The sequence below is a fragment of the Triticum aestivum genome, chromosome 2A (genome assembly GCF_018294505.1).
Source record: "Triticum aestivum cultivar Chinese Spring chromosome 2A, IWGSC CS RefSeq v2.1, whole genome shotgun sequence".
Lineage (NCBI taxonomy): Eukaryota > Viridiplantae > Streptophyta > Magnoliopsida > Poales > Poaceae > Triticum > Triticum aestivum.
Window position 1 is genome coordinate 636834140 of NC_057797.1, and position 288358 is coordinate 637122497.

General features: G+C 44.0%; 2 protein-coding genes across 4 annotated transcripts; both read right to left on the minus strand.

The window, feature by feature from the left end:
- Nucleotides 1–106222: 106222 nt before the first annotated feature.
- On the minus strand, nucleotides 106223–112186 carry LOC123189928 (kinesin-like protein KIN-7F). Of its 3 annotated transcripts, none has more exons than XM_044602446.1 (14): nucleotides 111898–112186; nucleotides 111003–111278; nucleotides 110339–110428; nucleotides 110149–110249; nucleotides 109952–110065; nucleotides 109784–109865; nucleotides 109634–109701; nucleotides 109471–109536; nucleotides 109257–109381; nucleotides 108813–109140; nucleotides 108346–108453; nucleotides 107352–108188; nucleotides 106925–107241; nucleotides 106223–106851 (listed from the first exon to the last, which is right to left on the minus strand). In XM_044602446.1, exons 2-14 carry the CDS (start codon nucleotides 111238–111240, stop codon nucleotides 106527–106529), a joined length of 2799 nt encoding a protein of 932 aa, XP_044458381.1. In that variant the 5' UTR covers nucleotides 111241–111278; nucleotides 111898–112186; the 3' UTR covers nucleotides 106223–106526. The 3 variants fall into 3 exon arrangements, with proteins under 3 accessions (XP_044458381.1, XP_044458382.1, XP_044458380.1); XM_044602447.1 differs by lacking the exon at nucleotides 111898–112186 and adding an exon at nucleotides 111401–111742; XM_044602445.1 differs by lacking the exon at nucleotides 111898–112186 and having other exon boundaries at nucleotides 111003–111367.
- A 4958-nt stretch (nucleotides 112187–117144) lies between these two features.
- LOC123189929 (BRCT domain-containing protein At4g02110) lies at nucleotides 117145–122482 on the minus strand. Its single transcript, XM_044602449.1, has 10 exons — nucleotides 122323–122482; nucleotides 122126–122215; nucleotides 121936–122040; nucleotides 121713–121817; nucleotides 121124–121208; nucleotides 120580–120646; nucleotides 120446–120493; nucleotides 118177–120192; nucleotides 117824–118040; nucleotides 117145–117721 (listed from the first exon to the last, which is right to left on the minus strand). The coding sequence occupies exons 1-10, from the start codon at nucleotides 122383–122385 to the stop codon at nucleotides 117302–117304; spliced, it is 3216 nt and encodes a 1071-aa protein (XP_044458384.1). The 5' UTR covers nucleotides 122386–122482; the 3' UTR covers nucleotides 117145–117301.
- Nucleotides 122483–288358: the final 165876 nt, after the last annotated feature.

Sequence of the window (288358 nt, forward strand, 5' to 3'; positions counted from 1 at the left end):
GAGACAGACACAACACTAACACCAGCTCCAAGATCACATAAAGCAGTTTTAACATAGTTTCTTTTAATGGAGCATGGTATAGTTGGTACTCCTGGATCTCCAAGTTTCTTTGGTATTCCACCCTTAAAAGTATAATTAGCAAGCATGGTGGAAATTTCAGCTTCCGGTATCTTTCTTTTAATAGTAACAATATCCTTCATGTATTTAGCATAAGGGTTCATTTTAAGCATATCAGTCGAACGTATACGCAAAAAGACAGGTCTAATCATTTCAGCAAAGCGCTCAAAATCCTCATCATCCTTTTTCTTGGATGGTTTAGGAGGAAAAGCCATGGGTTTCTGAACCCATGGTTCTCTTTGTTTACCGTGTTTCCTAGCAACAAAGTCTCTCTTATCATAACATTGATTCTTTGATTGTGGGTTATTAAGATCAACAGCAGGTTCAATCTCTACATCATTGTTATTGCTAGGTTGAGCATCAACATGAACATCATCATTAACATTATCACTAGGTTCATGTTCATTACCAGATTGTGTTTTAGCATCAGAAATAGAAATATCATTGAGATTCTCAGGTGTGTCAACAACAGGTTCACTAGAAGCAAGCAAAGTCCTACCATTTTTCTTCTTCTTCTTAGAAGAACTAGGTGCATCAACGTTAGTTCTCTGAGAATCTTGCTCAATTCTCTTAGGATGGCCCTCAGGATACAAAGGTTCTTGAGTCATTTTACACCCTCTAGTCATAACTCTAACAACATTATCATTTTTCTTATTATTTAATTCATTGAGAAAATCATTCTGAGCCTTAAGTACTTGTTCTACTTGAGTAGTAACCATAGAAGCATGTTTACTAATAAGTTTAAGTTCACCTTTAACTCTAGACATATAATCACTCAAGTGTTCAAGCATATCAGCATTGCGTTTCAATTGTCTACCAACATAAGCATTGAAGTTTTCTTGTTTAACAATAAAATTATCAAACTCATCTAAGCATTGGCTAGCAGACTTATTACGAGGAATATCACCTTCATCAAACCTATAGAGGGAATTTACCTTCACTACCTGTGTCGGGTTATCAAGACCATGTATTTCTTCAATAGGTGGTAAATTCTTAACATCTTCATCTTTAATACCCTTTTCTTTCATAGATTTCTTTGCCTCTTGCATATCTTCAGGACTGAGAAATAGAATACCCCTTTTCTTCAGAGTTGGATTAGGAGTTGATTCAGGAAGTGTCCAATCATTTTCATTACTCAACATATTATCCAATAGCAATTCAGCTTGATCAACGGTTCTTTCCCTGAACACACAACTAGCACAACTATTCAGGTGGTCTCTGGAAGCATCGGTTAGTCCATTATAAATGATATCAAGTATTTCATTTTTCTTGAGAGGATGATTAGGCAAAGCATTAAGTAATCGGAGAAGCCTCCCCCAAGCTTGTGGGAGACTCTCTTCTTCAATTTGCACAAAATTATATATTTCCCTTAAAGCAGCTTGTTTCTTATGAGCGGGGACATATTTAGTAGAGAAGTAATAAATCATATCCTGGGGACTACGCACACAACCAGGATCAAGAGAATTAAACCATGTTTTAGCACCACCCTTTAACGAGAATGGAAATAACTTAAGGATAAATTAATAGCGAGTTTTATCATCATGAGTAAACAGGGTGGCTATATCATTTAATTTAGTAAGATGTGCCACAACAGTTTCAGATTCATAGCCATAGAAAGGATCAGATTCAACCAAAGTAATTAACTCAGGATCGACAGAGAAATCATAATCCTTATCGGAAATAAAGATAGGTGAAGTAGCAAAAGAGGGTCATGTTTCATTCTAGCATTCAAAGACTTTCCTTTAAGCTTAGCTAATAATTTCTTAAGATCAGATCTATCATTGCAAGCTAAGAAGTCTCTAGCAGTTTCTTCACCCATAACATAACCCTCTAGCACAACATGCAATTCATATCTAGGGGAAGAATCTTCATCATTACTTTCATCAATATTATGAGTTTCAATAATTTCATTCTCTCTAACCCTAGCAAGTTGTTCATCAAGAAATTCACCTAATGGCACAGTATTATCAAGCATAGAAGTAGTTTCATCATAAGTATCATGCAAAGCAGAAGTGTCATCATCAATAACATGCGACATATCAGAATGAATAGCAGGTGTAGGTGTCGCAAGTTTACTCAAAACGGAAGGTGAATCAAGTGCAGAGCTAGATGGCAGTTCCTTACGTCCCCTCGTAGTTGAGGGAAAAATCTTGGTTCTTTTATCTTTCAAGTTTTTCATAGTGATCAGCAGATATAAATCCCAAGCGACTCAAAGAATAGAGCTATGCTCCCCGGCAACGGCACCATAAAATAGTCTTGATAACCCACAAGTATAGGGGATCACAACAGTTTTCGAGGGTAGAGTATTCAACCCAAATTTATTGATTTGACACAAGGGGAGCCAAAGAATATTCTCAAGTATTAGCAGCTGAGTTGTCAATTCAACCACACCTGGAAACTTAATATCTGCAACAAAGTATTTAGTAGCAAAGTAATATGATAGTAGTGGTTACGGTATTAAAAGTAATAGTTTGGTTTTGTGGTAATTGTAACAGTAGCAACGGAAAAGTAAATAAGCGAAGAACAATATATGAAAAGCTCGTAGGCAATGGATCAGTGATGGATAATTATGTCAGATGCGATTCCTCATGCAATAGTTATAACATAGGGTGACACAGAACTAGCTCCAGTTCATTAATGTAATGTAGGCATGTATTTCGAATATATTCATACGTGCTTATGGAAAAGAACTTGCATGACATCTTTTGTCCTACCCTCCCGTGGCAGCGGGATCCTATTGGAAACTAAGGGATATTAAGGCCTCCTTTTAATAGAGTACCATACCAAAGCATTAACACTTTGTAAATACATGAACTCCTCAAACTACGGTCATCACCGGTAAGTATCCCGATTATTGTCACTTCGGGGTTAACGGATCATAACACATAATAGGTGACTATCGACTTGCAAGATAGGATCAAGAACTCATATATATTCATGAAAACATAATAGGTTCAGATCTGAAATCATGGCACTCGGGCCCTAGTGACAAGCATTAAGCATAGCAAAGTCATAGCAACATCAATCTCAGAACATAGTGGATACTAGGGATCAAACTCTAACAAAACTAACTCGATTACATGATAAATCTCATCCAACCCATCACCGTCCAGCTAGCCTACGATGGAATTACTCACGCACGGCGGTGATCATCATGAAATTGGTGATGGAGGAAGGTTGATGATGACGATGTCGACTGATTCCCCTCTCCGGATCCCCGAACGGACTCCAGATCAGCCCTCCCTAGAGAGATTAGGGCTTGGCAGTGGCTTCGTATGGTAAAACGCGATGAATCCTTCTCTCTGATTTTTCTCTCCGAACGTGAATATATGGAGTTGGAGTTGAGGTCGGTGGAGCACCAGGGGGCCCATGAGGCAGGGGGCGCGCCCAGGGGGCGTAGGCGCGCCCCCACCCTCGTGGACAGGGTGTGGCCCCCTGGCCTTGATTCTTTCTCCAGTATTTTTATATATTCCAAAAATATTCTCCGTTGATTTTCAGGTCATTCCAAGAACTTTTATTTCTGCACAAAACTAACACCATGGCAATTCTGCTGAAAACAGCGTTAGTCCAGGTTAGTTCCATTCAAATCATGCAAGTTAGAGTCCAAAACAAGGGCAAAAGTGTTTGGAAAAGTAGATACGATGGAGACTTATCATCCACTCTCCCGCAACCCGCTGTACCCTCTACTTGAACATGGTGCTTTATGCTTCATATTATTATTATTATCCAATGATGTGTTGCCATCCTATGATATCTGAGTAGATTTGTGTTGTCCTATCGGTAATTGGTGAATTTCTATGATTGGTTTAATTTGCTTGTGGTTATGTTGCTGTCCTTTGGTGCCCATCATATCAGCGCGCACGTGGATCACACCATAGGGTTAGTTGTATGTTGATAGGACTATGTATTGGAGGGTAAGAGTGACAGAAGCTTCAACCTAGCATACAAATTGATGCATACAGGATTGAAGGGGGACCAATATATCTTTAATGCTATGGTTGGGTTTTACCTTAATGAACGTTAGTAGTTGTGGATGCTTGCTAATAGTTCCAATCATAAGTGCATAGAATTCCAAGTCAGGGATAACATGCTAGCGGTGGCCTCTCCCACATAAAACTTGCTGTCGGTCTAGTAAAGTAGTCAATTGCTTAGGGACAATTTCGCAACTCATACCACCACTTTTCCACGCTCGCTATACTAACTTTATTGCTTCTTTACCTAAAACAGCCCCTAGTTTTTTTATGTGCTCTTTATATTCTTGCAAACCTATCCCGTTACACCTACAAAGTACTTCTAGTTTTATACTTGTTCTAGGTAAAGCGAACGTCAAGCGTGCATAGAGTTGTATCGATGGTCGATAAAACTTGAGGGAATATTTGTTCTACCTTTAACTCCTCATTGGGTTCGACAATCTTACTTATCGAAAGAGGCTATAATTGATCCCCTATACTTGTGGGTTATCAAGACCTTTTTCTGGTGTTGTTGCCGGGGAGTTATAGCGTGGGGTGAATATGTTGGGGAACGTAGTAATTTCAAAATTTTCCTACGCACACGCAAGATCATGGTGACGCATAGCAATGAGAGAGGAGAGTGTTGTCTACGTACCCTCGTAGACCGAAAGCGGAAGCGTTAGCACAACGCGGTTGATGTAGTCGTACGTCTTCACGATCCGACCGATCAAGTACCGAACGCACGACACCTCCGATTTCTGCACACGTTCAACTCGATGATGTCCCTCAAACTCCGATCCAGCCGAGTGTTGAGGGAGAGTTTCATCAGCACGACGGCGTGGTGACGATGATGATGTTCTACCGACGCAGGGCTTCGCCTAAGCACCGCTACGATATGATCGAGGTGGATTATGGTGGAGGGGGGCGCCGCACACGGCTAAGAGATCAAGAGATCAATTGTTGTGTCTTTGGGGTGCCCCCCTGCACCCGTATATAAAGGAGCAAGGGAAGAGGAGGCCGGCCCTAGGAGGGGGCGCGCCAAGTGTGGAGTCCTACTAGGACTCCCTAGTCCTAGTAGGATTCCACCTCCCATATGGAATAGGAAAAGAGGAAGGGAAAATGAGAAGGAAGGAAGGGGGTGCCCCCCTTCCCTAGTCCAATTCGGACCAGACCAAGGGGAGGGGTGCGGCCACCCTTGAGACCATTTTCCTTCTTTCCCGTATGGCCCAATAAGGCCCAATACGTATTCCTGTAACTCTCCGGTACTCCGAAAAATACCCGAATCACTCGGAACCTTTTCGATGTCCGAATATAGTCGTCCAATATATCGATCTTTACGTCTCGACCATTTCGAGACTCCTCGTCATGTCCCCGATCTCATCCGGGACTCCGAACTCCTTCGGTACATCAAAACTCATAAACTCATAATATAACTGTCATCGAAACCTTAAGCGTGCGGACCCTACGGGTTCGAGAACAATGTAGACATGACCGAGACACGTCTCCGGTCAATAACCAATAGCGGAACCTGGATGCTCATATTGGCTCCCACATATTCTACGAAGATCTTTATCGGTCAGACCGCATAACAACATACGTTGTTCCCTTTGTCATCGGTATGTTACTTGCCCGAGATTCGATCGTCGGTATCTCAATACCAAGTTCAATCTCATTACCGGCAAGTCTCTTTACTCGTTCCGTAATACATCATCTTGCAACTAACTCATTAGTTGCAATGCTTGCAAGGCTTAAGTGATGTGCATTACCGAGAGGGCCGAGAGATACCTCTCCGACAATTGGAGTGACAAATCCTAATCTCGAAATACACCAACCCAACAAGTACCTTCGAAGACACCTGTAGAGCACCTTTATAATCACCGAGTTACGTTGTGATGTTTGGTGGCACACAAAGTGTTCCTCGGGTAAACGGGAGTTGCATAATCTCATAGTCATAGGAACATGTATAAGTCATGAAGAAAGCAATAGCAACAAACTAAACGATCAAGTGCTATGCTAACGGAATGGGTCAAGTCAATCACATCATTCTCCTAATGTTGTGATCCCGTTAATCAAATGACAACTCATGTCTATGGTTAGGAAACATTACCATCTTTGATCAACGAGCTAGTCAAGTAGAGGCATACTAGTGACACTCTGTTTGTCTATGTATTCACACATGTATTATGTTTCCGGTTAATACAATCTAGCATGAATAATAAACATTTATCATGATATAAGGAAATAAATAATAACTTTATTATTGCCTCTAGGGCATATTTCCTTCAGTCTCCCACTTGCACTAGAGTCAATAATCTAGTTCACATCGCCATGTGATTTAACATCGATAGTTCACATCACCATGTGATTAACACCCATAGTTCACATCGACATGTGACCAACACCCAAAGGGTTTACTAGAGTTAATAATCTAGTTCACATCGCTATGTGATTAATACCCAAAGAATACTAAGGTGTGATCATGTTTTGCTTGTGAGGGAAGTTTAGTCAATGGATCTGCTACATTCAGATCCGTATGTATTTTGCAAATTTCTATGTCAACAATGCTCTGCACGGAGCTACTCTAGCTAATTGCTCCCACTTTCAATATGTATCCAGATTGAGACTTTGAGTCATCTGGATTAGTGTCAAAACTTGCATCGACGTAACCCTTTACGACGAACCTTTTGTCACCTCCATAATCGAGAAACATATCCTTATTCCACTAAGGATAATTTTGACCAATGTCCAGTGATCTACTCCTAGATCATTATTGTACTCCCTTGCCAAACTCAGGGTAGGGTATACAATAGGTCTGGTACACAGCATGGCATACTTTATAGAACCTATGGCTGAGGCATAGGGAATGACTTTCATTCTCTCTCTATCTTCTGCCGTGGTCGGGTTTTGAGTCTTACTCAACTTCACACCTTGTAACACAGGCAAGAACTCCTTCTTTGACTATTCCATTTTGAACTACTTCAAAATCTTGTCAAGGTATGTACTCATTGAAAAACTTATCAAGCGTCTTGATCTATCTCTATAGATCTTCATGCTCAATATGTAAGCAGCTTCACCGAGGTCTTTCTTTGAAAAACTCCTTTCAAACATTCCTTTATGCTTTGCAGAATAATTCTACATTATCTCCGATCAACAATATGTCATTCACATATACTTATCAGAAATGTTGTAGTGCTCCCACTCACTTTCTTGTAAATACAGGCTTCACCGCAAGTCTGTATAAAACTATATGCTTTGATCAACTTATCAAAGCGTATATTCCAACTCCGAGATGCTTGCACCAGTCCATAGATGGATCACTGGAGCTTGCATATTTTGGTAGTACCTTTAGGATTGACAAAACCTTCTGGTTGCATCATATACAACTCTTATTTAATAAATCCATTAAGGAATGCAGTTTTGTTTATCCATTTGCCAGATTTCATAAAATGCGGCAATTGCTAACATGATTCAGACAGACTTAAGCATAGATACGAGTGAGAAACTCTCATCGTAGTCAACACCTTGAACTTGTTGAAAACCTTTTTGCGACAATTCTAGCTTTGTAGATAGTAACACTACTACCAGCGTCCGTCTTCCTCTTGAAGATCCATTTAATCTCAATGGCTCGTCGATCAATGGGCAAGTCAATCAAAGTCCATACTTTGTTCTCATACATGGATCTCATCTCAGATTTCATGGCCTCAAGCCATTTCGCGGAATCTGGGCTCATCATCGCTTCCTCATAGTTCGTAGGCTCGTCAAGGTCAAGTAACATGACCTCCAGAACAGGATCACCGTACCACTCTAGTGCGGATCTCACTCTGGTTTACCTACGAGGTTCGGTAGTAACTTGATCTGAAGTTACATGATCATCATCATTAGCTTCCTCACTAATTGGTGTAGTAGTCACAGGAATAGATTTCTGTGATGAACTACTTTCCAATAAGGGAGCAGGTACAGTTACCTCATCAAGTTCTACTTTCCTCCCACTCACTTCTTTCGAGAGAAACTCCTTCTCTAGAAAGGATCCATTCTCAGCAACGAATATCTTGCCTTCGGTTCTGTGATAGAAGGTGTACCCAACATTTTCTTTTGGGTATCCTATGAAGACGCACTTCTCCGATTTGGGTTTGAGCTTATCAGGTTGAAACTTTTTCACATAAGCATTGCAACCTTAAACTTTAAGAAATGACAGCTTAGGTTTCTTGCCAAACCATAGTTCATACGGTGTCGTCTCAACGGATTTAGATGGTGCCCTATTTAACGTGAATGCAGGTGTCTCTAATGCATAACCCCAAAATGATTGTGGTAGATCGGTAAGAGACATCATAGATCGCACCATATCTAATAAAGTACGGTTATGACGTTCGGACACATCATTATGCTGTGGTGTTCCAGGTGGTGTGAGTAGTGAAACTATTTCACATTGTTTTTAACTGAAGGCCAAACTCATAACTAAAATATTTTACTTCTGCGATCATATCGTAGAAACTTTTATTTTTGTTACGATGATTCTCCACTTCACTCTGAAATTCTTTGAACTTTTCAAATGTTTCAGACTTGTGTTTCATCAAGTAGATCTACTCATATCTGCTCAAATCATCTGTGAAGATCAGAAAATTATGATACCTGCCACGAGCCTCAATATTCATCGGACCACATACATCAGTATGTACAATTTCCAACAAATCTGTTGCTCGCTCCATTGTTCCGAAGAACGGAGTCTTAGTCATCTTGCCCATGAGGCATGGTTCGCAAGCATCAACTGATTCATCATCAAGTGATTCCAAAAGCCCATCAGCATGGATTTTCTTCATGCGCTTTACACCAATATGACCTAAACGGCAGTGCCACAAATAAATTGCATCATCATTATTAACTTTGCATCTTTTGGTTTCAATATTATGAATATGTGTATCACTATGATCGAGATCCAACGAACCATTTTCATTGGGTGTGTAACCATATAAGGTTTTATTCATGTAAACAGAACAACAATTTATTCTCTTACTTAAATGAATAACCGTATTGCAATAAACATGATCAAATCATATTTATGCTCAACGCAAACACCAAATAACACTTATTTAGGTTCAACACTAATCTCAAAAGTATAGGGAGTGTGCGATGATGATCATATCAATCTTGGAACCACTTCCAACACACATCGTCACTTCACCCTTAACTAGTCTATGTTCATTCTGCAACTCCCGTTTTGAGTAACTACTCTTAGCAACTGAACCAGTATCAAATACTGAGGGGTTGCTACGAACACTAGTAAAATACACATCAATAATCTATATATCAAATATACCTTTGTTCACTTTGCCATCCTTCTTATCCACCAAATACTTGGGGCAGTTCCGCTTCCAGTGACCAGTCCCTTTGCAGTAGAAGCACTTAGTCTCAGGCTTAGGACCAGACTTGGGCTTCTTCACTTGAGCAGCAACTTGCTTGCCGTTCTTCTTGAAGTTCCCCTTCTTCCCTTTGCCCTTTTCTTGAAACTAGTGGTCTTTTCTACCATCAACACTTGATATTTTTCTTGATTTCTACCTTCGTCGATTTTAGCATTACGAAGAGCTTGGGAATCATTTCCGTTATCCCTTGCATATCATAGTTCATACTAGAGAATTTTGTCCATCACTATTTTATCTCGAATATTAACTCCCACTTGATTCAAGCGATTGTAGTAGCCAGACAATCTGAGCACATGCTCACTGCTTGAGCTATTCTCCTCCATCTTTTAGCTATAGAACTTGTTGGAGACTTCATATCTCTCAACTCGGGTATTTGCTTGAAATATTAACTTCAACTCCTGGAACATCTCATATGGTCCATGACATTCAAAACGTCTTTGAAGTCCCGATTCTAAGCCATTTAAGCATGGTGCACTAAACTATCAAGTAGTCATCATATTGAGCTAGCCAAATGTTCATAACATCTGCATCTGCTCCTGCAATAGGTTTGTCACCTAGCGGTGCATCAAAGACATAATTCTTCTGTGCAGCAATGAGGATAAACCTCAGATCACGGATCTAATCTGCATCATTGCTACTAACATCTTTCAACTTAGTTTTCTCTAGGAACATATATATAACATAGGGAAGCAACAACACGAGCTATTGATCTACACCATAGATATGCTAATACTACCAGGACTAAGTTCACGATAAATTAAAGTTCAATTAATCATATTACTTAAGAACTCCCACTTAGATAGACATCCCTCTAATCCTCTAAGTGATCACGTGATCCAAATCAACTAAACCATGTCCAATCATCACGTGAGATGGAGTAGTTTCAATGGTGAACATCACTATGTTGATCATATCTACTATATGATTCACGCTCGACCTTTCGGTCTCCGTGTTCCGAGGCCATATCTGTTATATGCTAGGCTCTTCATGTTTAACTTGAGTATTCCGCGTGTGCAACTGTTTTGCACCCGTTGTATCTGAATGTAGAGCCTATCACGCCCGATCATCACGTGGTGTCTCAGCATGAAGAACTTTCACAATGGTGCTTACTCAGGGAGAACACTTATACCTTGATAATTTAGTGAGAGATTATCTTATAAAGCTACCGCCGAACTAAGCAAAATAAGATGTATAAAAGATAAACATCACATGCAATCAAAATATTTGACATGATATGGCCATCATCATCTTGTGCCTTTGATCTCCATCTCCAAAGCATTGTCATGATCTCCATCGTCACCGGCATGACACCATGATCTCCATCATCTTGATCTATATCAATGTGTCATCACATGGTCGTCTCGCCAACTATTGCTCTTGCAACTATTGCTATCGCATAGCGATAAAGTAAAGCAATTATTTGGCGCTTGCATCTTATGCAATAGAGAGACAACCATAAGGCTTTTGCCAGTTGCCAATAACTTCAACAAAACATGATCATCTCATACAACAACTTATATCTCATCACGTCTTGACCATATCACATCACAACATGCCCTGCAAAAACAAGTTAGACATCCTCTACTTTGTTGTTGCAAGTTTTACGTGGCTGCTACGGGCTTAGCAAGAACCGTTCTTACCTACGCATCAAAACCACAACGATAGTTTGTCAAGTTGGTGTTGTTTTAACCTTCTCAAGGACCGGGCATAGCCATACTCGGTTCAACTAAAGTTGGTGAAACTGACACCCGCCAGCCACCTGTGTGCAAAGCACGTCGGTAGAACCAGTCTCGCGTAAGCGTACGTGTAATGTCGGTCCGGGCCGCTTCATCCAACAATACCGCCGAACCAAAGTATGACATGCTGGTAAGCAGTATGACTTATATCGCCCACAACTCACTTGTGTTCTACTCGTGCATAACATCAACGCATAAAACCTAGGCTCGGATGCCACTGTTGGCGAACGTAGTAATTTCAAAATTTTCCTACGCACACGCAAGATCATGGTGATGCATAGCAACGAGAGAGGAGAGTGCTGTCTATGTACCCTCGTAGACCGAAAGCGGAAGCGTTAACACAACGCGGTTAATGTAGTCGTACGTCTTCACGATCCGACCGATCAAGTACCGAACGCACGGAACCTCCGAGTTCTGCACACGTTCAACTCGATGACGTCCCTCGAACTCCGATCCAGCCGAGTGTTGAGGGAGAGTTTCGTCAGCACGACGGCGTGGTGATGATGATGATGTTCTACCGACGCAGGGCTTCGCCTAAGCACCGCTACGATATGATCGAGGTGGATTATGGTGGAGGGGGGCGCCGCACACGGCTAAGAGATCAAGAGATCAATTGTTGTGTCTTTGGGGTGCCCCCCTGCACCCGTATATAAAGGAGCAAGGGAGGAGGAGGCCGGCCCTAGGAGGGGGCGCGCCAAGTGTGGAGTCCTACTAGGACTCCCTAGTCCTAGTAGGATTCCACCTCCCATACGGAATAGGAAAAGATGAAGGGAAAAGGAGAAGGAAGGAAGGGGGTGCCCCCCTTCCCTAGTCCAATTCGGACCAGACCAAGGGGAGGGGTGCGGCCACCCTTGAGACCCTTTTCCTTCTTTCCCGTATGGCCCAATAAGGCCCAATACGTATTCCTGTAACTCTCCGGTACTCCGAAAAATACCCGAATCACTCGGAACCTTTCCGATGTCCGAATATAGTCGACCAATATATCGATCTTTACGTCTCAACCATTTCGAGACTCCTCGTCATGTCCCAGATCTCATCCGGGACTCCTTACTCCTTCGGTACATCAAAACTCATAAACTCATATTATAACTGTCATCGAAACCTTAAGCGTGCGGACCCTACGGGTTCGAGAACAATGTAGACATGACCGAGGCACGTCTCCGGTCAATAACCAATAGCGGAACCTAGATGCTCATATTGGGTCCCACATATTCTACGAAGATCTTTATCGGTCAGACGGCATAACAACATACGTTGTTCCCTTTGTCATTGGTATGTTACTTGCCCGAGATTCGATCGTCGGTATCTCAATACCAAGTACAATCTCATTACCGGCAAGTCTCTTTACTCATTTCGTAATACATCATCCTGCAACTAACTCATTAGTTGCAATGCTTGCAAGGCTTAAGTGATGTGCATTACCGAGAGGGCCCAGAGATACCTCTCCGACAATCGGAGTGACAAATCCTAATCTCGAAATACGCCAACCCAACAAGTACCTTCGGAGACACCTGTAGAGCACCTTTATAATCACTCAGTTACGTTGTGACGTTTGGTGGCACACAAAGTGTTCCTCCGGTAAACGGGAGTTGCATAATCTCATAGTCATAGGAACATGTATAAGTCATGAAGAAAGCAATAGCAACAAACTAAATGATCAAGTGCTATGCTAACAGAATGGGTCAAGTCAATCACATCATTCTCCTAATGATGTGATCCCGTTAATCAAATGACAACTCATGTCTATGGTTAGGAAACATTACCATCTTTGATCAATGAGCTAGTCAAGTAGAGGCATACTAGTGACACTCTGTTTGTCTATGTATTCACATATGTATTATGTTTCCGGTTAATACAATTCTAGCATGAATAATAAACATTTATCATGATATAAGGAAATAAATAATAACTTTATTATTGCCTCTAGGGCATATTTCCTTCAGAATATTCTCGTGTGTGCTTGTTTGCTTTATAAGTAAGTAATTTTTATTTGCTGTTCTAAGTTGTTCTCTATCTTTAGTTATGGATATGGAACACGAAATACCAAAAAAATTAGGTTTACTTGCTACTCATGGAGATGGGGAACCTCCTAAAACTCTCGATGCTCATTATGTGAAAGATATTATGCACTACTTTAATAATCCTAAGAAAACCCCATTCAATTATATAATGGGAGACACGTTGGATCAACGTGAATACTTTAGGGATTATCGCTTGACTCAAAAAGGGAAACTATTATGGGATCAAATTTATATGTTGCATTGGTATTGTCGGCAACTATGCCTGAGATATGATTATACCTGTTGCTCTAGGATGAAGGCTCCACACCTTCCCTTTTCATGCGAATTTAATGGTAATGATTACTATGATGTGGAACGAATAGAAGAATTTTTTGCTTTTAAGGGTGCTTGTGAAATTGAATCTTTGTTTAAAGAGTTTGAAGATTTTGATGATTCAGTTTATAGACCTAAAAATTTAGCTATCCGTAAATATTTCTATGAGAATTATAAACACAATTATGATATTGATGAATTTATTGAGAAAGTCTCCGCTGTTCGAGAAGAGACTAATATTTTGCAAGAGTCTATGGAAGAAGAAATTGATGAAACTTTGAGCTCATTGGATGAAAAAGATGATGAGGAGAGCGAAGAACAAAAGGAGGAAGAGCGGATTAGCTACCCGTGCCCACCTTCTAATGAGAGTAAATCTTCAACTCATACATTGTTTAATTTCCTTTCAAATTTACCGAAGGATGAATGCTATGATGATTGTTATGATCCCGTTGATTCTTTTGAAATATCCCTTTTTGATGATGCTTGCTATGCTTGTGGCGAAGATGCCAATATGAATTATGCTTATGGAGATGAACTTGCTATAGTTCCTTATGTTAAACATGAAATTGTTGCTATTGCACCCACACATGATAGTCCTATTATCTTTTTGAATCCTCCCAACTACACTATATCGGAGAAGTTTGCACTTATTAAGGATTATATTGATGGGTGGCCTTTTACCATTGCACATGATAATTTTGATGAATATAATATGCATGTGCTTGCTGATCCTACTTGCAATTATTATGAGAGAGGAACTACATCTCCGCCTCTCTATGTTTCCAACACGATAAAATTGCAAGAAACTTCTTATGCTATGCATTGGCCCTTACTTGATGTTCATGAATTGTTCTTGTATGACATGCCGATGCATAGGAAGAGACTTAGACTTCATCATTGCTTGACATATGTTGCTTTGTGCTCACTACTAAATTCTAAATCATTGTTGATTCAAATTGGCTTTGATATACATTGGGATCCGGGTGGATCTATTACTCGAGCACTATATGCCTAGCTTAATGGCTTTAAAGAAAGCGCTGCCAGGGAGACAACCCAGAAGTTTTAGAGAGTCATTTATTTCTGTTGTGTGCTTTTATAAAATTTTAAAACAAGAATAATGTGCCAAGAGTTGCCTTTAGGATGTTTACATTGCTTGTTGGTTTGTGCGGTGCAAGACAGAAACTTTGGCTGTAGTGCACGATTTTACATTTTTTACTAGAATGTCAAACGGTTCTCAAACTTTTTGCACTGTCTTTCTATACAATTTTTTCATTTTTACTAATTTTTTCAGAATTTTTGGAGTACCAGAAGTATGGTGAATGTTCAGATTACTAGAGACTGTCCTGTTTAAGACCGATTCTGTTTTTGATGCATAGTTTGCTTGTTTTGATGAAACTATCGATTTCTATCAGTGGATTAAGCCATGGACCGGTTTGCAACAGTACTTAGAGTAGTGATTTGCTTTATTATACTAACGGATCTTACCGAGCTTTCTGTTGAGTTTTGTGTGGATGAAGTGTTCGAAGATCGAGGATGTCTCGATGTGAGGAGAAGGAGGAGAGGCAAGAGCTCAAGCTTGGGGATTCCCAAGGCACCCAAGTAAATATTCAAGGAGACTCAAGCGTCTAAGCTTGGGGATGCCTCGGAAGGCATCCCATCTTTCTTCAACAAGTATCGGTATGTTTTCGGATTCGTTTCGTTCATGTGATATGTGCAAATCTTGGAGCGTCTTTTGCATTTAGTTTTCACTTTTCTTTGATGCACCATGCTGGTATGAGATAGTCCATGGTTGATCTATAGAATGCTCTTTGCACTTCACTTATATCTTTTGAGTATGGCTTTATAGAATGCTTCATGTGCTTCACTTATATCATTTGAAGTTTGGATTGCCTGTTTCTCTTCACATAGAAAACCTCCATTTGTAGAATGCTCTTTTGCTTCACTTATATTTGTTAGAGTGTGGGCATATCTTTTGTAGAAAGAATTAAACTCTCTTGCTTCACTTATATCTATTTAGAGAGATGACAGGAATTGGTCATTCACATGGTTAGTCATAAAATCCTACATAAAACTTGTAGACGCCGAATATGATATGTTTGATTCCTTGCAATAGTTATGCGATATAAAGGTGGTGATATTAGAGTCGTTCTGTGAAATTGAGAAATACTTGTGTTGAGGTTTGCAAGTCGCGTAGCATGCACATATGGCAACCGTTGTGTGACAAATTTGAAGCATGAGGTGTTTTTTTGATTGCCTTCCTTACGAGTGGCGGTCGGGGATGAGCGATGCTCTTTTCCTACCAATCTATCCCCCTAGGAGCATGCGCGTAGTGCTTGGTTTTGATGACTTGTAGATTTTTTCAATAAGTATGTGAGTTCTTTATGACTAATTTTGAGTCCATGGATTATACGCACTCTCACCCTTCCATCATTGCTAGCCTCTTCGGTACCTTGCATTGCCCTTTCTCACCTTGAGAGTTGGTGCAAACTTCACCGGTGCATCCAAACCCCGTGATATGATACGCTCTATCACACATAAGCCTCCTTATATCTTCCTCAAAACAGCCACCATACCTACCTATTATGGCATTTCCATAGCCATTCCGAGATATATTGCCATGCAACTTCCATCATCATATTATACATGACTTGAACATTCATTGTCATATTGCTTTGCATGATCGTAAGATAGCTAGCATGATGTTTTCATGGCTTGTCCTTTTTTGATGTCATTGTTACGCTAGATCATTGCACATCTCGGCACACCGTCGGAGGAATTCATATAGAGTCATACTTTGTTCTAGACATCGAGTTGTAAGTAAATAGAAGTGTGATGATCATCATTGTTAGAGCATTGCCCCAGTGAGGAAAGGATGATGGAGACTATGATTCCCTCACAAGTCGAGATGAGACTCCGGACTTAAAAAAAAAAGAGGCCAAAGAAGCCCAAATAAAAAAAGAGGCCAAAGGAGCCCACCAAAAACAAAAAAATTGAGAGAAAAAGAGAGAAGGGGCAATCCTACTATCCTTTTACCACACTTGTGCTTCAGAGTAGCACCATGTTCTTCATATAGAGAGTCTCTTGAGTTATCACTTTCATATACTAGTGGGAATTTTCATTATAGAACTTGGCTTGTATATTCCGATAATGGGCTTCCTCAAATGCCCGAGGTCTTTAAGAGCAAGCAAGTTGGATGCACACCCACTTAGTTTCCAGTTTGAGCTTTCATACCCTTATAGCTCTTAGTGCATCCGTTGCATGTTAATCCCTAATCCTCGCATTGACATCAATTGATGGGCATCTCCATAGCCCGTTGATTAGCCGCGTCGATGTGAGACTTTCTCCCTTTTTGTATTCTCCACACAACCTCCATCATCATATTCTATTCCACCCATAGTGCTATGTCCATGGCTCGCGCTCATGTATTGCGTGAAAGTTGAAAAAGTTTGAGAATACTAAAGCATGAAACAATTGCTTGGCTTGTCATCGGGGTTGTGCATGATGAGAGCATTTTGTGTGATGAAAGTGAAGCATAGACAAACTATATGATTTTGTAGGGATGAGCTTTCTTTGGCTATGTTATTTTGAGAAGACATAATTGCTTGGTTGGTATGCTTGAAGTATTATTGTCTTAATATCAAATGATAGACTATTGCTTTGAATCACTCGTGTCTTAATATTCATGCCATGATTAGATTACATGATCAAGATTATGCTAGGTAGTATTCCACATCAAAAATTATCTTTTTTATCATTTACCTACTCGAGGATGAGTAGGGATTAATCTTGGGGATGCTAATACGTCTCCGTCGTACCTATAATTTTTGATTGTTCCATGCCAATATTCTACAACTTTCATATACTTTTGGCAACTTTTTATACTATTTTTGGGACTAACACATTGATCCAGTGCCCAGTGCCAGTTCTTGTTTGTTGCATGTTTTTTGTTTCACGGAAAATCCATATCAAACAGAGTCCAAACGGGATAAAAACTGATGGAGATTTTTTTGAATATATGTGATTTTTGGGAAGAAGAATCAACGCGAGACGATGCCCGAGGGGGCCACGAGGTAGGGGGGCGCGCCCCTGACCCTCGTGGTCACCCCGTAAGGTGGTTGGTGCCCTTCTTTCGCCGCAAGAAAGCCAATATCCGAATAGAAATCGTGTTAAAACTTCAGCTAATCAGAGTTACAGATCTCCGGGAATATAAGAAACGGTGAAAGGCCAGAATCTGAAATGGAGAAACAGAGAGAGACAGATCCAATCTTGGAGGGGCTCTCGCCCCTCCGCCGCCATGGAGGCCATGGAACAGAGGGGAAACCCTTCTCCCATCTAGGGGGGAGGTCAAGGAAGAAGAATAAGAAGGGGGAACCTCTCCCCCTCTCTTCCGGTGGCGCCGGAATGCCGCCGGGGCCATCATCGTCACCGCAATCTACACCAACACCTCTGTCATCTTCACCAACATCTTCATCACCTTCCCCCATCTATCTACAGCGGTCCTCTCTCCCGTAACCCACTGTACCCTCTACTTGAACATGGTGTTTTATGCTTCATATTATTATTATCCAATCATGTGTTGTCATCCTATGATGTCTGAGTACATTTTCGTTGTCCTATCGGTAATTGGTGAATTGCTATGATTGGTTTAATTTTCTGGTGGTTATGTTGCTGTCCTTTGGTGCCCATCATATGAGCGCACGCGTGGATCAGACCATAGGGTTAGTTGTATGTTGATAGGACTATGTATTGGAGGGCAAGAGTGACAGAAGCTTCAACCTAGCATAGAAATTGATGCATACGGGATTGAAGGGGGACCAATATATCTTAATGCTATGGTTGGGTTTTACGTTAATGAACATTAGTAGTTGCGGATGCTTGCTAATAGTTCCAATCATAAGTGCATAGAATTCCAAGTCAGGGATGACATGCTAGCAGTGGCCTCTCCCACATAAAACTTGCTATCGGTCTAGTAAAGTAGTCAATTGCTTAGGGACAATTTCGCAACTCCTACCACCACTTTTCAACACTCGCTATACTAACTTTATTGCTTCTTTACCTAAACAGCCCCTAGTTTTTATTTACGTGCTCTTTATATTCTTGCAAACCTACCTCGTTACACCTAGAAAGTACTTCTAGTTTTATACTTGTTCTAGGTAAAGAGAACGTCAAGCGTGCATAGAGTTGTATCGGTGGTCGATAAAACTTGAGGGAATATTTGTTCTACCTTTAGCTCCTCGTTGGTTTCGACACTCTTACTTATCAAAAGAGGCTACAATTGATCCCCTATACTTGTGGGTCATCAGCCCTCCTCCCGCTGTAGGTCGCGCCCTCCTCCCGCAGAGCCTATTGGTTGGCGTACCATGACCCCTCCTAATATTTTTGGTATGAATTTGATGAATCTTATTGATGCTCCGTTCTTATTCATCTAGAGATTCCTCCTCATATTGATTGTTTGTATTGCTTGTACCAGTTTTGTTCTCATGTATGTATCAGTTTGATGTTTTGAGATAGCTCAGATTACTTCCAACTGTGAAGATTGACATGCATATTTGGGGGTGAGATTTTCACGTACTAGTTTGGCACTGCATCTAACCCGTACTAAAATATTTCAGTAGTTCAACAGGGCATGGGGTTCAGTTCGATGGTGACGAGCCAAGCAGCCGGCCTTCGCATAACAAACTGGTGTAGTTCTATCTTGTGAAAATTGGAAATCCCTTGATGCTGAGTGTGTTAGTACAACCCTACGCTACAAGGCACGCGTACATCCACTTCACATGTTAGTCAATAGTATTGTGCATTTTCTTGGTACCTTTGCTACTCTAGTTACATATCACTTGCGAACCAAACATATTTTGTTGTTCACTTTTCTGTGTTTTGTTGAATAATTCTCATGCTGTCTTTTCTGTGAGCTACAAAATCATAGTGCTTAAAATACCGATGTATGCGTCGTACTTGAATTAAAGAAGTTACATGAGAAAGTACCCCTATTCCATTACTTTGAGAAGTACAAGTATGTTGGGAAACGTTGCACGGGAAACAAAAAAATTCTACACACACACAAGATCTATCCATGGAGATGCATAGCAACGAAGGGGGAGAGTGTGTCTACGTATCCTCGTAGACCGTAAGCGGAAGCGTTTGACAACGCAGTTGACGTAGTCGAACTTCTTCACGTTCCAATCGATCAAGCACCAAACGTACGACACCTCCGCGTTCCGCACACATTCAGCTCGATGACGTCCTCCACCTTCTTGATCCAGCAAGACAGCGAGGTAGTGGATGAGTTCCGGTAGCACGATGACATGGTGACGGTGATGGTGAAGTGATCCTCCCAGGGCTTCGCCTAAGCACTATGAAAATATGGCCGGGGGTGTAAACGGTGGAGGGGGGCGCCGCACACGCTAAGACAATGTTCTGTTTTGCTAGGCACCCCCTCCCCCCCACACACAATATACATATATATATATATAGGTGGGATGGAGAGGGGAGAGGCCAAGGGGCATCCCCAAGTAGGCAGAATCCTACTCGGGGTCTTCCCCAAAGTTGCGCCCCCCTTTCCTTATTTGGAGTGCGGGGGGAAGGAAGGAGGAGGTGGCGCCCCCCCCCCCCTTTCCTTTCTCTCATGAGGAGGGAAAGGCAGGAGGGGCCACCCCTCCCTTTTCCTTCCCTAGGTCCAGCCAACCAAGGGAAGGGGCGCACCAGCCCCATTGTGGGCTGGTCTGTCCCCCCCTTTGGCCCATAAGGCCCATACACTTGCTGGGGGTGCCCGGAACCCCTTCCGGTGACCCGATGAGTACCCGGTGCACTCCGAAACTATTCCGGTGTCTAAATACCATCGTCCTATATATCAATATTTACCTCTCAACCATTTCGAGACTCCTCATCATGTCTGTGATCTCATACGGGACTCCAAACAACATTCAGTCACCAAATCATATAACACTATATCGTCAACAAACGTTAAGCGTGCGGACCCTACGGGTTTGAGAACTATGTAGACATGACCGAGACACCTCTCCGGTCAATAACCAATAGCAGAACCTGGATGCCCATATTGGCTCCTACATATTTGACGAAGATCTTTATCGGTCGAACCGTTATGACAACATACGTAATTCCCTTTGTCCATCAGTATGTTACTTGCCCGAGATTCGAACCGGCAAGTCTATTTACTCGTTCCATAATACATCCACTACTGCAGGATGCTGCTAACACGACACTACAATCAGAGACCCTTTGACGAAACTGTGTGCGATGCATTAATCGCAAACGGTGATGTAAAATTACCCTAAAAAGATGAAAAACATTTGCGATGAAGGATACATCAACCACAGTCCATATTTGCGATGAAGGATACCTTGTACTTCTCCTCGGCAAGCAACAACTCCATGACGTGGACGGAGTACTCCACCTAGACCGGGTCATTGGTGTACACCATCGAGAGGTCCGTGAACCTTCTGTTGGTGTCCACCACGACATGCATGGTGAACTGCTGCTCGTCATCAGCAGCCGCTCGGAGTGCCATTGGAACCGCGCGGGATACCCTCTAAGAATTTCTCGTGGTGGGTGTGCTTCTTGTAATGGTGGGTCGTGATCGAAAGGTTGAAGAGACACAAGGGTTAAATGGCCGCTGTAATAAATGGGGTCATAGCGGAGGATTCCAATGCACACTTGACAACACCGCACCGCACACATTTTGTTTGACCACGCGTGGGCTCTAAGAGGTGCCAAATGTATTGTCGGTGAGCCTGTTCCCGTGCTACTGTGCAGTTTACTGCATAGGCTTCCCGCCTGGCTAGTTTGGCCACACGTCGGCTAGAAGAGGGACAAATCGCGGGCGTTATTGGAAAAAAAGCTTTGTAAAAATGAAGTGTGTGGAATGGCTTCGGTCATAAGTTTACCCGTGGGTGATGAGGTCAAAGTTACATAGAAGGGTGATGATGGACACTCGAGTGTGATAATTAATTATGCGCTCTACAGGGCACACAGTTGAAGAAACCAATTGTGTGCAATAATGTCAAAGATCGCAGTCGAGTTAGCTATACAGATCATGTGCTGTGAGATGCTACTTCTTAAGCTTGCGTTGGTTTTTCCTTTGAAGAGGAAAGGGTGATGCAGCAAAGTAGAGATAAGTATTTCCCTCAGTTTGAGAACCAAGGTATCAATCCAGTAGGAGACACTACAAAAAAATTCACTCTCGTGATGATACGTGTTTGTCACAGTAGGTCACGTTTTCTGTCATGCATGTGCATCCATGACAAATTTATGACAGAATCAAGATAGTCATACCTGTGCTGTCGTAGAAGTGTTCCATGACATTACCAAAATTATCATCACGGAAGTGTCCACTTCCATGACGATAAATCACGCATCACAGAAGTGCTTTCGTCAAGGGTGACAGACACGTGGCATCCACCGTAACGGAACGCCGTTAAGCTATCGGGTCCGGTTTTGGATCCGATAACCCGTTAACAACCCCGACCAATGGGGATTTTCCACATGTAAAATCATCATTGGCTGGAGGAAACACGTGTCGGCTCACCGTTGGGACAGATGTCATCCACTCATTGGACCCAAAGCGCCTATGATATGCTGACACGTGGCACGGCCCAACAGAGGCCCATTCCTGTGAAAAGGCCGGCCCGTTTGACTTGGTCAAAAGGTGGCAGGCCGGCCCACGTCAAGCCCGTTAACGACTTGTTCGCATATAGCCAATTTGCAGCCCGCTATCCCAGGGCCCGTTTACGGCCTATCTGAATTAGGCCCAGTAGCGTCATCTGGGCCTTCCAGTATAATTCCAGCCCGTTTTAACTTCCAGCCCATGTATGGCCCATGACGTCTTTCGGCCCATATGAGGCCCTTAGTAACCCTCAGCCCCTTAACGACCCGTGGTAAAACTGGCCCATAATGAACAGTGTAGCTCTTTATACCCATTAACGGCCCATTATTCCGTTGGGTCGTTTCCAGCCCATGATATCTTTCGGCCTTCTTAGGGCCCATTTATTCTTGGGCTCATTTCCAGCATTCGGTTACTTACGGCCCGTTACTGTCATTTTCTACTTGTGGGCCAAATTCAGCTCGTGGTTACAGTCGGCCCGTTTGTGGCCCATTAATACGTTGGGCCGTTTTCATGTCGAAAAAAACCCGTTGGGCTGTTTTCATAGAGTTATCAAATACGGCCAATAAACGGCCCGTTATTGTCCATGAATAGTACGACCCATGATTGGCGAAATGACGATATGCCCCGTAGAAGGCCCATGGATCCTACGGCCCGTAAAAGGCCCATGGATCGTACGGCCCGTAGAAGGCCCATGGATCCTACGGCCCGTATAGAAGGCCAATGGATCCTACGGCCCGTAGAAGGCCCATGGATCATACGGCCCGCAGGAGGCCCATGGTTACAACAGTCCGTGTGTTGCCATGGTTATTTTGGCCTAGTTTCCAAAAATAGGTTATTGTGGCCACTAGAAAAACACAGAAAAAGAACTGCAGTGACTACAAGCAAACAACTAAACAAGACAATAAGGAAATAAATAAGCAAGCAATTAACGCTAGCCTATTACCGCTATTACACATATTACATCCACTGGGCATCAAAGTTCGCCACCAGTGCAAATATAGGGAACAAAGCAGCATATTACATACACTGGCCGTCAAAATTGGCCACCAGTGCAAATAAACGCGGCAGCAAAACAAGAGCATAACTGAAACAACTTCAGAAGAGCTCAAGAAACGTGGTATCCACCATGCTGGCAATAAGCTTAGCAAGCTTATTAGCTTTGTCCTGTTTGGCGCTAAAATCCTCCAACGCTTGCTGTTGCACCAGAAAGTATGCATCTGAATGCTCCAGGGACTTCCGCAGTCCTTCCGCTTCTTGTCGCAGCACAGCTGATCGATGTCTTTCAGCTTGTAGTTGAGACTCAAGAAACCGAACTGATTCAGACAGTGAGTTTGAATAGCTTGTGCAAGCGGTAGTGGCCAGTAACTCCAACACTAAACCAAGACAGGACTTTGGGGTTGTCTCACTGTCTTCGAGATAGTCTTCCTTAGCTGTTTTATCAGCTTTGTTGGAGACCAACAAGGATGTGTCACTATCCTGAACCTTATCTGCATTACTTCCTTTACCATTGCTTAATAAGGCACTCTTCCCCAATATTCTGTCAGCATTCTAAAAGAAGAAACAAGCAGACACATAACAGTTTAGCATGTACTAGTATATGAAACTCATTTCGGTGAACCAGTTCATTAGTAAGGTGGACAGGATTAAACTACCAAGTCTTCTATTGCCAAGTACTAGTACATAATAAAAGCATCAAACAAACATATATCTATGTCCTATGGTCACTGCATTGTCTTGCCAAATCAAAATAGAGACACGGTTCAAATCATATCAGTTCAAGACAAAGCAGCAGTGAAAGAATACAAAGCGTGGGAAACTACACGGCACAACAAGATTTCAGATGGGTACCACGGGTCTACATGTACAACAACACTATTGGCTCTGTTGTGATGCTAGTAATGTGCATGATATGAGAAGTCAACTGTATACACAATTGAAATTGAAATCAACAGAGCTATTGATAAGAGCAAGCCTGTTAAAGAAACATGCGTGAACATACCTGTTGTGCCATTGAAGTTTCGATTGGATCCTTCAATTTAAAAATAAGTTTGTATGAGTAAATACAGTGATACAAGAGCAAAGCAGTATGCACGATAGCAATCATAGTTAAAAAAGGCGCGCCTAAGCGAGCGCTTAAGCGCGCCTAGGCTCTAGGCGTTGGCGAAACGCATTGCGCATAACTACGCTTAATCTGTGCATAACTGCGCATAAGCATGCGCTTTGGTCAGTAAAGCGCAAGGCGGTGGCAAAACGCACAATTAACGCCTAGCGCTTTTTTGAACTATGATAGCAATGGAATCTTAAATTAGAACAGTTGTTCTTCAGGTTTAGGCACTTGTTCTACATGAACAGAGTACAGTAAGACGCAAGAATATAGTACTTAAAAATAGAAAATGAGCTCATAGACCTTACCACATTCTTGGTTCGGGACCAGTACAGAACAAGGCGTTCCCAGTCATCGTCCAGTAAATGTGTCTCAGGAGAACGTAAGGGAATTTGATGAGTTTCTTTGCCGGTGAAGTACGTTTTCTTCAGGTAATTCCGATACTGCCACCAAGCATTCTTGAAGATAGCAGAGGTATTAGCACAGGTTACCTCATCCTGAGTTTCCAAATCGGTCCTTCTCTATAGAGAAAAATGGGAAAATTTGCTGTATTATAACCATCATGGAGGTAGGATGTATGGGACAAAGCAAAGTAATTGCCATGAATAACATTACTTACACATAACTCCTGGACAAACACCTGCAACTGGCATTTTCCTTCATCTTCAGTATAATATTTCCAAGATGGGAAGATACGCACATACGATTTAACAACATCAAATGCGATAGATGCTAAACTACGACTAGCTGGTTGTGCTTCCTCCACAGGAATAGGCGTACTAACTGGTGGAGTTGGGGTTCGCCGTGGTAGTACTGGCCCTTTGGGCACTGGAGCTGCCTTACTAACTGCTCTTGTTTGGGAGCTCTGTGGTGGAGATGGTGCTGTGTCAACAGGAACTGGGTTACTATCTGCTGGGGTTGGGGTTAGATTGGGTGAAGCTGGTTCTCTGTCCATCGCAGTAGGGGTACAATCTGCGAGAGTTTGGGTTATGTGTGGTAGGGCTGGTTCTCGTGCATGTACAACCGGGGTGCTATCTCCACCAAGAGGTAGCACTGTTTTATTTGAAGACCGTGTTTTTAGTCCGCTAGATGCTGGCATCACCCGCTCCAATTCAAATGGCTGATAAACAGGAAACATAGTTGAATGTACAGACATTGTATGAGAGACAGATGCAATAGATAGTGTGGAAAAAAGAGGGCATGAAATAGTTGACATGTATATTGTTTAACTAAAACGGATAGCATGACATAATTTCACATATATGATGTCTATCTAAACTGGATAGCATAGCATAACATAATTCAAAGATATGATGAATAACTAAACAGGATCGCATGACATAATTCACCTACATGTTATCTAAGTAATCAGGATCGCATCATTTAATTCACATATGTGATTTATATGCTAAACAGAGGGCATTAGATATGATGTCTGAACTAAGAACATGGTGTTGAATATTGTGTATATGATGTCTAATCTATGCAATGCAAGACACCATATGCATGATATGAGCAGTATAACCGTGCCAAGTTAGAGCATACACCTCGGTGGGGGAATAGGACTGGTCATCTGTCTCTGAATCCATCTCTGAGGAGCTATCGGGACCCAACAAGAGATCTGCTTCGACAGGTAGCACTGTCTGCGCTGAAGGCCTTGTTTTCACTCCAGATTTTTCAATCTCCCACCCAAATGGCTGATTCACAGGAAGAGTAGTTTAATGTACAAACATTGTCGACAAATGGAAATGTAATGAAGAAAAGGATGGGCAAGATATCATTCAAATATATGATGCCTGGTTAAACAGGATGGCATTGCACATTTCACGTATATTATGGCTGGCTAAAAGACATGAGACTGCACAATTCCCATATATGATATAGAAACTAAACAGGTGGCATTACAGAACATGTCTAAACTAAGCAGATGACATATATGATGTCAAAAGTAGGCACTGCAAGGCAACATATGCATGATATGACTAACATCATCATGCCAAGGTAGAGCAAACACCTTGGGGGGTAAATAGGAGTGGTCAGCGGCGTCTGAATCCGCCTCAGAACAGATATCTTCCTCTGGATTACAATCTGGAGAGGGGTGGGGAGGGTTTGCCATTGAACCCACCATGGAGCGATGTCTGCATGACATTGTATTGCCGCGCAAAACTCTTCTCTTTTTCTCTACATGTTCAGCATGACTGTGTACAATATCTGACATGCATACGAAAAAATATGGTGAGATTATGTAAGGAGAGCATGCAGAAATTTAGAGTGATGGTAACAACCAGTGGATGGATCCAAAAATAATGATAGCAGGCTGATGATTGCTTTAATTTAATAAAAAGACAGATGATGATTGCTTTACTATTTGTTTCCCACCCAAGATGAACAACATAGGCATACCCTAGGTGAACCAGATATTAGACAGAGATACTATTCATTGCTTCCTCGATATGTGCCCCACAACTAATTTAGAACTCAAGTTTGAACATTAATTTGGACCTGACTTGGAGTCCAAGAGGTGAACAGGACGATAAAGTAGCAGGTAATTTTAAGCAATGCATAACATAAGCAGAAACAAAAGAGTGCGACCTCTCTTGTGGACCCGTGTACTCCTCAGGTTCATCTGCTGAGTCGATGATGGTGATGCCGTTGCGGTGGGTGCCGGCGGCAGGGAAGGAGATCTGAGGCGGCGAAAGACGGTCAGGAGTCGTGATGTCTGGTTTGGTGGATGTTTCTGTCGATGGAGCAGCTCAGTTGAGGTGGACGACGTCGCGGCAGGAGCAGGACAAACCACACAAAGTTCCCTTCGACACCTACCTGTAACTGAAGTAATTCTGTAAGGGCTCATTTGGCTTGCATGATTCTAAAAACGCAGGGATAGGAAAAACACCGGAATAGGATAGGAATGCACATGGTAAACAGAGCATTTGTAAACACAGGATTTCTGTCAACTTGAGTGTTTGGTTTACAGGAATTGGAAGAGCAGAGGAATGCAAAGAAACATGGCCAAAATAAAGTGAAACCATATGAAAGCGTGTACAGTTAGAATGTTATTCTGCCACTAATGCACTTGGTCTTGTTTTCATGCATAGGATTTTGAAAAGTAGGTCCAGGTGGATGTTTTGCTTCATTCCTTTCAACAAAATGCATGAATAATTGAATAGTAGAGTGCCATTGGAAAATTCCCTATTGCTATGTTTTTCCGTTGAACCAAAATAGCCCTAATGGATCGACATGAATGTATAGTAATAAGTGATGCAACAAGTGTACAACCTCTTTGCCGTAGCCGTGTCGACCTCAGCATCATTGGGTTGGTCGCTGAAGCAGTTGAGGCAGAGGTGGCTGTCGGAGGTGTGGAGGAAGATCTGAGGAATCTGTAGACGGCGTCCAGGGCACTGCTCTGTTGTGATGGATCGTTCTGTCGTTGGAGCAGCCCCGGTGAGCCGTAAGACGTCAAGGCTGAAGCAGCACAAGACAGACATCATCAATCTCAAGTGGGATTCTAATAGCATCTCCAATAGATGATGTAAAATAGATGTAAAATTTACATCACCAAAAACCACCTGACTACAACAGATGAGGTAAAAACTGTTGACTCTGAACTTAACTGTCGAAACTGAAATTTACTGTGGAATCTGAATGTTACTGTCGAAACTGAACGCAATGGTAGCAGAGAGGCACTTGACATGTAGTTTAGGGAGGGCCTGCAGTTCATCTTCAACCTGCACCCCCCTGAGCCGCCAGCCACCACCGGCCGAACCGCCGGCCCCAGCGCCGCCTCGCCGCCCCGAAACAACTCCCCACCGCCGGTCCGCCGCCGCCCCGGCCAGCCCTATAGGCCCCCGCCCCCACCCTAAACCCTAAGATAGATAGTGGGGTACCTCTCCGGCGATCCCCCATCCCCATTGCGGGTGGTTCTTCCTTAACTCCGGCAAGCCCCCCACCCCCTGAAAATCAACTGACCCAAAAGTCGATTTAATTGACTGAAGTGTAGCTAAATCAAAGCAGAGCAGCAGAATGAGTGAGGGGGAGAGAAGCAGCAGTAGCGCGAGCGAGCAAGCGAGCGAGAGCCAGAGCAGCAGCAGCTAGGAAAGCGAGCGATCAAGCGAGAGCCGGAGCCAGAGCAGCAGCGCGAGCGAGCGAGCGAGAGCCGGAGTAGCAGTAGCAGATCCGGATGGTATGGACGCCGCCGCCGAAGGGGCCTCGCACTAGGGGAGAGCAGCCGTGGAGATGTCGCCCACGATGCCGGCTTCAAGGTTGCCGCTCCATGGGGGTGCGGGATGGAGCACCATCGGCACCGGGAGGTCGAGCTAAGGAGAAGGTGCGATGCGATGAGTGTACAACCTCTTTGGTGGCGCCGAGTAGGCCTCGGCTTCATCCGAGGAGTCGGTGAGGATGCTGCGGTTCCGGTGGAGCAGGTTAAGGCGGCGCTGTGGGGGATGGAGCAGCCGCGATAGATGAGGCGATCATCGGAGCAGCTCCTTGGAGGTGGAGGATGGGGCGGCTGAACCGGTGGGACGATGAGATGGACGACGGGTCCTCATCCGGGGAGGTGGACGAGGGACGTCGAGCTATTGCGGTGGACGACGTCGTCGGGGAAGAGGCTCCGGCTAGGCAGCGGTGAGGTGGCGGACGGAGGAGGGTGGGGTTTCGCGGCTGGAGCGGAGAGGTTATGGCGGCCTGGGATTTCGAATGGCAAAAAGGAGGCGATGGGAGGGGGTGAACCATGACTTAGGGACGCGCTTGTCCAAAATGTAGGGTGTGTTACAAAAGTACCCCGCACCGATTTGAACTAGCGGCCCTTTCGGCTCAGGGTTAGAAGGGGGATTTCGCGTGTCGGGATTTGGCAGCTGGAGGGAGTTTTCGCGCGCGTTGTAATTTCGGGATAGCAAGGCGCGGGTTGTGAAGGCGCCAGTTTTGGGAGCACGATATCTGAATTTTCGGGATATAACAAGGCGCGGGTTGAATTTTAGGGACAAGCCTAACGTGTAATATTGTACTTGTACGTACCAAATCAATTCGCACTTCCCTCAACCAAAAAGAAAACGAAAAAAATAAAACTATTCACACCACACAAAGAGAGAGTCTTGCCCCGTTTTACTATAAAAATGCTATTTAAAGCTACTCATACCAACAATTTAGTGCAATTAAATGCTATTCGGTAGTATGAATCCATGTTATGTCCAATTAAATTTTTTCGCTTGCTGTATAATGCATGTAACCTACTCATACCAACATTTTAGTGCATTCCAAATGTCTATACTACCGCTGCAATTCGAACTGAATTTGAATTCGTTTCTCTATTTCAATAACAATCTACAATCATGATTGTTGCCAACTTCAACCATCATTCGTGTATTACCTTAATAACACACCACATGATTACTATAGAGATAGATATGAACTATGTGTACTACATGAACTCGAATTCTATTTTTTGAATACACTTGATGTTGATTCCAAATAATAGTACATTTGATGTACTAACTATATATTCATAATCTAAACCATGTTCCATACGTGTACACCGTGTTTATCACACATAGTATAGTGCCCCGCCCCCTACATTATGACAAGTATTTAGACCTGAGCTGCAAAAGCCACACATTAGCCCAAATTATGATCAATGTTCTATATGTTATACGTAGTACTAGCAAGATGCCCATGCGTTCCACAGAACATCAACATGATCAAGGGGAGGCCTAATTTGCAAATATGGAGAGGGGTGTGGGTATCTTTTTTCAAAATTGCCATAGTTTCCTTCCTATCCGTCAGATATAAATCGGACGGCCTATATTGCAGGATGGCACCATCATCAACAACTCCGTTTTTTATAAGAGTAGAGATAAAATATATTATATGTAGTATAACATGTTCATAACCACACCATGTGTATCACCGTTATATATATTCACACATGCATCAGTTTAAAACACTATGATAAATTCTTCAAATATCCGAATTCGCTTTTTATAATGAAGTATGATCCTCTATTCGTCTTTTACACCCACACAATCCTCTTATCTTTGTAGCTAGCTAGCGCTAACTTTCTCTCGTGCATGCAGACGCCCGCATCCCTCTAACCCTCTCTCAGCATTCTCTAGCTCCATCGCGCAAATTCGTCTTTTCACTTTAGGTCGTTCACCCACGGTGTGTGTAGGCCCCCCAGCTCCTTCTTTACGGCACACATCGATCGATATGCCTCTCTAGCCAGGTGTGCCTAGCACAAAACACAAGCTTCCCCTCTTCTCTTATCACCGTCCATGCCTCACTCCCACCACTCTTTTCATCGATCTCGTACTCGCACACTTCTCCCCCTCGATATAGTATGACTCTCGCACCACCTCCTAGATGCATCCCTCTCTCTCTATCCTTCTCCCCGTGCCTCATTTGCTTCTAACACACACATGCATGTATACCGATCGATCTCCCAACATATACCTAGGTCGACTTTAACTATTCCCCCCCATCGATCGACGTACCTCACAAGTTATGTCTCTCCTTTCTCTGACAAAGGACGATTGATCTTCCTATGTAGTTATGTCTGCTTACCACATCCATATCGCCCCCCTCATCATTCGTGCATGCCTCCTGAACCATCTCTCACACGCACGTGCACAGACAGGCAGCCATCCCCTCTCTTATTGATATTGCAGACGTGCCCTCCGGTTGTCTAGCAAGCCTATCCCACCATTTGTTAGAAGCAACTCCACTACCACCCCCTCCAACACTCTAGCTCTGTTTCTCTCCCAACCTTATTCCTCTCCTACACATATGCATGGATGCCGATCGATCTCCCTTAATACATGAGGTAGATGGATCTCCCTTAATACATGAGGTAGGCCTCTCTCCTCCTCCACACATATACCAGCCATTGTACCTCTATAGTTAATTAGGCCTCCCTCCCCCCTCCCTCACCACACACTGATAGTCGAGCTTTGTAGGTAGGTATCCATGCCATAGAGACAAACTGCGCATGTCCCCTCTCACGTTCCAGTAGGCCAGCCACTCTATATCTTCGACGTGGGCACACACAAATTCGATGGCACTCTTTATCGATCGCGCACGCACACACACACATCATCCCTCTCTTTGATTCTATGGACACCTCAAGCCGATGATACCTCCACTCTCTTCTCGTGGATCGCCCCCTCTATATATGATATATCCAGGACTCTGTTTCACACACATTGCATATGTTACATTTTTTGATTGACCCCCCCCCCCAATTCTCATGAACCCACACACTATATCTCTCTATGTTTGTATCTCTCTCACACAACCCCACGTAGGTGGTGTATGTATACAAGAAGAGAATAGGTGCACCGTGCACATACTCACGCTTCGTGCCCAGCCACACCCGCGCGGGTACACGGTGGAGCTCATTTCTGTACGAAATGGCAGCCCACGTGCTAATTTGAACATGTGTAGCGGTTGTTTACCTACGGAGGTCGTGTACCACGCGTGCACGAAACAAAGTTCGACTTGATGCATTGGCGCGTTATTTTTAAATAAAGTTATATCGCTCAATGGCACGTACACAGAATATAAAACAATTTTTATGGAGAAAAAGGTAGTCCGCTCCACTATATACAATGGAGCCTGCCTGCCTGGTTTGTCTCTCTTCAGAGTATCTCACACAAGGCTGCGGTGGCCTCTCTCTTTCTCTCACCGTTGGTCACTGATCCGGCCGCATCTCGTCTGCCGACGGAAAGGGAGGACGTGCATCGTTTCTCCATCCGATGGCGCAGAGGCAGCACGTCCCGATCTGCGGTACACGCCGTTCTCTCTGACCAAGCTCCGGTGTGGTAGGGCCTACGCCACCTGCTCGCTGCCGCAGTATGGGTAGATTCCGCCTGCCGCCGCTCACCTAATTACATCCCGACAACCTCCAGGTATCCCCTCCAGCCTTGCTCCACTGCCCGTCTTCCCACGTCGTTGCATGTGGATCTTCCATAGTTCTTTTCCCAAAACGTAGCTCGTCCGGCGTACTTTCCATATTGCAATATCGTCCTCACATCGTTTTAGACAAACACAACTATGTTGTTATCTTCCCTTAGGACAAGGAATATGCTTCTTTTTTGTCGTCGCATGTGTCATCAACTGTTATTGGCCAGTAATTGTTTCCTTTCTACCTCTTTTTTGCAAACAGGGCTATCCATTTCACCTCGTTGCTATTGTGACCTTTTGGTGAACTGCACAAATCACTTTTTTTTGCGACTGCACAAAGGGAGATTGGTTTTTCTCTATCCTCCTCATCCAACTCCGAGCCTAATCTTCTCCAACTAGTTAGTCTTAAGAGAGACTGCAAAGGTGACCGGCTTCTATTTGTGTGTTTATTGTTTCATCAGCAGTCCTCTATTATCGTAATCACACTTAATATCTTTGGAACAGGGACACTCAGCTCTATTTTTGTGGAACTACACAAAATGATCGGAATGCTGCATGCTCCAGACAGCTACTTTTTTCCCAACATGCCTTGTTGATTTAGAGAGAGCTGGAGGGACGTTGCTGCCAATGAAAGCATGGATCAATTTTAATTTAACACCTTCTCACAACTTTGTCTTCAGTTGTGATGTAAATATTAGCTTTGATTAGCAAGGAAGTTGGTTTTTATTGTTTCCGAAAGAGCATCGATGGCAAGACACACGAAACAAAAGCTGAAAGCTCACACCATTGTACAATTTCATGTCGCTAGAAAATTATTTGTATAGTACGTCAATTATGTAAACAAATGCTGGAAGCTTGATAGCATTGCCAGAAGGCTCTTCGGCATCCGGGTCCATGTGCCATGCACAAAATTATACTCCTTCGTTCCTAAATATTTGTCTTTTTACAAATTTTAAATGGGCATATTTTAGAGTGTAGATTCACTCATTTTGCTTCGTATGTGTACTCCCTCCGTTCCTAAATATTTGTCTTTCTAGAGATTTCAACAAGTGACTACATACGGAGCAAAATGAGTGAATCTACACTCTAAAATATGTCTATATACATCCGTATGTAGTAGTCCATTTGAATCTCTAAAAAGACAAATATTTGAGTAGTCACTCATTGAAATCTCTAGAAAGAAAAATACTCTAAAGTATATTTAAGAACCGAGGGGGTAGTGCACAGCCGCATGGGAGACTCAGACTGGTCGTTGCGCCGCATTAATAGTGAGTAATGAGCAGTCAAATCATAAGCCCCACCTTTTCCCACTGTAAGTTGCTCGGAAGAAGCAACCATCAATACGCTCTTCTTTGAATCCGCTCATACTACTCCATCTGTCACTGTTTATAGAGCGCGCTTCAGAAAAAGAGAAAATCTCTGGGACCAAGGCGACTAGCAATCGGCCTAAAAAATAGCATTGGTAGTAATAGCACGGCGTCTATTACTAGAGGAAATAATGCGTACATAGATGCATGCAGTGCTTCCACCCTGGGTAGACACATGCATGCACTTACTCCACTCCGTAGTACATCGAGAGAAAATTGCGGTTACCATGCCCTAATTAATTGAGCATTAAACCAAATGCGTCTAAAGTCTCTCTGGTGGTGGAAATGCATTGAGAGAAATGCATCATAATGAAGCGCGCCCTGTAAACTATGACGGAGGGAGGAGTAGTATGAAGGTGCAAAACCAAGTACGTGTATGGCCAGTCGGTCAACGCACCTCCTCTTGGCATATCACTGACATGTGGGACCGGAGTGTGAGCAAACCAATCTCAATTGACGGCAAAATGGCCAACCCGCCATTCCTTGAGAGAGACGAGGAGCGAGAATACACAGATGGGCTCGCACGGAGGCCAAGATATATTCGAGCATGGCTGATCGATATCATCATTACATGTTGGGCTGCCGTTTTCCGCCCTTCTCCAGAATAAATGTGTACTTTATCAAAGATTAAGAAAAATAAGAGTACAGAGGCTCCACCATGCGGTTCTAGTACTAGTACTACTCGTACTACTAAACCTTGTGCTTGGCTCTTCGCCTCTTCCTGAAGTCGAACAATGATGGTACTCTGCATGTTCGGTACTACAGTGTATGCCTCTGACAATCTGACACCAAATGAACTGATGCATGTCCACCGCCTGGGCGAGGGTACGTTGCATTAGTCAAAAGGTGTAAGCGAGCTTCACCTTGTCCTGCAGGCTTCTCCTCGTTCTGCGAGTTGACGGGACATACCAACAAGTAATGCTAGTCCATAGTCCCTCCTTTCCGGTTAATATGGCTTAATCGTTTTTGCGGGTAAATGAGAGAGCTTTATTCATATATAAGCATCCTTAGGACGATCAGCCAAGACACTGGTCACTAGGAAGTGAGGTACCCCGCAAAAAAAGAAGTAGGAAGCGAGGTGTTTCATCAAGCCAGCTCTCGGCCACATTCAAAGTGCAGCAAGCACGGTTCGCACAAAGATGCGCCGCAAGGTTTGCTGACCTGTTTACATGCTGAATAACAAAAAAGAGGAAATATTACCGAGCGCTCCTATTTGTAACAGCATATGAGCCAGAATTAAGCGAGAATTGTGGCGAGTGTTCCATGCAATCAACTTCCATTATCACATGCAAGAACCCTCGAAGAGAACCAAATGTGTTGAAGATTGCTTTATCACATTTTAAAAATATAATAAGAGTGCAGACGCTCCTCCATCCGGTTCCTAGTACTAGTATAGTACCTCTATAGACTATAGTAGTAGTACTAGTAAAATTTGCGCTTGGATGTTCGCCTCTTCGGGAAGTGCAACAATAATAGTACTAGTATAGTGTATGCTTTTGGCAATCTGACACCGAATTAACTGTTGCACGTCCACCGCCTGAGCGAAGGACAGCTTGCATTAGTCAAAAGTTTCTCCTTGTCCTGTGAGACACCGCGTGCAAGCTTCTCCCATCCTGCAAGCTTCTCCTTGTTTGGCAAGTTGACAGGACACAACAAAGTAATGCTAGTCCATACTGCCTCCTCTCTGGTTAATATGGCTTAATTTCAAATGGGATAAATACACTGTCTGTCACTGTGTATTTGTAAAAATACGGTCAGTGGACTTCATAATATGCTCATTGCGCTCAATATATACATTTTCCGGTGTTTATATGGTCACTAGCTCACCCTGGCTGAGTATGTGTGTGCATGCACGTGTAGGTTGAGCACTTGAGCATGACCGTGTGTGTTCCGTCGTGTGCTCGGACATGCATGCATTAGGGTGTCGCGTGCGTTTTTGCGTCCATGTGTACGTGTGACTATTGCATACACGTAGGGGGAGTACGTGTAGGGCCACTAAAGGAGCAGTCAAATCACACGGTAAGTCAGTCCGAAGAAGCAACCATCATTTCACTCTTCAATGACACGTACGCAATATAAAATGGTTGATATGGAGAGAAAAAGAAAGCCACTATATATACACTAGCAGGAGCCTAAGCTACAAGCCTGCTTTCTTGGGTTGCTCTCTTCACAAGCATAGAACGACGGTGGCCACACCACTGGTCACATATCCGGCCTGATCCCGCAGCTGGGGGAAGGGAACAATGTTCTGCGTAGACGCGGTCGACATCGGCGAGGGAGAAAATCCACAGTCGGGGCATCGCAATCGGGGGTCACCACTGTATGGGCCGATGTCGCGTCCCAACCGCCCTTCTCGCTACAGCCCGACGCCCCAGGTAGTCCATCTTCCTTTTGTAGCCGGCTTGCTCCACTGCCGCAGCTCCCCACGTAGCTCCATCTCCATGTTGATCTTTCTCTACTTCTACTGGCTTCTACTTGTGATGAGTTTATGTCTCATGAACTAGTGCCAGTACTATTATTCTAATCACACTTCCTCAATATCTTTGCCATCAGGGATGCTCAGCTCGATTTTAGTGGAACTGCACAAAAGCATCGTATGATCCGAGGGTGCCAGCCGTCTTTCCTTTGACAGGTTCTACCTGGCCAGGAAATTAAATCCTGTTTAGGGTTAGGGTTTAAGTCGTAGTGACCCCAGCAATAGTTTTTCTTTCATACACTCTCTCACAACTGTTGTCTTTAGTTGTGAAGTAAATATTGGCTATGATCTATGAATCATTAAGATGCATCAGCATGCGTGTTAGTTTTCCTTTGTATTTGATGGAATGTTGTAACAGGGCAACCTTGGAGTAGGAATGAAAATGGAGTGGAAAGTTTCCGTTTTTCCGGAGAAAAAATGGAAACGGAGAGAAACCAACATTTCGTTTCGTTGGATCGCGCCATTGAGCAAAACCAATGTTTAAATCATGTCTGTCACGTTCGTGTCTCACCCTCCTCCAGGGCTCGACCCCACACGGTCGCTCAGCATGCCACTCACCGCAAACCGAGTATACGATAACTTTCTCGCCTACTTGTCGATGGATCGCGCCATGGAGTACTAGTACTACTGGAAGAGATTGACGAGTTGGGGAGGACAGCTAGCTGTAGCACGGACTCCCAAGAACTTTTTACATGCATATTGTGGCTGGCTATTGCGACCTTTGAACGCGGAGCTGTCGCGTGCACCAGGAAGCGGCGCGGGCGACGCTCTCTCGGCCGGCGCGCCGGTTCAATGCCGGCGCCAGTGAGAGGTCGCGTCCTCTCTGGCCGGGCATGAATGCGGCACTGACCATTTCGGGCAGGAAGCACACGCGGGTGATGAAGAGGGTTCGGGTTGGTCAGGAGCGGCCGTGGCAGCGGTCCGGACGCCCGCAAACATGAGATGTTGTACGTTAATATTGCCATGTATATAATTAACAACGTAAATAATGTGTCAGTTGGACAAATATGATTGGAGATGGAAATGGAAATGGAATTTTACATAAACACGAATATGCATGTCTATGTCTATGTGTGTGTGCGCGACGACTCTCGCGACCTGGAAGCGGGGGCGTGTTTTTGACCGAGTTTTCTTTCTTGGTACGTTGGCATAAATCCTTGTTCATGGGAATATTGTGATATTTCTAAAACTACCCTTCACTTCCCCTGCACTTTTCCTTTTGTGTTTTTGTCTGAAGAAAAAGAAAAAAGAAAAGAGAGCAGCAGCAACAGCCTACCTGGGCCTCGGCCTCCAGGCCGGCCCAGCTAGCACCCTGCGCCATTAGGCCCGCGCCCCGCGGCCCAGCTCACCCACTTGCGCTCTCTCTCCTTGCCTTTTCTCACCCGCTCACCCGCACACCCCCGCTAGTCCCTCGCCACGTGGTTGCCTCGGCCCCACCTGTCAGCGCCTGGCCTGTAGACGCCACCCACCTTTTCGTCCTCCTCTTGTCATCGCCATGGGGACCACGTGGCCGAGAGTGCGTGAGCTCGCGCCGCTCACCCTAGCCCCTTTTAAGCCCTTCTCCTTTCCCTACCGTTCCACTAGGGTTCCCCCTCTCCCTCGCCGCCACCGCTAGGGCACCTTAACCCCTAGATCCGCCATCTCCGTCGCGCCCGAGCACATCCAGGAGCGCGTCATCGTCGCCGGCATGCTCCCCGTCGACCTCCGCCTTTCCTAGCATGTCCTTCTTCTTCCCCGTCGTCAACTACGTCCCCGTCGTCTACTACGGTAGCCGAAGCCCTCTGCAACTTTGACCTCTTCTTCTTCGACTTCGGCCGTCGCGGGTGTTCGATCGACATCACTGCTGCCCCGACCTCCTCTCGCCAAGCCGAGCGCGTCTTCGTGCTCGTGGTGAGCTTGCGCTTCACCCCGCCTCCTTATCCCTCTCTTTTGCATGCTCTACTCATGCTAGCCACGCATGCCCGAGCCCATCACTGTCGGACCTCGCCTCCGGCGAGTGCTCCGACCACCGTAGCGCTTCTGGGCGTGTCTGTCGTCTCTGTTGTGTCTAGTTGAATCGACCACGCATCTCCGCCGCTCCGTTATGGCCCGTAGTTGTCGTGCTTGAGCTCGTCGGCGCCGCCTCTATTCGTCGCCGCTGGCGCTGCCTTCGTCGTCGTTAGGTGCGTCGAGTGCCATGCGGGTGTGCGGTTTCTCCACGCGCATCCATTGCATTGCTCCGCCGCTCCGCTAGGCCACCGGAGCAACTCCGGCGAGCCTTCCGTCGCGTCTGCCCGTCGCTGGTGCCCTCCCCTGCTTCCTTTGCTCGAGCACCATGTGGGACCCCGCGGGCCCCACTGGTCAGCCTCACGCATCGCCAGGTCCACCTGTCAGCCTCACACCCGCACACACACCCTCTCACATGACACGTGGGACCCACGGGCCCACCTGCCATCTGCATGCTTTTGTCTCTAGCCAAATCGGGTACCTTGTCCATTTTGGGCCTTTCCAGTTCGGGCCCTTCCTTATCTGGCAAGTTCAGCTCGGGACATAGTCCATTTTAGGTTTTTCCATTTCTGTCTATTTCCCTTTTTGGCAGGTTTCAACTTATTGCACTTGTGAGCATTTTTCTGCAGCAACCCCCACATATTATATGTGTTTTGGGGGTAGAAAAATTCCACCAATCCAGTGATGGCATTACTTTTGCATTTGAGCAAGTTCATGAACATGTCATTTTACATCATGATGTTGTTTTGTCTTTTTGTGTGACTTATTTCAATCATGCTATGAGGTGATTTTGCACATGGATAGCTTCATTTTCAAGCCTACTTCATGCTAGATTTTCTTCCATGTCATTTGGTGCACTATGATGAGTGCCACAAGCTTGCAAAGTTGCCATCATGAATCTGCATATTGCCATGACATGAATTATTCTAAGTCTGTTAACAGCCATATCATTTGCCATGTTTGCCTTGATGCTACCAACCTTTCTGTGGGTTTTTGGACCAAGCTCAGTAAGGGAGATTTATTAAGTGCATTTAGTACTATCATGCCATGAACTTGTGTAATGTAATATGTCCCTGTGGCATATGGTTTGCTATGCTTAAACTTTGCTACATGATGTTGTTCCTGTCTTGATGCATGAATTTCTGTTCAGTCTGATAAGCTATTCATTTTTGCATTTTTGCCTTTCTATTCTAGGCTTGTTCTAGTGAGTTCCAGCAGGAGCTCAGTGTTCATGATTTGTAGAGCTTCATGTGTACTTTAATGCCATATGTTTTGTTGCTATGTTGGAGTGTTGTAGCATAGGTTATTGTTGCATTCTAAGTGCTATGATGTTGTTAAGTGCAGATTTGCATCATTCTTGTACTGCTTGTCTTTTTCAAACCGTGCATCCGTTTTCGGTGATCCTTATATCGATTTTGACCGAAATCACCTCATCTTTCCAGCGGCATGATTGGTTTGCCAAGTTGATGCCTTGATCATCCTTTCCCCTCCGGTGTAACCATATGCATTGCACATCATACCTTGCATTCCATGTCATGTCTTGCATCATGTTGCTTGTGCATTGCACCGTGATTGATTATTGTTCCGTTGCTTGTGTTCTTCCTTTGGGTAGAGCCGGGAGGTGAGTTCGTGAACGAGGAACCTGTTGAGTACGCTAACGAGGAGCAAGCTTTCGACAACTTGAGAACTTTGCAGGCAAGATGATCATTACCCTTGATATCACTTCTATCTTTGCTTGCTAGTTGTTCGCTCTATTGCTATGTCGCACTACCTACCACTTGTTTATCATGCCTCCCATATTGCCATGTCAAGCCTCTAACCCACCTTCCTAGCAAACCGTTGTTTGGCTAAGTTACCGCTTTTGCTCAGCCCCTCTTATAGCGTTGCTAGTTGCAGGTGCCTTGCAGGTTGTTCCATGTTCAAACATGGATATGTTGGGATATCACAATATCTCTTATTTAATTAATGCATCTATATACTTGGTAAAGGGTGGAAGGCTTAGCCTTTTGCTTGGTGTTTTGTTCCACTCTTGCCGCCTTAGTTTCCGTCATACAGGTGTTATGTTCCTTGATTTTGCATTCCTTACACGGTTGGGGTTATGGGACCCACTTGACAGTTCGCTTTGAATAAAACTCCTCCAGCAAGGCTCAACCTTGGTTTTACCATTTGCCTAATAACAACTAAAAACTTGCATAGGGACTTGCCGGCACCCGTGGACTTAATCAACAAACCGGGCCAGTGCTCCTCATGAGTGTTGGTCCAAACCGGGCAGACTGCGGGGCCGCCTCAGGGAAACTCGAGGTATTTGGTATATACATGTAGGCTAACCCATCCAGTGTACCCTGAGAACGAGACCGCGCACCTCCTATCAGGCTAGGTCGGTGCATCGGGAGGTCTTGCCGGACTTGTTTTACCATTGTCGAAATGTCTTGTAACCAGGATTCTGAGACTGATCGGGTCTTTTCGAGAGAAGGAATATCCTTCATTGATCGTGAGAGCTTGTAATGGGCTAAGTTGGGACACCCCTGCAGGGTATCAACTTTCGAGAGTCGTGCCCGCGGTTATGTGGCATATGGGAATTTGTTAATATCCGGTTGTAGAGAAGTTGACACTTGACTTAATTAAAATGCATCAACCGTGTGTGTAGCCGTGATGGTCTCTTTTCGGCGGAGTCCGGGAAGTGAACACGGTTTGGGTTATGAATGATCGTAAGTAGTTCAGGATCACTTCTTGATTGCTTCTAGTTTCATGACTGTTGCGTAGTTTCTCACCTTACTCTTGTACTCGTATGTTAGCCACCATTTTTGCTTAGCACTTGCTGCAACTCCACCTCATAAACACCTCCTACACATAAGCTTAAATAGTCTTGATCTCGCGGGTTTTGAGATTGCTGAGTCCTCATGACTCACTGATACTTCCAAAAAAGTTGTAGGTGTCGATGATACTAGTGCAGGTGATGCTACTGAACTCAAGTGGGAGTTCGACGAAGACCTGGGCCGTTGCTACGTGTCTTTTCCTAGCGATCAGTAGTGGTGCCCTGTTGGGACGATCAGGGATCTAGCATGTGGGGTTATCTTCTTTTCTTTTGGATTGTCCGTAGTCAGACTATGAGTGTACTCCGATGATGTATGAATTACTGTGTTATTGTGTGATGTGGTGATTGTAAGCCAACTCTATTTATCCCTTTCTTGTTCATTACATGGGATTGTGTGAAGATGACCCTTCGTGCGACAAAACCATAATGCGGTTATGCCTCTAAGTCATGCCTTGACACGTGGGGATATAGCCGCATCACGGGCGTTACAAGTAGGTAATCAGAGCCATCCCCGACTTAGGAGCCCCCTGCTTGATCGAATCGCTGATGTTGTTGAGTCTAGAACAAAAATGATTTGAGTCTTAGGATTATATATATCAAAGAGTAGGATTATTTTTTACTCCTCTTCCCCTTCGTTGCTCTGGTGAGGCCTCCTGACATAGATGTTTTGACTTTCCTCTCCTCAAATTTCACAAAAAAAATTAGGATCACGCGGGTATCTTGGATTCGTTCTGATATTCTTGTGACGAGAACATTGTTCTTGGTGCCTCCTGACATTTAGGGCTTGTGGCAGTGTCCTGGGGAGTTGAGCTCCGAGGTGTTGTTGTCACAATTTTATCATTGTAGTTCTGGAATACCTGAGTTCGCCGACATCGAAAATCTCTTTTATGTAGCTAGTGGTGAGATAACCTCGACGCCACCCAGTACTGGGGGGAGTTCAGGAGTATTGCCATATCTCGTATAACAGATGCTTTTCGAAGGTTGAGGTACAAGATTTCTGGAGTTTTCTTGGTTATGTGTTGACGGATGGATACAGCTAGAGCATAGGGCTTGTTAGTTGTGTGATATATATTGTGCCTCCCTGTATCCCCAACACCAGCTTCCATAACCAGAAATTTTTGGGTGTTTATAGGTGGGAATTCAAGTAGCTCTTAGTTTATTCTTCCGGCAGATATTTGGTTTGTGATTGGGTAATCCTTACCACTTATTTGTTCCCATCGTACCTTGTTGTTTAATTCTTCAACCTTTATCTAAGTGGCTTCTCACCTTAATGGTCGTGTAATGTTAACTTGGAATTCATTCGTTCAATCTATGTTTGAATGTTTACTGTGAAGATGAAGGAAATATTCCCTAGAGGCAATAATAAAGTTGTTATTTATATTTCCTTATGTCATGATAAATGTTTATTATTCATGTTAGAATTGTATTAACCAGAAACTTAGTACTTGTGTGAATACATAGACAAACAGAGTGTCACTAGTATGCCTCTACTTGACTAGCTTGTTGAATCAATGATGGTTATGTTTCCTAACCATAGACATGAGTTGTCATTTGATTAATGGGATCACATCATTAGAGAATGATGTGATTGACTTGACCCATCCGTTAGCTTAGCATGATGATCGTTTAGTTTCTTGCTATTGCTTTCTCCATAACTTATACATGTTCCTATGACTATGAGATCATGCAACTCCCGAATACCGGAGGAACACTTAGTGTGCTATCAAACGTCACAACGTAACTGGGTGACTATAAAGATGCTCTACAGGTGTCTCCGATGGTTTTTGTTGAGTTGGCATAGATCGAGATTAGGATTTGTCACTCCGAGTATCGAAGAGGTATCTCTGGGTCCTCTCGGTAATGCACATCACTATAAGCCTTGCAAGCAATGTGACTAATGATTTAGTTACAGTATGATGCATTACGGAACGAGTAAAGAGACTTGCCGGTAAAGAGATTGAACTAGGTATTGAGATACCGACGATCGAATCTCGGGCATGTAACATACCGATGACAAAGGGAACAACGTATGTCGTTATGCGGTTTGACTGATAAAGATCTTCGTAGAATATGTAGGAACCAGTATGAGCATCCAGGTTCCGCTATTGGTTATTGACTGGAGATGAGTCTCGGTCATGTCTACATAGTTCTCGAACCCGTAGGGTCCGCACGCTTAACATTCGGTGACAATCGATATTATGAGTTTATGTGTTCTGATGGACCAAAGGTAGTTCGGAGTCCCAGATATGATCACGAACATGACGAGGAGTCTCGAAATGGTCGAGACATAAAGGTTGATATATTTTACGGCTATATTCAGACACCGGAAGTGTTCCGGATGATTTCGGAGAAAACCGGAGTGCTGGAGGGTTACCGGAACCCCCCGGGGAACTAATGGGCCACATGGGCCTTAGTGGAGAGAGAGAGGGCCAGCCAGGGCAGGCCGCGCGCCCCCTCCCCCTCTAGTCCGAATTGGACTAGGGAAGGCGGGGCCTTTCCTTCTCCCTTCTCCTCCTTCCTTTCCCCCTCCTAGTAGCACTAGGAAAGGGGAGTCCTACTCCTACTAGGAGGAGGACTCCTCTCCAGGCGCGCCACAAGGGTCGGCCGGCCTCCCCCCTTGCTCCTTTATATACGGGGGCAGGGGGCACCCTAGGACACACAAGTTGATCATTGATCCCTTAGCCGTGTGCGATGCCCCCTCGACCATAATCCACCTCGGTCATATCGTCGTAGTGCTTAGGTGAAGCCCTGCACCGGTAGCTTCATCATCACCATCATCACACCGTCGTGCTGACGAAGCTCTCCCTCGACACTCAGCTGGATTGAGAGTTCGTGGGACGTCACCGAGCCGAACGTGTGCAGATCGTGGAGGTGTCGTACTTTCAGTACTAGGATCGGTCGGATCGTGAAGACGTACGACTACATCAACCGCGTTATCATAACGCTTCCACTTACGATCTACGAGGGTACGTGAACAACACTCTTCCCCTCTCGTTGCTATGCATCACCATGATAGATCTTGCATGTGCGTAGGAATTTTTTTGAAATTACCGCATTCCCCAACAGTGGTATCAGAGCCAGGTCTATGCGTAGATGTTATATGCACGAGTAGAACACAAAGGAGTTGTGGGCATGGGTATATACATATTGCTTGTCGTCACTGGTTGATTCTTGATTCAGCAGTATTGTTAGATGAAGCAGCTCAGATCGACATTACGCGTACGCCTATGCGAGACTGGTTCTACCGACGTGCTTCGCACACAAGTGGCTGGAGGGTGTCAGTTTCTCCAACTTTAGTTGAATCGGATTCAAAGAACAAGGTTCTTTCTGAAGATCGGAATGCAATCACTATACCGCGTTGTGGTTTTTGATGCGTAGGTAAGAACGGTTCTTGCTCAGCCTATAGGATCTCGGGTTCCGGCAAAACCCTTAAGGTTAGAACACTAGGGTGCGCGCGAAGATCTCCCCCTACCGATCCACGTCCTAGCTTCGCTAAGATCTCAAGGACTAGCTCGACGAACTCGCAACACAAAGGACACAAGATTTATACTGGTTCGGGCCACCATTGTGGTGTAATACCCTACTCTAGTGTGGTGGTGGTGGATTGCCTCTTGGGCTAAGATGAACAGTACAAGGGGAAGAACAACCTCCTGAGGAGAGGTGTTCTTGTGCTTGGTGAACTTGTGGTTGTTCGGATCTCTCCTCTCCGATTAGTTGCCCCTCCTACTATGGAGGCTAGTCCTATTTATAGAGGCCCTGGCCCTCTCCCCAAATATTGAGCGGGAAGGGAGCCAACAACGGCCAATTCGAAAGGGGACAACTAGTACAGCTTATCCTGACAAAAGTAGTCTTCGCCTGCCAAAGGCTCTGGTGGTGACGCCGTCTTGGGCTCCACGGTGACCTCTGCCTTGTCATCCTGCTGGTCTTGGTCTCGTTGCACCGATATGGAAACCTTTGCTTGACGCCTTGGTACTCCACGCCTGCGCTTGCTTCCTTAGCACCAAAGAGGAAATAAGGACACTGTGCGCACTGGCGCCCGCCTGGCGCCTGCCTGATCTTGATCGTCATGGCTCACGTCATTGAAACCTTGTGAGGTTTTACTTGCCTTGAACTCTCCGCCCCTTGCAAGCCAGCCTGGTGAGGGCATTCCCGAGGAGGTCTTGTGTCGTCCGCCTCGCGAGAGTCTTTAGTGCTTGTTAGTGAAGAAGGGCCGTATGGGCCCGCTCGCAGAGTCACGTCATTGGTCGCAGGCAGGCAAGTCTAGGGACCCTTGTTCCCAGAACGCCGACAGTAGCCCCCGGGCCCAAGGCGCGCTCGGGCTTGGCTTCGAGGCGAAGCCAAGGGGCAAGTGCGGAGCGCTGCGGTCCCCAATAGACTGCGGCCCTGGTCGTCGCGTGGCAGTTGATTGGACGTGGGCGTCTCCGCTTCCCCATGCTGCCTTGATACCCACCTGGCTAGGCGGCCACCACGGTCTACACGGTTTCCCTCTCGTTGTTGCCACGCACTCTCCAATTCTTCCGCTTCCTTGTAGCTCAGCCTCTCCCCCCCCCCCGATCCGATCTAAGCTCAATCCTCCCATCGCCATGGCCCCGGACCAGTCGGAGAAAGGGAAGAGTCCCCTGTCCTCCGCCGAGCTACGCCCGGTTGCTGAGCCTACCATTGGCAGGTCGCTGGTGCTCAACCAGGAAGCCATGGACAAGGTGCATCCCATGCTCGCCTCAAGCTTCAATGAGTGGGGAAGGACGGGGGCCTGGCCTGCATCTCATGCTCGCGTCGACCAGACAGCCATCGAGATCCCATTCTTCATTGATGCCCTTTGGGCTGGCTTGGTTCCTCCTTTCTCCGCCTTCTTCGACGTTGTGCTTGCTCATTATCAGATCCACATGCTGCACCTTGATCCCCAATCCATGACCCTTCTTGCTGTCTTCGCCTTTGTTTGCGAGGCCATGGTAGGCATTGCCCCTTCAGTGGCCCTTCTCCGCCACTTCTTCTCGCTGCACCTGATGGATCCCCGATAGAGCTTAGGATGCCTAAGCTTTCAGGCCGTGGCGGCGACGGCCGGCGCGGGGATTGACTTCGAGCTCCCACCATCCATGAGCGGGTTTCAGGCACGATGGGTATTTGTTGATGTCGGAGTGCTCAGCCCCCTGCTCTCTTCTCCGTCAGCGCCCGCTATTCCCAACTCCGGTTGGTGCCACCAAAGGCTCGCTGATTCGCGCCTTGCCCCTGTCTGGCTCAGGCTGAAGTGGCTCAAGGACCTTGATGTGACTGTGCCTATGGTGGTGAAGGAGTTCGTCCGGCGCTGAATCGCTCCGCTTCAGCGCCACTCTCGACCGATGTGGGCCTTGCTTAACAGCAAGGACCACATCAGACTTCAGGAGTCCGGGCTCAACCTTGAGGCGCGGAGAACGGTGCTCGAGGTCCTGACGGGTGTCCCGTTGCCATATGACATGCCAAGGAAGAGTTGCCTTCTGTACCGCTGCTTGAACAAGGCGACATTCGCTGAGCATATGCCTTCCTTCGATGAGTGGGGGCTGTGTCCAGTCGGCCTCGTGGGGCCCCATGAGAACCCCATCGTCGTGGTTCCTCTCCCAGCCGCTGGCGTCGAGATCGCCCCAAGTGTGGATGTAGGGGGCAAGCACCGCTGGGGGCTGATGGTGAAGGCGCCGAGATGCTGATGCCGCCCAGGGCTCCCGAGGCGTCGTCCTCGGGGACCCGCGACTCTTGCCCTAGGGTGGTGGTTGAGGGGGCGACGCAACCCGCGTCTCCCGAGGTCGGGGCTCCTGAGGCCTTGGCAGGTCGCCGCGAGATAGGGCCTCATAGCTCCCCTCAACTTGGCACTCTTGGGGCTGCCCCTTCGAGCACTTCTCCAGCTGGGCCTCATGTCGGTCGCCATGTCCAACGCTTCGACTGGCTTTGTGTGGACTTCGAAGAGCTCCGAAAGAGGAGGGGGTCCCCAAACAGCAGCACCTTCAGGCCGTTAAAACGGAGAAAGTACATCGCCGTTGACGAGTAAGTACTTTATCTTGGTGATTCTCCGCGTGCTGCTTCCCTTCCTGACGATGTCTCTTCAGGATCCCTTCCGCCAAGGCCACGAAATCTCCTGAGAAGCAACCTCCTCTCACCTCGTTTCTCCTGCTGGACTCGAGCTCCGCAAGCCCGCGCGCTGCTCACGGCATGGAGTCGACTGGGGAAGCCAACCCATCGACAAGGGTTCCTCCCCTGGTCATGGACGGCAGCTGGATGGCTTCGGTCTTGGGTTCCTCTTCAAGCAGCGGGCCTCCACTCGTTCGGGCTCCTCATGAGGCCTGGCCCGCAACTGGGCGGGCGCCAGCCCCCAGTCCCCACGTTGAAAGGAGGCGAGCCGCTTCGGGCCCCATCCGCGGTCCCCGCGGTGGAGGACGGAGTCAGCAGCATGCTCGAGTCGGCGCAAGAAAGGAGCATTGTCCGCCACGAGCTCTTTCAGGAGGTGAAGAGCTCGTGGATGTGGACGCGCACCTTGTGGCCGAGGGTCTTCGGCTGGTGGAGGAGCGGCGTAAGCTGAAGGTGGCTATCAACCTCGAGCGCCTCCAACGCGAGCTCGATAATGCGAAGGCCGAGGCTTCCCTCGCAGCCTCCTGTGAGGCTTGCTCCCGAGCTCTAGAAGAGGCTCGAGAAGCTGACCACCGTCGCAAGGTCGCGGAGAAGCGCGCGTGGGAGCTCCAAGCCTGTAGCGCCATCTTGGATCAGCAAGTGGAGGCGCGCAGATCCGCCCTAGCGTCATTTAGGGGGACGCCCGCCAAAGAGGAAGAGATCTGGAAGCGCGAGGTGGCGCTGGCGCTGGAAGCCATGGAGCGTAGCCTTGAGCTCGAATGACTGGAGACGAGGGTGAAGGAAATATGCCCTAGAGGCAATAATAAAGTTATTATTTATTTCCTTATTTCATGATAAATGTTTATTATTCATACTAGAATTGTATTAACTGGAAACATAATACATGTGTGAATACATAGACAAACAGAGTGTCACTAGTATGCCTCTACTTGACTGGCTCGTTAATCAAAGATAGTTATGTTTCCTAACCATAGACAAAGAGTTGTTATTTGATTAACGGGATCACATCATTAGGAGAATGATGTGATTGACTTGACCCATTCCGTTAGCTTAGCACTCGATTGTTTAGTATGTTGCTATTGCTTTCTTCATGACTTATACATGTTCCTATGACTATGAGATTATGCAACTCTCGTTTACCGGAGGAACACTTTGTGTGCTACCAAACATCACAACGTAACTGGGTGATTATAAAGGAGCTCTACAGGTGTCTCCAAAGGTACATGTTGGGTTGGCGTATTTCGAGATTAGGATTTGTCACTCCGATTGTCGGAGAGGTATCTCTGGGCCCTCTCGGTAATTCACATCACATAAGCCTTGCAAGCATTGCAACTAATGAGTTAGTTGTGAGATTATGTATTACGAAACGATTAAAGAGACTTGCCGGTAACGAGATTGAACTAGGTATTGAGATACCGACGATCGAATCTCGGGCAAGTAACATACCGATGACAAAGGGAATAACGTATGTTGTTATGTGGTCTGACCGATAAAGATCTTCGTAGAATATGTAGGAGCCAATATGAGCATCCAGGTTCCGCTATTGGTTATTGACCGGAGACATGTCTCGGTCATGTCTACATTGTTCTCGAACCCGTAGGGTCCGCACGCTTAAGGTTTCGATGACAGTTATATTATGAGTTTATGAGTTTTGATGTACCGAAGTTAGTTCGGAGTCCCGGATGTGATCACGGACATAACGAGGAGTCTCGAAATGGTCGAGACATAAATATTGATATATTGGACGGCTATATTCGGACACCGGAAGTGTTCCGGGTGATTTCGGAGAAAACCGGAGTACCGGAGGGTTACTGGAACCCCCCCGGGAGAAGTAATGGGCCATATGGGCCTTAGTGGAGAGAGAGAAGGGCAGCCAGGGTGGGTCGCGCGCCTCCTCCCCCCTGGTCCGAATTCGACTAGGAGAGGGGGGGCGGCGCCCCCCTTTCCTTCTCCCTCCCCACTTCCTTCCCCCTCCTAGTAGGAGTCCTACTCCTACTAGGAGGAGGACTCCTCCTTGGCGCGCCTATAGGTCCGGCCGGCCTCCTCCCCTTGCTCCTCTATATACGGGGGCAGGGGGCACCCCTAGACACCCAAGTTGATCCACGTGATCGTTTTCTTAGCCGTGCACGGTGCCCCGTTCCACCATAATCCTCGATAATATTGTAGTGGTGCTTAGGCGAAGCCCTGCGACGGTAGAACATCAAGATCGTCACCACACCGTCGTGCTGACGGAACTCTTCCCCGACACTTTGCTGGATCGGAGTCCGGGGATCGTCATCGAGCTGAACGTGTGCTAAAACTCAGAGGTGTCGTAGTTTCGGTGCTTGATCGGTCGGGCCGTGAAGACGTACGACTACATCAATCGTGTTGTGCTAACGCTTCCGCTGTCGGTCTACAAGGGTACGTATATCACACTCTCCCCTCTCGTTGCTATGCATCACCATGATCTTGCGTGTGCATAGGAATTTTTTTGAAATTACTACGTTCCCCAACAGTGGCTTCCGAGCCTAGGTTTTATGTGTTGATGTTATATGCACGAGTAGAACACAAGTGAGTTGTGGGCGATATAAGTCATACTGCTTACCAGCGTGTCATACATTGGTTCAGCGGTATTGTTGGATGAAGCGGCCCGGATCGACATTACGCGTACGCTTACGCGAGACTGGTTCTACCGACGTGCTTTGCACATAGGTGGCTGGCGGGTGTCAGTTTCTCCAACTTTAGTTGAACCGATTGTGGCTACGCCCGGTCCTTGCGAAGGTTAAACAGCACCAACTTGACAAACTATCATTGTGGTTTTTGATGCGTAGGTAAGAACGGTTCTTGCTAAGCCTGTAGCAGACACGTAAAACTTGCAACAACAAAGTAGAGGACGTCTAACTTGTTTTTACAGGGCATGTTGTGATGTGATATGGTCAAGACGTGATGAGATATAAGTTGTTGTATGAGATGATCATGTTTTGTTGAAGTTATCGGCAACTGGCAAAATCCTTATGGTTGTCTCTCTATTGCATAAGATGCAAGCGTCCAATAATTGCTTTACTTTATCGCTATGCGATAGCAATAGTTGCAAGAGCAATTGTTGGCGAGACGACCACGTGACGACACATTGATATAGATCAAGATGATGGAGATCATGGTGTCATGCCGGTGACGATAGAGATCATGACAGTACTTTGGAGATGGAAATCAAAGGTGCAAGATGATGATGGCCATATCATGTCACATATTTTGATTGCATATGATGTTTATCTTTTATACATCTTATTTTGCTTAGTTTGACGGTAGCATTTTAAGATGATCTCTCACTAATTATCAAGAAGTGTTCTCCCTGAGTATGCACCGTTGCGAAAGTTCTTCGTGCTGAGACACCACGTGATGATCGGGTGTGATAGGCTCTACGTTCAAATACAACGGGTGCAAAACAGTTGCACACGCGGAATACTCAGGTTATACTTGACGAGCCAAGCATATACAGATATGGCCTCGGAACACGGAGACCGAAAGGTCGAGCGTGAATCATATAGTAGATATGATCAACATAGTGATGTTCACCAATGAAACTGCTCCATCTCACGTGATGATCGGACATGGTTTAGTTGATTTGGATCACGTGATCACTTAGAGGATTAGAGGGATGTCTATCTAAGTGGGAGTTCTTAAGTAATATGATTAATTGAACTTAAATTTATCATGAACTTAGTCCTGGTAGTATTTTGCAAATTATGTTGTAGATCAATAGCTCGCGTTGTTGCTTCCCTGTGTTTATTTTGATATGTTCCTAGAGAAAATTGTGTTGAAAGATGTTAGTAGCAATGATGCGGATTGGATCCGTGATCTGAGGTTTATCCTCATTGCTGCACAGAAGAATTATGTCCTTGATGCACCGCTAGGTGACAGACCTATTGCAGGAGCAGATGCAGACGTTATGAACGTTTGGCTAGCTCAATATGATGACTACTTGATAGTTTAGTGCACCATGCTTAATGGCTTAGAATCGGGACTTCAAAGACGTTTTGAACGTCATGGACCATATGAGATGTTCCAGGAGTTGAAGTTAATATTTCAAGCAAATACCCGAGTTGAGAGATATGAAGTCTCCAACAAGTTCTATAGCTAAAAGATGGAGGAGAATCGCTCAACTAGTGAGCATGTGCTCAGATTGTCTGGGTACTACAATCGCTTGAATCAAGTGGGAGTTAATCTTCCAGATAAGATAGTGATTGACAGAATTCTCTAGTCACCATCACCAAGTTAGTAGAACTTCGTGATGAACTATAATATGCAAGGGATAACGGAAACAACTCCCAAGCTCTTCGTGATGCTGAAATCAACGAAGGTAGAAATCAAGAAAAACATCAAGTGTTGATGGTTGACAAGACCACTAGTTTCAAGAAAAGGGCAAAGGGAAGAAGGGGAACTTCAAGAAGAACGGCAAGCAAGTTGCTGCTCAAGTGAAGAAGCCCAAGTCTGATCCTAAGCCTGAGACTAAGTGCTTCTACTGCAAAGGGACTGGTCACTGGAAGTGGAACTGCCCCAAGTATTTGGCGGATAAGAAGGATGGCAAGGTAAACAAAGGTATATTGGATATACGTGTTATTGATGTGTACTTTACTAGTGTTTATAGCAACCCCTCGGCATTTGATACTGGTTCAGTTGCTAAGAGTAGTAACTCAAAACGGGAGTTGCAGAATAAACAGAAACTAGTAAAGGGTGAGGTGACGATGTGTGTTGGAAGTAGTTCCAAGATTGATATGATCATCATCGCACACTCCCTATACTTTCGGGATTAGTGTTGAAACTAAATAAGTGTTATTTGGTGTTTGCGTTGAGCATGAATATGATTTGATCATGTTTATTGCAATACGGTTATTCATTAAAGTCAGAGAATAATTGTTGTTCTGTTTACATGAATAAAACCTTCGATGGTCATACACCCAATGAAAATAGTTCGTTGGATCTCGATCGTAGTGTTACACATATTCATAATATTGAAGCCAAAAGATGCAAAGTTAATAATGATAGTGCAACTTATTTGTGGCACTGCCGTTTAGGTCATATCGGTGTAAAGCGCATGAAGAAACTCCATACTGATGGACTTTTGGAACCACTTGATTATGAATCACTTGGTACTTGCGAACCATGCCTCATGGGCAAGATGACTAAGACTCCGTTCTCCGGAACAATGGAGCGAGCAACAAACTTGATTGGAAATAATACATACTGATGTATGCAGTCCAATGAGTGTTGAGGCTCGCGGCGGGTATCGTTATTTTCTGACCTTCACAGATGATTTGAGCAGATATGAGTATATCTACTTGATGAAACATAAGTCTGAAACATTTGAAAAGTTCAAATAATTTCAGGGTGAAGTGGAAAATCATCGTGACAAGAAAATAAGGTTTCTACGATCTGATCGCGGAGACAAATATTTGAGTTACGAGTTTGGTCTTCAATTAAAACATTGTGGAATAGTTTCACAAACTCATGCCACCTGGAACACCACAGCATAATGGTGTGTCCGATCGTCATAACCGTACTTTATTGGATATAGTGCAATCTATGATGTCTCTTACCGATCTACCACTATCGTTTTGGGGTTATGCATTAGAGACAGCTGCATTCACGTTAAAAAGGGCACCATCTAAATCCGTTGAGACGACACAATCTGAATTATGGTTTGGCAAGAAACCAAAGTTGTCGTTTCTTAAAGTTTTGGGTTGTGATGCTTATGTGAAAAAGTTTCATCCTGATAAGCTCAAACCCAAATCGGAGAAATATGTCTTCATAGGATACCCAAAGGAGACTGTTGGGTACACCTTCTATCACAGATCCGAAGGCAAGACATTCGTTGCTAAGAATGGATCCTTTCTAGAGAAGGAGTTTCTCTCGAAAGAAGTGAGTGGGAGGAAAGTAGAAAACTTGATAAGGTAATTGTACCTTCTCCCTTATTGGAAAGTAGTTCATCACAGAAATCTGTTCTTGTGACTACTACACCAATTAGTGAGGAAGCTAATGATGATGATCATGTAACTTCAGATCAAGTTACTACCGAATCTCGTAGGTAAACCAGAGTGAGATCCGCACCAGAGTGGTACGGTAATCCTGTTCTGGAAGTCATGTTACTAGACCATGACGAACTTGCGAACTATGAGGAAGCGATGATGAGCCCAGATTCCGCGAAATGGTTTGAGGCCATGAAATCTGAGATATGATCCATGTATGAGAACAAAGTATGGACTTTGATGGATTTGCCCGATGATCGGCAAGCCATAGAAAATAAATGGATCTTCAAGAGGAAGACGGACGCTGATAGTAGTGTTACTATCTACAAAGCTAGACTTGTCGAAAAAGGTTTTTGACAAAGTTCAAGGTGTTGACTACGATGAAATTTTCTCACTCGTAGCGATGCTTAAGTCTGTCCAAATCATGTTAGCAATTGCCGCATTTTTATGAAATCTGGCAAATGGATAAACAAAACTACATTCCTTAATGGATTTAAAGAAGAGTTGTATATGATGCAACCAGAAGGTTTTGTCAATCCTAAAGGTGCTAACAAAATATGCAAGCTCCAGCGATCCATCTATGGACTGGTGCAAGCATCTCGGAGTTGGAATATACGCTTTGATAAGTTGATCAAAGCATATAGTTTTATACAGACTTGCGGTGAAGCCTGTATTTACAAGAAAGTGAGTGGGAGCACTACAGCATTTCTGATAAGTATATGTGTATGACATATTGTTGATCGGAAATAATGTAGAATTATTCTGCAAAGCATAAAGGAGTGTTTGAAAGGATTTTTTCAAAGAAAACCTCGGTGAAGCTGCTTACATATTGAGCATCAAGATCTATAGAGATAGATCAAGACGCTTGATAAGTTTTTTTCAATGAGTACATACCTTGACAAGATTTTGAAGTAGTTCAAAATGGAACAGTCAAAGAAAGAATTCTTGCCTGTGTTACAAGGTGTGAAATTGAGTAAGACTCAAAGCCCGACCACGGCAGAAAATAGAATGAGAATGAAAGTCATTCCCTATGCCTTGGCCATAGGTTCTATAAAGTATGCCATGCTGTGTACCAGACCTATTGTATACCCTACACTAATTTTGGCAAGGGAGTACAATAGTGATCTAGGAGTAGATCACTGGACAGCGGTCAAAATTATCCTTAGTGGAATAAGGATATGTTTCTCGATTATGGAGGTGACAAAAGGTTCGTCGTAAAAGGGTTACGTCGATACAAGTTTTGGCACTGATCCGGATGACTCTTAGTCTTCATCTGGATACATATTGAAAGTGGGAGCAATTAGCTAAAGTAGCTCCGTGCAGAGCATTGTAGACATAGAAAATTGCAAAATACTTACGGATCTGAATATGGCAGACCCGTTGACTAAACTTCTCTCACAGGCAAAACATGATCACACCTTAGTACTCTTTGGGTGTTAATCACATAGCAATGTGAACTAGATTACTGACTCTAGTAAACCCTTTGGGTGTTGGTCACATATCGATGTGAACTATGGGTGTTAACCACATAAAGATGTGAACTATTGATGTTAGATCACATGGCGATGTGAACTAGATTATTGACTCTAGTGCAAGTGGGAGACTGAAGGAAATATGCCCTAGAGGCAATAATAAAGTTATTATTTATTTCCTTATTTCATGATAAATGTTTATTATTCATGCTAGAATTGTATTAACCGGAAACATAATACATGTGTGAATACATAGACAAACAGAGTGTCACTAGTATGCCTCTACTTGACTAGCTCGTTAATCAAAGATGGTTATGTTTCCTAACCATAGACAAAGAGTTGTTATTTGATTAACGGGATCACATCATTAGGAGAATGATGTGATTGACTTGACCCATTCCGTTAGCTTAGCACTCGATCGTTTAGTATGTTGCTATTGCTTTCTTCATGACTTATACATGTTCCTATGACTATGAGATTATGCAACTCCCGTTTACCGGAGGAACACTTTGTGTGCTACCAAACGTCACAACGTAACTGGGTGATTATAAAGGAGCTCTACAGGTGTCTCCAAAGGTACATGTTGGGTTGGCGTATTTCGAGATTAGGATTTGTCACTCCGATTGTCGGAGAGGTATCTCTGGGCCCTCTCGGTAATGCACATCACATAAGCCTTGCAAGCATTGCAACTAATGAGTTAGTTGCGAGATGATGTATTACGAAACGAGTAAAGAGACTTGCCGGTAACGAGATTGAACTAGGTATTGAGATACCGACGATCGAATCTCGGGCAAGTAACATACCGATGACAAAGGGAACAACGTATGTTGTTATGCGGTCTGACCGATAAAGATCTTCGTAGAATATGTAGGAGCCAATATGAGCATCCAGGTTCCGCTATTGGTTATTGACCGGAGACATGTCTCGGTCATGTCTACATTGTTCTCAAACCCGTAGGGTCCGCACGCTTAAGGTTTCGATGACAGTTATATTATGAGTTTATGAGTTTTGATGTACCGAAGTTAGTTCGGAGTCCCGGATGTGATCACGGACATAACGAGGAGTCTCGAAATGGTCGAGACATAAAGATTGATATATTGGATGGCTATATTCGGACACCGAAAGTGTTCCGGGTGATTTCGTAGAAAACCGGAGTACCGGAGGGTTACCGGACCCCCCCCCCCCCCGGAGAAGTAATGGGCCATATGGGCCTTAGTGGAGAGAGAGAAGGGCAGCCAGGGTGGGCCGCGCGCCTCCTCCCCCCTGGTCCGAATTGGACTAGGAGAGGGGGGCGGCGCCCCCCTTTCCTTCTCCCTCCCCACTTCCTTCCCCCTCCTAGTAGGAGTCCTACTCCTACTGGGAGGAGGACTCCTCCTTGGCGCGCCTATAGGGCCGGCCGGCCTCCTCCCCTTGCTCCTTTATATACGGGGGCAGGGGCACCCCTAGACACACAAGTTGATCCATGTGATAATTTTCTTAGCCGTGTGCGGTGCCCCCTTCCACCATAATCCTCGATAATATTGTAGCGGTGCTTAGGCGAAGCCCTGCGACGATAGAACATCAAGATCGTCACCACGCCGTCGTGCTGACGGAACTCTTCCCCGACACTTTGCTGGATCGGAGTCCGGGGATCGTCATCGAGCTGAACGTGTGCTAAAACTCGGAGGTGCCGTAGTTTCGGTGCTTGATCGGTCGGGCCGTGAAGACATACGACTACATCAATCGCGTTGTGCTAACGCTTCCGCTGTCGGTCTACAAGGGTACGTAGATCACACTCTCCCCTCTCGTTGCTATGCATCACCATGATCTTGCGTGTGCGTAGGAATTTTTTTGAAATTACTACGTTCCCCAACAGAGGGAGCGTCAAGTTGCCCAGGCGGAGGATGCTTTCGGCGCACGCGAGGCCAGAGCCTAGGAGGAGGTCGATCACCGGGTGGCCAAGGCTCGCGCGGATCTTGAGGGTAGGCTTGACCTGAAGTTGAAGCTCGTGGAAGCTAAGGCCACTGGTAGGACTGCTTCCCTCAAGTCCAGGTTGACCGAGGTGGAGCGACGCGAGGAGGCCACCGCAGCCGCTCGCGCCGAGCTGCTCCCTCTTCAGCAACGAGTCCCTGATGCCAAGTTCGTCGTGCGGCAGAACAGGGAGGAAGTGCTTCAGCGATGAACACTGGAGCGTGTGCACGCCCACATGCTCCAGGACCTCAGGAACAGGGCCAACATCGCCCTAGGCCACATCTATGATGAGAATGCTCCTCATCCCCACGCGAATGACTACGCCAGCGACCTCCACTTCTTCACCGACGTGGTGACGTGCCTGGAGAACCGTTCCGAGAGGGCTCGCCAACTTGTTGAAGAGAGGAGCTGCGGCCTGCTCGGGCGTGTGTTCTCCCGCGTCTTCAGCCATCTCCAGAACGCCGACCGCAACTTCAATTTTGACGCCGCCATCGCTCTTGTACCTGAGGCCATCCGGGGCGACCTGTCGCGATAGGTGGAAGACAATGTGGACGCGCTAGTGAGGGCCTTCACTTCCGATGACGATGGGGTGGTGGTCGCGGCGGATGCGGGCGACGTGGTCGACGATGGTGATGGCGGTGCTGGTGAAGGTGATGGTGATGCTAGCGATGGTGGCAGTGATGTCAGCAACGCATCTGAGGGCGAACCGGGGGACGCGGCGAGTGACATGTCTGACTAATCCCGTGTTTCCCAGTTGTTTGTCCTGCACACAGAAGCTCGGGTGCAGCCCTTGAGGTTGTAAGAGCATTTTTGGAGGGGAAGTCCCTCATGTAAATATACTACTGCTTCTATCTTTTTAGGTCGAGTTGGATATGCGTCTTCGTGAACTCACGTATCCTGGGGCAAGGTTGCTATTGCGGTTTACCTTAGCCTGGACGAGCCCAAAACCGGCTCATGAGATTGCGAGTTTCTGGGAAGCTCCTGAGTAACTCGTCGACACACCCGAGGGGGCGGCGTGATAAGCAAGCGCTAGCCGTGGCGCGTGTGCGCCATGCCCAGCCCCACTCGCGAGGGGCCCGCGAGGGGGAAGCAACAGGCGCAAACTCTGAAATAAGGCAAGAACCAGATAGCAAGAAATCTCTTCGAACGATAAGAGGCACCCCCACGCACATCAGTGAAAATTCAACTTCAACTTAAATCCAAATCCAGAAGGCAGGGTTACAAAAAAGAGACCCAAAGCAAATGGCCGCGTCCGGCGCCTAGTCTAGTCTTCATGTCTTCTCACTAGTGCGGAGCTAAGTGCTGCCACTAGGATGTGGGAGGGAGCCCCTGAGGCCCGAGGGCGGCACTCTTGAGACTCCGGGACATGTACAGCCCCACTCGTTATTACGTGAGAGTGTCATGGGAGGATATCTTCACAGACATGAGCCATACTTCATATCACCAGACGAGGGCCCCACCTTGCACCACCCCCTACCACCGTTGGGACGACCGGAGACCAGGACGGCACCAACAAGGGAAGAGGGGACGCCAGTGGCGCCCTTGGCGACCACGGGTCCTCTGCTGGGGGTAGGCTCTGGAGCACCTCCCCGGCAGAGGGCCTACCTTCGGGGGACGCCTTGTTCCGCATAGCGCTAGGGAGGGCCTTTGTCCCGGCTTCCTTCCTGCAGCCCCCAGCATGCCGCCTGGCGGGAGGGAGGCCGGCGAGCTGGGACCGCCATCTGCTGCTGTGGCCTGATCCCCCTGCGCACCATGGTTAGCGTAAGCCTACTCCTGAGGAATTAGTGGTACCCTATACCTGTTGTCGCTTGCGTGGTTGGTGAGGCTTCTGGAGGGGTCGTGAAAGGCGCCGGCTTCTAGCGCCTCCTCCTCCAAGCCCGGCTTGAGGAACGAGCCAGGGTTGTCTTCCAGCATGTACTCCTAGTCCACCATGCAGGGCACGTAGGCCGCCGAGGGCGCCGCCTCAAAGACCTTGCCATAGTGCCCCACACTCCATGTCACCCGACCTAGCGTGCCGCCTCGAGGATGGTAGGGTTGCATCCCACCCGGACCGTACGTGGCAGCGCTCGTGCCCGCGCCCAGCAGAGGTGGTGCAGGCGTGAGCAGGCGTGCAGCTCCGTTGGTTGCACCGGTGTCGATGAAGCCTGGTGGTGCGCCTGTAGGCACGCGGGCGCGGTGTGGTCCGCCATGCGACCCGGCTGCAGCTTGTGGCATGAGAAGAGAACAGAAGGGTGGCGCTCCTGAAGCCGCGGCGTCCAAGAGCTCGACGACGCACTCTAGCAAAGCATCCCGACCGCTCTCCATCAACCGGCATCGCAGTAGCTCCCGAGCCACCTTGAGCGCAGCCCTCATGTTTGCCTGCTCCCGCCGGGAGTGCGGCGGCGTGGCGGCGGCGTGGCTTGTGGCCCTTGCAGCAGCTTGCGTCTGTCATGGGGTGAGGGTGGATGGCACCTGGCCGCGCCGCCCGCGCCTCGTAACGTCAAGTGGTGCTTGTGCCGCTTGGAGTGCGGGGTTGAGGTCTTCCTGGGCAGGCGGCGCCGCACGGGCTGGCCAGGCTACCCAGCGGTCAGCGTTGGTCCTTGAGTCGCCTGACATCGGAGCCACAAAGCGCCGAAGGATCAACGAGTGTATCGGCTGGTAGAAGGAGAGCTCCGGTGCACCCCTACCTCGCGCACCAAATGTCGGATCTCGGGTTCCGGTAAAACCCTTAAGGTTCGAAACTGGGGTGCGCACGAAGATCTCCCCCTACCGATCCATGTCCTAGCTTCGCTAAGATCTCAAGGGCTAGCTCGACGAACTCGCAACACAAAGGACACAAGATATATACTGGTTTGGGCCACCGCTATGGTGTAATACCCTACTCCAGTGTGGTGGTGGTGGATTGCCTCTTGGGCTAAGGATGAACAGTACAAGGGGAAGAACAGCCTCCTGAGGAGAGGTGTTCTTGTGCTTGGTGAACTTGTGGTTGTTCGGATCTCTCCTCTCTGATTAGTTGCCCCTCCTACTATGGTGGCTAATCCTATTTATAGAGGCCCTGGTCATCTCCCCAAATATTGAGCGGGAAGGGAGCCAACAACGGCCAATTCGAAAGGGGACAGCTAGTACATCTTATCCTGACAAAAGTAGTCTTCGCCTGCCAAAGGCTCTGGTGGTGACGCCGTCTTGGGATCCACGGTGACCTCCGCCTTTCCGTCCTATTGGTCTTGGTCTCGTTGCACCGATATGGAAACCTTTGCTTGGCGCCTCGGTACTCCATGCCTGCGCTTGCTTCCTTAGCACCAAAGACGAAACAAGGACACTGTGCGTGCTGGCGCCCGCCTGGCGCCTGCCTGATCTTGATCGTCATGGCTCATGTCATTGAAACCTCGCGAGGTTTTCCTTGCCTTGAACTCTCTTCCCCTCGTGAGCCAGCCTGGTGATGGCGTTCCCGAGGAGGTCTTGTGTCGTCCGCCTCCCGAGGCTTGGCCCCTCGCGAGGGTCTTGAGTGCTTCTTGGTGAAGAGGGGCCGTATGGGCCCGCTCGCAGAGCCACGCCATGGGCCGCAGGCAGGCAAGTCTAGGGACCCTCGTTCCCAGAACACCAACACAGCCTGTAGCAGCCACGTAAAACATGCAACAACAAAGTAGAGGACGTCTAACTTGTTTTTTGCAGGGCATGTTGTGATATGATATGGTCAAGACATGATGCTAAATTTTATTGTATGAGATGATCATGTTTTGTAACACAGTTATCGGCAATTGGCAGGAGCCACATGGTTGTCACTTTATTGTATGAAATGCAATCGCCATGTAATTGTTTTACTTTATCACTAAGCGGTAGCGATAGTCATAGAAGTAATAGTTGGCGAGACGACAATGATGCTTCGATGGAGATCAAGGTGTCAAGCCGGTGACGATGGTGATCATGACGGTGCTTTGGGGATGGAGATCAAAGGCACAAGATGATGATGGACATATCATATCACTTATATTGATTGCATGTGATGTTTATCCTTTATGCATCTCATTTTGCTTAGTTCGGCGGTAGCATTATAAGATGATCTCTCACTAAATTTCAAGGTATAAGTGTTCTCCCTGAGTATGCACCGTTGCTACAGTTCGTCGTGCTGAGACACCACGTGATGATTGGGCGTGATAAGCTCTATGTTCACATACAGTGGGTGCAAGCCAGTTTTGCACATGCAGAATACTCGGGTTAAACTTGACGAGCCTAGCATATGCAGATATGGCCTCGGAACACTGAGACCGAAAGGTCGAGTGTGAATCATATAGTAGATATGATCAACATAGTGATGTTCACCATTGAAAACTACTCCATCTCACGTGATGATCGGACATGGTTTAGTTGATATGGATCGCGCGATCACTTAGATGATTAGAGAGATGTCTATCTAAGTGGGAGTTCTTAAGTAATTTGATTAATTGAACTTTAATTTATCATGAACTTAGTACCTGATAGTATTTTGCATGTCTATGTTGTTGTAGATAGATGGCCCATGTTGTTGTTCCGTTGAATTTTAATGCATTCCTAGAGAAAGCTAAGTTGAAAGATGATGGTAGCAACTACATGGACTGGGTCCATAAATTGAGGATTATCCTCATTGCTGCACAAAAGAATTATGTCCTGGAAGCACCGCTAGGTGACAAACCCGCTGCAGGAGCAACGCCAGATGTTATGAACACCTGGCAGAGCAAAGCTGATGACTACTCGATAGTTGAGTGTGCCATGCTTTGCGACTTAGAACCGGGACTTCAACGACATTTTGAACGTCATGGAGCATATGAGATGTTCCAGGAGTTGAAGTTGATATTTCAAGCGAATGCCCGGATTGAGAGATATGAAGTCTCCAATAAGTTTTACAGCTGCAAAATGGAGGAGAATAGTTCTGTCAGTGAACGTATACTCAGAAAGTCTGGGTACCACAACCACTTGACTCAGCTGGGAGTTAATCTTCCTGATGATAGTGTCATTGATAGAGTTATTCAATCACTGCCACCAAGCTACAAGAGCTTCGTGATGAATTATAATATGCAAGGGATGGATAAGACTATTCCCGAGCTCTTCGCAATGCTAAAGGCTGCGGAGGTAGAAATCAAGAAGGAGCATCAAGTGTTGATGGTCAATAACACCACTAGTTTCAAGAAAAAGGGTAAAGGGAAGAAGGGGAACTTCAAGAAGAACGGCAAGCCAGTTGCTGCTCAAGTGAAGAAACCCAAGTCTAGACCTAAGCCTGAAATTGAGTGCTTCTACTGCAAAGGGACTGGTCACTGGAAGCGGAACTGTCCCAAGTATTTGGCGGAAAAGAAGGATGGCAAAGTGAAAGGTATATTTGATATACATGTTATTGATGTGTACCTTACTAATGCTTGCAGTAGCGCCTGGGTATTTGATACTGGTTCTGTTGCTAATATTTGCAACTCGAAACAGGGCCTACAGATTAAGCGAAGATTGGCTAAGGACGAGGTGACGATGCGCGTGGGAAATGGTTCCAAAGTCGATGTGATCGTCATCGGCACGCTACCTCTACATCTACCTTCGGGATTAGTTTTAGACCTAAATAATTGTTATTTTGTGCCAGCGTTGAGCATGAACATTATATCTAGATCTTGTTTGATGCGAGACGCTTATTCATTTAAATCAGAGAATAATGGTTGTTCTATTTATATGAGTAATATCTTTTATGGTCATGCACCTTGATGAGTGGTCTATTTTTACTAAATCTTGATAGTAGTGATACACATGTTCATAGTGTTGAAGCCAAAAGATGCAGAATTGATAATGATAGTGCAACTTATTTGTGGCACTGTCATTTGGGTCATATTGGTGTAAAGCGCATGAAGAAACTCCATTCTGATGGACTTCTGGAATCACTTGATTATGAATCACTTGGTACTTGCGAACCATGCCTCATGGGAAAGATGACTAAAACTCCATTCTTCGGAACAATGGAGCAAGCAACAGAGTTGTTAGAAATCATACATACTGATGTATGTGGTCCAATGAACATTGAGGCTCACGGAGAATATCGTTATTTTCTCACCTTCACGGATGATTTGAGCAGATATGGGTATATCTACTTAATGAAACATAAGTCTGAAACATTTGAAAAGTTCAAAGAATTTCAGAGTGAAGTGGAAAATCATCATAACAAGAAAATAAAGTTTCTACGATCTGATCGTGGGGGAGAATATTTGAGTTATGAGTTTGGTCTTCATTTGAAACAATGCGGAATAGTTTCGCAACTCACGCCACCCAGAACACCACAGCATAATGGTGTGTCCGAACGTCGTACTCGTACTTTACTAGATATGGTGCGATCTATGATGTCTCTTATTGATTTACCACTATCGTTTTGGGATTATGCTTTAGAGATGGTTGCATTCACGTTAAATAGGGCACCATCTAAATCCGTTGAGACGACACCTTACGAACTGTGGTTTGGCAAGGAACCCAAGTTGTCGTTTGTAAAGTTTGGGGCTGCGATGCTTATGTGAAAAAGCTTCAACCTAATAAGCTCGAACCCAAATTGGAGAAATGTGTCTTCATAGGATACCCAAAGGACACTGTTGGGTACACCTTCTATCACAGATCTGAAGGCAAGGTATTTGTTGCTAAGAATGGATCCTTTCTAGAGAAGGAGTTTCTCTCGAAAGAAGTGAGTGGGAGGAAAGTAGAACTTGATGAGGTAATTGTACCTACTCCCTTATTGGAAAGTAGTTCATCACTGAAATCAGTTCTAGTGATTCCTACACCAGTAAGTGAGGAAGCTAATGATGATGATCATGAAACTTCTGATCAAGTTACTACTGAACCTCGTAGGTCAACCATAGTAAGATCCTCACCAGAGTGGTGCGGTAATCCTATTCTGGAGGTCATGTTACTTGACCATGACGAACCTACGAACTATGACAAAGCAATGATGAGCCCAGATTCCGCAAAATGGCTTGAGGCCATTAAATCTGAGATGGGATCCATGTATGGGAACAAAGTGTGGACTTTGGTTGACTTGCCCGATGATCGGCAGACTATAGAAAATAAATGGATCTTCAAGAAGAAGACTGACGCTGACGGTAATGTCACCGTCTACAAAGCTGGACTTGTTGCAAAAGGTTTTCGACAAGTTCAAGGAGTTGACTACGATGAGACCTTCTCACCCGTAGCGATGCTTAAGTCTGTCCGTATCATGTTAGCAATTGCCGCATTTTATGATTATCAAATTTGGCAAATGGATGTCAAAACTGCATTCCTTAATGGATATCTTAAAGAAGAGTTGTATATGATGCAACTAGAAGGTTTTGTCGATCAAAAAGGTGGTAACAAAGTGTGCAAGCTCCAGTGATCCATTTATGGACTCGTGCAAGCCTCTCGAAGTTGGAATATATGCGTTGATAGTGTGATCAAAGCATATGGTTTTATACAGACTTTTGGAGAAGCATGTATTTACAAGAAAGTGAGTGGGAGCTCTGTAGCATTTCTGATATTATATGTAGATGACATATTGTTGATCAGAAATAATACTGAATTTCTGAATAGCATAAAAGAATACTTGAATAAGAATTTTTCAATGAAAGACCTCGGTGAAGTTGCCTATATATTGGGCATCAAGATCTATAGAGATAGATCAAGACACCTAATTGTACTTTCACAAAGCACATACCTTGATAAAGTTTTGAAGAAGTTCAAAATGGATCTGGCAAAGAAAGGGTTCTTGCCTGTGTTACAAGGTGTGAAGTTGAGTCAGACTCTACTAGTAGAAAACGGAGCTTTAAAACCGGTTCGTAAGGGCCTTTAGTGTCGGTTCCATAACCGGCACAATTGGTGGGCACTAAAGGCCCCCCCCCTTTAGTACCGGTTCGGCACGAACCAGCGCTAAAGTGCCACCACGTGGCGTGAGCTCGCGCCCTGGTATGGGGGACCTTTAGTACCGGTTGGTGTTACCAACCGGTACTAAAGGGTTTTTTTTTGAATTCTTTTTTGAAAATTTTGGAAATTTTTGTTGATTTTTTTTGTTGATTTTTTTTTCTGAATTATTTGGTGATTTAGTCTCTAATCACCTCTCTTAACTGCTCAAGTGTGGATCACTCATTCCAAATCATCTAACTTCCCGACCGGTCACCCATCCCTCTCACTACTTCAGCCTGAGCACGCTTAACTTTCGGGTTCTATTCTCCTTCGTTTCCAAGTCTGCACTTGTTGTTTTCCTGACAATAGTAAGATGCCAATCCTATTAACCCTGAGGAGTTTAGCTTGAGCATGAAGTCACACATTTCACTGTTTGAGTTTGAAACTATTATTCTAAAAAACAGTAATTATTTAGTAACACTAATATTTCTTGAATAAGTTTGACCATAGTTTGACCACAGTTTGACCATAGTTTGACCACAGTTTGACCATAGTTTGACTAGATTTGACCAAAATTCAAAAAATTTAAATAATTATTTAGTAACACTAATATTCTTGAATAATTATGTAGTAACATTAATACTTCTTGAATAAGTAGTTTGACCAGATTTAACAAAAAAAATTAAAAAAAACTTAAATTTGACCATATCTTTTTTTCCTTTTGGAATTTGAGGATTCTAAAAAATTGCAAACAGGCCGTAGGCGGTCTCCATCGGATGCGGATTTTTGTGCTGAATTTTTTGATATATTATACATTTTTTCCGACATCGTATGCAAAAGTTATAGCCGTTTTACATTTTCCCTACATTTTTTGCAAAACATGTCCAAATTTAAGTTTTCAAATTTTCCTAACTAGTAGATGCAGTAATATAACTACCTCTCGAAGGATTTTATTTTTTGAAGTTTTTATCATTTTCTTTTGATTTTTTCAGAACTGAAATGGCGACACACGGGGGGGATAGAGTTTGAAAATTGCCCTATAGTGCCGGTTTGTGTCACAAACCGGTACTATAGGTCAGACCCCTTTAGTACCGGTTCGTGGCACAAACCGGTACTAAAGGTTAGCCCTTTAGTACCGGTTTGTGACACGAACCGGTACTAAAGGTGATCGTGGGGCCCCGGCCTAACGCCAGCCTGCCATCACCCCTTTAGTACCAGTAACCTTTAGTACCGGTTTGTGACACGAACCGGTACTAAAGGTGATCGTGGGGCCCCGGCCTAACGCCAGCCTGCCATCACCCCTTTAGTACCGGTTCGTGGCACGAACCGGTACTAAAGGTTCAACACGAACCGGCATTAATGCATAGCCGTTCAAGAGACGCTTCAATTCCATCCGCGATCAAGTCAAGGAGGGAGACATAGAGATTTGCAAGATACATACGGATCTGAATGTTGTAGACCCGTTAACTAAGCCTCTCTCACGAGCAAAACATGATCAACACCAAGACTCCATGGGTGTTAGAATCATTACAATGTAATCAAGATCATTGACTCTAGTGCAAGTGGGAGACTGAAGGAAATATGCCCTAGAGGCAATAATAAAGTTGTTATTTATATTTCCTTGAGTCATGTGATACGCCTCCGTTGTATCTATAATTTTTGATTGTTCCATGCCAATATTCTACAACTTTCATATACTTTTGGCAACTTTTTATACTATTTTTGGGACTAACATATTGATCCAGTGCCCAGTGCCAGTTCCTGTTTGTTGCATGTTTTCTGTTTCGCAGTAAATCCATATCAAACGGAGTCCAAACGGGATAAAAACTGACAGAGATTTTTTTGGAATATATGTGATTTTTGGGAAGAAAAATCAACGCGAGACCATGCCCGAGGGGTCCACGAGGCAGGGGGCACGCCCCAGGGGGTCAGGCGCGCCCTGGGCCCTCGTGTCCACCTCGTAAGGTGGTTGATGCCCTTCTTTCACCGCAAGAAAGCTAATATCCGGATAGAGATCGTGTCCAAAATTCAGCCCAACCGGAGTTACGGATCTCCGAGAATTTAAGAAACAGTGAAAGGGCAGAATGTGAGAACGCAGAAACAGAGAGAGACAGAGAGATATATCCAATCTCGGAGGGGCTCTCGCCCCTCCCATGCCATGGAGGCCAAGGACCATAGGGGAAACCCTTCTCCCACCTAGGGAGAAGGTCAAGGAATAACAAGAAGAAGGGGGCTCTCTCCCCCTCGCTTCCGGTGGCGCCGGAACGCTGCCGGGGGCCATCATCATCACCGCAATCTACACCAACACCTCCGCCATCTTCACCAACATCTCCATCACCTTCCCCCCTCTATCTACAGCGGTCCACTCTCCCGGAACCCGTTGTACCCTCTACTTGAACATGGTGCTTTTATGCTTCATATTATTATCCAATGATGTGTTGCCATCCTATGATGTCTCAGTAGATTTTTGTTGTCCTATCGGTGATTAGTGAATTGCTATGATTGGTTTAATTTGCGTGTGGTTATGTTGCTGTCCTTTGGTGCCCATCATATGAGCGCGCGCATGGATCACACCATAGGGTTAGTTGTATGTTGATAGGACTATGTATTGCAGGGCAAGAGTGACAGAAGCTTCAACCTAGTATAGAAATTGATGCATACGGGATTGAAGGGGGACCAATATATCTTAATGCTATGGTTGGGTTTTACCTTAATGAAGGCTAGTAGTTTAGGATGCTTTCTAATAGTTCCAATCATAAGTGCATAGAATTCCAAGTCAGGGATGACATGCTAGCAGTGGCCTCTCCCACATAAAACTTGCTATCGGTCTAGTAAAGTAGTCAATTGCTTAGGGACAATTTCGCAACTCCTACCACCACTTTTCCACACTCGCTATACTAACTTTATTGCTTCTTTACCTAAACAGCCCCTACTTTTTATTTACGTGCACTTTATATTCTAGCAAACCTATCCAAAAACACCTACAAAGTACTTCTAGTTTCATACTTGTTCTAGGTAAAGCAAACGTTAAGCGTGCGTAGAGTTGTATCGATGGTCGATAGAACTTGAGGGAATATTTGTTCTACCTTTAGCTCCTCATTGGGTTCGACACTCTTACTTATCGAAAGAGGCTACAATTGATCCCCTATACTTGTGGGTTATCAAGACCTTTTTCTGGCGCCGTTGCCGGGGAGTCATAGCGTGGGGCGAATATTCTCGTGTGTGATTGTTTGCTTTATCACCAAGTAATTTTTATTTGCTGTTATAAGTTGTTTTCTATCTTTAGTTATGGGTAGGAAACGCAAAATACCAAAAAAATAGTTGTACCTGCTACACTAATGGTTGAAGAACCACTCAAAATCTATCACACTCCTGAAGCTTTTTACCTGGATCATCTTCGATCCCTATGTGCTCGTGCTGAAACCCCAACTAGCTTAGTTGAGGGAAAATCTTTAGATGAGCATGCTTGTTATGTGCAACACCGCTTATCTCAAAAAGGGAACTTTTATTGGATCAAATTCATCGTTTGCAATGCTATGCTTGGAATTTATGTGAAATTTATGATTTTACTTGTTGTTTTGAAGACCCTGAGAAACACCTTCCCTACCAATGTGAGTTTAGTGATAATGGAATGTATCTTCGTATGCTAAGAGTGTTTATAATTACTATGATGTTCAACAAATTGAAGAATTTGTTGCTTTTAAGGGTGCTTATGAAATTGCTTCTTTGATTGGAAAGTATGATGCTACTCTTTACAAATCTAAATTTTTTGCCATACTTAAATATTGTTATGATAATTATGCTTCTAATGACTATGTTAAACCATATATTGAGGACTCCTCCGCTATCCAAGAAGGGACTAATATTTTGCAGGAGTCTATGGAAGAAGAAATTGATGAAACTATGAGCTCATTGGATGAAAAAGATGAGGAGGAGAGCGAAGAACAAAAGGAGGAAGAGCGGATTGATCACCCATGCCCGCCTTCTAATGAGAGTAACTCTTTATCCCATACAATGTTTAATTTCCCTTCATGCTTAACGAAGGATGAATGCTATGATAATTGTTATGATCCCTTTAATTCGTTTGAAATATCCCTTTTTGATGAACTTGATGCTTGCTATGTTTGTGGCCAAGATGCTAATATGAATTATGCTTATGGAGATGAACTTGCTATAGTTCCTTATGTTAAACATGAAATTGTTACTATTGCACCCACGCATGATAGTCCTATTACCTTTTTGAATTCTCCCGACTACACTATATCGGAGAAGTTTGCCCTTATTAAGGATTATATTGATGGGTTGCGTTTTACTACTACACATGATGATTTTGATATATATAATATGCATGTGCTTGTTGCTCCTACTTGCAATTATTATGAGAGAGGAATTATATCTCCACCTCTCTATGTTTCCCACATGATAGAATTGCAAGAAACTGCTTATGCTATGTATTGGCCTTTACTTGATGTGCATGAATTATTCTTGTATGACATGCCGATGCATAGGAAGAGAGTTAGACTTCGTCATTTCTTGATATATGTTACTTTGTGCTCACTACTAAATTACAAATCATTGTTGATTCAAATTGGCTTTGATATACCTTGGGATCCGGGTGGATTCATTACTTTAGCACTTTATGCCTAGCTTAATGGCTTTAAAGAAAGAGCTGCCAGGGAGACGACCCGGAAGTTTTAGAGAGTCATTTATTTCTGTTGAGTGCTTTTATAAAGTTTAAAAACAAAAAAATAAAGAGGGGAACCCTAACCTTTTCAAAAAGGAAAGTGAAAGTGAGAAAGACAAGCATTGTTGAAGTGGGGGAGCTCCTTGAACTTTGTTCATGCTCATGGAAACTTTGTGAATTTTGATTACATAAACCTTTCAACAAAAATAATTATCCCCTTGAACAATTCCATTGTATTATAAAAATAATGTGCCAAGGTTTGCCTTTAGGGTGTTTTAGATTACTTGTTGGTTTGTGCGGTGCAGGACAGAAACTTTGGCTGTAGTGCACGATTTTACATTTTTTTACTAGAACGTCAAACGGTTCTGAAACTTTTTTAACTGTCTTTCTATACAAATTGTTTATTTTTTAATAATTTTGGTAGAATTTTTAGAGTACAGAAGTATGGTGAATGTTCATATTACTACAGACTGTCCTGTTTAAGACAGATTCTGTTTTTGATGCATAGTTTGCTTGTAACTATCGATTCCTATCAGTGGATTAAGCCATGGAAAAGTTATATTACAGTAGCTATAATGAAAAAACAAAATATGAATTGGTTTGCAATAGTACTTAGAGTAGTGATTTGCTTTATTATACTAACGGATCTTACTGAGCTTTGTGTTGAGTTTTGTGTGGATGAAGTGTTCGAAGATCGAGGATGTCTCGATGTGAGGAGAAGAAGGAGAGGCAAGAGTTCAAGATTGGGGATGCCCAAGGCACCCCAAGTAAATATTCAAGGAGACGCAAGCATCTAAGCTTGGGGATGCCCCGGAAGGCATCCCATATTTCTTCAACAAATATCGGTATGTTTTCGGATTCGTTTCGTTCATGTGATATGTGCAAATCTTGGAGCGTCTTTTGCATTTAGTTTTCACTTGTCTTTGATGCACCATGCTGGTATGAGATAGTCCATGGTTGATTTATAGAATGCTCATTGCACTTCACTTATACCTTTTGAGTATGGCTTTATAGAATGCTTCATGTGCTTCGCTTATATCATTTGAAGTTCGGATTGCCCATTTCTCTTCACATAGAAAACCGCCATTTGTAGAATGCTCTTTTGCTTCACTTATATTTGTTAGAGCATGGGCATATATTTTGTAGAAATAATTAAACTCTCTTGCTTCACTTATATCTATTTAGAGAGTTGACAGGAATTGGTCATTCACATGGTTAGTCATAAAATCCTACATAAAACTTGTAGATCATTGAATATGATATGTTTGATTCCTTGCAATAGTTTTGCGATATAAAGGTGGTGATATTAGAGTCGTGCTAGTTGAGTAATTGTGAAATTGAGAAATACTTGTGTTGAGGTTTGCAAGTCCCATAGCATGCATGTATGGTGAACCGTTATGTAATGAAGTTGGAGCATGAGGTATTTATTGATTGTCTTCCTTATGAGTGGCGGTCGGGGACGAGCGATGGTCTTTTCCTACCAATCTATCCCCCTAGGGGCATGCGTAGTAGTACTTTGCTTCAAGAGCTAATAAACTTTTACAATAAGTATATGAGTTCTTTATGACTAATGTGAGTCCATGGATTATACGCACTCTCACCCTTCCATCATTGCTAGCCTCTTCGGTACCGTGCATTGCCCTTTCTCACCTCGAGAGTTGGTGCAAACTTCACCAGTGCATCCAAACCCCGTGATACGATACGCTCTATCACACATAAACCTTCTTATATCTTCCTTAAAACAGCCACCACACCTACCTATCATGGCATTTCCATAGCCATTCCGAGATATATTGCCATGCAACTTCCATCATCATCATATACATGACTTGAGCATTTATTGTCATATTGCTTTGCATGATCGTAAGATAGCTAGCATGATGTTTTCATGGCTTGTCCGTTTTTTGATGTCATTGCTATGCTAGATCATTGCACATCCCAGTACACCACCAGAGGCATTCATATAGAGTCATATCTTTGTTCTAGTATTGAGTTGTAATATTGAGTTGTCAGTAAATAAAAGTGTGATGATCATCATTATTAGAGCGTTGCCCTAGTGAGGAAAGGATGATGGAGACTATGATTCCCCCACAAGTTAGGATGAGACTCCGGTCTTTAATAAAAGAGGCCAAAGAAGCCCTCCAAAAAAGAGGCCAAACAAGCCCACCAAAAAACAAAAAAATGAGAGAACAAGAGAGAACGTGCAATGTTACGATCCTTTTACCACACTTGTGCTTCAGAGTAGCACCATGTTCTTCATATGGAGAGTCTCTTGAGTTATCACTTTCATATACTAGTGGGAATTTTCATTATATAACTTGGCTTGTATATTCCAATGATGGGCTTCCTCAAATGCCCAAGGTCTTCATGAGCAAGCAAGTTGGATGCACACCCACTTAGTTTCCAGTTTGAGCTTTCATAAACTTATAGCTCTGAGTGCATCCTTTGCATGGCAATCCCTACTCCTCACATTGACATCAATTGATGGGCATCTCCATAGCCCGTTGATTAGCCGTGTCGATGTGAGACTTTCTCCTTTTTTGTCTTCTCACACAAACCTCCATCATCATATTCTATTCCACCCATAGTGCTATGTCCATGGCTTGTGCTCATGTATTGCGTGAGGGTTGAAAAGGCTGAAGTGCGTTAAAAAGTATGAACCAATTGCTCGGCTTGTCATCGGGGTTGTGCATGATTTGAATGCTTTGTGTGGTGAAGATGGAGCATAGCCAAACTATATAATTTTGTAGGGATGAGCTTTCTTTGTCTATGTTATTTTGATAAGACATAATTGCTTGGTTAGTATGCTTGAAGTATTATTGTCTTAATGTCAAATGATAGACTATTGCTTTGAATCACTCGTGCCTTAATATTCATGCCATGATTAGATATGTGATCAAGATTATGCTAGGTAGCATTCCACATCAAAAATTATTTTTTCATCATTTACCTACTCGAGGACGAGAAGAATTAAGCTTGGGGATGCTGATACGTCTCCATCGTATCTATAATTTTTGATTGTTCCATGCCAATATTCTACAACTTTCATATACTTTTGGCAACTTTTTATACTATTTTTGGGACTAACATATTGATCCAGTGCCCAGTGCTAGTTCCTGTTTGTTGCATGTTTTTTGTTTCGCAGTAAATCCATATCAAACGGAGTCCAAACGAGATAAAAACTGATGGAGATCTTTTTGGAATATATGTGTTTTTTGGGAATAAAAATCAATGCGAGACGATGCCCGAGGGGGCCACGAGGCAGGGGGCGCGTCCCAGGGGGTTAGGCGCGCCCTGGGACCTCGTGGCCACCCTGTAAGGCGGTTGATGCCCTTCTTTCGCCGCAAGAAAGCTAATAAATGGATAGAGATCGTGTCCAAAATTCAGCCCAATCGGAGTTACGGATCTCCAGGAATTTAAGAAACGGTGAAAGGGCAGAATCTGAGAACGCAGAAACAGGGAGAGACAGAGAGACAGATCCAATCTCGGACGGGCTCCCGCCCCTCCCATGCCATGGAGGCCTAGGACCATAGAGGAAAGCCTTCTCCCACCTAGGGAGAAGGTCAAGGAAGAAGAAGAAGAAGGGGGGCTCTCTCCCCCTCGCTTCCACTGGCGCCGGAACGCCGCCGGGGGCCATCATCATCACCGCAATCTACACCAACACCTCCGCCATCTTCACCAACATCTCCATCACCTTCCCCCCTCTATCTATAGCGGTCCACTCTCCCGCAACCCGCTGTACCCTCTACTTGAACATGGTGCTTTATGCTTCATATTATTATTATCCAATCATGTGTTGCCATCCTATGATGTCTGAGTAGATTTTCGTTGTCCTATCGGTGATTAGTGAATTGCTGTGATTGGTTTAATTTTCTTGTGGTTATGTTGCTATCCTTTGGTGCCCATCATATGAGCGTGCGCGTGGATCACATCATAGGGTTAGTTGTATGTTGATAGGACAATGTATTGGAGGGCAAGAGTGACAAAAGCTTCAACCTAGCATAGAAATTGATGCATACAGGATTGAAGGGGGACCAATATATCTTAATGCTATGGTTGGGTTTTACCTTAATGAATGTTAGTAGTTGCGGATGCTTGCTAATAGTTCCAATCATATGTGCATAGAATTCCAAGTCAGGGATGATATGCTAGCAGTGCCCTCTCCCACATAAAACTTGCTATCGGTCTAGTAAAGTAGTCAATTGCTTAGGGACAATTTCGCAACTCCTACCACCACTTTTACACACTCGCTATACTAACTTTATTGCTTCTTTACCTAAACAGCCCCAACTTTTTATTTACGTGCACTTTATATTCTTGCAAACCTATCCAAAAACACCTACAAAGTACTTCTAGTTTCATACTTGTTCTAGGTAAAGCAAACATTAAGCGTGCGTAGAGTTGTATCGGTGGTCGATAGAACTTGAGGGAATATTTGTTCTACCTTTAGCTCCTCGTTGGGTTCGACACTCTTACTTATCGAAAGAGGCTACAATTTATCCCCTATACTTGTGGGTTATCATCATGATAAATGTTTATTATTCATGCTAGAATTGTATTAACCAGAAACTTAGTACATGTGTGAATACATAGACAAACAGAGTGTCACTAGTATGCCTCTACTTGACTAGCTCGTTGAATCAATGATGGTTATGTTTCCTAACCATAGACATGAGTTGTCATTTGATTACCGGGATCACATCATTAGAGAATGATGTGATTGACTTGACCCATCCGTTAGCTTAGCACGATGATCATTTAGTTTGTTGCTATTGCTTTCTCCATAACTTATAAATGTTCCTATGACTATGAGATCATGCAACTCCCGAGTACCGGAGGAACACTTAGTGTGCTATCAAACGTCACAACGTAACTGGGTGACTATAAAGATGCTCTACAGGTGTCTCCGATGGTGTTTGTTGAGCTGGCATAGATCGAGATTAGGATTTGTCACTCTGAGTATCGGAGATGTATCTTTGGGCCCTCTCGATAATGCACATCACTATAAGCCTTGCAAACAATGTGACTAATGATTTAGTTTTGGGATGATGCATTACGGAACGAGTAAAGAGACTTGCCGGTAACGAGATTGAACTAGGTAATGATATACCGACGATCGAATCTCGGGCAAGTAACATACCGATGACAAAGGGAACAACGTATATCGTTATGCGTTTTGACTGATAAAGATCTTCGTAGGATATGTAGGAACCAATATGAGCATCCAGGTTCCGCTATTGGTTATTGACCGGAGATGATTCTCGGTCATGTCTACATAGTTCTCGAACCCGTAGGGTCCACACGCTTAACGTTCGGTGACGATCGATATTATGAGTTTATGTGTTCTGATGTACCGAAGGTAGTTCGGAGTCCCGGATATGATCACGGAAATGACGAGGAGTCTTGAAATGGTCAAGACATAAAGATTGATATATTGGATGGCTATATTCGGACATCGGAAGTGTTCCGTATGATTTCGGAGAAAACTGGAGTGCCGGAGGGTTACCTGAACCCCCCCCAAGGGAACTAATGGGCCACATGGGCCTTACTGGAGAGAGAGAGGGCCGGCCAGGGCAGGCCGCGCACCCCCTCCCCCTCTAGTCCGAATTGGACTAGGGAAGGGGGGCGGCGCCCCCCTTTCCTTCTCCCTTCTCCTCCTTCCTTTCCCCCTCCTAGTAGGACTAGGAAGGGGAGTCTTGCTCCTACTAGGAGGAGGAGGACTCCTCTCCAGGCGCTCCACAAGGGCCGACCGGCCTCCCCCTTGCTCCTTTATATACGGGGGCAGGGGCACACCCTATGACACACAAGTTTATCATTGATCCCTAAGCCGTGTGCGGTGCCCCCTACACAATAATCCACCTTGGTCATATCGCCGTAGTGCTTAGGCGAAGCCCTGCGCCAGTGGCTTCATCATCATTGTCATCACGCCATCGTGCTGACGATGCTCTCCCTCGACACTCAGCTGGATCGAGAGTTCGTGGGACATCACCGAGCCGAACATGTGCAGATCGCGGAGGTGCCGTATTGTCGGTACTAGGATCGGTCGGATTGTGAAGGCGTACGACTACATCAACCGCGTTGTCATAACACTTCCGCTTACGGTCTACGAGGTTACATGGACAACACTATTCCCCTCTCGTTGCTATGCATCACCATGATAGATCTTGCGTGCGCGTAGGAATTTTTTTGAAATTACTGCGTTCCCCAACAGAAGACTATATGTTGCAATTCCTATCCATTGATTCAGCTTGCCTATCTGTCTATCAAGATTCCAACGGATGTCACCCTCTTTAGGATGGCTCCTCCAACGTGTATGAATCCGGACCGCAACGATGGGGAACAGGCGAACCATCCACCTCCGCCACCTCCTCCGGAGGCATAGCAAGCTGTCATGGCAGCCACCAATGCCAACACCCAGATGCTTTTGCAACTCTTGCAAGAGCACAACCAAGGTCAAGGCAACCAAGGAAATCAAGGTCAAGGGAAATTCAACAATCAGCCTCAGTTTTCTACCCTCAACCAGTTGCTTGCAAATCAGCCAAAGTCTTTCAGCTACTGTGCCGAGGCCACGGACGCTGATGATTGGCTCGTGGACATCAAGAAGCACTTTGAATGTAGCAATGTTAGGCCTGAGGACTACGCCAAGTTCGCTTCTTTTCATCTCAAGGACCAAGCAGCTGATTGGTATCAGCAATACAAAGATTCCAGAGGAGGTCGAGTGATTACCTGGGATGACTTCTGCCGGGATTTCAAAGCTCATCACATTCCAACAAGTGTTGTTGAGAGCAAGCGTGAGGAATTCCGCAATCTCAAGCAAGGAAGCATGCATATGTATAATACGACATCCAGTTTCAGAAACTTGCTCGCTTCGCAAGGCAGGACGTTCCTGATGAAAAGAGCATGATCTATCACTTCAAGGGTGGCCTTAGAGAAGATCTGCAGTTAGCTCTTGTTCTTCTTGAGCCTACTAAGTTCGATCAATTCTATGTCTCCTATCTCTCTCCACTATGGCCCAATAAGGCCCATACATTTACCGGGGGGTTCCGGTAACCTCCTGGTACTCCGGTAAAATCCCGATTTCACCCGAAACTATTCCGATGTCCAAATATAGGCTTCCAATATATCGATCTTTATGTCTCGACCATTTCGAGACTCCTCGTCATGTCTATCATCATATCCGGGACTTCAAACTACCTTCGGTACATCAAAACACATAAACTCATATTATCGATCATCATCGAACTTTAAGCGTGTGGACCCTACGGGTTCGAGAACTATGTAGACATGACCGAGACTCATCTCCGGTCAATAACCAATAGCGGAACCTGGATGGTCATATTGGTTCCTACATATTCTACGAAGATCTTTATCAGTCAAACCGCATAACAACATACATTGTTCCCTTTGTCATCGGTATGTTACTTGCCCGAGATTCGATCGTCGGTATCCTTATACCTAGTTCAATCTCGTTACCGGCAAGTCTCTTTACTCGTTCCGTAATGCATCATCCTGCAACTAACTCATTAGTCACAATGCTTGCAAGGCTTATAGTGATGTGCATTACCGAGAGGGCCCAGAGATACCTCTCCGATAATCGGAGTGACAAATCCTAATCTCGATCTATGCCAACTCAACAAGTACCATCGGAGACACCTATAGAGCACCTTTATAATCACCCAGTTACGTTGTGACGTTTGGTAGCACACAAAGTGTTCCTCCGGTACTCGGGAGTTGCATAATCTCATAGTCATAGGAACATGTATAAGTTATGAAGAAAGCAATAGGAACAAACTAAATGATCATCATGCTAAGATAACAGAGGGGTCAATTCAATCACATCATTCTCTAATGATGTGATCCCAGTAATCAAATGACAACTCATGTCTATGGTTAGGAAACATAATCATCATTGATTCAACGAGCTAGTCAAGTAGAGGCAAACTAGTGACACTCTGTTTGTCTATGTATTCACACATGTACTAAGTTTCCGGTTAATACAATTCTAGCATGAATAATAAACTTTTATCATGATATAAGGAAATATAAATAACTACTTTATTATTGCCTCTAGGGCATATTTCCTTCAGGTGGCAGCGACTTCCATAGACAAAGATTGTACTGGCCCCAAAACCAATCCAAAATTGGGGGCTCCGGTGCAACCTCGTTAAGCAGCGCGTAGGGGTCCTTGTCGCTGCTATTTGAGTGAGCGTCCTCAGGGGGCGATGACTCCTCATCGGCGCGTGGGCAGACTGGCGGCGCCATGGAAGAGATTTGTGTGTGAGAGAGAGAGGGCGAGCGAGGGGAGGATGTAGATGAGAATGTAGGCGGGACGACGTGAGCAAGGGAGTATTTATTGGCGGTCGAAATCTAGATCGACGGGGACAGTACACACGCTGGTCGCCGGAATTTACGAGTACTGTAGTTTGAATTACACACGATTCCCGCAGCAAAATCCATGTGTGAACATAATAGCTGACGGTTTCCAATACAGAACCGTGTCTGTTTAACGATCCCCGCCACTCACCTACCAAACCTCGAGCCACGAGATAGAGTGCCAATCGTGTGGGGGGCGGTTGTCTTGCCAGATCTTTACATTTTCTTTTTTGAACACTAGATATTTACATCGTTTGATGATTTTTTAACTCACACACAAGTACACAAAAATATGATTTTTCAAACCGTTATCGTTAGGCGTTGCATGTAGGTGTAGTTCAAATTTGAATTACGGTCATTAAATGGTTAGGAAATCACTTAAATGTCTTTAAAAGGTCAAATGACCCCTAAAATTTTCCAAATTTTCACATGATAGTTGTATTAGTGCATGTTAAACGTAGAAAAAAAATTGAAGGCCGTAAGAGGAAGCGATCTCCCATTCATCATCAAACATGCATTGTTCCCTCTCGGAACCACGAACCTTCTAGTGAGTTGCTCCGGCTTGTGAGGGGTGTGTGTCCAAACTTTCGTCAAACAGGCCAATTTTTTTACCACATCATCTTGGTGGCATGACATTAAATCAAGCGAGGTTTCATGTTTTACTGATCTTTTTTGGGGGGAATTAAAATGCCATGGCACTCTATGCACGTGCCCATGCCTTGAGACCAATATGTTTGAAAATTCCTTCTAATTTACTGCACATGGAATTAACTCGCACACAAGTATACAAAAATATGATTTTTCAAACTGTTATGGTTAGGCGCTGCATGTAGATGTAGTTCAAATTTGAATTATGGTCATTAAATTATTAGAAAATCACTTAAATGTCTTTAAAATGTCAAATGACCCCTGAAATTTTCCAAATTTTCACATGATAGTTGTATTAGTGCAAGTTAAACATAGAAAAAAATTTGAAGGCTGTAAGAGGAAGCTATCTCCCATTCATCATCAAACATGCATTGTTCCCTCTCGGAACCACAAACCTTCTAGTGATTTGCTCTGGTTTGTGAGGGGTGTGTGTCCAAACTTTCGTCAAACATGCCAATTTCTTTACCACATCATCTTGGTGGCATGACATTACATCAACCAAGATTTTATGTTTTTTTGATCATTTTTTAATTTTTTGGAATTAAAATGACATGGCACTCCATGCATACGTATGCATGTGCCCATGCCTTGAGACCAATATGTTTGAAAATTCCTTCTAATTTACTGGACATGGAATTAACTCGCACACAAGTACACAGATATGATTTTCAAACCGTTTTGGTTAGGCGTTGCATGTAGATGTAGTTCAAATTTGAATTACGGTCATTAAATGGTTAGAAAATCACTTAATGTCTTTAAAAGGTCAAATGACCCCTAGAATTTTCCAAAATTTCACAATACAGTGGTAGTAGTGCACGTTAGACATAGAAAAAATTAAAGGCCGTAAGAGGAAGTTATCTCCCGTTCGTCATCAAACATGCATTGTTCCCTCTCGGAACCACGAGCCTTCTAGTGAGTTGCTCCAGTTTGTGAGGGGTGTGTGTCCAAACATTCATCAAACATGCCAATTTCTTTAGCACATCATCTTGGTGGCATGACATTACATCAACCAAGGTTTCATGTGTTTCTGATTTTTTTATGTTTTGGAATTAAAATGTCATGTCACTCCATGCATACGTAGGCATGTGTCCATGTCGTGAGACAAATATGTTTTAAAATTCCTTCTAATTTACTGCACAAGGAATTAACTCGCACACAAGTACACAAATATGATTTTTCAAACCGTTTTGGTTATGCGTTGCATGTAGATGTAGTTCAAATTTGAATTACGGTCATTAAATGGCTAGAAGATTACTTAAATGTCTTTAAAAGGTCAAATGACACATAGAATTTTCCAAAATTTCACATTACAGTTGTAGTAGTGCATGTTAGACGTAAAAAAAATTGAAAGCCGTAAGAGGAAGTTATCTCCCGTTCGTCATCAAACATACATTGTTCCCTCTCGGAACCACAAGCCTTCTAGTGAGTTGCTCCGGTTTATGAGGGGTGTGTGTCCAAATTTTTGTCAAACATGCCAATTTCTTTACCACATCATCTTGGTGGCATGACATTACATCAACCAAGGTTTCATGTGTTTCTGATTTTTTTTATGTTTTGGAATTAAAATGCCATGACACTCCATGCATACATATGCATGTGTCCATGTCGTGAGACAAATATGTTTGAAAATTCCTTATAATTTACTGCACATGGAATTAACTCACACACAAGTACACAAATATGATTTTTCAAACCGTTTTGGTTAGGCGTTGCATGCAGATGTAGTTCAAATTTGAATTACGGTCATTAAATGGCTAAAAAATCACTTAAATGTCTTTAAAATGTCAAATGACCCCTAGAATTTTTCAAAATTTCACATTATAGTCGTAGTAGTGCATGTTAGACATAGAAAAAAATTGAAGGCCGTAAGAGGAAGCTATCTCCCATTCGTTATCAAACATGCATTGTTCCCTCTCGAAACCACGAGCCTTCTAGTGAGTTGCTCGGTTTGTGAGGGGTGTGTGTCTAAAATTTCCTCAAACATGCCAATTTCTTTACCACATCATCTTGGTGGCATGACATTACATCAACCAAGGTTTAATGTGTTTCTGATTTTTTTTTATTTTTTGGAATTAAAATGCCATGTCACTCCATGCATACGTATGCATGTGTCCATGTTGTGAGACAAATATGTTTGAAAATTCCTTCTAATTTACTGCACATTCAATTAACTCGCACAAAAGTACACAAATATGTTTTTTCAACCGTTTTGGTTAGGCGTTGCATGTAGATGTAGTTCAAATTTTAATTACGATCATTAAATGGCTAGAAAATTGCTTAAATGTCTTTAAAAGGTTAAATGACCCCTAGAATTTTCCCAAATTTCACATTACAGTTGTAGTAGTGCACGTTAGACGTAGAAAAAAATTGAAGGCCGTTAGAGGAAGCTATTTCCCGTTCGTCATCAAACATGCATTGTTCCCTCTTGGAACCACGAGCCTTCTAGTGAGTTGCTTCGGTTTGTGAGGGGTGTGTGTCCAAACTTTTTTTAAACATGCTATTTTTTACCACATCATCTTGGTGGCATGACATTAAATCAACCAAGGTTTCATGTGTTTCTGATTTTTTTTATTTTTGGAATTAAAATGCCATGTCACTCCATGCTTAATTGTGTCATAGCTGTTAGACCAATATGTTTGAAAATTCCTTCCAATTTACTGCATGTGGAATTAAATCACACACAAGTACACAAAATATGAGTTTTCAAACCGTTATAGTTAGTTGTTGCATGTACATGTAGTTCATATTTCAATTACGGTCTTAAATGGCTAGAAAATCACTTAAATGTCTTAAAAGGTCAAATGACCCCTGAAATTTTCCAAAATTTGACATAACAGTTGTATTAGTACTACAAAATTTCTCGTTCATTTAAAACACCATCCGTTGCCACTTTACTCCAAATTCGTCTTTCACGGCTAATAAAAAATATCTACAACATCACACATAGTTGTTTTCTAGGAACCGTTTGCAATGAAAATATCTTGGTCTATTTAAGTCTCCCTCCTTAAGCTTCGCCGGCTCGTCGGCTCTAGTGCCGGCAACCCCCGAATCCATGAATCTCGATCCCCATTCCCACACCCCCTTCTAGCAAGGATGATGCCGTGGAAACGCTTCGTGAAGGCCCGTACGATGGTCGCGTCCCCCCGAGCGTCGCCGCCTGCGCCGAGAGCACGGCCGCCTACACCGAGAGTGTCGCCGCATCCGCATTGAGTGCAGCCGCTTCCACCAAGAGGTCAGCTACAGCAGCCGAGACGGCTGCAGCTGCTGCTGCGACGGCGGCTGCAAACGCCAAGGGCGCTCGAGCTGCCGTCCGTGCCGCTGATGTCGTCCTGGACCGGGTCGAGGCCATCCACGCCAAGATCAAGGATGCACATGCCAAGATATTCCAGGCCACCTCGGGCTCCAGCATGCAACCCATGTCTGAAAAGGCAGCGATGGCCATGGAGCACCTGCTTCCTCATGAGGTTGCTGAGTGGGAGCTGGAGATGCAGGAGGCGGTGGAGATCGAGGAGCGCCGGGAGGAGGAGTTGCGCGTGGCCGAGGTCGAGGTAGAGGAGAGTCTGTCCGTCGAGGAATTGACGGTGGAGTACCAAAACGAGCTCTGGCGCAGCCACTACTACAAGTACTACAACCTTGAGGGCGGCGCCGAGGACGAGGACGAGGACGAGGACGCGGTCGACTTCAGCAGGGGGGACGCGGAGTCCACCAACGGCGGCATGTCGCCAGGACAAGTCATCGACGTCTCATCTCACACCGGTGATGCATAGGCCGGCGCGGCGGCGGATTTGTTAAAATTATGCGTACTTAGGCTTTGTTTTTAATGCTGGTCTTTTGTTAGAGCAATGTTTAGGTCAACTAGCTCTGTTTAATTACTAAAATTGCTCGATTCAGTAAGTGTGGTTTGTCTGTTGTACGCTCTTTTGTGTGCCCAAATTAGCAAGCGATGTTAAATTATGCAATGATGTACCCGGGGGAATTTCCACCAAAATTTGAATTATCAAACTCATCCAATGCGCGTAAAGCAGAAGAATCGTTTGCGATGCACACAATCGTTCAAAGTGAATGGTCCAGCGGCACCGCGCATAAAGTTTCCCTCCATATTTCCAAAATTTTGGCCTACCGCCAAAATATCTACCCCCGCCCCCCTTCCCCACCCCCTTTTCTCCCTGACCACAAGTCACATTTTCCATGTTTCCTCCTTCCTTCCTTCCTTCCTCCTAAGCTATAGCCGCTTCCTCGCTCTCGCCATCTCGCATCCTACCGCCGGAGTCGCCATTGTCTTCTTCAAAGACCTCTCCAGCGGTTCCTCCTCCGGCGACGACTCCTTCACCACCCGGGTATGCCTCTCTTCTCTCTCTCGGACGATGACTTGGAATGAAGGATTTTTACCCCCCGGTGAAAGTGCAACTATCCCTGGGTGGTTTTGGTAATTCCTAATAACATATAGCTCATTGAGCTAATGCTACTTGAAGATAAATATTTCAGGAAAAGCTCAATGATTGGCATGGCATGGATTAGAAAAGTGGACCCCTCAAAATGCTAAGGACAAAAGATTGGATCAAGCTCAAAGCACAAGACTCTACATTTTACTTTTAGTGATCCAAGATCACATTGAGTCCATAGGAAAAGCCAATACTATTAAAAGGGGGTTGATACGTCTCCAACGTATCTACTTTTCCAAACACTTTTGCCCTTGTTTTGGACTCTAACTTACATGATTTGAATGGAACTAACCCGGACTGATGCTGTTTTCAGCAGAATTACCATGGTGTTATTTATGTGCAGGAGCAAACGTTCTCGGAATGACCTGAAACTTCATGGAGCAACTTTTCAGAAAATATGAAAAATACCTGCAAAAGATGAAGGTCAGGGGCCCACCACCTACCCACGAGGGTGGGGGGCGCACCCCCCTACCTCGTGGGCCCCCTGTTGCCTCTCCGACTCCAACTCCAACTCCATATATTGAGTTTCGGGGAGAAAAAACCAGAGAGAAGAAATCATCGTGTTTTACGATACGAAGCCGCTGCCAAGCCCTAAACCCTCTCGGAAGGGCTGATCTAGAGTCCGTTCGGGGCTCCGGAGAGGGGAATCCGTCGCCATCATCATCATCAACCATCCTCCATCACCAATTTCATGATGCTCACCGCCGTGCATGAGTAATTCCATCGTAGGCTTGCTGGACGGTGATGGATTGGATGGGATCTATCATGTAATTGAGTTAGTTTTGTTAGGGTTTGGTCCCTAGTGTCCACTATGTTATGAGATTGATGTTGCTATGACTTTGCTATGCTTAATGCTTGTCACTAGGGCCCGAGTGCCATGATTTCAGATCTGAACCTATTATGTTTTCATCAATATATGAGTGTTCTTGATCCTATCTTGCAATTCTATAGTCACCTATTATGTGTTATGATCCGTTAACCCCGAAGTGACAATAATCGGGATACTTACCGGTGATGACCGTAGTTTCAGGAGTTCATGTATTCACTATGTGTTAATGCTTTGTTCCGGTTCTCTATTAAAAGGAGGCCTTAATATCCCTTAGTTTCCATAAGGACCCCGCTGCCACGGGAGGGTAGGACAAAAGATGTCATGCAAGTTCTTTTCCATAAGCACGTATGACTATATTCGGAATGCATGCCTACATTATATTGACGAACTGGAGCTAGTTCTGTGTCACCCTAGGTATGACTGTTACATGATGAACTGCATCCGGCATAATTCTCCATCACCGATCCATTGCCTACGAGCTTTCCACATATTGTTCTTCACTTATTTACTTTCCCGTTGCTATTGCTATCATCACTACAAAATACCAAAAACATTGCTTTTACTACCGTTACCTTTTGTTACCGTTATCACTACTATCATATTACTTTGCTACTAAATACTTTGCTACAGATATTAAGTTTCCAGGTGTGGTTGAATTGACAACTCGGCTGCTAATACTTGAGAGTATTCTTTGGCTCCCCTTGTGTCGAATCAATAAATTTGGGTTGAATACTTTACCCTCGAAAACTGTTGTGATCCCCTATACTTGTGGGTTATTAAGACTATTTTCTGGCGCCGTTGCCAGGGAGCATAGCTCTATTCTTTGAGTCACTTGGGATATATATCTACTTATCATTATGAAGAACTTGAGAGATCCAAAAACCAAGATCTATCCCTCAACTACAAGGGGAGGTAAGGAACTGCCATCTAGCTCTGCACTTGATTCACCTTCTGTTTTGAGTAAGCTTGCGACACCTACACCTGCTTCTGCTATTTGTTCTGATATGTCACATGTTATTGATGATGCCACTTCTGCTATGCATGATACTTATGATGAAACTACCTCTATGCCTGATACTACTATGCCACTTAGTGATTTTCTTGATGAACAACTTGCTAGGGCTAGAGAAATTGAAAATATTGAATCTGATGATACTGGTGAAAGTGATGATGAAGAATCACTTGTTATTCCTAAGTTTTATGTTTTTGATCAAGAAGCTTCTTTAGCTATTTTAGCTTGCAAAAATAGAAATGAACTCAAAAGGTTATTAGCTAAATGGAGTAAGCAATCTCTAAATGCTAGAATGAAACCTGACCCTGCTTTCGCTACTTCACCTATCTTTGTTACTGATAAGGATTATGAATTCTCTGTTGAAGCTGATATAATTACTTTGGTTGAATCAGATCCTTTTCATGGTTATGAATCTGAAACTGTTGTGGCACATCTTACTAAATTGAATGATATAGCCACCCTGTTCACTAAAGATGAGAGAACTCGTTACTTTTACATCCTTAAAATATTTCCGTTCTCATTAAAGGGTGATGCTAAGATATGGTTTAATTCTCTTGATCCTGGTTGTGTGCGTAGTCCCCAGGATATGATTTATTACTTCTCTGCTAAATATTTCTCTGCTCATAAGAAACAAGCTACTTTAAGTGATATATATAATTTTGTGCAAATTGAAAAGGAGAGTCTCCCACAAGCTTGGGGGAGGCTTCTCCAATTACTTAATGCTTTGCCTGATCATCCTCTTAAGAAAAATGAAATACTTGATATCTTTTATAATGGACTAACCGATGCCTCTAGAGATTACCTGGATAGTTGTGCTGGTTCTGTTTTCAGGGAAAGAACACCGGATGAAGCTGAAATCCTATTGAATAATATGTTGACAAATGAAAATAATTGGACACCTCCGGAGCCTATTCCTAAACCAACTCCGAAGAAGAGGGGTATATGCAAGAGGCAAAGAAATCTATGAAAGAAAAAGGTATTAGAGCTGAAGATGTTAAGAATTTACCTCCTATTGAAGAAATACATGGTCTTAATTTACCGCCTATTGAAGAAACTCATGGTCTTGATAACCCGACACAGGTAGTAAAGGTAAATTCTCTCTACAAACATGATAAAGCTAAAATCCCATTTACTAAATTTACTAGCCCATGCTTAGATGAGTTTGATAAATTTATGGCTAAGCAAGAAGACTTTAGTGCTTATTTTGGTAGACAATTGAAATACAATTCAAATATGCTTGAACACTTGGGTGATTATATGGATAATGTTAAAGGTGAACTTAAACTTATTAGTAAACATGCTTCTATGGTTACCACTCAAGTAGAACAAGTACTTAAAGCTCAAAATGATTTGCTCAATGAATTGAATAGTAAAGATAATGATAATGATGTCAGGGTTATGACTAGAGGTTGTAAGATGACTCAGGAACCTTTGTTTCCTGAAGGCCACCCTAAGAGAATTGAGCAAGATTCTCAGAGAAATAATATAAATGTACCTAGTTCTTCTAAAAAGAAGAAAAAGAAAAATGATAGGACTTTGCATGCTTCTAGTGAACCTATTACTGAAACACCTGAGAATCCAAATGATATTTCTATTTCTGATGCTGAAACTCAATCTGGTAATGAACCTAAAACTAGTGGTAATGTTAATAATGATGTTCATGATGATGCTCAACCTAGTAATGATAATGATATAGAAATTGAACCTGCTGTTGATCTTGAAAGCCCACAATCAAAGAATCAATGTTATGATAAGAAAGATTTTGTTGCTAGGAAACATGGTAAAGAAAGAGAGCCACGGGTTCAGAAACCCATGCCCTTTCCTCCCAAACCATCCAAGAAAAAGGATTATGAGGATTTTGAGCGCTTTGCTGAAATGATTAGACCTATCTTTTTGCGTATGCGATTAACTGATATACTCAAAACCAATCCTTAGGCTAAGTACATGAAAGATATTATTACAAATAAAAGAAAGATACCGGAAGCTAAAATTTCCATCATGCTTGCTAATTATACTTTTAAGGGTGGAATACCAAAGAAACTTGGAGATCCAGGAGTACCCACTATACCATGCTCTACTAAAAGAAACTATGTTAAAACTGCTTTATGTGATCTTGGAGCCGGTGTTAGTGTTATGCCTCTGTCTTTATATCGTAGACTTGATTTGAATAAGTTGACACCTACTGAAATATCTTTGCAAATGGCTGATAAATCAACTGTTATACCTGTCGGTATTTGTGAGGATGTGCCTGTTGTAGTTGCAAATGTTACTATTTTAACGGACTTTGTTATTCTTGATATTCCTGAGGAAGATAGTATGTCTATTATTCTTGGGAGACCCTTTTTTAATACTGCAGGGGCTGTTATTGATTGCACTAAAGGAAATGTCACTTTTCATGTTAATGGTAATGAGCATACGGTACACTTTCCGAGGAAACAACCTCAAGTTCACAGTATCAATTCTATTGGAAAAATTCCATCGATTATATTTGGAGGTTTTGAATTTCCTCTTCCTACTTTCAAGAAGAAATATGATATTCTTATTATTGGGGATGTGCATATCCCCGTTGAGGTAACATAGTGTTATTCGAAATTTCTCCGGTTCCATGTTATTCGGAATGAGTTCGTTAACAAGACTTGATCAACCTTGTTAGTGGATTCCTTTTGATGATCATGAGATGGATGAAACTAGAAGGCACAACCTGCTATACCCTCCTCTTACTTTCTGTTATTTATATTAAATAAAATAAAAATAGTATTTTTCTGTCTATTATCTGAATTATCCGTGCAATATAAAAATACCCCGAGAATAAAAGTTCTCTAAATGCCCTGAAATTGAAATATGATTTTTTCTAGAATATTTGAGAATATTTGGCACTGAGAACACAGCAGGAGGAGATGGCGCCTGGCCATGAGGGTCAGGGCGCGCCCCCTGCCTCATGGGCCCACGGTGGCCCTCGTCCACTTATTCCTTGCACCCACACACTTCTTCTTCCTCCCACAAACACGAATAACCAGCTCAAACCTGAGTCCAAGCTCATTTTGCTGCCATTTTCGATCTCCTTGCTCAAAGCACCTCTCAAAAAACTGCTTGGGGAGATTGTTCCTTGGTATGTGACTCCTCCATTAGTCCAATTAGTTTTTGTTCTAGTGCTTTATTCATTGCAAATTTTTGCTGCTTAGGTGACCCTGTTCTTGAGCTTGCATGTCAAATTTATATGGTCAAAAGTAGTTTTGATGCATGATATAGGCCCTAGGCACTTGTAGGAGTAGTTGTTATCAATATTATTGAGTTTGGTTTACTTTTATTTTGAAGTTACTAAAATTTTCAGAATTTTTTAAAAAATGATGAGGAGACTTTTGAGGGGCTCATCGAGCCAAAGCTCGAAGGAAAAGGCACCAAAGCCTAAGTATAATCTGCCTCGCACCACGGAGATTCGGGCATGTGAATGGCCTTCCGATGATTTCTTGAGAGCAGCCGGGATTTATGAAGATTTTCATGAATTGGCTAAAAATGCAGGCCTCACCGCTTTCCTCCACGACCAATGCGATCAGTATCTCTTACTCACAAATACCTTTGTGCGAAACTTTCATTTTCATTCTAGGAGCTCACCACCTACAGTGGAGTTTCATTTATATGATGAGCATAAGGAGATGTCACTTTATGATTTTTGTCGGGTTTGTTTAGTCCCTTTTGAGGGCAAGATAGAAGAACCGCATCGCGATGATGTGGAGGGGTTTATTGATACTATCACTGTAGGGGAAACAAGGAAGGTTTCCGATGCACGAATCACTAGCATACATTTTCCTGTTTTACGTTATTTTACATTATTTGCTAGTCGTTGCTTAATTGGTCGCAGAAACTGTGGAAACCTTAGTATTCCTGATATTATTATTTTGCTCCACGGTTTATATGGTGATAACTCTGTTAGTATGGGCGGCATTATTGCTAAACGGTTAAGTCTGAACCATACAAAGGGCCCCATCTTTGGAGGCATCTATGCTTCACGCCTAGCTGCACATTTTAACATACCTATTAGGCATTATGAGAAGGAAGAAAAAGTGCTACCTCGTGTTTATCTAGATTATAAAATATGGTGGCACATGATTTTATTGTTAAGAATAGGGAAGGAGAGCTTAAATATCAATTGTTCTTTAATAAACATCATCCTGAGACTATTACCCTGCCTGCTCCTTCTTTGTTTGATTTATCTGTAGGCACATACCTTGTTCCGTTGAAGGCTATCCACGCCTACCGGAACCCTGCACCAGCCGTGGAGCCAGAGCCGGAACCACAAGTTGATCCTTCACGACAGTCTAATTACCAGTGGGATCCGGAAATGATTGTCAGCCAGTGGCAAGCGGAGTCTTCCTCTTCTTCTTCTCAGTATGACCCCAACTATTATTATGGATATCCGCCAGGCCAGCCGTGGCCATAGACCAACTTAGGCCAAAAGCCTAAGCTTGGGGGAGTACGTATTTCCCACCGACATTACATTTATGTTCACACACTTATTGCTAGATGTCGGTGCTCATACTTTTTCATTGTATCATCCATGCTAGTTTATTTCCCCTTTTATGCTTTCTTCTTGTGTGTTTGATAAACCTTAAGAAAAAACAAAAAAATAGTTGTAGCTTTTAGTTAGTTTAATTTCCATGCTTGTAGTAGTAATTAAAAAGAAGAAAACACAAAAAGATTTCCTGTTCTTCTTTTGCTTGCTGGGAGCTTTCCCGTGTAAATAGTTTTATTTCTTTTCTTTTCTTTGGGGGTCGATAGGAGAAGACCATAATTAAATTGTTGAAGTGGCTCTTATATGCATTATTGTTTATCTGACAAAAGATCCCATATTGCCTTGTCTTCTCCTGTCCAATGCAGATTCCACCTTAGTCCAATGCACGTGCACTATTATTATTATTCACATCGTTCAGTCATGCAAGTGAAAGGCAATTATGATGATATATGATGGACTGGTGAGATGAGAAAAGCTGGTATGAACTTGACCTCTTTTGTTTTTGTAAATATGATTAGTTCATCGTTCCTGATTCAGCCTATTATGAATAAACATGTTTGCAATGACAATTAGAGATCATAGTTTCTTGTGCCATGCTTGATTAGCTATGAGTTATAATGGTTTACCTTGCATGCCAACATGCTATTAAAATGGTTATGATGTGGTATGATAGGGTGGTATCCTCCTCTGAATGATTTAAGTGACTTGACTTGGTGCATGTTCACGCATGTAGTTGAAACAAAATCAACATAGCCTTCATGATATTTATGTTCATGGTGGAATATATCCTAATCATGCTTGCATTCGGTGTTGATTAATTTTAATGCATGTTCATGACTGTTGTCGCTCTCTAGCTGGTCGCTTCCCAGTCTTTTGCTAGCCTTCACCTGTACTAAGCGGGAATACTGCTTGTGCATCCAATCCCTTAAACCCCAAAGTTATTCCACATGAGTCCACTATACCTACCTATATACGGTATCTACCTGCCGTTCCAAGTAAATTTGTATGTGCCAAACTCTAAACCTTCAAATAAATATCCTATTTTGTATGCTCGAATAGCTCATGTATCAACTAGGGCTATCCGTATCTTCCATGTTAGGCGGGTTATTCTCAAGAGGAGTGGACTCCGCTCCTCACTCACGAGATAAATGGCTGGTCACCGGGATGCCCAGTCCCATGCTTTATGCAAACTAAATCAAAATAATTGCAAACAAAACTCCCCCTGGGACTCTTGTTAGTTGGAGGCACTCGTTGTTTCGATCAAGCCATGGATTGATGCTTGTTGGTGGAAGGGGGAGTATAAACTTTACCATTCTGTTTGGGAACTGCCTATAATGTGTGTAGCATGGAAGATATCGCCATCTCTTGCTTGTTATGTTGACAATGAAAGTATACCGCTCAAAATATTATCCACCTCTCTTTCAAAACCGAGCTCCGGCGCCTCTACAAATCCCTGCTTCTCTCTGCAAAGGGCCTATCTATTTACTTTTATGCTGAGTCATCATCCTCTTATTAAAAAGCACCAGTTGGAGAGCACCGCTGTCATTTGCATTCATTATTGTCAGTTTACATTGAGTATGACTTGATTGGATCTCTTTTACCATGAATTACAATGTCTAGTCAGTCCTTGGTCTTTAAAGGTGCTTTGCATTTATGTTTTGCGGTCTCAGAAAGGGCTAGCGAGATACCACCTTGTTATATCATATTATGATTGTTTTGAGAAAGTGTTATCATCCGAGATTTATTATTATGGCTCGCTAGTTGATTATGCTATTGATATGAGTAAACTTGAGATTTATGCGTTATTGTGAATGTGGTTAGTTATAATCTTTGCTGAAAACTTGAATGTTGGCTTTACATTTTTACAACAACAAGAGCAAACAGAGTTTGTAAAAGTTTTTCTTTATCTCTTTCAGTTTGTCAACTGAATTGCCTGAGGACAAGCAAAGGTTTAAGCTTGGGGGAGTTGATACGTCTCCAACGTATCTACTTTTCCAAACACTTTTGCCCTTGTTTTGGACTCTAACTTGCATGATTTGAATGGAACTAACCCGGACTGGCGCTGTTTTCAGCAGAATTACCATGGTGTTATTTATGTGCAGGAGCAAACATTCTCGGAATGACCTGAAACTTCACGGAGCAACTTTTCAGAAAATATGAAAAAATACCTGCAAAAGATGAAGGCCAAGGGGCCCACCACCTGCCCACAAGGGTGGGGGCGCGCCCCCCTACCTTGTGGGCCCCCTGTTGCCTCTCTAACTCCAACTCCAACTCCATATATTGAGTTTCGGGGAGAAAAAAACCAGAGAGAAGAAATCATCGCGTTTTACGATACGAAGCCGCTGCCAAGCCCTAAACCCTCTCGGAAGGGCTGATCTGGAGTCCGTTCGGGGCTCCGGAGAGGGGAATCCGTCGCCATCATCATCATCAACCATCCTCCATCACCAATTTCATGATGCTCACCGCCGTGCATGAGTAATTCCATCTTAGGCTTGCTGGACGGTGATGGATTGGATGGGATCTATCATGTAATCGAGTTAGTTTTGTTAGGGTTTGGTCCCTAGTGTCCACTATGTTATGAGATTGATGTTGCTATGACTTTTCTATGCTTAATGCTTGTCACTAGGGCCCGAGTGCCATGATTTCAGATCTGAACCTATTATGTTTTCATCAATATATGAGTGTTCTTGATCCTATCTTGCAAGTCTATAGTCACCTATTATGTGTTATGATCCGTTAACCCCGAAGTGACAATAATCGGGATACTTACCGGTGATTACCGTAGTTTGAGGAGTTCATGTATTCACTATGTGTTAATGCTTTCTTCCAGTTCTGTATTAAAAGGAGGCCTTAATATCCCTTAGTTTCCGTAAGGACCCCGCTGCCATGGGAGGGTAGGACAAAAGATGTCATGCAAGTTCTTTTCCATAAGCATGTATGACTATATTCGGAATACATGCCTACATTATATTGACGAACTGGAGCTAGTTCTGTGTCACCCTAGGTTATGACTATTACATGATGAACCGCATCCGGCATAATTCTCCATCACCGATCCATTGCCTACAAGCTTTCCACATATTGTTCTTCGCTTATTTACTTTCCCGTTGCTATTGCTATCATCACTACAAAATACCAAAAACATTGCTTTTACTACCGTTACCTTTTGTTACCGTTATCACTACTATCATATTACTTTGCTACTAAATACTTTGCTGCAGATATTAAGTTTCCAGGTGTGGTTGAATTGACAACTCGGCTGCTAATACTTGAGAGTATTCTTTGGCTCCCCTTGTGTCGAATCAATAAATTTGGGTTGAATACTTTACCCTCGAAAACTGTTGCGATCCCCTATACTTGTGGGTTATCAGGGATGAGGTGTTGCTTAATGAGTTGCTTGCTCAAAGTCCTTAGTGATATGCTCCAAAAACCCTCAACTACTTTCTCATATCCACATATGTCCCAAATCAAAAGTCAAACTCGGCCCCACCAAAATCTTCTATCCGGCGCCACCGAGTTCACTTGACATAGCTACTGCCAGAAACCCTAGTCACTTCGGTCTCACCGATAGGGATCTCAGTCTCACCAAGATGGGATTGCAAACTCTCTGTTTCCCCTTCGTAAAGTTTTGGTCTAACCGAGATGAGCGATCGGTCCCACCGAGATTGCAATGCAAACTCTCTGTTTCCCCTTCGTAACGTTTCGGTCTAACCGAGATGAGCGAATCGGTCCCACCGAGTTTGCCTGACCAACTCTCTGTTTGCCTATTACCAAAATTGGTCCCATCGAGTTTGTGTAATCGGTCTCACCGAGATTACGCTATGCCCTAACCCTAATGGAATCGGTCCCACCGAGTTAACATATCGGTCCCACCGAAAATCCTAACGTTCACATTTTGAACTAAATCGGTCTGGCCGAGTTATATGATTCGGTCCCACCGAGTTTGGGATTTGTGTGTAACGGTTAGATTTTGTGTGGACGCTATATATACCCCTCCACCCACTCTTCATTCGGAGAGAGAGCCATCAGAATATGCCTACACTTCCAACATACATTTTTTGAGAGAGAACCACCTATACTTGTGTTGAGGTCAAGATATTCTATTCCAACCACATAAATCTTGATCTCTAGCCTTCCTCAAGTTGCTTTCCACTCAAATCATCTTTCTACCAAATCCAATCCTATGAGAGAGAGTTGAGTGTTGAGGAGACTATCACTTGAAGCGCAAGAGCAAGGAGTTCATCATCAACACACCATCTATTACCTTTTGGAAAGTGGTGTCTCCTAGATTGGTTAGGTGTCACTTGGGAGCCTCCGTCAAGATTGTGGAGTTGAACCAAGAAGTTTGTACGGGCAAGGCGATCGCCTACTTCGTGAAGATCTACCCTAGTGAGGCAAGTCCTTCGTGGGCGATGGCCATGGTGGAATAGACAAGGTTGCTTCTTCGTGGACCCTTCATGGGTGGAGCCCTCCGTGGACTCGCGCAACCATTACCCTTCGTGGGTTGAAGTCCCCATCAACATGGATGTACGATAGCACCACCTATCGGAACCATGCCAAAAATCTCCGTGTCTACATTGCGTTTGCTCCCTCCAAACTCCTTCATTTACCTTCATATGAAATTGTTTTACAATCCGCTGCTATACTCTTAGAATTGCATGTGTAGGTTGATTACTTGTTTGTGCTAAGTTTCTAAAATCTGTCAAGACTTAAAATTGGGAAAAGGCTAGATTTTTATTTGGTCAAGTAGTCTAATCACCCCCCCCCCCTCTAGACATACTTTCAATCCTACAGGTGGTCGATTTGAGTCATTTCTTCCTCTTGTAGCTCCCTAGGACCATCAGTGGAAATGAATGGAGCGGGGTGGCTGAAGATCTATGTGCTCGTTGTCACCATCAATCTCCATGCGTGAAGCTAGTTGTGTTTGAATCTGTGGACAATGGGAGGAAGTTTCTGGCATGTGCAGAGAAGGTTAGACTCTCTTTCGTTGTTACAAATCATTTGTTAGATGTGATTCAGACATTGTCACGGTCCCAACCCATTCATATCACACCTTCAACCAAACGCATCCTAAGATAGTGTCACAGTTTGTACCTAGTATCTTAAATTGTTGCCATCTCATCAACGGTGCCATCAGAAAATTATTTGGCACCGCTTCAGCAGTTTGTGCAGCCAACTTTGGTCCACACATCCGAGCAGCCAAGCAGTAAAATACTAAATCTTTATGGCACGAAGGAACTGGGCATCGAAGCAACTACGTGCTCCGGAGTCAGTGTCCCTAATTTTTTTACCGCTGCATCGGCTCGCCAGTGCAGGGCACCGGTGCGAGATGTAGCAACAATTTTCTTTACCCTAATTTTGACATACATAGTGGATGGCCTTAGTGCTATTAGTTCTATGTTACTAAATTTGTGCATGTACACACATGTTAGTATCAATTTGATGTCATCCAAACACTGTTGCTATGCTGTTGCAGTTATATTTACCTTCCTCATAAAATGTTCAATTTGTTATTTATTGTACATGAGTAAGAACTTGTAGCATCGTTGTAGTTAATTATAGCTTCTGATGTTCCAGAATTTGGTTGTTGTCTCAGTGGCAATTAATTCATTTGCACATTGATCTTTTTGAGAAGATATGTCATAATTAACATGTTTCTTCAGTTTTTCAAAATAAGCATTGGTGATTTTCTATATTGCTATAAACCCATTTCCCCTACAATTGTTATTGATCTAGTTTTAAATATTATAGGATGAACAGAACTATTCTTACTTGGAGTGGGTTGATCAAGAGTGGCCACAGTCTTTGAAGATGTGCCTAGCGAAGCTCTGGAGCATGTATGAGGAAGAGAATAGACGTAGGCTTAGAGAAACTATTGTCAACGCAGAAAAATATTTGAGATGCGGGATAAAAGGTTGAAGCTGGAGAATGAGCTCAGATTTTTTTAATCAGACTTTGCTAAGATGGTGTCGGCGAAGGAGTAGGCACTTTCCCAGTTGGCCCATGCAAAACAGGTTCTTACTGAACTGAAAGCAGAGGTGGATAAGATGAGCCTGGATGATCTCAATTAGGGAAATGAATATATTGTTCTTATCAAGTTGAACTAGTTATATGTTGTACTGTGCTATTTTCATGTAGCTACCGTACTATGATGTTATAATATATTTATGTGCATGATATGAAATTGGCAAACAACTGTTCGATATGAAATGTGAATTTGCGTAATACTGGAATTATTAATTGTAAACTAATAAACCTGCTAAATGTGTCATGGATCTTTGCAAACGGTTCTAGCAGTAAAAGCGTTTGCGATGGATAACCCAATGCCACACAGTTTTCTTCATCAAATTGTGTGTGATATAGTTGATAAAAGCAAACAGTTAACCAAGGAAAACCGTGTGTGACAGTTATACCTTTCACACACGAGCCTACACATAAAACTGTGTGGGATGTACGTAAGAACGGAAACGTTTTCCCTGGATTGACTGTGTGAGATGTACATAAGAACGGAAATGTATTCCTTGGATTGACCGTGTGGGATGTACATACCTACAAAAATAATTTTCTGGGATTCACCGTGTGGGATGTACATACCTACGGAAATGTTTTTTCTCGGATTACCGTGGGATGTACATACCTACGGAAATGATTGGGTTTCGATGCCTCGCCCGATCTCACACGGCCCGAGCCTGTGTCCCAGGAGGGCCTATCCCCGATGATTTTTGGGTCGTGTGGGAAGGACCCCCTATGGCCCACACTCACTTGGCGACGGTTCCAAATGCCGTCGCGGAAAGAGGTTAAAAACCGTTTGTATAGCATTGACGCACACCAGTGGATGCTCATATTGGTTCCTACATATTCTTTGAAGATCTTTATCGGTCAAACCGCATAACAACATATGTTATTCTCTTTGTCATCGGTATGTTACTTGCCCGAGATTCGATTGTGGTATCAACATACCTAATTCAATCTCGTTACCGACAAGTATCTTTACTCATTCTGTAATACATCATCCCGCAACTAACTTATTAGTCACATTGCTTGCAACGCTTATAGTGATGTGCATTACCGAGAGGGCCCATAGATACCTCTCCGATACTCGGAGTGACAAATCCTAATCTTGATCTATGCCAACCCAACAAACACCTTCGGAGACACATGTAGAGAATCTTTATAATCACCCAGTTACGTTGTGAAGTTTGATAGCACACAAGGTGTTTCTCCGGTATTCAGGAGTTGCATAATCTCATAGTCAAAGGAATATGTATAAGTCATGAAGAAAGCAATAGCAATAAAACTAAACGATCATAATGCTAAGGTAACGGATGGGTCTTGTCCATCACATCATTATCTAATGATGTAATCCCATTCATCAAATGACAACACATGTCTGTGGTCAGGAAACTTAACCATCTTTGATTAACGAGCTAGTCAAGTAGAGGCATACTAGGGACACTCTATTTTGTCTATGTATTCACACATGTACTAAGTTTCCGGTTAATACAATTCTAGCATGAATAATAAATATTTATCATGATATAAGGAAATATAAATAATAACTTTATTATTGCCTCTAGGGCATATTTCCTTTAGTCACCCTTAACGAAACCACTTCCATGATGCATCATTTACCATCATTGAAGTGCACACTTCCATGATGAATACATGATTATTCTCATGGAACACATACCTGACAATGCATGTATGACTATATTAATTTTTTCATAAAACCATCATGGATGTATATGTGTGACAGAAAATATGACCTACTGTGGCAAATGCTTAACACCATAGATGTATCTTTTTCTTTTGTAGTGTGGTTTTGTGCAGCCTTGCATGAGTGATCTAGAGGCACATGTGAGCTATTTTTCCACTACCTAATGATGATCAACTAGTGGAAAGGAACGACTCTTGAACATCTTGCAGGAGTGTTTAAAGACCACTAAAGGCATGATAATTATGCTCATTTGGCACATTTGGCGACTGCACAACGATTGATCCATGGTAAGGATATCCCTACTATGGAGGCTATGGTGGAATTTTTAGATAGTTATTACAAATATATTGGTGAGGCTCTGAAGCATAGTGTAGTGGAGATGTTTGAATGCAAGATACCTGCTCATGAAGTCTGGAGAACTCCGCCATTGAAACTTCTATACCGGCTGCATGGTGCCCTGCACTGCTAGTGGACCATATGGCCTTGTCAGTTGACGTCTCGTTCTCGAACGATGAGCTGCGGCGGGTATGATCTTGAGGAAGCACAATGGAACCATGGTATTTGCGGCATATAGGTATGTTTTAATCGTAATGATTCTTTGGAAGTTGAGCTGCATGTAATCATGCAAGGGATGTCATTGGCAATCCAACATATAAACTTTATGTTGTGGTATCATCTAATGGTCTCTCTCGCTCAGCGTACACAAACCTTGTAGTGGAGATCATGGCCCTGATGAGCGATAGAGAGTTTATTCCTCAGAAGCTACGTTGTGAAGGGAATGGTGTGGCAGATCGTCTGGCGGAATATAGTCGAGTGGAGTGTATCGCGGTTGTGTCGTTACACCAAGGACCCCTCGTATTGAGGATCTCTTGCCTCTCGATTGTAACATCATAATTTTGGAATAAAGCTCCTTTTCACCATGAAAAAAATCCTTGCAGCAGCTGCTAGGGTTCATTTGGGGTTTGGGCACCTGCTGATTAGTTGCTATCAGGAAACATCAAAATCACTAATTAAGGGGTAACCTTTGCAAAGGTCACTCCTCGTTTTCTCTCGTGATGACAAGTGGCCCACTACATGCATGCCACTTCTCGTGACACGTGGCATAAGAGTTTTTTTCCGTAGATTTGCTTTTTCAAAACATTTGATCTCTTAAACATGCGTATAAATCATGAACCATCTTCATTGTTAGATTTCTCGCATTGAGATCTTCAAAACTATGTCGCATGTTAATATGTTTCGACAAAAAAATAATCAAAACCAAGGAAAACCGGGAATAAATAAAAAAGAAAACTAGAAATAAAAAACAAAACCCGAAAAAAACTGGAAGCAAGGTTGTGTTTTTCTTCATTTTTTAAAAGCACAATTATGCTTTTCCTTCTTCGGGAAGCACAGTTGTGATTCCACAGAAGCACATATAGCATTCTTTTTGGGCAGCAGAATTGTGCTTTTGCCTTTCCGAGTAAGCACAACTTCTCATGGATGCACGTGTTATGCTTTTCTTTTTTTCGGAGAAGTATAGTTGTGTTTTTCATTTTTCGGGGAGCACGTTGTCCTTCTCATGGAAGCACATGTTGTGCTTCTTGCGAAAAAGCATGTCTTCCAAAAAAATGTCAAAACCTAGGAAACGAAGAAAAAACAAAAAGTAAACAAAATCTAAAACTTGGAAGCACTTGAAGAAAAACAAAAACCTGAGGGTGCACCCAACACACGACACCTGGTGGCGGCTGGGCACACCACGCGGTGCGCTCCAGCGCACCTGCAAGCGCCCGGTGGAAAGGCTCCCGAAGGTGTAACTTGGGAACTCCTACTTAGTGCTTTAAACATCGTGGAGCGAACCGGCGCTCACACGCTCACTGGTGTGGACCAACCCATCTACGCTGGCATGCAGAGATCGCTCGGTTGTTGCTCCCGCCTGCTCCCCTTCGCTTAGTCAATGGTTGGTCGGTCAGCCGTTAACTAGTTGACTTTCAGAAGAAGAAAAAACTCAGATTTTGAACAAAATTCATGAAATTGAAAAAAAAAAGTTCATGGATTTGAAAAAATGTTATGAATTGTAGAAAAGTTCATGGATTTGAAAATTTTCTCAAATTTTAAAAATTTCACGCATTTGAGAAAAGTTCACGTATTTTAAAAAGGATCACGAATTTGAAAAAAAGTTCATAATTTTGAAACAAAAATCATGGATTTGAAAAATAGTTCACTAAAAAGTAAAAAAGTTCAAAAATTTGGAAAATTCTCAAATTTGAGAAAAGTTCACACATTTAGAAAAATGTTCATGAAATTCAAAAAAGTTCAAAAAATTTGAGAAAAAATTCACAAATATAAAATAAGTTCCACGCATTTGAATAAATTTCACAAATTTAGAAATAAAGTTTATGAAATTGGGAAAAAGTTCACAGAATTTTAAAAAGCAAAGAGTTCATGAAAATCATTTCTTTCACTGTTTTCACTGGATTTCTTTCTTTCTTTCTTTTTGTTTTTCTTAGTGCCTTTCTTGGTCTTTACTATTTTTTTTTCCTTTTCTTCATTATTCTTGGTTTCTTTCTTGGTTCTCTTCATTTTCCTTTTTTTTCTCGGCTATCTATGTTTCCAATATTTTGCATTGATTTTCTTCGGTTTTCTATTTTCCATTTTTTTTGGTTTTCTTTGTTTTTCTATATGGTTTTATTGGGCTTCTTCGTTTTCTTCGTTTCTTTGTTGTTTTTTACCTGTTTCTTTTTTGTCCAACACATGTCAACTTTTCTCAGTACATATTCAACATTTTTCATATGCATTAGAAATATATTTTACATACATGTTTATCATGTTTTAAATACAAGATTAACATTTTTAAAAACTTATATTTTTGGTATATGTCTTTCAAATACAATTTTTACTACATGTTTAACCTTTTTCAATAAAATATGAATATTTTTTATGTGCATGGTCAACATTTTTCAGTACATCGTGAATATTTTTTTAATGGCAACAACATTTCTTGACACACGATGTACATTTTTGTGTAGGTAAAAAAACTTTTTATATACATGCTTAACATTTGTTAAATATAAAACATAAATATATGTTTTTGATCTCTACATTTATTTAATGTACGTTTTACATTTTTTGTACACATTTATTTATACACATTTAGCCCTTTTAAATACTTGATGAACATTTATTTATACACATTTAGCCTTTTTAAATACTTGATGAACATTTTTCATACAGATTGTATTTGTTTTGTGTATATTTTCGTATATATGACAAACCTTTATGTACACATTTAACAATTTTCAAATGATTTTGACATTTTTCAAATACTTGATTAACAGTTATTTAAAATGATGGATTAACATTTTTTAAATACATGATCAACTTTTTCATACACATTGTATACATTGTTTTCATATACATGAGAAACATTTTTAAATTCTAGATTGACGTTTTTCAAATGTTTTACGTGGAGTGTTTTTTAATTAATATATTTATATATAATATTTGGAATTATAAAGAAAAATAAAAAAGCAATGAAGGAAAACAAAGAAGGTAAAAATAAACAGAAAACACGAGGCTATGGCTCCCCGTGAGATAGGTCGGCGCAGTCTCGTGCTCCTCAGGCGAGGATGCGCTACCTCTTGCTTCAAGCGAGACATAGGCTGTCTCAAAAAAAAAAAAGCGAGACATAGGCGCGCTCCTCGTAAGGCGCCGCAATCACTAGTTTTAATCGTATTCAGAGTTTCAGACTCTCGTCGACCACTCCGAATCCCGCCAAGAACCGAAATCGTGCCGAGGACGTTCCATCATATATACAGCACCGATCGCGTCACCGCAAGCCCACAATCACTTTGCGAGATTTTCTGATTCTAGACCTAGCTATATCCGTTTCGCCGGAGCCCGCACGCAACCGCCGGGCGTTGCCGATCGGCGTTCCCTTGGTGCGTGCGCGCGCCCGCCCGCGGCCGATCGACGCCATGGGGTTCTTCGACGGCAAGACGAAGCAGAAGCCGGAGCGGCGCGTGAAGGTGCGGGTGGAGCCGCCCGGGTACAGCCACCACGAGTTCGAGGTGCCGGCGTCACACCTACGCAGCAAGCACTTCGCGTCGCTGATGGACAAGGCCAAGAAGGAGGACGGCGTCGAGGGGAAGGTGGTCTCCATCACGTGCGGGCTCGAAGACTTCCTCGTCGCCATGGTGAAGACGGCGACCCGAGCGCCGCTTGATTCCTCGCCGAGATGCCCTATCCTCGGCTGGTTCTCAGCTCGGTCACACTGACGTCACCTCCAATCTAGGCAGTAGCCCTCGTTATCTTGTCGAGGTCTGTGGTTGATGGACTCGATGCATTGCTCAGAGAAAAGTGTAGAGATGTATTGCCTTGCCTGACACCTTGTCGAGGGCTGTAATTGATGGACTCTGCAGATTTATTTCTCAGAGAAAAGTGTGAATATGTATGTATTTTGTCAGTGCTAGAAATTGTACTTCTTGCTGAGGGCTGTAACGAAGTGTAGAGATTGATCGCAAATCCATATTGAATGTTCTTCCATAAATTGCACATATCTCTTTGGAAACAGACGAACACACCATGTATTATCAACTTGCATATTTGACCCCAGTTCAGTAGACAGAGCTTCCCAATCGAACCTCATGTTGTAAGACTGAGTAGGGTCGATACATTTTACAATATCATACAGAAAACACATTGAAGGGCCTATATAAGCTACAACCGCCAGTGCTCCTATATAATTCTATATATCCAACAAGGGAACAACGAAAACCTCCTGTGTTCATTTGCATGTCGTACTCAGTCCAGAGAAGAACGGCCATATCTCCAGCTATTGTGGGATCCTCGACTGAACTGCTACGGTGCGAAGCTTAGCCCAAACATCTCCCTCGGCGCCTTTCCTGGCTCCAGGAGGCCGATCAATCGGGCGACAAGGGAAGCGCTCTCCCTGACATGCTCGAAGTTTTTGGTTTCGGTCCAAAGGCGACGTGCCACCTGAAGCCTTCTCCTCTTGGAGGACAGCGGAACTCCCCACTTGGTGTACATGCTCTCTCTTTCTTCAATTGAGAGTCGCTTCTGCATTTGCCTGCAGAGCATCTCCCTCTCACGTTGCAACTTCCTGGCACTACATGTCAGAGTAGTTTCCGTCAGGAGGAATTCGGGTGCCGTAATGCAGAGAAGTGAGAAATGTAATGATCATTGACTTACCTCGAAACCAGAGAAGTGTTCAGGCTACCAGCTACGACCTTGCTTTCCATACCACCATTGGCATAGGTATCTTTAAGGAAAGATAGCCTCCTTATCTCCACTTCCATGTACATGAAGTCGGCTGGATCTCCTCCAAATAACAAGAAAAGGTAGGTTATGTGAACTAGTGAACTTTTTAAAAATTAAAAACACTTCGAATTCCTGAACTTTTCCAATTTCGCAATTTTCGTTTTCAAATTTTTTATGGATGTTTTGTTCGAATTTTATGAAGTTTTTCAATTATTACGATGTTTTTTCAAATTCATGATTTTTTCATAATTTTGGTGAACTTTTAAAAAATTCTCGAACTTTTTTCAAATTACGAACTGTTTTGAAATATGATAACTTTAAAAAGCACTTCTTTCTGAGTTGTTAATTTTCCCCAAATATTGAATTGTTTCTAAAATTTAGGATTTTTTTTATTTTCGATGGTGAATGGTCACCCGGTTATCCAAAAAATATATTGAATGGTTTTTAGAATCCGTAGATTTAAAAAAAATTAATTGCACAAATGATTTTAATCTATATAAAAACCAATGGCCAAGTCAGTACAATAAGAAATTACGAACCAAAAAAACCCGAGGAACCTGGCGAGCGAGCGAGAGGGCGGAGAGGAATTTGGCCACATCCCACGAACGAGCCTAGCGAGCGCCCATGACCTTTTGGGCGCCTGAAGAGCCGAGGGCTCGTAAGGCGCGAGGCCTATATCTCGTTTCATGCGAGATGAAACGAGCTCTCGCATGAAGGATTCTCCTTCACACTATAGTACCAGGCAAGCCATATTGTTCGCTCGCTCGCGGTCGTTTCTCTACTCCCACCTCTTCTTGAGAAGTTTGGCAGGGGGGCCCTATCTCCCCTTATTTGTTTCTACTGGCGGTAGAGGGACTTTCTTGTATGCTCAAGGCTCAGGGAATGGGTGTGCTCAAGGCTTATTATTTTTTGAAGCCAACAGTATGAGTGCAATTCAAGTTCGGGATATCTTGAAAAAATATTGGGATGCTTCAGGTCAGCATATAAACACAGATAAGTCCTCAATTTACTTCAGCAAAGGGGTCCCAGAGGCCCTAAGGAATGAAGTCAAGGATGTGCTTGGTGTACATAATGAATCTTTGTCAGAGAAATACCCAGGCTTACCCATAGATGTTGGGAAGTCAAAAGAAGGGTGCTTCAGATATTTGAAGGATAGAATCTGGAAGCATGTTCAAGGATGGATGGAGAAGTGTATTTCTGCAGGTGGGAAAGAGCAGTTGATTAAGTCAGTTGCACAATCTATACGGACATATTCCATGGCATGTTTCAAATTACCAAGGGGTCTGTGTGAGCACATTAATGGTCTCTTGCAAAAAATTTGGTGGGGTAAGGTGAACGGAAGACGGCATGGGTCTTGTGGAAGACTATGTGCAAGCCCAAGTTTAGGGGGGAGGGGGTGGGCTTCCGGGACATTGAACTTTTTAATCTTGCTCTGTTGGCTCGACAAGCTTGGAGGCTATTATAGACTCGGAATCTCTAGGCGCTCGCATTCTGAAGAAAAGATATTATCCACAATGTGATATTCTTGGTGCAACGTTGTTTTTGAACTATCATTACACTTAATGATATCCTAAAATCAGGATAACGTGATCACCAACAACACTTGAGCTAGTCCCAAAAGCAAGACTAGGAACCTTTTATTTAACCGTTTATCTTTCCACACGTGCATATGAGTTTTTTACTGAATCACATATTCCAGGATCATAGCAGTTATAGCATATAATATAAACTCTATAATTGTAAATAAGAAAATATAATAATACAAATATTGTTGTCTCTAAGGCATATTTCCAACAATTTTGTCACTAGATATCTACAAGACTTGGAGATTGCTAGTGAGAAGAAGAATAGTGATGCCTAGCTGAGTACTGTTGCATGGCCAAGAATACAGACTTGGATTGGCCCGGATGGCAATAAAGTAAAAAATTAATGTTGACAGTGGTATATCTCGTGAGAGTAATGTGGGTGCAGCAGCAGCCCTTTGCAAGGATAAGGATGGTCATTATTTGGGGGCCTCAGCTCTTGTCCATGATGGTCTTGTTGATATTGCGAGTTTAGAAGTTCAAGCATGCAATGAAGCTCTGGCACTAGCAAAAGACCTAAGTCTCTCACGTATGATAATTGCAACGGACTGCATGGAAGTTGTTTGCAATATAGACAAGGGTGCGTCGACGCACTACGCTCTGGTGTTGCATGAAATCGCTGAGAGAAGGAAGGAGTTTGATGATGTTTCCTTCCGTTTCGAGCATCAGGGGGCTAACTTTGAAGCCCATGCGCTGGCTAAGGTGACTAGGGGATCTTCCTGATATTATTTGTATTCCTCTTGCTTTGAACTTTGAATAAATCCCTAGTCACCTGTCAAAAAAACTACTTCTTTAGGGCATGGCTGACTTGCTTATCACAAGTCGTCTCCCGGAAAGGAAAAAATTGAAACTGAGATGCTGCTTGGCTCGCTCGCTCACTCGCGACCGATTAGCTCATTCCCTTCGGTTTTCTTTTGTTTTTTCCTTTCTTGGTTCTTTTTTTTCTTTAGGTTTTCTTTGTTTCGTCATGGGTTTTTTAATTTTTTTCTTTATTCTTCATATATTTCGATTTTTCTTTCTTTCTCGGGTTTTCTCGTTTTCTCTTTTGTTTCCTATTCTTTTTTGAATGGTTTTTTCTATGTTTTTTCCTTGTTTTCATATTTTGGTTTTTTCTTGTTTCCTTTCTTTGTTTTTTGTTTTTTTTCTTTGGTTAACACCGGTTTTCTTCATTTCTTTCACTATTTTCAATGGTTTTCTTTCTTTCTGTTTTTCTTTTTGTTTTGCTTAAGGCCTTTCTTGGTCCTTACTGTTTTTTTTCCTTTTCTTCATTTTCCTTTGTTTCTTTCTTGGTTATCTATGTTCCCATTATTTTGCATTGATTTTATTCTCTTTTCCATTTTTCATTTTTTTTCGTTTTCTTTGTTTTTTTCTATATGGTTTTTATTCGGCTTCTTCGTTTTTATTTATTTCTCTGTTGTTTTCACCTGTTTCTTTTTTGTCCAACACATGTCAACTTTTTTAGTACATGTCCAACATTTTTTTATACATTATAAATATATTTTATATACACTTTTACATGTTTCAAATACGTGATTAACATTTTTTAAAACTTATATTGGTATATATCTTTCAAATACATTTTTACTACATGTTTAACATTTTTCAGTTAAAATATTAATATTTTTATAATACATGGTCAACATTTTTAAATACACTGTGAATATTTTTTTAATGGTAACAAACATATCTTGACACACGATGTACATTTTTCATGTACGTAAAAAAAATTTATGTACATGTTTAACATTTCTTAAATAAAAAATAAAATATATGTTTTTCGATCTCTACATTTATTTAATGTATTTTTTACATTTTTTGTATACACCAGGAATATGTTTTATACATGTTTAGGCTTTCTTAAATACTTTGTGAACATTTTTCATACATATTGAATTTGTTTTGTGTATATTTTTGTATATATGACAAACCTTTCTATGTACATATTTAACAGTTTTCAAATGCTTTATTAACATTTTTCAAATACTTGATTAACAGTTTGTTCAAATGATTGATTAACATTTTTTGAATACATGATCAACTTTTTTCATATACATTGTATGCATTCTTTCGTACACATGGAAAGCATTTTTCTATACACATTAAACATTTTTTAAATGCTAGATTAACATTTTTCAAATGTTTGATGTAGAGTGTTTTTGTAATTACCACTGGTAGTAGGAAACATATATAATATTTGAAAGTTCAAAGAAAAGTAAAAAATCAAAAAAACGTAAAAGCAAAAACAGAAAAGGACGAGGCTATGGCTCCCCGCAAGATGGGCCGGGCCAGTCTCGTGCTGCTAAGGCGAGGCTGCCCTACCACTCGCCCCTCGTAAGCCGCCGCAATCACTAGTTTTAATCGTATTCAGAGTTTCAGACTCTCGTTGACCGCTCGGAATCCCGCCAAACCGATACCGTGCCGAGGTTCCCATAATATACAGCACCGATCGCATCACCGCAAGTCCACAACCACTTTGCTAGATTTTCTGATTGGAGACCTAGATCCGTCTCGCCGGAGCCCGCACGCCGCCGCCGAGCGACGCCATGGGGCTCTTCAACGGCAAGACGACGCAGAAGCCGGAGCGGCACGTGAAGGTGCGGGTGGAGCCGCCGGGGTACAGCCACCACGAGTTCGAGCTGCCGGCATCGCACCTACGCAGCAAGCACTTCGCGTCGCTGATGGCCAAGGCCAAGAAGGAGGACGGCGTCGAGGGGAAGGTGGTCGCCATCCCGTGCGGGCTCGAGGACTTCCTCGTCGCCATGGTGAAGACGGTGACCCGAGCGCCGTTTGATTCCTCGCCGAGATGTCCCATCCTCGGCTGGTTCTCAGCTCGGTCACGCTGATGTCACCTCCAATCTAGGCAGTAGCCCTCGTTATCGTTGGCTCGGCATCTTGTTGAGGGCTGTATGTAATTGATGGACTCTAGAGATGTATTGCTCAGACAAAAGTGTAAAGATTGTACTTCTTGCCGAGAGCTGTAACAAAGTGTAAAGATTGAAAGCTATCCAGTTGAATGTTTCTTCCACAAGTTGCACATACATAACCTTGGATCTCTTTGGAAACAGACGAACACAGCTTACAGAAGTGTTGCATATTTGACCCCAGTTCAGTAGACAGAGCTTCCCAATCGAACTTGATGGTGTAAGATTGAGTAGGGTCGATGCATTTTACAATATCATACAGAAAACACACTGAAGGGCCTATATAAGCTACAACCGCCAATGCTATGCTCCTATATAATTCTATATATCCAACAAGGGAACAATGAAAACCTCGTGTTCATTCGCATGTCGCAATCAGTCCAGAGAAGAACGGCCATATCTCCAGCTATTGTGGGATCGTCGGCTGAACTGCTGTGGCGCAAAGCTTAGCCCAAACATCTCCCTCAGTGCCTTTCCTGGCTCTAGGAGGCCGATCAATCGGGCGACAAGGGAAGCGCTCTCCCTGACATGCTCGAGGTTTTTGGTTTCGGTCCAAAGGCGACGTGCCACCTGAAGCCTTCTCCTCTTGGAGGACAGCGAAACTCCCCATTTGGTGTACATGCTCTCTCTTTCCTCAATCGAGAGCCGCTTCTGCATTTGCCTGCAGAGCATCTCCCTCTCACGTTGCAACTTCCTGGCACTACATATCGGAGTAGTTTCCGTCAGGAGGAATTCAAGTGTTGTAATGCAGACAAGTGAGAAATGTGACTTACCTTGAAACCAGAGAAGTGTTCAGGCTACCAGCCACGACTTTGCTTTCCATACCACCATTGGCATAGGTATCTTTAAGGAAAGATAGCCTCCTTATCTCCACTTCCATGTAAATGGAGTCGGCTGGATCTCCTTTAAACAACAAGAAAAAGTAGGTTCTGTGAACCAATGAAGCATAGCATGCATGCCAAAGGTCAATGATCTCTTGCTGTTTTCTCTCAAATTCCAGTGGCCATCGCGAAGGTGATTGCAAGGCATCCATGATTGGATCTAATCCAACGCTCCTGACGGTTCCTTCTGCTATTTCTCCGTTAACATACTGAAAAACATTAAAAAAATGGTATTCAAAATTTGCACAATATATTACCCCAATGTGCTGTACTGATAGAATAATAATAACATTGCAAAGACAAGTAAATAGTTCCACACCTGACCACCGAGTTGCTTCTGATACTGAGCCATTTCTTTCAGTTCAGCAACAAATTCACCTATGCCGGTAAATTCTGTGTCACCTGCCACAGAACCATTTGCCTTGGGTCCACCCCTCGTAGTAGTAATTTCAGAAAGCATTGACCCTGCCCGTGACAAAGTTTCACTCTCTGCATCAAAGTTCAGCGCAGAACCCCTTCTTTGACCCCCTTCAGGTCTCCCGGGGAAGTCCATGAATCTTCTGCTCGGTGGTGTGCAGTCATCCTTCTCCAGGTCTTCAAACAGAGTAGAGCCCATCAGAGACCTACAGCTCCTGCTTCTCACAATTCCTCTAGAGCTAGATGGGTTTCGTGTTGAAGACCCTAGATCTTCGACAAGATTGGCAAAAGGTTTTCTGACAGTCTCTAGATGTTGCTCCAGGGTAACAGTAGATACATCATCGTTTCCATGTGTACTAGCACCCACATTCGAATCTTGCAAGATATTGCTCCCGATAGCTGACGAGTCCAGACCATTTTTTCCTTCTGTTTCATTGGTCTCTATGCACCGTACTTCTTTGCAAACATCATCTGAATCCTCATTTGATATCTGAGAAACGTCATCTCTGCTAGTGGTTGGGGGCATCCCACTGAATGGAGGACTGCTGACTGAATAACTCAATGGGGTAGCAAACTGCACATTATTTTCAGACTGTTGAGACCCAACTTCCCTCTGTGCTGCATGGCGTCCTTGGAACCTGAAATTTTGGACATTGTCAACTACTTCTGATGATTCGGTTGTTGATATCTGATCTTCACATGGCTGGGGCACATCGAAGGTAAAGTTCCTTCCAGAAGCCTACATGTACATAAGAGAGAAAGCAAACACTTTAATCGTTTTGACACAACCAGAAAGACTAGTTAACTACTAGTACTACCTCTGTTCGAACTGCCAAAACGTCTTACATTTAGCAACAGAGAATGTAGCACAGTAGGAAGTAAGAAAGTGCATGTACCAGGGGGTGCTTTGAAACATGGTTATCTCCAACAACCTGGAGCAGATCCTGCAGCCTAGATTGAGCCAGATCACGCTGTGCCTTCAATTCCTTAATTTCTTTCTCCATCTGCAAGGAAGGGTCTATTAAACTTCTACACCATCACAAGAAGGAAGGTGTATTTGGGCATTTTAAGGTAATTGGCATGGCAAAAAATGCATGCAACATACATAAAACAGTGGTTTACTATAGGATCTCTAATTCAAGGTTTTGCACCCGGGAGCACATGTTCCCAAGTGAGAAAAAAAATTGTCAAAATATTTTGAAAAAGTTTACACATGTACATGTTCGTCTTTTCTGTGTGTTATAATTTTCATGGAAAAACAGTAAGCTCTGCGACTTGTGTTTAAAACTGGCAAAAGGTAAGATCTGTTTCCTATAATGTACAAAAAGAAGAAACCAACACAAATGTCAGAAGTAACATTTACCTTCCGGATGTGGTTATCTTTTTCCCTCACCAATGATTCTAGACTGGAATAGGTAGCTGGACATCGCAGTTCACTCTCCAACCTAGCAAGTTCCCTTTGTAAATGCTTAACTAGGGCTTTATCAGACATGACTACATTAACCTGTGCATTTGTAACTACTTCCTTTGCACAACTTGCAAATAGCAGGGTATTTCTTGATTGCTCCATGTAGCTTCGGGCTGGGCTCATTGTGCAAATGATTGCAGTCCTTGCATTACCTCCAAGAGAAGGTTGTAATATGCGTGTGAGCTTTGAATCCCGATATGGTATGTGTCCATTTCTTACCTTGCTGCATAGGTGAAACCAAGTAAATAATATAAATGGAAGCTAGAACAGGATTTTTTTAACCAAGAGAAACTTTCCATTGAAACTCAACACTGCAGAATATTGAATTAGGGATGTAACCTTAGTTTACGAATGACAGTTCCCAGGGTAAGTAAACTTCTATTAATATGACAACCTTCCTTCAGCCTAGCACCAGCTGACAGTGCCTGAGATGCACGTTCACTTCCTGCCAAATCAACAAAGTTCTGCACATGACAACAAAAGATGCTGTCACTTCTTCGTATGTAAAAAAATAAATATTACCAAAAAGTAAATCTTTGTGCTTAGTTCTTACCACACTAGCCGCAAGTGTCGTTGACTTGTCCTTACCCAAGAATTCACGAGCAGAACTTTCGATAGTCTGAAACAATAGATAAACAAATCAGGAATGGTGACCTTCTGTAACACAAAATATACTGAATCCTTCCTTTTTACATGCAACAAAGTAGTAGACAAACCAATTTAAGGATTTGATGCGATCTGGAGCTGTTTTCGTTTAAGTATGTCTCTCCGGTTCTCCTTTGAGCTGGTACAAGCACACATTGCACAAATGAGATGAGAGTAATCACCACTTATAAATTGGTAAGCTAATACAAACAACATCCCACCTTCACACACAGAAATAAGTTCCTTGAGATGGTTCCAGTCCCTCAATATCACCTCTTTAAGGTTCTCTACATAAGTCCCCTTCTGTAGAATATACAGTATCAAGCCATTAGTAATGCAGGGGAACAACAGGATTTATAGAGAACAAAAACGAGTAGGAGTGTCCTGACCTCTGCGTCATCCCAAAGTCTAAGAGAAGTGTTTTCTGAACTAAGAAGATCCCTTACAACTTCGTTATATATTTCGATCGCTGAGAATTTCAACACGAATGCTCTCTCCTCGTGCTGCAAAAGATGTTGAGCATATTTCAGACCAATGGTTACAGATTCGGACCAAAACTGTGACCATATGAAAGGTGTTTAATTACCCGGCCAATGTAATCATAAATATCTGATACTGTACATTCCGTTATTCCGGTCATGGTGTATGTCTTCCCACTACTTGTTTGACCATATGCAAAGATACTAGCTGTTGCAGACAAAAGCAAATTATTCAGTGAGACCGTCGCTTTGATTAAAGCAGATAGGAGAAAAATAGCCAGAATGTCTGCACTTAACAGTTGATGCCACTAACTACAGAGAGGGCAACCTCCTTGGCCCCTTGCTCGTACACTTCTTTGGTATCGCAGTCAGAACGGAATACCCTGTCTGTAATTGGATAGAGTTTTGGTTAAAGTCTCAAAGGAGATACACATAATATCACATCTGAAAGTGAGTAAAGTTTGTGCAGAGCCCTATTGTGGAAGAAACGAGCTAAAGTCCCGGTGATTATATGATGAAACTCATCACAAACTAAAATTAATAGGTTTGATTTGTACAGAATCTGAACATTTCAGTTCCAGGTGAGTTTTTTTAATGATAAGTAGCTCCCATTAACCTAAAGAATCATTCTCCAAGTTGCTCCTGTCAGAACATGAGCAGTAATGAGGTTAATCGAGGAGTTTCGGTTGCCAGTAACAAAAATATATCCATACTATACAGTAAAAATTTACCTATCATCTGTAATTGGTACTCCAGAGTCCAGACATGTATTCGACATTCTAATCAGTTTAAACCAATATACAAATGTACAGCTTCTAAAACGCTAGTGAGATACAGTATAATAATAATTATGGGGCCTATGATAACAGAAACAGCAGAAGTAATGAACTAAAGACAAAGAAAAACATGCACAGCACAGCTTTGATGTGAGCGAAAAGATCAGGGGGGACGATGCACCAACCAAAGGAGTAGGCAGTCGGAGCCGTTGGCCGGTCGGGGAAGGCGCTCCGGGCGATGACGGTGGTGTCGCTGATGCACTCCCACTCGGACGGATCCCCGCGCGCAACCTCCTTGTCGCTGAGCGGCCTGAGCCTCACCGAAACCAGTATCTTCTCCAGCTTCCCGGCGGCGCCATTGGCCACCTCGCCTCCGTCCGCATTATCCCACTGCGCCATCTCGTCGCCCCCAATCGCCCCCATCTCACTACTCACTCTCTGTCTCCCCTTCCCTACACCATCTGCAACCATAAGTCCATAACACCATTAATTATCTATCACGCTAGGCAAGAGAAAACAAATGGGGCGGAGCACATGAATGCGGAATAATTGGAAGCAGCAGAGGGGGAACCCATCAAGGAACCTGTCCTGCTCCTGCGAGTTGTGGCGGGGGGCAGCCGGGCAGGAGCGTTGAGTAGTTGGCCCAGTAGGTGGAGGAGAGCGCAAGCATTCCTAATCCCCCGGCCGCGGGTGATTCGGACGGGCGGTGGTGGTTAGGGCGTCGCCTGGCACAGTGAAACCGCACTAATGATCGGGCCAAATCTAGCACCGACTGGCAGCAGCAGCAGCTACTCGCGCCGATGTTGACCGCCCTGCCCTGCTGCCTGCTTCCCTAGGACGCTCCTGCAGACATATTCTATCGCCCCACCGACGGAGATACCCACGCCGCGCCCGGATCACATGGCGATTTGGCTCAACTACCCGGGGAGAGGCCTCGTTAAGCGAGAATGCGAGATCGCGCCGCTGACGGGAGGAAATTAACTAGCGGCGACCTGCCGGCCTGTACTGCGTCTGTACGTAAATATGTAATGCTCAGGCGACAGGGACATGGAAGGGGGTAAATAATGGCGGGGGATTTACCGGGCCTACAGGCAGACGCTCGCCGCCGAAGGGGCCAGGTGGCCCGCGGCGCCCGCCGGCACGGAGCAGGGTCTGGCCTCGGCGGCCGCCATGGCTGCGCTGGGGAGTTCGCCTGTGTTGCGAGGCAGAATCAGAGGCCACGAGAGGAGCAAGGTGGTTTCGCGGCTCGCGAGAGCAGCGGCAGTGAACTGGACTGGCGGCCACCGCGGGACGGAACGGAACGGAACGGCAGCACGGCACCACCTCCACTCCACCTCTCCCTTCACCACGATCTGGACTGGCTGGCCGTTTCGGGGGGTTATCGTAGAGGACGGTTGCTTTCCTTTTTGCCCCCTCCCTCCCGCTAGTACTAGTTTTTTTTCTTTCTTTTTCACACACGGGAATCGACCCGGCCCGCCAGAGGGGGAGGAGGCCGCCGATTGCTTCCTTTGTCCCCACCCCCTTTTGGCTGCCTTTTTCTTTTTTATTTAATTTTACTTTACTTTTTTACTTTCTCTGTGCCTCCATTTTTGCGCGAAGGCCCTCCCCATCTTTGGCTCTTTTTTTTTTGAGAACCCGTCTTTGGCTCTTTGCGCAGCCTTACAGCCTTGAAAAGCACTGCTACTGGATTAGATTAGGTAATTTAACCTTTTTTATAATGGCATAGGATGCATGACTGTTACGAGACTCTGCAGAAAAGGGTGAAGATTCATCTCGATGCGACAGGGCAGGGAGCTACTCCAATGCCTTGGTGCCAAAGCAAGCAAACGCCGGTCTTGTTGATTGTCGGGGCTTTTCCCAAAGCTTACTTAGCTTCTACTCGATCGATCGGTAGGGGAGTGAGTGAGTGTCACTCGTTTAGCCATGCAATGCAACCACTTGTGTCTGCCTCACTCATTCAGATGGCCTCTTGTCTTGCCGACCTAGCTGCTATGTCTGTTACACTGCTCACGGTATCAAATCCACGAGCTGCTGTGAATCATTTTGCCCCTGGTTGTTTTCAGAGAATAGTGTGCGTGCGGTGTCTGTTCCCTTCTGGTAGCAAAATGAGTGATACGTTGAGTGGTCGCGTCCACCTTCTGGCGTGTCAGTCACTGCGCCGTGTAAAGTTGCACTCACCGCTGGCCAAATGCCTTTTCCAATGAGGAGGAGGATGGTCCTGTCCCGATAGGCCGAGACCCGGTCGTAGTAGTACCGCTAGGTAACAGTTGGCACCACTTGACAACTTAACTTTAGAAGAAAAATGATAGTACTGTCATTCTCTAACTAGTACTCCATCCATCGGGAAATACTTGCCCTACAAATGAATATATGTAGACTTATTTTAATTATAAATACAAGAGAGAAATGCATATTACACCCCTTAATTCTAGCCCTAGTCTAATATACACCCCCCAACTTCAATACCGTCTAGTTTACACCCCCCCCCCCAACTCTCAAAACCAGCTGGAATTCAACCCTCCCCTCCCTGTTGACCGTTTTTGACCCAGTTGATTAGGTGAACAGTAAATTCAAAAGGAATAATTTTTTAAAAAAAATCATTCTTTTAACCGGGTGAACAGTAAATTCAGAAAAGTTTTAAATAAAAATAAACTCAAGTGTCCAAACAAGTTGAAAATTGGCGCGGACATCACGCACTGAAAATCGTCCATGCAAAAATAATTCAGATTTTTTTCAAAAATTTAGTATTTTCTTGAATTTACTAATCACCCGTTAAAAAATCGCAACTGTTTGTTGACTTTTATTTCCAACTTTTTTTCAATTTACTGTTCACCATTGAAAAAACAAAAAAAATCTGAATTTTTTTAGTTACTGTTCAGCAAGTCAATAGGTAAAAAATCAACTGGGTCAAAACCGGTCAACAGGGAGGCGAGGGTTGAGTTCTGGCCGGTTTTGAGAGTTGGGGGTTGTAAAGTAGATGGTATTGAAGTTGGGGGATGTATATTAAACTAGGGCTAGAGTTGAGGGGTGTAATATGCACTTCTCTCTAAATACAACCATTTTATTCATTTTCAGGATAAATATTTTTGGACGGAGGGAGTACGCATCTGCTTTGCGTACAGAAAACTGCTTCCTTAAGCTTAGGCGGCCAGTATGACAGTGCGACCACTGAGTAGCAATGATGTGTGACATTAAATATAAGGGTTTGTTTAGGTCTCAGTCGACCGAGACTTCGCGAAGTCTCAGTCCACTGACGTCACCTTTTTTTTTCTGCTTTATTGTCCAGCCCATACCATGTCACCTCTGGTTGCTTTTTGGGCTGCCCTGTTTGTCTTTGCTTTGTGTGTTTTTGAGCTGAGTTGGGCCAGAGATTGGGCTGTATTTTTGTTCCGTGCTGCTGCTCCATTACTACGTGTGGTGCACCGGCCGGATGTATTAGCTTGTTGTTCGTGCAAAAAAAATTGACATGCAGTTACTATCAATTTTGTCCAGTTTTACTTTTCATTTTTCTCCTTTCATTCTTATTTATACTATTTTTGCTTCTAGAAAATGTAAGCATTAGTCATGATATTGTTTTAAGAAATATGTTCATGCATTTTCACAAATATTAGTCATGTATTTTAAAAAAATTAGAGTGCCATTAGAAAATGTACAATATTGTTTAAAAATATTCATCATGAAATTAGAAAAATGTTTAGCATTATTTAATGATGGTTTTACCTTGCATTTTTTCTTAGATTGGGTCTCATCTATTTGTAATTTTGCTATCATCAACAAATTGACAATGGTACTACTAACAAAATAAGAGAGCCAATCATATTCAGTTACACATGCGATGCAGAGGTGCAACTGGATTGGTGTATCACGTTTAAAAAAAATCAAAACACCTCTTTTTAGAGAAACAGAAAAATAAAAATAAAAATATATTAAATAAGAAAAACAAAGTAGATAATGGGGTGTGGATACGGTCCAGTCGGTTGAGATTTAAATAAGTCTTAATCAGCAGGCATCAGGGCAACATGCAGGTGTAGTCCGAGATGACATTTGCAATTTTAGGCCTAGGTGTGACACTTGCAGTTGTATTTCTAGTGTCGGACATGCAACTAGCCCACTCCCTCTCCCGCCGCCCCCTCCAACAAAACAAAGGTCTAGTTACAACCATGTTGGGGGACATGCAGTTACGGTCTGGTGCGGCGCTTGCAGTTGCGGGGCTGTTGTCGAGCTTGCAACTGACATGCCCCCTCTCATGGCATCCCCTCTGACAGCACAAAAAAGTCCAGTTGCAGTCGGGTTAAAAGACATGTAGTTGCGGTCGAATGCGGCACTTACAGTTCCGAGGCTGTTGTCGGGCTTGCAACTGGCCCACCCCCTCTCCCGGCACCCCCTCCGACAAAACAAAAGTCGAGTTGCAACCATGTTGGGGAACATGCAGTTGCGGTCGGGTGCAGCACTTGCAGTTGCGGGGGTGTTGTCGGGCTTGCAAGTGGCCGGCTCCTCCCCCGACGCCCCCTCCGACAAAACAAAAATCGAGTTGCAACCATGTTGGGGGACATGCAGTTACGGGATTGTTGTCGAGCTTGCAACTGGTCCGCCCCCTCTCCCGGCGACCCCTCTGACAAAACAAAAGTAGATTTGCAACCATGTTGGGGACACGTAGTTGCGGTCGGGGTGTGGCACTTGCAGTTGCGGTGCTGTTGTCGGGCTTACAACTGGCCCGTCCCCTCCGACAAAACAAAAGTCGAGTTGCAACCATGTTGGGGGAACATGCAGTTGCGGGGCTGTTGTCGGGATTGCAACTGGCTCGCCCCCTCTCCCGGCGTCCCCTCTAACAAAACAAAAGTCGAGTTGCAACCATGTCGAGGACATGCAGTTGCGGGGCTGTTGTCGGGCTTGCAACTTGTCCGCCCCTCTCCGGGCGCCCCCTTTGACATAACAAAAAAGTCTAGTTGCGGTCGGGTTAGAAGACATGCACTTGCGGCTGGGTGCAAGAAAAAAATATATGCTAATATTCTTTTACGCATAAACAAGAAAAAAAATGAAAATGTCGGTTCTATACAAAACAAAAGTCATGGTTTAAAAACCCGCTAACAACCAACATACCCACTAACATTTATGTCTACATGGTTCGAAAATCCCTAGTCATCGAAGAAAAAGCATTTCCTACCTTATGCAAGCATAAAAAATCAAAATGCATACATAAATAAATCCACAAATAGAGATCTGGCATAAAAGAGGGGAAAACAGAAGAAAAAAAATGCAACTGAAGAACCCCGAGGGATGAAGACCCCCTCCCCTGAGACAAGTACTCCGCGGTAGATATGGTGTGTACATGGCAATTGAAAAGTCCAACAAAAACAATGAAAACGCCTCTCACAACCAGCACATCGCGCATCAATACTGAACACGAGAAAAGTAAAGAAAGAAGAAGCGGACACTAAACAAGTCAGGGTAACACTAGACAAGCAGAGTTGCATGAATCTTACGAAAACAGTGATCTAACGGCCATATATGTGTACCGGGACTTCGGTTAAACTCAATCGACTAAATTTTAGCAATCCAGGTAATAAAATTGAAACTATCGCAACCAACATTTACTTACAAAGCATCTGATGGATGTGCAACTGAAAATGATTAATAAAAAATTGGTAGGAAATTTCGTTGCTAAAATAGGGCTGCTAGAAATTTGGAAAATATGCTAAAATCAAATAGAATAAAACACAACATTAATAAGCAAGGACAAAAGGAAAAATTAAATTAAATAAACAAAACAAAAAAATGAAACGGGATAAGCAAATAATAAGTAAAAATAAATTAAAAAAGTTAAAGACTTATAAAAAGTAAACGAAAAGTAAAACAATAAAAAGAAGAAAAAGGTAAAGAACAAAAGAAAAATGAAAATGAAAATTTCTTTTGGGAAAAAGAGAAGCCACCGTGACTTCCTCTCCTACAGGCAAAACTCACTTGTGTAGGGCGAGAAAAAGAAACAAGACAAAGTACTTTTCTTGTAGGCTGACAAAAATAACTAAAAAAACACACTCGGGGAAGTTGGGCTGCACAGCAAAGGGAACAAGGCCCAGAAGAAAAATAAAAGAAAGGCTCTCTCATCTCCACCGGCCCATGCAGCGACAAAGAAAAGAGCTGATTCGAGCCAACTTACACGTCCACACGGATTGTCATCGACCGAGACTTCGCCAAATATCAGTCGACTGATATTGTCATCGACCGAGACTTCGCCAAATATCAGTCGACTGATATTTAGCGTAGCCGTAAATATAAATTCCAAAACATTCCTAACACGAAACGGTCAAATAGCTCTCAGAAAACCTCCTCGCCATTCGGCTTCACTCTGACAGTACCCAAGGTGTCTACCATTTGACGCTACATCAGTCGCATAATTTGTTTATTTTTGCGGATTATCAGTCGCATAATTATCCCGTTAAAACAAACAGTCGCATAATTATGCACCCCCAAGTACCGTGACCAGTCAGGAGGCTGAGGCCATCTCCGCCGCGTCTCCGGCGGCCACGTACGAGATCGGGCCTTCTGACTCGTGCACCACCACCATCGCGCCGGAGCCGCAGCTCTGCTCAGCGTCGCCTCCCTCCTGCTCCTGGGCCGACGACAGCAGCTTCCGCAGGGACTCGTCGGCCAGGTCCTCCATGCCGAAGAGGACGTGCTTGTGCTGCTCCAGGTGGCCCGGCTTGCACACGTAGTCCACCAGATAGCTCGGGCTCACGCACGGGATGCCGTGGCTCTTGAACTCCTGCACCCACGCGTTGCTGCTCGGCGTGCCCGCGGCCACCACCGCGAAGCTGATCGCGCCCAGCTTCAGGAACCGCGTGTACGGCGGGGCGGTGGCCAGGACCGTGCCGTCGCCGGCTCGCACCGCGCGCCTCAGGGTGTCCTGCATGTTTGTTAAGACAGGGGGAGCACGCCGGCTTACAGATCAACAGTGGTTACAAAAACACGCGGAGAAATGGTAGTATCAAATGTTCTCATTACATACCCGTGATGGGGAAATGCACTCTCCATATATGATGATCCGCATCCCGTGGAAGGCGCCATGGCCGGTGCGCTGCTTCAGGTGCCGCCATTTCCTCGGAGCGTTCAGGCTTATCGTCTGGTTGTCGTTAAGGCCATCACCGTGCCACTCAAATGATTCTGCGTCCACTAGCTTGCCAGCCTCATCGCAAGCAAACAGGTACTCAGGCTTCAGTATCCACCTGTTTTTTATTTTCCGAAAACCAACAAACATTCATTCAGTTCTGTTCCATGTGTATGTGGAAACAACAATGCTAAATAATTCTGGATGGTAAATATTACTACTAGTCTACTACTGGAGTGAACGAAGGATTTTACCTCCCCGCTGCAGCAGCTGCAAAGAATTTTTCAGTTCTGCGGAGCTCAGGGGTGATAAAATGTGTCGCTTGGAAAAACCAATGGTGTGAATGACTGCAAACTCTCCCCTTCAGGCGCAGAAGTATCGACCTGCACTGCTTCCTCAATAGGCGATGCCCACTTAAAATAAACCATGTAGGTTCTGGTTCCCACACGGCCGAGGATCCATCATCATTCCCCCCTGTCATACTGCGGTCATCAATCACAGATTCGTTGTTCTCTACTGCTATTTTGACACATTCAGAACTCACACGCTTTTTCCCACGTTTTGATTTAGGAGCAAGACGAGTATTGGCTGGTATGTTTTCCTTGTTATGGTCAGTTTTCTGTCTCTTCCTGCTTCTAGGTTTAGAGCTTTGCAAATCTTCTTGCCTATCTTCCCAGGCTTCATCAGCATTATCGAGACCCTTGTACACTGTCACCATGCCAGCATTTGTGGAACTCTCTGCAGGCAACTTTGATGCTTCAGATGAGATACTAACTGTTCTGCAAGCCTCACTGCCAGATCTCCCTTTCTGGAAAGAAGATGCTCCCCTCCTCTTGGCAACTACCTTGCGCCGGGGCTTCAGGACACTAAGAGGAATAGGGCTACATGTTTCAGGGTTGTCTGCACTTGCACTGCTTGAAACCTTTGAAGTGGAACTTTCTGTGTTCACCGCCTCACGAAAACTCAAATCGAAAGATACTCTTTTGGTTTTACCAGCAGTTGGGCATGCGCCAGTTGTAGGGTTTTCCTCCATATTCATATTAGCAGGCTTCGTCTTGCAAACTACTATCGCATCATTCATCTCACTGTTGTAACTGAGTGGGCTCTTAGCAACTGCGTTCCTTGCTCTGCTCAAGATTTCTTCAGGCACGAATGTTGTGCTTTCAGCAGCACTCAGGCTACAGGTCTTTTCAAGATCTGCTTCGACACTGCCATTGGAAAGAACTTTACCATGCTTGGACTTGGAAGCAGCAAAGTCACAGCTACTATGTACAGATACAACAGCCGTTTCATCCTCAGGACTCCGTGACCTCTTGGCAGCAGGATTTCTCACACTAGAAGTTGATACTTTCTGGGGAAATACTCCATATTCACCAGGGACTGCAGTAATTGGGATCTCCTTAGGGCCTGCTTGGAAGGTTGCACGAGAAACCAACTTGTCATGTTCTGAGTCTGCAGCTACAACTTCAACTCTATCAGCTTGTGATGCATGTGCATGGGCATCAGGATCAGCAGAAATTGTCACAACATTTGTGTTTGGAGTACTTAGTCTGTCAGCTCTGTCATCAAGTGGCCTTTTACTTACATCTTCAACTTCCCTAATCTGCTGTGAAGTCTCCAAGCATCGTCCTGCAGGAGCCACTGCATCTGCATTGCCAGTGAAGACAGTAGGACTGTGGATGGGTGCATGGGCATCAGGATCAGCAGAAATTGTCACAGAATTTGTGTTAGGAGTGCTCAGTATGTCAGCCATGACGTCAAGTGACCTTTCACTTGCATCTTCCACTTCCTTAATCTGTTGCGAAGTTGATACTTTCTGAGAAAATACTCCATATTCACCAGGGACTGCAGTAATTGGGATCTCCTCAGGGCCTGCTTCAAAGGTTTTATGAGAAACCAACTTGTCATGTTCTGAGTCTGCAGCTACAACTTCAACTCTATCAGCTTGTGATGCATGTGCATGGGCATCAGGATCAGCAGAAATTGTCACAACATTTGTGTTTGGGGTGCTCAGTGTGTCAGCCATGACATCAACTGACCATTCACTTGCATCTTTCACTTCCCTGATCTGTTGCGAAGCACCCACGTGTGTTCCTGCAGGAACCTCTGCATTGCCAGAGAAGACAGAAGGACCATGAATGGGCGTTGCAATCTCTGTAGCAAGGATGCTTCTGGCAATGCCTCTGCTATCTGACGAGCCTCTATCAGCACTTTGTGATTCATCTTCAGAATCTTTAGCTTCTGCCTCCATTATCTCCAATTCCCAACCACTGAATATATGAATACACAAAATGAGATTTGATGCATTACATATTACATATTTACATAAACTGTAATGAGCAATCAACCAACCAGATTATTATGTATTTACATAAACTGTAATGAACAAACAATCAACCAGGCATCGTGAACATGATACTGGGGTTGACTCGCTCAAGAAAAGGGTAGTGAGGTTGACCGATTAGAATTATACACCCAAAAGCTAAAAGGTAATATCAAATGCAAGGTGATAGATAATTGTACCTTCTGGCAGTATAATTATCAACAGGAAGAATGTCCCATGCCTTTAAGCTGTAGCAAAAACATATACAGCATTTCAGCAAATACAATAATGAGAAGATGCAATAGCCTTTTAGGTACAATGATTAAATACATACCAATCTTCCAACCACTGGTGATTAATAATATTAATCTTCACCATTTTAGCAAGCTCGTACTTCTCACCTGGCACAGTTTGGAAAAAGTAGCGAATGACATTGAAGGTATGAAAGGGTAGTGGAACAAACTGAATGCACGAGCAGAAAAAAAAGGATCCTAATTTTCAAGAGACTGGTCAGAGGCATGATATGATATGATATGCATTATTGAACTCATATCTGAGACAGGCACAAGACTAACCCAAACTAAAGATAAGGGGAAATCAAAATCCTGAACTGTGTCCATTTAACTATCAATATCTCAGAAAAATCACTACGTTGACCCCTATATACAGAAATGGAGATAGCTGCTAATATTCCAACTTATACAGCAATTCAAAATTCTGTAACAGAAACAACAAGATCAAATAAAAAAGTTATCAAAATGGAATGCATGCTAATGCAACGTTAACAAAAAGATGAATACTAATGATACCACAAGTTCAGTCAGTGCAATGTAAACTATTAAGTACTTGTATGCAACACTATTAAGGAAAGAACATGCCTTCAAATTGGTAGCAGATGAGATGGGTGACCCTTTTTGCTGTCAAAGGCTTGGAGAACCGCGCTCCCATCATATTAACCATTTTCTACATTTGACAGTGAATGAGTAGTGAAGAGATTTGTGATGAGAAATCGAGGACAAAATAAAATGAAGTCTTCAGATTGATTGCGAGGTAAAGATGAACTATCTTTGTACATCAAAGGATTCAAAATGTATTACACAACTGCTGCATGTGGATCAACTTGCATATCTTACTGACTGAGTCTATGCCACTAGCAGAAACATTAACTTGGAACATGCTTTGTGTTGGTATGATTTAGCAGTTCAACTAATCACACAGCGAAAGAACTGGATAAGTGGTGAAATCATAGCCACAAGCTCTCCAAGCAAGGGGGAAAAACTTCAGCACACCTAAAAGTAATACCAGTCCTGTCAACCAAAAGCAGTCACAGCAAATGACCCAATCAGAACAAGCCTTGTTCATATTCACTGTGTAGTGCATCGTATGGCTGCATCTAGCAACAGTCAGTCTTGGACCTCTACACTAGGAAGCCTGATAAGTGATAACTGAACTGATAGTGAGCATTACCACTATGGCTTCACGCCCGTTCTGTCTTTGGTAGCCCGTCAAGCAAATGCAGAACGATTCAGCACCCGGTATGCCTTCCAAATCTCTCACTGGCCTGTACAGTACCTGTGAGATCGAAAAACTCGCCAAGCTAATCAGCAGAGGAGTCCTTGTACAGAGTGGGAAAAGCACGACTCGCTAAGGTTGCTGAAAATAAGACAGAAACTGGAAAACGAGAACCGACATGATCGGCGTCAGCCATGGCTCCGAGATCAAAGCAGTCGTCCACCCACAGCCCAGTCACGACCTTCGTCCCGTGCTCCCGCGCCGCCACACACACCGGGTCATCCTGCATTTCGAATCGGGCTTGGTTTAAACACGAAGCAGTGAAGCACGGAGGAAGGGATTCGAATTCCATGTCCAGCACAACTCACGTAGACGAGTCCGCTGACGACTAGGTGGGTGCATCCCTCCTGCGCGCCCCCCGCGTCGGCGCCGCCGTGCCGTACCATCTCCGACCGGTACTGCGGAGCCAGCATCCAAGCGCGCGTGACGAGAAGGAGACGGGGCCAAGCCAAATCGATCGAACCGAGACGGAATCGAAACGAATCGGTGAGGGAGGTGGCGGAACCTGCGCGTCGGAGACGGGATCGAAGCCGAGGAGGGCGAAGCGGACGCCGGCGAAGAGGCGCATGGCGGCGAGGGGTTTGGTCGGACCGGAGGGAGGGGCTTCGGGGAGCGGTGATTGGGTTTTGGGGTAGGGGAGGACCGGAGGAGGAATGGGGAGTGGGAATGTGATTCGAGTCCACCGCACTTGGCCCTTTGCACTTGTGAAGTGCCCCACCTGGCCTACCGAACGACATTTGAAATTTGAAATTTAAAAACGTACGGTGCCCTCGAGAATCGAGATCACAGGCCCTAGGCAATTTTATCTTATTTAAAAAAAGGAAAATGTTGTTTTTGCCACTCTAAATTTTGCTAGTTTTTCTTATGCCACTCTAGAGTTTGACACTTCTCACTCTTAGTTTTTTACAATTATCACAATTGTCATGCCGTGGCAAAAATTTTTTTTATCACTCTTAGCATTTGACAATGTATCACAATTGCCACTCTGAAATTTTTGCTTTTGTCACGGAATGGCAATTGTGATAACTGTCAAAAGCTAATAGCGACAAAAGTGAAATGTCAAAATCTAAAGTGGCATAAGAAAAATTGGCAAAAGCTACAGTGGCAAATAAAATTTTCCTATATTTTTTGGAGGGTGAAAGTGTAGCGTCTTTTCTTTTTCTAAACCTACTTCCATTACTATTTTTGAACACGTTTTCTTATAAAGAGAACCCCTCTCTGATTTCTACTAACAGAAACCACATTGTCTTTTACAGCTATTAGTTAGAACAAACAATAAAAGGCAAAAGGACGACAATGCATGACCTAAAGGAGCAAAATGGGCTACACCCGCCAACCCCAATAGACCACAAGGGGCCATATCAGATATAGCTACCGATAATGAGTGGGGACGTCTTGAACCCATGGGCATATGAACCCGCTTTTCAAAAATGTATTTTAAACGTGTTTTAAAATGTAAAAAAATTGAAACTAAATTTCACGCATGCATCTTCTCAACATGTGTGTGCAACTTAAAGTTTTGTGAAAAAAAATCTCTTTTTATTTTGCCTCCGTGAAAAAAGATAAATTTCAGTGCTTCTAAATAGCGTTCCACAATATATTTTTTGTCTTTTTTGCACAGGTCAAAAAAAGTTGTTTTTTGGCGAAACATTTTGCACGCACATATAATTTGAAGATGTATACATGAAACTTTTTTCACAATTTTTTGGCACTTAGAAATGACCTTTCTGAAAGTGGGTTCATATGCCCATAGATCCATCCATGTATTTTCCTACCGACAACCCACAAAATCTAATAGACTCCAACTCCAGCATCCTAGAAATCTACACACCAGATCTCCAGGAGATGGTTAAGAAAGTACAAGGTTCTAACATAGCACTATTACATCATTGTTTAGAGCAAGATAACATATGAAAATCTTCATAAGAAACCAGGACAGGAAGGGAAAATGAACATCTTCATGTGCAGCATAACCCCGTTGATCCCTAGCCTCCAACCATGTCTCACCTTGAAGACTTCATTTTGCAATCAGCTCAACCATCCTTAGGTCCCACTTCATCTTTCTTTGTCTTTTCTCGGATTTTTTGCAAAAAGTTCTAATCATGAGGCCATTTAATAATTATATTTCCCTCAATATCCTAACCTCTACACCAATAGTAATATGCTCCATGGCCACTCAATGGATAATATTGCATGAGCGCTCCTCACAAAATTCATGATGGCTATTAACTTGAACATAAACAAAAGATATTTGATCTCTTATAGGAATTCAGTCCTATTCATAATAGAGTTCATCAAAATCCCCAAAGAACTAATACAACTACTCAAACATCTATACTACTATTAAACAAGCAAACATTATCTTTCTTAAGTGCACTCCGATTAACGTACACGCAACTAACCAGAACAATTAAAGCCTCACGATCGCCTCATTCATTTGGATCTAACCGTTAATCTATACTACTATTAAACAAGTAAACATTATCTTTCCTAAGTGTACCCCGGTTAACGTACACGCAACTAACCAAAACAATTAGAGCCTCACGATCGCCTCATTCATTTGGATCTAACCGTTAAAATAACAACCAAATCTCAGCAAAAGTATGTTTGACAATTTTGAGGAGCGGACGAAAACTCTGCCTGTCATCCAAGTCTATACTTCTATATCTATACTACTATTAAACAAGTAAACATTATTTTTCCTAAGTGCACTCCGGTTAACGTACATGCAACTAACCAGAACAATTAGAGCCTCACGATCGCCTCATTCATTTGGATCTAACCGTTAAAACAACCAAATCTCAGCAAAAGTACGTTTGGCAACTTTGAGGAGCGGACGAAAACTCTGCCTGCCATCCAAGGGACGAAAGATTCATTTGGCAACCACGTGATTCTATCCCAATTAGCGCTAACCTCTCACCTAATCTCATCATAAAATTAGCGCTAACCAAAATTTAACCACGCGTCCCAGTTCTCGCCTTCCCTGTCTGCTGCTGCATGCCGATCTGCTTCGCCCTGATGCGACCCACGCGCCCGGCCGCCGCCGGTGCCCCGTCGCCCCCGTTCCTCCGCCACTGTCGGCCGCCGGCTCGGCTCCTCCGCTAACGGCCGGTATCCTCATGGATCCCTGCATTGCCGCCACCCACGCTGGCACGCAAGCAATGGTCCGAGCGCCGCTGCGCCAACCGGGGCCTCGCCTGCCCGCTCCCCGCTGCGCCACGGGCACGCGTGCCTGTCCGAGCGCCGCTGCACTACACGGATGCAGACCTCCCGCTCCACCTCGTCTTCGGTTGATTCTTGGGGTCAATCACGACGGACAACTGATATGCCTGTTGCTGAATTTATTGCGTGTTGCTGTGTTGAGAACTCTGCAGGATGGCATCACCTGCGGGGTCACTTGCATCCACTTCTTGCCGATCACCGTCCCGAGGATGTGAGAGTGACTGGCAAAGCCACTCGCCGTTCCCTAAATCTGGACACGTGATGCTTCCCGTGATTGTTCTACTTGGCTCAAGGTATGTATGTATGTAATTAACTTATTGTTTCTGTTGAGGTGGAAGCTGTAAATGATTGTCACAACTCAGTCCTGAATTATTCATCGCTCGAGCAGTTGCACGACCATCTTCCTCCGTGGGACTTCAATGCTTCCTTGCGTTCATCTCTATGAACACGTGCAACTTGTCCAATAAATTGCCCCAACTGGTTGTATTTAAAACTCCAGCACACTGTTGTAAATTAGACATTACCATTTCTTTGAAAGAGATTTTTGTAAATTCTTATATAGGACTATGCTCATTGATTCAGAGATATATATTTCCAAGAGTTTCTTTTGCAGAGATGGAAATAAGTATTTGTGATATTGTTAGGTTCCATTTTTGGGAATCCTTAACACACATGTGGATTTTTTACAATTAGAAACATTGTACACTGTATTTTTTTTTAAAGACCCGACATATTGCCGGCTTCATTGATTTAGTAGAAAGCAGTGGAAACATAAGATCAAGCGATCAGGTGAATGAAAAATAGAAAAATACAGTTGCCCTCCCCTCTCTTGAGTCTAATTTTCGCTAATGGTGTCCCCGAAGGGAGACTCTAAGCATTTGGCTCCGGCCAGTCTCCATTGCTCGATATTGCTCCTGATTGCCGTGAGAACATCATCCACCCGCGGTGTTTTTGCCCGGAAAACGCAGTGGTTCCTTTCCCTCCACAATTCCCAGGCGATCATGATGATCAGCGATCTGATTCCGCGCCTGCAAGCGGTAGCAGTCTTGTTGATGAGGAGTTGGCAAGTCTGTGCCGAGCTGAGCCAAGACGTCGTGACTGGTGCCAGCGAAGAGCAGCCTGACCAAGTGGAACATTTCCCCCAAACCAGGTGCGAGAAACTGCAGCTCCAGATAAGGTGTGTAGATGTTTCCAAGTTCCTGGTGCACAAAGGGCAAAAATAGCCATTGGGCCAACCTCTTCTTTGCAGTCTGTCGTTGCATCACAGTCGATCTTTTATCAAGAGCCACATGAACATTTTGAGCTTGTTGGGAGCCCAGACCTTCCAGATGAAGCTGCTATAGGCCGGGTTGGGGGCTTGCTGGCATTGCATCTGATAAGCTGTTTTGGCAGTGTATGTTCCTTCACGATTGAGCTTCCATGTGATTTCGTCTTCTTGATCAGGAGCCATGGCAATTGGCGCTGCGTCAAAGAGTCGCCACATCTGCAGAAACTGAGGGGCTATTGCTGCTGTATCTCCATGTTGTAAATCTGAAATCCACTAATCATTTGCCAGCGCCTCCCCAACCGATCTGTTCTTGCGCCTCCCGTGACTGAACAGAGCAGGGAAAGTTGTAGACAGTGGCTCATTTCCGATCCAGGTATCCTTCCAGAAGTTGGTGCTTTTTCCATTGCCAACACGGATAGATGTCGCGTTGGCAAACAGAGCCCTTTCCTGATCATCAGGACCTGGGGACATGGCAACCCAAGGCTTCTGAGGCCTTGCCCATGCAAGCCATTGCCAGCGCATTCTCAGCGCACGATTGAATTTGAGCAGATCCAGGAGACCAAGGCATCCACGATCTAGAGGGCAGCAAACCTTGTCCCAGGATACTTTGCACTTTCCACCAGAGAGCTCGTCGTCTTGTGCCCAAAGGAATCGTCTTCGCGATTTGTACATTTCCTTCAGTATCTTCTTCTGTATCTTCAGTGCAGTCATCGCAAAAGTTGGGAGAGCAGAGAGGACGCATCTGACGAGAACTCTTCTCCCAGCAATATTAAGGAGCTTGCCCTTCCAGCCAGCCAACTGTGCTTTCAACCTATCGATCAGGAACTGAAAATGTACCATTCTGAGGCGAGTTGGCGAAATTGGGAGGCCCAGGTAAGTTATTGGGAAACTGACAATTTGACCACCGAAGCCCTGTAGCAGATCCGGCACGTTCAGCTCCTCACAGCAGATTGCGACAACTGAAGATTTTCTTTGGTTCAGCTTCAGACCGGTGGCTTCTCCGAAACTATCCAACAGCTCAAGCAGCTTGCCCACCTCCTGCGCAGATGGATTGGCGAAGATAACTGCGTCGTCAGCATATAAGCTGACACGCAAGCTTTGGCCGCGGCCCGGCAGGGGCGCCAGGACCCCAAGGTCAGATGCAACAGCAAGCAGGTGGTGGAGCGGGTCAATTGCGATGATGAAGAGCAGGGGGAGAGGGGGTCGCCCTGCCTTAACCCTTGCATATGCCAGAAGCGATCGCCCGGATCCCCATTTAGCAGCACCGAAGAGGAGGCCGACGATAAGATTAGCGCGATCCAATCACGCCATCTCGGTGGAAAACCCAGCTTTTGCATTAGCTCCAGGAGATAAGCCTAAGAGATAGAATCGAAAGCTTTTGCAATGTCTAACTTGAACAGGAGGGCCCTTTTTCTGCCGATGGAGCGCTCTGACATAGCCCTGCACATATTGGTAGCTTTCATGCAGGCATTTTCCTTTCTGAAACGCTGTTTGTGCTGGGGAAATCAGGTCTTGAAGCCGAGGTGCTAGTCTCATGGATAGAACTTTTGCAATCAACTTAGCCATGGAATGAATGAGGCTGATCGGACGAAAGTGACCCAACTCTGTTGCTCCATCCTTCTTTGGCAGCAAGGCAATGAAGGCAGTGTTTAGATCGACAAAATTGCCACCCGCTAGGTTGTAGAACTTTTGGAAAACCACCATGATATCTAGTTTGATAATGTGCCAACATGATCTGAAGAACTTGCCAGTGAACCCATCCGGCCCAGGAGCTTTTTCCATTGGAGATGCCTTGATGGCCGCCCAGATTTCTTGCTCACAGAAAGGAAGATCGATGCCTTGCAGGTCGACGGCTGGCAGCTGGAGCATGTTCCAGTTAAGTGTGCAGCTTCGATGCCAGGTATCCCCAAGGCCGCGGGCGAAGTGATCGAAGGCCAACTTAGCTTTCTCCCGCGGCTCTGTGACAATGGCGTCGCCGTGCTTGATCGAGTGGATGTAGTTTTTTTTACGACGTGAGAGGACGCGGGCATGAAAGAACTTTGAGTTTGCATCTCCCGCGCGGAGCCAAGAAATCCTGGAGGCCTGCTTCTTGCGAGCCCTTTCAATTGCTGCCAGCCCAAGAACCTTTAGTTTTAGCTGCTTCCTCAGGTGTAGCTCGTCAGGTGACAACGGTCTGGCCTCCAGCGCTGCGTCTAGCCTCATGATGACCTCGTTGGCGATGTGAAATTGAAGTTTCGCACCCCCAAACAAACTTTTGCTCCAAACCTTTAAATCCACCGCAACTCTTTCCATTTTCTTCTTCAATCTGACGAACGGGCAGTCATGGCAGACAGGCCTCTCCCAAGCATGCTGCACCGTCTCTTGGAAATGAGGAAAGACTGTCCAAAAGTTTTCGAATCTGAACCTTGCCCTGGTGACAGGCCTAACTCCATTAGCCAGCACCAGAGGGCAATGATCAGAGAACGAAGTGGAGGCCGCCATTAGCACAAAGTTTGGGTGCATATCCTCCCATGCCAGGTTGCAGAAAACCTTGTCGATGCTACAAAGAGTTGGGTCCTCCCTCTCGCTGCTCCACGTAAATCTCCTATTTTTGCATTTGACCTCTTTTACCCCGGCGAGGTCAATTGCTCTGCGGAAACGGCCCATCATTCTTCTGTTGATGTTGGAGTTGTTCTTGTCCCTAGCTTGGTAAATCATGTTGAAGTCGCCATTCAGCATCCATGGCTCTGAGGCAGCCGGCGCAACCGCAGCCAGCTCAGACAGAAAATTTGCTTTCTGCTGGTCATCCGTCGGCCCATATACTGTAGTCATCCAAAACGAGTGACCGGTGCTAATGATCCTCACCTTGGCAGTGATGGAGAAACTAGCAATGATCTGATCCGTGATGTCGACGATCTGCTTGTCCCAGAAGATTGTCGCGCCCCCTCTTGTGCCCACTGCCGGAAGCATCACGCAGCCCTGCAGAAGATTTCCCCCAATGTCGCGAGCCATTTCAGAAGTCCAAGCCTCTATTTTAGTTTCTTGTAGGTTTAGGATTGAGATCTTGTTTGCCTGCGCCACCTCTCTAACTGCAGATCGTCTAGCCGGCGCGTTAAGGCCTCTCATTCCACGACATAATCCTATAATTTGTATCAATCATGGAGACAGGGGAGTTCGCTTCGTCGACTATCCATTAAAACAGAGGGGTTACAACACACATTACATCGACCCAGGGGGCACCGCCGGCCACCAATAGGCCCAAAATCCCGGCGGTGGCTAGAAACTGATCCTGCTGACTGAAGACTACACATGAAGACTAATCCTAACTCGAACTGGTCTAAAACCAGCCGTCGACAAAGACTACTAGTTAACACTAACATGATCAAGCTACATCCTCAGCATCCGCGCCGGCCATCCCGGCCGCGATTTCCAGTGCCTTACTGTCCAGGCCAGTGAGCTTTGCGATCGCCTTGATGTCACTGCGGGACAGGGGCTCCTCGAAGCGCTTGAGCAGGGCAGCCGCCGCCGATGGAGTCATCCGATCCTTTGGGCCGAGGCCACCGAGTTCTTGGACGAGGCGCAGCGCCACGCGCTGAGCCACAGGCACAGTGCAGCCGGAGCGGCCTGACGCACGCTTCGGTGAGAAGGAGCAGAAGAGGCCCGCACTTTCGGGGGAGCTGATGAGCGTGGACGGGCAGGCGGAGCTGGCGGAGCATCGAGGATGGCCAATGGAGGGGGCAGAATAGCTGCTGTGGTCCGCCCACCTGACTGGTGCTTCCCTGTCCAGCGTCGAGGTGGAGGCAGTCGACCTTCTGGGTGATGGCAGCGACATGGAAGCCTACAGCAGCAGGAGCCGGGGTGGAGATGCATGGGCTGCTGAGAGGGGCGTCGAGGTCGGTGATGCATGGCAGAATGTCGTCTTCCGGGAAGCCGTCAACGGCCCCACATTGAGTCGAAGCATGGGGCGGTGAGCGGCCGCCGTCCTCAAAGGCCAGCGGCGAAGTGAGCGCCTCGAGCATGGCGTTCTCGATCTCCAGTTGCATGACGTCAGTACGAGGTGGAGGGGAGAGGGCGCGACCACCTGGGAAGGAGAAGAACTGGGCCACCGGGTCAGGCTCAGGCGCACTCAGGCGAGTGGCCTCGCGCGGACGGAGTGGGAGCGGGGGTTGGCCTTGAGGACGGGGCCCTCCTTTGCCGGCTTGCCCTGGTCATCATGCCGACGGTCGGAGGGGGCCTTGTTGCGGTGCTGGGGAGCGGCCTCGACGACGTCAGTGGCCTTGCCCTTGGCGTGGCAAGAGTTGTCCAAAAAGGCGTCCTTCCAAGAGCGCCACAGCCCACCTTGGTTGCCATCGTGGTCTGTGTCGCGGCGATCGACGACCGGAGGCCCGTCCCTGCATCCGGAGGCCGGCGCCCGCGAGGCCGCCCTCCTCCCAGGGGCCTGGCCATCCTCGACGCCGGTGGCCCAGGAACCAGGCTCAATCCGCGGGAAGGGGTGGCCAACGTCATCGTTAGAGGAGGAAGGGATCCCGCTCTGGCACGAGTGCGAGGAACGCGGCGAGAGCAGGGTTCAGTCCTCCATCCGATCCATGTGGATGAGCATGTCGTAGCGGCGGCCGCCCGATGGAGGAGGGACGCGGCGATCAGGCGGGGAGTATCCAATGATCTCATCGACGCGGCCCGCTCCCCTCTTGAGCACCCAGAGCACCCGCGTGGTGGGGATGTGCGCAACGCTCCAAGTCCAGAGCCAGCAGGTGAACGTCTTGGTGTGGCCGCGCTCCAGGGTCCGGCTGTCAAGGCGGTCGATGCGGCCGAAGTCGCCGAACGCCTCGTCCGCCCCATCCAAGGACCAGAACTGCATCGGGAGGCCTTCAACGATGATGCGGACGTGCAACGGCGGGCTCATGATGGCAGCGTGGTCGTCTTCATGCCAGGCGCGGATGAAGAACTTGAAGCCGTCCACCTTGATGGAGCCCCTCCGCACGGCGTCGTCGCGGTGCGCCGGCAGGTCGAAATGGACCAAGAACGCCTCCGGCTGGTGGGAGGTGATGCGGAGCTGGAAAGGCGGCGTGCCTATCAGCTCCTCGATGGCCTTGCCCACGGCCATGGGGTTTGTCACGTGGATCCCATCGACGGCAGAGAGTGTGACGACGTGCTAGCGAAGGACGAACTCCTCGCGCTCGAGGACGGGCGAGGCAACCACCACCTTGTTGCTGACCCGCGGCCACCGCGCCGGGTCGCAGTGGAGGAAGCGGTCCATGGCCGGAGGGGGCGGAGAGGGGCGGGCCGGCGACGGGAAGCGGAGACGGTCGCGCACCGGAGCCCTGGACGGAGCCGGCTTCAGTCTCTCGCGGGCAGTCCCTCCTGGACCCCTGTTCTTCGGGTTTTGTGGGCACTCCCAGGCGAAATGGCCCTGGCGCTTGCAAAGAATGCAGCGGAGAGGATCTCTGCAGTCCTTGCGGCGATGAAGCTTGCTGAGACACCGGAAGCACTTCCCTTTGAACCTGCTTAAAAAGACGTCGCGACCGGAGCGAGCATTGAAGTCCCTATGGCGGTCCGAGCGGCGCTCCGAGGAGGGGCGCGGACGAACCGCAGGTCCAGATCCGGCACGCCCCCCTTTCCGGGATCTGACCTCCGTCCAGCCAAGATCGCCCCCGAGGGGGAGGAGTTGGCAGCAGGGGATGGGGCGACCACCATGGATTTAAGGCGCCCAAGCCCATTGATGGGTGACGCGCCCAGATCTGACGGGCAATCTCCATCCCGCCGTAGGATTCGCGGCATCGAAGCTGGATCTGAGCCCAGGACGGTGGCAGCTGGAGATGCTGGCGAGGGCGGGGCCCCGGACGGACCGCGCGACGACGAGGAACCGCAGGGTGGGGGGAGCCCCCGCGTGGAGGAGCAGCCGAGGCGGGACGGGGCGGCGACCATTAAGGCCGGGATTTGTGGCCGCCGCGGCTGGAGTGGCCTGCGGTGCAGAGGAGCGAGAGCGGAGCTAGCGAGAGCCGAAGTCTGAAAATTTTCAGTTTTTGTACACTGTATTATAAAGATAGGTTCTATGACAACAATCCAAAAGCTGAAATGATTTAATATATAGACCAAGTCCAGGACATAGTTCAGTGGATGCGATAAAGCACTACAAAGTTACATATAGAAATGATTATTTCCAAGATTTCTATCAGCATGAACTTGAGTTAATATGGAAAGTGCTCGGCTATGTTACTATGCTCTTTTCCTCATCTCCTTTTTTAACATGTTACAATAGTAAATTTGAAAGGAAATTTATCTTTTTAAGTCTTGTTTAAAAACAGGTGGCTTGAATGACGCAGCCACTTACATGAAACTGGATATGGTAAAACTTGCATGCTTGTCCCAATTTATTTTGAATTTGGGCAATCTCTATATGGTTTTCTGACTGATAATAGAAGGCAAGGTGCACAAATATTTAAAGTTTGCTTGTTGCCTCCTTTTGATTTAAGTGGAAAAAAATTCACGGGCCAATTTGTAATACATGTATTTCACAGAACTCATATGTGTATATCCTACTAGTTTTACGTTGCTCTGTCACTTCCTTTCATAGTCAATTACTCTGAAACCATAGAGCATCCAACAATGTTATAAAATTAGATTTTCCAATTAAATAAATGTAGAATTTTAAGTTCAGGGGATCTGTTTTGAACAAGCACACAATGATTGTACAAGAAATTCAGAGATATAGAGATAATGACTAGCTATTGGAAATACTCATTTTCTGTTTTTTAGCTGAATAACAGAATAATGGATAGTGGTGCTTCCTCTCAAACAAGGTCGACTGAAACATTATCTAGCTAATAAATTTATGTCTCATTAAAATTTAGTTCACATTTAGGACTATGCCTTTTATTACTCCTTGCCAAAGGATGAAAAACAGTGTATACATTTATGATGTAAAGAAATGAATTACAAACTACAAACTTCATACTTGTAACATATATATTTGCTATTTTTTTATAAAAGCATGCTCATTTTAGTTTACTTTCAGGTTTTCAGTTAAGGCTGCACTTATAAAAAGACGTGCGAAGACTTGGACTTGTGATTTTGTTTCTTTTTCATTTTTTGTGCCCTGTTGGTAATGAAATACTATATGAATCACATTTCTTATATGTTCCTTTTTAGTTTTGTGCTTTCATTTGTAAGATCATATGGTCGTTTGAGGCAACTGCATGTATATATTGTCGATGTTACACGTGAAAATCCCAATGCTTCATTTTTCTATGTAATATCATGTTACAGAATATCTAAAGTGTGTGCTAGAAACCCTTTCATGCATATGACCATGGACAAGAAATAATATGCAAGCAACAATATCTAATATATTTGCTGTTTCTTCTAGATTGCAAGTAGTTACATTCTTTCCTGAAATTGTCATGTAAGTTCTTAGTGGCTGAGCCTTATGTAATCCCAAGAGTGGCAGAGGCACTTATTGGGTCACATAATTATTATTTATTAGCACCTAGGACATGTCAATAAGTTAACATGGCAGATTTATTACTCTAATATGTCTTGGCCATGTATAATTCCGTGCACGATGATGGTCATGATGCTTGCTTACTCCTTTGATCAAAACTATGTTAGTATGTATAGTGCCAAATACAGGGCATGAATGTTGATTCTCATAACACAATTTTTGGTGCACTTCCATGACTACATCAAGAATGAAGCTGAAGACAACATCCATGAGAACCACATAAGCTTATCAGGAATACCGAGATAATTACTTGTGTTGTTGCTCGATGCATATAATTGTAAGTTATAGCGTTTCTTAAAGCTCATTTATATTATATGTTGATTTGTAGTATTCTTACTGCTATCAAATTGTTTTTCTATGCACGTGATTCTCATGTCTGATTGTAATATCCATCAAGACGTGCGTTGCACGTGCAAGCTTACTAGTGTAAATGGTAAACATAGAGGAGAAGATCAAAGTACAAGCCGACCAAGTCAGGGAAGGAGAAAGGCATGGCAGTGTTGATGGAGATGGCACCGACCCGCCGGTGTGGCGCGATAGTAGAGCCTCCTATTTGTTCTTCTTGTCTTGGCTTTTCTTCTATGGTGGAGGTGGTCTTGAAGCAGCACAGGAGATGGATGGCTATAGATGGTGATGGTGATTGTATAGCCGGCCTCCACGCGTCTCCTACATGGATGTAGACTCTCCTCTTTGATCCAAGGGCTCTAGATGATTCAAATCCAATCCCAATACCTTCGTTGATGGCCAAGGAATGCATGGAACAAATGGGGATGAAATCCACAAAGAGTCGTGTAAGATCTAGGTGATTTTTTTCGCTTTCTGGGGGTGGTATGACCGCTGGTACGGCTGAGCTCTGTTGTACATGACGTCTTCATTGTCTATGACCACTTTAGTATATTGGCCACCATTTCTTCATATGAACTCTGATTTGGGCGTTCTTGGGCTTGTTGGAATCACGTGAATGAGAAGGACACACTTGTGACATTGGATATTTAATTTGAGCACTCTGAAAAGGTCATATTTGACACTCTAAACTCCCTAAGTCAGGTGCTTAGAAGTCTTTCGTATTGAACCCAACCTTCACCTCTTCGTGCTTAGTCCATGGTTGCTCCTATAAACAAAAAAAACAAAGAACCCCAATAAAAACCAACAAAAAACTACAAACTATTCAACTCACAATGAAAAGTGTATAACTAGAAATCAAGCATAATGGACAAGTAGTTGGTTGGATATGATATATGGAGATAACTGAAAGTGTGTTATATCGACTAGAGGGGGGGGGTGAATAGGCGATATTTATGAAAGTCTTCAGAACATGGGAGTTTTGAAGACAAACGATAAAAATAGACCTATTACCATGCATCGGAAGGTAGACTACACTAGGCAAACCATAGTCAAGTATTTAATGAAGTGAAAGCACAAAGACTAATAGCAGCTAGGTAGTAAGGATCAGATAGGAAGATATTGTGAAGCCAAACAGAACACGCAGTCACTTAGTGAAGACAAGTGATAGAGCAAACATACAATGACTTCACAAGGAGTAACAGTAAGTAACGTGAAGTGAAGATGAAACCAGTGACTCGTTGAAGACAATGATATGTTGAACCAGTTCCAGTTGCTGTGACAACTGTACGTCTGGTTGGAACGGCTAGGTATTTAAACCTTAGGACACACAGTCCCGGACACCCAGTCCTGAACACGCAGCTCAGGACACCCAGTCCTCACCGTATTCTCCTTGAGCTAAGGTCACATAGACCTCGCCCAATCACTCTGGTAAGTCTTCAAGGTAGACTCCCAAACCTTCACAGACTTCGTTCACTGGAAATCCACAATGTCTCTTGGAAGCTCAGAGCGCGACGCCTAACCGGCTGGAGGATGCACAGTCCTCAAGTGTAATAAGTCTTCAGATCACACAGACAAGAAGACTTAAGTGATGCCCAATTCTCTCTGGCTCTGGTGGTTAGGTCTTTATCCTCGCAAGGAATTCTCTCTCAAAGGCTTCGAGGTGGGTTGCTCTCAAACGACAAAAGCCGTGCTTTCAATCTGAGCAGCCAACCATTTATGGTTGTAGGGGGTGGGCTATTTATAGCCACTTGGCAACCCGACCTGATTTGTCCGAAATGACCCTGGGTCACTAAGGAACTGACACGTGTTCCAACGGTCAGATTTCAAACTCACATGGCAACTTTACTTGGGCTACAAGCAAAGCTGACTTGTTCGACTTTGGACAAGATTCACTCTCATTGTCTTCACTCGAAGACATAGGTTTTTGGTTTAGGCATCACTTCGGTCATTCTGACTGGTTCTCTTGGACCCCACTTAACAGTACGGTGGTTCCTATGACTCAACACAAAAGAAAAAGAACTACGAAAGATCTAAGTCTTCGAGCTCCATAGGCTTCATATCGTGTCTTCTCTTGTCATAATCTTCAATGTGAATATCTTCATATACCACCTTTGACTTCAATGTCTTCATACATTTTTAGGGGTCATCTCTGGTAGAAAAACCGAATCATGAGGGACTTCTACCTGTGTTATCCTGCAATTCTCACAAACACATTAGTCCCTCAACTAGGTTTGTCGTCAATACTCCAAAACCAACTAGGGGTGGCACTAGATGCACTTACAATAACATGCAGCAAATGAGCTTGAAATGCATATAAAATAGAGCCATCAGGGCCCCGGATAGTCACTTCAACGGTAGCCACTAGAGGAGAACAAGAACATAGGGCGGGAGTATGGTAGCTAGTGGTTGAGATGCGTGATGTGACACGTGCAAATCTAATCTTGTTATCAGTCGGTTGTGATGCATTCAGGATGTTTTTCGATAAAGGGAAGCCGGTTATACCCATATTCTGTAACAACACAATATAAAAAAATAAGTCGATACATTGAGGATTCACAGAACTAAAAAGGAAAAAAGGCATGGCCCTGAAACCCCTGGCACTACGCTCGACAACACATAGACCATGATAAAAAAGGTTCTCTAAATCCAAGCTAGTACAACTCAAGGCGCCCCCATCATCGAAATATAACCACTGAAGGAAGTTGGAGGGCTTTCACCCTGAATAGCAAATTCGAGCAACCTCCAAGGAAATCTTTCAACAAGGAGAATGGCATGAAAAAACCGCATTGCCAGGTACAACCAATTAATATCACACCTATGGTTTTCACCTTGGAATTTTGAGACACGATACTCGAAGACGAAGAGTAATACCAAACTAAAGCCACCATGTGTTGTCACGTCCACTTTCTGAGTCGGCCCCTCCATAGCTCCTATTGATAAAGTTGATGAAGCCTAGTTTCTCCAAGACGAGAAGGTATGCCTCTGAAGACATCTAATCATGCACACAATGCTGACACGGACATTGACTCGTGCTAGCAATGCTCTGAGCTGCCAAGATGCAATGTGGGCCACCACCAATGAAGAGGCCATTGTTGTTGTCCAAGACAAAGAAAACAAATGTGAGATTGTTGGTGCTACCAAAAGCCCGGGCTATCTGGCAGCCTTGCACCATCCTCACTGGAGATATCCAGCTACAAATCTAAACTTGTAGCCACCAAACCTCGACCTCCAGAAGGAGGAGATGGCCCGTGTGTCACCCCTGGCATGTCACCACCGCACCCTGCTACCTCTTGAGCTTGCGTTGGTTTTTCCCTTCAAGAGGAAAGGGTGATGCAACAAAGTAGAGTAAGTATTTCTGTAGGATCGAAAGTATGTCTAGAGGGGTGGGGTGATTAGACTACTTGACCAAATAAAACTTATCCTTTTCCCAATTTTAGTTCTTGGCAGATTTTACCAACTTTGGACAAGTCAAACAATCTTAACACAATTCAAGCAAGCATGCAAAGAGTATATGAGCAGCAGAAAGTAAAGCATGCAACTTGCAAGAATGTAAAGGGAAGGGTTTGGAGGATTCAAACGCAATAGGAGGCACATATGTTTTTGTCGTGGTTCCGATAGGTGCTGCTATCGTACATCCACGTTGATGGAGACTTCAACCCGTGAAGGGTAACGGCTGCGCAAGTCCATGGAGGGCTCCACCCACGAAGGGTCCATGAAGAAGCAACATTGTCTATCCCACCAAGGCCGTCGCTCACAAAGGACTTGCCTCACTAGGGTACATCTTCATGAAGTAGGCGATCTCCTTGCCCTTACAAACTCCTTGGTTCAACTCCACAATCTTACCGGAGGCTCCCAAGTGACACCTAGCCAATCTAGGAGACACCACTGTCCAAGAAGTAACAAATGGTGTGTTGATGATGAACTCCTTGCTCTTGTGCTTCAAATGATAGTCTCCCCAACACTCAACTCTCTCTCACAGGATATGGATTTGGTGGAAAGAAGATTTGAGTGGAAAGCAACTTGGGGAAGGCTAGAGATCAAGATTCATATGATAGGAATGGAATATCTTGGCCTCAACACAAGTGTAGGTGGTTCTTTCTCAGAAAAAGTAAGTTGGAAGTGTAGGTTCGTTCTGGTGGCTCTCTCCACGAATGAAGAGGAGGTGGAGGGGTATATATAGCCTCCACACAAAATCTAACCGTTACACACAACTTGCCAATCTCAGTGGGACCGAATTGATAAACTCGGTCGGACCGATTCAGCAAATCTAGTGACCGTTAGGATTTTCGGTGGGACCGACATGCAACTCGGTAGGACCGATATGGTTAGGGTTAGGGCATAACGTAATCTCGGTGAGAACGATTACACAAACTCAGTGAGACCGATTTTGGTAATAAGTTAACCAGAGAGTTGGTCAGGTAAACTCGGTGGGACCGATTCGCTCATTTCGATGAGACCGAAATGTTACGAAAGGGAAACAGAGAGTTTACATTGCAATCTCGGTGGGACCGAAACATTGCGAAGGGAAACAGAGAGATTACAATCCTATCTCAGTGAGACCGAGATCCCTATCGGTGAGACCGATTTGCCTAGGGTTTGTGGCAGTGGCTATGACATCTAAACTCGGTGGCGCCGGATAGAAAGAATCGGTGGGGCCGAGTTTGACTTTTGGTTTAGGTCATATGTGGATGTGAGAAAGTAGTTGAGGGCTTTGGAGCATATCACTAAGCATCTTGAGCAAGAGCCTCATTAAGCAACACCTCATCCCTCCTTGATAGTATTGGCTTTTCCTATAGACTCAATGTGATCTTGGATCACTAAAATAGAAAATGTAGAGTCTTGAGCTTTGAGCTTGAGCCAATCCTTTTGTCCTTCGCATTTTGAGGGGTCCACTTTTCTCATCCATGCCATGCCAATCATTGAGCTTTCCTGAACTATTAATCTTGAAATAGCATTAGCTCAATGACCTATATGTTGTTAGGAATTACCAAAACCACCTAGGGATAGTTGCACTTTCAATCTCCCCCTTTTTGGTAATTGATGACGACATATAGATCAAAGCTTTGACAAATGATAATAAGAATGAGAAACATTGTCGCTTTGAGAAGTATGTGAAAAGCAAGAGCTCCCCCTGTGCATAGTTTAAGATTTGCTTTGGACTGCAAATGCACAATGAGTTAGGATCATGGGTTACTCTTCCATGTCACATACATCTTGGTGGAGCGCTCAAAATGATAATAATTAAATACATGCACTCATCACCAAGCAAAGTGAATGATCATATGGGGATATAAAAGGATAATGTCATCCAACAAGCATTAAGGTAGCATATGATCAAACACATGATCATCCAAGTATCACACAAAAGCATAAAGTATCTCAAACAAGCAAATAACAAAGTTCAACCACCAAACAACAAGAGAGAACAAAGAGCAACACTCTCTCTCGAAGCCTATGATCTATACATTTTCTCCCCCTTTGGCAACAAGTTACCAAAAAGTTCATAAAAATGCATAGTGCTAGATCGACTCTCAGGCTTGGTCTTTAGGTGGTGGTGTAGATGAAACTCCAAGGACGAAGGCATCAGTTGATGTAGATGGAGCTGGTGGAGTGGGTGTTGGAGCTGGTGGCACTGAAGCTGTAGCTGGTGCAGATGAAGTTGCTCTCGTGTCTGTAACTGGCACTGCAGCAGATCTCTGTCCTCTGGGCACTCTAGCAAAAGCATCAGTGGTAGACTTGCCCTTATTCTCCTGCACTTCATCCCGAAGTTTCTCAACAACTGAATGTATCTCAGTGACCTTCACATCTAAATCATAGAACTTATGCTCCATGATCCTCTCCAAGCTCTCCCGGTTTTGAGTCAGGGTGGCAAATCCCTTCTCAATCCTCAGAGTGGAGGCAATCAAGTAGCCAAGCTGATCTTGCTTGCTCTTCAGAAGATACTGAGATGCCTCATCAATGGTTGGCATCTTTGCAGCCTTTCCAGTCCTTGCCTTCTCCCTCTTTGCTTGTGCTTGCACAGAAGATGGTTCATTCTCATCCATCACCACAGTGTTGTCCTCAAAGTCTGGGTAGATGGGCAGATGTTCATTGTCCAAGAGATATGTGCCAGTGCCCATCTTGGAGTTGATTAGCTCTTGGATCTATGGGGCATACCCACAACTTCTCTTCTGATCTGGAGCTATTCTCTTTATAGTTTCCACAATTAGGCTCATGACTTTGAACTTTTGAGGCACATCAAATATGTGAAGCGGGTTAATTGCATGGCCTCTGATCATCTTGTGATCACCTGACTTTGGCAATAGAGTGTGCCTGAGGATCCAGTTGATTGTTGGCAAACCTGACAGAAGGTAATGTATTGATCCAAATTTGTGTGTCTCAAGAGCAGCATCTGGGATCTCTCTGTACATATGTGCCATGGTGTTGTGATCCTTCTTCTTCTTGGCATAGACATCCAAGTCATCTTCATTCTCCTTAGGAGCATTGATCAATTTTTCCCATTCTTCAACTGTTGACTGGTACCTAGTACCTTCAGACATCCAGACAATCCTTCCATCTGGGTAGAAATGAGCTATGGAGTAGAACTGCATAATAAGCTCATCATTCCACTTTGTGAGCTTCTGCCCAACAAAGTCCTCTACTCCACAAGACTTGAAACTATCATAGACTCCAGGATAGTGATATTCATTTTCCCTGATGTACTCCCAGTCCACCCATCTCATATCACAGACTATAGGCTTCTTGTCAAGCAACACTGTCTTATAGAAGTCCTGCTGTTCCTTTGTATAGAACCTGTAGTCCACAGCAGTTCTTCTCCTGACTGCGTAGGGATCAGTCAATCTCCACTGTCTGAGTCCTGCATCCTTCCTGAGCTTCATGTCCTTAGCTACTGGATGAGCATCATTGTGATCTGGAATTTTGGGCTTCAACTTCCTCAAGACATGTGACTCATCATCTTCTTCTTCTATAGCAGCTTTAGGCACTGGGGCCTTGTTCTTCTCTGCAGCTAGAATATTCCTTGTACTCCTCTTGGGTGCAGTTTTGGGTTTTGGAGTAGCTGCCTTGGGAGCTTCTTTGGGCTTAGATGGAGCAGCCCCTGATCTTATAGCATCTCCCATAAGCTTTTGAGCTTTAGGTGCTGGTGCTGGTGCAGCAACCTCTTCCTCTTCATGATCATCTCTCATAATTGATGATCTGCCAAGCACTCTGGCAGTGGTCTTCTTGACCCTTTCCTTTCTTTTCTTCTCTACCACAACCTGTTCTTTGGGTGCAGATCCCAAAGTTTCTTGAGTGGATGTTCTGGCCTTTGACATAGGAACTCTCTTGGCAGGAATCTTTGTCCTCATTCCTGGCTTAGTGGCAGCAGCTGTGCCATATTCCTTTTTCAGGACTTTCCTCTTTGAGGTGGCCTCTTCCTCAACAGCCACATAGTCCTCATCCTCAAAATCTGAGGTTCTCTTCTTTCTGGTCCTGGTGGCTTCCTTAGGCAAGTTGCCGGGTGTACTCATATTTCCATCATCATAGCTGCTAGAGGGACTAGTGCCCTCACTCATGTTAACTTGCTTCTCAGACTTGTTCTGACTGTCACTCTGATCTGACATGATGCAAGCACTAACAGCAGACCCTATGAATAGATATAGATGAGCATCACAAAGTACAAAGGTTTTTGCAAAAGAATGAGTCAAAAACTTAGTTTTAGTTTTCCATAGAAAGCATTTCGGATCTACCGATTTGAAAACTCGGTGATACCGAAGCAGCTTTTGGAACCAAAACTAGTGAACTCGGTCAGACCGAGTCATAGTTCGGTGGCACCGAGACTGCTAGGGTTTCACAAAGAATTGAACTCGGTCACACCGATTTGCAATTCTCGGTCAGACCGAGAATCACATGTGCAATGTCCTTAGCCAAATCGGTGGAACCAATTTCAACAACTTGGTTGGTCCGAGATGATTTTGGCGGAAACCTAACCCTAAATTTTCAATCCACAACTAAACTACAGAGTGATTTCGCTGGATAGAGTGATCTCAATCATGGTAAGATGCATGGCAAAACAATGTGCTAGGAATCGGAGTGAGATTAGCACAAGGATCAAGTCCATACCCTAAGTGCGGAGATGGACCTGCTACGGCGGCAACGGTGGAGACGATTTCTGTTGACGGCGGCGGAGACCAGCGGCGGGAGGTAGCTGGCGATGAGGAGGACGATCTGGAGACCCAGGGAGGCAGAGCAGGCTGAGCGCGGGCGAAGGGGTTCAGAAAATTTTCCAAATTTTGGCCCGGGGATATATATATATAGCCTGACCCTGTCAGTGTGACCGAGTGGAACAACTCGGTGTGACCGAAAAGTTCAAATCGGTTGCACCGAGATTGAAAACCTAGATCGACTTAGTGATCTCGATATGACCGAAATGGATGAATCGGTCAGACCGAAACGCACAAAGAAGTTTTGGAAGTTTAAGTCTATGACGAATCGGGGACTCCGAGTGCTCCTCACACAGAGTGGTTCGAATCTGACTTGATCAAACTTTGTGATGTAGCATGAATAGAGTTTGAGACAAGAAAAGCATAGATAGCTAGAGAAGGTTCTTAGGCATTCTTGTCCATCCACTTGGCAAAAGAAAAAGGAACCAAGCAATCAAAACAACTAGTGGATGTCCTCGAATGAGTAAATTACGCAACCAACATTCTCACACAATAAAATGGCAAATGAAATATGTGGCAAAGCATGCACAACGAATTCTAGCATCTATCAAGCAATTGGCGATGACTAGGTCATCTATATATGAGTATATTGACTTAGGAGTCAAATGAGAACATTTGATCATAGGTCATACTCATCGTTTAAGCACAAGTGGGGTTACCACTTTTACATAAAGTGTTGTTGTGTTCACACCATTAGAGCTGCTTTAACTCAATTGTTAGAGTAAAGCTCCCCCTAGATGTGAGATCCCCCCTAAGAGGGATGAACTAACCTTGGGTTTTGTCGATGATGACTTCATGTAGGTGTTGAAGATGTGGATGCTCAATGTTGATGTAGATCATTTGGAGCAATCCTTTGGAGTGAGTTGCACTTTCAATACCTACACGGGTTAGTCCCACAAGGAACAAACAAGGATATCCATAGACATAGAGTGATGCACACACAAGATGATGTCTATGATAGCATTAGGTTACCTTGTCCCTTGCCTTACCAACAAGAGGGTTTGTGACTCCTTGAACTAGTGCAAGATGTGGAAGTTGATTGCACTTGTTCTTGCCAAAATGATAAGAGTGAAGTATGTTGGCGGAGTCACCCTCAGGAATTCTCTAGTTCTTCTTCTTTGGGATCCACATTATCTTGATGGGAATCCTTGGAGTTGTAGTCGTACTTGATGAAGTAGAACTTGATGTAGTCTTGGGAACCCACTTGACCAAGGCCTTGGGTGCTTCTTCAAATGCATCAATTTCCTCTTGAAGCTTATCCTTGCCTTTTTGCTTGTGGTCTTGTGGTGGAAGATCGTCTTGAGCTTGTGTCCCTTTGAAGGAAGTAGGATCATACTTCTTTTGTTGAGGAACAAACTTCGTCTTGGGGTATTGATCTTCTTCCTACTCAACTCCATTGGCATTGAACTTTTGTTCAAAACCAACACCTTGGTTCTTCCGGTGCCTTCCTTGCTTGCGTACAATTTCCTCGAATTACTTACTCCTGGAAAGGCTCTTGTAAACACTTTTCTCTATAATTCCCTTCAATAAGCTATTTTCTTGCTCAAGTGTAACTTGGCTAAGAGAATCATTAGTGGAATCAAGATAACTACTAGAAGCAACAACATTGGATTTAGCATGATTATTGTTACTACTAGAGGAAGAATCTTTCTTGTTCTTGTTACTAGACTTGACTTGAGGCATGTAAGTGGATAAGAGTAAACACTTGGCAATGTAAGAAGAACTTTTCTTGCGAAGATCATCATTGATTTCCTTTAAGAACTCATGCTCTTGCTCAAGGTTGAGCTTTTCAAAACGTAATTTCTCACGAGTCCTTCAAAGTTCTCGATGATCTCCTAAGATAGTTTCAAGAGCTAACTTAAGAGTGTTTAGTTCTTTAGTTAGAAACTCAATCTTCTCCTTATAATTGTCATTCATTTTATCTTGATTAGCATGATTAATTGACGTTTCATCATAGTATTCATCACGAGAGTTGTCAACAAGTAAATCATCATCACCTAACAAGTCATCTTCATCACTATTGAAATCAACATACTTGGGGTGTGATACCTTTGGGCCTTTAGCCATGAAGCATCTTCCAAGTCCTTCATTTGGTGAATCAAATATGTCGTAGGAGTTGGTTGACACAAGTGCTAGACCGGCAACACCTTCATCTTGAGTATATTCGGAGTCGGAGTGATAGCTTCTCTCAGAGTGATTTTCGGAGTCGGAGCCGGATACCCATTCACCAACATGAGCTTGATGTCTTCATTTTGTGTAGCTCCTTGATGACTTGTCCTTTCTTTTCGAATCCTTGCTTCTCCGAGATGTTCTTCGTTCATAATGATCATCTCTACTCCTTCTCTCTCTTGATGGTGATTCTTCTCTTCTACTTCTTCTTTTTGGAGAATCTTCTCTTCTCTTGTAGGGTGTCGTACACTCATTGGAATAGTGTCCGGGTCTTCCACAATTGTAGCAATTTCGCTCTCGACTAGAAGATCTTTTGTCATTGTAGGACCTTGACTTGGAACTTCTCTCTTTGCTTCTACTCTTGTAGAACTTGTTGAAGTTCTTCACCATTAGGCTCAATTCTTCATTGAAGGTTTGTTTCTCACTTGATGATGTGGGAGCTTCACATGAGGCTTTGTAAGCACCACTTGACTTTTTATGGAGCTCCTCCTTATCCTTGAGTGACATCTCATGAGCAACAATTCTTCCAATGACTTCCGTTGGCTTGAGATCTTTGTAATTGGGCATCATTTGGATCAATGTGCATACGGTGTCATATTTTCCGTCCAAAGCTCTTAGGATCTTCTTGATGATGAATTTGTCGGTCATCTCTTCACTTCCTAAGCCGGCGATCTCATTTGTGATAAGATCAAGCCTAGAGTACATTTCAGCGACACCTTCACCATCCTTCATTTTGAACTTGTCAAGCTGACTTTGAAGCACATGCAACTTGGATTCCTTGACGGAGTCGGCACCTTCGTGCATATCAATCAAAGTATCCCAAATTTCCTTTGCATTCTCAAGACGGCTGATTTTGTTGAATTCTTCGGGGCACAATCCGTTGAAGAGGATATCACAAGCTTGAGCATTGTATTGCAGCATCTTCAACTCTTCCGCGGTAGCTTCACGGTTCGGTTCTCTCCCATCAAATAATTCACCTTGCAAGCCAATACACATAATATCCCATACGGCGGGGTTATGTCCAAGAATATGCATTTCATCTTATGCTTCCAACTAGCAAAATTAGTACCATCAAAGTAAGGACCTCTACGGTGGTAATTTCCCTCGCTAGACGCCATACTCTCCTAGGTTGTGAAACCAAGGCTATGACTACCAAAAGCTATGGAAATCAAAGCAAATGGAAACCAAAGCGCTGATACCACTTGTAGGATCGAAAGTATGTCTAGAGGGGGGGGGGGTGATTAGACTACTTGACCAAATAAAACTTATCCTTTTCCCAATTTTAGTTCTTGGTAGATTTTAGCAACTTTGTGTTGGGGAACGTAGTAATTTCAAAAAAATTCCTACGCACACGCAAGATCATGGTGATGCATAGCAACGAGAGGGGAGAGTGTTGTCTACGTACCCTCGTAGTCCGAAGCGGAAGCGTTGACGCAACATAGAGGAAGTAGTCGTACGTCTTCCCGGTCCAACCGATCCAAGCACCGTTACTCCGGCACCTCCGAGTTCTTGGCACACGCTCATCTCGATGACGCTCCCCGGGCTCCGATCCAGCAAAGCATCGGGGAGGAGTTCCGTCAGCACTGTTGGAAATATGCCCTAGAGGCAATAATAAATTGGTTATTATTATATTTCTTTGTTCATGATAATAGTCTTTTATTCATGCTATAACTGTATTATCCGGAAATCGTAATACACGTGTGAATACATAGACGACAATATGTCCCTAGTGAGCCTCTAGTTGACTAGCTCGTTGTGATCAACAGATAGTCATGGTTTCCTGGCTATGGACATTGGATGTCGTTGATAACGGGATCACATCATTAGGAGAATGATGTGATGGACAAGACCCAATCCTAAGCCTAGCACAAAGATCGTGTAGTTCGTATGCTAAAGCTTTTCTAATGTCAAGTATCTTTTCCTTAGACCATGAGATTGTGCAACTCCCGGATACCGTAGGAATGCATTGGGTGTACCAAACGTCACAACGTAACTGGGTGACTATAAAGGTGCATTACAGGTATCTCCGAAAGTGTCTGTTGGGTTGGCACGAATCGAGACTGGGATTTGTCACTCCGTGTAAACGGAGAGGTATCTCTGGGCCCACTCGGTAGGACATCATCATAATGTGCACAATGTGACCAAGGGGTTGATCACGGGATGATGTGTTACGGAACGAGTAAAGAGACTTGCCGGTAACGAGATTGAACAAGGTATCGGTATACCGACGATCGAATCTCGGGCAAGTAAATACCGCTAGACAAAGGGAATTGTATACGGGATCGATTGAGTCCTTGACATCGTGGTTCATCCGATGAGATCATCGTGGAACATGTGGGAGCCAACATGGGTATCCAGATCCCGCTGTTGGTTATTGACCGGAGAACGTCTCGGTCATGTCTACATGTCTCCCGAACCCGTAGGGTCTACACACTTAAGGTTCGGTGACGCTAGGGTTATAAAGGAAGTTTGTATGTGGTTACCGAATGTTGTTCGGAGTCCCGGATGAGATCCCGGACGTCACGAGGAGTTCCGGAATGGTCCGGAGGTAAAGATTTATATATGGAAAGTTGTTGTTCGGGTTCCGGGAAAAGTTCGGGTTTTTTCGGTATTGTACCGGGAAGCTTCCAGAAGGTTCCGGAGGATTCCGGAGGGGTCCGGAGGTCCGGAAATTGTTCCACCACGTCCAATACAGTAGCATGGGCTGTAGGGGGGCGCCCTAGCCTTAATGGGCCAGGGGCACCAGCCCCCCCAAGGCCCATGCGCATGGGAAGGGGAAAACCCTAAAGGGGGAGGCCTCCACTTGACTTGGGAGGCATTCCTCCCCCCTTGGCCGCACCCCTTGGGGTGGGAAACCCTAAAGGGGGCGCAGCCCCCTCTCCCCCTATATATATTGGAGGTTTTGGAGCAGCCCAACACATGAGTTCTCTCCCTCTTGGTGCAGCCCTACCTCTCTCCCTACTCCTCCTCTCCCATGGTGCTTGGCGAAGCCCTGCGGGATTGCCACGCTCCTCCACCACCACCACGCCGTTGTGCTGCTGCTGGATGGAGTCTTCCTCAACCTCTCCCTCTCTCCTTGCTGGATCAAGGCGTGGGAGACGTCACCGGGCTGTACGTGTGTTGAACGCGGAGGTGCCGTCCGTTCGGCACTAGGATCTCCGGTGATTTGGATCACGACGAGTACGACTCCTTCAACCCCGTTCTCTTGAACGCTTCCGCTTAGCGATCTACAAGGGTATGTAGATGCACTCTCCTTCCCCTCGTTGCTGGTTTCTCCATAGATAGATCTTGGTGACACGTAGGAAAATTTTGAATTTCTGCTACGTTCCCCAACAGTGGCATCATGAGCTAGGTCTATTGCGTAGATTCTTTGCACGAGTAGAACACAAAGTAGTTGTGGGCGTTGATTTTGTTCAATATGCTTACCGTTACTAGTCCAATCTTGTTTCGACGGTATTGTGGGATGAAGCGGCCCGGACCGACCTTACACGTACTCTTACGTGAGACAGGTTCCACCGACTGACATGCACTTGGTGCATAAGGTGGCTAGCGGGTGCCAGTCTCTCCCACTTTAGTCGGAACGGATTCGATGAAAAGGGTCCTTATGAAGGGTAAATAGCAATTGGCATATCACGTTGTGGTTTTGCGTAGGTAAGAAACGTTCTTGCTAGAAACCCATAGCAGCCACGTAAAACATGCAAACAACAATTAGAGGACGTCTAACTTGTTTTTGCAGGGTATGCTATGTGATGTGATATGGCCAAGAAGAATGTGATGAATGATATGTGATGTATGAGATTGATCATGTTCTTGTAATAGGAATCACGACTTGCATGTCGATGAGTATGACAACCGGCAGGAGCCATAGGAGTTGTCTTTATTTATTGTATGACCTGCGTGTCATTGAAGAACGCCATGTAAACTACTTTACTTTATTGCTAAACGCGTTAGTCATAGAAGTAGAAGTAGTCGTTGGCGTGACAACTTCATGAAGACACGATGATGGAGATCATGATGATGGAGATCATGGTGTCATGCCGGTGACAAGATGATCATGGAGCCCCGAAGATGAAGATCAAAGGAGCTATATGATATTGGCCATATCATGTCACTACTCTATTTGATTGCATGTGATGTTTATCATGTTTATGCATCTTGTTTGCTTAGAACGACGGTAGTAAATAAGATGATCCCTTACAACAATTTCAAGAAGTGTTCTCCCCTAACTGTGCACCGTTGCTACAGTTCGTCGCTTCTAAGCACCACGTGATGATCGGGTGTGATGGATTCTTACGTTCACATACAACGGGTGTAAGACAGATTTACACACGCGAAAACACTTAGGGTTAACTTGACGAGCCTAGCATGTACAGACATGGCCTCGGAACACGGAGACCGAAAGGTCGAGCATGAGTCGTATAGTAGATACGATCAACATGAAGATGTTCACCGATGATGACTAGTCCGTCTCACGTGATGATCGGACACGGCCTAGTTGACTCGGATCATGTAATCACTTAGATGACCAGAGGGATGTCTATCTGAGTGGGAGTTCATAAGATGAACTTAATTATCCTGAACATAGTCAAAAGGATTTTGCAAATTATGTCGTAGCTCGCGCTTTAGTTCTACTGTTTTAGATATGTTCCTAGAGAAAATATAGTTGAAAGTTGATAGTAGCAATTATGCGGACAGTAGAAAGCTTATGTCCTTAATGCACTGCTCAGTGTGCTGAACCCCAAACGTCGTTTGTGGATGTTGCGAACATCGGACATACACGTTTTGATAACTACGTGATAGTTCAGTTAAACGGTTTAGAGTTGAGGCACCAAAGACGTTTTTCGAAACATCGCGGAACATATGAGATGTTTCGAGGGCTGAAATTGGGATTTCAGGCTCGTGCCCACGTCAAGAGGTATGAGACCTCCGACGATTTTCTTAGCCTGCAAACTAAGGGAGAAAAGCTCAATCGTTGAGCTTGTGCTCAGATTGTCTGAGTGCAACAATCACTTGAATCGAGTGGGAGTTGATCTTCCAGATGAGATAGTGATGTTTCTCCAAAGTCATTACCACCAAGCTGCTAGAGCTTTGTGATGAACTATGATATATCAAGGATAGAGATGATGATCCTTGAGGTATTCGCGTTGTTTGACATCGCGAAAGTAGAAATCAAGAAGGAGCATCAATTGTTGATGGTTGGTGAAACCACTAGTTTCAAGAAGGGCAAGGGCAAGAAGGGATACTTCATCAAATGGCAAATCAGCTGCTGCTCTAGTGAAGAAACCCAAGGTTGAACCCAAACCTGAGACTAAGTGCTTCTGTAATAAGAGGAACATCCACTGGAGCAGAATTACCCTAGATACTTGGTAGATGAGAAGGCTGGCAAGGTCGATAGAAGTATATTGGATATACATTATGTTAATGTGTACTTTACTAGTACTCCTAGTAGCACCAGGGTATAAGATACCGGTTCAGTTGCTAAGTGTTAGTAACTCGAAATAAAAGAGCTACGGAATAAACGGAGACTAGCTAAAGGTGAGCTGACGATATGTGTTGGAAGTATTTCCAAGTTTGATGTGATCAACCATCGCACGCTCCCTCTACCATCAATATTAGTATTAAACCTGAATGATTGTCATTTGGTGTTTGCGTTGAGCATAGACATGATTGGATTATGTCTATCGCAATACGGTTATTCATTTAAGGAGAATAATGGTTACTCTATTTATTTGAATAATACCTTCAATGGTCTTGCACCTAAAGGAATGGTTTATTGAATCTCGATCGTAGTGATACACATTTTCATGCCAAAAGATATAAGATAGTAATGATAGTACCACTTACTTGTGGCACTGCCATGTAAGTCATAATGGTATAAAACGCATGAAGAAGCTCCATGTTGATGGATCTTTGGACTCACTCGTTTTTGAAAAGTTTGAGACATGCGAACCATGTCTATTGGTGTATACGCATGAAGAAACTCCATGCAGATGGATCGTTTGGACTCACTTGATTTTGAATCACTTGAGATATGCAAATCATACCACATGGGCAAGATGACTGAAAAGCCTCGTTTTCAGTAAGATGGAACAAGATAGCAACTTGTTGGAAGTAACACATTTTGATGTGTGCAGTCCAATGAGTGCTGAGGCATGCAGTGAATATCGTTATGTTCTTACTTCACAGATGATTCGAGTAGATGTTGAGAATATTTACTTGATGAAACACAAGTCTGAATTATTGAATGGTTCAAGTAATTTCAGAGTGAAGTAGAAGATCATTGTGACAAGAGGATAAAATGTCTATGATATGATCATAGAGATGAATATCTGAGTTACGAGTTTTGGCACACAATTAAGACATTGTGGAAATTGTTTCGCAATTAATACCGCCTGGAACACCATAGTGTGATGGTGTGTCCGAACATCATAGTTGCACCCTATTGGATATGATGCGTACCATGATGTCTCTTATCGAATTACCACTATTGTTCATGGGTTAGGCATTAGAGACAACCACATTCACTTTAAATAGGGCACCACGTAATTCCGTTGAGATGACACCATATGAATTATGGTTTAGAGAAACCTAAGTTGTCGTTTCTTAAAGGTTTGGGGCTGCGACGCTTATGTGCAAAAGTTTCAGGATTGATAAGCTTGAACCCAAAGCGGATAAAATGCATCTTCATAGGACACCCAAAACAGTTGGGTATACCTCCTAATTCAGATCCGAAAGCAATATGAATTGTTTCTTGAATCGGGTCCTTTCTCGAGGAAAGGTTTCTCTCGAAAAGTTGAGTGGGAGGATGGTAGAGACTTGATATGGTTAATGAACCATCACTTCAACCAGTGTGTAGCAGGGCACAGGAAGTTGTTCCCGTGGCACCTACACCAATTGAAGTGGAAGCTTATGATATTGATCATGAAGTTTTGGATCAAGTCACTACCGTACCTCGTAGGGTGACAAGGATACGTACTACTTCAGAGTGGTACAGTAATCCTGTCTTGAAGGTCATGTTGCTAGACAACAATGAACCTACGAGCTATGGAGAAGCGATGGTGGGCCCAAATTCCGACAAATGGTTAAGAAACCATGAAATCCGAGATAGGATCCATGTATCAGAACAAAGCATGGACTTTGGCAGACTTGCCCAATGACCGGCAAGCCATTGAGATAAATGGATTTTTTAAGAAGAAGACGGACGTGGATGGTAATGTCACCATCTATGAAGCTCGACTTGTGGCGAAGAGTTTTTCACAAGTTCAAGGAGTTGACTACGATGATATTTTCTCATCCGTAGCGATGCTTAAGTCCGTCGGAATCATGTTAGCATAAGCTGCATTTATGAAATCTGGCAGATGGATGTCAAAACGAGTTTCCTTGCCAACTTTCGTAAGGAAAGGTTGTATGTAATACAATCAGAAAGGTTTTGTCGATCCTAAGGATACTAAAAGGTGTGCTAGCTCCAGCAATCCTTCTAAGGACTGGAGTAAGCATCTCAGAGTTGGAATGTGCGCTTTGATGAGATGATCAAAGATTTTGGTGTATACAAAGTTTATGAGAAACTTGTATTTCCAAAGAAGTGAGTGGGAGCACTATAGAATTTCTGATGAGTATATGTTGTTGACATGTTGATGATCAGAAATGATTTCTGGAAAGCATATAGGGTTATTTGGAAAGTGTTTTTCAATGGAAAGCCTGGATTAAGCTACTTGAGCATTGAGCATCAAGATCTATAAGGATAGATCAAAACGCTTAATGGTACTTTCAAATGAGCACATACCTTGACATGATCTTGAAGGTGTTCAAGATGGACCAGTCAAAGAAGGAGTTCTTGCCTGAGTTGTAAGGTACGGAGTTAAGACTTAAAGCTCGACCACGGCAGAATAGAGAGAAAGGACGAAGGTCGTCCCCTATGCTTAAGACGTAGGCCCTACAGTATGCTATGCTGTGTACCGCACCTAAAGTGTTCCTTGCCATGAGTCAGTCAAGGGGTACAAGAGTGATCCAAGAATGGATCACAGTACAACGGTCAAAGTTATCCTTAGTAACTAGTGGACTAAGGAATTTTCTCGGTTATGGAGGTGATAAAGAGTTGGACGTAAAGAGTTACGACGATGCAAGCTTAACACCTATCCGGATAGCTCTGAGTAGAGATACCGGATACGTATAATGGAGCAACAATTTAGAATAGCTCCAAGTAGAACAGTTATTTGGAATAGCTCCAAATAGAGCGTGGTAGCTGCATCTAGGAGATGACATAAAGATTTGTAAAGCACACACGGATCTGAAAGGTTCAGACCCGTTGACTAAAACCTCTCTCACAAGCAACATGATCAAACCCAGAACTCATTGAGTGTTAATCACATAGTGATGTGAACTAGATTATTGACTCTAGTAAACTCTTTGGATGTTGGTTACATGGCGATGTGACCTGTGAGTGTTAATCACATGGCGATGTGAACTAGATTATTGACTCTAGTGCAAGTGGGAGACTGTTGGAAATATGCCCTAGAGGCAATAATAAATTGGTTATTATTATATTTCTTTGTTCATGATAATAGTCTTTTATTCATGCTATAACTGTATTATCCGGAAATCGTAATACACGTGTGAATACATAGACCACAATATGTCCCTAGTGAGCCTCTAGTTGACTAGCTCGTTGTGATCAACAGATAGTCATGGTTTCCTGGCTATGGACATTGGATGTCGTTGATAACGGGATCACATCATTAGGAGAATGATGTGATGGACAAGACCCAATCCTAAGCCTAGCACAAAGATCGTGTAGTTCGTATGCTAAAGCTTTTCTAATGTCAAGTATCTTTTCCTTAGACCATGAGATTGTGCAACTCCCGGATACCGTAGGAATGCTTTGGGTGTACCAAACGTCACAACGTAACTGGGTGACTATAAAGGTGCATTACAGGTATCTCCGAAAGTGTCTGTTGGGTTGGCACGAATCGAGACTGGGATTTGTCACTCCGTGTAAACGGAGAGGTATCTCTGGGCCCACTCGGTAGGACATCATCATAATGTGCACAATGTGATCAAGGAGTTGATCACGGGATGATGTGTTGCGGAACGAGTAAAGAGACTTGCCGGTAACGAGATTGAACAAGGTATCGGTATACCGACGATCGAATCTCGGGCAAGTATAATACCGCTAGACAAAGGGAATTGTATACGGGATTGATTAAGTCCTTGACATCGTGGTTCATCCGATGAGATCATCGTGGAACATGTGGGAGCCAACATGGGTATCCAGATCCCGCTGTTGGTTATTGACCGGAGAACGTCTCGGTCATGTCTACATGTCTCCCAAACCCGTAGGGTCTACACACTTAAGGTTCGGTGACGCTAGGGTTATAAAGGAAGCTTGTATGTGGTTACCGAATGTTGTTCGGAGTCCCGGATGAGATCCCGGACGTCACGAGGAGTTCCGGAATGGTCCGGAGGTAAAGATTTATATATGGAAAGTTGTTGTTCGGGTTCCGGGAAAAAGTTCGGGTTTTTTCGGTATTGTACCGGGAAGCTTCCAGAAGGTTCCGGAGGATTCCGGAGGGGTCCGGAGGTCCGGAAATTGTTCCACCACGTCCAATATAGTAGCATGGTCTGTAGGGGGGCGCCCTAGCCTTAATGGGCCAGGGGCACCAGCCCCCCCAAGGCCCATGCGCATGGGAAGGGGAAAACCCTAAAGGGGGAGGCCTCCACTTGACTTGGGAGGCACTCCTCCCCCCTTGGCCGCACCCCTTGGGGTGGGAAACCCTAAAGGGGGTGCAGCCCCCTCTCCCCCTATATATATTGGAGGTTTTGGAGCAGCCCAACACATGAGTTCTCTCCCTCTTGGTGCAGCCCTACCTCTCTCCCTACTCCTCCTCTCCCATGGTGCTTGGCGAAGCCCTGCGGGATTGCCACGCTCCTCCACCACCACCACGCCGTTGTGCTGCTGCTGGATGGAGTCTTCCTCAACCTCTCCCTCTCTCCTTGCTGGATCAAGGCGTGGGAGACGTCACCGGGCTGTACGTGTGTTGAACGTGGAGGTGCCGTCCGTTCGGCACTAGGATCTCCGGTGATCTGAATCACGACGAGTACGACTCCTTCAACCCCGTTCTCTTGAACGCTTCCGCTTAGCGATCTACAAGGGTATGTAGATGCACTCTCCTTCCCCTCGTTGCTGGTTTCTCCATAGATAGATCTTGGTGACACGTAGGAAAATTTTGAATTTCTGCTACGTTACCCAACAAGCACAACAGCGTGGTGACGATCTTGATGTTCAACCGTCGCAGGGCTTCGCCTAAGCACCGCTACAATATGACCGAGGTGGAATATGGTGGAGGGGGGCACCGCACATGGCTAAGGAACGATCACGAAGATCAACTTGTGTCTATGGGGTGTCCCTGCCCCCGTATATAAAGGAGTGGAGGAGGGGAGGGCCGGCCCTCTCTATGGCGCGCCCTAGGGAGTCCTACTCCCACCGGGAGTAGGATTCCCCTTTTCCTAGTCCAACTAGGATTCCTTCCATGTAGTAGGAGTAGGAGACAAGGAAGGGGAAAGGAGAAGGGAAGGAAGGAGGGGGCGCAGCCCCTCCCCCTAGTCCAATTCGGACTAGGCCTTGGGGGGGGGCGCGGTCTGCCCTAGGCAGCCCCTCTCTCTTTCCCGTATGGCCCAATAAGGCCCAATACTTTTCCCCCGTATTCCCGTAACTCCCCGGTACTCCGAAAAATACCCGAACCACTCAGAACCTTTCCGATGTCCGAATATAGTCGTCCAATATATCGATCTTTACGTCTCGACCATTTCGAGACTCCTCGTCATGTCCCCGATCTCATCTGGGACTCCGAACTCCTTCGGTACATCAAAACTGATAAACTCATAATATAACTGTCATCGTAACGTTAAGCGTGCGGACCCTACGGTTCAAGAACAATGTAGACATGACCGAGACACGTCTCCGGTCAATAACCAATAGCGGGACCTGGATGCCCATATTGGCTCCTACATATTCTACGAAGATCTTTATCGGTCAGACCGCATAACAACATACGTTGTTCCCTTTGTCATTGGTATGTTACTTGCCTGAGATTCGATCGTCGGTATCCAATACCTAGTTCAATCTCGTTACCGGCAAGTCTCTTTACTCGTTCCGTAATACATCATCCCACAACTAACTCATTAGTTGCAATGCTTGCAAGGCTTTAAGTGATGTGCATTACCGAGAGGGCCCAGAGATACCTCTCCGACAATCGGAGTGACAAATCCTAATCTCGAAATACGCCAACCCAACATGTAACTTTGGAGACACCTGTAGAGCTCCTTTATAATCACCCAGTTACGTTGTGACGTTTGGTAGCACACAGAGTGTTCCTCCGGCAAACGGGAGTTGCATAATCTCATAGTCATAGGAACATGTATAAGTCATGAAGAAAGCAATAGCAACATACTAAACGATCGGGTGCTAAGCTAATGGAATGGGTCATGTCAATCAGATCATTCAACTAATGATGTGATCCCGTTAATCAAATAACAACTCTTTGTCCATGGTTAGGAAACATAACCATCTTTGATTAACGAGCTAGTCAAGTAGAGGCATACTAGTGACACTCTGTTTGTCTATGTATTCACACATGTATTATGTTTCCGGTTAATACAATTCTAGCATGAATAATAAACATTTATCATGAAATAAGGAAATAAATAATAACTTTATTATTGCCTCTAGGGCATATTTCCTTCAGTCTCCCACTTGCACTAGAGTCAATAATCTAGTTCACATCGCTATGTGATTAACACCAATAATTCACATCTTTATGTGATTGGTTCACATCTCCATGTGACTAACACCCAAAGGGTTTACTAGATTCAATAATCTAGTTCACATCGCTATGTGATTAACACCCAAAGAGTGATCATGTTTTGCTTGTGAGAGAAATTTAGTCAACGGGCCTGCCAAATTCAGATCCGTATGTATTTTGCAAAATTCTATGTCTACAATGCTCTACACGGAGCTACTCTAGCTAATTGCTCCCACTTTCAGTATGTATCTAGATTGGGACTTAGAATCATCTGGATCAGTGTCAAAAACTTGCATCGACGTAACCCTTTATGACGAACCTTTTTGTCACGTCCATAATCGAGAAACGTATCCTTATTTCACTAAGGATAATTCTGACCGTTGTCCAGTGATCTACTCCTAGATCACTATTGTACTCCCTTGCCAAATCAGTGCAGGGTATACAATAGATCTGGTACACAGCATGACATACTTTATAGAACCTATGGCCAAGGCATAGGGAATGACTTTCATTCTCTTTCTATCTTCTGCCGTGGGTCGGGCTTTGAGTCTTACTCAACTTCACACCTTGTAATACAGGCAAGAACTCTTTCTTTGACTGCTCCATTTTGAACTACTTCAAAATCTTGTCAAGGTATGTACTCATTGAAAAAACTTATCAAGCATCTTGATCTATCTCTATAGATCTTGAAGCTCAATATGTAAGCAGCTTCACCGAAGTATTTCTTTGAAAAACTCCTTTCAAACACTCCTTTATGCTTTACAAAATAATTCTACATTATTTCCGATCAACAATATGTCATTCACATATACTTATCAGAAATGCTGTAGTGCTCCCACTCACTTTCTTGTAAATACAGGCTTCACCACAAGTCTGTATAAAACTATATGCTTTAATCAACTCATCAAAGCGTATATTCCAACTCCGAGATGCTTGCACCAGTCCACAGATGGATCGCTGGAGCTTGCACATTTTGTTAGCACCTTTCGGATTGACAAAACCTTCTGGTTGCATCATATACAACTCTTCTTTAATAAATCCATTAAGGAATGCAGTTTTGTTTATCCATTTGCCAGATTTCATAAAATACGGCAATTACTAACATGATTCGGACAGACTCAAGCATAGATACGAGTGAGAAACTCTCATTGTAGTCAACACCTTGAACTTGTCGAAAACCTTTTGCGACAATTCTAGCTTTGTAGATAGTAACACTACTATCAGCGTCCGTCTTCCTCTTGAAGATCCATTTATTCTCAATTGCTTGCCAATCATCGGGCAAGTCAACCAAAATCCAAACTTTGTTCTCATACATGGATCATATCTCAGATTTCATGGCCTCAAACCATTTCGCGGAATCTGGGCTCATCATCGCTTCCTCATAGTTCGCAAGTTCGTCATGGTCTAGTAACATGACTTCCAAAACAGGATTACCGTACCACACTGGTGCGGATCTCACTCTGGTTTACCTACGAGATTTGGTAGTAACTTGATCTGAAGTTACATGATCATCATCATTAGCTTCCTCACTAATTGGTGTAGTAGTCACAAGAACAGATTTTTTGTGATGAACTACTTTCCAATAAGGGAGAAGGTACAATTACCTTATCAAGTTTTCTACTTTCCTCCCACTCCTTTCGAGAGAAACTCCTTCTCTTGAAAGGATCCATTCTTAGCAACGAATGTCTTGCCTTCAGATCTGTGATAGAAGGTGTACCCAACAGTTTCCTTTGGGTATCCTATGAAGACATATTTCTCCGATTTGGTTTTGAGCTTATCAGGATGAAACCTTTTCATATAAGCATCACAATCCCAAACTTTAAGAAACGACAACTTTGGTTTCTTGCCAAACCACAGTTCAGATTGTGTCATCTCAACGGACTTAGATGGTGCCCTTTTAAACGTGAATGCAGCTGTCTTTAATGCATAACCCCAAAACGATAGTGGTATGTCGGTAAGAAACATCATAGATTGCACTATATCCAATAAAGTATGGTTATGACGTTCGGACACACCATTGTGCTGTGGTGTTCCAGGTGGCATGAATTTGTGAAACTATTCCATATTGTTTTAATTGAAGACCAAACTCGTAACTCAAATATTCGTCTCCGCGATCAGATCATGGAAACCTTATCTTCTTGTCACGATGATTTTCCACTTCACTTTGAAATTCTTTGAACTGTTCAAATGTTTCAGACTTATGTTTCATCAAGTAGATATACCCATATCTACTTAAATCATCTGTGAAGGTCAGAAAATAACGATACCCGCCGCAAGCCTCAACACTCATCGGATCGCATACATCAGTATGTATTATTTCCAATAAGTCAGTTGCTCGCTCCATTGTTCCGGAGAATGGCGTTTTAGTCATCTTGCCCATGAGGCATGGTTCGCAAGCATCAAGTGATTCATAATCAAGTGATTCTGAAAACCCATCAGCATGGAGTTTCTTCATGCGCTTTACACCAATATGACCTAAACGGCAGTGCCACAAATAAGTTGCACTATCATTATTAACTTTGCATCTTTTGGTTTCAATATTATGAATATGTGTATCACTACGATCGAGATCCAATGAACCATTTTCATTAGGTGTGTAACCATATAAGGTTTTATTCATGTAAACAGAACAACAATTTATTCTTTTACTTAAATGAATAACAGTATTACAATAAACATGATCAAATCATATTCATGCTCAACGCAAACACCAAATAACACTTATTTAGGTTCAACACTAATCCCGAAAGTATAGGGAGTGTGCGATGATGATCATATCAATCTTGGAACCACTTCCAACACACATCGTCACTTCACCCTTAACTAGTCTATGTTCATTCTGCAACTCCCGTTTCGAATTACTACTCTTAGCAACTGAACTAGCATCAAATACTGAGGGGTTGCTATAAACACTAGTAAAGTACACATCAATAACATGTATATCAAATATACTTATGTTCACTTTGCCATCCTTCTTATCCGCCAATCACTTGGGGTAGTTCCGCTTCTAGTGACCAGTCCCTTTGCAGTAGAAGCACTTAGTCTCAGGCTTAGGACCAGACTTGGGCTTCTTCACATGAGCAGCAACTTGCTTGCTGTTTTTCTTGAAGTTCCCCTTTTTCCCTTTGCCCTTTTCTTGAAACTAGTGATCTTGTCAACCATCAACACTTGATGCTCTTTCTTGATTTCTACCTTCATCGATTTCATCATCATGAAAAGCTCGGGATTCGTTTTCGTCATCCCTTGCATACTATAGTTCATCACGAAGTTCTACTAACTTGGTGATGGTGACTAGAGAATTCTGTCAATAACTATCTTATCTGGAAGATTAACTCCCACTTGATTCAAGCGATTGTAGTACCCAGACAATCTGAGGACATGCTCACTAGTTGAGCGATTCTCCTCCATCTTTTAGCTATAGAACTTGTTGGAGACTTCATATCTCTCAACTCGGGTATTTGCTTGAAATATTAACTTCAACTCCTGGAACATCTCATATGGTCCATGACGTTCAAAACGTCTTTGAAGTCCCGATTCTAAGCCGTTAAGCATGGTGCACTAAACTATCAAGTAGTCGTCATATTTAGCTAGCCAAACGTTCATAACGTCAGCATCCGCTCCTGCAATAGGTCTGTCACCTAGTGGTGCATCAAGGACATAATTCCTCTGTGCAGCAATGAGGATAAACCTCAGATCACGGATCCAATCCGCATCATTGCTACTAACATCTTTCAACACAATTTTCTCTAGGAACATATCAAAATAAACACAGGGAAACAACAACGTGAGCTATTGATCTACAACATAATTTGCAAAATACTACCAGGACTAAGTTCATGATAAATTTAAGTTCAATTAATCATATTACTTAAGAACTCCCACTTAGATAGACATCCCTCTAATCCTCTAAGTGATTACGTGATCCAAATCAACTAAACCATGTCCGATCATCACGTGAGATGGAGCAGTTTCATTGGTGAACATCACTATGTTGATCATATCTACTATATGATTCACGCTCGACCTTTCGGTCTCCGTGTTCCAAGGCCATATCTGTATATGCTTGGCTCGTCAAGTTTAACCTGAGTATTCCGCGTGTGCAACTGTTTTGCACCCGTTGTATTTGAACGTAGAGCCTATCACACCCGATCATCACATGGTGTCTCAGCACGAAGAACTTTCGCAATGGTGCATACTCAGGGAGAACACTTCTTGATAATTAGTGAGAGATCATCTTAAAATGCTAACGTCAAACTAAGCAAAAATAAGATGTATAAAAGATAAACATCATATGCAATCAAAATATGTGACATGGTATGGCCATCATCATCTTGCTTCTTTGATCTCCATCTCCAAAGTACTATCATGATCTATATCGTGACCGGCATGACACCATGATCTCCATCTTGATCTATATCAATGTGTCGTCACGTGGTTGTCTCGCCAACAATTGCTCTTGCAACTATTGCTATCGCATAGCGATAAAGTAAAGCAATTATTGGACACTTGCATCTTATGCAATAGAGAGACAACCATAAGGATTTTGCCAGTTGCTGATAACTTCAACAAAACATGATCATCTCATACAACAACTTATATCTCATCACGTCTTGACCATATCACATCACAACATGCCCTGCAAAAACAAGTTAGACGTCCTCTAGTTTGTTGTTGCAAGTTTTACGTGGCTGCTACAGGCTTAGCAAGAACCGTTCTTACCTACGCATCAAAAACCACAACGATAGTTTGTCAAGTTGGTGCTGTTTTAACCTTCGCAAGGACCGGGCATAGCCACACTCGGTTCAACTAAAGTTGGAGAAACTGACACCCGCCAGCCACCTGTGTGCAAAGCACGTCGGTAGAACCAGTCTCGCGTAAGCGTACGCGTAATGTCGGTCCGGGCCGCTTCATCCAACAATACCGCCGAACAAAAGTGTGACATGCTGGTAAGCAGTATGACTTATATCGCCCACAACTCACTTGTGTTCTACTCGTGCATATTACATCAGCGCATAAAACCTGGCTCGAATGCCACTGTTGGGGAATGTAGTAATTTCAAAAAATTTCCTACGCACACGCAAGATCATGGTGATGCATAGCAACGAGAGGGGAGAGTGTTGTCTACGTACCCTCATAGTCCGAAGCGGAAGCGTTGACGCAACATAGAGGAAGTAGTCGTACGTCTTCCCGGTCCAACCGATCCAAGCACCGTTACTCCGGCACCTCCGAGTTCTTGGCACATGTTCAGCTCGATGACGCTCCCCGGGCTCCGATCCAGCAAAGCATCGTGGAGGAGTTCCGTCAGCACGACGGCGTGGTGACGATCTTGATGTTCAACCGTCGCAGGGCTTCGCCTAAGCACCGCTACAATATGACCGAGGTGGAATATGGTGGAGGGGGGCACCGCACACGGCTAAGGAACGATCACGAAGATCAACTTGTGTCTATGGGGTGCCCCCTGCCCCCGTATATAAAGGAGTGGAGGAGGGGAGGGCCGACCCTCTCTATGGCGCGCCCTAGGGAGTCCTACTCCCACCGGGAGTAGGATTCCCCTTTTCCTAGTCCAACTAGGATTCCTTCCATGTAGTAGGAGTAGGAGACAAGGAAGGGGAAAGGAGAAGGGAAGGAAGGAGGGGGCGCAGCCCCTCCCCCTAGTCCAATTCGGACTAGGCCTTGGGGGGGCGCGCGGTCTGCCATAGGCAGCCCCCCTCTCTTTCCCGTATGGCCCAATAAGGCCCAATACTTTTCCCCCGTATTCATGTAACTCCCCGGTACTCTGAAAAATACCCGAACCACTCAGAACCTTTCCGATGTCCGAATATAGTCGTCCAATATATCGATCTTTACATCTCGACCATTTCGAGACTCCTCGTCATGTCCCCGATCTCATCCGGGACTCCGAACTCCTTCGGTACATCAAAACTGATAAACTCATAATATAACTGTCATCGTAACGTTAAGCGTGCGGACCCTACGGTTCGAGAACAATGTAGACATGACCGAGACACGTCTCCGGTCAATAACCAATAACGGGACCTGGATGCCCATATTGGCTCCTACATATTCTACGAAGATCTTTATTGGTCAGACTGCATAACAACATACGTTGTTCCCTTTGTCATTGGTATGTTACTTGCCTGAGATTCGATCGTCGGTATCCAATACCTAGTTCAATCTCGTTACCGGCAAGTCTCTTTACTCGTTCCGTAATACATCATCCCACAACTAACTCATTAGTTGCAATGCTTGCAAGGCTTTAAGTGATGTGCATTACCGAGAGGGCCCAGAGATACCTCTCCGACAATCGGAGTGACAAATCCTAATCTCGAAATACGCCAACCCAACATGTACCTTTGGAGACACCTGTAGAGCTCCTTTATAATCACCCAGTTACGTTGTGACGTTTGGTAGCACACAGAGTGTTCCTCCGACAAACGGGAGTTGCATAATCTCATAGTCATAGGAACATGTATAAGTCATGAAGAAAGCAATAGCAACATACTAAACGATCGAGTGCTAAGCTAATGGAATGGGTCATGTCAATCAGATCATTCAACTAATGATGTGATCCCGTTAATCAAATAACAACTCTTTGTCCATGGTTAGGAAACATAACCATCTTTGATTAATGAGCTAGTCAAGTAGAGGCATACTAGTGACACTTTGTTTGTCTATGTATTCACACATGTATTATGTTTCCGGTTAATACAATTCTAGCATGAATAATAAACATTTATCATGAAATAAGGAAATAAATAATAACTTTATTATTGCCTCTAGGGCATATTTCCTTCACTTTGGACAAGTCAAACAATCTTAACACAATTCAAGCAAGCATGCAAAGAGTATATGAGTAGCGGAAAGTAAAGCATGCAACTTGCAAGAATGTAAAGGGAAGGGTTTGGAGGATTCAAACGCAATAGGAGACACAGATGTTTTTGTCGTGGTTCCGATAGGTGGTGCTATCGTACATCCACGTTGATGGAGACTTCAATCCATGAAGGGTAACGGTTGCGCGAGTCCACGGAGGGCTCCACCCACGAAGGGTCCACGAAGAAGCAACCTTGTCTATCCCAGCAAGGCCGTCGCTCACAAAGGACTTGCCTCACTAGGGTAGATCTTCACAAATTAGGCGATCTCCTTGCCCTTACAAACTCCTTGGTTCAACTCCACAATCTTGTCGGAGGCTCCCAAGTGACACCTAGCCAATCAAGGAGACACCACTCTCCAAGAAGTAACAAATGGTGTGTTGATAATGAACACCTTGCTCTTGTGCTTCAAATGATAGTCTCCCCAACACTCAACTCTCTCTCACAGGATATGGATTTGGTGGAAAGAAGATTTGAGTGGAAAGCAACTTGGGGAAGGCTAGAGATCAAGATTCATATGGTAGGAATGGAATATCTTGGCCTCAACACAAGTGTAGGTGGTTCTTTCTCAGAAAAAGTAAGTTGGAAGTGTAGGTTCGTTCTGATGGCTCTCTCCACGAATGAAGAGGAGGTGGAGGGGTATATATAGCCTCCACACAAAATCTAACCGTTACACACAACTTGCCAATCTCGGTGGGACCGAATTGATAAACTCGGTCGGACCAATTCAGCAAATGTAGTGACCGTTAGGATTTTCGGTGGGACCGACATGCAACTCGGTGGGACCAATATGGTTAGGGTTAGGGCATAACGTAATCTTGTGAGACCGATTACACAAACTCGGTGAGACCGATTTTGGTAATAAGCTAACCAGAGAGTTGGTTAGGTAAACTTGGTGGCCGATTCACTCATTTCGATGAGACCGAAATGTTACGAAAGGGAAACAGAGAGTTTACATTGCAATCTTGGTGGGATTGATCGCTCATCTCGGTGGGACCGAAACGTTACAAAGGGAAACAGAGAGATTACAATCCCATCTCGGTGAGACCGAGATCCCTATCGGTGAGACCGATTTGCCTAGGGTTTGTGGCAGTGGCTATGACATCTGAACTTGGTGGCGCCAGATAGAAAGAATCGGTGGGGCCGAGTTTGACTTTTGGTTTAGGTCATATGTGGATGTGAGAAAGTAGTTGAGGGCTTTGGAGCATATCACTAAGCATCTTGAGCAAGAGCCTCATTAAGCAACACCTCATCCCTCCTTGATAGTATTGGCTTTTCCATAGACTCAATGTGATCTTGGATCACTAAAATAGAAAATGTAGAGTCTTGAGCTTTGAGATTGAGCCAATCCTTTTGTCCTTAGCATTTTGAGGGGTCCACTTTTCTCATCCATGCCATGCCAATCATTGAGCTTTCCTAAACTATTAATCTTGAAATAGCATTAGCTCAATGAGCTATATGTTGTTAGGAATTACCAAAACCACCTAGGGATAGTTGCACTTCCAATTTATCTCAGTTTTGAGAACCAAGGTATCAATCCAGTAGGAGACAACGCAACAAGCCACCGAATACCTGCACAAACAAACACCAACTTGCACCCAACGCGATAAAGGGGTTGTCAATCCCTTCACGGTTATTCCCAAAGTGAGATCTGATAGAGATGGATAAATGGCAAAGTAATATTTTTGGTGTTTTTGCTTTATGGAACGGAAAGTAAAAGATTGCAAAGCAAGTAAATCGGAAACTAAAATTATAGATCGCAAACTTATATGATGGAAAATAGACCTTGGGGCCATAGATTTCACCAGAGGCTTCTCTCAAGATAGAAATTGTTACGGTGGGTGAAGAAATTACTGCCGAGCAATTGATAGAAAAGCGCAAAGTTATGATGATATCTAAGGTAATGATCATGAATATAGGCATCACATCCGTGTCAAGTAGACTGAAACAATTCTGCATCTACTACTATTACTCCACACATCGACCGACTCCTGCCTGCATCTAGAGTATTAAGTTCATAAGAACAGAGTAACGCATTAAGTAAGATGACACGATGTAGCGGAATTAACTCAAGCAATATGATGAAAACCCCATCTTGTTATCCTCGATGGAAACAATACAATATGTGTCGGTTCCCCTTCTGTCACTAGGATCAAGCATCGCAAGATTGAACCCAAAGCTAAGCACTTCTCCCATTGCAAGAAAAACCAATCTAGTTGGCCAAACCAAATCGATAGTTCGAAGAGACTTGCAAAAATATCAAATCATGCATATAAGAATTCAGAGGAGAATAAAATAATATTCATAGATAAGCTGATCATAAATCTACAATTCATCAGATCTCGGCAAACACGCCGCGAAAGAGTATTACATCGAATAGATCTCCAAGAACATCGAGGAGAACATGGTGTTGAGAATCAAAGAGAGAGAAGAAGCCATCTAGCTACTAGCTATGGACCCATAGGTCTGTGGTAAACTACTCACGCTTCATCGGAGAGGCAATGGTGTTGATGTAGAAGCCCTCCATGGTCGAATCCCCCTCCGACAGGATGCCGGAAAAGGCCCCTAGATGGGATCTCACGGGTACAGAAGGTAGCGGTGGTGGAAAAGTGGTTTTGTGGCTCCCCTGGAAGTTTTTGGGGGTATTTGAGAATATATAGGAGGAAGATCTAGGTCAGGGGGTCACCGAGGGGCCCACAAGGTCGAGGGCACGCCCTACCCCCTGGGCGCGCCCTCCACCCTTGTGGTCGCTGATAACCCACAAGTATAGGGGATCACAACAGTTTTCGAGGGTAGAGTATTCAACCCAAATTTATTGATTCGACACAAGGGGAGCCAAAGAATATTCTCAAGTATTAACAGTTGAGTTGTCAATTCAACCACACCTGAAAGACTTAATATCCGCAGCAAAGTATTTAGTAGCAAAGTAATATGGAAGTAGCGGTAACGGTGCCAAAAGTAACAATAGCAGTTTTGTAGTAACTATAACAGTGGCAACGGAAAAGTAACTAAGCAAAGATCAATATGTGAAAAGCTCGTAGGCATTGGATCAGTGATGGATAATTATGTCGGATGCGATTCCTCATGCAACAGTTATAACATAGGGTGACACACAACTAGCTCCAGTTCATCAATGTAATGTAGGCATGTATTCCGAATATAGTCATACGTGCTTATGGAAAAGAACTTGCATGACATCTTTTGTCCTACCCTCCCGTGGTAGTGGGGTCCTATTGGAAACTAAGGGATATTAAGGCCTCCTTTTAACAGAGTACTGGAACAAAGCATTAACACTTAGTGAATACATGAACTCCTCAAACTATAGTCATCACCGGGAGTGGTCCCGATTATTGTCACTTTGGGGTTACCGGATCATAACACATAATAGGTGACTATTGACTTGCAGAATAGGATCAAGAACTCACATATATTCATGAAAACATAATAGGTTCAGATCTGAAATCATGGAACTCGGGCCCTAGTGACAAGCATTAAGCATAGCAAAGTCATAGCAACATCAATCTTAGAACATAATGGATACTAGGGATCAAACCCTAACAAAACTAACTCGATTACATGATAAATCTCATCCAACCCATCACCGTCCAGCAAGCCCATGATGGAATTACTCACGCACGGCGGTGAGCATCATGAAATTGGTGATGGAGGAAGGTTGATGATGACAATGGCGATGGATTCCCCTCTCCGGAGCCCCGAACGGACTCCGGATCATCCCTCCCGAGAGAGATTAGGGCTTGGCGGCGGCTCCGTATCGTAAAACGTGATGAATCCTTCTCTCCGATTTTTTCTCCCTGGATATGAATATATAGAGTTGGAGTTGAGGTCGGTGGAGTCTCAGGGGGCCCACGAGACAGGGGGGCGCGCCCCCACCCTCGTGGACAGGGTGTGGCCCCCCTGGTGTTGATTCTTTCGCCAGTATTATTTATAAATTCCAAAAATATTCTCCGTGAAGTTTCAGGTCATTCCGAAAACTTTTATTTCTGGAGAAAAATAACACCATGACAATTCTGCTGAAAACAACATCAATCCGAGTTAGTTCCATTCAAATCATGCAAGTTAGAGTCCAAAACAAGGTCAAAAGTGTTTGGAAAAGTAGATACATTGGAGATGTATCAACTCCCCCAAGCTTAAACCTTTGCTTGTCCTCAAGCAATTCAGTTGACAAACTGAAAGTGATAAAGAAAAACTTTTACAAACTCTGCTTGATCTTGTTGTTGTAAATATGTAAAGCCAGCATTCAAGTTTTCAGCAAAGTTTATGAACTAACTGCTACCTCTTAAGCACTGCGTTGGTTTTCCCTTTAAGAGGAAAGGGTGATGCAGTAAAGTAGCGTAAGTATTTCCCTCAGTTTTTGAGAACCAAGGTATCAATCCAGTAGGAGATCACACTCAAGTCCCACGCACCTACACAAACAAATAAGAACCTCGCAACCAACGTGATAAAGGGCTTGTCAATCCCTTCACGGTCACTTACGAGAGTGAGATCTGATAAGATAATATTTTTGGTATTTTTTTGATAAAGAGAAATAAAGATGCAAAGTAAAATAAACGGCAATAGAAATAACTAAGTATTGGAAGATTAATATGATGGAAGATAGACCCGTGGGCCATAGGTTTCACTAGTGGCTTCTCTCAAGAGCATAAGTATTACGGTGGGTAAACGAATTACTGTCGAGCAATTGATAGAATTGAGCATAGTTATGAGAATATCTAGGTATGATCATGTATATAGGCATCACGTCCGTGACAAGTAGACCGAACGATTCTACATCTACTACTATTACTCCACACATCGACCGCTATCCAGCATGCATCTAGAGTATTAAGTTCATAAGAACAGAGTAATGCTTTAAGTAAGATGACATGATGTAGAGGGATAAACTCATGCAATATGATACAAACCATGTATTTTTATCCTCGATGGTAATAATACAATACGTGTCGGTTCCCTTTCTGTCACTGGGATCGAGCACCGCAAGATTGAACCCAAAGCTAAGCACTTCTCCCATTGCAAGAAAGATCAATCTAGTAGGACAAACCAAACTGATAATTCGAAGAGACTTGCAAAGATAAACCAATCATACATAAAAGAATTCAGAGGAGAATCAAATATTGTTCATAGATAATATGGATCATAAACCCACAATTCATCGGATCTCGACAAACACACTGCAAAAGAAGATTACATCGAATAGATCTCCAAGAAGATCGATGAGAACTTTGTATTGAGATCCAAAGAGAGAGAAGAAGCCATCTAGCTAATAACTATGGACCCGAAGGTCTGAAGTAAACTACTCACACATCACTGGAGAGGCCATGGAGTTAATGTAAAGGCCCTCCGTGATCAATGCCCCCTCCGGCGGTGTCGTAGAATTGTCACGAGGATGTCCTAGTGTGAGGACTTATCATGAGGCCAACGCATCTATGTGGTAGCTTGAGAGGGGTTGAGTGGAATCGAGAGACGTAACGCAAGACAAAGGTTTAGACAGCTTCGAGCCCCGGGAAATATCATCCGGTAACAACCCTACGTGCTGTTTGAGGCTATCTCTCATTATGATCATGAGGAAGTCGCTGTAAACCGGCTCTCCCAGTTAACCCTAACCCTTTAAGATTGTTTCTTGTTGCTTGTCCCTCTTTGGGGAGACCTGCCCCTCCTTATATATGTTGAAGGGGCGGGTTACAAGTAGAGTCCAACTCGGACTTAAGACTTAACTTCTATGACTTCTCTTCTTGGGCTTCTTAACATCTTGGGCTTCATAACGTCTCGGGCTTCATAACTCCTGGCAACCCAGTTACCACTGCCTGCCGGGAGTTAACTGGTGCCGGTTGAAGAAGGTCTGCCGGTTTAAGAATGTATGCTGAGTTATCATCAGACTTAACTCCTGTCTTAACTGTCGGCCGGTTTACCGTCTGGGTTAACTGCCTATTTTACCTGTCTGTCTTAATTAACTGTCAGCCGGTTTAACAACCTGTCGGTTTACCATCAGTCTTAACACCAACCGGTTTACCACCTGCCTTAACACCTGCCAGTTTACCACCTTCTTTAACACCTGCCAGTTTACCACCTTCTTTAACACCTGCCGGTTTACTAAGTCCCAGCCGGGTTATAACTCCGGTCGGATCATACCGCGGGGTATATCCCCGACATTAGCCCCTAGTTTAATTTGGATTTATCCATGTTAAACTGATCTTGGTCATCCTTAAGTCCTTGTCACTTCCTTCTTCTATAAAATCCGAGTCAATAAGCCGGCTTCATAATCAATTTGCTGACATTGGTTTGTCACAAAGAAATATTGTGAAGAATAACTCCTTTGACTTCAGCTCCCAATGCTTAACAAAAATATTGGCCTTTGAAATACTCATTTGATCTTCAGCCGGTTTAAGAATATAGAACTTGCCGGTTTAAGAATGTAAAACTTTACCGGTTTACCGTTGCCAAAATTGCCGGTTTATGAATATTGATGGCACCGGATCATAACTGTTTGTTAACACCAGTTTCGAAAATATACCTCTTATATGCCTATCACTTGTAGCCCCCAAGTCCTAAGAAGGCAACATAGTAACAACTTAAGATTTGTTTCAATATGAATGTCACAAGCTTGAAGAAATCCAAATTGTTCATCGCAGTCACTAATCAAAATTGAATATTCCACATATGTAGCCCCCAAGTGCCGGGTTGTCATGCTTGCAGCAACCTGGGACTTGAAATTGCCTTATACCCATAAAAACTTCAACCAGTGGGTTATTATGCAATAATGAGAAGGGACTTTATAGATATGATCATGTAAACTTGAGCAGCAATGTGTAGCCCCAAGGGCCGACTCAGTAAGATAATATTGAGCTGGGACTTGATATATTCTTCAATGAAAATAACATCATATGATGTAACCCCCATCATGGGGCTTGAACCAACGTCCACAAGGTTAAGAGCCTTGTGCTTTACCAACTGAGCAGTGGACCCTTCAATATAATGGATTTAAAGCTTTGTACCTTGAATTGTGGACAGGAGCAATTGGTAGCCCCCAAGGGCCGACTCATTACGATGTGATGAGTCGGGTCTTCAATAAGTGAGCAAACAATGACTTTGCATTAGCCCCCAAGTGTCATGGTGCATGCTTGCAGCGACATGAGGCTTGTGTATTTGATGTAACCCCAACTTGAATAATGTAGCCCCCAAGTGCCGGGTCATAAGCCTGCAGCGACTCGGGACTATTCCTTCAATTGTAGAATAAATCATATCCATTGATAATATGATAGCCATTGCGCTAAAGCGACTTTGAAAACCTTAATCATAATACTGGTTATTGATAACCATAATAAAATCCAGCCATGTTGGCTATTAAAGATTTGAATAATATGACCCGGTTTGAAAAATCGGTTCCTGCCATATAAGCCGGTATATCCATGCACATATGATACACGCTATGATGATGTAATGATGATGCAATGTATGATGCAATATATGATGATGTATATGTATGATCAAGAGGGTTAAGCTATGGTTCGGATACGACCAGAGTCCCCAAGAAGTCATAATTGTGGCATTGCGCCGATCAAGAGGTGTAGCTATGGTTCGAATACGACCAAGCCCCCAAGTGATTTCCCTAGTGCCCTTATGCCTATCAAGAGGTGTAACTATGGTTCGAACACATAGCCCCCAAGTGATTTCCCTAGTGGCCTTATGCCGATCAAGAGGTGTAGCTATGGTTCAGATACAACCAAGCCCCCAAGTGATTTCCCTGGTGCACTTATGCTGATCAAGAGGGTATAAGCTATGGCTCGGATACGACCAGAGCCCCCAAGTGATTTCCCTAGTGGCATTAAGCCTATCAAGAGGTGTGACCATGGTTCGAACATAGCCCCCAAGTGATATTGTGAGCCGTGCTCAAGGGATACCCATGTTTAAGATGTGCTGTGCAGCAGACTCTCTTTGGCCCCTTATGATAATATTGGCTTGATAGCCGGATTACCTAAATATCCAGAGCTGTGCTCTTATGATAATATTGGCTTGATAGCCGGATCAAGAGGTGTAGCTATGGTTCTAATATGACCAAGCCCCCAAATGATATTGTGAGCTGTGCTCAAGGGGTACCTATGTTTGAGATGTGTTGTGCAACAGACTCTCTTTGGTCCCTTTAATTTTTCCTGAAAACTCGAACTTGCAAGAGATTATTCTTTTTGAACTGGAAATTCTTAAACCGGATATTGAGAGCTTCAAAGCTTTGTGGGAGACAACCTTCCCTCGAGCCGGATTTTAAACCGGAATCCTTCTTTTTAAGCCGGAAATTTTCTGACGGCCTTTAAATTTGCACCAATATGGCGGTTTAGGGTCCTGCATTAGATAACTTTGCAAGCCGGAGTAATTTCTCTTTTAAAGAAAGCAATATATAATATAAAATATACTGGATGGATTTCACCTGATATGTTAGGCCAGAAAATATCCACCGCGGAGTTGACCATCACCACGGTGAAGGTGAAATCCATCACGGCCGAGTCGGCCGCGGGAACAGACATACGGGGCCGGCCACGGCATTGTGAGCTGGTGCGGACGGGCGAGTCAATCATGTTGTGTTGATGTAGCGGGGGCGGCAGTTCGCGTATGTATCCATCCAGCAGCACGACACGGACAAGTGCTAGTGCAAAAACGATGCTGGCGCGCGCCCCATATGCAACACCTTTGTAATGAATAGTAGTCCTGTGAAAAAATATCACAGACCAGAATAATTGTTCTTTGATAAAAACAATATATACTAATAAAATATATAGGAAGAGTAGCACCTGATATATTTTCTCAGATGAACCGGGCACTGATCGTAAATAAATATGTCTCCTCTGTTGTGATGCAGCACATCACCCACGTGACCTTCCTTTGTCTTTCTCCTTTTTTGGAACTGTGCAAATGGTAGCAGCAGTACTTTCAACTAGCACCTGACCATGACTTACTTCACATGAAATGCAGTAGTGCTGTAGTACTGATTACTTAGTCATCTTGCGAGGAAAGAAATATTAGCTTCCAGTAGTACTCGTGGTAGATGATCTTTGCACCAACCAAAAAATTAACTCGTGGCAGACGGGCGCCAACGAGTCAACAGCTTGACGAGGGCCCCCGGCAGTAGACTCGGGTGACTTAGTTTTTTTGTCTGCTCATCTCGTGCAGACAAACGCTGTCCACTGTACTGAATATCTTAATCAAAAGTACTCCCTCCGTTCCTCTAAACAATTCCTTTTGTGTCCCCGGATAAGCCATTACTGAGACAACCACCAAATAGTGCTTGGACAATTTTACAAACCGGAAACGGTGACTTTGATGGAGACCAGCGACTTAGGCTGTTTTGGTGATTAGGCGGTGGAAGCAAGCTCAGAGGTGACTGAACATGGCCGTGGTTGTGGGGGAGGCGGCCCGTCCTCGCCGGTTTGAAGATGGCCAGTAGAAGCAACCCATGACAAGAGAATAATCCGGCGGCACTAGGCAGTAGAACTGGTTTTGAGGCCCTCTGTGACTACAGCGGCAGCGGAGGCAGGACCATGGTAGCATTGACGGCTCAAGGCGACAGGGGTAACGACCCAGGTGAGCCACGGGTCAGAAGTAGACCCAGGCAGGGATGCAGTGTTGTTGGCAGCTTGTCAGGCTCAGCACAGGCAGAAACGAGCCGAGCACGCAGCGGCGGCGGTTCACGGGTGGCTCGTGCCACTGCTGGAGGTGAAGACGAGGCAGCGCATGGTGGGGCGATGGGCCAGACGATGGCGGCGCGCGAGTACGGCGACTCGACCAGCTGCTCTAGAACCCAGCAGAGATGATCGCCCAAGGCAATGGTGATTTGGCCGGAACAGTTCTTGGCGCGGGTGGCGGCGACTCCTTGCGCGGCAGACGGGGCGAGTCGACCACCACTGCTTACGTACGAGTTTGAATCAGTTGCAGGAAACTTGTCCGTCTTGGCAACCAATTGTTTGCTCACTTATTGAAGACCCGACTCATCACATCGTAATGAGCCGGCCCTTGGGGGCTACCAATTGCTCCTGTCAACAATTCAAGGTACAAAGCTTTAAATCCATTATATTGAAGGGTCCACTGCTCAGTTGGTAAAGCACAAGGCTCTTAACTTTGTGGTCTTGGGTTCGAGCCCCACGGTGGGCGCCAACTATCATAGAATTGTCACGGCAGATGTCCTAGTGTGAGGACTTAGTCGTGAGGCCAACACATCTATGTGGTAGCTTGAGAGGGGTTGAGTGGAATCGAGAGACGGAACGCAAGACAAAGGTTTAGACAGCTTCGGGCCCTAGGAAATATCATCCGGTAACAACCCTATGTGCTGTTTGAGGCTATCTCTCATTATGATCATGAGGAAGTCGCTATAAACCGGCTCTCCCAGTTAACCCTAACCCTTTAAGATTGTTTCTTGTTGCTTGTCCCTCTTTGGGGAGACCTGCCCCTCCTTATATATGTTGAAGGGGCGGGTTACATGTAGAGTCCAACTCGGACTTAAGACTTAACTATTATGACTTCTCTTCTTGGGCTTCTTAACATCTTGGGCTTCATAATGTCTCGGGCTTCATAACGTCTCGGGCTTCATAACTCATGGCAACCCAGTTACCACTGCCTGCCGGGAGTTAAATGGTGCTAGTTTAAGATGGTCTGCCGGTTTAAGAATGCATGCTAAGTTATCATCAGACTTAACTCCTGTCTTAACTGTCTGTCGGTTTAACAACCGGTCGGTTTACCGTCTGGGTTAACCACCTGTTTTACCTGTCTGTCTTAACTGTCAGCCGGTTTAACAACCTGTCGGTTTACCGTCAGTCTTAACACCAATCGGTTTACTACCTTCCTTAACACCTGCCAGTTTACCACTTGCTTTAACACCTGCCGGTTTACTAAGTCCCAGTTGGGTTATAACTCCGGCCGGATCATACCGCAGGGTATATCCCCGATAGGCGGAGCTCCGAAAAAGGCCCCAAGGTGGGATCTCTCGGGTACAGAAGGTTGCGGCGGTGGAATTAGGTTTTCGTGGTGCTCCTGGATGTTTGGGGGTACGTGGATATATATAGGAGGAAGAAGTACGTCGGTGGAGCAACGAGGGGCCCACGAGGGTGGAGGGCGCGCCCTCCTGCCTTGTGGCCGCCTTGTTTGTTTCTTGACGCACACTCTAGGTCTCCTAGATCATGTTTGTTGAGAAAATCACGTTCCCGAAGGTTTCATTCCGTTTGGACTCCATTTGATATTCCTTTTCGTCGAAACCCTAAAATAGGCAAAAAACAGCAATTTGGGCTGGGCCTCCGCTTAATAGTTTAGTCCCAAAAATAATATAAAAGTGTAAAGTAAAGCCCATTAACATCCAAAATATATAATATAATAGCATGGATCAATCAAAAAATATAGATACGTTGGAGACGTATCAAGCATCCCCAAGCTTAATTCCTGCTCGTCCTCGAGTAGGTAAATGATAAAAGAAGAATTTTTGATGTGGAATGCTTTCTAACATATTTCTCAATGTAATTTTTCTTTATTGTGGCATGAATGTTCAGATCCATAAGATTCAAGACAAAAGTTTAATATTGACATAAAAATAATAATACTTCAATCATACTAACTAAGCAATTATGTCTTCTCAAAATAACATGGCCAAAGAAATTTATCACTACAAAATCATATAGTCTGGCTATGCTCTATCTTCACCACACAAAATATTTAAATCATGCACAACCCCGATGACAAGCCAAGCAATTTTTTCATACTTTTGATGTTCTCAAACTTTTTCAATCTTCACGCAATGTATGAGCGTGAGCCATGGATATAACACTATATGGTGGAATAGAATGGTGGTTGTGGAGAAGACAAAAAGGAGAAGATGGTCTCACATCAACTAGGTGTATCAATGGGCTATGGAGATGCCCATTAATAGATATCAATGTGAGTGAGTAGGGATTGCCATGCAACGGATGCACTAGAGCTATAAGTGTCTGAAAGCTCAACAAAAGAAACTAAGTGGGTGTGCATCCAACTTGCTTGCTCACGAAGACCTAGGGCATTTTGAGGATGCCCATCATTGGAATATACAAGCCAAGTTCTATAATGAAAAATTCCCACTAGTATATGAAAGTGATATCATAGGAGACTCTCTATCATGAAGATCATGGTGCTACTTTGAAGCACAAGTGTGGAAAAAGGATGGTAACATTGTCCCTTCTCTCTTTTTCTCTCATTTTCTTTTTTTTCTTGTTTGGGCCTTCTTTCTTTTCTTTTTTTGGCCTCTTTTCCCTCTCTTTTTTTCGTCCGGAGTCTCATCCCGACTTGTGGGGGAATCATAGTCTCCATCATCCTTTCCTCACTTGGGACAATGCTCTAATAATGATGATCATCACACTTTATTTACTTACAACTCAAGAATTACAACTCGATACTTAGAACAAAATATGACCCTATGTGAATGCCTCCGGCGGTGTAACGGGATGTGCAATGATGCATGAGTGACATGTATGAAAGAATTATGAACGGTGGCTTTGCCACAAATACGATGTCAACTACATGATCATGCAAGCAATATGACAATGATGAAGCGTGTCATAATAACGGAACAATGGAAAGTTGCATGACAATGTATCTTGGAATGGCTATGGAAATGCCATATTAGGAAGGTACGGTGGCTGTTTTGAGGAAGGTATATGGTGGGTTTATGGTATCGGCGAAAGTTGCGCGATACTAGAGAGGCTAGCAATGGTGGAAGGGTGAGAGGGCGTATAATCCATGGACTCAACATTAGTCATAAAGAACTCACATACTTATTGCAAAAATCTACAAGTTATCAAAGCAAAGTATTACGCGCATGCTCCTAGGGGGATAGATTGGTAGGAAAAGACCATCGCTCGTCCCCGACCGCCACTCGTAAGGAAGACAATCAATAAATAAATCATGCTCCGAATTCATCACATAACGGTTCACCATATGTGCATGCTACGGGAATCACAAACTTCAACACAAGTATTTCTCAAATTCACAACTACTCAACTAGCATGACTCTAATATCACCATCTCCATATCTCAAAACAATTATCAAGCATCGAACTTCTCATAGTATTCAATGCACTTGTATGAAAGTTTTTATATTAAAGCAAATTTCCATGTTGTTCTAAAGGACTCTCAAAATAATATAAGTGAGGCATGAGAGCTTAATTATTTCTATAAAATAAAATCACCACCGTGATCTAAAGGATATAAGTGAAGAACTAGAGCAAAAACTATATAGCTCAAAAGATATAAGTGAAGCACATAGAGTATTCTAATAAATTTCAAATCATGTGAGTCTCTCTCAAAAGGTGTGTACAGCAAGGATGATTGTGGTAAACTAAAAATCAAAGACTCAAATCATACAAGACGCTCCAAGCAAAACACATATTGTCGTGGGTTTGTCACGACAGATGTCCTCGTGAAAGGACTTAGTCGTGGAGCCATCGCAACGGGTTAGCTTAAAGGGGTTAAATCGGACAAGGGGACACGGGGAGTTTATACTAGTTCGGCCCCTTCGATGAAGGTAAAAGCCTACATCTAGTTGTGATTGGTATTGCTGGGGTTTTGATGACCAGGGAGCGAATCCGCTTTGACTGGTCCTCGAGTTGTTGTTTTTCTATCCTCAAACCGTGGCCGGGTCGTCCCTTTATATACACAGGTTGACACCCGCCGGTTTACAGAGTCCCGAGGTCGGATCATAGAGGTGTCCGGCTCGGTACAAGTTTACATGATAAATAAAGTCGGTTCACATCTACACGCTTTAATCCGTCTTTGGGCCTTCGGCCTTCTTAAAGCGCCAGTATCTTCTCATCTTCATGGGCTTCAATCTTCATGGAGCTAATCCAGCCACTCCGAGCCGGTTTACCTCCAGTAACCATATCCCCAACATTAGGCCCTAGATTGATTTGAACTTGTTCATGTCAATCTTCAATACTTAGAAAAATTCTTGCCTTGGCACCTTCGTATAAATCTAGTAAATCGCCGTGACGTCATCCTTTAAATCCGCAGTGAATCATTATGACGTCATCTACTCGTTGAAGCCGAAGATACCCTTCATTAATGAACGTTCAACCCTCGAGGCGACATCCTTATTAACTATCCATTTCCAGCTCCTCGATTTACGCACCTGTCGCTTATCGGTTCACCTTATAAATAGGACCATGGGCCCTTCTCTTTTCCCCTTCGTCTCCTTCACCTCTTCTTCCTCCTTGCGACATCTCTGTCCCTGAGCACCACCGCCGCCACCGAGCTTTGCCTCCGTCTCTCCGCCGGCCGCTGCATCAACCTGGTTGCGCCAGAAAGCTGCGGTGCTCCTTCATTGCTTCAATCAGTCTCTGTAAGTCTTTCCCTTTCCCCCTTTGTAGATCTGTTTAGGATTCGCTCGTTCTTCGTAGTTCATTGAAGTTCATCAGCGCTCCAGTACGGCTCTTCCCTGTTCCTGCTTATCTATGGATAAAAAACTTCAAGCTTGATATATTGCTCGTAATGGTTTACCTTCTGCTGCCACAACAAACCTTTTGTACGCGAATAACTGATCTGAACCATTACGAACTGCTTTGGGTCCAACCCTTTTAGGTCAAAATATTTTTGCTTTCCTGTCTTTCAGTAGATCCAAAATTTCCATGTCCTCTTGTGGAACCTGTTTCACCTTACTTAGTCATTTTTACCTTGGATCTGTATCCTCTTTACCACATAGGCGGTTTACCTTTGTAAAAACAACCTATCACACACCATTAGTCCCCTGGTGAACCGGCAAGCTCTATTTACCTCCGTTGTTATAATCCTGTTTAACAACATGTGTATACCTTTATTCTGATATTACCTTGTCATTCATTATTGTATCAGCCTCCGGTCTACGCAATCTTACATAGCTGTATATCTTTATTCCGTCGCACCTTACGTACCACCATGAATGATTTGTAAACCGGTATTTCCTTTTCAGCTTTTCATTTGCAATGGCCAAACAGTTTTATGCTTGCAACTGGGCTCCTTCCCGGGTTATCGAAGAACAATTGAACGGTGGCACTTTGCCCAAAAAGACTGAGATTCGGTGGTGAGTCCCAGGAACAGAGAATCCTCCTACCCCGAAGCAGGGTGAGGTGGTGGTTTTTGTTGACCACATAGGCCGTGGTTTCAAACCGCCCGGGTCGAAGTTTTTCCGAGATGTTCTTGCCAGTTTCCAACCCCATCCTCAAGATATCGGACCCAACTCGGTGTCCAATCTATGCAACTTCCAAGTCTTCTATGAAGTGTACTTACAAGAAGAACCAACTGCTGAGCTGTTCCGGGACTTTTTTCATCTGAACCGGCGTACAAAATTTGTAAACGGTCCCAACACTGAACTTGGTGGTGTCTCTGTTCAAAAGCGGAAAGAAGTTGAATTCCCTCATGCCAAATTGCACAGTCACCCTAAGGAGTGGAACCAGACTTGGTTCTACTGCATAGATACCTCTCCTGAAGATGAGAACCCTCTTCCAGGCTATTGTGACCACCGGCTTTCCAACACTCATCCATTGCCGCAATGTTTAAGTTCTGTGGAATGGGCCACATATGCCCCTCAACTCGCCAAGCTCCGGGCCTTTATGGCCAACGGTTTATCAAGCGTTGATTTTGTGCGTTGCTGGATATCTTGGAGCATCTTGCCACTAAGCCGCCGCCCCGGTTTAATGTGTGAGTACACCGGTGAATTAGAAGACCCCCCAACGCCACATCAACATTCAGTTAACCGATGAAGAGGTCACTGAAGGCGTTAAGAAAATTTTGAATGAACCAGAATCAGTTTGTCGCCAAACCGGCTTGAACCCCTTCTACACTCAAAATAAACCGCCTGCTGTAAGCACTATGCTTCCTTTTTATCTTTGATATCTTTAAATTGTCCAACTTGTAAACTTTCTTCTGTCTGTGTATAAACAGGGTGATGATCCCTTCTAGAAGCAGAAATCCGCAGATAAAGCAGCAAAGCCATCCTGTCCCAAAACCAAAGCCGTTAAGCGAACCTCAAAGCGGAAACCAGCTGAACGTATCAGCATGGAACTTGATGAAGATGCATATGAACCGGCAGTTGAGGTAGAACTTGACTCCCTTGGCTCCCTTTTCATGCATCTCATTAACAATGATCTTTATCAGGAGGACGTGGAAGGCAGCCAGGCTGATGATGTAAAGGTAATTACCCTTTCCTCCGGTTCAGACTCTATGCCAACAGAAAAACCCCGTCAAGCAGTCCAGAAAGCAAGCTTTTCTCATCCTCTTGCTTACTTGGATCCCACATTTATTTTGAAGACGCAGCAGCGCGAAGCTCGCCGGACAACCCGGCACAGCGGCCAACAGGTCACTTCGACCGGTTTACCTGATACCCCGGTTCGGAAGCGCCGATCTGAGGTCTCCCCCACTTCTGACAATTCTTATCCCAAGGTAGGTTATTTCAGACAACCTCTTAATCTGTCTGATTCAAATTATCAGGTGACACCTCCCTCATCCTCTGACGAGTCAACAGCAACCCAACTCCCTCCTCTCAAAACTGTAGCTGGGTAAGTACTCAAACCCTTTCTTCGAACGTTTTACATATTCTGAGTAATATGCTAAATTTTCACCTCTTTTATTTTTCTTTGCAGAGCCAAAGCCAGACCCAGCAAAAAAGCTCGGGTGAACAATCCGTCTGAAGACCAGGTGGTTCTTGAACAGGAGCAAACAGATGAACCGGACCAAACTCGTGAACCGGAGGGTCCCCATCCAGACGCTACCTTTGATGAGACCCTCCCTCAAGACCGGAATATCAATGAACAAACCGAAGTTGATGCTGCTGTTCTTGATACTGAATCGACAGCTCCAATCCAGGCTAGTCTGGTGAGAATTACTAGCACTCCACTATCACCCACAAAAACTACTGGAGGCCCAGGAGATGATGTTATCATTACTGGCATGGGCCACCACTCTCCTGGCCATCCTGTAATCTTGGCCAAACATAGCGCCAAAGAAGAGCATGCTGCCATGCAGATGGGTAAATGGAGCACTGATTTGTCAAGTTATGCTCATCTCAGCACTGAAGAACTCCATTCCGGTTTTTAAACCGTCTGCACTCAAACCGAGATTATGAGGCCGGTTTGGTGAACTTGATGAAGGAACGCTATGAGGTATTTTCATCTCCCTTTATTTCTTGATTCCGAAGTTGAAACACCAGCCCAAGTAGCCCCCAAGGGCCGTTTTATGATGTTAATATTAAACCGGGACTTTGTAATACTTTAATCCTCTCCTGCTGACCCTCAATATGTTAGGTCCTTAGTGAAAACAAAACCGATACTTTACCAATGTAGTTATGTAGCGTTCATCAGTGTAGCCCCCAAAGGCCGGTTTATCTTTGCGAGGTAATCCGGGTCTTGAATCCATGCATCAGTTTTGAACAGATGTACATTAGCCCCCAAGTGTCAAGGATAATGCTTGCATTGTTCTTGAGACTTATACAACACGTATTGATAATAGATCAAATAGGCACTAGCCCCCAAGTAGGAAGTGCATAACTTGTTATACGCTTAGTACTTAGAAAATACATATCCTGTTGCTGACATATCTTCGCTGTTACAGGCCGAGCTAAGCAACAGAGATGCCTGAACCGCTGACCTGCAAGAGAACGTGAAGTCCCAACAAGCAGAGGCTGTGAAAGCCAAGGAGGAGCTGACCAATGCCCTGACAGCTATGGAAAAGCTAAAGGAGACTTTTAACAAGGAGCATGCTGTATGGGAAATCGAAAAGGCCGGTTTAACCAAAAGAGCTGACGATGCCGAAGCAGCCCTGAAGCCAGTTGTAGATGAACTAACTGGCTTGAAGCGGCAAATCAACGCCATGACGTCCACTGCATTTGGTAAGTATCTCCTTATGATGTTTGTCCAATTCATGAGATCTTATTGTTTACCAGTTTGGCTGATATTAAACCATGACAGGCACTTGCATTACTCATCTGGGCACTGATATGCGGATGAAGCTTAAAGCGGCTTACACCTTAATAGAACAGCTTTACTCTGGATCCCAGCGTGCTATATGCACTGCAACCTACAATAAACCGGCACCAACTCTGATAAAAGAAACCCTTGAGAAGCTGACCATGCTACTAGCCCGGATTACTGAACTGAAGAAGGCAACCGCAAGAGCAGGAGCGCTGACCGCACTAATCCGGGCCAAGGCATGGATTCTGGATCTTGAAGCGGATGACATTATTAAACGATATCCAGGTGTGAAGGAGGACGGTTCAAACTTCAACAATGATGATCTCCGAAGGCTGACGAAGGAGATGCAGTCAATAGCCAGCAAATTGGCAGAAGACACAGACTTATCTCATTTCCAGCCGGCTTATGACACTGAAGAGAAGAGATAGCCTGCCAAAATCCATGAAGTCGAAGAACTTGTGCCTCCAATCCATAAGCATACTTACGCTCCTGACATTAACCCCTCCAGCCTTATCCATGAAGAAGCCATGTTTCAAGCTTTAACCGGAATCGATTGGTCAACGGTTGATTTCCAGCGTCTGGGGAGGGATGAAGAAGAAGTGATTACACCAAATGATCCTCAATCGTCAAGCCGTCCCGATGAAGCATCTTAAACTGGCAGCCGGTTTACCAGCTATTATGTGGTTTTGAAACAATTATTCAATTGGAGCCGTTTTGAAGCTTCTTGTAATAGGATAGCAAAAACCCCATTATCTGTCATGCCCTCGAGCATGTTTATGTTTCGTTGACATGTGGAAAACTTGTTTCACTTTTTGGGATCTATTTATGCATAGTCCATGATGATTTGTGTTTCTGAATACAAGAACTTGAAAGTGGCCTAGTGGTTTACCACTGGACGGGTCATGATGCCCAAAAATATACAATACTTCGATGGAGAATCAAAGTTTGTATTAAAAATAACATCTGCAACATACCTCGTTGGTTGACCAACTGCTTGTATGGGAAAGGTGAAAACAGCAATCCGGAGCATTGATAACTCCTGGCCCTCTTACTATTGCATGTAGAAATCATATGGGGCTAAAAAGCCGTTGAGTTGTTTGTATAAGAATGGTGACATCTAGTCAAAACCAGACCGGAGCAGTTTGCTACCGGTTTAGAATCTGATCATGTACTGACAACTAAGCGTTGAAAGTCAAGCCGGGTTGTAATGAACACCGGTTTTTCAGAAAAATGTTTATAAATCCCTTATCATAAAAATAGCAAAAAGAAAAGAAATATGCAAGGCTTTTCATGGGATGCCAGGCCCTAAATCAAGGCTTTTCATGGGCTGCCAGGCCACTGAGTTAAACCATTTTGCAAAGCCTTTTTAAGATGGACCTCAATCTTTAACCAATCACCGATTTAACTTTGACAAGTTCAGGGTCCATGGGATTGACTTGTCAAACGTTCAATGGGCCATATCAGGTTTACCTGGATGGAGTGACTTACTTAAAGAGGCCGGATAACTCGGGGTTTTAGGTGAATACACCTGGCTTCCAAGCCTGGCTTGATAGCCTATTACAAGGGTTCAAAACTCATTGTTCTTTGAGAAGCAAAGAGCCCCCAGGTAATATGTGAGCTGTTCTCGGTGGCTACCTATGTTTGAGTTGTGCTTAATGCAACAGACTCTCTTTGGCTCCACATAATTTCCTTTTGGCTTAACGCCTATCAAGAGGTGTAGCTACGGTGTGACAACAACCAAGCCCCCTAGTGATATCCCTTTGTGGTGTTAAATCGATCAAGAGGTGTAGTTATGGTGTGACAACAACCAAGCCCCCTAGTGATATCCCTTTGTATCCGTGCGGCCGCAGAGGCTGGTTTAACAAAACTCCGCTTTGTCAGTAGAAACTCCTGTAGGCTCACACACGATGTAAAAAGAACAGAGACCTCACTTTATTCAAGGCTCCGGTTTATTATATAATACATACATTGTCATAAATATGTACATACGAAGAGCCTGTGGCTCAAGTATAGTAAGGTCGAAGAAGAGCTATATTCCATGGCCGCTTGGTCTCCTCCTCTAATTTACGTGAGTCTTTGTGCTCTCGAACATCAATGAGGTAGTATGACCCGTTGTGCAGATTCTTACTGACCACAAAAGGTCCTTCCCAAGGTGGGGATAATTTGTGCATATCAGTCTGATCCTGGATGAGGCAGAGCACCAGATCGCCCTCTTGAAAAGTTCTGGTCTTAACCCGGCGGCTGTGATAACGTTGGAGATCTTGTTGATAAATCACCGAATGTGCTGCTGCGAGATCACGCTCCTCATCTAACAGGTCCAGTGAATCCTGACGTGCCTTCTCATTATCAGCTTCAACATAAGCTGCCACACAGGGCGAGTCATGATGGATGTCACTAGGAAGAACCGCCTCTGCTCCATAAACCATGAAGAAAGGCGTGTGACCCGTAGATCTGTTAGGTGTGGTGTTGATGCTCCATAAAATAGAAGGTAATTCCTCCACCCAGCAACTTGGTGTCCGCTTCAACGGAACCATAAGCCGGGGTTTAATACCTCTCAAAATTTCTTGATTTGCCCTCTCCGCTTGACCATTAGACTGGGGGTGAGCCACCGATGCTATATCAAGCCGGATGTGCTCACGTTGGCAAAATTCCTCCATCTCTCCCTTTGACAGATTAGTACCATTATCAGTTATAATACTGTGTGGAAAACTAAACCAGAATATCACCTTTTTGATGAACTGAACCGCCGTGGCCGCATCACACTTACTGACTGGCTCTGCTTCCACCCATTTGGTGAACTTGTCAACTGCCACTAATAAGTGGGTATTTTTGTCCTTGGATCGCTTGAAGGGTCCAACCATATCAAGCCCCCAAGTCGCAAATGGCCAAGTTATGGGAATCATCCTCAACTCCTGAGCCGGAATATGAGCACGGCGTGCAAATTTTTGACAACCGTCACATCTTTTGACTAAATCCTCTGCATCAGTGTGAGCTGTTAACCAATAAAAACCGTGGCAAAAAGCTTTAGCTACCAAAGACTTGGAACCGGCGTGGTGACCACAATCCCCTTCATGGATTTCTCGCAAAATCTCACAACCCTCTTGAGGAGAGACACAACGCTGAATTGCCCCTAAAACGCTGTAACGATGTAACTCTCCGTTGATTATGGTCATCGACTTGGAACGTCGGATTATCTGCCGGGCCGAGGTTTCATTCTCCGGTAACGCGCCCCGGTTCATGTAAGCCAGGTATGGGATTGTCCAATCCGGTATGACATGCAAAGCTGCCACCAATTGAGCCTCCGGATCATGAATAGCCAACTCCTCCTCTGTTGGTACCTTGACCGACAGATTATGCAGCACGTCAAGGAAGACATTTGGTGGGACCGGTTTACGCTGAGAACCAAGGCGGCTTAAAGCGTCCACCACTTCATTCTTTCGCCGGTCTATGTGGTCAACTTGATAACCCTTGAAATGGCCAGCCACCATGTCTACCTCTCGTCGGTATGCTGCCATGAGTGGGTCTTTTGAATCCGAAGTTCCAGACACCTGTTGAGCCACCAGATCCGAGTCACCAAAGCACTTAACCCGGCTTAAGTTCATCTCCTTTGCCATCCGAAGTGGAGCAAGGCCTCGTATTCATCTGCATTGTTAGTACAAGGGAACATTAAATGGAGGACATAACAAAACTTGTCACCTCGTGGGGAAGTTAGTATGACTCGAGCCCCCGAGCCCTCCAACTGTCTGGATCCATCAAAGTGAATAGTCCAATACGTGTTATCTGGCTTTTCCTCTAGTGCCTGCAACTCTGTCCAATCATTGATGAAATCCACGAGCACTTGGGATTTAATTGCTGTGCGAGGTGTGTATTTGAGCCCATGAGGTCCAAGCTCAATAGCCCACTTAGCAATCCGGCCAGTTGCTTCTCTATTTTGAATGATATCTCCCAGAGGGGCTGAACTGACCATTGTGATAGGATGACCCTGAAAATAATGTTTGAGCTTCCAGCTTGCCATAAACACTCATACACCAGCTTCTGCCAATGTGGATACCTCTGCTTTGATTCAATGAGCACCTCACTGATATAATAAACCGGACGTTGAACTGGATATTCCTTTCCAGCTTTCTTGCACTCCACCACAATAGCCACGCTAACAGCTCGGGCATTAGCAGCCACATACAGCAATAACGACTCTTTATCGATCGGGGCTGCAAGTACAGGCGGTTCAGCTAACTGCCTCTTCAGATCCTCAAACGCCTTATCAGCCGCCTCGCTCCAGACAAAATCATCTGTTTTCTTTAACATCTGATATAAAGGGATAGCCTTCTCCCGAAGACGACTGATAAACCGGGTCAAAGCCACAATCAGGCCGGCCAAACGTTGAATGTCATTGATACACGCCGGTTTAGCCAAAGATGTAATTGCTGAGTTTTTTTTCCGGATTAGCCTCAATGCCTCTGTTTGACACCAGAAAACCCAAGAGTTTGCCTGCCAGGACACCAAAGGCACACTTTTTCGGATTGAGCATTATCTTGTAAACCCGGAGGTTGTCAAAGGTTTCTCTCAAATCATCTTTCAATGTTTCCTCCTTCCTGGACTTTATCACAATATCATCCACATATGCATGAACATTGCCCCCAATCTGCTTATGAAGACAATTCTGAACACAGCGTTGATAAGTCGCCTGGGCACTCTTGAGCCCAAAGGGCATGGAAACATAGCAAAAGGCTCCAAAAGGAGTTATAAAAGCTATGTTCTCCTGGTCCTTAACTGCCATTTTGATCTGATGATAACCAGAATAAGCGTCCAGAAAACACAAACGGTCACAACCCGCTGTAGCATCAATAATCTGATCAATACGAGGGAGGGCAAAGGGATCTGCAGGGCAACCCTTGTTCAAGTCTGTGTAATCTACACACATACACTAAGTGTCGTTTTTCTTAAGAACCAGCACCGGATTAGCCAACCACTCTGGGTGAAAGACCTCCACGATAAACCCTGCAGCCAACAACCGAGCTACCTCTTCACCAATAGCCTTGCGCCTTTCTTCATTGAAGCGGCAGAGAAACTGCCGGGCTGGTTTAAACTTAGGATCAATGTTAAGTGTGTGCTCAGCGAGTTCCCTCGGTACACCTGGCATGTCAGAAGGTTTCCATGCAAAGATGTCCCGGTTCTCATGGATGAACTCGATGAGCGCGCTTTCATATTTGGGATCCAGGTTAGCACTGATGCTGAACTGCTTGGATGAATCACCAGGAACAAAATCAACCATCTTAGTATCTGTGGCCGATTTAAATTTCAACGCCGGATCGTGTTCTGTAGTTGGCTTTTTCAAAGAAGTCATATCTGCCGGATCAACCTTGTCTTTATAAAACTTTAGCTCCTCCGTGGCACAAACCGACTCAGCATAAGCCACATCACCTTCCTCACATTCCAAAGCGATCTTCCTGCTCCCATGTACTGTGATGGTCCCCTTATGACCTGGCATTTTAAGCTGTAGATAAACATAACACGGCCTCGCCATGAACTTAGCATAAGCCGATCGCCCAAACAAAGCGTGATACAGACTTTTGATTTTTACCACCTCAAAAGTCAATGTTTCTGATCTTGAATCATGATCATCTCCAAAAGCCACCTCTAAGGCTATCTTGCCCACTGGATATGCAGACTTACCAGGCACCACACCATGAAAAATGGTGTTTGACAGTTTAAGATTCTTCTTTGTCAACCCCATACGACGGAAGGTATCATAATATAGAATGTTAATACTACTTCCCCCATCCATGAGTACCTTAGTGAACTTATATCCCCCAACTTGAGGGGCCACCACTAAGGCCAGATGACCCGGATTGTCAACCCGGGGCGGGTGATCCTCTCTACTCCATAAAATGGGTTGCTCAGACCAGCGCAAATACTGAGGCACCGCCGGTTCAACAGAGTTCACCGCCCTCTTGTGAAGCTTCTGATCATGTTTACACAAGCTAGTGGTGAAGACATGATATTGCCCGCTATTTAACTGCTTAGGATTGCTTTGATAACCCGACTGCTGCTGCTGGTTGCCCTGATGGTTGTAACCTCCCTAGTTGCCCTGGTTCCCTTGATTGCTGTGTCCGGTTTGATTGCCCTGAAATCCTGAACCGGAGCTGCTGCCACCATAACCCGGCCCGTGGAAACCACCTCCTGAACCGCCGGGAGGGCCATTATCGTACTAAAACATATTGGAGTTCTTGAAATCTCGCATGATATAACAATCCTTCCAAAGATGCGATGATGGCTTCTCCTTTGATCCATGCTTTGGACAGGGTTGATTTAATAGGCGCTCCAAATTGGGGCCTGAACCTCCGCCCCTCTGGGGCTGCTTACCCTTACGGCGCTGACCATTCTCCTGAGAATTGGTGTTAGCCACAAATTCCAAACTGTTGTCGGCCTTGCACTTACCATTATTCCCATGGCCTACCAGATTATGCTGCTGACCCTTGGTGTTGCCGTTCTTTTCCCCTTTCCCCGGTTTGTCCTCCTCTGAGTCAGGGTCTTTGGTATTATCTGAATCGACATACTTAACCAAAGCGACCATAAGCGTTGACATATCATTACAGTGACGTTTGAGCCTTCCTAACTTCTGTTTGAGCGGCAGAAAATGGCAATTGCCCTCTGAGGGAGTCCTGGATTAGGGGGTGTCCGGGTAGCCGGACTATACCTTCAGCCGAACTCCAGGACTACGAAGATACAAGATTGAATACTTCGTCCCGTGTCCAGATGGGACTTTCCTTGGCGTGGAAGGCAAGCTTGGCGATGCGGATATTTGGATCTCCTACCATTGTAACCGACTTTATGTAACCATAACCCTCTCCGGTGTCTATATAAACCGGAGGGTTTTAGTCCGTAGGACAACTTCATATACAACAATCATACCATAGGCTAGCTTCTAGGGTTTAGCCTCCTTGATCTCGTGGTAGATCTACTCTTGTACTACCCATATCATCAACATTAATCAAGCAGGACGTAGGGTTTTACCTCCATCAAGAGGGCCCGAACCTGTGTAAAACATCGTGTTCCTTGCCTCCTGTTACCATCCGGCCTAGACGCACAGTTCGGGACCCCCTACCCGAGATCCGCCGGTTTTGACACCGACATTGGTGCTTTCATTGAGAGTTCCTCTGTGTCGTCGCAATCAGGAAGGATGCCTCTTCCCGTCTTTAAAGACGGCGCCGTTACTAAGGGAGCCTTGGCTGTCGGCCAAACTCTCCGGCTAGGCGGTTTTCTCATGACCGCCTGTTCGGCCGTTGCGCCGACGGTGACCTGTCGGGTCATCAAAAGAAATCTTCACATCAGCTCGGAACTCATCGAGCAGTTAGATCCAATGGAGCTCTCTTCCGTAAATGAGCTCATGGATCGCATCGCCGCCTTGGGGGTCACTACGGATTATGACCAGGTTGGGCTTAAACCTGATCTAAGAGAAATTAATTCTCCCCAAGTCACCCATCATGTTGCCGTGGTAGAGGCACAGTGCGGCGACTCTTCATCTATCTTAAGGACTAGCTACGTCCGGATTCCCGATCCCTCCAAGCCGGATACCCACGGAGGGGAGGATGTAACTCAAGACCTGAACTTAGAATTAGGCAACGGGCTAGATTCACTGGACAACATCCAAGAATCCAAACTTCAGAGTTCGGAAACTCCTTGGCCTCTGAGTCTTAGATTGGGTGAAGTTCCGGATTTAATTCCACCCACCACCCGAACATAAGCGATCTATCCCAAATCAGGCAAAAGCCCGAAGAAACAATACATCATTACTGGGCAAGGTTCCTCCTGGTTATGAACAGGATAAAGGACTGCCGCAAGGAAGACGCAATCTCAATCTTCTGCAATAATTGCACAGACAAGGGAATCCTCAACGCCACAGGTCGTCGTGATCTTACACGCTTCGCCGACTTGGCAACCATAGTACAAAAGTACTGTGAGATGGAAAGCGCCCGGAAAACCGAAACTAAATTTTGGGACAATCCGGCCCTGAATAGAAACCTCGTCCGAAATAAAAGGGTGCATCATCATCAGACACCCGGGTTAAAAACCAAAAAACCAAAACCCTCTACAGGGCATGGAACCGTACAGGAGGGATGGCTTAATGGACCCTGTAAAATTCATAGTACAGAGGACGCCACACCAACCCATAGCCTTAGAGCATGTTGGATACTCTGGCAGGTGGCCAAAAGGGGCAAAGATCTCCTAATTCCGGAGGCCGCAGAAAGCCACCTCAGGGACTCCAGTACAGTCTTAACAGTCTTCGAGACTTTCGCATCAAATAATATGCGAAAAAGAACACTCCACAGCCTCGCCGAAGTCTATCAAGTAGCAACAATAAACCCATGGAGTGACACGGCTATTACTTTTAACGCCAGTGATGAACCTAAATTCCGAACAGCTCGAGCACCAGCCGCATTGGTACTCAGTCCTATAGTGGATGGCTTTCGCCTCACCAAGGTAGTCATGGACGGAGGCAGCGGATTGAACCTCATTTATGAGGAAACCCTTCAAAAAATGGAAATAGACTGGAACCGCATTGAGTGAAGCAGCACAACCTTTGGAGGAATAATCCCTAGTCGGGAAGCGCGCTGTATAGGAAAAATCACACTAGATGTGGTGTTCGGCACGCCGAATAATTATAGGTCCGAAGAGGTCACATTCCAAGTGGCCCCGTTCAGTAGCGGACACCATGCTCTGCTGGGGCGGGAAGCGTTTACAATCTTCCAAGCAATACCCCATTACGGGTACATGAAGCTCAAGATGCCCGGGCCGAACGGAATCATCACTCTCGCTAGTGATCCGGACATGGCACTCCGCGCCAAAAACAAGACAGCCGCATTGGCCCTTGAGGCACTGTCCGAAGCCCTAGCGGTTGAGGAACTGACTACGCTGCGCTCCACGGTAAACAGGGACGATGTGATACTCGACAAAAGATCCAAGTCCACCTCCTTTAAACCAGCGGATGAAATAGTCAAATTCCAGGTCCATCCAACGGACCCCAATAAAAGAGCTTCCATTGGGGCACGATTAAACCCCGATGTAGACGCCGCACTGCGAGAATTCCTACAAGAGAACTGGGACATTTTTGCCTGGCACCCTTCAGACATGCCAGGAATCCCACGCAGGCTAGCCGAACACAGCTTAAATATCCTAAAAGGATTCAAACCTGTCAAACAAGCCCTTCGGCGTTTCTCTGAGCCCAAGAGACAGGCAATGGGAGAGGAGCTAGCCAAACTATTGGAGGCCGGATTCATCAGAGACATAAAACATCCGGACTGGCTAGCAAACTTGGTGATGGTACCAAAGAAGGACAAATCCTGGCGCCTATGCGTTGACTTCAAAGACCTTAACAAGGCTTGCCCAAAGGATCCCTTCCCCCTTCCCCACATTGATCAAATTATCGACGCCACTGTAGGACACGATTCGTTGTGCTTCCTCGATGCATACTCCGGTTACCATCAAATCAAGATGGCCGAGTCAGACCAAGCCGCAACGGCATTCATCACCCCATACGGCCCATTCTGCTTCAACACAATGCCTTTCGGGCTCAAAAACGCCGGCGCAACATATCAACGCATGACTCAGACATGTCTGGCAAACCAGATCGGCAAAACAGTAGAGGCATACGTGGATGATGTGGTCGTAAAAACAAGACATGTTGAATCTCTAGTAGACGACTTGAGGCTTACATTTGACAACCTCCGAGCATATGACATCAAGCTAAATCCGGAAAAATGCATTTTCGGCGTTCCAGCAGGAAAGCTCTTGGGCTTCATTGTATCCGGTAGAGGAATCGAAGCAAATCCAGCCAAGATCCGAGCTTTGTCACAATTGGATATCCCAAAGGACCTCAAACAAATACAAAAATTAACCGGATGCGTGGCGGCTCTAAGCCGCTTTATCTCCCGTTTGGGAGAAAAGGCGCTACCCCTCTATCGCCTCCTTCGGCGCACCGAACACTTCGAGTGGACGGATGCCGCCACGGCCAGACTCGAGGAAATAAAAGCCATATTGGCAACAAACCCTGTCCTGGCCGCGCCAAACATCGGCGAACCAATGCTATTGTACATTGCAGCAACCCATCAAGTTGTTAGCGCAGTACTCGTCGTCGAGCGGGAAACGGACGGACACAAATTCCCCCTTCAAAAGCCGGTTTACTATGTGTCCACTGTCCTCACCCCATGCAAATCACGGTACCCACATTATCAAAAGATTGCATATGCGGTATTCATGGCATCCCGGAAGCTACGACACTACTTTCAAGAGTGTTCAATCACAGTAGCATCGGAAGTACCACTCAACGATATTATAAACAACTGTGACGCAACGGGCCGGATTGCAAAATGGGCCATTGAGCTCCTCCTGTTCGACATAACTTATAGGCCACGGCGAGCTATCAAGTCGCATGTTTTGGCCGACTTCGTCGCAGAATGGACGGAGGCCGAACTCCCTAAAGAGTACGGCACATATTCAAACTGGATCATGCACTTCGACGGTTCCAAAATTTTGGCCGGACTAGGGGCCGGCGTCGTTTTGACGTCCCCCACAGGAGACACAGTTCAATATGTACTCCAGATTATGTACACGGGCTCCAACAATGCAGCCGAATATGAGGCCCTTTTACATGGTCTCCGGATGGCAGTATCCATGGGCATTCAACGCCTAGAGGTGCGCGGGGATTTGAACCTCGCGATATCCCAAATAAATGGAGACTTCGATGCCAAGGATCCAAAAATGGCAGCTTACCGCAATGCCGTCCTCAAAATATCAGCTCGGTTTGAAGGGCTCAAATTTCACCATATAGCCCGAGAAAACAATCAGGCGGCAGACGTCCTGGCACGCATCGGCGCAAAACGCGATGCAGTCCCCACCCCAACATCTTCCTGGAAAGGTTGTTCAAGCCATCCGTAGTATGGGAAGGGGAACATGGCAATATTAGCCCGGACCCAACCGCACTGTCCGACGCCGAACAATCTGACATAATCGGAGGCTCTGCCAATGAAATTACAACCTCAGCCCACGTACTAATGGCCGTTATCGCCCCGTGGACAGAACCATTCCTAGCCTACCTTACTAGGCAGGAACTCCCAGAGGACCAAAACGAGGCACGCTGTATAGTGTGGTGATCTAAAGCCTATAAAGTCCATGAGGGAGAACTTTATAAGAAAAGCACTACTGGAGTCCTTCAAAGGTGCATCTCCGAAGAGGAAGGGCGGAACCTGCTGGCTGAAATTCATGCCGGACTCGGTGGCCATCACGCCGTAACCCGGTCCCTTGTAAGCAAGGCTTTCCGTACAGGCTTTTATTGGCCGACGGCCCGGGCGGACGCTCAGGACTTGGTCCAACGATGCGTCGGTTGCCAGCTTTTTGCAAACTAAAGCCATATGCCACCCACCGCCCTCCAAACTATCCCCATCACTTGGCCTTTCGCGGTCTGGGGGCTTGACATGGTGGGACCCCTTAAAGGCGGAACCCACAAGAAAAAATACTTACTGGTCATGGTGGATAAGTTCACCAAATGGATAGAAGCCAAGCATGTTAAGACGGCCGAATCCGGACCTGTGATAGACTTTATATCCAGGGTCGTACACCGTTATGGCGTCCCCCACAGCATCATCACCGATAACGGCATGAACTTTACGACCGATGAGGTAAAACTCTGGTGCAAAAACATGGGCATCAAGCTCGATTATGCTTCCGTCTATCACCCACAAACTAACGGTCAGGTCGAACGTGCAAATGGTCTCATCATGAGCGGCATCAAACCCAGATTAGTGCGGTCCCTCAAGGAATCTAACACGCACTGGGTAGAGGAGCTCGACTCCGTACTCTGGGGGTTGCGGACCATGCTGAATCGCACCACCGGATACACACCATTTTTTATGGTGTACGGCGTAGAGGCAGTCTTGCCCTGTGACATAATTCATGACTCACCTCGAGTGCGCTTGTACGAAGAAAGGGAAGCCGAGCTCGATCGACAGGACAGTTTGGACGCCTTAGAGGAGGAGCGCGACGTGGCAAAAGCTCGTTCCGCATTCTATCAACAGCAGGCTCGAAGATATCAAAGCAGAGAAGTGCGGGCCAAAAACTACAACGTTGGTGAATTAGTTCTATGCCTGCCGGACAAGAAAAAGGACAAGCTGAAGCCCAAGTGGGAAGGTCCCTTCATAATCGACCAAGTCCCAACTGGTGGAGCATACCGCCTGCAAGATGCGTCGGATAACCGACTCGAGCCGAACCCATGGAACGCAGCCCGTCTCCGAGGATTCTATGCCTAGCGCTGGACTCTATGTTTGTCTCCTTCCTCTGTCCATTTTTTACATTTTCTGTCTTACATTTCTCTCCTTCCCCTTTTTTCTTTTGTAGCCCTTAAAGGCTCCTCAAGTGACATGCTACTCGCGCTCATTAAACCTGGGGGCTTCTTTAACAGAAGCTTATTTACACGGGCTTCACGCCCACCACATGTGTCAAACTTCCGCATGTACCTTTTCTTCACCATTATATGCATCGATATGACTTAAGTTTTGGCCAAGTTGGGTTGCCTGGCTCCTGTGCTTACCCCTATGTTCCCGATTGTTCGGCTAGGTGGTAAAGGGAGCACCTCTGCGATTGTTACTGCCGGATCAGCCGGATGTGCACCTCAGACTGGGTGAAGTCGAAAGCTAGCGTTCTTAAAGGAATATTCGGTCAGTGAACTAAAAGATGACCTTTTTTACTTATTTATATATATGCCCCTAGATGATTTTCTTGCGTTTGCAGTCTGGACATGCACTTTAGGGCATGCCTCCCAGAGAAAGGAACCCCTAACGGAACTATTCTCTCTGGAAGATGTTTCTTACTAACCATGTAATATAACATAACTAGTTGGGCACTTGTCTGATAAAGCACTAATGACCCCTACGCCTGGTCTCCACGCATACCCCGGTTCTTACATAACCGGCAGGGTATTCGGACACACTCCGGACCGTCAGGTCCTGAGGTTGAAGCGAAAAGGTCGGCAACGACAAACGATCTACAATCCGGCTAAAAGGCATTACACATGTCAATTAAAACTACATAGTCACTCTGACTGATTGTATTCCTCTTCAATACCATCTAACAGGCTGTCTAACTTACAGTCCTGCTGGGAATACTTTGCGGCCAATTCTACTTGGCCGTACACTAAGCTTACAGGGATCTCCTTCCCGTCAGGCCCCACAGGTCCGACCTCGGCCATATGGTTTGGGTCAGACTTCGTGTACCGCGTCTTCACCATGGCCCAGGCCTCCCTAGCGCTTTGTCGACAGGCCGATATCTTCCACAACCGGAAGCGCCGCCGAGCTCCCTTAAGCTTCTCTGAAAGCTCTCCAAGGCCCTCGGGCATGGAGTGGGAAGGCCATAAGGCTTGGGCAACGCCTCACATCGCCCGCCGAACTCGCTCGTGCAGTTGCGAGAGCTCGGGAAGAAGGTCACCCGTAGAACCGGGCATCTCCTCTGCAGGACGACCCATTGGCATACCTACAGACATTACTCTGTTAGTCGACTTCCTCGCCGAACTCTTTTCTTTCAAAGATTCGCTTAAGCACTTACTAAATATGCCGCGTCGAAGCCGCTGATTCTCCTTAGTAGAGTCCGACAGCTGGCCACGAACATCTTTAAGTTCAACGTCCAGCTTGGTGTTGGCATCCTGAAGATCATTCTTCTCCCGCCTCACCCTTGTCAGCATACTCTCACCGGCCTTTAGCCGGCGTAAGAGTTGTTGCCTCTCCGGATCCGGTCCGGCGCCATCTGCAATATGATTTATCAGATTTACACCCACGCAGCACTTTGCAAAATACTAATCTTTCGAAGTGTATCTTACCAGAGGGGGTCTCTTTGGGCTCCCCTGCCACGGCTAGTGCGGCCTCCAGTTGGGCTTTGCACTCTTCCAGCTCCTGGGACAGTACGGTATTCTTCTCTGTAAGAACCTGCATAACAAATGAACCTTAAATCAGTTACTCTAACTGTTTCAAGTCTCGGGGGCTACTGGTACATATATATTTACCAAAATTTTCTTACCCGTATGTCTTTTACATATTGCTTTGTGGCTCTGGCTAAACCATTTTGAGCGGCACTGAGGTACGCATCTCCCGAATTGAAGGCATCTAATGCCTCTTGGGAGAAACAAGCATCGCGAAGAACTGTCCGGCGACGCCTGTGGTTCATGGCACTCTCCACCTCGGAATTGGTGGCAGACAGCCTATCCGCATCCTCTGTCGGAGGAGCGTCCGGTGCGCGCCTTGTGTTCGCTTCCGCTTCTGGGCCAGGCGTTCGAGCCTGGCTGGTGGAGGCATGATTGGCAACCTCTCCGGATATAGTCCGGCGAGGTCTCTTCGTCCTGAAGATAGCATGAACGTTAATATGCCCTGAAGGAATAACACCACGGAAAAAGAGGGTGCGCTATACCTTTGCACCAGCGTCTCAGTCCGGACTACATTCCTTTTTACCCCACGGGGCCCTGCGGCCCCTCGTTGTCTAGCCGCCGTAGGTTCGGCCTCCCGCCTCGGAAACCTCCCCTGCAAAACATGGTCGTTGTCAGGAAAACTGAAATGCGTGAGAATGGATTCCTTCTCCAGGGGATAAGACTCCGCTCTCTATTACCTGGGAGGCCGGGATTAACCCTAGGTAATCAGCCGTAATGGCCACCAAGGTACTGTCCTTGCTTAGCTGATGAAACACCCCGTCAATCAGCTCCACCGATATGTCCGGATCCTCTTCGGAGTCCGGATCAAGGGACCGTTCTGGATCCTCGGGCTGTGGGGGATGGCTATTTATATCCTTTACTTCCTGACGCAGTTCCTGCGTTGAAATCGTTAGACTACATATTTAATCATGGGAATATAAAACGGATGGGTAAGCACAATTGTCCACTTACCCAACTCGGAGGGTTGTACATAGTAAATCCGCCCTGCGGGTTGACGCGGAGGAATTCCTCCTCTTCTCCCTTGTACAAAGAGGATAAGGTCTTTACTAGAGTGGCAGCTGAGGCTGGCCCCTTACGACCATAACGAGTGGCGTGATCCTCCCCGTTAAAATCCCACATGGAGTGGCCTCTATATTGAAGCGGCTGCACCCCCCGCATAATGCATGCGGCCATGAATCCAATCATGGTTAGTCCGGAATGAGCCAATAGTCTTATCCGACCCATCAGGTAAAGGACGTCCCTGTCGCTTTCTCTCTGAGAGCTCCGCGGACACCAGCTTAGGCGTTTCTTTAAGGGAGCACTGTTGAATTCGGGGAGACCGACCCGGATAGGATCCGGCAGTGGGACATCATCTATATAAAACCATTCCGAAGGCCAGTCCTCAGACGCCTTCTTTGGGGTTCTGGATAGATATCCGGTCCCGGCGATACGCCACACTTCGGCTCCGCCCACTTGATATATAGACCCCTCTTGAGAGCGGGGCACCAAGCAGAATAACCTCTTCCACAGCGCGAAATGAGCCTCAACACCCAAGAATAGCTCACAAAGGGCGACGAAGCCCGCGATATGCAATATAGAGGCGGGCGTGAGATTGTGCAGCTGGAGGCCGTAGAACTCCAGAGCCCACAGAGAAATGGATGAATTGGAAATCTAAGTCCTCTTATTAGATAAGGGACGAGGCACACCCGCTCTCCTTTGGAGGGATTGGGGGTGCTCTCCGCTTGCTCTCCACCATTATAGGTGGCGAGTCCGGCTCGGACTAGGACCATATAGGCCTGAGGGAGAAATCCCTTGGCCTGAAGCGACACTAGCTCGCTGTGTGGGATGGAGCACCTCTCCCAGTCTCCAGGTTTAGGACTAGAAGGGCGAGAGGAGGAGCTGTGACGGCTGGCCATGTTGGAATGGACCTTTGCTGGAGGCGCTCTGATGATTACTCGCGGGGAGGAGAAGCTGTGGTTTGGATCTGAATCCCCATCCCATTAAATAGGCGGCTCGTTTATGTGGCTAGGGGTGTGAATGTAAAAACACCCCGACTTTTCGCATTCGTTTGACACGTGGAAGACGGCCATTATTGGGCGTGGAAGCCAAGGTGCGCTACATTACGAAAATTGGACATTATTCAGCAGGTACATGGAATTCGGAGAAGAACCCGCCTTGCAATGCCGAAGACAATCTGCACGCCGGACTCGTCGTCATTGAAGCCTGGTTCGGGGGCTACTGAGGGAGTCCTAGATTAGGGGGTGTCCGGGTAGCCGGACTATACCTTCAGCCGGACTCCAGGACTATGAAGATACAAGATTGAAGACTTCGTCCCGTGTCCGGATGGGACTTTCCTTGGTGTGGAAGGCAAGCTTGGCGATGCGGATATTTGGATCTCCTACCATTGTAACCGACTTTATGTAACCCTAACCCTCTCCAGTGTCTATATAACCGAAGGGTTTTAGTCTGTAGGACAACTTCATATACAACAATCATACCATAGGCTAGCTTCTAGGGTTTAGCCTCCTTGATCTCGTGGTAGATCTACTCTTGTACTACCCATATCATCAATATTAATCAAGCAGGACGTAGGGTTATACCTCCATCAAGAGGGCCCGAACCTGGGTAAAACATCGTGTTCCTTGCCTCCTGTTACCATCTGGCCTAGACGCATAGTTCGGGACCCCCTACCCGAGATCCGCTGGTTTTGACACCGACACCCTCCAACGTTAGCACTGCAGTATCTGCATTGATACGATCCGATGAATGCAAAATAGCTAAGACCCGCTTTACCCAATGGGTCATGGACTCCCCATCCTCTTGGACACAAGCGGATAGATCCACAATTGACATGGGCTGCTTACAAGTATCTTTGAAGTTCTGGATAAACCGGTGCTTCAATTCGGCCCATGATCTGACGGAGTTAGTTGGTAAGCTCTTCAACCAAGTACGAGTTGTTCCTTCCAACATCATGGTGAAGTATTTGGCACATACTGCTTCATCCACATCTAACATCTCCATTGCCATCTCGTAGCTTTCAACCCATGCCTCTGGTTGCAGATCGGCGGTGTAATTGGGTACCTTACGAGGTCCTTTGAAATCCTTGGGCAGTCGCACATTACGCAAAGCGGGGGTGAGACACGGCACCCCTAAGGAACTGAATACCACACCTGGCTCTACTGAAGTGGTAGGGTGAACCAGAGTAGGTTGAAGGGCTCCGTGCAGAGCTGCTAACTCAGCCTCTCGACGTGCACGACCATGATCCACCACAGCCTGTGCATTAGCACCTCCTCCTGCCGGGTTGTGCCTTCACGGCGAGTTACGATGACGTGCTCTTCTTGACACGGCCGGCTCATCCTCAACGTGCCTACTGTAGCTCCGGCTTGGACGGGGGGTGGAAGGGATCCTCTCATGACTGTGCGAATAAGCTTGCTGCTGGTTTAGAGCTGTTTGAAGGAGATCTCTAGCCCGTCGTGCCTCAATCGCAACTGGTGATTCACCGTCGGTTGGGAGGGCTGCCAACCGTGAAGCGGCGGCCACAATGTTGTCTAACGGGTTGGAGTAATGCCCGGGGGGTGTTGGAACATACTGTGGTACAATGTTGTTCTGACGAGGCGGGTCCATCGTGCGCGGCTGAACTGACGCTCCTGTTCCTAGTGCCTCCATCCGGTTTAATATTGGCTGGTTACTAGTTCCTACTCCTGGCGTGTTGAAAAGATTTCTTGGCTCATAACTCGGCGGGAGATGCGATCGGTATCTTCTTTTCATGACTTCCTCGGAAGCATTCTGATCCAGCCTAAGCCGGTAGGCCTGAGCTTCCAACTCGGCCCATTCTGTAGCCATCCTAGCGTTCTCTGCCGCTAGGTCTGCTTTAGCCCGAGTTATCTGATCTTTCACCTTTGCGATCTCTGTGTTGTGCTAATCCCAGGCTGCTGCGTCCACCTCCGTGGCCATCAATGTTGCCAAGGCGTCGAACAAGTCAGATAGAACTTGAGCCGGAGATGGCGCAGAACTCCCTGCCCCCGCTGGCGTGGCTGTTGCTGAACCGGAGAGCATTGCTGCAGCGGTTGATGAGTGGGGTGCTGATTGTGTACCGGCCATGAAGATGGCGGCCCGGTTTGGCAGATCAGGGGAGTCCGAAATACTGTTGCCCTCGGAACCTCCACTAATCTGGCCATCCTGCAACTGATAGAGGGATTCGGTTTCTCCAGAAGACTCGTCGTCGGAGCAGACAACGGTTTCTCCATCGGATGCCGGTCCGTCCACATATTCTGCTCCATGGATGACACCTACGAAAACATGCTTTGCCATGGGCTGAACCGGGGAAGGGCTTGCATGCTGAGCTGTCTCGATGATGTTGGTGCAGGTGTCCGGCTCAGGGCCCGGTTCGCCAATCTTGCTGATGAAGACGTGAATCCCACCAAAGGGGACCCGGTACCCGTATTTGATTGAATCGGCCTCGGGGCCCCATCCTGCATTGTCGATGTAGAGCTTGCCGCGACGACTCTTCGTCATCCGGCCCACAACATATCCCTTGAGTCCATCGAAGCTGCCCTTCAAGAACTCGAAACCATCGTGCGATAGCCCCACGGTAGGCGCCAACTGTCGTGGGTTTGTCATGGCAGATGTCCTCGTGAAAGGACTTAGTCATGGAGCCATCGCAACATGTTAGCTTAAAGGAGTTAAACCGGACAAGGGGACACGGGGAGTTTATACTAGTTTGGCCCCTTCGATGAAGGTAAAAGCCTACGTCTAGTTGTGATTGGTATTGCTGGGGTTTCGATGACCAGGGAGCGAATCCGCTTTGACTGGTCCTCGAGTTGTTGTTTTTCTATCCTCAAACCGTGGCTAGGTCGTCCCTTTATATACATAGGTTGACGCCCGCCGGTTTATAGAGTCCCGAGGCCGGATCATAGAGGTGTCCGGCTCGGTCTCTATTCCTCTAACTTACAATACAAGTTTACATGATAAAGCCGGTTCACATCTATAGGCTTTAATCCGTCCTTGGGCCTTGGGCCTTCTTAAAGCGCCAGTATCTTCTCATCTTCAGGGGCTTCAATCTTCATGGAGCTAATCCGGCCACTCCTAGCCGGTTTACCTCCAGTAACCGTATCCCCAACACATATCATGTGGTGAATAAATATATAGCTCCAAGTAAAGTTACCGATAGATGAAGACGAAAGAGGGGATGCCTTCCGGAGCATCCCCAAGCTTAGGCTTTTTGGTGTGCTTGAATTTTAACCCGGGGTGCCATGGTCATCCCCAAGCATAGGCTCTTGCCACTCCTTGTTCCATAATCCATCAAATCTTTACCCAAAACTTGAAAACTTCACAACACAAAACTCAAAATAGAAAATCTCATGAGCTCCGTTAGCGAAAGAAAAGAAAACACCACTGCAAGGTACTGTAATGAACTCATTCTTGATTTATATTGGTGTTAAACCTACTGTATTCCAACTTCTCTATGGTTTATAAACTCTTTTACTAGCCATAGATTCATCAAAAATAAGCAAACAACACACGAAAAACAGAATCTATCAAAAATAGAACAGTCTGTAGTAATCTGTAGCTAACGCAAACTTCTGGAACCCCAAAAATTCTAAAATAAATTGCTGGACGTGAGGAATTTATCTATTAATCATCTGCAAAATAATTAACTAAATATCACTTTTGAAATAAAATGGTAGCAATTCTCGTGAGCGCTAAAGTTTCTATTTTTTACATCAAGATCAAAAAGACTTTCCCCAAGTCTTCCCAACGGTTCTACTTGGCACAAACACTAATTAAACACAAAAAGCACAACCGAAACAGAGGCTAGATAAATTATTTATTACTAAACAGGAATAAAAGGCAAGGAATAAAAATAAAATTGGTTGCCTCCCAACAAGCGCTATCATTTAACGTCCCTAGCTAGGCATAAAAGAAAGGATAGATCTAGGTATTGCCATCTTTGGTTTTAGGGAAGAAAAGAGCAAACTTATTATATATGGCATTAATCTTTCTATTTTGATAAAGCACTTGGTTGTTAATGGTGGAAGAAAGATTAAGCATTTTATGGAAATTTGCATCTAAGCTAGCTTTCATCTCTTTGATAGATTCGTTTTGGTAGGAGAGCAAAAGAGATGTGGATTCAACCTTCTCATTCATGGGGTGCCCAAATATGGTTTTCATCTTTTCATAAGTATCTACGACATCCCCTTCAAGAAAACCTTCTTCAAAAATAGAATCTAGGACATGCTTAAACGAAGAAGGTAGGGCAACATAAAAGCTCTTTAAGTAAATTTCAATTTGGTATTGGGGCACATAGCTGGCCCGGATCCTTAATAGTCTATCCCAAGCATCTTTCAAAGATTCATCAAGTAAATAACGAAAAATTTCCGGAATCATCTTCATCAAAATTATTAAGATTCTCATTGATAACTTCGGTAGGTCTTTCCATAGCATTATTACTTATGAGTTTAGAGAGAATAGAAGGATTGTCCAAAGTACTAAAACCCGGGAGAGAACCCCCAACCCTTTTTGATTCCGACATGGCCAAAGAAAGGAGAGCGGAAAAGAGAGGACAAATAAAACGGCAAGGGTGAAGTGAGGGAGAGGAAAACGAGAGGCAAATGGCAAATAATGTAATGCGAGGGATAAGAGTTTGTGATGGGCACTTGGTATGTCTTGACTTATGCTTGACTTGACTTGGCGCAAATATCCCCGGCAACGGCGCCAGAAATCCTTCTCGCTACCTCTTGAGCACTGCGTTGGTTTTCCCTTGAAGAGGAAAGGGTGATGCAGTAAAGTAGCGTAAGTATTTCCCTCAGTTTTTGAGAACCAAGGTATCAATCCAATAGGAGATCACGCTCAAGTCCCATGCACCTACACGAACAAAAAAGAACCTCGCAACCAACGCGATAAAGGGGTTGTAAATCCCTTCACGGTCACTTACGAGAGTGAGAAATGACAGATATGATAAGATAATATTTTTGGTATTTTTATGATAAAGAGAAATAACGATGCAAAGTAAAATAAATGTCAATAGAAATAACTAATTATTGGAAGATTAATATGATGGAAGATAGACCCGGGGGCCATAGGTTTCACTAGTGGCTTCTCTCAAGAGCATAAGTATTATGGTGGGTAAAAGAATTACTGTCGAGCAATTGATAGAATGGAGCATAGTTATGAGAATATCTAGGTATGATCATGTATATAGGCATCACGTCCGTGACAAGTAGACCGAAATGATTCTGCATCTACTACTATTACTCCACACATCGACCGCTATCCAGCATGCATCTAGAGTATTAAGTTCATAAGAACAGAGTAATGCTTTAAGTAAGATGACATGATGTAGAGGGATAAACTCATGCAATATGATACAAACCATGTCTTTTTATCCTCGATGGTAATAATACAATACGTGTCGGTTCCCTTTCTGTCACTGGGATCGAGCACCGCAAGATTGAACCCAAAGCTAAGCACTTCTCACATTGCAAGAAAGATCAATCTAGTAGGCCAAACCAAACTGATAATTCGAAGAGACTTGCAAAGATAAACCAATCATACATAAAAGAATTCAGAGGAGAATCAAATATTGTTCATAGATAATCTGGATCATAAACCCACAATTCATCGGATCTCAACAAACACACCGCAAAAGATGATTACATCGGATAGATCTCCAAGAAGATCGAGGAGAACTTTGTATTGAGATCCAAAGAGAGAGAAGAAGCCATCTAGCTAATAACTATGGACCCGAAGGTCTGAAGTAAACTACTCACACATCACTGGAGAGGCCATGGAGTTGATGCATAGGCCCTCCGTGATCAATGCCCCCTCCGGCGGAGCTCCGGAAAGGCCCCAAGATGGGATCTCTCGGGTACAGAAGGTTGCAGCGGTGGAATTAGGTTTTCATGGTGCTCCTGGATGTTGGGGGGGATACGTGGATATATATAGGAGGAAGAAGTACGTCGGTGGAGCAACGAGGGGCCCACGAGGGTGGAGGGCGCGCCCAGGGGGGTAGGCGCGCCCCCTGCCTTGTGGCCGCCTTGTTTATTTCTTGACGCACACTCCAAGTCTCTTGGATCACGTTTGTCGAGAAAATCACGTTCCCGGAGGTTTCATTCCGTTTGGACTCCGTTTGATATTCCTTTTCGCCGAAACCCTAAAATAGGCAAAAAACAGCAATTTGGGCTGGGCCTCTGGTTAATAGGTTAGTCCCAAAAATGATATAAAAGTGTAAAGTAAAGCCCATTAACATCCAAAATAGATAATATAATAGCATGGAGCAATCAAAAATTATAGATACGTTGGAGATGTATCACTAACCATATTCACAATAACATTTAGGTCTCATGTTTACTCATATCAATGGCACAATCAACTACGGAGCAATAATAATAAATCTCGGATGAAAACACTTTCTCAAAACAATCATAATATGATATAACAAGATGGTATCTCGCTAGCCCTTTCTGAGACCGCAAAACATAAATGCAGAGCACCTTTGAAGCTCAAGGACTGACTAAACATTGTAATTCATGGTAAAAGAGATCCAATCATACTCAATGTAAACTAATAGTAATGCATGCAAATGATAGCAGTGCTCTCCAACTAGTGCTTTTTAATAAGAGGGCAATGACTCAACATAAAAGTAAATAGATATGCCCTTTGCAGAGGGAAGCAGGGATTTGTAGAGGTGCCAGAGCTCAATTTTTGAAATAGAGATAAATAATATTTTGAGTGGCATACTTTCATTGTCAACATAACAACCAAGAGATCTCTATATCTTCCATGCTACACACATTATAGGCGGTTCCCAAACAGAATGGTAAAGTTTATACTCCCCCACCACCAACAAACATCAATACATGGCTTGTCTGAAACAACGGGTGCCTCCTAAAGGAAATATGCCCTAGAGGCAATAATAAAGTTGGTATTTATATTTCCTTATATCATGATAAATGTTTATTATTCATGCTTGAATTGTATTAACCGAAAACTTAGTACATGTGTGAATACATAGACAAACAGAGTGTCACTATTATGTCTCTACTTGACTAGCTCGTTGAATCAAAGATGGTTAAGTTTCCTAGCCATAGACATGAGTTCTCATTTGATTAACGAGATCACATCATTAGAGAATGATGTGATTGACTTGATCCATTCCGTTAGCTTAGCACTTGATTGTTTAGTTTGTTGCTATTGCTTTCTTCATGACTTATACATGTTCCTATGACTATGAGATTATGCAACTCCCGAATACCGGAGGAACACTTTGTGTGCTACCAAACGTCACAATGTAGCTGGGTGATTATAAAGGTTCTCTACAGGTGTCTCTGATGGTACTTGTTGAGTTGGCATAGATCGAGATTAGGATTTTTCACTCCGATTGTCGGAGAGGTATCTCTGGGCCCTCTCGGTAATGCACGTCACTATAAGCCTTGCAAGCAATGTCACTAATGAGTTAGTTACGGGATGATGCATTACGGAACGAGTAAAGAGACTTGCCGGTAATGAGATTGAACTAGGTATTGAGATACCGACGATCGAATCTCGGGCAAGTAACATACCGATGATAAAAGGAACAACGTATGTTGTTATGCGGTTTAACCGATAAAGATCTTCGTAGAATATGTAGGAGGCAATATGAGCATCCAGGTTCCGCTATTGGTTATTGACCGGAGATGTGTCTCGTTCATGTCTACATAGTTCTCGAACCCGTTGGATCCGCACGCTTAACGTTCGTTGACAATTTATATTATGAGTTATGTGATTTGATGACCGAAGTTTGTTCGTAGTCCCGGATGAGATTGGGGACATGACGAGGAGTCTCGAAATGATCGAGACGTAAAGATTGATATATTGGAAGACTATATTCGGACATCGGAAAGGTTCCAAGTGATTCGGATATTTTTGGAGTACCAGAGAGTTACGGGAATTCGTATTGGGCCTTAATGGGCCATACGGGAAAGGAGAGAAAAGGCCTCAAGGGTGGCCGCACCCCTCCCCATGGACTGGTCCGAATTGGACTAGGGAAAGGGGGCGCCCCCTTCCTTCCTTCTCCTTCTCCCTTCCCCTTTTCCTATTCCATGTGGGAGGTGGAATCCTACTAGGACTAGGGAGTCCTAGTAGGACTCCACACTTTGGGCGCGCCCTATGAGGGCCGACCTCCTCCTCCCTCCATCCTTTATATACGTGGCCAGGGGGCACCCCATAGACACACAAGTTGATCATTGATCTCTCTTAGCCGTGTACGGTGCCCCCCTCCACCATAATCCACCTCAATTATATGGTTGTCGTGCTTAGGCGAAGCCCTGCGTCGGTAGCATTATCATCACCGTCATCACGCCATCGTGCTGACGAAACTCTCCCTTGACACTTTGCTGGATCGGAGTTTGTGGGACGTCACCGAGATGAACGTGTGCAGATCGGAGAGGTGTTGTACGTTCGATACTAGGATCGGTCGATCATGAAGACGTACGACTACATCCACTGTGTTGTCATAACGCTTCCGCTTTCGGTCTATGAGGGTACATGGACAACACTCTGCTCTCTCGTTGCTATGCATCACCATGATCTTGCGTGTGCATAGGAATTTTTTTGAAATTACTATGTTCCCCTACATTGGTATCAGAGCCAAGTTTATTCGTAGATGTTATATGCACGAGTAGAACACAAGTGAGTTGTGGGCGATACTAGTCATACTGCTTACCAGCATGTCATACTTTGATTCGGCAGTATTGTTGGATGAAGCGGTCCAGACCGACATTACGTGTACGCTTACGCGTGACTGGTTCTGACGACGTGCTTCGCACATAGGTGGCTGGCGGGTGTTGATAACCCACAAGTATAGGGGATCGCAACAGTTTTCGAGAGTAGAGTATTCAACCCAAATTTATTGATTCGACACAAGGGGAGACAAAGAATATTCTGAAGTATTAGTAGCTGAGTTGTCAATTCAACCACACCTGGAAACTTAGTATCTGCAGCAAAGTGTTTAGTAGCAAAGTAATATGATAGTAGTGGTAACGGTAGCAAAAGGTAACGATAGAAAAAAGTAATATTTTTGGTGTTTTGTAGTGATGATAACAATAGCAACGGAAAAGTAAATAAGCGAAGAACAATATATGGAAAGCTCGTAGGCATTGGATCGGTGATGGAGAATTATGCCGGATGTGGTTCATCATGTAATAGCCATAACATAGGGTGACACAGAACTAGATCCAATTCATCAATGTAATGTAGGCATGTATTCCGAATATAGTCATGCGTGCTTATGGAAAAGAACTTGCATGACATCTTTTGTCCTACCCTCCCGTGGCAGCGGGGTCCTAATGGAACTAAGGGATATTAAGGCCTCCTTTTAATAGAGTACCGGACCAAAGCATTAACACATAGTGAATACGTGAACTCCTCAAACTACGGTCATCACTGGAAGTGGTCCCGATTATTGTCACTTCGGGGTTGCCGGATCATAACACATAGTAGGTGACTATAGACTTGCAAGATAGGATCAAGAACTCACATATATTCATGAAAACATAATAGGTTCAGATCTGAAATCATGGCACTCGGGCCCTAGTGACAAGCATTAAGCATAGCAAAGTCATAGCAACATCAATCTCAGAACATAGTGGATACTAGGGATCAAACCCTAACAAAACTAACTCAATTACATAATAAATCTCATCCAATCCATCACCGCCCAGCAAGCCTACAATGGAATTACTCACGCACGGCGCTGAGCATCATGAAATTGGTGATGGAGGATGGTTGATGATGACGATGGCGACAGATTCCCCTCTCCGGAGCCCCGAACGGACTCCAGACCAGCCCTCCCGAGAGAGTTTAGGTCTTGGCGGTGGCTCCGTATCGTAAAACGCGATGAATCCTTCTCCTTGTTTTTTTCACTCCGAACACAAATATATAGAGTTGGAGTTGAGGTCAGAGGAGCTTAGGGGGCCCACGAGGTAGGGGGGCGCGCCCAGGGGGGTAGGCGCGCCCCCCTCCCTCGTGGCTAGGGTGTGGGCCCTTGGCTTTGATTCGTTGCCAGTATTTTTTTTATTATTTCCAAAAATAATCTCCGTGGAGTTTCAGGTCATTCCGAGAACTTTTGTTTCTGCACATAAATAACACCATGGCAATTCTGCTGAAAACAACGTCAGTCCGGGTTAGTTCCATTCAAATCATGCAAGTTAGAGTCCAAAACAAGGGCAAACATGTTTGGAAAAGTAGATATGACAGAGACGTATCAACTCCCCCAAGCTTAAGCCTTTGCTTGTCCTCAAGCAATTCAGTTGATAAACAAAAAGTGATGAAGATAAACTTTTACAAACTCTGTTTGCTCTTGTTGTTGTAAATATGTAAAGCCAGCATTCAAGTTTTCAGCAAAGATTATGAACTAACCATATTCTCAATAACTCTTAGGTCTCATGTTTACTCATATCGATGGCATAATCAACTAGCGAGCAATACTAATAAATCTCGGATGACACTTTCTCAAAACAATCATAATATGATATAACAAGATGGTATCTCGCTAGCCCTTTCTGAGACCGCAAAACATAAATGCAGAGCACCTTTAAAGATCAAGGACTGACTAGACATTGTAATTCATGGTAAAAGAGATCCAGTCAAGTCATACTCAATGTAAACTAAAAGTAATGAATGCAAATGGCAGTGGTGCTCTCCAACTGGTGCTTTTTTAATAAGAGGATGATGACTCAACATAAAAGTAAATAGATAGGCCCTTCGCAGAGGGAAGCAAGGATTTGTAGAGGTACCAGAGCTCGGTTTTGAAATAGAGGTGAATAATATTTTGAGCAGCATACTTTGATTGTCAACATAAAAACCAAGAGATGGCGATATCTTCCATGCTACACACATTATAGGCGGTTCCCAAACAGAATGGTAAAGTTTATACTCCCTCTCCACAAACAAGCATCAATCCGTGGCTTGCTCGAAACAACGAGTGCCTCCAACTAACAACATTCTCGGGGGAGTTCTGTTTGCAATTATTTTGATTTGATCTGCATAAAGCATGGGACTGGGCATCTCGGTGACCAGCCATTTCTCGTGAGCGAGGAGCAGAGTCCACTCCTCTTGAGAATAACCCGCCTAACATGGAAGATGCATACATCCCTAGTTGATACATGAGCTATTCGAGCATACAAAACAGAATGTTTATTTGAAGGTTTAGAGTTTGGCACATACAAATTTACTTGGAACAGCAGGTAGATACCGTATATAGGTAGGTACGGTGGACTCATATGGAATAACTTTGGGGTTTATGGGATTGGATGCACAAGCAGTATTCCCGCTTAGTACATGTGAAGGCTAGAAAAATACTAGGAAGCAACCAGCTAGAGAGCGACACCAGTCATGAACATGCATTAAAATTAATCAACATCGAATGCAAGCATGAGTAGGATATAATGCACCATGAACATAAATATTGTAGAGGCTATATTGATTTTGTTTCAACTACATGTGTGAACATGTGCCAAGTCAAGCCACTTGAATCGTTCAAAAGACGATACCACCCTATCATACCACATCACAACCATTTTAATAGCATGTTGGTACGCAAGGTAAACCGTTATAAGCTCCTAGCTAATTAAGCATGGCATAAGCAACTATAATCTCTAATTGTCATTGCAAACATGTTTATTCAGGAACGATGAACTAATCATATTTACAAAAACAAGAGAGGTCGAGTTCATACCAGCTTCTCCCATCTCAATCAGTCCATCATATATCGTCATAATTGCCTTTCACTTGCACGATCGAATGATGTGAATAATAATAACAGTGCACGTGCATTGGACTAATCTGGAATCTGTGAGCATTCAATAAAAAGGAGAAGACAAGGCAATATGGACTCTTTTGTCAGATCAACAATAATGCATATAAGAGCCACTTCAACAATTTAATCATGGTCTTCTCCTATCGACCCCCAAAGAAAAGAAAAGAAATGAAACTATTTACACGGGAAAGCTCCCAACAAGTAAAAGAAGAACATGAAATCTTTTTGGGTTTTCTTTTTAATTACTACTACAAGCATGGAAATTAAAACTAGCTAAAAGCTACAACTAATTTTTTTCTTAAGGTTTATCAAACACACAAGAAGAAAGCATAAAAAGGAAATAGACTAGCATGGATATTACAATGAAAAAGTATGAGCACCGACAACTAGCAATGAGTGTGTGAACATAAATGTAATGTTGGTGGGAAATATGTACTCCCCCAAGCTTAGGCTTTTGGCCGAAGTTGGTCTAATGTCACGGATGGCCTAGCGGATATCCAAAGTTGTAGTTGGGGTCGTACTATGATGCAGCAGTCATTGCATCGTGGGCTGCAGCTTGGAGGCGAGCTATCTCATCCCTCCTCTTATACTCTGCCGCCTCCTCTCTGGTTCTCCCTTTTGTGTGAAAGTCAAAGAAAGTAGAAGCAGGGAGAGCGACGTGATAGGTGCGTCGTTTGTCAAAGATTAGTCGATACTGGAGGAACTGATCGTTCCTCTCAACAAAATGATGACGAACCATAGCCTCATAATCCAAATAAGTAGGAGGCAACTCAATATCATCCTCACGTATGGTTATACCAAGAAAAGTAGCTATACGGGTTGCATAAATTCCACCAAAGAAATCTCCATTAAATCTATTATGGCGCAACCTACGTGCAATAATGGCTCCCAAATTATAAGAATTATCTCCTAACACAGCACTCCTAAGAATACTGAGGTCAGGGACACACATGTGACATGCTTCATCCTTACCATTTATGCACCTACCTATGAAGAGAGCAAAATAATGTATAGCAGTAAAATGAATGCTCCCTATGGTAGCTTGTGCTATATCTCTAGATTCCCCCACAGTTATACTAGCAAGAAAATCTCTAAATTCAGATTTACGAGGTTCACTAGCACTACCCCATTGTGGAAGTTTGCAAGCAGTGGTAAAGTCCTCTAAGTCCATAGTATAAGAATTTTCATAAAGATCAAACATGACAGTTTGAGAATTGCGTGAAGATGAAAATTCAAACCTCCTCACAAAGGAACTAGTGAGATAGTGGTACTGGCGGCACTTTTCTGCCTCAAAGCTCACAAGATCAGCGTTACGCAAATATGCGTTAATTCTTCCTTAATTCCTGCTCGATCCATGAAGTCCTCTGAAGGCCATTCACAAGGCCACACTGGAGCGTCCCTTGGTGGCTCATCATCAGCATCACGCATTGCAAGCTTGGGTCCTTGCTTCCTTGAAGAACCACCTTGGTACATTTTCCTAAACATATTTCTTCTTCTTTGAAAAAATTCTAAATTTTTTAGTAACTTCAAATAAAAGTAAACCAAACTCAACAAAATTGATAGCAACTACTCCTACAAGTGCCTAGAGCCTATATCATGCATTATAACTACTTGGAACCATATAAATTTGACATGGAAGCTCAAGAACATGGTCACCTAGGCAGCACAAATTTGTAATGAATAAAGCACTAGAACAAAAACTAATTGGACCAATGGAGGAGTCACATACCAAGGAACAATCCCCCAAAGCAGTTTTGTGAGAGGTGCTTTGAGCAAGGAGATCGAAAATCGCAGCAAAATGAGCTAGAACTCGTGCTTTTGCTGGATAGTGATTTTTTTGGGAGGAAGAAGAAGTGTGTGGGTGCAGGAATAAGTGGAGGGGAGCCACCATGGGCCCACGAGGCAGGGGGCGCGCCCAGGGGGTGGGCGCGCCGTGGACCCTCATGGCCAGGTGCTTGCTCCCCCTGCTGTGTTCTCAGTGCTAGATATTCTCAAATATTCCAGAAAAAATCATATTTAAATTTCAGGGCATTTGGAGAACTTTTATTTTCGGGGTATTTTTATATTGCACGAATAATTAGAAAACAGACAGAAATTACTATTTTTGCTTTATCTAATATAAATAATAGAAAGTAAAAAAGAGGGTATAGAAGGTTGTGCTTTCGAAATTCGTCCATCTCATGCTCATCAAAAGGAATCCACTAACAAGGTTGATCAGGTCTTTTTAACGAACTCATTCTGAATAACATGGAACTGGAGAATTTTCTAATAACACTAGGTTACCTCAACGGGGATATGCACATCCCCAACAATAAGAATATCATATTTCTTCTTGACAGTAGGAAGAGGAAATTCAAAGCCTCTAGAAATAATCGATGGAATTTTTCCAATAGAATTGATACTGTGAACTTGAGGTTGTTTCCTCGGAAAGTGTACCGTATGCTCATTACCATTAACATGAAAAGTGACATTGCCTTTGGTGCAATCAATAACAGCCCCTATAGTATTCAAAAAGGGTCTTCCAAGAATAATAGACATACTATCGTCCTCAGGAATATCAAGAATAACAAAGTCCGTTAAAATAGTAATGTTTGCAACCACAACAGGCACATCCTCACTAATACCGACAGGTATAGCAGTTGATTTATCAGCCATTTGCAAAGATATTTCAGTAGGTGTCAACTTATTCAAATCAAGTCTACGATATGAAGAGAGAGGCATAACACTAACACCGGCTCCAAAATCACATAAAGTAGTTTTAACATAGTTTCTTTTAATGGAGCATGGTATAGTGGGTACTCCTGGATCTCCAAGTTTCTTTGGTAATCCACCCTTAAAAGTATAATTAGCAAGCATGGTGGAAATATCAGCTTCCGGTATCTTTCTTTTATTAGTGACAATTTCTTTCATATACTTAGCATAAGGATTCATTTTGAGCATATCAGTTAATCGCATACGCAAAAAGATAGGTCTAATCATTTCAGCAAAGCGCTCAAAATCCTCATCATCCTTTTTCTTGGATGGTTTGAGAGGAAAAGTCATGGGTTTCTGAATCCATGGTTCTCTTTCTTTACCGTGCTTCCTAGCAACAAAGTCTTTCTTATCATAACGTTGATTCTTTGATTGTGGGTTATCAAGATCAACAGCAGGTTCAATTTCTATATCATTATCATTACTAGGTTGAGCATCAACATGAACATCATCATTAACATTATCACTAGTTTCATGTTCATTACCAGATTGTGTTTCAGCATCATAAATAGAGATATCATTGGGATTCTCAGGTGCGTCAATAATAGGTTCACTAGAAGCATGCAAAGTCTTATCATTTTTCTTTTTCTTCCTTTTAGAGGGACTAGGTTCATCTATATTATTTCTCTGAGAATCTTGCTCAACTCTCTTAGGATGGCCTTCATGATACAAAGGTTCCTGAGTCATTTTACCACCTCTAGTCATAACTGTAACAACATTATCATTTTTCTTACTATTTAATTCATTGAGCAAATCATTCTGAGCTTTAAGTACTAGTTCTACTTGAGTGGTAACCATAGAAGCATGTTTACTAATGAGTTTAAGTTCACCTTTAACTCTAGACATATAATCACCCAAGTGTTTAATCATATAAGCATTTTGTTTCAATTGTCTACCAAAATAAGCATTGAAGTCTTCTTGCTAAACCATAAAGTTATCAAACTCATCCAAACATTGACTAGCAAACTTAGTAGGAGGGATTTCAGCTTTATCATATCTATAGAGAGAATTTACCTTTACTACCTGTGTTGGGTTATCAAGACCATGTGTTTCTTCAATAGGTGATGGATTAAAACCATATATTTCTTCAACAGGCGGTAAATTAAGACCATGTATTTCTTCAATAGGAGGTAAATTCTTAACATCTTCAGCTTTAATACCCTTTTCTTTCATAGATTTCTTTGCCTCTTGCATAGAACACCTCTTTTCTTCGGAGTTGGTTTAGGAATAGGCTCAGGAGCTGGCTCAGGAAGTGTCCAATTATTTTCATTTTTCAACATATTATTCAATAGAATTCCAGCTTCATCCGGTGTTCTTTCCCTAAACAGAACCAGCACAACTATCCAGGTAATCTCTGGAAGCATCGGTTAGTCCATTATAAAAGATATCAAGTATTTCATTTTTCTTAAGAGGATGATCGGGCAAAGCATTAAGTAATTGGAGAAGCCTCCCCCAAGCTTATGGGAGACTCTCTTCTTCAATTTGCACAAAATTATATATATCCCTTAAGGCAGCTTGTTTCTTATGAGCAGGGAAATATTTAGCAGAGAAGTAATAAATCATATCCTGGGGACTACGCACACAACCAGGATCAAGAGAAACCATATCTTAGCTTCACCCTTTAATGAGAACGGAAATATTTTAAGGATATAAAAGTAGTGAGTTCTCTCATCATTAGTGAACAGGGTGGCTATATCATTTAATTTAGTAAGATGTGCCACAACAGTTTCAGATTCATAGCCATAAAAAAGACCATATTCAACCAAAGTAATTATATCAGGATCAATAGAGAATTCATAATCCTTATCAGTAACAAAGATAGGTGAAGTAGCATAAGTAGGATCATATTTCATTCTAGCATTCAAAGTTTTTTGTTTAAGCTTAGCTAATAGTTTCTTAAGATCACTTCTATCATTGCAAGCAAGAAAGTCTGTTTTAGTGTCTTCATCCATAACATAGCCCTCAGGCACAACAGGTAGTTCATATTTATTAGGAGAGCCTTCATCATTACTTTCATCAATATTATTAATTTCAACAATTTCATTCTCTCTAGCCCTAGCAAGTTGTTCATCAAGAAATTCACCAAGTGGCACAGTAGTATCAAGCATAGAAGTAGTTTCATCATAAGTATCATGCATAGCAGAAGTGGCATCATCAATAATATGCGACATATAAGAATTAATAGCAGAAGTAGGTCTAGGTGTCGCAAGCTTACTCAAAACAGAAGGTGAATCAAGTGCAGAGCTAGATGGTAGTTCCTTACCTCCCCTCGTAGTTGAGGGATAAATCTTGGTTTTTGGATCTCTTAAGTTCTTCATAATGATAAGCAGATATAAATCCCAAGTGACTCAAAGAATAGAGCTATGCTCCCCGGCAACGGCGCCAGAAAATAGTCTTGATAACCCACAAGTATAGGGGATTGCAACAGTTTTCGAGGGTAGAGTATTCAACCCAAATTTATTGATTCGACACAAGAGGAGGCAAAGAATATTCTCAAGTATTAGCAGCTGAGTTGTCAATTCAACCACACCTGGAAACTTAGTATCTGTAGCAAAGTTTTTAGTAGAAAAGTAATATGATAGTAGTGGTAACGGTAGCAAAAGGTAACAATAGCAAAAGTAATATTTTTGGTGTTTTGTAGTGATGATAACAATAGCAACAGAAAAGTAAATAAGCGAAGAACAATATATGGAAAGCTCGTAGGCATTGGACTGGTGATGGAGAATTATACCGGATGTGGTTCATCATGTAACAGTCATAACATAGGGTGACACAGAACTAGCTCCAATTCATCAATGTAATGTAGGCATGTATTCCGAATATAGTCATACATGCTTATGGAAAAGAACTTGCATGACATCTTTTGTCCTACCCTCCCGTGGCAGCGGGGTCCTAATGGAAACTAAGGGATATTAAGGCCTCCTTTTAATAGAGTACCGAACCAAAGCATTAACACATAGTGAATAGATGAACTCCTCAAACTACGGTCATCACCGAAAGTGGTCCCGATTATTGTCACTTCGGGGTTGCCGGATCATAACACATAGTAGGTGACTATAGACTTGCAAGATAGGATCAAGAACTCACATATATTCATTAAAACATAATAGGTTCAGATCTGAAATCATGGCACTCGGGCCCTAGTGACAAGCATTAAGCATAGCAAAGTCATAACAACATCAATCTCAGAACATAGTGGATACTAGGGATCAAACCCTAACAAAACTAACTCGATTACATGATAAATCTCATCCAACCCACCACCGTCCAGCAAGCCTACGATGGAATTACTCACGCACGGCGGTGAGCATCATGAAATTGGTGATGGAGGATGGTTGATGATGACGATGGCGATGGATTCCCCTCTCTGGAGCACCGAACGGACTCCAGATTAGCCCTCCCGAGAGAGTTTAGGGCTTGGCGGTGGCTCCGTATCGTAAAACGCGATGAATCCTTCTCCTTGATTTTTTCTCTCCGAACACGAATATATAGAGTTGGAGTTGAGGTCAGAGGAGCTCCATGGGGCCCACGAGGTAGGGGGGCGCGCCCCCCACCCTCGTGGCTAGGGTGTGGGCCCCCTGGCCTTGATTCTTTGCAAGTATTTTTTATTATTTCCAAAAATAATCTCCTTGGAGTTTTAGGTCATTCCGAGAACTTTTGTTTCTGCACATAAATAACACCATGGCAATTCTGCTGAAAACAGCATCAGCCCGGGTTAGTTCCATTCAAATTATGCAAGTTAGAGTCCAAAACAAGGGCAAAAGTGTTTGGAAAAGTAGATACGACGGAGACGTATCAGGTGTCACTTTCTCCAACTTTAGTTGAATCGAGTGTGGCTACTCCCGGTCCTTGTGAAGATTAAAACAACACATACTTGACGAAATATCGTTGTGGTTTTGATGCGTAGGTAAGAACGGTTCTTGCTTAGCCTGTAGCAGCCACGTAAAACTTGCAACAACAAAGTAGAGGATGTCTAACTTGTTTTTGCAGGGCATGTTGTGATGTGATATGGTCAAGACGTGATGCTATATTTTATTGTATGAGATGATCATGTTTTGTAACGGAGTTATCGACAACTGGCAGGAGCCATATGGTTGTCGCTTTATTGTATGAAATGCAATCGCCATGTAATTGCTTTACTTTATCACTAAAGCAGTAGCGATAGTCATAGAAGCAATAGTTGGCGAGATGACAACGATGCTACGATGGAGATCAAAGTGTCGCGCCGGTGACGATGGTGATCATGACGGTGCTTTGGATATGGAGATCAAAGGCACAAGATGATGATGGCCATATCATATCACTTATAATGATTGCATGTGATGTTTATCTTTTATGCATCTTATTTTGCTTTGATTGACGGTAGCATTATAAGATGATCTATCACTAAATTTCAAGGAACAAGTGTTCTCCCTGAGTATGCACCGTTGCCAAAGTTCGTCATGCTGAGACACCACGTGATGATCGGGTGTGATAAGCTCTACATTCACATACAACGGGTGCAAGCTAGTTTTGCACACGCAGAAATACTCGGGTTAAACTTGACGAGCCTAGCATATGCAGATATGGCCTCGGAACACTGAGACCGAAAGGTCGAGCATGAATCATATAGTAGATATGATCAACATAGTGATGTTCAGCATTGAAAACTACTCCATTTCACGTGATGACCAGACATGGTTTAGTTGATTTGGATCACGTGATCACTTAGATGATTAGAGGGAAGTCTATCTAAGTGGGAGTTCTTAAGTAATATGATTAATTGAACTTTAATTTATCATGAACTTAGTCATGATAGTATTTTGTAAATTATGTTGTAGATCAATAGCTCGTGTTATAGCTTCCCTATGTTTTTTATATGTTCCCAGAGAAAACTAAGTTGAAAGATGATAGTAGCAATGATGCAGACTGGGTCCGTGATATGAGGTTTATCCTCATTGCTACACAGAAGAATTATGTCCTTGATGCACCGCTAGGTGACAAACCTATTACAGGAGCAGATGCAGACGTTATGAATGTTTGGCTAGCTCAATATGATGACTACTTGATAGTTTAGTGCACCATGCTTAAACGGCTTAGAATCAGGACTTCAAAGATGTTTTGAACGTCATGGACCATATGAGATGTTCCAGGAGTTGAAGTCAATATTTCAAGCAAATACCCGAGTTGAGAGATATGAAGTCTCCAACAAGTTCTATAGCTAAAAGATGGAGGAGAATAGCTCAAGCAGCGAGCATGTGCTCATATTGTCTGGGTACTACAATCGCTTGAATCAAGTGGGAGTTAATCTTCCAGATAAGATAGTGATTGACAGAGTTCTCTAGTCACCATCACCAAGTTAGTAGAACTTCGTGATGAACTATAGTATGCAAGGGATGACGAAAACGATTCCCAAGCTTTTCATGATGATGAAGTCGATGAAGGTAGAAATCAAGAAAGAGCATCAAGGGTTGATGATTAACAAGACCACTAGTTTCAAGAAAAGGGCAAAGGGATAGAAAGGGAACTTAATATAGAATGGAAAGCAAGTTGTCACTTCCATGAAGAAGCCCAAAGCTAGACTAAAGCCTGAAACTGAGTGCTTCTACTGCAAAGGAAATGGTCACTGGAAGCGGAAATGCCCTGAATATTTGGTGCATAAGAAGGATGGCAAAGTGAACAAGGGTATATTTGATATACAAGTTATCGATGTGTACCTTACTAGTGTTTATAGTAGCCCCTGGGTATTTGATACTTGATTCGGTTGCTCAAAAATATATTAGTAACTCGAAATAGGAGTTACAAAATAAACAGAGACTAGTTGAGGGTGAAGTGACGATGTGTGTCGGAAGTGGTTCCAAGATTGATATGATCATCATCGCACACTCCCTATACTTTTGGGATTAGTGTTAAACCTAAATAAATGTTATTTGGCATTTGCGTTGAGCATGAATATGATTTGATCATGTTTATTGCAATACGGTTATTCATTTAAAGTCAGAGAATAATTGTTGTTCTATTTACATGAATAAAACCTTCGATGGTCATACACCCAATGAAAATAGTTTGTTGGATCTTGATTGTAGTGATACACATATTTATAATATTGATGCCAAAAGATGCAAAGTTGATAATGATAGTGCAACATATTTGTGGCACTGCCGTTTGGGTCATATCGGTATAAAGCGCATGAAGAAACTCCATAAAGATGGATTTTTGGAATCACTTGATTGTGAATCATTTGATGCTTGCGAACCGTGCCTTATGGGCAAGATGACTAAAACTCCGTTCTCCGAAACAATGGAATGAGCTAGTGACTTATTGGAAATAATACATACCGATGTATGTGGTCTAATGAGTGTTGATGCTCGTGGCGGGTATCGTTATTTCCTGACCTTCACAGATGATTTGAGCGGATATGAGTATATCTACTTAATGAAACACAAGTCTGAAATAATTGAAAAGTTCAAAGAATTTCAGAGTGAAGTGGAGAATCATCATAACAAGAAACTAAAGTTTCTACAATCTGATTGTGGAGGAGAATATTTGAGTTATGAGTTTGGCCTTAATTTAAAACAATGTGTAATAGTTTCACAGCTCACGCCACTTGGAACACCACAACGTAATGGTGTGTCCGAACGTCATAACCACACTTTATTGGATATGGTGCGATCTATGATGTCTCTTATCGGGTTACCACTATCGTTTTGGGGTTATGCATTAGAGACAGCTGCATTCACTTTAAATAGGGCACCATCAAAATCTGTTGAGACGAAGCCTTATGAACTGTGGTTTGGTAAGAAACCAAAGTTGTCGTTTCTTAAAGTTTGGGGTTGTGATGCTTATGTGAAAAAGCTTCAACCTGATAAGCTCGAACACAAATCAGAGAAGTGCGTATTCATAGAATACCCAAAGGAAACTGTTGGGTACACCTTCTATCACATATCCGAAGGCAAGATATTGGTTGCTAAGAATAGATCCTTTTTTTAGAGAAGGAGTTTCTCTCGAAAGAAGTGAGTGGGAGGAAAGTAGAACTTGATGAGGTAATTGTACCTTCTCCCGAATTGGAAAGTAGTTCATCACAGAAATCAGTTTTAGTTATTCCTACACCAATTAGTGAGGAAGCTAACGATGATGATCATGAAACTTCATATCAAGTTACTACAGAACCTTGTAGGTCTTCCAGAGTACGGTCCGCACTAGAGTGGTACGGTAATCCTGTTCTGGAAGTCATGTTACTAGACCATGATGAACCTACAAACTATGAGGAAGTGATGATGAGCCCAAATTTCACGAAATGGCTTGAAGGCCATGAAATCTGAGATGGGATCCATGTATGGGAACAAAGTGTGGACTTTGGTGGACTTTCCCGATGATCGGCAAGCCATAGAAAATAAATGGATCTTCAAGAGGAAGACGGACGCTGATAGTAGTGTTACTATCTATAAAGCTTGACTTGTCATAAAAGCTTTTTCGACAAGTTCAAAGTGTTGACTACAATGAGATTTTCTCAACTGTAGCGATGCTTAAATCTGTCCAAATCATGTTAGCAATTGCTGCATTTTATGATTATGAAATTTGGCAGATGGATGTCAAAACTTCATCCCTGAATGGATTTCTGGAAGAAGAGTTGTATATGATGCAACCAGAAGGTTTTGTCGATCCAAAGGGTGCTAAAAAAGTGTGCAAGCTCCAGCGATCCATTTATGGACTGGTGCAAGCCTCTCGGAGTTAGGAATATACGCTTTGATGAGTTGATCAAAGCATATGGTTTTATGCAGACTTTTGGAGAAGCCTGTATTTACAAGAAAGTGAGTGGGAGCTCTGTAGCATTTCTAATATTATATGTGGATGACATATTGTTGATTGGAAATGATATAGAATTTCCGCAGAGCATAAAGGGATACTTGAATAAGAGTTTTTTCAATGAAAGACCTCCATGAAGTTGCTTACATGTTGAGCATCTAGATCTATAGAGATAGATCAAGATGCTTGATAAGATTTTTCAATGAGTATATACCTTGGTAAAGTTTTGAAGTTCAAAATGGATCAGTCAAAGAAAGGGTTCTTGCTTGTATTACAAGGTGTAAAGTTGAGTAAGACTCAAAACCCGACCACGGCAGAAAGTAGAAAGAGAATGAAAGTCATTCCCTATGCCACAGTCATAGGTTCTATAAAGTATGTTGTGTTGTGTACCACACCTATTGTGTACCCTGCCCTGAGTTTGGCAAGGGAGTACAATTTTGATCTAGGAGTAGATCACTAGATAGCGGTCAAAATTATCCTTAATGAGGACTAAGGAAATATTTCTCGACTATGGAGGTGATAAAAGAGCTCGTCGTAAGGAGTTACATCGATGCAAGCTTTAACACCAATCCAGATGACTCTAAGTCTCAATCTGGATACATATTGAAAGTAGGAGCAATTAGCTAGAGTAGCTCCGTGCAGAGCATTGTAGACATAGAATATTTGCAAAATACACATGGCTCTGAATGTGACAGACCCGTTTACTAAACTTTTCTCACAATCAAAACATGATCACACCTTAGTAATCTTTGGGTGTTAATCTCATAGCGATGTGAACTAGATTATTGACTCTAGTAAACCCTTTGGGTGTTGACCACATGACGATGTGAACTATGGGTGTTAATCACATACAGATGTGAATATTGGTGTTAAAACACATGGTGATGTGAACTAGATTATTGACTCTAGTGCAAGTGGGAGACTGAAGGAAATATGCCCTAGAGGCAATAATAAAGTTGTTATTTATATTTCCTTGTACCATGATAAATGTTTATTATTCATGCTAGAATTGTATTAACCGGAAACTTAGTACATGTGTGAATACATAGACAAAGAGAGTGTCACTAGTATGTCTCTACTTGACTAGCTCGTTGAATCAAAGATGGTTAAGTTTCCTAGCCATAGACATGAGTTGTCATTTGATTAACGGGATCACATCATTAGAGAATGATGTGATTGACTTGACACATTCCGTTAGCTTAGCACTTGATCGTTTAGTTTGTTGCTATTGCTTTCTTCATGACTTATACATGTTCCTATGACTTTGAGATTATGCAACTCCCGAATACCGGAGGAACACTTTGTGTGATACCAAACGTCACAAGTAGCTGGGTGATTATAAAGGTGCTCTACAGGTGTCTCCGATGGTACTTGTTGAGTTGGCATAGATCGAGATTAGGATTTGTCACTCCGATTGTCTGAGAGGTATCTCTGGGCCCTCTCGATAATGCACGTCACTATAAGCCTTGCAAGCAATGTGACTAATGAGTTAGTTACGATATGATGCATTACGGAACGAGTAAAGAGACTTACCGGTAACGAGATTGAACTAGGTATTAAGATACCGACGATCGAATCTCGGGCAAGTAACATATCGATGACAAAAGGAACAACGTATGTTGTTATGCAGTTTGACCGATAAAGATCTTCATAGAATATGTAGGAGCCAATATGAGCATCCAGGTTCCGCTATTGGTTATTTGCCGGAGATGTGTCTCAGTCATGTCTACATAGTTCTCAAACCCGTAGGGTCCGCACGCTTAACGTTCGGTGACGATTTATATTATGAGTTATGTGATTTTATGACCGAAGTTTGTTCGAAGTCCCGGATGAGATTGGGGACATGACGAGGATTCTCGAAATGATCGAGACGTAAAGATTGATATATTGGAAGGCTATATTCGGACATCAGAAAGATTCCAAGTGATTCGGGTATTTTTTGGAGTACCGAAGAGTTACGAGAATTCGTATTGGGCCTTAATGGGCCATACGGGAAAGGAGAGAAAAGGCCTCAAGGGTGGACACATCCCTCCCCATGGACTGGTCCGAATTACGGAAAGGGGGTGCCCCCTTCCTTCCTTCTCCTTCTAACTTCCCCTTTTCCTATTCCATGTGGGAGGTGGAATCCTACTAGGACTAGGGAGTCCTAGTAGGACTCCACACTTTGGGCGCGCCCTGTGAGGGCCGGCCTCCTCCTCCCTCCATCCTTTATATACGTGGCTAGGGGGCACCCCATAGATACACAAGTTGATCATTGATCTCTCTTAGCCGTGTGCGGTGCCCCCTCCACCATAATCCACCTCGGTTATATCATTGCGGTGCTTAGGCGAATCCCTGCGTCAGTAGCATCATCATCACCGTCATCACGCCGTCATGTTGACGAAAATCTCCCTCGACACTTTGTTGGATCGGAGTTCGTGGTACGTCACCGAGCTCAACGTGTGCAGATCGTGGAAGTGATGTACGTTCGGTACTAGGATTGGTCGATCATGAAGACATACGACTACATCAACCGCGTTGTCATAACGCTTCCGCTTTCGGTCTACGAGGGTACGTGGACAACACTCTCCTCTCTCGTTGCTATGCATCACCATGATCTTGATGGAAATATGCCCTAGAGGTAATAATGAAGTTATTGCTTATTTCCTTATGTCATGATAAATGTTTATTATTCATGCTAGAATTGTATTAATCGGAAACATAATACTTGTGTGAATACATAGACAAACAGAGTGTCACTAGTATGCCTGTACTTGACTAGCTCGTTGATCAAAGATGGTTATGTTTCCTAGCCATTGACATGAGTTGTCATTTGATTAACGGGATCACATCATTAGGAGAATGATGTGATTGACTTGACCCATTCCGTTAGCTTAGCACTTGATCATTTAGTTTGTTGCTATTGCTTTCTTCATGACTTATACATGTTCCTATGACTATGAGATTATGCAACTCCCGTTTACCGGAGGAACACTTTGTGTGCCACCAAACATCACAACGTAACTGGGTGATTATAAAGGTGCTCTACAGGTGTCTCCGAAGGTACTTGTTGGGTTGGCATATTTCGAGATTAGGATTTGTCACTCCGATTGTCGGAGAGGTATCTCTGGGACCACTCGGTAAAGCACATCACTATAAGCCTTGCAAGCATTGCAACTAATGAGTTAGTTGCAGGATGATGTATTACGGAATGAGTAAAGAGACTTGTTGGTAACGAGATTGAACTAGGTATTGAGATATCGACGATCGAATCTCGGGCAAGTAACATACCGATGACAAAGGGAACAACGTATGTTGTTATGCAGTCTGACCGATAAAGATCTTCGTAGAATATGTAGGAGCCAATATGGGCATCCAGGTCCCGCTATTGGTTATTGACCAGAGATGTGTCTCGGTCATGTCTACATAGTTCTCGAACCCGTAGGGTCCGCATGCTTAACGTTCGTTGACGATATAGTACTATGAGTTATGTTGTTGGTGACCGAATGTTGTTAAGAGTCCGGGATGAGATCATGGACATGACGAGGAACTCCGGAATGGTCCGGAGATAAAGTTTGATATATGGGATAATAGTGTTTGGTCACCGGAAGGGTTCCGGAATTCACCGGAAGGGGTTCCGGATGTTTCTCGAAATGTTTGGGTACGAGAACACTTTATTTGGGCCAAAGGGTAAAGCCCACAAGGTTTTTGGAAAGCGCAATGGAAGTTGTGCTGAGTCGAGGGGCCAGACGCCAGGGTCCCTGGTGTTTGGGTCCAGACGCCGGGAACCCTGGCGTCTGGCCCTGGAGTCCGAGAAGGACTCTTGCCTTTCGGGTGAAACCGACCTTGTGGAGTCTTTTACTCCAAGTTTCGACCCCAAGGCTCAACATATAAATAGAGGGGTAGGGCTAGCACCCAAGACACATCAAGAAACACCAAACCGTGTGCCGGCAACCCCGTCCCCTCTAGTTTATCCTCTATCATAGTTTTTGTAATGCTTAGGCAAAGCCCTGCGAAGATTGTTCTTCACCAACACCGTCACCATGCCGTCGTGCTGCCGGAACTCATCTACTACTTCGCCCCTCTTGCTGGATCGAGAAGGCGAGGACGTCACCGAGCCGAACGTGTGCAGAACTCGGAGGTGCCGTGCTTTTGGTACTTGGATCGGTCGGATCATGAAGACGTACGACTACATCAACCGCGTTGATATAATGCTTCCACAAATGGTCTACGAGGGTACGTAGACAACACTCTCCCCTCTCATTGCTATGCATCACCATGATCCTGCGTGTGCGTAGGGAATTTTTTGAAATTACTACGTTCCCTGACAGTGGCATCCGAGCCAGGTTTTATGCGTAGATGTCATATGCATGAGTAGAACACAAGTGAGTTGTGGGCGATATAAGTCATACTGCTTACCAGCATGTCATACTTTGGTTCGGCGGTATTGTTGGATGAAGCGGCCCGGACCGACATTACACGTACGCTTACGCGAGACTGGTTCTACCGACGTGCTTTGCACACAGGTGGTTGGTGGGTGTCAGTTTCTCCAACTTTATTTAAACCGAGTGTGGCTACGTCCGGTCCTTGCGAAGGTTAAAACAACACCAACTTGACGAACTATCATTGTGGTTTTGATGCGTAGGTAAGAACGGTTCTTGCTAAGCCCAGTAGCAGCCACGTAAAACTTTCAACAACAAAGTAGAGGACGTCTAACTTGTTTTTGCAGGGCATGTTGTGATGTGATATGGTCAAGACATGATGCTAAATTTTATTGTATGAGATGATCATGTTTTGTAACCAAATTATCGGCAACTGGCAGGAGCCATATGGTTGTCGCTTTATTGTATGCAATGCAATCGCCCTATAATGCTTTACTTTATCACTAAGCGGTAGCGATAGTCGTAGAAGCATAAGATTGGCGAGATGACAATGATGCTACGATGGAGATCAAGGTGTTGCGCCAGTGATGATGGTGATCATGACGGTGCTTCGGAGATGGAGATCACAAGCACGAGATGATGATGACCATATCATATCACTTATATTGATTGCATGTGATGTTTATCTTTTATGCATATTATCTTGCTTTGATTGACGGTAGCATTATAAGATGATATCTCACTAAATTTCAAGATAAAAGTGTTCTCCCTGAGTATGCACCATTGACAAAGTTCGTCGTGCCCAGACACCACGTGATGATCGGGTGTGATAAGCTCTATGTCCATCTACAACGGGTGCAAGCCAGTTTTGCACACGCAGAATACTCAGGTTAAACTTGACGAGCCTAGCATATGCAGATATGGCCTCGGAACACTGAGACCAAAAGGTCGAGCGTGAATCATATAGTAGATATGATCAAAATAGTGATGTTCACCGTTGAAAGCTACTCCATTTCACGTGATGATCGGTTATGGTTTAGTTGATTTGGATCACGTGATCACTTAGAGGATTAGAGGGATGTCTATCTAAGTGGGAGTTCTTAAGTAATATGATTAATTGAACTTAAATTTATCATGAACTTAGTACCTGATAGTATCTTGCTTGTCTATGTTAATTATAGATAGATGGCCCGTGCTTTTGTTCCGTTGAATTTTAATGCGTTCCTTGAGAAAGCAAAGTTGAAAGATGATGGTAGCAATTACACAGACTGAGTCTGTAACTTGAGGATTAGCCTCATTGCTGCACAGAAAAGTTACGTCCTGGAAGCACCGCTAGGTGTACCACCCGCGCCAGCGACTACAGACATTGTGAATGCCTGGCAGTCACGTGTTGATGACTACTCGATAGTTCAGTGTGCCATGCTTTATGGCTCAGAACCGGGATTTCAACGACGTTTTGAACGCCATTGAGCATATGAGATGTTCCAGTTATTGAAGTTAATATTTCAAAAGAATGCTCGGATTGAGAGATATGATGTCTCCAGTAAGTTCTACAGCCGCAAGATGGAGGAGAATAGTTCTGTCAATGAGCATATACTCAAGATGTCTGGGTACTACAATCACTTGATTCAACTGGGAGTTAATCTTCCGGATGATAGCATCATTGACAGAATTCTTCAATCACTGCCACCAAGCTACAAAAGCTTCATGATGAACTATAACATGCAAGGGTTGGATAAGTCGATTCTCGAGCTCTTCGCAATGCTAAAGGCTGCGGAGGTAGAAATCAAGAAGGAGTATCAAGTGTTGATGGTCAATAAGACACCAGTTTCAAGAAAAATGGCGAAGGGAAGAAGAAGGGGAACTTCAAGAAGAACAACAAGCAAGTTGTTACTCAAGAGAACAAACCCAAGTCTGGACCTAAGCCTGAGACTGAGTCCTTCTACTGCAAGCTGATACATCTCCAATGTATCTATAATTTTTGATTGATCCATGCTATATTATCTACTGTTTTGGACTATATTGGGCTTTATTTTCCATTTTTATATTATTTTTGGGACTAACCTATTAACCGGAGGCCCAGCCCAGTATTGCTGTTTTTGCCTATTTCAGTGTTTCGGAGGAACAGAATATCAAACGGAGTCCAAACGGAATGAAACCTTCGGAAACGTGATTTTCTCATCAGATAAGTTCCAGGAGACTTGGACCCTCCGTCAAGAAAGCCACGAGGGTGGAAGGCGCCCCCCTAGGGCGCGCCCCCTGTCTCATGGGCCCCTCGAAGCTCCACCGACGTACTTCTTCCTCCTATATATATCCACGTACCCCCAAACAATCGAGAACGGAGCCAAAAACCTAATTCCACTGCCGCAACTTTCTGTATCCACGAGATCCCATCTTGGGGCCTGTTCCGGAGCTCCGTCGGAGGGGGCATCGATCATGGAGGGCTTCTACATCATCATCCAAGCCTCTCTGATGAAGTGTGAGTAGTTTACTTTAGACCTACGGGTCCATAGTTAGTAGCTAGATGGCTTCTTCTCTCTTTTTGGATCTCAATACAATGTTCTCCCCCTCTCTCATGGAGATCTATTCGATGTAATCTTGTTTTTGCGGTGTGTTTGTTGAGATCGATGAATTGTGGGTTTATGATCAAGTCTATCTATGAATAATATTTGAATCTTCTCTAAATTCCTTTATGTATGATTGGTTATCTTTGCAAGTCTCTTCGAATTATCAGTTTAGTTTAGCCTACTAGATTGGTGTTTCTTGCCATGGGAGAAGTGCTTAGCTTTGGGTTCGGTCTTGCGGTGTCCTTTCCAAGTGACAGAAGGGGCGGCAAGGCACGTATTGTATTGTTGCCATCGAGGATAACAAGATGGGGTTTTTATCATATTGCATGAAACTATCCCTCTACATCATGTCATCTTGCTTAAGCCGTTACTCTATTTTTAACTTAATACTCTAGATGCATGCTGGATAGCGGTCGATGAGTGGAGTAATAATAGTAGATGCAGGCAGGAGTCGGTCTACTTGTCTCGGACGTGATGCCTATATACATGATCATACTAGATATTCTCATAACTATGCTCAATTCTATCAATTGCTCAACAGTAATTTGTTCACCCACTGTAGAATACTTATGCTCTTGAGAGAAGCCACTAGTGAAACCTATGGCCCCCGGGTCTCTTTCTCATCATATCAATCTTCATCACTTTATTATTGCTTTGATTTTACTTTGCTTTTACTTTTTACTTTGCATCTCTATACCAAAAATACCAAAAATATTATTTATCATCTCTATCAGATCTCACTTTCGTAAGTGGCCATGAAGGGATTGACAACTCCTAAGCGCGTTGGTTGCGTTGAGCTATTGTTTTTGTGTATGTACGAGGGACTTGTGCGTGGCCTCCTACTGGATTGATACCTTGGTTCTCAAAAACTGAGGGAAATACTTACGCTACTTTGCTGTATCATCCTCTCCTCCTCGGGGAAATCCAACGCAGTGCTCAAGAGGTAGCAAGAAGAATTTCTGGCGCCATTGCCGGGGAGTCTGCGCAAAAGTCAACATACCAAGTACCCATCACAATCCCATTGCCATTGCCGGGGAGTCTGCGCAAAAGAATTTCTGGCGCCATTGCCGGGGAGTCTGAACAAAGATGTCGATAATGATATTGTTAAATTGAAGCTATTTCCTTTTTCTCTTAGAGATCATGCTAAAGCTTGGTTTTCATCTTTTCTTAAAAATAGTATTGATTCATGGAACAAGTGCAAAGATGCTTTTATCTCTAAGTATTTTCCTCCCGCTAAGATCATCTCTCTTAGAAACGATATTATGAATTTTAAGAAACTTGATCATGAACATGTTGCACAAGCTTGGGAGAGAATGAAATTAATGATATGTAATTGCCCTACTCATGGTTTAAATTTGTGGATGATTGTTCAGAATTTTTATGCTGGATTGAATTTTGCTTCTAGAAATCTTTTAGATTCAGCCGCGGGAGGCACTTTTATGGAAATCACTTTAGTAGAAGCTACTAAACTCCTAGATAATATTATGATTAATTATTCTCAATGGCATACTGAAAGATCTACTAAAAAGGTGCATGCGATAGAAGAAATCAATGTTTTGAGTGGAAAGATGGATGAACTTATGAAATTATTTGCTACTAAGAGTGTTTCATCTGATCCTAATGATATGCCTTTATCTACCTTGATTGAGAATAATAATGAATCTATGGACGTGAATTTTGTTGGTAGGAACAATTTTGGTAACAACGCGTATAGAGGAAATTTCAATCCTAGGCCTTATCCTAGTAATCCCTCTAATAATTATGGTAATTCCTACAACAATTCTTATGGAAATTATAATAATATGCCCTCTGATTTTGAATCTAATATTAAAGAATTTATTACTTCACAAAAGAATTTTAATGCTATGATTGAAGAAAAATTGCTTAAGATTGATGATTTGGCTAGGAACATTGGTAGAATTGCTCTTGATGTTGATTCTTTGAAACTTAGATCTATTCCACCTAAGCATGGTATCACTGAGTCTCTTAAACCATGAGAATTTTCATTGATGAGTGCAAAGAAAGAACCGCTAGGACACGTGCTATGAAAGATGCCTTTATTAAAGCGTGTTCTTCTAGTTCCTATGAAAATAATGATGAAGATCTAAAATTTATTGATGTGTCCCCTATTAAATCTTTGTTTTGCAATATGAATCTTGATAATGATGGGAGTGAATATGATCCACCTTTACCTAGAAGGCGTTCCAATAATTCTGAATCTTTTGATCTTGATGCTAAATTTGATAAAAGTGGGATTGAAGAAATTAAAACCCTAGATGTTGCTAAACCCACTATATTGGATTTCAAGGAATTTAACTATGAAAATTGCAATTTAATTGATTGTATTTGCTTGTTGCAATCCATGCTAAAATCTCCTCACGCTTATAGTCAAAATAAAGCGTTTACTAAACATATCGTTGATGCATTGATGCAGTCTTATGAAGAAAAACTTGAATTGGAAGTTTCTATCCCTAGAAAACTTTATGATGAGTGGGAACCAACTATTAAAATTAAAATTAAAAATCATGAGTTTTATGCTTTGTGTGATTTGGGTGCTAGTGTATCTACTATTCCCAAAACTTTGTGTGATTTGCTAGATTTCCGTAATTTTGATGATTGCTCTCTAAACTTGCATCTTGCGGATTCCACTATTAAGAAACCTATGGGAATAATTAATGATTTTCTTATTGTTGCAAATAGGAATTATGTGCCCGTAGATTTTATCGTTCTTGATATAGATTGCAATCCTTCTTGCCCTATTATTCTCGGTAGACCTTTCCTTAGAACGGTTGGTGCAATTATTGATATGAAGGAAGGGAATATTAGATTCCAATTTCCATTAAAAAGGGCATGGAACACTTCCCTAGAAATAAAATAAAATTACCATATGAATCTATTATGAGAGCCACTTATGGATTGCCTACCAAAGATGGCAATACCTAGATCTATTCTTGCTTGTTATGCCTAGCTAGGGGTGTTGAACGATAGCGCTTGTTGGGAGGCAACCCAATTTTATTTTTATTCCTTGTTTTTGCTCCTGTTTAGTAATAAATAAATTATTTAGCCTCTGTTTTTGTTGTGTTTTTTGTGTTTAATTAGTGTTTGTGCCAAGTAGAACTGTTGGGAAGACTTGGGGAAAGTCTTGTTGAACTTGCTGTAAAAAACAGAAACTTTAGCGCTCACAAGAACTTCTGTAATTTTTATTTGGAGAGTGATATTTAGTTAATTATTTTTTCAGATGATTAATATATAAATTCCTCACGTCCATAAATTTATTTTAGAATTTTTGGGGTTCCAGATCTTGCGCTAGCTACAGATTAGTACAGACTGTTCTGTTTTTGACAGATTCTGTTTTTCGTGTGTTGTTTGCTTATTTTGATGAATCTATGGCTAGTGAAATAGTTTATAATCCATAGAGAAGTTGGAATACAGTAGGTATAACACCCATATAAATAAAGAATGAGTTCATTACAGTACCTTGAAGTGGTGTTTTGTTTTCTTTCGCTAACAGAGCTCACGAGATTTTCTACTTTAAGTTTTGTGTTGTGAAGTTTTCAAGTTTTGGGTAAAGATTTGATGGACTATGGAACAAGGAGTGGCAAGAGCCTAAGCTTGGGGATGCCCATGGCACCCCCAAGATAATCTAAGGACATGTAAAATCCAAAGCTTGGGGATGCCCCGGAAGGCATCCCCTCTTTCGTCTACTTCTATCGGTAACTTTACTTGGAGCTATATTTTTATTCACCACATGATATGTGTTTTGCTTGGAGCGTCTTTTATGATTTGAGTCTTTGCTTGTTAGTCTACCACAATCATCCTTTCTGTACAAACCTTTTGAGAGATCCATTCATGATTTGGAAATTGATAGAATACTCTATGTGCTTCACTTCTATCTTTTGAGATTTATAGTTTTGCTCTAGTGCTTCACTTATATCTTTTAGAGCACGGTGGTGGATTTGTTTTATAGAAACTATTGATCTCTCATGCTTCACTTAGATTATTTTGATAGTCTTAATAGCATGGTAATTTTCTTAAAATCCTAATAAGCTTGGTATGCAAGATTAATAATAAAACTTTCGTATGAGTGTGTTGAATACTAAGAAAAGTTTGATGCTTGATGATTGTTTTGAGATATGGAGGTAATAATATCAAAGTCATGCTAGTTGAGTAGTTGTGAAATTGAGAAATACTTGTGTTGAGGTTTGCAAGTCCCGTAGCATGCACGTATGGTAAATGTTATGCAACAAATTTGAAACATGAGGTGTTATTTGATTGTCTTCCTTATGAGTAGCGGTCGGGGACGAGCGATGGTCTTTTCCTACCAATCTATCCCCCTAGGAGCATGCGTGTAGTGCCGAGGTTTTTGATGACTTGTAGATTTTTTCAATAAATATGTGAGTTCTTTATGACTAATGTTGAGTCCATGTATTATACACACTCTCACCCTTCCATCCTTGCTAGCCTCTTCGGTACCGTGCATTGCCCTTTCTCACATTGAGAGTTGGCGCAAACTTCGCCGGTGCATCCAAACCCCGTGATATGATACGCTCTTTCACACATAAAACTCCTTATATCTTCCTCAAAATAGCCACCATACCTAACTATTATGGCATTTCCATAGACATTCCGAGATATATTGCCATGCAACTTTCCATCATTCCGTTCATCATGACACATTCATCATTGTCATATTGCTTAGCATGATCATGTAGTTGACATAGTATTTGTGCCAAAGCCACCATTCATAATTCTTTCATACATGTCACTCTTGGTTCATTGCATATCCTGGTACACCGCTGGAGGCATTCATATAGAGTCATATTTGTTCTAGTATCGAGTTGTAATCATTGAGTTGTAAACAAATAGAAGTGTGATGATCATCATTATTAGAGCATTGTCCCAAGTGAGGAATAAAAAAAGAAAGGTCATAAAAAAAAGAGAAGGCCCCAAAATAAGGAAAGGCCATAAAAAATAAAAGGCCCCAAAAATGAGAGATAAAGAGAGAAGGGACAATGGTACTATCCTTTGCCACACTTGTGCTTCAAAGTAGCACCATGATCTTCATAGTAGAGAGTCTCTCATGTTATCACTTTCATATACTAGTGGGAATTTTTCATTATATAACTTGGCTTATATATTCCAACAATGGGCATCCTCAAGTGCCCTAGGTCTTCGTGAGCAAGCAAGTTGGATGCACACCCACTAGTTTCTTTTGTTGAGCTTTCATACATTTATAGCTCTAGTGCATCCGTTCCATGGCAATCCCTACTCCTTGCATTAACATCAATCGGTGGGCATCTCCATAGCCCATTGATTAGCCTCGTTGATGTGAGACATTCTCCTTTTTTGTCCTCTCCGCATAACCCCCCTCATTATATTCTATTCCACCCATAGTGCTATGTCCATGGCTCGCGCTCATATATTGCATGAAAGTTTATAGGTTTGAGATTACTAAAGTATGAAACAATTTCTTGGCTTGTCATCGGGGTTGTGCATGATGAGAGCATTCTTGTGTGACGAAAATGAAACATGACTAAACTATATGATTTTCTAGGGATGAACTTTCTTTAGCCATGTTATTTTGAGAAGACATAATTACTTAGTTAGTATGCTTGAAGTATTATCATTTTTATGTCAATATGAACTTTTGTCTTGAATCTTTCGGATCTGAATATTCATACCACAATTAAGAAGAATTACATTAAAATTATGCCAAGTAGCACTCCGCATCAAAAATTCTCTTTTTATCATTTACCTACTCGAGGACGAGCATGAATTAAGCTTGGGGATGCTTGATACGTCTCCAACGTATCTATAATTTTTGATTGCTCCATGCTATATTATCTACTGTTTTGGACTATATTGGGCTTTATTTTTCACTTTTATATTATTTTTGGGACTAACCTATTAACCGGAGGCCCAGCCCAGAATTGCTGTTTTTTTTGCCTATTTCAGTGTTTCGGAGAAATAGAATATCAAACGGAGTCCAAACGGAATGAAACCTTCGGAAACGTGATTTTCTCATCAGATAAGATCCAAGAGACTTGGACCCTCCGTCAAGAAAGCCATGAGGATGGAGGGCGCGCCCCTCTAGGGCGCACCCCCTGCCTCGTGGGCCCCTCAAAGCTCCACCGACGTACTTCTTCCTCCTATATATATCCACGTACCCCCAAACGACCGGGGACGGAGCCAAAAACCTAATTCCACCACCGCAACTTTCTATATCCACGAGATCCCATCTTGGGGCTTGTTCCGGAGCTCCGCCGGAGGGGGCATCGATCACGGAGGGCTTCTACATCATCATCCAAGCCTCTCTGATGAAGTGTGAGTAGTTTACTTCAGACCTACGGGTCCATAGTTAGTAGCTAGATGGCTTCTTCCCTCTTTTTGGATCTCAATACAATGTTCTCCCCCTCTCTCGTGTTGATCTATTCGATGTAATCTTCTTTTTGCGGTGTGTTTGTTGAGACCGATGAATTGTGGGTTTAAGATCAAGTCTATCTATGAATAATATTTGAATCTTCTCTGAATTCTTTTATGTATGATTGGTTATCTTTGCGGGTCTCTTCGAATTATCAGTTTGGTTTGGCCTACTAGATTGGTTTTTCTTGCCATGGGAGAAGTGCTTAGCTTTGGGTTAGATCTTGCGGTGTCCTTTCCCAGTGACAGAAGGGGCAGCAAGGCACGTATTGTATCGTTGCCATCGAGGATAACAAGATGGGGTTTTTATCATATTGCATGAAACTATCCCTCTACATCATGTCGTCTTGCTTAAGCCGTTACTCTATTTTTAACTTAATACTCTAGATGCATGCTAGATAGCGGTCGATGAGTGGAGTAATAGTAGTAGATGCAGGCAGGAGTCGGTCTACTTGTCTCGGACGTGATGCCTATATACATGATCATACCTAGATATTCTCATAACTATGCTCAATTCTGTCAATTGCTCAACAGTAATTTGTTCACCCATCGTAGAATACTTATGCTCTTGAGAGAAGCCACTAGTGAAACCTATGGCCCCCGGGCCTCTTTCTCATCATATCAATCTCCATCACTTTATTATTGCTTTGCTTTTACTTTGCTTTTACTTTTTACTTTGCATCTCTATACCAAAAATACCAAAAATATTATTTATCATCTCTATCAGATCTCACTTTCGTAAGTGACCATGAAGGGATTGACAACCCCTAAGCGTGTTGGTTGCGTTGAGCTATTGTTTTTGTGTAGGTACGAGGGACTTGTGCGTGGCCTCCTACTGGATTGATACCTTGGTTCTCAAAAACTGAGGGAAATACTTACGCTACTTTGTTGCATCGTCCTCTCCTCTTCGGGGAAATCCAACGCAGTGCTCAAGAGGTAGCACAAGCAGACTGGTCACTAGAAGCGGAACTGCCCCAAATATTTGGCGGATAAGAAGGATGGCAAGATGAACAAAGGTATATGTGATATACATGTTATTGATGTGTACCTTACTAGAGCTTGCAGTAGCACCTGGGTATTTGATAGTGGTTCTGTTGCTAATATTTGCAACTCGAAACAGGGACTACGGATTAAGCAAACACTGGCCAAGGACGAGGTGACGATGCGCGTGGGAAACGGTTCCAAAGTCAGTGTGATCGCCGTCGGCACGCTACCTCTACATATACCTTTCGGATTAGTATTAGACCTAAATAATTGTTATTTGGTGCCAGCATTGAGCATGAACATTATATCTGGATCTTGTTTGATGCGAGACGGTTATTCATTTAAATTAGAGAATAATGGTTTTCTATTTATATGAGTAATATCTTTTATGGTCATGCACCCTTGAAGAGTGGTCTATTTTTTATGAATCTCGATAGTAGTGATACACATATTCATAATGTTGAAGCCAAAAGATGAAGAGTTCATAATGATAGTGCAACTTATTTGTGGCACTGCCGTTTAGGTCATATTGGTGTAAAGCGCATGAAGAAACTCCATACTAATGGACTTTTGGAACCATTTGATTATGAATCACTTGGTACTTGTGAACGCATGGGCAAGATGACTAAAACGCCGTTCTCCGGAACTATGGAGAGAGCAACAGATTTGTTGGAAATCATACATACAGATGTATGTGGTCCAATGAATATTGAAGCTCGTGGTGGATATCATTATTTTTCTCACCTTCACATATGATTTGAGCAGATATGGGTATATCTACTTAATGAAACATAAGTCTGAAACATTTGAAAAGTTCAAAGAATTTCAGAGTGAAGTTGAAAATCATCATAACAAGAAAATAAAGTTTCTACGATCTGATCGTGGCGGGCAATATTTGAGTTATGAGTTTGGTCTACATTCGAAACAATGCGGAATAGTTTCGCAAATCACGCCACCCGGAACACCACAGCGTAATGGTGTGTCCGAACGTCGTAATCGTACTTTACTAGATATGGTGTGATCTATGATGTCTCTTACTGATTTACCGCTATCGTTTTGGGGTTATGCTTTAGAGACGGCTGCATTCACATTAAATAGGGCACCATCGAAATTCGTTGAGACGACGCCTTATGAACTGTGGTTTGGCAAGAAACCAAAGTTGTCGTTTCTTAAAGTTTGGGGCTGTGATGCTTATGTAAATAAGCTTCAACCTGATAAGCTCGAACCCAAATCGGAGAAATGTGTCTTCATAGGATACCCAAAGGAGACTATTGGGTACACCTTCTATCACAGATCCGAAGTCAAGACATTCGTTGCTAAGAATGGATCCTTTCTAGAGAAGGAGTTTCTCTCGAAAGAAGTGAGTGGGAGGAAAGTAGAACTTGATGAGGTAACTATACATGCTCCCTTATTGGAAAGTACTTCATCACAGAAACTGGTTCCTGTGATGCCTACACAAATTAGTGAGGAAGTTAATGATGATTATCATGAAACTTCATATCAAGTTATTACTGAACCTCATAGATCAACCAGAGTAAGATCCGCACCAAAGTGCTACGGTAATCCTGTTCTGGAAGTCATGTTACTAGACCATGATGAACCTACGAACTATGAAGAAGCGATGGTGAGCCCAGATTCCGCAAAATGGCTTGAAGCCATGAAATCTGAGATGGGATCCTTGTATGAGAACAAAGTGTGGACTTTGGTTGACTTGCCCGTTGATCGGCAAGCCATTGAGAATAAATGGATCTTCAAGAAGAAGACTGACGCTGACGGTAATGTTACTGTCTATAAAGCTCGACTTGTTGCAATAGGTTTTCGACAAGTTCAAGGGATTGACTACGATGAGAATTTCTCACCCGTAGCGATGCTTAAGTCTGTCTGAATCATGTTAGCAATTGCCGCATTTTATGATTATGAAATTTGGCAAATGGATGTCAAAACTGCATTCCTGGATGGATTTCTGGAAGAAGAGTTATATATGATGCAACCAGAAGGTTTTGTCGATCCAAAGGGAGCTAACAAAGTGTGCAAGCTCCAGCGATCCATTTATGGACTGGTGCAAGCCTCTCGGAGTTGGAATAAATGCTTTGATAGTGTGACCAGAGCATTTGGTTTTGTACAGACTTTTGGAGAAGCCTGTATTTACAAGAAAGTGAGTGGGAGCTCTGTAGCATTTCTGATATTATATGTGGATGACATATTGTTGATTGGAAATGATATATAATTTCTGGATAGCATAAAGGGATACTTGAATAAGAGTTTTTCAATGAAAGACCTCGGTGAAGCTGCTTATATATTGGGCATCAAGATCTATAGAGATAGATCAATACGCTTAATTGGACTTTCACAAAGCACATACCTTGACAAAGTTTTGAAGAAGTTCAAAATGGATCAAGCAAAGAAAGGGTTCTTGCCTGTGTTACAAGGTGTGAAGTTGAGTAAGACTCAATGCCCGACCACCGCAGAAGATAGAGAGAAGATGAAAGATGTTCCCTATGCTTCAGCCATAGGCTCTATCATGTATGCAATGTTGTGTACCAGACCTGATGTGTGCCTTGCTATAAGTTTAGCAGGGAGGTACCAAAGTAATCCAGGAGTGGATCACTGGACAGCGGTCAAGAACATCCTGAAATACCTGAAAAGTACTAAGGATATGTTTCTCGCTTATGAAGGTGACAAAGAGCTAGTCGTAAATTGTTACGTCGATGCAAGCTTTGACACTGATCCGGACGATTCTAAATCGCAAACCGGATACGTATTTATATTGAACGATGGAGCTGTCAGTTGGTGCAGTTCTAAACAAAGCATCGTGGTAGGATCTACGTGTGAAGCGGAGTACATAGCTGCTTCGGAAGCAGCAAATGAAGGAGTCTGGATGAAGGAGTTCATATCCGATCTAGGTGTCATACCTAGTGCATCAGGTCCAATGAAAATCTTTTGTGACAATACTAGTGCAATTGCCTTGGCAAAGGAATCCAGATTTCACAAGAGAACCAAGCACATCAAGAGACGCTTCAATTCCATCCGGGATCTAGTCCAGGTGGGAGACATAGAAATTTGCAAGATACATATGGATCTGGATGTTGCAGACCCGTTGACTAAGCCTCTTCCACGAGCAAAACATGATCAGCACCAAGACTCCATGGGTGTTAGAATCATTACTGTGTAATCTAGATTATTGACTCTAGTGCAAGTGGGAGACTGAAGGAAATATGCCCTAGAGGCAATAATAAAGTTATTATTTATTTCCTTATATCATGATAAATGTTTATTATTCATGCTAGAATTGTATTAGCTGGAAACATAATACTTGTGTGAATACATCGACAAACAGAGTGTCACTAGTATGCCTCTACTTGACTAGCACGTTGATCAAAGATGGTTATGTTTCCTAGCCATTGACATGAGTTGTCATTTGATTAACGGGATCACATCATTAGGAAAATGATGTGATTGACTTGATCCATTCCGTTAGCTTAGCACTTGATCGTTTAGTTTGTTGCTATTGCTTTCTTCATGACTTATACATGTTCCTATGACTATGAGATTATGCAACTCCTGTTTACCGGAGGAACACTTTGTGTGCCACCAAACGTCACAACGTAACTGGGTGATTATAAAGGTGCTCTACAGGTGTCTCCGAAGGTACTTGTTGGATTGGCGTATTTCAAGATTAGGATTTGTCACTCCGATTGTCGGAGAGGTATCTCTGGGCACACTCGGTAAAGCACATCACTATAAGCCTTGCAAGCATTGCAACTAATGAGTTAGTCGTGGGGTGATGTATTACGGAAAGAGTAAAGAGACTTGCCGGTAACGAGATCGAACTAGGTATTGAGATACCGACGATCGAATCTCGGGCAAGTAACATATCGATGACAAAGGGAACAATGTATGTTGTTATGCGGTCTGACCGATAAAGATCTTCGTAGAATATGTAGGATCCAATATGGGCATCTAGATCCCGCTATTGGTTATTGACCAGAGAGGTGTCTCGGTCATGTCTACATAGTTCTCGAGCCCGTAGGGTCCGCACGCTTAACGTTCGTTGATGATATAGTACTATGAGTTATGTTGTTGGTGACCGAATGTTGTTCGGAGTCCGGGATGAGATCACGGACATGACGAGGAACTCCAGAATGACCCGGAGATAAAGTTTGATATATGGGATAATAGTGTTTGGTCACCGCAAGGGTTCCAGAATTCACCGGAAGGGGTTCCGGATGTTTCTCGAAATGTTTGGGTACGAGAACACTTTATTTGGGCCAAAGGGGAAAGCCCACAAGGTTTTTGGAAAGCGCAAAAGGAAGTTTTGCAGAGTCGAGGGGCCAGACACTAGGGTCCCTGGCATCTGGGTCCAGACGCCGGGAACCCTGGCATCTGGCCCTGGAGTCCGAGAAGGACTCTTGCCTTTCGGGTGAAACCGACCTTGTGGAGGCTTTTACTCCAAGTTTCGACCCCAAGGCTCAACATATAAATAGAGGGGTAGGGCTAGCACCCAAGACACATCAAGAAACACCAAGCCGTGTGCCGGCAACCCCGTCCCCTCTAGTTTATCCTCCGTCATAGTTTTTGTAGTTCTTAGGCGAAGCCTTGTGAAGATTGTTCTTCACCAACACCGTCACCACGCTGTCGTGCTGCCAGAACTCATCTACTACTTCGCCCCTCTTGCTGGATCGAGAAGGCGAGGACGTCACCGAGCCAAATGTGTGCAGAACTCGGAGGTGTCGTGCTTTCGATACTTGGATCGGTCGGATCGTGAAGACGTACGACTACATCAACCATGTTGATATAACGCTTCCGCGAACGGTCTACGAGGGTATGTAGACAACACTCTCCCCTCTCGTTGCTATGCATCACCATGATCCTGCGTGTGCGTAGGAATTTTTTTGAAATTACTATGTTCCCCAACAGATCTTGCTTGTGCGTAGGAATTTTTTTGAAATTACTACGTTCCCCTACACCTCCAACTAACAACAATCCTGGGGGAGTTTTGTTTGCAATTATTTTAGTTTAAGCATGGGACTGGGCATCCTGGTTACTAGCCATTTTCTCGTGAATGAGGAGCGGAGTCCACTCCTCATGAGAATAACCCACCTAGCATGGAAGATATAGACAACCCTAGTTGATACATGAGCTATTCGAGCATACAAAATAGAATTTCATTTGAAGTTTTAGAGTTTGGCACATACAATTTTACTTGGAACGGCAGGTAGATACCGCATATAGGAAGGTATGGTGGACTCATATGGAATAACTTTTGGGGTTTATGGAAGTGGATGCACAAGTAGTATTCCCGCTTTGTACAAGTGAAGGCTAGAAAAAGACTAGGAAGTGACCAACTAGAGAGCGACAACAGTCATGAACATGCATTAAAATTAATCAACACTGAGTGCAAGCATGAGTAGTATATAATTCACCATGAACATAAATATCGTGGAGGCTATGTTGATTTTGTTCAACTACATGCGTGATCATGTGTCAAGTCAAGCCACTCGAATCGTTCAAAGGAGGATACCACCCTATCATACCACATCACAACCATTTTAATAGCATGTTGGCACGCAAGGTAAACCATTATAAACTCCTAGCTAATTAAGCATGGCATGAGCAACTATAATCTCTAATTGTCATTGCAAACATGTTTCATTCATAATAGGCTGAATTAGGAATGATGAAATAATCATATTTACAAAAACAAGATACGTCGAGTTCATACCAGCTTCTCTCATCTCAATCAGTCCATCATATATCATCATTATTGCCTTTCACTTGCACGACCGAATGGTGTGGATAATAATAATAGTGCACGTGCATTGGACTAAGCTGGAATCTGCAAGCATTCAATACAAGGGAGAAGACAAGGTAATATGGGCTCTTTGTTAGATCGACAATAATGCATATGAGAGCCACTCAGCATTTTCATCATGGTCTTCTCCTCTCAGCCCCCAAAGAAAAGAAACAATACTATTTACATGAGAACAAGCAAAAGAAGAATGAGAAATATTTTTGGGTTTTGTTTTTAATTATTACTACTACAAGCATGGAAAGTAAACTAGCTAAAAGCTACAACTATTTTTTTGGGGTTTTCTTAAGGTTTTTCAAACACACAAGAAGAAGGCTTAAAAAGAAATTAAACTAGCATTGATAGTACAATGAAAAAGTATGTGCACCGAGAACTAATGAGTGTGTGAACATGAATGTAATGTCGGTGAGAAATACGTACTCCCCCAAGCATAGACTTTTGGCCATGTCTCAAAGCTGCCCTCTCCGGTGTATGGAGGAGTGTCCTCTGGGTGCCACTGGTTGGTGATCTCCTCTGGATCCCACTGATAAACAGACTGTCGATAAGGGTCAAGGGATGGCTCTGGCTCAGGCTCTAGAGCTTGTGTCAGGCTCCAGTATGCATAAACAGCCTCCGGCAAAGTGAGGTACGTGCCTGAAAATATGTTAAACAAAGAGGGCGCATGCAAGGTAATAATCTCACAGTAATTTTCATCAAATATCAATTTATACTTAAGAATCTTCTTCTTATCTTTAACAATATAATCATGTGCTACCATACTCTTATAATCTAGAAAAATAGGGGGCAACAAATTTTCCTCTTTCTCATAATGCCTAATAGGTATCCTAAAGTGTGCAGCAAGGCGCGAAGCAAAGATGCCTCCGAAGATGGGGCCCTTTGTATGGTTCAGATTTAATTTTTCGCAACAATAGTGCCTAAACTGAAAGTGGTATCACGAAACAAAGCATGGCGCAGAATAATAATATCAGGAGCACTGAGATTTCCACTGTTCCCGCGACCAATTAAGCATCTACTAGCAAATATTGCAAAGTAACGTAGAACAGGAAAATGTATGCTAGTAATTCTTGCATCAAAAACCTTCCTTATTTCCCCTACATAAATTGTATCAATAAACCCCTCCACATCATTACGATGTGGTTCCTCTATGTTGCCCACAAAGGGTATCTTACAGACCCGACAAAAATCATATAGTGACATCTCCTTAACCTCATCATATAAGTGAAACTCCACTGAAGGTGGTGATTTCTTAGCATGAAAATAAAAAAATTGCATGAAAATATTAGTGAGGAGGAGATACTATTCGCGCTGGTCGCGGAGGAAGTCAATGAGGCCTGCATTCTCAGCCAAATAATAAAAGTCCTCATAAATCCCGGCTGCTCTCAAGAAGCCATCACAAGGCCATTCGCACGGCCGAACCTCAGCAGTGCGAGGGAGATTGCATTTGGGCTTCTTATTCTTTTCACCTTGCTTATCCTTTGAGCTTCGGCTCGAGGAGCCCCTCAACAATCTCTTCATCATTTTCTTCCTCTAAAAAATTTCTGAAATTTTTAGTGACTCAAAATAAAAGTGAACCAAACTTAACAAGATTGATAGCAACTACTCCCACAAGTGCCTAGAGGCCATATCATGCATTAAAACTACTTGGGACCATATAAATTTGACATGCGAGCTCAAGGACATGGTCACCTTAGCAGCAAAAGTTTGCAATAAATAAATCACTAGAACAAAAATTAATTGGACCATTGGAGGAGTCACATACCGAAGAACAATCCCCCAAAGCTGTTTTGTGAATGGAGCTTTGAGCTAGGAGGTCGAAAATGGCAGCAAGATGAGCTAGAACACGGGTTTGAGCTGCGGGAGGATTTTTTCTGGAGGAATACAAAGTGTGTGGGTACTGGAATAACTGGAGAAGGCCCGCGTGGGGTCCATGAGGCAGGGGGCATGCCCCAAGGGGGTGGGAGCGCCATGGACCCTCGTGGCCAGGTGGTGTGGCCCCCCGGTGTGTTCTCAGTGCCATATATTGTTAAATATTCTACAAAAAATCATCTAAAATTTTCAGGACATTTGGAGAACTTTTATTTTTCGGGGTATTTTTTATTACAAGGATAATTCAGAAAACAGACAGAAACTACTATTTTTGCTTTATTTAATCTAAATAATAAAAAGTAAAAAGAGGGTACAGAGAGTTGTGCTTTCTAACTTCATCCATCTCATGCTCATCAAAAGGAATCCACTAACAAGGTTGATCAAGTCTTGTTAACAAACTCTTTCCGAATAACATGAAACCGGAGAATTTTCGAATAACACTAAGTTACCTCAATGGGGAAATGCACATCCCCAACAATAAGAATATCATATTTCTTCTTGACAGTAGGAAGAGGGAATTCAAAACCTCCAATAGTAATTGTTGGAATTTTTCCAATAGAATTGATACTGTGGACTTGAGGTTGTTTCCTTGCAAAATGTACCGTATGCTCATTACCATTAACATTGAAAGTGACATTGCCTTTGTTGCAATCAATAACAGCCCCTGCAGTATTAAAAAATGGTCTACCAAGAATAATAGACATACTATCGTCCTCGGGAATATCAAGAATAACAAAGTCCGTTAAAATAGTAACGTTTGCAACCACAACAGGCACATCCTCACAAATATCGACAGGTATAACAGTTGATTTATCAGCCATTTGCAAAGATGTTTCAGCAGGTGTTAGCTTATTCAAATCAAGTCTATGATATAAATAGAGAGGCATAACACTAACACTGGCTCCAAGATCACATAAAGCAGTTTTAACATAGTTTCTTTTATTGGAGCACGGTATAGTTGGTACTCCTGGATCTCCTAGTTTCTTTGGTATTCCACCTTTAAAAGTAGAATTAGCAAGCATGGTGGAAATTTCAGCTTCCGGTATCTTTCTTTTATTTGTAACAATATCTTTCATGTACTTAGCATGTGGATTCATTTTAAGCATATCAGTCAAACGCACACGTAAAAAGATAGGTCTAATTATTTTAGCAAAGCGCTCAAAATCCTCATCATCCTTTTTCTTGGATGGTTTAGGAGGGAAAGGCATGGGTTTCTGAACCCATGGTTCTCTTTCTTTACCATGCTTCCTAGCAATAAAGTCTCTCTTATAATAATGTTGATTCTTTGATTGTGGGTTTTCAAGATCAACAGCAGGTTCAATCTCTACATCATTGTTATTGCTAGGTTGAGCATCAACATCAACATCATCATTAACATTATCACTAGGTTCATGTTCATTACCAGATTGTGTTTCAACATCAGAAATAGAAATATCATTGGGATTCTCAGGTGTGTCAACAACAGGTTCACTAGAAGCATGCAAAGTCCTATCATTTTTCTTTTTTCTTATTCTTAGAAGAACTAGGTGCATTAAGATTAGTTCTATGAGAATCTTGCTCAATTCTCTTAGGGTGGCCCTTAGGATACAAAGGTTCCTGAGTCATTTTATCCCCTCTAGTCACAACTCTAACAACATCATAATTTTTCTTATTATCTAATTCAATGAGCAAATCATTCTGAGATTTAAGCATTTGTTCTACTTGAGTGGTAACCATAGAAGCATGTTTACTAATAAGTTTAAGTTCACCTTTAACTCTAGACATATAATCACTCAAGTGTTCAATCATATAGGCATTATGTTCCAATTGTCTACTAACATAAGCATTGAAGTTTTCTTGTTTAACAATAAAATTATCAAACTCATCGAAGCATTGGCTAGCAGACTTATAACGAGGAATATCACCTTCATCAAATATATAGAGAGAATTTACCTTTACTACCTGTGTAGGGTTATCAAGACCATGCATTTCTTCAGTAGGTGGTAAATTCTTAACATCTTCAGCTTTAATACCATTTTATTTCATACATTTCTTTGCCTCTTTCATATCTCCAGGACTAAGGAATAGAATACCCCTTTTGTTCGGAGTTGGCTTAGGAGTTGGTTCAGGAAGTGTCCAATCATTATCATTACTCAACATATTATTCAATAGCAATTCAGCTTGATCAACAGTTCTTTCCCTAAAAACACAACCAGCACAACTATCCAGGTGGTCTCTGGAAGCATCAGTTAGTCCATTATAAAAGATATCAAGTATTTCATTTTTCTTGAGAGGATGATCAGGCAAAGCATTAAGTAATCGGAGAAGCCTCCCCCAATCCTGTGGGAGACTCTCTTCTTCAATTTGCACAAAATTATATATTTCCCTTAAGGCAGCTTGTTTCTTATGATCGGGGAAATATTTAGCTGAGAAGTAATAAATCATATCCTGGGGACTACGCACACAAGCAGGATCAAGAGAATTAAACCATATTTTAGCATCACCCTTTAATGAAAACGGAAATAACTTAAGGATATAGTAGTAACGAATTTTTTTCTCATTAGTGAATAGGGTGGCTATATCATTCAATTTAGTAAGATGTGCCACAACAGTTTCAGATTCATATCCATAAAAAGGATCAGATTCAACCAAAGTAATTAACTCAGGATCGACAGAGAAATCATAATCCTTATCAGAAATACAGATAGGTGAAGTAGCAAAAGCAGGGTCATATTTCATGCTAGCATTGAAAGATTTTTCTTTCAGCTTAGCTTACAGTTTCTTAAGATCATATCTATCATTGCAAGCTAAAACATCTCTAGCAGTTTCTTCATCCATAACATAACCCTCCGGCACATCAGGCAATTCATATCTAGGGGGAGAATCTTCATCGTCACTTTCATCAATATTATCTGTTTCAATAATTTCATTTTCTCTAACCCAAGCAAGTTGTTCATCAAGAAATTCACCTAATGGCACAGTATTATCAAGCATAGAAGTAGTTTCATCATAAGTATCATGCAAAGCAGAAGTGGCATCATCAATAACATGCGACATATCAGAATGAATAGCAGGAGTAGGTTTCGCAAGTTTACTCAAAACAGAAGGTGAATCAAGTGCAGAGCTAGATGGAAGTTCCTTACCTCCCCTCGTAGTTGAGGGAAAATCTTGATTCTTTCATCTTTCAAGTTCCTCATAGTGATCAACAGATATAAATCCCAAGTGACTCAAATAATAGAGCTATGCTCCCCGGCAATGACGCCAGAAAATAGTCTTGATAACCCACAAGTATAGGGGATCGCAACAGTTTTTGAGAATAGAGTATTCAACCCAAATTTATTGATTCGACACAAGGGGAGCCAAAGAATATTCTCAAGTATTCACAGTTGAGTTGTCAATTCAACCGCACCTGAAAGACTTAATATCTTCAGCAAAGTATTTAGTAGCAAAGTAATATGGAATTAGCGGTAACAGTGGCAAAGGTAACAGTAGCAGCTTTGTAGTAATTGTAACAGTGGCAACGGAAAAGTAACTAAGCAAAGATCAATATGTGAAAAGCTCGTAGGCATTGTGTTGGGGATATTACCACTAGGCGTAAACCGGCCTACTTGGGCCGGGTTAACTTCATTAGTGGTATAAGCAGATGAAGGCCCAAGGCCTATAGTCGGTTTAGAATCTGTAGCCGTAAACCGACCTGATGTATAACTTGTATTGTAAGTTAGGAATAAAGAGATACCGACCGGGATACGAGTATGAACCGGTTGGGACTCTATGGACCGACGGGCGTCACCCGTGTATATAAGGGGACGACCCGGCGGCGGTTCAGGGACAACCACAACTCGAGCCTAGGCGAAGCTTGTTTGCTCCCTAGCCATCGAGATCATATCAATTCCATCACAACTAGACGTAGGTTTTTACCTTCATCGAAGGGGCCGAACTAGTATAAAACCCTCGTGTCTTTGTGTCCGCTTTAACCCCTTCAAGTAAACCCGTGGCGATGGCTCCACGACTAAGTCCTTTCACTAGGACATCTGCCGTGACAAATCCACGAAAGTTGGCGCCCACCGTGGGGCTATCGCACGATGGTTTGACGATCTTGGAGGGCAAGCTCAAGGGACTCGAAGGCTATGTTGTGGCCGGATGACCAAGAGTCGTCGGGGCAGGATCTACATCGACGACGCAGGATGGGGTCCCGAGGCCGATTCGATCGAGTACGGGTACCGGGTCCCCTTTGGTGGCATACACGTTTTCATTGGCAAAATCGGTGAGCCTGGGCCTAAGCCGGACATCTGCACCGACCTCATCGAGACGGCTCAGCGTGCGAGATCTACCTGGGCTAAACCGGCCGTGAAGCGTGTCTTCGTTGGAGTCGTCCACGAAGGAGAGCGTAAGGACGAATCAGAATACGGTAGCGAGACCGTCGTCTATTCCGATGACGAGTCCTCGACCGGAGAGACCGAATCGCTGTACCAGTTGCAAGACGACCAGATTAGGGGCTGTTCCGATGGCGACAGTATTCCGGACCCCCCAGGCCAGGTCAACCGGGTTGGAATATTCATGGCCGGCACACAGGCGGCGAATCACTCTTCGACCGCCGCAGAATGCTCTCCGGATCAGCAGCGGCAGCAGCAGCAGGGGCAGGAGGCCTTGTGCGCCCGCCGGTTCAAGTTCTATCTGATCTGTTTGATGCATTAGCCGCGCTTATGGCAGAGGACAATCCGGCGGATCAGGAGGCCCATAATGCAGAAATTGCGAAGGTGAGAGAGCAGATCGTGCAAGCCAGAGCGGATCTGGCAGCAGAAAAAGATAGGATTGCTGCAGAGCGGGCCGCTTTGGACGCCCAGGCCTATAAACTCATGCTTGACCAGAACGCATCACAGGAGGTTTTGAAGCGGAAGCACAGATCACGCCTGCCGTTAGGGTTTGACCCCCGAAATCTCTTTCACACTCCAGGAGCTGGACCTAGTAATCCGCCGCAGTACCCGGAGACAAGCCGGATTGAGGCACCAGGACCAGGGGCGACGGTCCAACCTCGCCTGATGGAACCTCCTTACCAAAACATTGTGGTTCCTCCGCCGGTCCAGACGCCCCCGGGTCATTATTCGAATCCTATGGACAACCTTGTTGCGGCCGCTACACGGTTAGAGGCCATCCCAGTCGAAGGGGATTCTCCGCAAGCGATAGAGACGCGTCGGGTTAAGGAGCTTCTCCGGACTGCGTTGATTCAGCAGGAAGCATATTCGTATAGCCGTGATCGGATCCACTCTACACCCCGTCCAAGCCGGAGTTATAGCAGGCGCTTGAATGAACCCGCCGTATCGAGCAATGCGCGAGGCCGTGAAGCAGCCCGTGGCGATAGCCCGGCAGGCGGTGTCCGCGGTGCGCAGGATGTGGTGGACCGGGCCCGAGCACAAAGGGAGGCCGAGCCAGCAGCCCAGGATAATGCGGGTCAACTTACGCCGGTTCGTTCTACCACCTTCGCCGGACTAGGAGTCACATCCGCTTTGGGAGTGCCTTGCTTGATCCCTGCTTTACGTAATGTGCGCCTGCCCAAAGATTTCAAGGGTCCACGCAAGGTGCCGAATTACACCGCTGATTTATCCCCTGAAGCATGGGTAGAGAGTTATGAGATGGCCATGGAAATGCTAGACGTGGATGAGGCCGCATGTGCAAAATACTTCACCATGATGCTTGAGGGCACGGCTCGTACTTGGTTAAAGAGCCTACCACCCAATTCTATCAGCTCATGGGCCCAGTTGCGGGCCCGGTTTATACAGAATTTTAAGGATACATGTAAGCAGCCCAAGTCCATAGTAGACCTGGCGGCTTGTGTCCAGGAGGAAGGAGAATCAACGACCCGTTGGGTGCGCCGCGTTTCGGAAATTTTGCACTCGTCTGACAGGATTAATGCTGACTCTGCGATCCTAACTCTGGAAGGCAACTGCCGGTTTGAGCCTCTAAAATTGAAGTTGGGACGCATGAAGCGGTTCTGTAATGACATGGGAACCCTCATGGCCGCTTTAGTGAAATATGCCGATTCAGACAGTACCAAGGATCCCGAGCCTGATGATGATGAAGCAGGGAAGGGAAAGAAGAATAGCAACTCCAAACAGCAGCAGTACAAACTAGCGGGTCATGGAAACGGAGGCAAGCGCAAGGCGGATGGCAGCATGGACTTTGTGGCCAACACTAATGCACAGGACAGGGGGCAGCGGCGCAGAGGTAAAGCGGCAAATCGTAATGGGGCTCCCAATCCTAACGCAAGCCGTTTGAACTATTTGCTGAATCAGCCTTGCCCGAAGCACGGGACGAAGGAGGCGCCGGCTAACCATCTTTGGAAAGATTGTTATATCATGCAGGAGTTCAAAAACTCTAATGCTTTCCGGTATGATCACGGATCAGGTGGCGGTTCAGGATCCGGTTTCCACGGGCTGGATCGCGATGGAGCTTCCGGTTCAGGTCGCAATCAGGGCGGTCATAATCATCAGAATAATCAGAACAGCCAGCAGCAATAGCAGCAGTCGGGTTATCAGAGCCAGCCAAAACAGTTGAACAATGGGCAATATCATGTTTTCACAACTAGTTTGGATAAACGCGACCGAAAACTCCACAGGCGAGCGGTAAATTCTGTTGAACCGGCCTTACCATGTTACTTGCGCTGGTCGGAGCAGCCTATCGTGTGGAGCAGATAGGATCACCCGCCCCGGGTTGATAATCCGGGCCAGCTAGCATTAGTGGTAGACCCTCAGGTGGGGGGTTATAAATTCACCAAGGTACTCATGGATGGAGGAAGCAGTATTAACATATTGTACTATGAGACATTCCGCCGCATGGGTTTAACAGACAAAGATCTCAGACCGTCGAATACGGTGTTCCATGGTGTGGTGCCTGGCAAATCTGCATATCCTGTTGGTAAGATAGCCCTGGATGTGGCTTTTGGGGATAAGCACGACTCCCGGTCGGAAAAACTAACATTTGAGGTGGTGAAGATCCGGAGCCCGTATCACGCCTTGTTTGGCCGGCCGGCTTACGCCAAGTTCATGGCGCGGCCTTGTTATATCTACTTGCAGCTCAAGATGCCGGGTTACAAGGGGACCATAACGGTTCATGGGAGCCGTAGGATCGCTTTGGAATGTGAGGAAGGTGATGCGGCTTATGCAGAGTCAGTCTGTACCACGGAGGAGTTGAAGTATTATAAGGACAATGTTGATCCGGCGGATATGACCCCTTTAAAGAAGCCAACTACAGAGCATGATTCAGATCTGAAGTTCAAATCGACAGCTGAGACCAAGCTTGTTGACTTCGTGCCCGGCAATTCGTCCAAGTAGTTCACTATCAGTGCCAACCTGGATCCCAAATAGGAAAGCGCGCTCATCGAGTTCATCCGTGAGAATCGGGACATTTTTGCATGGAAGTCGTCTGACATGCCAGGTGTACCGAGGGAACTCACTGAGCACACTCTTAATGTGGATCCTAAGTATAAACCGGTGAAACAGTTCCTCCGCCGGTTTAACGAAGAAAGACGCAAAGCCATCGGAGAGGAAGTGGCCAGACTTTTAGCAGCTGGTTTTATTATTGAGGTGTTCCATCCAGAGTGGCTTGCTAATCCGATGCTGGTTCTTAAGAAAAACGGCACTTGGCGTATATGTGTGGATTACACAGATCTTAACAAAGCCTGTCCGGCAGATCCTTCTGCCCTCCCCCGTATTGACCAGATCATTGATGCCACGGCGGGTTGTGAGCGTTTGAGTTTTTTGGATGCATACTCTGGATATCATCAGATCAAGATGGCGGTTAAGGACCAGGAGAAAACAACATTTATTACACCCTTTGGAGCCTTCTGCTATGTATCTATGCCCTTCGGGCTCAAGAGTGCGCAAGCCACCTATCAACGGTGTATATAGAATTGCCTGCATAAACAGATCGGCCGCAATGTGCATGCCTATGTGGATGATATTGTAGTGAAGTCAAGACAGAAGGAGACGCTGGTGGATGATTTGAAGGAGACCTTTGACAACTTGCGAGTTTACAAGATGATGCTTAATCCGGCCAAGTGTGTCTTTGGTGTTCCAGCAGGCAAGTTACTGGGTTTCCTGGTGTCTAACAGAGGAATCGAGGCTAACCCGGAGAAGATTACGGCTATTACATCCCTAGCTAAACCAAAATGTATCAACGATGTTCAGCGTTTGGCGGGCCGGATCGCTGCACTAAGCCGGTTTATCAGCCGCCTCGGAGAGAAGGCCATTCCTTTGTACCAAATGCTGAGGAAGACAGACCATTTCGTTTGGAGTCCGGCTGCTGATGAAGCGTTTGAGGACCTGAAGCGGCAGTTAGCCAATCCGCCTGTTCTTGCAGCTCTGGTCGACAAGGAGCCACTATTATTATACGTAGCGGCCAATGCTCGGGCAGTTAGCGTGGCTATTGTGGTGGAACACAAAGAGGCAGGCAGGAATATCCGGTTCAGCGGCCGGTTTATTATATCAGCGAGGTGCTTATTGAATCCAAGCAAAGGTATCCGCATTGGCAGAAGCTGGTATATGGTGTTTTTATGGCCAGTCGGAAGTTGAAGCAGTATTTTCAAGGGCACCCCATCACAGTGGTCAGTTCAGCTCCCTTGGGTGATATTATACAGAACCGGGAGGCGACTGGCCGGATTGCCAAGTGGGCTATAGAGCTTGGGCCACACGGACTGAAGTACGTGCCTCGGACGGCAGTGAAGTCTCAAGCACTTGTTGATTTCATCAATGACTGTACGGAGTTACAAGCACCAGAGGAGAAGCCGGATCACACATATTGGACTATTCATTTTGACGGATCCAGGCAATTGGAAGGCTCGGGGGCTGGAGTCGTATTAACTTCCCCACGAGGTGATAAGTTTTGTTATGTTCTCCGCTTAATGTTCCCTTGTACTAATAATGCAGCTGAGTACGAAGCCTTGCTCCATGGTCTCCGGATGGCTAAAGAGATGAATTTAAGCCGGGTTAAGTGCTTTGGTGACTCGGACCTAGTGGCTCAACAGGTGTCTGGCACTTGGGATTCTAAGGACCCGCTCATGGCTGCATATCGTTGGGAAGTGGATAATATTGCAGGTTGTTTCAAGGGTTATCAAGTGGATCATGTGGACCGTCGGAAGAATGAAGCGGCGGATGTTTTAAGCCGGTTGGGCTCCCAGCGTAAACCGGTCCCGCCTAACGTCTTTTTGGACGTGTTGCACAACCCGTCAGTCAAGCTCCCAGGTGAGGCGGATTTGGCTATTCCTGATCCGGAGGCTCAATTGGTGGCAGCCCTGCATGTTATTCCGGATTGGACAGTTCCTTATCTTGCGTACATGAACCGGGGGGAGTTACCAGAGGATGAGATTCTAGCCAGGCAGATAGTCCGGCGATCCAAGTCTATGACGATTGTCAATGGTGAATTACATCATTGCAGTGTATCAGGGGCGTTTCAACGTTGTGTTTCTCCTGAGGAAGGCTGTGAAATCTTAAGAGAAATCCATGAAGGGGATTGTGGGCACCACGCCGGTTCAAAGTCTCTGGTGGCAAAGGCGTTTCGTCACGGGTTCTACTGGTTGACAGTGCATGCTGACGCGGAGGACTTGGTTAAACGGTGTGATGGATGTCAGAAATTTTCAAGGCGTGCTCATGTGCCGGCTCAAGAATTGAGGATGATCCCAATAACATGGCCGTTTGCAACTTGGGGGCTGGATATGGTTGGACCTTTTAAAAGATCCAAGGATAAGAAAACCCACCTTTTGGTGGCAGTTGACAAATATACCAAGTGGGTTGAAGCGGAGCCTGTCAGCAAGTGTGATGCAGCAACAGCGGTGCAGTTCATCAAGAAGGTGATTTTCCGGTTTGGTTTTCCACACAGTATCATTACTGACAATGGTACCAATTTATCCAAGGGCGCTATGAAGGAGTTCTGTGAACGTGAGCACATCCGACTTGACGTATCGTCAGTGGCACACCCCCAGTCCAATGGACAGGCAGAACGAGCTAATCAGGAAATCTTGCGAGGCATCAAACCCCGGCTTATGGTCCCATTGCAAAGAACACCAGGATGTTGGGTTGAGGAGCTACCATCTGTGTTATGGAGTATCAATACTACGCCAAACCGGTCCACAGGATACACGCCATTTTTCATGGTCTATGGAGCAGAGGCAGTTCTCCTTAGTGATATCCGGCACGATTCGCCTCGTGTGGCAGCTTATGTTGAAGCAGACAATGAGACAGCACGGCAAGACGCTTTGGACCTATTGGACGAGGAGCGTGATATAGCCGCTGCCCGTTCGGCGATTTACCAGCAAGATCTTCGTCGCTATCACAGTCGCCGGGTTAGAACCAGAATTTTTCAAGAAGGAGATTTGGTGCTTCGACTCATCCAAGATCAAACGGATATGCACAAGTTGTCCCCACCTTGGGAGGGACCTTTCGTGGTCAGCAAGAATTTGCACAACGGGTCGTACTATCTGATTGATATTCGAGGGCATAAAGACTCACGTACATCAGAGGAGGAGACCAACAGGCCGTGGAATATAGCTCATCTTCGGCCTTACTATACTTGAGCCATCGGCTCTATCTATGTACATATCATGACAATGTATATATTATCTTTGATATATCAAACCGGAGCCTCAGCTAAAGCGGGGTCTCTGTCTTTCTCATCATGCGAGGTTACACGGAGTGGTTCTGTTTAAAGCGGCCTCCGGTTTACCCCTTGACATTTGTTTTTTATATATCACTGGGGGCCTTGGTCGTGTCCGAACCAACGCGACACCCTTTGATAGGCGACAGCCACCAGATCATTTGGGGACATAGTCAAGTCTGAACCAGTCACGCCTCTTGGTCGACCTAAGGCCACAAAATCACTTGGGGGCATGGTCGAACCCGAACCATTGCCACGCCTCTTGATCTGGCATATATGCCACGAATCATTTGGGGACCTGGCTGACTTGAATCATTGTCACTCCTATTGGGGGCCTTGATCCTGTCCGACCATGGTAATACCATCTGATCAGCTCAGTATAGCATATTTTTGCAAATGGTTTTTATCATTACCTTTTCTTCCATGTTATTTTCATGGTTTGTTTATTCTTTGTTTTTGTCGGATTTCTTTTATGTCGACAAACACCTTCTTTCCGATTCAGCCGATGGATTTGATTCCCCTTTAATCCGGAGGAGTATGCCCGGTTTACCTTTTTCCTGTTAAACATCATGGAGTAACAAGGGGGCTCGTATTGATTCAGTACGGTTTATACGGGAGCTATTTTCTCCCACCTTTTTTCTTTTGACGGTAATGGTTTATAAAACCGCTGCTTCAGGCTTGGCTAAGCCAGCTTCATACCCAAACATGACAGGTATTTATGTATCATATATTTGTTATATTACTGATACACATATCAGGATCATAAACCGGCTGGCGGTATAACCGCCACCGAAGTTCAAATTTTTCTGATTGCAGGAAATATGAATTGGAGTTCTTCAAACGAAAGCTTCAGTACTTATGCACGAAGGCATATTCCAGTTAGAAGCATTAACTATCCTATTACAGGGCAGCACGGTACCTAAATAAGATCATTGTTCTTTTCGGAAGATGTCACAAACAACTTTCCAAACCAGTTTCTGGTTCAAGCCTGCTCCTCATCCTCCGCCGCTTCAGCTTCCTCGTCTCTACCCATTGGCTGGAAATCAACAGTGGTCCAGTCGATTCCCATTAAAGCTTGGAAAACAGCCTCTTCATGAATCAGGGAAGATGGTTCAATATCAGGGGCATAAGTGTGCTTACGGATTGGAGGGATCAGATTCTCCGCTTCAACAGTTGGGGCAGGCACTCGCTTGTTTTGCTCATTATATTGCGCTTGATAATGCGTCAAATCTGCCTCTTCAGCTAGTTGGCAAGCCAGAGGGCGCACTGCACGGTTTATTGCCCTTAAATCCTCTTCGTTGAATTCAGAGCCATCTTCTTTCAGGCTGGGATAGCCTTGGGCTGCTTCCGAAGGATCAAAATCTGGCACCCATGCCTTTGCCTGGATTAAGGCATTGATGGCTCCGGTTCGGGCAGCGGATTTTTTCAGCTCCTCAATCCGGGCTGGAAGCATTGACAACTTGCTAAGAGTGTCCTGGATTAACGAGGGTGCCGGGTTGTTGTGAGAAGCTGTGGTGATGATCCATTGGGCTCCGGTATACAATTGTTCCACCAAGGTGTAGGCAGCTTTCAATTTCTTCCGCACATCATTTCCTAAGTGCCCAATACGTGTGCCTACAACAATATTGGAATGGTCTCAAACCGGGTTTACGCTACAGCAGGTTTAAGTTATCACAGAAGTTACAAGGAGCTTACCAAAGATTGCAGCAGTCATGGAGTGTATTTGCCGCTGTACGGCCGTCAGTTCATCCACCACCGGTTTAAGGGCAGCTTCAGTGTTTTCCGCTCTTTTGGTTAAACCGGCCTTCTCAGTGGCCCAGTCAGCCTGCTCTTTCTTGAAGCCTTCTTTCAGCCGTTCAGCAGTGCTCAAAGTGCTGGTTAATTCTTGCTTTGCCTTATCTGTTTCAGCCTGCTGGGTTTTCAACGCCTCCTGCAAATCGGCAACTCGGTCCTCCTTGATTTTCACCTCAGCCTGCACACAGACAGCGTTTAAGCTTTGCACAGGCGATCCAAGGAGTTGAAGTATCAACCACATAACAAAGTTATATGCCTGACACTTGGGGGCTAATGCACCTTCAATTTTTATATATTACTCGATTACAAAGTCCCAAGCTCAATACAAGTATTCAACTTGGCACTTGGGGGCTAATGGCTATTTGATCAAGTTATGTTCTAAGGACAGTTCTCTATTGGAGCCCCGGTTTACTTATGCTAAGTTAGACCGGTTCTTGCGGGCTATACCGATCGGTTTCAAGAATGTTCAGGATCAAGTCCCGGTTTGACCAACGTTACAAACCGGCCCTTGGGGGCTAGAAGGATGGAGGTAATGGCAGCAAGGAAAGAAGTAAGTTACCTCAAATTTATCCCTCATCATTTTGACCAGGCCAGCTTCACAGTCACGGCTAGTGTAAAGCCGGTTTAAATAGCCGGAGTGAAGGTCTTGGGCACTCAGGGCAGCATATGTCTCTAGTTCAACATCCCATTTTTCTTTGTTCAAAGCGGAAAAATCCTCTTTGATGGTATGCTTAGTAAGGGTGACAGGATTCCCGGGTTCAGAGCGGCCCACACCGGTAATCACAACATCATCATCTTTGGACTCGCCAGTTTGTGTTGGTGCGGACGTTTGGTCAGCAGGAGTGTGGGATTTCTCAATCTGGATGGAGCTGGCAGGCGGATCGGCAGAGGCTGGAGTATTAACAAGCCCATCTTCGGGAATAATGTCATCTTGCAAAGGAGGATCATTGGGGATATCTTCAGAAGTAAACATTTCACGATCCGGCGCTTGGTCATGTTCTGGGGCCACATCTTCTTCAGCCGCTTTATCCAGGCGGGCCTTCTTGCTTGGTTTCGGTTTAGCCCTGAAAGAAAAACAAAAAGTCCAGGAAAAGCATAAGCCATTATGCGGTATACTGGAAGCATATGTTCAGTTTAACTTACCCAGCAACTGTTTTCAAAGGTGGTAGCTGAGTGGCTGACAATTCACCAGACGATGAATGAGAAGTGACCTGATAATCGGAGTCGGATGGATTAAGAGGTTGACGGAAGAAACCCGCTTTACGATTTAAATCAATAAAAAGGTCGGAGACCTCGGAGCGGCGTTTTCGAACCGGACTGTTTGGTAAACCGGCAGAGGTAACTACCTGACCACTGTGCCGGGTTGTGCGGCGAGCTTCGTGTTGCTGGGTCTTCATAAGAAATTGGGAATCCAGATAAGCAAGAGGATGAGAAAATTTAACTTTCCGGTTTGCCCGGCGAAATTTTGGCAAAAGCAAGATTTCTGAATCGGAAGAGAGAATGGTTACCTCAACGAAACCCGCATTGCTGGCTTCAGCGTCATCCTGACAAGCATCATCATCAATAAGGCGTGTAAAAAGCAAGCCAAGTGAATCAAGTTCTACCTCAAGATCCGGATTACCCACATCGTCATCAATGGATGGGTCAGATGAAGCGGTGGTTTTTCTCTTATGAGCTGGTTTCTTGATAACCTTGGTCTTGGGCCGGGTTGGCCGTCCTGCCTTCTCCGTTTTGTCTTGAGGAAGTTTCTTGCTCCAAAATGGATTATCGCCCTGGATCAGCAGTAATTAAATGTCAAACATATAAATCAGTAACCGGTTCAACAATAGAGCAATTAAAATATTACCGCTGGCGGTTTGTTGGTGGTGCAGTAAGGAGGCAGACCGGTTTGAGCACAGAGGTGCTCCGGTTCATTCAGCATCTTTTTTACAGATTCTGTGACTTCGTCATCAGGGAGTTGGATTTTAGTGTGTCGGAGTGGGTCATCGACACTATCAGTATACTTGCACATCAAATTGGAGCGCCGGCTCAGAGGCAGTATGCTCCATGATATCCAACAACGTGCAAGATCTATTCCCGTTAAGCCGTTGGCCATAAAAGCTCGGAGCTTGGACAGTTGCGGAGCGTATTTAATTCTTTCCTTGGCGCTTAATCTTTGTGGAAAAGGGTGCGTGTTGCTGAGCCGTTCCGAACGGAAACCAGGCAAGGGATTTTCATTGTCAGGGGAGGTATCCTTGCAATAAAACCAAGTTGCATTCCACTCCTTGGGGTGAGTATGGAGTTTGACGTGGGGATAAGTGATTTCCTTCCTCTTCTGAATGGCCATACCGCCCAATTCAGTGTTGGGGCCATCGGTGAATTCAGTGCGATGGTTTAAATGAAACAGATCTCTAAACAATTCGACTGAAGGCTCCTCTTGAAAGTATACCTCAGAAAGCACTTGAAAGTGGCATAGATTGGTAACAGAGTTGGGGCCAATATCCTGTGGACGGAGCTAAAAATTGGCTAATACATCTCGGTAAAATTTAGAGCCGGGCGGTTTGAAGCCCCGGGCCAAGTGATCTGCGAAGACCACAACTTCTCCTTCCTGGGGGGTAGGTGGACATTCATTTCCAGGAACCCTCCAGTGGATCATATCTTTACTGTCTAAAGCGCCGATCAAGACTAGATCGTCCAACTATGATTCCGTGATGCGAGAAGGAACCCAATTGCACTCATACACTTGTTTGGCCATGGCGAGATCTACAAGAAATAGATGATCCGGTTCAAGAACACGCTGGGTAAAAGAAGGTGTTGATCTAAATTACAATGAACTGGTCTTCCACAATGCGGCATCATGTGGATTCTGGTGGTTCAACCAGGGGACTAATGGTATACACCGGTTTAGTAACTTTTTTCTATGATAAGTTAAACCGCCTGACCCAAGCATCGGAAGAAATTGAAGCTATGGACAACTAGGTATACAAAAACAGGTTTCACAAAGATCTTATTTCAGCCACGGATCTACAGCGAGCTCACAAAAAACAGAAAATATTCCGAAGAGTGAGGCGGAACGGAAGTGAACCATTGAGCGGGTATGTGCGTGAGATCTATGGGCTTAGATAAGAAATAACAGGCGGATGCTTAAAGATTACTACTGAACACAGCGGGAGTTTACAGATTCATCCAAGAATCGGAATACAAGTATGAGCAAGTGACGAACACAGCACGAACATGGAACCCTAAGAATAGATCTAGGTCAAGAAGAGGAGAAAGCTTACTGGGAACGGAGAAGATGCGGAACGATACCGCAGTGCTCTGGTGCGCTCAGGTTGACGCAGCGGCCCAAGACGAAGCAGAGGTCGACGGTGGCGGCGGAGCTCCAAGGCTGGCGACGCGAGGAAGACGAAGAAGAAGAGATGAGGGGAAAGAAAGGAGATGACCATTCGGTCTTATTTATAAGGCAACAGAGTTAGGTCAAGCGCGCGGATCCAGGAGCTGCCGTTAAAAGAGGGCATTATAAATGACAAATTTCATGATGACGTCATGCCGGTTTACAACAACCAGAAATGATGACAACATGGCGGTTTACCAATTTCCAGAAGATGTCCAAGACACAAGATTTTGTGAAGGATTGACATGAACCAGTTCAAATCAATCTGGGGCCTAATGTTGGGGATATTACCACTAGGCGTAAACCGGCCTACTTGGGCCAGGTTAACTTCATTAGTGGTATAAGCAGATGAAGGCCCAAGGCCTATAGTCGGTTTAGAATCTGTAGCCGTAAACCGACCAGATGTATAACTTGTATTGTAAGTTAGGAATAAAGAGATACCGACCGGGATACGAGTATGAACCGGTTGGGACTCTATGGACCGACGGGCGTCACCCGTGTATATAAGGGGACGACCCGACGGCGGTTCAGGGACAACCACAACTCGAGCCTAGGCGAAGCTTGTTTGCTCCCTAGCCATCGAGATCATATCAATTCCATCACACCTAGACGTAGGTTTTTACCTTCATCGAAGGGGCTGAACTAGTATAAAACCCTCGTGTCTTTGTGTCCGCTTTAACCCCTTCAAGTAAACTCGTGGCGATGGCTCCACGACTAAGTCCTTTCACTAGGACATCTGCCATGACAAATCCACGACACATTGGATCAGTGATGGATAATTATGTCGGATGTGATTCCTCATGCAACAGTTATAACATAGGGTGACACAGAACTAGCTCCAGTTCATCAATGTAATGTAGGCATGTATTCCGAATATAGTCATACGTGCTTATGGAAAAGAACTTGCATGACATCATTTGTCCTACCCTCCTGTGGCAGCGGAGTCCTATTGAAACTAAGGGATATTAAGGCCTCCTTTTAATAGAGTACGGGAACAAAGCATTAACACTTAGTGAATACATGGACTCCTCAAACTATAGTCATCACCGGGAGTGGTCCCGATTATTGTCACTTTGGGGTTACCGGATCATAACACATAGTAGGTGACTATTTACTTGCAGAATAGGATCAAGAACTCGCATATATTCATGAAAACATAATAGGTTCAGATCTGAAGTCATGGCACTCGGGCCCTAGTGACAAGCATTAAGCATAGCAAAGTCATAGCAACATCAATCTCAGAACATAATGGATACTAGGGATCAAACCCTAACAAAACTAACTCGATCAAATGATAAATCTCATCCAACCCATCACCGTCTAGCAAGCCTACGATGGAATTACTCACGCACGGCAGTGAGCATCATGAAATTGGTGATGGAGGAAGGTTGATGATGACGATGGCGACGGATTCCCCTGTCTGGAGTCCCGAACGGACTCCAGATCAGCCCTCCCAAGAGAGATTAGAGCTTGGCGGCGTTTCCATATCGTAAAACACGATGAATCCTTCTCTCTGATTTTTTTCTCCCCGAACGTGAATATATAGAGTTGGAGTTGATGTCGGTGGAGTCTCAGGGGGCCCGCAAGACTAGGGGGCGCGCCCCATGGGGGTGGGCGCGCCCCCACCCTCGTGGACAGGGTGTGGGCCCCCTGGTGTTGATTCTTTCGCTAGTATTTTTTATAACCTCCAAAAATATTCTCCATGAAGTTTCAGGTCATTTCGAGAACTTTTATTTCTGCACAAAAATAACACCATGGCAATTCTGCTGAAAACAGCGTCAGACCAGGTTAGTTCCATTCAAACCATCCAAGTTAGAGCCCAAAACAAGGTCAAAAGTGTTTGGAAAAGTAGATACGTTGGAGATGTATCAGCCGCCTTGTGGCTCTTCTGACTTGCACTCCAAGTCTCCTGGGTGTCTTGTGGTCGAAGAAAAATCATCGTGAAAGTTTAATTTCATTTGGACTCCGTTTGGTATTCCTTTTATGCGAAACTCCAAAACAAGGAATCAACAGAATCTGGCACTGGGCTCTAGGTTAATAGGTTAGTCGCAAAAAACATATAAAATAGCATATTAATGCATATAAAACATCCAAAGCAGATAATATAATAGCTTGGAACAATCAATAATTATAGATACATTGGAGACGTATCAAGCATCCCCAAGCTTAATTCCTGCCCGTCCTCGAGTAGGTCAATGATAAAAACAGAATTTTTGATGTGGAATGCTACCTAACATATTTATCCACGTAATTATCTTTGTTGTGGCATGAATTTTCAGATCCGTAAGATTCAAAACAAAAGTTGAATATTGACATAAAAACAATAATACTTCAAGCATACTAACAAATAATTATGTCTTCTCAAAATAACATGGCCAAAGAAAGCTTATCCCTACAAAATCATATAGTCTGGCTATGCTCCATCTTCATCACATAAAATATTCAAATCATGCACAACCCGGATGACAAGTCAAGCAATTGTTTCATACTTTTGATGTTCTAAAACCTTTTCAACTCTCGCGCAATACATGACTGTGAGCCATGGACATAGCACTATAGGTGGAATAGACGGTGGTTGTGGAGAAGACAAAAAAAGAAGGAGACGGTCTCACATCAACTAGGCGTATCAACAGCCTATGGAGATGCCCATTAATAGATGTCAATGTGAGTGAGTAGGGATTGCCATGCAACGGATGCACTAGAGCTATAAGTGTATGAAAGCTCAAAAAGAAAACTAAGTGGGTGTGCATCCAACTTGCTTGCTCGTGAAGACCTAGGGCGTTTTGAGGAAGCCCATCGTTGGAATATACAAGCCAAGTTCTATAATGAAAAATTCCCATTAGTATATGAAAGTGATATCATAGGAGACTCTCTATCATGAAGATCATGGTGCTACTTTGAAGCACAAGTGTGGCAAAAGGATAGTAACATTGTCCCTTATTTCTTTTTCTCTCTTTTTTTGGTCCTTCTCTTTTTTTGGCCTTTTCTCCTTTATTTTATTTTATTTTATTTACTCACTTGGGACAATGCTCTAATAATGAAGATCATCACACTTCTGTCTACTTACAACTCAAAAATTACAAGTCGATACTAAAACAAAAATATGACTCTATGTGAATGCCTCCGACGGTGTATCGGGATGTGCAATGGGAAGGAAATATGCCTTAGAGGCAATAATAAAGTTGTTATTTATATTTCCTTATATCATGATAAATTTTTATTATTCATGCTAGAATTGTATTAACCGGAAACTTAGTACATGTGTGAATACATAGACAAACAGAGTGTCACTAGTATGCCTCTACTTGACTAGCTCGTTAATCAAAGATGGTTAAGTTTCCTAGCCATAGACATGAGTTGTCATTTGATTAACGGGATCACATCATTAGAGAATGATGTGATTGACTTGACCCATGCGTTAGCTTAGCACTATGATCGTTTAGGTTATTGCTATTGCTTTCTCCATAAATTATACATGTTCCTATGACTGTGAGATTATGCAACTCTCGAATACCGGAGGAACACTTAGTGTGCTATCAAACGTCACAATGTAACTGGGTGATTATAAAGATGCTCTACAGGTATCTCTGATACGTCCATTTTGCATCATGTTTTTATATCGATATTTATTGCATTATGGGATGTTATTACACATTATGTCACAATACGTATGCCTATTCTCTCTTATTTTACAAGGTTTACATAAAGAGGGAGAATGCCGGCAGCTGGGATTCTGGGCTGGAAAAGGAGCAAATATTAGATACCTATTCTGCACTGCTCCAAAAGTCTTGAAACTTCATGGAAGACATTTTCAGAATATATAAAAAAGACTGAGCGCAAGAAATTCACCAGGGGGGCCACACCCTGCCCACGAGGGTGGGGGCGCGCCCTATCCCCTGGGCGCGCCCCCTACCTCGTGGGCCCCCTGGTGGCCCTCCGATGGCCATCTTCTGCTATATGGAGTCTTTCGATGAGGAAAAAATCATAAGCCATCTCCTCGGACGAAACTCCGCCGCCATGAGGCGGAACCTTGGCGGATCCAATCTAGGGCTCCGGCAGAGCTATTCTGCCGGGGAAACTTCCCTCTGGGAGGGGGAAATCATCGCCATCGTCATCACCAACGCTCCTCTCATCGGGAGAGGGCAATCTCCATCAACATCTTAACCAGCACCATCTCCTCTCAAAACCCTAGTTCATCTCTTGTATCCAATTCTTGTCTCCAAGTCCGGGATTGGTACTAGTAGGTTGCTAGTAGTGTTAATTACTCCTTGTAGTTGATGCTAGTTGGTTTCTTTGGTGGAAGATCATATGTTCATATCCTATATGCATATTAATACCCCTCTGATTATGAACATGAATATGCTTTGTGAGTAGTTACGTTTGTTCCTGAGGACATGGGAGAAGTCTTGCTATTAGTAGTCATGTGAATTTGGTATTCGTTCGATATTTTGATGAGATGTATGTTGTCTCTCCTCTAGTGGTGTTATGTGAACATCGACTACATAACGCTTCACCATTATTTGGGCCTAGAGGAAGGCATTGGGAAGTAATAAGTAGATGATGGGTTGCTAGAGTGACAGAAGCTTAAACCATAGTTTATGCGTTGCTTCGTAAGGGGCTGATTTGGATCCATATGTTTCATGTGTTGGAAATATGCCCTAGAGGCAATAATAAATTAGTTATTATTATATTTCCTTGTTCATGATAATCGTTTATTATCCATGCTATAATTGTATTGATAGGAAACTCAGATACATGTGTGGATACATAGACAACACCATGTCCCTAGTAAGCCTCTAGTTGACTAGCTCGTTGATCAATAGATGGTTACGGTTTCCTGACCATGGACATTGAATGTCATTGATAACGGGATCACATCATTAGGAGAATGATGTGATGGACAAGACCCAATCCTAAGCCTAGCACAAAGATCGTGTAGTTCGTATGCTAAAGCTTTTCTAATGTCAAGTATCTTTTCCTTAGACCATGAGATTGTGCAACTCCCGGATACCGTAGGAATGCTTTGGGTGTACCAAACGTCACAATGTAACTGGGTGGCTATAAAGCTGCATTACAGGTATCTCCGAAAGTGTCTGTTGGGTTGGCACGAATCGAGACTGGGATTTGTCACTCCGTGTAAACGGAGAGGTATCTCTGGGCCCACTCGGTAGGACATCATCATAATGTGCACAATGTGACCAAGGGGTTGATCACGGGATGATGTGTTACGGAACGAGTAAAGAGACTTGCCGGTAACGAGATTGAACAAGGTATCGGCATACCGACGATCGAATCTCGGGCAAGTATAATACCGTTAGACAAAGGGAATTGTATACGGGATCGATTGAGTCCTTGACATCGTGGTTCATCCGATGAGATCATCGTGGAACATGTGGGAGCCAACATGGGTATCCAGATCCCGCTGTTGGTTATTGACCGGAGAACGTCTCGGTCATGTTTGCATGTCTCCCGAACCCATAGGGTCTACACACTTAAGGTTCGATGACGCTAGGGTTATAAAGGAAGTTTGTATGTGGTTAACGAATGTTGTTCGGAGTCCCGGATGAGATCCCGGACGTCACGAGGAGTTCCGGAATGGTCCGGAGGTAAAGATTTATATATGGGAAGTCCTGTTTTGGTCACCGGAAAAGTTTCGGGTTTTATCGGCAACGTACCGGGATCACCGGGAGGGTCCCGGGGGTCCACCAAGTGGGGCCACCTGCCCCAGAAGGCTGCGTGGGCCAAGTGTGGGAGGGGACCAGCCCCTAGGAGGGCTGGTGCGCCCCCCACAAGGGACCCAAGTCGCAAGGGAGAGTGGAGGGGGCAAACCCTAGGGCAGATGGGCCCTAAGGCCCACCCCAGGCGCGCCTCCCCTCTCTCCCCCTCTTGGCCGCCTCCCCAAGCCCCATCAAGGGCTGGCCGCATCCCTTGGGGGGGGAAACCCTATATGGGGGCGCAGCCCTCCCCTTCCCCTATATATATTGGAGGTTTTGGAGCAGCCCAACACATGAGTTCTCTCCCTCTTGGTGCAGCCCTACCTCTCTCCCTACTCATCCTCTCCCGTGGTGCTTGGCGAAGCCCTGCTGGATTGCCACGCTCCTCCACCACCACCATGCCGTTGTGCTGCTGCTGGATGGAGTCTTCCACAACCTCTCCCTCTCTCCTTGCTGGATCAAGGCGTGGGAGACGTCACCGGGCTGTACGTGTGTTGAACGCGGAGGTGCCGTCCGTTCGGCACTAGGATCTTCGGTGATTTGAATCACGACGAGTACGACTCCTTCAACCCCGTTCTCATGAACGCTTCCGCTTAACGATCTACAAGGGTATGTAGATGCACTCTCCTTCCCTTCGTTGTTGGTTTCTCCATAGATAGATCTTGGTGACACGTAGGAAAATTTTGAATTTCTGCTACGTTCCCCAACAGTGGCATCATGAGCTAGGTCTATTGCGTAGATTATTTGCACGAGTAGAACACAAAGTAGTTGTGGGCGTTGATGTTGTTCAATATGCTTACCGTTACTAGTCCAATCTTGTTTCGACGGTATTGTGGGATGAAGCGGCCCGGACCGACCTTACATGTACTCTTACGTGAGACAGGTTCCACCGACTGACATGCACTTTGTGCATAAGGTGGCTAGCGGGTGCCAGTCTCTCCCACTTTAGTCGGAACGGATTCGATGAAAAGGGTCCTTATGAAGGGTAAATAGCAATTGGCATATCACGTTGTGGTTTTGCGTAGGTAAGAAACGTTCTTGCTAGAAACCCATAGCAGCCACGTAAAACATGCAAACAACAATTAGAGGACGTCTAACTTGTTTTTACAGGGTATGCTTTGTGATGTGATATGGCCAAGAAGAATGTGATGAATGATATGTGATGTATGAGATTGATCATGTTCTTGTAATAGGAATCACGACTTGCATGTCGATGAGTATGACAACCGGCAGGAGCCATAGGAGTTGTCTTTATTTATTGTATGACCTGCGTGTCATTGAAAAACGCCATGTAAACTACTTTACTTTATTGCTAAACGCGTTAGTCATAGAAGTAGAAGTAGTCGTTGGCGTGACAACTTCATGAAGACACGATGATGGAGATCATGATGATGGAGATCATGGTGTCATGCCGGTGACAAGATGATCATGGAGCCCCGAAGATGAAGATCAAAGGAGCTATATGATATTGGCCATATCATGTCACTACTCTATTTGATTGCATGTGATGTTTATCATGTTTATGCATCTTGTTTTCTTAGAACGACGGTAGTAAATAAGATGATCCCTTACAATAATTTCAAGAAGTGTTCTCCCCTAACTGTGCACCGTTGCTACAGTTCGTCGCTTCTAAGCACCACGTGATGATCGGGTGTGATGGATTCTTACGTTCACATACAACGGGTGTAAGACAGATTTACACACGCGAAAACACTTAGGGTTAACTTGACGAGCCTAGCATGTACAGACATGGCCTCGGAACACGGAGACCGAAAGGTCGAGCATGAGTCGTATAGCAGATACGATCAACATGAAGATGTTCACCGATGATGACTAGTCCGTCTCACGTGATGATCGGACACGGCCTAGTTGACTCGGATCATGTAATCACTTAGATGACCAGAGGGATGTCTATCTGAGTGGGAGTTCATAAGATGAACTTAATTATCCTGAACATAGTCAAAAGACCTTTTGCAAATTATGTCGTAGCTCGCGCTTTAGTTCTACTGTTTTAGATATGTTCCTAGAGAAAATATAGTTGAAAGTTGATAGTAGCAATTATGCGGACAGTAGAAAGCTTATGTCCTTAATGCACTGCTCAGTGTGCTGAACCCCAAACGTCGTTTGTGGATGTTGCGAACATCGGACATACACGTTTTGATAACTATGTGATAGTTCAGTTAAACGGTTTAGAGTTGAGGCACTAAAGACGTTTTCGAAATATCGCAGAACATATGAGTTGTTTTGAGGGCTGAAATTAGGATTTCAGGCTCGTGCCCACGTCAAGAGGTATAAGACCTCCGACGATTTTCTTAGCCTGCAAACTAAGGGAGAAAAGCTCAATCGTTGAGCTTGTGCTCAGATTGTCTGAGTGCAACAATCACTTGAATCGAGTGGGAGTTGATCTTCCAATAAGATGGTGATGTTTCTCCAAAGTCATTGCCACCAAGCTGCTGGAGCTTCGTGATGAACTATAACATATCAAGGATAGATATGATGATCCTTGAGGTATTCACGATGTTTGACACCGCGAAAGTAGGAATCAAGAAGGAGCATCAATTGTTGATGGTTGGTGAAACCACTAGTTTCAAGAAGGGCAAGGGCAAGAAGGGATACTTCATGAAACGGCAAATCAGCTGCTGCTCTAGTGAAGAAACCCAAGGTTGAACCCAAATCCGAGACTAAGTGCTTCTGTAATAAGGGGAATAACCACTGGAGCAGAATTACCCTAGATACTTGGTAGATGAGAAGGCTGGCAAGGTCGATAGAAGTATATTGGATATACATTATGTTAATGTGTACTTTACTAGTACTCCTAGTAGCACTAGCGTATTAGATACCGGTTCGGTTGCTAAGTGTTAGTAACTCGAAATAAAAGAGCTACGGAATAAACGGAGACTAGCTAAAAGTGAGCTGACGATATGTGTTGGAAGTGTTTCTAATGTTAATATGATCAACCATCGCACGCTCCCTCTACCATCGAGATTGGTGTTTGCGTTGAGCATAGATATAATTGGATTATGTCTATCACAATACGGTTATTCATTTAAGGAGAATAATGGTTACTCTGTTAATTTGAATAATACCTTCAATGGTCTTGCACCTAAAGGAATGGTTTATTGAATCTCGATCGTAGTGATACACATTTTCATGCCAAAAGATATAAGATAGTAATGATAGTACCACTTGCTTGTGGCACTGCCATGTAAGTCATAATGGTATAAAATTCATGAAGAAGCTCCATGTTGATGGATCTTTGGACTCACTCATTTTTGAAAAGTTTGAGACATGCGAACCATGTCTATTGGTGTATACGCATGAAGAAACTCCATGCAGATGGATCGTTTGGACTCACTTGATTTTGAATCACTTGAGATATGCAAATCATACCACATGGGCAAGATGACTAAAAAGCCTCGTTTTCAATAAGATGGAACAAGATAGCAACTTCTTGGAAGTAACACATTTTGATGTGTGTAGTCCAATGAGTGCTGAGGCATGCAGTGAATATCATTATGTTCTTACTTCACAGATGATTCGAGTAGATGTTGAATATATTTACTTGATGAAACACAAGTCTGAATTATTGAATGGTTCAAGTAATTTCAGAGTGAAGTAGAAGATCATTGTGACAAGAGGATAAAATGTCTATGATATGATCATAGAGATGAATATCAGAGCTACGAGTTTTGGCACACAATTAAGACATTGTGGAAATTGTTTCGCAATTAATACCGCCTGGGACACCATAGTGTGATGGTGTGTCCGAACATCATAACTGCACCCTATTGGATATGGTGTGTACCATGATGTCTCTTATCGAATTACCACTATTGTTCATGGGTTAGGCATTAGAGACAACCGCACTCACTTTATATAGGGTACCACGTAATTCCGTTGAGATGACACCGTATGAATTATGGTTTAGAGAAACCTAAGTTGTCGTTTCTTAAAGGTTTGGGGCTGCGACGCTTATGTGAAAAAGTTTCAGGATTGATAAGCTCGAACCCAAAGCGGATAAAATACATCTTCATAGGACACCCAAAACAGTTGGGTATACCTCCTAATTCAGATCCGAAAGCAATATCGATTGTTTCTTGAATCGGGTCCTTTCTCGAGGAAAAGTTTGTCTCGGAAAGTTGAGTGGGAGGATGGTGGAGACTTGATGAGGTTATTGAACCGTCATTACAACTAGTGTGTAGCAGGGCACAAGAAGTTGTTCCTGTGGCACCTACATCAATTGAAGTGGAAGCTTATGATAGTGATCATGAAGCTTCGGATCAAGTCACTAACGAACCTCGTAGGATGACAAGGATACGTACTACTTCAGAATGGTACAGTAATCCTGTCTTGAAGGTCATGTTGCTAGACAACAATGAACCTACGAGCTATGGAGAAGCGATGGTGGGCCCAAATTCTGACAAATGGTTAGAAGCCATGAAATCCGAGATAGGATCCATGTATCAGAACAAAGCATGGACTTTGGTGGACTTGCCCGATGATCGGCAAGCCATTGAGATAAATGGATCTTTAAGAAGAAGACGGACGTGGACGGTAATGTCACCGTCTATGAAGCTCGACTTGTGGCGAAGAGTTTTTCACAAGTTCAAGGAGTTGACTACGATGAGATTTTCTCATCCGTAGCGATGCTTAAGTCCGTCGGAATCATGTTAGCATTAGCTGCATTTATGAAATCTGGCAGATGGATGTCAAGACAAGTTTCCTTACCAGTTTTCGTAAGGAAAGGTTGTATGTGATACAATCAGAAAGGTTTTGTCGATCCTAAGGATGCTAAAAGGTATGCTGGCTCCAGCGATCCTTCTAAGGACTGGAGTAAGCATCTTGGAGTTGGAATGTACGCTTTGATAAGATGATCAAAGATTTTGGGTTTATACAAAGTTCATGAGAAACTTGTATTTCCAAAGAAGTGAGTGGGAGCACTATAGAATTTCTGATAAGAATATGTTGTTGACATATTGTTGATCAGAAATGATGTAGAATTTTCTGTAAAGCATATAGGGTTGTTTGAAAAGTGTTTTTCAATAGAAAACCTGGATTAAGCTACTTGAACATTGAGCATCAAGATCTATAAGGATAGATCAAAATGCTTAATAATACTTTCAAATGAGCACATACCTTGACATGATCTTGAAGGTGTTCAAGATGGACCAGTCAAAGAAGGAGTTCTTGCCTGAGTTGTAAGGTACGAAGTTAAGACTTAAAGCTCGACCACGGCAGAAAAGAGAGAAAGGACGAAGGTCGTCCCCTATGCTTTAGACGTAGGCTCTACAGTATGCTATGCTGTATACCGCATCTAAAGTGTGCCTTGCCATGGGTACAAGAGTGATCCAAGAATGGATCACAGTACAGCGGTCAAAGTTATCCTTAGTAACTAGTGGACTAAGGAATTTTCTCGGTTATGGAGGTGATAAAGAGTTCGACGTAAAGAGTTACGACGATGCAAGCTTAACACCTATCCGGATAGCTCTGAGTAGAGATACCGGATACGTATAATGGAGCAACAATTTAGAATAGCTCCAAGTAGAACAGTTATTTGGAATAGCTCCAAATGGAGCGTGGTAGCTGCATCTAGGAGATGACATAGAGATTTGTAAAGCACACACGGATCTGAAAGGTCCAGACCCGTTGACTAAAACCTCTCTCACAAGCAGAACATGATCAAACCCCAGAACTCATTGAGTCTTAATCACATGATGATGTGAACTAATTTAATGACACTAGTAAACTCTTTGGATGTTGGTCACATGGTGATGTGACCTGTCAGTGTTAATCACATGGTGATGTGAACTAGATTATTGACTCTAGTGCAAGTGGGGGACTGTTGGAAATATGCCCTAGAGGCAATAATAAATTAGTTATTATTATATTTCCTTGTTCATGATAATCGTTTATTATCCATGCTATAATTGTATTGATAGGAAACTCAGATACATGTGTGGATACATAGACAACACCATGTCCCTAGTAAGCCTCTAGTTGACTAGCTCGTTGATCAATAGATGGTTACGGTTTCCTGACCATGGACATTGAATGTCATTGATAACGGGATCACATCATTAGGAGAATGATGTGATGGACAAGACCCAATCCTAAGCCTAGCACAAAGATCGTGTAGTTCGTATGCTAAAGCTTTTCTAATGTCAAGTATCTTTTCCTTAGACCATGAGATTGTGCAACTCCTGGATACCGTAGGAATGCTTTGGGTGTACCAAACGTCACAACGTAACTGGGTGGCTATAAAGCTGCATTACAGGTATCTCCGAAAGTGTCTGTTGGGTTGGCACGAATCGAGACTGGGATTTGTCACTCTGTGTAAAGGTAGAGGTATCTCTGGGCCCACTCGGTAGGACATCATCATAATGTGCACAATGTGACTAAGGGGTTGATCACGGGATGATGTGTTATGGAACGAGTAAAGAGACTTGCCAGTAACGAGATTGAACAAGGTATCGGTATACCGACGATCGAATCTCGGGCAAGTATAATACCGTTAGACAAAGGGAATTGTATACAGGATCGATTGAGTCCTTAACATCGTGGTTCATCCGATGAGATCATCGTGGAACATGTGGGAGCCAACATGGGTATCCAGATCCCGCTGTTGGTTATTGACCGGAGAACGTCTCGGTCATGTCTGCATGTCTCCCGAACCCATAGGGTCTACACACTTAAGGTTCGGTGACGCTAGGGTTATAAAGGAAGTTTGTATGTGGTTACCGAATGTTGTTCGGAGTCCCGGATGAGATCCCGGACGTCACGAGGAGTTCCGGAATGGTCCGGAGGTAAAGATTTATATATGGGAAGTCCTGTTTTGGTCACCGGAAAAGTTTCGGGTTTTATCGGTAATGTACCGGGATCACCGGGAGGGTCCCGGGGGTCCACCAAGTGGGGACACCTGCCCCAGAAGGCTGCGTGGGCCAAGTGTGGGAGGGGACCAGCCCCTAGGAGGGCTGGTGCGCCCCCACAAGGGACCCAAGGCGCAAGGGAGAGTGGAGGGGGCAAACCCTAGGGCAGATGGGCCCTAAGGCCCACCCCAGGCGCGCCTCCCCTCTCTCCCCCTCTTGGCCGCCTCCCCAAGCCCCATCTAGGGCTGGCCGCACCCCTTGGGGGGGGGAAACCCTAGATGGGGGCGCAGCCCTCCCCTTCCCCTATATATATTGGAGGTTTTGGAGCAGCCCAACACATGAGTTCTCTCCCTCTTGGTGCAGCCCTACCTCTCTCCCTACTCCTCCTCTCCCGTGGTGCTTGGCGAAGCCCTGCTGGATTGCCACGCTCCTCCACCACCACCACGCTGTTGTGCTGCTGCTGGATGGAGTCTTCCTCAACCTCTCCCTCTCTCCTTGCTGGATCAAGGCGTGGGAGACGTCACCGGGCTGTACGTGTGTTGAACGCGGAGGTGTCGTCCGTTCGGCACTAGGATCTCCGGTGATTTGAATCACGACGAGTATGACTCCTTCAACCCCGTTCTTATGAACGCTTCCGCTTAACGATCTACAAGGGTATGTAGATGCACTCTCCTTCCCTTCGTTGCTGGTTTCTCCATAGATAGATCTTGGTGACACGTAGGAAAATTTTGAATTTCTGCTACGTTCCCCAACATCATGCTATGGTTAGGTTTACCTTAATACTTTTGTTGTAGTTGCGGATGCTTGCAATAGAGGTTAATCATAAGTGGGATGCTTGTCCAAGTAAGGACAGTACCCAAGCACCGGTCCACCCACATACCAAATTATCAAAGTACCGTACGTGAATCATATGAACGTGATGAAAACTAGCTTGATGATATTCCCATGTGTCCTCGGGAACGCAAATCATATAAAAGGATTGGGCCACCTTGATGCACTTTATTTACTTTTGTTAATTGTTGCTATTCTGCTTTGAAATTCCTTCAAGTATGATAGAAAAACTGCTAGCTAATCCTTTCGCAGGAGATGGAACAACGCATCCTGATGAGCACCTAATATATGTGGATGAAGTTTGTGGATTATTTAAGCTTGCAGGTGTACCCGGGGATGTTATTAAGAAGAAGGTCTTCCCTTTATCTTTGAAGGAAGATGCATTGACATGGTATAGGCTATGTGATGATACGGGGTCATGGAACTACAAACGATTGAAATTGGAATTTCATCAGAAGTTTTATCCTATGCATCTTGTTCATCGTGATCGCAATAATATATATAATTTTTGGCCTCACGAAGGAGAAAGCATTGCTCAAGCTTGGGGGAGGCTTAAATCAATGTTATATTCATGCCCCAATCATGAGCTCTCAAGAGAGATGATTATTCAAATTTTATATGCTCGGCTTTCTGATAACAATCGCACCATGCTCGATACTTCTTGTGTTGGCTCTTTTATGACGAAGACTATTGAATTCAAATGGGATTTATTAGAAAGGATTAAACGCAACTCTAAAGATTGGGACCTCGACGAAGGTAAGGAGTCAGGTAGGACACCTAAGTTTGATTGTGTTAAATCTTTTATGGATACCGATGTTTTCTGTAAATTTAGCACTAAATATGGACTTGACTCTGACATAGTAGCTTCTTTCTGTGAATCTTTTGCTACTTATGTTGATCTCCCCAAGGAGAGGTGGTTTGAATATCATCCCCCCATAGAAGTAAAAGTAGCTGCACCTATTAAAGTTGAAGAAAAGACTATCACTTATAATGATCCTATTGTTCCTACTTCTTATGTTGAGAAACCACCTTTCCCTGTTAGGATAAAGGATCATGCTAAAGCTTCAACTGTGGTTCGTAAAAGCAATATTAAAACTTATACACCTTTTGAGCAAATTAAAGTTGAACCTGATATTGCTATTGTTAAAGATCTCTTGTTTGATAATATTGATGGGCATGTTATTCATTTCCTTGATGAGACTGCTAGAATTGCTAAACCTTGTGCTAAAGATAAAAAACAGACTTGTGGTAGGCATGCCTGTTATTTATGTTAAAATAGGAGATCATTATTATCATGGCTTATGTGATATGGGTGCTAGTGCAATACCTTACGACTTATACAAAGAAATTATGCATGATATTGCACCTGCTCAGATAGAAGATATTGATGTCACAATTAAACTTGCCAATAGAGATACTATTTCACCAATGGGAATTGTTAGAGATGTTGAAGTCTTGTGTTAGAAAACTAAATACCCTGCTGATTTTCTTTTTCTGGGTTCCCCACAAGATAGCTTTTGTCCCATTATATTTGGTAGACCCTTCTTAAACACTGTTAATGCTAAGATAGATTGCAAAAAGGATGTTGTTACTATCGGGTTAGATGATATGTCTCATGAATTTAATTTCTCGAAATTTAATAGACAACACCGTGAAGAAAAATTACCTAGTAAGGATGAAATTATTGGTCTTGCTTTTATTGTCGTACCTCCTAGTGATCCTTTAGAACAATATTTGCTAGACCATGAAAATGATATGTTTATGAATGAAAGAAGGGAAATAGATGAAGTATTCTTTAAACAGGAACCTATTCTGAAACACAATTTGCCTATTGAAATCCTAAGGGATCCTCCTCCTCCCAAGGGTGATCCCGTGTTTGAGCTTAAACCGTTACCTGATACTATTAAATATGCTTATCTTGATGAGAAAAGGATATATCCTGTTATTATTAGTGCTAACCTTTCAGAGCATGAGGAAGAGAGATTATTGAAAACTCTGATGTAACATCCCAAAATTCTAAATTTTGGAATGTTATAATAAATAAATAGAATTGATTACTTTTTGATTGATTGAGTGAAATACGAAATCTTTTTGAAAGTTAAATGAGAGGGAATAAAAGGACTTTCCCAAACTTTCATTTTGCATTCGTGATCTCTGTGAATTCTAATTCTTTTCACCACAAACCCTGGAGAGAAGATGACATGACTTCTTCCATTTATTTAAATGACAAGGGTGTTGAAAATATTTGAATTTCATTTGGAAAATATTTCCAACCTAGGAACTTTATGCAACTCGATGATTTTCACGAGCGAAGATAAAATGACTTCTTCAAAATATATAAAATATGAGTTGGGAGTTTCAAAGAATTAAATTCAACGTTCTTTTGAATTTATTTTCAATTTAGAGTTATTTGAGTTTTATTCAAATTATTTTTCTCCAAAAATAAAATATATGGAAAATAGGGTAACATGATTCCCTACATCAAAAAAATGGAGAGAAATAAATTTGAATTAATTTTGGTATTTTTAAAATGATTTTTATGAGGTTTTATTGCATCAGTAGCATTGTTTGCTTTATTTGAATATTTGTAGATTTTATTTGGTGCTACAAAAATGTTCATGTTGTAGAAAATCTTTTTGTGAAAATTTTGATATATAATATGCCTATATAAAATTTTTACTTTATTTTTCTTTATTCAGGTTAACCTTCTGCTTCTATTTTTAAAAAACTGTACGTGCGGCCCGTCCCTAAATGTTGCACACGTGCGCATCATAGTACTAGCAGGTGTCCTTTCTTTTTTTTTTCCTACATGGGCCAGGCCCAGGCAGCCTTTTTTTTCTTAGGCCAAATTTCGTTTAAAAAAAAGCTGCAGCCGCAGCGTGCGCGCGCGGCCGGCCGAATGCCCGTGCGAGGCGTTAGCTTTTTTCTTCTCTGTTTCGTATATTTTCATCTACGATATGTCCCACATTGTCTAACCTTTAACCCTTAAACCTCTTTTCCATCTATAAATATAGACATAGAGCCTTCAAAAATCATCCGGTTTGCGTTAAATCAATATTTTGGTTTGACTAGATAAAAATATTTTTCTCCTCTCCGACGCGACTTCTGGAAATTGTCTCATTTCTCCAAAGTCATCTTTTCCTCTGCCTTATAAAGGTATCTTCCTTTGTTTTTTTATACTTCCATAGATTATTATTTTAGACTAATACGATAGAATAATTAGATTATCAATTAGTCTACGTATTTATACGTTAGACCTTAACCGTAATAATTTTTCTCTTGTAAAACAGCTTGGCCCTGATTTTTTAAATAGCCATAACTTTTTATTCATTCATCCAAATTATATGAAACCAACGCCTATAGTTTCGTCTTGTTTTCACCTATCCAGTTAACCTGTCACGTCAACTTTTTATAATTGTTAAATTTCGAAATTTGTTCAGATTCATATTCAAACTTCTTTTGTTCATAACTTGAGTTTCGTAACTCCGATTTAGTTGATTCTTTTTGCAAATCAAAGCTCTTGACCTAAACTTTCTGATAAGGCCAAATTCACATAATTTGGTACTGTTAAAAATTGTTTTATGCTGCAAGAGTTATTTGCTTGGTTTTGATGTTTTCCGAACTGTCTTCTTCGTTCTTCCCGATCTTCTGAGTGATTGCTTATGTGTGTTTACTATTGCTTGCTCACGATAGATTGAATGGAGTGTGACGAGTAGAACTATCAAGAGTTTTGAGTGCGAACCATCTTCATCGACATTGCAGGCAAGTTCACACTTTGATCATATCCCTTTCATACCCTGTTTTTATGCATTAGTTTCACACTCAAACATTTCCTAAGTAGGATTGATAACATGTGGGTATTGGGAAGTAGTTGATGAGGTAGGAACCTATTGTCCTGCATTCAAACCTTGGGAGTTACTATTACGTTATGCTTATATTGCCATTCTATGCTTGTATATGTGGATTGGGTTCAAGAGTATTCATGACAGATGTGAGATTGTTTAATTAATGGTTAAACTTAAGGTGGCAACTTAAATACACATCTGGGTGGATTGAGGCACCTGGGTATTCCAGCGATTGCCTGTTTTTCTTTATGGACCGCCATCCAGGCTCAAAGGGATCATGAGATTATTCATACTAGAAACTTCCGTGTGCAGCCACAAGCTACTATGGGCTCTAGCATAGTTGATTAAGTCGTGCGAACTCTTACAGTGGTAGACTAGCAGATGTAGGGGAAAGTAGGTGTAACGATCTACCCGATCATAAGGTGCTAGCGCTTCTGAAAAACTATGTCTCGGTCATCCGTTTCTCCAACACCATGTAGTGCGAGAATCCCAACGGAGGAGATCGAGTCTTGTGGGGAAAAGTGCACAAACCTCTGCATAGTGTATAAACTAATCATGGTTAGACGTGTCCCCGGTTATGGACGTCTTGAGTATCTAGTACTTGAATTATCATGTGAATCTCATCATGTGACTTTAAATAATTTTGTTGGGTTTTAATGATGATGCTTAATTGGGATTGAGAGGGTGTCTACACTCTCAATGTTTAACAACCACCTTGATAGTTAAATAAAATGTATTCCTTTGCAGTAGGGAAAAATTGGCTTTTCGCAAAAACATATAACCATAGAGCTTTTCCACCAGCCATATATGCATGTAGTGATAGCCATTGTTCATCATTCTCTATGGTGTGAATTTGCCAATACATTCAATGTACTTACCCTTGTGGCTGCAACGTCTCATGTCACAGGTATCTTACGACGAGTAAGTGATACGTTAGGGTTACGATTTCTACACTCAACTTTGTCGTTGGTGTTGATGGGAATCAACAACCTTGTTGTTACTTCCGCTTTTTGGATTGAGGTAATAGTATTTACGTTACTTTTACATGTGATTTACCTCTGTTATAAATCTTCGAGTACTGTGTGTCAGCATACCGATCCAGGGATGACACTTAAGCACAAAGACTTGATCCATTCGGGTCGGGTCGCTACAAGATGGTATCAGAGCACATGTTGACTGTAGAACGTGACCCTAGAAACTGGCAAGACAATAGGAAAGATTTTTCTCTAAAACTTTACTTTTCAAAAAGATCTTTTACCTCTCTTCTCTTCTGAGCTTATTCAAATATCCCCTTTTAGTGAGACCATACCCCCTTTTCCCTTTTGACCACACGAACATTCGACTGATGAGACCACTCCAAGAAGTACAAGATATCGGACAACTGAGATCATTCAGAATGAAGAGGATTTTACCATACATTATGATAATTGAAACTACAACTGTTGAAGACTTTGAAGACTAGGAGAATTGGAGGCTCCGAAGAATTTCCAGATTTGTGTGACCTAGGAAGGCTACCCTTATGGAACTTGGCAGACTATGGAAGTTGTTAATACCCGAGATCAAGGTGTATCGGAGAAAGACCGGAGCATGGAGAGTTAAAAACTCAAAGTTCTGTCAAGGAAAACCCTAAGGCAGGAGATATCTACTATGGAGAGATAGCTCATGGAAATGACAAGAGCAGAACCATGGGTATCCATGAGGTTATCGCCCGCTTATGATATTTTCACCGTGCTGAGTTAAGCATGCATATGCATGGAAGGATTGGATGGTAGAAGGCTAATGGAGCACCTATCAGCAAGAGGTGAAGTTTTAACCTTAGCTGACGTAACACCGGGATCTGGAGTATTACATGAAGGATTTTAAGATGGACATTTAGGAAGCTATATTTGACAAGGAGCATTTCGTGAAGAACTCAGGATCCGGAAGCTGAAAGTAGCCAAGCTAGAGGAGTAAAACCTTGAGATACAGGAGATTCGTCAGGAACTGAAGGACAATAGGACCATGATTCATGCCAAGGATGTTGAAACCTAGAAGTTAGGAATGCAGCTCCAGAATACTAAAGGACGTCTCAAGAGACCTCGTGTCAACAGAGTTGATCTGGCAAAAGAACTCGAGAAAGACAAGCATGATCGGAAGAAGCCATTGGAGACATGAACAAGACTCGTAGAGCTTGATGACTTTGAAGATTTATTGACCTTTAGAATACTCAACCCCTGTTATATGCCTATGCTAGATGTGACATTTGTGAGCTGTCATTTGTTTGATGTTTTTCCGACAGCCACAGATAAAATCTGTCTTTTTAAAACCATTGTTTGTATTGTGTGCATCCCCCTCTATCTCTCTTATCTCACCCCAAACCCATGGACCCAATAGAGGATGAATGAAGATGAGCTTATATTTTCTGGACCGATGAATCAATTGGAGACGGACCAATGGATTCAGAACATGGAGGATCACATGAAGAATAACCCTATAGTCGGAAAGGATATGACCCAGCATGCTCTTCAGTGCTTTGAAAGAGGTGCTGCTACTTGGTGGAGGATGTACCAAACCATCAATGGATGGCAAGGAGTAACCACTTGGAAAGAATTTAAGTTACTCTGCCAAAGTCTCGGCTTGTGTCCTAGAAGTTGAAGCCTTATGGAAAGGATATGAAGAAACCTTGTGCATGCAAGATTTGTGGAGAAATAGGACACACCCATAAAGAACACAAGGATGAATGCCCTAATTGTGAAAGAAGTCACCCAGTTGAAGAATGCCCAACTAGGCAGATTACTTGTTTCTTGTGTGAAGGGACTAGCCCCTATCCTACTCAATGTCACATTTACCCCATGGTACAACGAACCATCCAGCAGAAGAAAGAAGTAATGAAAGGAGCCCTCATGGAAATTTTAGAAGAAGTTGTGATGAAGGAAGAGATGGAGGACACACCTAAAGAAGACCCGAGTAAACCCTGCACTAAGTCTTGCTATTCATGTGGAGAAGAAGGACACATCTCCCAAAATTGTTTGAATGGGGATCTAGTAGAATTCCTGACAGAGGAAGTAGAATATGACCCACAGGAAATAGAAGCCCTGATTGGAATGGAAAAGTCCAGGAAGAGAAACCGATTAGAGCCCAGGAGGGATCTGAGTCATATCACCTGTTACGGGTGCAAGGAGTCAGGGCACTACCTCAACAATTGCCCAAAAAGGAAACCTCGATACTTGTCAGAAGTAATATGTTTTAGTTGTAATGGAGCAGGGCACTTTGACAGAGAATGCCCCAAGGAGTAGGAAACTTGTCCTAGATAGTTAAGTTTGCAACAAAAGAAATGGAGTAGTAGAAGTGAGAACATTTTATTTTATATTGAGGTGTTGAGTTGAGACATGTAATGGAAAAGCGAGAGCTTGTAATCATTTGAGAATGAATAAAGTTAGCATCGTTGGTACTGATATGGATTTTATGAGTTGTTACTCTATGAAGAAGAATTTTGGCCATTTTGAGGATATGAGAAATATGGTCTATGGAAGATTGTGAATTTTAAGGGTGGTAGTACCCTGTAAGAACCATTGACCGCTGGAAAATATAAGGATACTCCACTGAGTGGATTTCGGACAAAATGAATACGAGTTTTGTCTCGATATGTGTCGTGGTTTTGTCACGGCAGATGTCCTAGAGAAAGGACTTAGTCGTGGAGCCATCACTACGGGTTAGCTTTAAGGGGTTAAAGCGGACACAAGGACGCAAGAGAGTTTATACTAGTTTGGCCCCTTCAATGAAGGTAAAAGCCTACTTCTAGTTGTGATGGATTTGATGGGTGTTTCGATGACTAGGGAGCGAATAAGCTTCGCCTATGTCTCGAGTCGTTGTCTCTCGTTGAACCGCCGCCGGGTCGTCCCCTTATATACATGGGTGACGCCCGTCGGTTTACAGAGTCCCGATACCGTCTCATAGATGCGTCCAGTTCGGTCTCCACTATTCCTAACTTATAACACAAGTTACATACCGACGCCGGTTTATAGCTATAGGCCTTAAACCGATTATGGGCCTTTAGCCCTCATCTGCCCTCATGGGCTTTTATCATACTCAACTACTGATGAAGTTAACCCGGCCTGTCCTGGCCGGTTTACGCCCAATAGTAATATCCCCAACATTAGGCCCCAAATTGATTTGAACATGTTGATGTCAATCCTTAGCAAAAATCTTCATCTTCAACATCTGCTTGTATTTTGTTGAACCGTCGTGATGTCATCTTCTCTGCTCGCGGTAGACCGGTGTGACGTCACTGGTTATAAAAACCTTATCCTGTTAACAAGCCTGCGGCAATTAAGGCCGCAACTTCGTGTCCAAACTCACGGCTCCTTGATTCTCGTGCCTGACATATCCCTTTCTTTATAAATAGGACCGAAGGGTCATTTCCTTTCTCTTTCCCTCCGACCCCTTCTGCTTCATCTTCTTCGCGTTGCCCAGCTTCGGAGCTCCGCCGCCACCGTCGACCTCTGCATCAACCTTGGCCGCTGCATCAACCTGAGCACACCAGAGCATCGCGGCGACCTTCCTCTTCTTCCTCAGCTCCGGTAAATCTTTTTCCTTTCCCCTGCAGATCTGTTCTAGGGTTTCCTTGTTCATCGAAGTTCATCGAGACTCTGGCGCTGTTCTTCCTTTGTTTCTTCTTTAGCCCATGAATAAAACTTCAAACCTGATGTATTCCCCGTAACGGCTTATCTTCTGCTACCAAAGCAAACCTTTATGCGCATAAAACATTGATCTGGTCCCTTGTGAATTGCTTTGAGATCAACCTTTTAGGTCTAAATCCTTTTATTTTCCTGTCTTACGGCAGATCCAAAATTTCACTGCGACCTTATGAAATCTGTTTTTACCTTCCTTAGTCATTCTTGCCTTAGATCTGTATCCTCTTTACCACATAGGCGGTTCACCTTTGAAAAAGAAATCTTATCATATATCATTAATCCCCTTGTTGAACCGCCGTGATGCTGTTGCTTCATAAACTCCGGTTTAGATAGATCTGCTTCCGGTTTAACATTGCACATATCAATGTATTTTGTAGATTTCATCATGGCCAAGCAAGTGTATGAGTGCAATTGGGTCCCTTCTCGCGTCATAGAGGATCAACTGGACGATTTAGTCCTGATTGACGCCTTGGGCAGCAAAGACACCGTCCATTGGAGGGCTCCTGGCAAAGAATGCCCCCCACACCTCGAGAAGGAGAGGTTGTTGTTTTCGTAGACCACTTAGCCCGGGGTTTTAAACCGCCCGGTTCTAAATTCTACGGGATGTTCTAGCTGATCTCCAACTCCATCTGCAAGACACTGGCCCCAACTCTGTTACAAATATGTGCCACTTCCAAGTGCTCTGTGAGGTGTTCTTTCAAGAGGAGCCCACAGTAGAATTATTCAGAGATCTTTTCCATCTAAACCGCCATACTGAGTTTACTGATGGCTCTAATACGGAGTTGGGTGGCATGGTGATTCAAAAAAGGAAAGAAGTCACATACCCTCACGCCAAGCTGCACAGTCACCCCAAGGAGTGAAATCAGACATGGTTCTACTGCAAAGACACCTCCCCTACTGGTGAGAATCCCTTGCCTGGCTTTTTTCCGGAGCGGCTCAGCAATACCCATCCTTTTCCTCAACAATTGAGTGCCCAGGAGAGAAGCAAATATGCTCCTCAGCTGTCAAAGCTCAGAGCCTTTATGGCCAACGGTTTAACAGGGGTTGATCTTGCTCGCTGTTGGATATCATGGAGCATACTGCCCCTTAGTCAGCGCTCCGGTTTGATGTGCGAATATACTGATAGTGTAGATGACCCACTGTGACATTCAAGACTCCAACTCTCCAGTGAAGAGATCACAGAAGCTGTGCGTAAGATACTGAATGAACGGGAGCACATCTGCGCTAGAACCGGCCTGCTTCCCTTCTGTGCCACCAACAAACCGCCAGCTGTGAGACTTTGATTTTTCTCTTTGCTGAATCTGTTATTGATATGTCTGGTCATTGTTTTTAATATCAGTGTCTGCATAATCAGGGCGATGATCCGTTTAGGAGCAAAAAGCTATCGTAGGAGAAACCAGAGAAAGCAGATAAACCGGAAAGAGCAACCCGGCAAAAGACTAAAGCTGTGAAGAAGACTGCCCACCGGAAAAGAACCACTGCATCTTCTAATCCGGCCCCTGATGACGAGGTGGATAATCCGGACCTTGAGGTAGAGCTTGACTCACTTGGTTTATTTTTCATGCATCTTATTGATGATGATATTTGTCAGGATGATGCCGAAGCCAGCCATGCGGATGTTGCAGAGGTAATTATTCTCTCTTTCGATTCAGAAACTTTGCCTTCACAAAAAATCCGTCAGGCAAACCGGAAAGTTATATTTTCTCATCCTCTTGCTTATTTGGATCCTAAACTTCTTATGAAGACTCAACAACACGAAGCTCGCCGCACCACCCGACACAGCGGCCAGGTAGTTACCTCCGCCGGTTTACCGAACAGTCCGGTTTGGAAACGTCACTTCGAGGTCTCTAATTCGCTTGTCAGTGCTTGTCCTAAAGCGGGCTGCTTTCGTCAACCTCTTAATCCGTCTGACTCCGATTATCAGGTTATTTCCCACTCATCTTCTGGCGAGTCATCGGCTACTCAGCTCCCACCGCTCAAAACGGTGCTTGGGTAAGCTATATTTATTGTGATGTTTGCAGTATATTGCCTTAGAACATATGCTGTATTTAATTTTATTATTCTTCTCAGTGCCAAACCTAGGCCGAGCAAGAAGGCCTGCCTGGATAAAGCGGCCGAAGAAGATGTCATTCTTGAACCAGGCACCACACCCAATCTTGAAGCGGCTATTCCTGAGGATATTCCCAATGATCCACCGCAACCAGATGATGATCTTACTGTTGAGGAAAGACCTACTGATACTTCAGATCCTATCCATCAGCCCACAGGTTCCCTTCGGGTTGAAAGCTCCACCAGTCCCGTAAAACCTACTGACAAGCCAACAGCTCCAGTGCAAACCGGCGGTACCAATGATGATGAAGTTGTCATTACTGGCACTGGCCATACTGAGCCAAGCAATCATGTCGCTTTATCCAAACATTCTGCCAAGGAAGAACTTGCTGCCTTTGGTAAAGGCAAGTGGAACACTGATCTGACGACTTACGCTGCTCTGAACGCCCAAGATATCCATTCCGGCTATCTGAACCGGCTGTATACCAGCCGTGACTATGAAGCCGGTCTGGTCAACATGATGAAAGACAAATATGAGGTAATTTCCATATGCTCCTTCTTGCTTGTATGCTTCCATTCCTGACTCTCCTAGCCCCCAAGGGCCGGTTTGGAATATTCTTTCAAACCGGGACTTAAATAATATAAATCTTGTTGCTTTGAAATTTGCTGATGTAGCCCCCAAGGGCCGGTTTAACTTTAGCATAGTTAAACCGGTACTTTAAGTAATTGAAACTGCCGTATCAGAATATATATGATCAAATAGCCATTAGCCCCCAAGTGCCAAGTTGAATACTTGTATTGATCTTGAGACTTTGTAAACAATCGAAAGATGAAGGGGTAAATCGGGGGCCGCTTTAGATCAAATATGCATTAGCCCCCAAGTACTAAGCACATAACTTGTTATGTGGTTGGTACTTGAATCCTTCTACTAGTTTGCTGAAGCATATATCTGTATGCATGTAGGCGGAGCTGAAGACGAAAGAGAACCAAGTCATCGATCTTCAAGAAGCCCTGAAAACCCAACAAGCTGAAACCTCCAAAGCAAAAGAGGAATTGGCCAGTGCGTTAAGCGCCATGGAACAACTTAAGGGAAACTTCAAAAAGAAACGGGCGGACTGGGCCATTGAGAAATCCGCTTTGATCAAATGAGCAGAGGATGCTGAGGCTGCACTAAAACCAGTAGCAGATGAACTGACCAGCATAAAGCGGCACGTGCATGCCATGACTGCTACTATCTTTGGTAAGCCAGTTTTCCTACTGAATTGGCTCTGCCTTCTGACTAAGTCCCTGGCTTATTAACCCTTTATGGTATTTCAGGGACACGCATTGGTCACTTGGGGTCAGATGTACGGAAGAAGCTAAAAGCCGCCTATACATTGGTTGAACAATTGTATACTGGTGCCCAGCGGATCATCTGTACCGCCTCTCATAACAAATCGGCGCCTACTTTGATTCAAGATACGCTGATGAAACTGTCGGTGCTTCCTGTTTGGATTGAAGAGCTAAAGAAATCTGCTGCTCGAATCAGCGCAATCAATGCTTTAATTCGGGCAAAAGCCTGGGTGCCAGATTTTGATCATGTTGAAGCGGCTCAGGGCTATCCCAGCTTGAAGGAAGACGGATCAGAATTCGGTGAGGCGGATCTGCGAGCGATAAACCGGGAGGTGCGTCCACTAGCTTGTCAGTTGGCTGAGGAAGCAGACTTGTCTCGTTATCAAGCGCAATATGACAGTCAGAACAAGCGAATAGCTGCGAAAATCCATGAATCGGAAAATCTGATTCCTCCAATCCGTAAGCATACTTACGCTCCCGATATTGACCCGTCCTTGCTGATCCACGATGAAGCTGTTTTTCAAGCATTAATGGGAATCGACTGGACAACCGTGGATTTCCAGCCACTGGGTAGGGATACGGAGGCTGAAGCGGCGCAGGACGACCCACAACCATCAGGCCAGGCTGGTGACCAAGCTTGAACCGGACGCCGGTTTAAAACTGCCTCTTCTTCACGAAAAACAATTATATTATTATGGGCACCATGTTGCCTTGTAATAGGCTAGCTGATACCTTTGATGTTGATATGCCTTCGTGCATAATTTGTTCTTCCTGTGGTAATGAACTTTCCAAAACTCTTTCTGAAATGAAAAATTCATCAAGTGCCACCGCGGTTGTACCGTCAGGCGGAATATGATGTCTGCATATATGAAATCAAAACAAAATTTTAAGTATGACCAAATTTTGAGATACATAATACCTGTCGTCATTGAGCGTGAAGTCGGCTTGGCCAATCTTGAAGCGGAGTTTTGCAAACCAATACTGTTGGAGGAGATAACAGCTCCTGTATATATATATGACGCTGGTTTACCATGTAAACCGTGCCGAGTTACGATAAATACCGTGTTACTCCATAAGAGGATGTTAACAACACGGATTAAACCGGTCAAATAGCCTCCGGATTGACGTGAACTGTGTTCCGTCAATTGAAAAAAAAAATTGTCGGTTTAAGAAACACAATAAAAAGCAAAAAAAAACCCTTCAAAGAAAGGTATGAAGCAAAAACAACGAAAAAAATGTTTGCCAAAAAAGACTTATTTAATCTGATCAAATGGCGTAACCATGGCCAAACACGACCAAACTCCCGTTAGGTGTAACTATGGTTCTAGTTAGCCAGGTCCCCAAGTGATTCTTGTGGCATTTTATGCCGACCAAATGGCGTGGTCATGGTTCGGGTTTGACCAAGCCCCCAAGTGATTCTGTGGCCTTAGGCCGATCAAGAGGCATGACTGGTTCAGACATGACCAAGTCCCCAAGTGATCTGGTGGCTTTCGCCTATCAAGAGGCATGGTATTGGTTCGGACACGACCAATCCTCCAAGTGATATAACACGATGCTTTTAGCAAAGCGAACTCAAGGGGTAAACCGGAGGCCGCTTTAGAGCAACTCCGTGTAACCTCACATGATGTAAAAGAACAGATACCCCGCTTTAGCTGAGGTTCCAGTTTATTATACTTAATCATAATATATACATTGTATGTACATAAGTATAGCCAATGGCTCAGGTATAGTAAGGCTGAAGATGAGCTATATTCCACGGCCTGTTAGTCTCCTCCTTTGATGTACGTGAGTCCTTATGCTCTCGAATATCGATCAGATAGTACGACCCGTTGTGCAGATTCTTGCTGACCACGGAAGGCCCCTCCCAAGGTGGGGATAGCTTATGCATATCAGTCTGATCTTGGATGAGCCGAAGCACCAAATCTCCTTCCTGGAAGGCTCTGGTTCTGACTCGGCGACTGTGATAACAACAAAGATCCTGCTGGTAAATCGCCGACCGGGTGGCTGCGATGTCACGCTCTTCATCCAATCGGTCCAAAGCATCTTGCCGTGTTGTCTCGTTGTCCGCTTCAACATAAGCCGTGACACGGGGTGAGTCATGATGGATATCGCTGGGGAGAACTGCCTTCGCTCCATAAACCATGAAGAACGGTGTGTATCCTGTTGATCTATTGGGTGTTGTATTGATGCTCCATAACACAGATGGTAATTCTTCTACCCAACAACCCGACGTTCTCTGCAAAGGAACCATGAGCCGGGGCTTGATGCCTCTCAAGATCTCTTGATTAGCTCTCTCCGCTTGACCATTGGACTGTGGATGTGCTACTGATGAAACGTCGAGCCGGATGTGCTCCCGTTCGCAGAACTCCTTCATAGCACCTTTGGACAAATTGGTACCATTATCTGTGATAATACTGTGCGGAAAGCCAAACCAAAAAATCACCTTTTTGATGAACTGAACCATTATGGCCGCATCACACTTGCTAACAGGTTCTGCCTCCACCCACTTCGTAAACTTGTCCACCGCCACCAGGAGGTGGGTCTTCTTATCTTTGGACCCTTTGAAAGGCCCAACCATATCCAGCCCCCAAGTCGCAAACGGCCAAGTAATTGGAATCATCCTCAATTCTTGAGCCGATACATGAGCATGTCTTGAAAACCTTTGGCAACCATCACATCATCTGACCAGATCCTTCGCATCAGCATGAGCAGTTAACCAATAGAAACCATGGCGAAACGCTTTAGCCACCAGAGACTTTGAACCGGCGTGGTGACCACAATCTCCTTCGTGGATCTCACGCAAAATTTCACGGCCTTCTTCAGGAGACATGCAACATTGAAAAGCTCCTGATACACTGCAATGATGCAACTCACCGTTGATGACAGCCATGGACTTGGATCACCGGATTATCTGCCGGGCCAGAATCTCATCTTCTGGCAACTCGCCCCGGTTCTTGTACGCTAGGTAAGGAAGCGTCCAATCCGGAATAACATGAAGAACTGCCACCAATTGAGCCTCCGGATCAGTAATGGCCAAATCCTCTTCACCAGGGATCTTCACCGACGGGTTGTGCAGCACATCCAGAAAAACATTGGGTGGGACCGGTTTGCGCTGAGAGCCCAGCCGGCTTAAAGCGTCCGCCGCTTCATTTTTCCGCCGGTCCACGTGGTCCACCTGATAGCCTCTGAAATAACCTGCAACAATATCTACCTCACGACGATATGCTGCCATGAGTGGGTCCTTGGAGTCCCAAGTGCCAGACACTTGCTGAGCCACAAGGTCCGAATCACCAAAGCACTTAACTCGACTAAGATTCATCTCCTTAGCCATCCGAAGACCATGGAGCAAGGCTTCATACTCAGCTGCATTGTTAGTACAAGGGAACATTAAATGGAGAACATAACAAAACTTATCACCTCGTGGGGAAGTTAATACGACTCCAGCCCCCGAGCCTTCCAACTGCCTGGATCCGTCAAAATGGATGGTCCAATACGTGTGATCCGGCTTTTCTTGAGGTGCTTGCATTTCCATCCAATCATTGATGAAATCAACAAGTGGTTGAGACTTAATCGCTGTCCGAGGTACATATTTCAAACCGTACGGCCCCAGCTCTATAGCCCACTTTGCAATCCAGCCAGTTGCTTCCCGGTTCTGGATGATATCTCCCAAAGGAGCAGAACTGACCACCGTAATGGGATGCCCTTGGAAGTATTTCTTAAGCTTCCGGCTTGCCATAAAAACTCCGTACACCAGCTTCTGCCAGTGCGGATACCTTTGCTTGGACTCAATGAGTACCTCGCTGATATAATAGACCGGACATTAAACCGGATGCTCCTTACCTGCCTCCTTTCGTTCCACCACAATAGCCACGCTGACCGCACGAGCATTAGCAGCAACATATAGCAGTAATGGCTCCTTGTCAATGGGAGCGGCGAGCACAGGCGGATTGGCCAATTGCCGCTTTAAGTCCTCAAACGCTTCATCAGCAGCAGAACTCCAGACGAACTGATCCGTCTTCTTCAACATCTGATACAAAGGGATCGCCTTCTCACCAAGGCGGCTGATAAACCGGCTTAACGCGGCAATCTGGCCTGCCAGGCGTTAAACATCATTGATACACTTCGGTTTAGCCAGGGAGGTGATGGTTGTGATCTTCTCCGGATTAGCCTCAATTCCCCTGTTGGACAGCAGAAAACCCAATAACTTGCCCGCCGGTACAGCAAAGACACACTTGTCCGGATTAAGCATCATCTTGTACGTCCTTAGGTTATCAAAGGTTTCCTTCAAATCATCAACCAGAGTCTCCTTCTCCCTAGATTTAACCACGATATCATCCACATAAGCATGTACATTACGGCCAATCTGCTTGTGAAGACAATTTTGTACACACCATTGATAAGTTGCCTGGGCACTTTTGAGCCCAAAGGGCATAGACACATAGCAGAAGGCTCCAAAGGGAGTTATGAATGTTGTCTTCTCCTGGTCCTTAACTGCCATTTTGATCTGATGATAGCCAGAATATGCATCCAAAAAGCTTAAACGCTCACAACCCGCCGTAGCATCAATGATTTGATCAATACGGGGGAGGGCAAAAGGATCTGCTGGACAAGCCTTATTAAGATCTGTGTAATCCACACACATACGCTAGGTGCCGTTTTTATTAAGGACTAACACCGGATTGGCAAGCCACTCAGGGTGAAAAACTTCAACAATAAAACCAGTCGCTAAGAGCCTGGCTACCTCTTCTCCAATCGGCTTGCGTCTTTCTTCGTTAAACCGGTGGAGGAACTGTTTCACCGGTTTGTATTTAGGATCCACATTAAGTGTGTGCTCAGTGAGTTGCCTCGGTACACTTGGCATGTCAGAGGGCTTCCATGCAAAAATGTCCCGATTCTCACGGATGAACTCGATGAGCGCGCTTTCCTATTTCGGATCCAAGTTGGCACTAATGCTGAACTACTTGGACGAATCGCCAGGTACGAAGTCAACAAGCTTAGTTTCTGCTGCCGATTTGAACTTCAGGGCCGGATCATGCTCCGTAGTTGGCTTCTTCAACGGAGTCATGTCCGCCGGATCAACATTGTCTTTATAGTACTTCAACTCCTCGGTGGCACAAACCGACTCTGCATAAGCCGCATCACCTTCCTCGCATTCCAAAGCGATTTTGCGGCTTCCGTGAACCGTTATTGTCCCCTTGTGACCCGGCATCTTGAGCTGCAAATACACATAACAGGGCCGAGCCATAAACTTGGCGTATGCCGGACGCCCAAACAGGGCATGATATGGACTTTGGATTTTCACCACTTCAAACGTTAATGTCTCCGACCTGGAATCATGGTCATCCCCAAAGGCCACTTCAAGAGCTATCTTACCAACGGGATATGCTGATCTGCCAGGCACTACACCGTGGAATACTGTATTGGACGGTTTAAGATTCTTATCTGTAAGTCCCATACGACGGAAGGTCTCATAGTATAGGATGTTAATACTGCTCCCTCCATCCATGAGCACCTTGGTGAACTTATAACCTCCCACCTGAGGCACCACCACCAGAGCCAACGGACCCGGATTATCGACCTGGAGTGGGCGATCCTCTCTGCTCCATATGGTTGGTTGTTCAGACCAACGTAGATAACGGGGTGTGGCCGGTTGAACAGAGTTGACTGCCCGCCTCTGAACCTTCCGGTCTCACTTGTCCAGGCTAGTGGTGAAGACATGGTACTGCCCATTACTCAACTGCTTTGGGTTGCTTTGGTAACCTGACTGTTGCTGCTGTTGGTTGTAACCACCCTGGTTGTTCTGACTATTTTGACCATTATGTCTGCCCGGATTACCATTAAATCCTGAAC

Bases quoted from the DNA above. Each gene is read 5' to 3' on its own strand.
- LOC123189929 (XM_044602449.1), bottom strand. From the start codon at position 122,385: ATGCGCCTCTTCGCCGGCGTCCGCTTCGCCCTCCTCGGCTTCGATCCC. The intron at 120,494-120,579 runs GTATGTATTTAA...TTTTTGCTACAG, and splicing joins CACCAGTGGTTGGAAGATTG to CTTAAAGGCATGGGACATTC. The intron at 117,722-117,823 runs GTATGTAATGAG...ACAAACATGCAG, and splicing joins AGTGCATTTCCCCATCACGG to GACACCCTGAGGCGCGCGGT.
- LOC123189928 (XM_044602445.1), bottom strand. From the start codon at position 111,288: ATGGTTGCAGATGGTGTAGGGAAGGGGAGACAGAGAGTGAGTAGTGAG. The intron at 109,866-109,951 runs GTCAGGACACTC...TATATTCTACAG, and splicing joins GACTTTGGGATGACGCAGAG to AAGGGGACTTATGTAGAGAA. The intron at 108,189-108,345 runs GTACATGCACTT...ATGTACATGTAG, and splicing joins ATGTTTCAAAGCACCCCCTG to GCTTCTGGAAGGAACTTTAC.